Raw genomic sequence first — 206507 nt, 5'->3', positions numbered from 1 at the left:
TGGTGCAATGGGAATTGAAACCCAAATGAGACTGATTCCTGGGCACAGCCCCTCAAATACTACAGAGCTGACTCCTAATATTGCCACCTACCCAACTTGTTTCACCTTCTAAGGTCAAGGCTCCCTGCTTTAGACCACACTGAGCCTTACAAATGGCAGGCACTCTATGTTGAAAAGGAATTGATGCAAACTTGGAATTAGTAAAGCCTCAAAAAGTCCCTGGAGATAGGCCTTTGGCTGGATCATTCCAAATTAGCTTCTCTAGAAAGAGTCTTTACATCTACCATGGGACCTCATTCCTGTAGGTCACAAGCATTAATATTTTTAAATTATTAATGCGAGAGAATTAACTGAGGCTGAAGCTGGGCTATCCACGAGGAGACTCTAATTGAAAGCAGTTTACAGGGGCTGGCCCGGTGGCACAGTGGTTAAGTTTGCACGTTCCGATAAGCAGCCCAGGTTCACTGGTTTGGATCCCAGGTGGGAACCTACGCACCGCTTGTCAAGCCATGCTGTGGCAGGCATCCTACATATAAAGTAGAGGAATGTGGGCATGGATGTTAGTTCAGGGCCAGCCTTCCTCAGCAAAAAGAGGAGGATTGGCAGCAGTTAGCTCAGGGCTAATCTTCCTCAAAAAAAAAGAAAGAAAGCAGTTTACAAAGCAGGGCTGTGCACTTCCTAGATATTTTATTCTGTGTTTGGCAAACACACACACACATAGGATTACAACACAGATAAACAGACTATAGGGTTCCTTGCCACTATTGTTTATAAGAAATATATATTGCATCTGCTGTATCACAAGACACTGATAATTGCAACTATATAGCAGGTCTTTGTTGTTGTTTTATTTGCAAGCTATAGTTCATTTTACTTTTGTATTTCTACAAAAGTAAATTTCTATAAAAATACTTTTGCCTTTCTAATTTGTGGTAAATTACACAAGTTTTAAGTTCATTCTCTTTTTTAAAAAATAGTCAACGGGGCCGGCCCGGTGGCACGGCAGTTAAGTTTGCAAGTTCTGCTTTGGCGGCCTGGGTTAGCCCGTTCGGACCCCAGGTGCCGACATGACACCGCTTGGCACGCCATGCTGTGGTAGGCATCCCACATATAAAGTAGAGGAAGATGGGCACGGATGTTAGCTCAGAGCCAGGCTTCCTCAGCAAAAAGAGGAGGATTGGCAGCAGTTAGCTCAGGGCTAAAATTCCTCAAAAAAAAAAAAATAGTCAAGGGGCCAACCCAGTGGCATAGCAGTTAAATTCGCATGCTCTGCTTCACCAGCCCAGGGTTCGCTGGTTCAGATCCCGGGTGCAGACCTACACACTGTTTTTCAAGCCATTCTGTGGCAGTCATCCCACATATAAAACAGAGGAAGATGGGCACGGATGTTAGCTCAGGGCCAATCTTCCTCAGCAAAAAACAAGGATTGGTGGCGAATATTAGCTCAGGGCTAATCTTCCTCAAAAAAAAAAAAATAGTCAAGATAAAGTTCCCTTGACTACTGTCCAACGTTGGTCCTCTCTTCTGCTTCCCCAAAGGTGATCCGTCTAGCTACCCTTGCAGACCTTTTTATGTTTCTATATACATTTCTAGGTACCCTGTTACTTTATGTTTTGGTATGCATGGGTACATTATCACACTGTAAATGTCAATCTGCAGCCTTATTATTTTTCTTGGGTACTTTTTTAGACATATCAATAGTGATTCATAGATCCAGTTGAGTTCATGTTTCTAGATATAGACATTGCTTTAAAATAAATACATTATTTCAGCATTTCATGTTAACTCTGCTTTAGAGGGAAAACAAACAGGAATGAAATTGTTCATCATTTTTTGAGCATTCTAAGTTGTTGGATTTCTTTTATTTGTTTTTCCATTTCCTTAAGGCTTACTTTTGGATAGCTTTTCACTATTTTAAAAATAGTTTTTTCCATGGCCAATTTATTGAGGACAAGTATATGACTTGCCATCTCTGATATTAAATCAGCCCTCTTTTGGTCTAACAAATTTGATTGTGATCCACAAGTTTCAAAATTAAATGTTAAATTTAAAAAATGTTTTCTATAAACAATTCCAATTTCAGCCTTATCACAAAGTTCTATTGTTAGTCTTTAAATGGTGAAATGCTCCTTGTTTCCAGAAGGTGGCATGCGTATAGGTGAGTAAGACAATGTTAACTCAGAGAATAGAGTTTTAACCTCAGTTGGAAATAGCTTCCTGAATAAGCTGTTTATAACTCTAGTTCATTCTCTGAGCCATTTTGGGGAAGTGGTGGGATCTTACACACAACTTGCAGACTACACCTTAACAATTGTTGCTATTTTGGTATACATCTTTTCAGAGTTTTATTCTATTCATAAAAGTATAGAAAGATTTTTAAACAAAAGTGGCATCATACTCTGTATTTTCACTTTTTTCCACCTAACATAGTATTATAATATTTCCATTGACTACTTTTTTGTCAAGAATATTGTAACATAATTGTACCCTTCTTATTTCTCAGTGTTAGTATTGTATCTCTTAAGAAATAAATAAGGGGCCAGCCCGGGGCGCAGCAGTTAAGTGCGCACATTCCGCTTCGGTGGCCCAGGGTTCGCTGGTTCGGATCCTGGTGCGGACATGGCGCTGCTTGGCAAGCCATGCTGTGGTAGGCATCCCACGTATAAAGCAGAGGAAGGTGGGCACGGATGTGAGCTCAGGGCCAGTCTTCCTCAGCAAACAGAGGAAGATTGGCAGCAGATGTTAGCTCAGAGCTAATCTTCCTCAAAATAAAAGTAAATAAAATAAAATGAAATAAGGTTATGATTCCCTTTGAGAGAGGAAAAAAATGAAACCAATAGCAGAATAATAAACAGAGATCACAAAACAAGAATAAAAATACAAACGTTAGGGACCGGCCCAGTGGTGCAGCAGTTAAGTGTGCACGTTCCGCTTCGGTGGCCCAGGGTCTGCCAGTTCGGATCCCAGGTGCGGACATGGCACCACTTGGCAAGCCATGCTGTGGTAGGTGTCCCACATATAAAGTAGAGCAAGATGGGCACCGATGTTAGCTCAGGGCCAGTCTTCCTCACCAAAAAGAGGAGGATTGGCAGCAGATGTTAGCTCAAGGCTAATCTTCCTCAAAAAAAGAAAGGAAGGAAGGAAGGAAGAAATCCTTAAAAAAAAAAAAATACAAAATTTAGAATAGAAACTAGATACATTTTGAAGTTTGAAAAACATTATCCTTTCATATAACAATAGTCAATACGACGGGACTAGATATCCTGAGTTTTGCAATTCCATGTTATAAACTGCTTCTAAGAGGGCTTGGATGAATTCATGCATAACTCACAGATAAATACTGGATTGTAAAAAAAGTTTAAGGGACAGTTTTGTGACAGCAGGCTATAGAGGGACAGAGCAGACCGCGAGTCTGACACTGGTGTTTTGTAAACCCTTTTACAGTTAAGCACAAGTGTTATTGATCCTTGCCCCAAACCTTCAGCCCATTCAAGTTACAGTTGTTCAAGAGCGCAGCGTTGGCAATAACAGATCACAGTAATGGGTACTTTAGGTAGGCTTCAGTCCAATTCCAATTTTATACAAGCTCAGTAAATGTCTGAAGAAAATCTGAACTGGCTACAGTTGACTCCAGTAAGTTTTTTGAAAACACTTTTGTGCAGTGTGTGGCTAAGGGCTTAGCAACATATATTTCAAAATGCTAGTCCCATCCCAGGAGATGAAATGCAGATAACATGGGAATGCTCACCAACCAGCATGCTGAGCTCCCTTCATTGTTTAACATCATGTATCTAAAAGACATCTGCAGAAGGTTCTGGGGCTTTTTGGGAATTTTTTAAAGTTTGGCACCTGAGCTAACATGTGTTGCTGATCTTTTTTTTTTCCTTCTTCTTCTCCCCGAAGCCCCCCAGTACATAGTTGTAGGTCCTTCTCGTTGTGCTATGTGGGACGCTGCCTCAAGCATGGCTTGGTGAGCAGTGCCATGTCTGCACCCAGGATCTGAACTGGTGAAACCCTAGGCCGCCCATCGGGGCCTGTGAACTTAACTACTCGGCCACGGGGCCGGCCCCCAGAAGGTTCTGTTTTGATGCCCTGCCCAGATACCCTTTAGGGAACCAGGGAACCCATCAGTCACTAACAGCAAGTGCTGTTAATGGCTTGCCCCTGACCCCTTCTCTAAAGAATTGCCCTTGCCCAGAGTTTCTCCACCTCAGGTATTTGGGGCCAGATAATTCTTTGTTGCGGGGGGCTATTCAGTGCATTGTAAGATGTGTAGCAGCATTTCTGCCCTGTAATTTCTCAGAGCCAGTTCCAGCTCTGCTGTGGTGACAACCACAAATATCTCCAGACCTTGCCAAATGTCTCCTAGGGGACAAGACTGCCCACAGTTGAGAACAACTGCTCTAGACTGATGGGAGATTCCAGGAAGCAATTACCACACCACCACACCCCACCAGGCCCGCAACCATGAGGACTGACAGCAGGTACATACCTCCTTAAAGGGACAGACGACTCCAGTGTGGCTTATGCTCCAGAGTTCCTTATAGGATCAGGCCAAGGCTCGATTTTCCCCGAACCCACATCCTTGCTCAGCTCTTCCCGTTTCTGCCTCCTTCACTTCCTCCCTTACAGATTTCTCCTGAGATGCCCTCTCAATAAATCACGTGGGTCCAAATCCTTGTCTCAGTCTCTGTTTCTAAGGAACAGAAGCATAGGTCCCGGGCACCTGACCTATAGCCACATCTTGAGGAATCCCTTAACATTCTTTATGCTCTTGCAAAATTACTTCAGTGTCTACAATATCTATGGAAAATATATGATTTAAGTTTTTATGTCACTTTTAGTGTCACATCTAGTTTCTTTTAACCTGACTAATCTTTTCCTTGACTCAGGGCGAACATGTCTTTAGTCTCTTGTGCAGCAGTCACTTAGATGCACCTCTTTTGTCATCAAAGAATATGATGGGATTGTAAATTGGTACCACCACCTTAAATAACTTTTTGGCAGTATCTACTAAAGCTAAACATATGTATGCCCTAACAGCCTGCAATTCCTGTCTCTGATATATAACAGAAAATGAGTGGTAACCTTCCATCCAGAGACATGTACAAGAATGTTCATAGAGGCATTATTCATAATAGCCCAAACTGGATACAATTCAAGTGCCCATCAAGAGTACAAGAGACAAATTGCAGTATATTCACTCAATATTGCTACACAGCAATGAGAAAGAATGAACTAATGCTGTACACAACATGCATGAATCGCATAGGCATGTTAAGTCAAAACAGCCAGATCCAAGAGTCCATGCTAGATGTTTCCATTTATATGAAGGCAAACTAATCTATGGTCATAGATGTGAGCATAGTGATTACCTTCGTGGGCATAGTTATCGACTGAGAGGGGGCGTGAAAAAGCCTGCTGGGTGCTGAAAATTTAGTCTATATCTTGATTTGGGTGGGAATTACATCAGTATATACATATGTAAAAATTCCTAGAGCTGTATATTTAAGATTTGTGCCCTTACTGTGTGTAATATTTCAATAAAGAAGAGATTCTGTGGATGACTAGAAAACAATCAGAAGACCTGGACCACCCTTGGATGCTGGGAATATAGACTGCTGATGGCTCACAGTTGTGTCCCTCACAGGGCATTGCCCGTGACCACAGAAAAGTGCCTTGTCCAAAGTTGCCCCCTCCAGAAGGCTACTGCAGGATGCAAAGTCTGGCTCTCTGCCTCAAAATGGGATAACTCTGAAAGCCGCCCCAGCTCCAGAGCAACCTGTAGAACTGGCATATATCTTGGTTGCAATTGCATTGTGGGCCACTGTCCAGTTCCACTTCCTTTTCTTACAAGTCTGTCTCCCAAGAGCATGCCCCCAAAACCATCTGCACTCAATTGTCCTTCTTAGAGTCTGTTTCTAGGAGCCCCAATCTAAAATGCCACCACTCTACCTTTCCAAATAGATTGGAATGTTCACCTTCTTCTCAATATTGCAGTTCCCAAAATTAACCCTACAACCTCCTTCTTGATTTCTCTGCAGTGTCATTACCGGGCATTTCTTTACCAAGGGGTCTTAAAGCAATGATTTTGCCTGTATTTTTAAAACCCATAACCCATTGCCAGGGCTCTCTATCTTCCTGAATGCCTTTTGATTATTGCAGCCACCAAAAACAATTCTTGTGGGGGAAAAAAAACACTCAACAAAACTATGAGCTACAAGTAGGAGAAAAATAGGTCCCCTGCAATTTGAAACAATTTCTGTTGATTATATGTATTGTACACTCATTACAGGCACTTCTCTATAAAATAGCATGACTAGATTGTTTTATACTGTTTCCCCAGAAGAGTTCACATTAGTCACTTTTTCCCTAAACAAGGATAAATTCTCTTTTTTTAAAAATTTTCCCTTCTTCTCCCCAAAGCACCCCAGTACGTAGCTGCATATATTAGTTGTGGGTCCTTCTAGTTGTGGCATGTGGGATGCCGCTTCAGTGTGGCTTGATGAGCGGTGCCATGTCCATGCCCAGGATCTGAACCGGCAAAACCCCGGGCTACCGAAGCAGAGTGCGAGAACTCAACAACTCGGTCATGGGGCAGCCCCAAGGATAAATTCTTTCAACGAGATACCCAAGTGTTTAAAATGCAGGTAGTAATTACTGCATGTTATTGTCAGTTGTACATAACCAAGACATAGCTTTGGATCCTTCTTCCAATCTTCTCCTTTTGCTTTGCTCCATTCTGGACTCTGGTTTTTTGCGTATCCTCTATTAAGAGTTCATTCATCCTTCAGTTTACTTATACTCTTTTCCTACATCAACATTTTCTTTGTTTCATATTAATTTTTTTCCTTGTGGGTTTTATCTATTTACACTTGTTTTTCGTGGTCATTTCAGTATTTAACTGCCTTTTAATTGTGATTTTTTTTAAAAAAAAAAAAGCATAATTCATAGCCAATTAGATGTTTCTCTCTTTAGATAAGACGTGAAGAAACAAGAAAATGTAAACTTAGGTCTTCATGGCATCAGAAGTCTCCAGCCTGTGCAACAGAGCCTGAATGGGCACTGTGGAGCTGGTTGCCTCCATTATCGTGATCTGTAGAATTTTTTTTCATTCTGGAAAATAATGCTTGGGTTTTTCCCTTTTCCTCTGGGCAACACTGCCCAGAAAAAATTACCATAAGATAATGGTATAAATTTAATCAACAATCATAGCTGGTATTTATTGGTTGCTTACTATATACTGGCCATTTTTCCAAGTGATGTGAAAACAATGTCATTATTTCATTCCCATATCAGCTCTATGAGGAAAAACCTCTTATATTACCACCACCACCACCTCTAATTTAGAGATAAAGAAACTTGGACTTAGAGAGGTTGAGTGGTTTTTCAAGTCCCATGGCTTGTAAGTGACACAGCCAGGATTGGGCTTATCCTGTCTTTAGTCCAGTGTCCATAAAACACATGTTTCTGGGGGCCAGCCCAGTGGTGTAGTGGTTAAGTTCATGCTCTCCACTTCAGTGGCTCAGGGCTGGTGGGTTCAGATCCTGGGCATAGACCTACATAGCGCTATCAAGCCATGCTGTGGCAACATCCCACACACAAAATAGAGGAAGATTGGCACAGATGTTAGCTCAGTGACAATCTTCCTCACCAAAAAAAAAAAAAAAAAAAGAAAGGTGTTTCTGTTCTTTTTGCTCCGGGAAGAGAGAATGAGAGAGTGGAGACACTAAAAGGTGAAAGAAATTATTCCTCACTTCAAATAATTTAGACTTTAGTTATGAAAATAAAACACAGAAGGATTAACAGTTGTGATAGCCAGTTTCTAAAGATGCCTCCCTCCACACACAGTGAGCCACTACTCCCAATAATCACACCCTTCTGTGGTCCCTTCTCACAGTGAACCTGGGTTGGCCCTGTGGAGGCAACAGAATGCAGCAGAGGTGACACCACGTGACTTCTGAAGGCCTCGTCCTAAAAGTCCTTGCCTCTACCACTCCGACTTTTGGAATGGGTGCTCGGAGGGAAACCAGCCACGGTGTAAGAAATCCAAGTACCCTGACACAACCAGCCTGTGGGGAAGCCCAGCCTAGCCATGTGGAGAGGCCGTGCGGTCAGCCCTAGCTGCCATCCCAGCCCAGGCACCATTCACATGAATGCGGAAGCCCAGCCTAGCCACGTGGAGAGGCCGTGTGGTCAGCCCCAGCTGCCATCCCCGCCCAGGCACCATTCACATGAGTGCCGAAGCCATCTTGGACATTCGAGCCCCAGCAGATACCACATGGAGAACAGAGGAATCTCGCTGTCAGCTAGAAACAAAGCTCCAGGCTTATGTCCCTATCCTAGCTACTTCCAGTCCTTTGAGCCACCTCAGCTGAGGTCCCAGTTATGTCAGAAGAGAGATGAGCCATCCCCGCTATGCCTACCCAATTCCTAACTCACGTAATTGTGAGCCTAATGGTTGTTGTTTTATTTGTTTTATTTATTTATTTTTTTTTAAAGATTCGCACCTGAGCCAACATCTGTTGCCAATCTTATTTTTTTTCTTCTTCTTCTCTCCAAAGCCCCCAGTACATACTTGTATATTTTCAGTTGTGGGTCCATCTAGCTGTGGCATGTGGGATGACGCCTCAGCATGGCCTGATGAGCGGTGCCATGTCCGCACCCAGGATCCGAACCAGCGAAACCGTGGGCCACCAAAGCGGAGCGCGTGAACTCAACCGCTCGGCCATGGGGCTGGCCCCAGTGGTCGTTGTTTTAAGTTGGTAGTTTTGGGGGAGGTTTGCAATGCAGCAAGTGATAAATGGAACAGCAGTGAAAGACAACAAAGACTGTACAAATTAAATCAGAGAGATCCAGAGACAGAGAAATGCTTGGGGGTTGGAACAATTAGAAAAATCTCATTCCTGATAAGAAAATCTGGAGCCTAAGCAAAGGCCCCCAGGAGAAAAAGTGCAGATCAGTGGGGCAGAACCAGGTCACCTTATCTGACGTGAAGGATGCAAGAACTGAAGCAACAAGACTTGGGACTGGAAAAGAATCCAGGGCAAATGGGTGCGGGTGGTGAATGCCAAGGAAAGCATTCTACAGCTGACCTGGACTATGAAAACCATCTAGTACGACCCACTTTTTTTTTTTTTTTTTTTTTTACAGATAAGGAAACTGAAACCTAGAGAAACAAAGTGAATTGGGGAAGGTTACATGGCTGGTTGGCAGCAGAAGTTAATACTCAAGGCTAGGGTGTGGTTTCTTTCCTGCAGAAAGCCACAGTTGGTTAGAGAAAGAGGATCATGACTCTTTTTTTTTTTTGAGGAAGATTAGCCTTGAGCTACCATCTGCCTCCAATCTTCCTTTTCTTTTTTTATGTTGAGGAAGACTGGCCCTGAGCTAACATCCATGTCCATCTTCCTCTACTTTATATGTGGGGACGCCTGCCACAGCATGGCTTGATGAGCAGTGGGTAGGTCCACACCCAGGATCCGAACCAGTGAACCCCAGGCTGCTGAAGCAGAATGTGCAAACTTAACGGCTGTGCCACTAGGCCAGCCCAAGGATCACAATTCTGTGTCTAAATCTAGGTAAGCTTTCTCCCCTGGCATCAAAAATACCGTGGGATATCCATCCTAAATGGCTGGACAGACACTGCAGTCTTTAAAGCCAGGTTCTTTCATTTGTAATTGTGAAGTCTCTCATCATTCTTTCCTCATCCTCTCCCTTTGTATTGAAAACAAAACAAAACCTCTAAAGCTTTTAGTCGCTGAACTTTCCCCAAATTCTCCATTAAATTTCTTAAACAAGTTTATTGAGGCATAATTTACATTTCATAAAATTCACTCTGCTTTAAGTGTACTATTCAGCCATTTTTAGTAGTAAATTGTGCAGTCATCCCCATAATCCGGTTCCAGAATATTTCCATCACCCCAATAAAATCTTTCTGTGCATTTACAGTTAATCCTTGTTCCCGCCCTGAGCTGCAGTCAACAAATAATTTACTCCTTGTCTCTGTGATGAGGATTTTTAGGCTGCTTAATTTTAAAATGGTTTATGACGAGGACTTTTAGGCTGGTTACTTTTAAAACTACAGATGAGAAGCAGGCTCCAAGGAGTGAATTTTCTTGCTTGTCCCTTTGTTGGGAAAGATTTACATTTCTAAGGGAAACCTCTATCTGTAAAGATGCCTCCCTCTCTGTGCCAGGAAGAAGGGGGATGGCCTTATCTCTAGAAACTCTTAATGCCAGAGGCAAGAACTTAAGTTGGTTGCTGTCTGGCAATCTCATGTAACTGATTTAGGGTGGTGGCTTCTAGCCTTTCTAACCTTTACTTAATCCGATTTGATTCTTGTCTAAAAGTCATGGGATCACCCAATGACCAGACCCCACCTGCACTGGTACCATTTTAACTTTTTTTTCATGTTCTTTCCTTTATCTTGTAAAGAAATGACTCACATACCCATGCCTTATAAAATTAGCCCTAACCCTCAACTCGGGGCAGCAGCAGGAGCTCTGCCTGCCCATGAGTCCTATCCCCATGCTATTCCACACTATTCTCTAAATAAAAGAGCACTCCTGCCAGATCTTGAGAGTCTAAGAAATCTTTCTTTCGACTCCTCTGCTCACCGACCCTGCATCATCTGTAGATTTACCTTTCTGGACATTTGAGGGAAAAGGGACCATACAATAAGTCATCTTTTGGGGCTAGCTTTTTTCACATAGCATAATGTTTTTGAGGTTCATCCACGCTGTAATATACATCAGCAGTTTGTTTCGTTTCATTGCAGAATAGAATTCCATTGTACAAGTGCACTACATTTTGTCTATCCATCTACCGGCTAATGGACTGGCTTGTTTCCTCTTTTTGGCTGTGGTGAACAAGGCTGCTTCCGTTAATTTTTATTTATTTATTTTTTCACTGAGGAAGAGTGGCCCTGAGCTAACAAAATAGAGCCAGTCTTGCTCTATTTTGTATGTGGGACGCTGCTACAGCGTGGCTTGAGGAGCAGTGTGTATGTCCGTGCCCAGGATCCAAACCCGTGGACCCCGGGCCACTGAGTCAGAGCATGTGGACTCAACCACTACACCACTGGGCCGGGCCCCATTAATTTTTAAAAGCAGTAAGGATTCCTTTGTATAGAGAAGTCACTTACATAAGTTTTGAGGTTCTTGAGGAAATTGCTTATTAATATATGAAAATATTGAAAAACATGAAGAAGAAAACAAATTCACCAGAGATAACCACACTGGGAATAGTCTACACTGTTTTTATGTCAGTAACATTTTATTGAATTGATGTACTGTAATTTGTTTATCTGATCCCAGTTATTAGATTGTTCAGTTATATCCAATTTACTTCCATTATAAACAACGACTTTTGCTGTGTTCACAAAAGCTGTCTCCAGATTAAATTCACAAAACTACTTACTTCTGTTTTCTTTCAGCTCTTTTACAGTTTATTCTTTACATTCAACTTTTTATTCCATTCTGAAGATATTTTGGCATTTGTTTACCCCAAAGCCATCCTTCCACAATGACTTTAAAATTATTCTTTACTGCAAAGCACAGATTAATATTGGCCAGTATCTTTTCCTTGGTTTATATTGTATTTCATCAAGTAACTTCAATGTGCCAATACCATCCTGTTTTAATTATAGCTGACTAGTGCCTTATAATACACAGCGATGTTAGTCTTCCCTCAACATTATCTTGTTTCATATTGTCCAGTTCAAAAAAAAAATCCTAGGAAATATAATTTTGGTTAATATGTATGTCCTGAAAATTTTGATAGAATTCATACATTTTAATGACAAAATCATTTTCTGAGTTCATCAAGGAAACTCCTGGTTGAAGCAACATTTGGGTGACTTTTTTGTGATGCACATAATCATGGTCCCCTCTCCTCCCTCTTTCTCCATCATTTTCCAGTCTCCCACCTGACCACCACGTTCTGTTCAGATCAGAGTGCTGAACTTCTTCCCCCATCTCTGTGATGAGATGGGCACAAATTGTGAGTCAGGGTGTTCTAAAAAGTAGATGGATCTTAAAACCATGGCATACCTAAGCAACGCTGTCATAATCTGTATTAAGTATGAACTTTCAACGCACAAAACTCAAGGTGTGCAAAAAAATGTAATTTTGATTTTCCATATCTGTATTTCGTGTCTCTGTCTAGCTGCAGTTTGCCAGTTAATTCCTGGTAAACTCAGTCACTTCAGAATTTTTCCTCAATCACTTTGGGGTGAATTCAAGGAGTTAAAGTTCTAATTCTCCCCAAGGTGTCATTTCATTTCTAGGAAGTTTTCAAAGAGTCATGGCTTGGAGTAGAGCGGAGAGGGCCTAAGAGGGCATCTGATCTTTGAAGTCATTTGTCTTACACAGACACGAGCAGGAATCTCTCTGGGTCTGTGTGGTCCTCAGACGTGGTCATCTCATCACACTAGCATCTACTGAGACATCCAAAGTTCTCTATCATCGCTGCACAGTCCATTCCAATTTTTGCCGAGGCATTCTCTCATCAGCACCAGGACCTATCTGTCCTTATACCCTAGCTAGAGGGGCCCCTGCTGGGCCCCATATTTTACTGGGCCCCGCTCTGGCTCCCCTCAGGCAGTGCCCCTCCAGAGCCCTTGTCCCTCCCACTTCTAGAACACACTGGTTAGCCACAACACTGTAATTCCCTATCTAAATGCTCCTGAGCCCATTTCCAGGGTTGGTGCAGGCCTCTCTCCCAAGTGGTCCCCCTAAAGGCAAACCGTCTCTGGGATACATACCCTTAGTCCTGAGGGTGGCCAAGGGGCAGCTGTTTGCAAGGGCATGGATGAAGCTAGCACGTGTGGGCAGGAGTGTCCATGCTTATGCCAGGGATGGAAGGAGAAAGGGATGGGCCAAAGGCACAGGACCAAGGACTGGCTTTCCACCACCGACATGTACCAATGTGGAACTCTGAAATTTCACCCTGGCCTTCTAGGTTGTGACAAAATCATGTGTGTCAAGCAGGAGCACAGAACATACGTTATTTGACAGTGGTTGATTTGACTTATAGTTTCTAAATATTTAAGCATATCATAGGTGGGTCTCCGTTTATACTCTTGCCCCAGACCCTCTGGGTACTCGTGATGGGCCTGATAGGAGTCTATTGCTCGACTTAGTGCTTTCTTCAGGGCACAGAAGTTTTGGCCGTGCTGTGACCCCCTCCAGGGCCGTGGAAAGCTACCTCAGGGCTCCTCTCCTCTGAAGAGCTCAGCCATCCACTCCACCATAGCGTCCTCACCCCGCAGAGCCCAGGGAACACCTATGAGATCACCTGGTCCCAGGGCTCTATGCAGGTGTCCCCCACTCTCAGTTCCCTCCAAATAACTGGAAGATCTGTCATGCCCCCTTGGGTAGTAATCCTAGCAGCTCTTTCGAAATCACCATGGACTCACTGACCGAGTAATTATCTTGAAATTTTTAAAACAAGAATCTCTTTTTAACTTAGAAAAGCATATCAAGTATACAGCTTAATGAATCGTCACAAAGCGAGCATGCCATGCTCAGCATCCCGATCAAGAAATAGAGCATGACCACAGCCTAGAAGCCCTCGCTCACTCCTCTTTCCAAACGCCACCTGCCTCTCCTCCCCTCCCCAGGGGAAGCCAATAGCGTGACTTCTAATACCAAAAGTTAGTTTGGCCTTTTTTTGAACTTTATACAAACAAAATCAGATAGTTTGTACTCTTTTGAGTCTGGCTTCTCTCCCTCAACATTAGGTTGGGATTTACTCATGTAGATCTATGTAGCAGGAGCTTATTTAACCTCATTGACATATAGCATTCTACCACGTGAATATATCCCTATGTTTCCATTCTGTTTTTGTTAAACATTTAGATAGTTTCCAGATTTTAGCTATTACAGATAAAATTGCCCTGAGCATTCTTTTGCATATCCTTTTGTGCACATTAGTAGGATTTCTATTAAATATATACTATACCCAGGAGAGGGGTTTCTGGGTATATGCACAGAGCACGCATATGTTTAGTTTTAGTAGATTCTGCCACTTTTCCAAAGTGTTTGGCCCAATTTACACTCCTACTAGCAAGGTATGAGTTTTGGCTGCTTCACAGTCTCACAATGCTAGATATTATCAGACTTTTTAATTTTAGCTATTCTAGTAGTTATCTCCTTGTGAGTTTTTCCCTGCTGACGCTTTATTATGAAACTATTCAAGCGTATGGAAACATTGGAAGAAATGTTACAGTGAATACTGTATATTCACTTATACTCAACTTTTATAAGCACATTAATGTTAGCTTTAGATTCCATTAAAAAATATATTAAAAAACTCTAACTTTACTTTTTTTAGGAAAAATAAAACCAATATTTCTATCCTCCTTCTGAACAAAACAAGGATCTTAACCTTTAACTTCCTTCTGAACTACCTCCACCAATCTTTCGTGTTTTTATTTATAGATGTTATCACACTTTGATTATAAACCTTGTCCAAATTTTTTTTGCTGCTTCTGGATTTGTCAATATGTTTCACCCATTTCTTAACTTACCACTGCTCCTTGCATCCCACTCTTTCTTCTTGGGTTCAATCTCCTTCTTCTTCAAGTATATGTTCATTATTCATTCATTGAGAGTTCATGGGCAGTAAACTTGTAGACTTTGTGAGTCTATATTTTACCCTTTTATTAGTTGCCTATTGCTGCTATAACAAATTAGCACAAAGCTATTGACTTAAAACAACACAAATTTATTCTTTCAGACTTCTGGAAGCCAGAGTCTAAAATTAGCTTCAGTGAGCTAAAGTCAAGGTGTCAGAAGGGCTGGTTCCTTCTGGAGGCTCTAAGGCACAATCTGTTTCCTGCCTTTTCTAGCTTCTTGAAGCTGCCTATATTCCTTGGCTCATGACCCTGTTTGGAATTACTCCAATTTCTTGTTTCAGTCGTCATATCTTCCTCCTCCTTCCATCCACTTCCTCCTTTGATCTTCTTGCCTCTCTCTTCTAAGGACATTTGTGATTACATTTAGGGTCCTTCCAGATCATCCAGGATAATCTCCCCATCTCAAGATCCTAAACCTAATCACATCTCAAGTTCCTCTTACTATCTAGGGTAACAGTCACAGGTTCTAAGAATTAGAGCATGGATGTCTTTCAGGGCCATTATTCAGCTTACCACAGTCTGCCCTCTGGCCCCCAAAGACTCACACCCATCCCACATGCAAAACGCATTCACTCTATCGCAACGTCTTCCGTAAACCTTTACAACATCAACGCTAATCCAAAATCTCTTCTAAATATGATCAGTTCAAGAGTCCCAAATAACATAATCTACATAAGGTATGGGTGAGACTCTGGGTATGTCTGTAGCTGAGTTGTTTCATCAGCCTGTTTACTGCCTGTAGGATTTTGGGGGTCCAACGGCCTTCTTTCATTGAGTGCTCTCTGTGTCCATTTCTGCCAAAGCTGGCAGTGTTTCTGCTGGTATAACATTCTAAAAAACCTTGTAGGTCTCTGATGTGTGTCATGAGGATTCTTGCCATTAAACAAAAGGCTCTCTGACAGGTCTTTACTGTACAATCTCATCTCTATCCCTGGCTTCTGCTGAGATGACAGAGGAGATCCATGAGTCACATGCCTAAATCTCTTCAAAGAGCCCTCTCTGTGAGTGAATACTCTGAACTTATGATCCTTTCCAGGTACTAGCAAAAAGTACTCCAGCCACATCCTTAACTCTCTCTCCAGAGCATACTTTCCTGACAGCGAATCTCCTACCTTTGGACATCTTTTGCAATCTGGATAGGCTGAGAATTTCCCAAATCATCAAGTTCGGGTTCCTTTTTTGTTTAACGGTTCTTCCCTAAATTTATCTCTTTCCTCTCATATTTTACTAAATTCAGCAAAAAGAAACCAAGCTGTACTTTCAAAACTTTGCTTGGAAATCTCTTGAGCTAAATATCCAAGTTCATCATGCTCAAATTCTACTCTCCACATAACTGTAGGTTACAATTCACCTAAGTTTCTAAAATGTCCAATAAAGTGTTACTCCTTTCCTTGTGAGCCCTCACCAACAGTTACTTTAACATTCATATTTTTACCAATATTCTGTTTATGACAATTTAAGTATTCTTTAAGATGATACACACTTTCTCTACCATGCCCTTCATTTCCTTCTGAACCCTCAGCAGCAACATCTTTAACATCCATATTTCTACCAACAGTCTGTTTAAGGTACTCTAGGCTTTTTCTATCATGTGCCTTAAAATTCTTCCAACCTCAATCTATTGCCCAATTCCAAAACCTATTCCACATTTTTAGGTATTTGATACCTTTCTGCTCTCTGAGTTGAATGACAGTTCCCAGGGTACAGAAGTCCAGGTTCATGTATTTTTTCCTTATCACATTGAAGATATTACTCCACCATAGTCTATGTGATAGCTGATGAGATATCTGATTTTCATTCCCTTGCAGGTACACAGGATTTTCCCTTTTTCCTTTATCCTCTGTATTTTTTTTTTTTTTGAGGAAGATTAGCCCTGAGCTAACATCTGCCACCAATCCTCCTCTTTTTGCTGAGGAAGACCGGCCCTGAGCTAACATCCATGCCCATCTTCCTCTATTTTATGTGGGAAGCCTCCCAGAGCATGGCCTGACAAGCAGTGCATAGGTCTGCACCCAGGATCCAAACCGGCAAACCCCGGGCCACTGAAGCAGAATGTGCAAACTTAACCGCTACACCACCAGGCCGGCCTCCATGTTCTGTATTTTTGTTGAAATATGTCTAGGCATAGATTTCTTTCAATTTATCCTATTTGCAACTCAGTATGCTTCTTCAACATAAGGATTTGTATTTTTTTTTCTGTTCTGTAAAACTCTCAGCCATTTTCATTTTTAATATTACCCCCTCCAGCCCCTCCCATTCTTTCCTTCTGGAAGTCTAATTAGAAGTATATTAAATCTTCTCACTCCATCCTTCTTGTCTTTTAACCTCTTTTTTTCTTCTTTTTTTGCTGAGGAAGATTCACCCTGGGCTACCATCTACCAGCAATCTTCCTCTTTTTCTGCTTGAGGAAGATTAGCCCTGAGCTAACATCTGTGCCACTCTTCCTCTATTTTGTATGTGGGTTGGTGCCACAGCATGGCCACTGACGAGTGGGGTAGGTCTGTGCCTGGTCACCAAACCCGGGCCACCAAAGCAGAGCGCACTGAACTTAACCACTAAACACAGGGCCAGCCCCATCTTTTAACCTCTTAATTTTTTCACATTTCTGTATCTCTTTGTGCTACATTTTCAGTAACTTTTTTAGATCTATCTTCCGTTTTTTTCCAGTTTTCTCTTCAGCTAGATTTTACATGCTACTTAACCCATAAATTGAGTTTTTAATTTTAATCATTACATATTTTATCTTTTTAGAAGTTATACTTTTTTTTTTTTCCAAATCTGCCCTATCCCTTTTGGTAGCCTCTTGTACTTACATCTAGTTTCCATAACCTCTCTTATTTTTAAAAAAAACTATTGCATATACTTATTTTATATTCCACTCTGACTATCCCAATGTCTGTACTTTTCACAGATTGCTTTCTGGAGTTTGTAATCCATGCTGATTCTTGCTTATCATGGTTTATTTCCTTGTGTGTTTTAGGGTTTTGGGTAACGAAATCAAGTTCCTTGGAATATTATCTGTGTGAATGTCTTGAAACCTAGTGTATTCCTTTCTTAGAGCTGTCAGCACAAATTGCCACAAACTAGGTGTCTTAAACAACAGGAATTGACTGTCTCAGGGCCCAGGAGGCCAGAAGTCTGAAATCAAGGGTCAGCAGGGCCACGCCCTCTCTGAATGCTCTGAGGAGAATCCTCCCTTGCCTCTTAGAAGTTCTGCTGGCTCACGGACTTCCTCAGCTACGGCAGCATCACCCCAGTGCCTGCCTCCACTTTCAGGTGGCCTTCTTTCACGTACGTGTGTTTCTCTGTGCCCTTTCTTCTTCTCATAAGGATAAGGACACCAATCATTGGATGTAGGGCCCACTCTAAATCCAAGGTGATTCATCGTGGGATCCTTAATTAGTTACATCTGTAAAGACCCTATTTCCAAATAAGGTCACATTTGGAGGTTCTGGGTGAACACAAATTTTAAGGAGTCACTATTCAACCCATTACACCTAAGATTAAAGTGGGCCCAGCCAATGAAAATTTGCTTTTGCCTTTGGAACTTGGAGGAACTACCAACTTAGGACTGTTTAAACCTAAAATTTCTCCTTGGATTTTTTTTTTTTTTTTTTGACCAACAGAAACTTATGTGAAAGTGGGCTGTTAGGAATTCTCAATCAAATCTTTTCCCTCCTCTGAGGAACAGAGTTGACACAGGCAATCTCTCTCTCCTCTTCTACGAGATGGGTTGTTTTCTAGGGTCCTGTTCAAAATGCCACTCTTTGGGATACCCAGTTTCATTCAGATGTCCCCAGTCAAATCTCACACCTTGCTTGGGCTCTAGGCTTTCTGTCCCGTCCAAAGAAAAGATTGACTGCAATGCTGAATAGCTTCTCTGGTTTCTTACTTTCTTATAGTTTCTTGGCCCCAGAGATTTTCCTCATTGTCCCTTATACATATCAACAGAAGTTTATGCCCCACTGTGGGACACCTAATAAGACTTGAATCAATAAGAGATATGTGATCATGTTAGATTGGAAAAACAACATCATGAAGATGTTAGTTCTTCATATGTTAATTTATAAATTTGTCTCAATGTCAATAAAGTTGTTTTTTATTTTGGAGTGAGACAAACCAGTTCTGAGTTTATGGAAAAATAAGTAGGAATAGCCTGGAAAGCTCTAAAACAATAGGACTCATCCTGTTAGATATTTAAACACATTATAAGGCTAAGTAAATAAAATTGCACTCTCACATGGAAGACAGAATGGAATTGAAGCCCAAAAATATTCCAAAATACACATGGGACTGTAATACATGACGAAAGTGGCATCTCAAATTGATGTGAGAAAAATGGACTGTGTAGTATTAGTGTTGAGACAACTGAGTAACCATCCAAAAAAATAATTAAGTTGGGCCCACACCTAAAACAGGATAAACTCCAAGTGAATCAAATATTTAAATTAAAAAATAAAACTACATTTATTGAGAAGGATTCTTTATGCACATTCTGAATAATGCTACAGACCAATAAAAGACAACTCAATGGAAAAATGGGCAAAAGACTTGAATAGATACTTCATAAAATAAGATGTCTAGTTGGCGAATAAATACATGAAAAGATGTTTAACTTCATTAGTCCTCAGGGAAATGCAAATTAAACCCACAACGAAATATCACTACACACTCACCAGAATGGTTAAAATGAAGAAGACTGATGATACCAAAAGTTGGAGAGGATGTGTAGAAACCAGAGCTCTCACACACTGCCGGTGGGTGTGTAAGTTGATACAATCACTTGGGAAAACCGTGGGGTGGCATCCACTAAAGCTGAGCATACGCCTATTTTTGACGCAGCAATTTCCCTCCTAGGTATACTCAACACAAATACATTCATATGCTCACCAAAAGACAAATACAAGAATGTTCACAGCAGGTGTACAGCGAAAAGATTTCCTTCCACCCCTGTCCTCCATCTGTTCTGAGCTTCTTCCTGTCTAAGATAAAGGTGTCTTTATTATTCAAGTCCTTGCGACTCAACGTGCTGGACCACCAGCAGCAGCAGGAGCAACATCCAAGAGCTTGTCAGAAGAGCGGAATCTCAGGCGATGACGCAGATAGACTGCACTAATAGCTACATTTTCACAAAACCTGCGGATCATTTGTCCACACATTAAAGTCTGAAAAGCTGTAGTTGAAGCTGTAGTTCATTAGATGTCCTCTTCTGTGCAGCTAAAATCATTCTAACTGATACAGACATAACCCAAAACCTCCTCTCTCACTCACTGAGGTATTTATTGGCTACAATCTTTTTTTTTTTCTTAAGATTGGCACCTGAGCTAACAACTGTTGCCAATCTTTATTTTTTCTGCCTTATCTCCCCAAATCTCCCCTGGTACATAGTTGTATATGCTAGTTGTAGGTCCTTCTAGTTGTGGCATGTTGGACGCTGCCTCAACATGGCCTGACAAGCAGTGCCATGTCCGTGCCCAGGATCCGAACTAGCGAAACCCTGGGCCGCCGCAGCAGAGCGCGCAAACTTAACCACTCGGCCATGGGGCCGGTCCCTGGCTACCATCTTGTATATGTCAGTTTACACCCTTCTCTTTGCTCAAGCAAACATATGTACATATATCCCCTGGTGGGCATAGTTAACAACATAGACGATAGAGCCAGAGTACTTGAGTGAAAAATCCCATATCCGCCTTTTTAAAAAAATATATTTTATTTTTTAGAGTAGTTTTAGGTTCCCAATAAAATGAAGTGGAAAGTGCAGAGAATTCCCATATTCTCACTACCCCCACACATGCACAGCCTCCTCCAATAACAACATCTCAGCACCAGAGGGGCACATTTACTACAATCATTTACTACAATCGATGAATACACAGTGATGCGTCATTATCACCCAAAGGCCATCCTTTACAGTAGGGTTCACTCTCCGTGTTGCTCGGATTGGCTTCTTATACTCAGTAATAGACATTTAAGCTTCCTCCATGACTTTACATGGCTTGACGGCTCATTTCTTTTTAGTACTAAATAATATTCCATTGTCTGAATGTACCACAATTTATTTATCCATTTACCTACTAAAGGACACCTTGGGTTCTTCCAAGTTTTGAACATTACGAATAAAGCTGCTATAAATATCTGAGTTCAGACATGTTTTCAGCTCATTTGGGTAAATACGAAGGAGCACAATTGCTGGATCGTATATTAAGAGTGTGTTTAGTTTTGTAAGAAACAGACAAACTCTCTTCCAGAATGGCTGTACCATTTTGCATCCCCACCAGCAATGAATGAGAGTTCCTCTTGCCCTACCCAATTACCAGTATTTGGTGTTGTCAGTGATCCAGATTTTGGCCATTCTAATAGGTGTACAGTAGTATCTCATTGTTTTAATTTGCATTTCCCTGGTGACATATGATTTGAAGAATCTTTTCATATGCTTATTTGCCATCTGGGTATCTTCTTTGGTGAAGATATCTCTTAAGATCTTTGACCTATTTTTTAATCAGTTGTTTGTTTTCTTATAGTTGAGTTTTAAGACTACTTTGTATATTTTGGATAACAGTCCTCTATCAGATATGTCTTTTGCAAATATTTTCTTCCAGTCTGTAGCCTGTCTTCCAGTTGTCTTGAGATTGTCTTTAACAGAGCAGAAGTTTTTAATTATAATGAAGTCCAGCTTATCAATTATTACTTTCATGGATTGTGCCTTTGGTGTTGTATCTAAAACAGTCATTGCCATACCCAAGATCATCCAGGTATCAGCTATGTTATCTTCTAGGAATTTTATAGTTTTGGATTTTACATTTAGGTCTATGATCCATTTTGAGTTTATTTTTGTGAAGGATGTAAGGTCAATGTACAGATTCTTTTTTTTTTTTTTTGCATGTGGATGTCCAATTGTTCCAGCACCATTTGTCGAAGAGATTATCTTTGCTCCATTGTATTGCCTTTGCTCCTTTGTCAAAGATCAGTTGGCTATATTTATGTAGGTCTATTTCTGAGTTTTCTGTTCTGTTCCACTGATCTATTTGTCTATTTTTTCACCAATACTACAGTGTCTTGATTACCATAGCTTTATAGGAAGTCCTGAAGTCAAGTAGCATCAGTCCTCCCATTTTTTTCTTCTCCAATATTACGTTGGCTATTTGAGTCTTTTGCCTCTCCACATAAACTTTCAAATCAGTTTGTCAATACCCACAAAATAACTTGCTGGGTTGTGAACTGGGATTTCATTGAATCTATAGATCAACTTGGGAAGAAGTGACATCTTGACAATATTGAGTCTTTCTATCCACGAACATGAAATATCTCTTCATTTATTTAGCTCTCCTTTGATTTTGTTCATCAGAGTTTTGTAGATTTCCTCGTATAGCTCTTGTACATATTTTGTTAGATTTATACCTAAGTATTTCATTTTTGGGGTCGCTAATATAAATGGCATTATGTTTTTAAATTTCAAATTCCACATGCTCATTGCTGGCATATAGGAAAGTGATTGAGTTTTGTATATTAACTTTGTATCCTGCAACCTTGCTATAATTGCTTATTAGTTCCATGAGGTGTTTTTGTCAATTCTTTTGCACTTTCTACATAGATAATTATGTCATCTGCAAACAAAGATAGTTTTACTTCTTCCTTCCCAATCTGTACACCTTTTATTTTCTTTTCTTGTATTGACTACTAGGACTTCCAGTATGATGTTGAAAAAAAGTGGTGAGGAGAGTATCCTTGCTTTGTTACTGATCTTAGTGGGGAAGCTTCTAGTTCCTCACCTTTGAGTATGATGTTAGCTGTAGGTTTATTGCAGATGTTCTTTATCAAGTTGAAGTAGTTCCCTCTATTCCTAGTGTTCTGAGAGTTTTTATCACACATGGGTGTTGAAATTTGTCAAATGCTTTTTCTGCATCCAGTGATATGATCATGTGATTTTTTTTATCCTGTTGATATGATGGATTACATTTGTTGATTTTTGAATGTTGAACCAGCCGTGCATACCTGGAATAATCTCACTTGGTCATGGTGTATGAGTTTTCTTATACATTGTTGGATTTGATTTGCTAATATTATTTTTTTGGATTTTTGCTTCTACGTTCTGAGAGAGATGTTTTCTTTTCTCGTATGTCTTTGGCTTTGGCATTAGGGTAATGCCACCCTCATGGATTGAGGAAGTATGCCCTCTGCTTCTGTCATCTGAAAGAAGTTGTAGAGAATTGATACAATTTCTTCCTTAAACGTTTGGTGGAATTTACACATGAACCCATCTGGGCCTTGTGTTTTCTGTTTTGGAAGTTTATTAATTATTAACTCAATTTCTTTAATAGATGTGGTCCTATTCAAATGGACTATTTCTTCTTATGTGATTTTTGGCAAATTGTGTATTCTAACAAATTGGTTCATTGAATTGTGGGCATAGAGTTGTTTATAGTATTCCTTTATTATCCTTTTAATCATCCATGGCATCTGTAAGGCTTGCCTCTCTTTCTTTTTTTTTTTTTTAAAGATTGGCACCTGAGCTAACAGCTGTTGCCAATCTTGTTTTTCTTTTTTTTCTCCCAAAATCCCTCCAGCACGAAGTTGTATATTTTAGCTGTGGGTCCTTCTAGTTGTGGCATGTGGGACGCCACCTCAACGTGGCCTAATGAGTGGTGCCATGTCCACGCCCAGGATCCGAACCCTGGACCACTGAAGCGAAGCTCACAAACTTAACCACTCCGCCACAGGGCCGGCCCCCTCTTTCTTTTTTGATACCAGTCATTTGTGTCTTCTCTTTTTCTTAGTTAGTTTGGCTAGTGGTTTAAATATTTTCTTGATCTTTTCAAAGAACCGGTTTTTGGTTTCATTGATTTTCTTTACTGATTTCCTGTTTTCAATATCATTGATTTCTGCTCTAATTTTCTTTCTTTTCTTCAGTTTGCTTTGGTTATAATTTGTTCTTCTTATTTTAGTTTCCTAAGGTGGAAGTTTAGATAACTGGTTTCAGATCTTTCCCTTTTCTAATACACACATTCAATGCTAAAACTTTGTCTCTAAGCACTGCTTTCTCTGCATCCCACAAATTTTGATGTTGTATTTTCACTTTCATTTAGCTCAAAATATTTTGAAATTTCTCTTGAGATTTCTTCTTTCACCCATGTTATTTAGAAGTGTGTTGTTTAATCTCCAAGTATTTTAGGGATTTGCAGCTATCTTTTGTTACTGATTTCTACTTTAATTCCACTGTGTTCTGAGAGCATACATTGTTTAATTTATATTCTTTCAATTTTTTCAAAGTGTGTTTTATAGCACAGAAAGTGGTCTATTTTGGTGAATGCTCCATGTGACCTTGAGACACATGTGTGTTCTCTTTTTGTTGGATGAACTAGTCTGCAGATGTGAATTTATCCAGATTGACAGTGCTACATCTTTACTGGGTTTTTTTGCCTGATGTTAAAGTCTTCAACTGTAATAGTGGATTCTTTTATTTCTCCTTATAGGGCTATCAGTTTTTACCTCACATATTTTGATGTTCTTTTGTTAGGCATATACACATTAAGGATCGTTACGTCTTCTTGGAGAATTGACTCCTTTATCATTATATAATGCCCCTCTTTATGCCTGATAATTTTTCTTGCTCTGAAGTCTGCTCCTTTCAAAATTACCACAGTTACTCCAGCTTTCTTTTGATTAGTGTTAGCATGGTAGAGCTTTCTCCACTCCTTTACTTTTAACCCATATATGTCTTTATACTTAAAGTGGGTTTCTTATAGACATAACATAGTTGGGTCTTCATTTTTTGATCCATGCTGAAAATCTCTGTCTTTTATTTGGTGTAGTTAGACAACTGATATTTAGAATGATTATTGACATAGTTGGAGTAATATCTATCCTGCTACTGTTTTTGACTCATTGCCCTTGTTCTCTGTTCCTATTTTTCTCTTCCATTCTTTTTGTGCTATTTTTGGTTTTAACTGAGCATTTTATACGATTCAATTTGTCTCCTTTCTTAGCATATCAATTATAATTTTTTTAAACTATTTTAGTGGTTGCCCTAGAATTTGCAATATACATTTATGATTAATCCAAGTTCACTTTCAAATAACATTATACTGCTTCACAGATAGCGCAAGTACCTTATAACAATAAAATAGCCCTAATGTCTTCCTCCCATCCCTTGCATTATTGCTGTCATTCATTTCACTTATATATAAGCTTTAATCACCAAATACATTATTGCTATTATTATTTTAAACAAACTGTTTTCTCTTAGACCAATTAAGAATAAGAAAAAGAAAAGTTTTTATTTTACCTAACTTATTCATTCTCTGATGGTTTTCCTTTCTTTATGTAGATCTGAGTTTTTCTTACCTATATCATTTTCTTTTTCCCCAAAGCTATTCTTTTAACATTTCTCACTTGGCAGTTTTACTGACAACAAATTCTTCCAATTTTTATTTTTCTGAGAAAGTCTATTTCCTCTTTTCTTTTGAAGGATAATTTAGCAGGATACAGATTTCTAGGTTGGTGGATTTTTTTCTCTCAACACTTTAAATACTTTACTTACTCTCTTCTTGCCTGAATGGTTTGTGAGGAGAAGTTGGATATAATTCTTATCTTTGCTTCTCTATTGTTAAGGTATTTTTTTATCTCTGGCTTCTTCCAAGAGTTTTTCTTTACCTTTGATTTCCTGCAGTTTGAATATAACATGTCTAGGTGTAGTTTGGTTGATGTTTATCCTGGTTGGTGTTCTCTGAGCGTCCTGGATCTGTGGTTCGGTTTCTGACATTAATTTGAGGGAAATTCTCAGTCATTATTGCTTCAAATATTTCTTGTTTCTTTCTCTCTTTTTTCTCCTTCTGATGTTCCCGCTGCATGTACGTTACACCTTTTGTAGTTGTAACATACTTTGGATATTCTATTCCTTTTCTTCAGTCTCTTTTTCAGTTTTGGAAGTTTCTATTGACATATTCTCAAGCTTGGAGACTCTTTCCTCAGCTGTGTCCAGTCTACTAAGGGACCCATCAACAGCATTCTTCATTTCTGTTCTAGAATCATCACCTGACTTATGACAAAGGCACCAGCAATTTACTGGGGAAAGGACTGTCTTTCAACAAATAGGTCAATTAAATGTCCATATAGAAAAATATAAATCCTGATCTCCACCTTATACCTTATACACAAAAAACCCATAATGGGTTGTAGATCTCCGCATGAAAACTAAAACAATAAAATATCTAAAACCATGTATCCACTATAGCAGCCACTAGCCCTATGTGGCTATTTAAATTAAATAAAATTAAAAATTCAGCTCCTCAGTCATAGTAGCCACATTTCAAGTGTTCAATAGCCACATGAGGGTAGTGGCTACCATATTGGACAGTGCAGATATAAAACATTTCCACCATCACAAAAAAGTTCTATCATACAGTTGTATTCTAGAAGAAAATAAAAGAATTTCTTTGTGACCAAGACGTAGGCAAGGATTTCTTAGACAAAACACCAAATATACAAACCATAAAAGAAAAGATTAAGTTGGGCTTTACTAAATTAAGACCTTCTGTTTATCAAAAGATATCATTAAAGGAGTGAAAAGATAAGCCACAGACTGAAAGAAGCTATTTGCAAAATGTATATATGACAAAAGACTCATGTTGATCATATATAAAGAATTCTCACAAATCAATAAGAAAAAGACAGACACTCTACACCTCAAATGGGTAAAAGACCTAAATAGGCACTTCACAAAAGAAGATAACCAAATTGTCAATAAATATATAAAAGGTGCTCGGGGGAAATGAGAATTCAAACCATAACAAGATTCTAGTACACACCCACCAAAATGGCTAAAATTAAATTAACACACAAGATCAAACATAGGTGGATGTGAATTAAACTGGAGTGCTTACATACTGCTGGTAGGAGTGTAAGTTGGTACAATCATTTTCAAAAACTGCTTGGCAGCATCTAAAACTAAACATATGCTGATCATATGACCCAGAAATTCCACTTTTAGATGTATACCAAAGACATGTGTGCTGATGTCCAGCAAAAGATTTGTACAAGAACGTTCATAAAGCTGAAAATGATCTAACTATCCTCAACAGTAAAAGGGATAAATAAATAATAAACTATGGTATATTCATATAATGGAATATTGTCTAGCAAACAAACAAATATACAGACAAACCTATAGATAACATGGAAAACATGAATTAATCTCACGGACAAAATTTTGGAGGGAGTACACATTGTATGGTCCTATTTATACAAAGTTTCAAAGAGCAGGGAAAATTAATCTATGATTATAGAAATTAGAGTAGTTATTACCCTTGAATATAACCACTGGGAGAGGGCATAGGGATCTTCTGAAATGTTATAAATGTTTCATATCTTGATCTTTGTGATATATTAAGCTATATACTTGAGAATTGTATACTTTACTATCTGTAGGTAATTTCAATTAAAAATATATAGACATATATGTGAATGTATATATCTACACATGTATCTGTGTGTGCATAAATATGTATGTATGTATATTATATAAGTATACACACACATACAATTTGCAGTAAGTTTTGTGCAGGAAACAAAATGAGCCAGTAATAGAGAATAATGTGAGGAGCAATAGCTCCTTTAAAAGGGTGGCCAAAAAGACCTTCCCAAGGAGGTGGCTTTAATTTGAGACCTAAATCTTGAAGTATCTTCCAGAGCCTGGAATCAGGCAAAAGGCACCACAGGTACAAAGGCACCGAGGCAGCTAAGAGCCAGGAATGGCAGAGGCCCTGATGGGAGGCCAGTGGGGCTGGGGTGTGCCCCATAACACATGCAGTTGGAGTCACAGTTAGGGGTCAGGTCATGCTGGATTTTGAGGCCATGGTAAGGCGTTCAGACTTGTTTAAAGAGCCATGAAGAACAATTGAAGAGTTCTAAGCAGGGGAGAAACAGGATTTAATTTTTGTTTTTTAAAAATCATTCTGGCTTAAAGATTGGAAGAAGGCATGGGAAGAAGCAAGGTGATTGATTAGAAGGTAATTGCTATTGTTTCTAGGCCATAGAACAGCTATGTCCTACTACTGGGTAGGGGTATAATTTACATGGAATACAATGGGAATGAGGCTATTAGGAACTGAGCAAGGCTTGGCCTTGTCAAGCAATCACTGTTGGCAATTCAGAAGGAGCAAAGTGGACAGACGCCAATCATGTTTTGGAAGTAGATTTGATGGAACTTGCTGATTCTCTGAATATGGGAGGTGAGGGAGGCAGCCTTCTAAAATGGCTCCCAATAATCCTGGCCTCCTGGTATTCAAGCCTTTGTGTAATCCTCTCCCCTTGAGTGTGGACTAGATTTAATGACGTGCTTCTAACAAGTAGAATGTGGGAAAGTGAGAGGACGTCACTTCTGAAATTAGGTTATAAAAGACTGCGACTTCCATATTGCTGCATTTTCTCTCTGGCTCTTCTTATGTGCATATCCTGATAGACAGGGCAAGGAAGGGAGGGCTGCCTCTGGCCAAAAGACAGCAAGGAATAGAAATCCTCAGTCCAATGATCTGAAAGATACTGGGTCCTTCCAACGACCGTGTGAGTGAGCCTTGAAGTGGATCCTTCCCCAGCTGAGCCTTCAGATGAGGCCACAGCCCTGGGCCAACACTTCCATTGCAGTCTTGTGAGAGCCTGTGAAGCAGAGAACCCTGTTAAGATTTGCCAGATTCTTGACTCACAGAGACGACGGGATTGTATGTGTATTATCCTAAGCCACTAAATTTTGGGGGTAGCTTGTTATGCAACAATAAATACCTAATACAGGAGGTGATGGAAACAGAGAAACCAAGGATAATTCCCAGCTAATTTCTAGCTTGTGCAACTGAGTAGAGTGCCAAAATTCCAGGGGAAAAAAATAGAGTTCCAGGGGAAGCCAATTAAATAGGCATTTTGTGTATTAGACATCAAAGGGAGAAATATTGGTGAGCCATAGATATGGGATCGGGAATCCCTTTTCCATGACATTAGAGGTTGTACTTTTCTACCAGAGCAGAAAAATCCAAACCTTGGGTTTGGACTCGGGGGAAGGAAATAAATTAGGCCTTCCTTTTGCTTCAGCAGGGTTTAAGAAAACGAAGTCTTCTGTTTGGCGGAGCCCAGCCGTCCCAAGTTCTACTTTGGTGTTTGAGACCAAGCCTCCAGCTAACAATCAAGTGTCACTTTGCCTTATTTTATCCTTGTTGTGTATGTCTCCTCGAGAAAGAGGGGAGATGACAAGACAGAGTTTGGGAATTCTTGCTTCACTGGGTCACACACTGACATAACAGTGGCCATTTTTAAACCTGAAAGGCCTAGACACCAGGCCTTAGCCTAGCCCAATGTTTCTCATTAGGGCCCCCACATGGGCAATTGCCCCAGGTCAATTCTTTGTCATGCTGGAGTGTCCTGAGCAATGTGGAAGTTTTAGCACAGGCCAGCAGAACCTGCCAGTCATTTGACAGACAACCCAAAACATCCTTCCCACAATTCCAGATGCTTCCTAGTGGGATGGTACCCTACCTTTGTTGAGAAGCAATGGGTTGTTCCTTCCTGCTCATCTGCAACATCTGTCACCCACACTTTGACCTTTCACCCTGCCATTTTCTAGGTACCTGCTGGCCAAGAGATTCTGGGTGTTAAAATATTCTCATTCCTAGAACTTTAAATACACTGAGTTCTCAAAGAATTAAAATATAACACTAATATGAGAATGACTCAGAATATGATTGAATTTTAGATGATTTGCAAGGTAACATGGAATCTTGTAGAAACTCAGAGACACTGTTACAAATTGTGTTCATTGTTCTCCAGCCATATAGAAAAGAGGGTTAATAGAATGCTGGCTGTCCCTTCATGGTGAATAATAAGAGGATGTGCCCTAATGCTTCAGGTTCCTGACTGGGGATGCCATGGAAGAACATTTGGGAAATTCTGGAACCTTGATCCGGTGATTGCGGCTGTTAAAGTCTCAGAAGAATCCACTCCTACACTGGGTTGTGAAGTTATTACTCTACCTCAAATCTATGTCAGAAAGAAAGTAACATTTGCATTTATGTATATATGATAAACTACATTTTATTGCACTAATCACAGAGATTTTATTGGGTACCTATTGCAAGCCAGGCACTGTACTAGTCTCTTTGAATGCTTTATTTAATTTAATGCCCACAAAATGCCTCTGTGGAAAGCAGTATTATCATTCCCATTTTGCACGTTAGGAAATGAAGGCTCAAGAAAGTTGTGCAACTTGCTCAGGGTCACCATGCCAGTAAGCAGCAGAATCAGATTTCAAACTCAGACTCTAAGATTTATTCTTTAATTTCTTTAGACTACATGGATCTGGAGTGATTTTATCCAACAGATATCCACCAAGTGCCGGGCTCCGCGCTGGGTAAAGAGGACAGAGATGTCCCCGCCTGATCGGATGCATGCATAGGTGCGTGAGTGGGTGGACAGACGGATAAAAATAAATGAGGGGGGAAAAGCATGGAATAATGAGGAAATCAGATGAAGAGCGGATGGAGTGGGAGGGTAAGTGAATGAGTGAGGGAATGAGGAAGTAAATGGGGGAACGGAGTGGACTGGGAGGGAGGGAATGAATGAATGAGGAAGGGAGAGGTTCTGAGGGTGCGCTACCTGAAGCCCAGGCGCCTGGAGGCTGGTGGGTGGGCGGACGAGCCGCTACTCCACACAGTACGGTAGGCGCGGGCTGCTCCTCCTCAAGCCCCGCTCGCGCCTCCTCCCCTCGCTCTTCCTCCTCCTCCGTCGCCCGCCCGCCGGCCGCCCCGAGCCCAGTCCCTGGCGGGCGGGCGACGGAGGAGGTGGCCGCCGCGCGCTGCTGCGCTCGCCCCGCCGCCGCCGCCCGGCGTGCCGCGATGCGCAGAGGGGCCGCTCCGCCCGGGGGCCGCCGCCGCCGCGCCGCACCATGAAGCTCCGCAGCAAGGCGGCGGCGCTGCTCCTGCTCGCGCTGGCCGCGCTGCTGCTCACGCTGCTGTCCCTGCGCGCCGGCCGCGCCGAGCCCCCCGCGCCGCCCGCGCGCCCCGCGGCCGCCCCGCAGCGCCGCCCCGCGCCGGCCCCCGAGCGCCTCCCGGGCGCGGGCGCCCTCCCCAGGGCCGGCCAGGGCGCTCGGAGGCGCCGGCCCCCGCGTTCGCGCCCCCGAGCCGGCCGCCGGGGCGCGGCGAGCATGGAGAAGTTGGCGAGGTGAGTCGTGGCAGCCCCAGAATCCCGTCTGGGGACCGGTGTCTCACTCCCTCCATCCGTGCCAAGTCCAAGGGAGGCTTTGGTCCAGAGGGGCAGACTCCAAGTTCACCCACGGGCTGCCCACTTCTGTTTCTTACCTCTCGAGACACGAAGAAGCACCTTCGTGACGTCCTTACGGCGCAGCGCTGATAATCGCGTACAGTTGTGGAAGAGAAGTGTCAGGGAAAGTGGTTTGTATGTTACGCTTTTTAACTGTCAAGGCAAGGCGTATTTTTGCAATCTTGCAAACGTGCGCCCCTTGTTTAATTTTTCAAAAGCCATCACGATTCAAGAATGCTTTATCTAATTCTCATGTTTCACTGGAGTATTTTTACCAAAAACTTAGATCTGATTGAGTTGAAGTTAGCTGTTTACCAAAGACAGGCTGCTTCTCATTGAACCTCGGATCGCCCTACGCTTAGAACAGAAGAGGCACTCGACCTAAGTTCACTAAAAATAAGTTTTCTGCTTGGAAGGAGTGATGCGTGGCACGGGAAAGACAGAATGGGGGTTTCCCTGTTCCCCGTTCCTCATTGTGTTTCAGACTCTACTCTGAGAGTCCTACAAGGAAAACATCTTAACCTTCGACATTATGTTTGGTTTTCTCTCCACAAAGCTGAACACGCCGCAGCTTTTCATCAGAGCGTCGTATCTTTGTCCTTGGGGTTGCAGGAACGCCTGCAGGTTAGGGATTTGCCTTCATTTCCTTTGTTGTGGAGAGTTTTTTTTAACAATCCCCCTTTCTTGTAGCGGCTCCGTTTCCTCTACCCTTTCGAAGCTGTCGGTGTTTCTAACTGCCGTTGCAACGTCTGTGTTTGCTGGGCTCCTTAATTACTTGAAATGAGTTGAAGAATTCTTTTTGACCATAATGGCTTAATCTGTTTGGGCGCTTTTACTGTAACTAAGAGAAAAGGCATGAAACCTCAAGAAGTAGCTGTGTCAGCTTTTGTTTCTCTTCTGCCTCATAATAAATGTACAGATGGGTACTGACAAGTTTTAGGGGGAAAACCCCCAATGATCTATAGCATCGGTTTTAAGTGTTTAGAACCATTTACAATCCCTCATGAATGTGTACACTCTTTAAAATAAGCATATTTCTGTTAGAAACTTAACAGGATCTTCCCCTCTTATATACTGAGATTTTTTATAATGGATTATATTACAGTTCAACTACAAGTGTACTACGATTTGTAAGTTGACGGGACAACTTGTAGGGTGATAACTGACACCATGTAACATAGCTGACCTTTTGCCAGCCGCAGTGCTAACAGCAGTACGTAAAAATAGTCACTGTTAACACGTACTTTCTGTATATTAACTACATCATCCACTCCATACCCCTTGATAGTGGGTCTCAAAGTGTGGTCTTTGAACTGGCAGCACCAGCATCCCCTGGGGCTTTGTTAGAAATGCAGATTCTCAGGCCCCACCCCCGCCTCACTAAATCAGAAACCCTGGGGGTGAGGTCAGTAATCTGTTTTTAACAAGCCCTCCCATTGTTTCTAATACAAAGTGTGAGAGCCTGCTCTGTGAAGCAGGTACTAATGTTATCCCCATTTTGCAGATGGAGAAAGTGAGGCACAAGATGTAGCGATTTGTCCAAGGTTCATAGATAACACGTGGTAGTTAGGGATAAAGATCCAGGCAGTCTTGAGGGCCTAGGGAGAGCACTTACCTTCTGTGCTGATGTCCTACCTGCATTGCACGTCTTGCCTGCAGTTCGTTATCTTCCTGAGAATTTTTCTAAAGAAACATCATAGGTTTTTGCGACTGTCTGATTCTTCAAGGTGTTGGGAACGTGGGGACAGCATCTTCTTGTCTCTATCTAAACAAATTGGCTCTGACCAGGAAGAGATCGTGAACAGAATCCAAATGGATCTTTTAGGGAAGGGCTATTTCCTTGAGCAACAGTACGTCTTGAAGCCATTTTTCTTTTGAACATATCCGTTCGATTATCATGGAAATCATGGCCAACACTATAGGAATAAAGAACAAATTTGCAAATTCAGGAAAAACAAAAAAAGCCACAGGAAGTCTCGAGCTGGAATGCATAAACATGAAAATCTAGCGTCCTCTGGAGAAGTTGACATTTTCTGGGACTTATTAATGTTTCTTTTACTACCTGGACAGAATGGCGACGGAAGCTTCTGAAGCGGTAAGGGAGCAGGAGGAAAGATCTTTGCATGGACTCCTTTATTGCTCCCCTAATCCCGCCTGGGTTAAATTTTTGTGGTTTAGGAGGAATTTCATTTTAGGGAGGGAAAAGAAAGCCTCGTGTTTTCAGAAAAACGAGTGCTTTAATCTCTTTTACGTGGCCAGAATCCAGAGGAGATGAAGGCTCCGTGATCTCATTTCTCGGGCCTGGGGAGTAGTCAGCAGAAAGCATGGAGTTGGATGTGACACAGTCCACCACCTGCTGACCATCCGTGGACCGGGCTGCCTTGCCTCCCCCGGGGGTACTGCTGTAAGTGAAGTTCTGCCACGTCAGCGCAGGAAACATAGCGCTCTCCTTCCACATCTTGTTTTCATTTCAGAGAAGTTTCCAGGGCCTTGCCTAGTTAGCAGGCAGACCCTACAATTTTATAACTAGTCATTTGTATGCAATCTGTCCTGCGGTGGCCGGCCCCCTCTATAAATACAAAGCTGGGAGGTAAGGTCAGCTTTCAGGTCAAGGGTGGGATCTGAAAACGGACACCACACTGTAAGTAGGAGTTCCAGCGCACAAGAGAAATGAAATCTTCCTTCTATTTTGGTTTATTGGTGACTTATACCTGGCTGACTTCCAAAAAGAATTTGAGATGACTTACAGTAAAAAACACGTATACAATAAGGCCATTGAAATAGTTATAAAAAAAATGAAAAGTCATAAAGAGGAGGGGGAAATAAGTACTGTTAGTCAAAAACTGAGGCCACTATTGTTATGAGGATTGAGTGTTAAATTTAGCTCTAAGCTTCCTGGCAGCCATGTCAAAAAGGGAACCATGATGGGCTGCCTCATTGTCACTGAATGATAAGAGGAAAAGTTTATCGAGATGATTTGTTTTTCATGGAACTGAATTCTAAAAGGAGAATTTTACTTGGGAATAAACTTTATCGAGATGATTTGTTTTTCATGGAACTGGATTCTAAAAGGAGCATTTTACTTGGGAATAAACTTTAGACTTTAAAAGACTGTCTTTCCAGCTTGCTTCTGAAAACTCCTCCTTGAGCCTACATATGGAAAAGGAAGTTTAATATAACTGCCAATCGGTGCAATATAAAAAAGAATTTGGCATCTGGAGTCCAGAGAATTGGGTTCTAGTCCGGAGCCATTTCACCTTAATTTCCTCATCTGTAAAATGAGCAAATCAATCCAAAAGCTTTCTAAGATCTCTTCCAGCTCTGAAATTTGATGATCCGGTGATGAGATCATCAAGTTTAGCTGCAAAATCCTAACAATAGCTGGTGCTGAGCCCTTTGTGCCGTCTCTTGCAAAATCACTGTTTCTCATTTATTGGCTCTAGCCTAGAACTCTTTCTCATTACTCAACCTCAACCCTTTCCTGAACTTTATTCTTTTTCTCATGTGTTGGCCTGAATATTGCTGTTTTCTCTTAAAACATGGTTTCCAAGGGAGACTGAGGCTAGCTCTGGGTTCTGTGGGGCTTCTCTGCCATTGTGTTCCACAGTCGTTCAGCACATGTTTATTGCACATATATTCCAGGCCAGGCACTTTCTCTGCAGTGCTGAATGGAGTTCCTGCCCTCCCAGAATTTTGGAGGGGGAAGTGGAGGCAGTACAGAAACATGTTACACTTGGCAGCCTTCCCAGGGACCCCAAGGAGAAGAAATGTGCCTACTTCTGCCTCAAGAGACACCATTTCCTGCAGTTCCCTTTAGTCTCTGAGATAAGTCTTCTCAGAGGGTTCCAGCCTGGATAAAGTTCTCACTACAGAGGGATGATGTTATGTAGCAAAATGCCAAATCTATAGCCCTCCTATAATTAGCTGGTGGCCTCAGAGCACATTAAAGGTCTCTAGGTCTTGGGTACCATCTATGATATTGTGTCCTGCGAGTCTTGATTCTATTCACACTAATTTTTGTTGATTGGTCCGTGAGTCCCTCTTTTCCCCTCTGCACATACTTGATCAGTAAGCCCTATTGGTTCTATGTCAGAATATATGCCCACTCCCACCATTTCTGCCACTTCCATGGTTACCACTGAGCTCCTAAACACCGTGTTTTTACCACTGCAGTAGCCTACTCTCTGGTTTGCATGTTTCCACTCTAGCGCCCCCTACAGTCAGTTTTCCACACAGCTGCTGGAATAATCTTTATGTAGACTACATCTGGTCCCTTTGCTGGGTAAAGCCCTACAGTGACAGACTTCCCATCCCACTGAGAATAAAATTCAGTTTCTTAGTGTGGCCTTCAAGCCCTTGCCTGATCTCAACCCTGTTTAGCTCCCCGACCTCATCACCTGCCACTCCCACTTCACTCACTCGGCTTCAGCCACACTGGCCTTCAAATACACTGAGCTCATCCCTACCTCGGCACTTTTCACTTGTTCCCTGTGCTGGAATGTTCTTTGCTCCCATCCTTGCATGGCTAGCTCCCTCACTTCTTTCCGGTCTATGCTTATAGGTTTTCTCCTCAGAGGGGTCTTCCCAGCTGCCCTAGAAAAACAGAACCCTCCTCGTCATTCTCTACCCTCTTATCCTGTTTATTTATTTTAATAGCACTCATCATTATATGAACATTATATTTTCTTTGCTTCCCTTCCCTCATGTACACTTCATGTCCTAATCATTGTATTGCTGGCACCTGGAACAGGATGATCTCATAGTAGGTATTCAATAAATATTTGTCACATGAACTAATGAGTGAATGCAGCACCCACCTCGTGCCAGCACTATGCTAAGACTTATATTATTAAATTCCATATAACTTAATAGTATTCAAAACAATCCTCATACCCTTTAGGAGAATAGTAAGGATCTTTAATAGTGACATCTTTAAAAGAGAGTGAATTTTTTAAACTTTTTAATAGATTTTAATTTTTAGAGCAGTTTGAGATTTATAGATAAATTGAGCCAGTAGTACAGAGAGTTTCCCTATACCCTGTACCCAATTTCCTCTATTATTAAAATCATACTCTGGTATGATAATATGTTACAATTAATGAACTTACATGTTATTACTAATGTTTAGTTTATTTAGGTTTCCTTCGTTTTAACCTAATGTCCTTTTTCTGTTCCGGGGTCCCATCCAGGACACCATGTTACATTCAGTTGTCAAGTCTCCTTAGGCTCCTCTTGACTGTGGCAGTTTCTCAAACTTTGCTTGTTTTTGATGACCGTGAGAGTTTTGAAGAGCACTGGTCAGATATTTTGTAGGATGCCCCCCCGTTGGAATGTGTTTGATATTTTACTCACAATGGTACTGGGGTTATGGATTACTGGAGGAAAACCGTGGAGGTAAACGCCAGTTTCATCACATCATAGCAAGTGTCTGTACTATCAACATGAGATGTGACAGCTAATATTGGCCTTCGTCACCTGGCTGAGGTAGTGTTGGTCAGGCTTCTCCACTGTAAACTTACTCTTTTTCCGCCTCTCCATACTATAAATGTTAGAGGGAAGTCACTGTGCACAGCCCACAGGGTGGAGTAGGTATATAGATTATTTGGAATTCTTCTGCATGGGAGATTTGCGTCTTCTCCATTTATTAATTTATTCAGTCATTATTTCAGTACAGACCCATATATACTTACTTTATACTTTGAGTTACAATCCAATATGACTTTATTTTGTCGCTGAAATTCTTTCAGTTTTGGTCATTGGGAGTTCTTTCAGTTGGCTTCTGTGCTCCTTTGACATACCCCCGTTAATGTGTTTTTATATTTTGTTTTCATTTTTGGTTTTTTTGAGCGCTTCCTTACTCTCTGGCACTACAGGATGCTCCAGGCTTGTCTTGTATATTTCCTGCTCCAGTCCTAGAATCAGCCATTTCTGTAAGGAGCCCTGATTCCTCTTATTGGAAAATGGTATTAGAAATCAAGATTTGGGCACTAGGCATGCTCATTGATACTGGGGTATCATTTCTTTTAGCCCTTAAATCTGACAGAGCAAAACGTATATGTGCGTATACTAACCTGTGTATGTACATATAATCTATAAATATTTCCATATGTGACCATCTCTAGCTATGTTAATATCAGTATAAACATGAGTTTATACTGATATCTCCAACTCTAATCCACTACCACATGGATCACTCTATCTTCTTTCCCTTGCTTATCTGGGAGAGGGAATGTTTTTATTTCCCAGAAGCCTCAGCAAAAGTTTTCTCCCATCTCATTGACTTTTGCTGGTTTAAATGCCTAGACTATGGAGGAGGGAGCAGCCAACCCTGGTGGTCTAGTGGTTAAGATTCAGCATCCTCACCCACCATGGCCCAGGTTCATTTCCTGGTTGGGGAACCACACCGCCCATCTGTTGTTATCATACTGTGGAGGCTGCATGTTGCTGTGATGCTGAAAGCTATGCCACTGGTATTTCAAATACCAGCTGGGTCACCCATGGTGGACAGGTTTCAGGAGAGCTTCCAGACTAAGGCAGACTAGGAAGAAGGACCTAACCACCCAGTTCTGAAAACATTGGCCATGAAAACTCTGTGAATACAGCAGAACATTGTCTGATGTAGTGCCAGAAAGCGAACAAATGGCACAAAAAGACCAGGCAGAGTTCTACTCTGCTGTCCACGGGGTTGCTAGGAGTTGGAATCAACTTGATGGCACTAACAACAAAAATGGAGGAGGGAGTGGGCACTTGAGTTAGGGATGAGGCCAAGACCACCCAAAGCACCATGGGGAGGGTGATGTGGTAGGTGTTATGTTGGCTCCTGACCTCTATTCCCCCACCACACCCCCAATTTGTGAGTGGACTGCACCTCTAGGAGATGGTCTCAGCCAGCCATGACAATCTCATCCCTTTCATAGTGTAACCTTTGTGCATCCGGGACTAAAACATTCAATACATTCATTTCTCTGGCAACAGTGATTGGTCCACAGGTATTACATGACCCAAGCTGGCCCAGTTAGCTAGAAAGGAAGGACTTATTTTACATTATTGGACAAAAGCCTCCGTCTTCTGGACATGAACAAGGAAATAAATAGTCCCAGTTACCACCATGAGCCTTAGAGAACCAGCTTTGAGATGAACCCACCTCTATGGGCAGTAGAGAAAGAAGGAGAATATGGGTTCTTGAGGACGGTACTGAGCCCCAGAATCAACATATACTGAGGCCTGCCCTATCTTGGGCCCTCTTGTTACATGCGTTGGAGTTGAAGTTTTTGTTATTTGCACCCCAAATCACCTTAACTGGACCAGATGGTTCTTTAAATCAAAACTCCAGTGCTATTGAGGGAGAGAAAGGAACGGTTGCAGGGTGCACATAAGAAACGAATGTCCATCACACCCTGGAGCAGCTGTTTTGTGCACTTGACCTTGTCCCAGGTGGCGGGTGACTCAGGGGTAGGTTCCTGGGCCAAATTAGAACCTTTCTTGGGGATTTTATAAATTGCCATCAGAGACAGTACAAGGGCAAACTCTTTTGAGTGGCTGAAGCTATAAGATATGAGACTCAGGAACTGGCAGCCGTGTTTCTGCCATGTGGAGAAAGCTGGTCCTCATCAAGAGTACAAGAGCCCAAGATGATAACAAGAGATGAGAAGCCGTGCAGAGCAATGTAGAGTGACTGGGCTGGGGAGTGGGTCTTAACATTGTCCTCAAGGCTAGCTTCCGTCCTTTGCTGGCTGTGCTGTTCCGTCCCTTTCCTAGATTCCATAAATTGAGTTTCTGTCACTCACCACCAGAGTCCCAATTAATTTAAATATGTAGCACCTGCTTTTAGTGTCTTTGCTAAGTTCAGTAAATAGGGGCCATATGGACACTTAATGCCCCTACCACCTCACAGGTGAGATCCTTTGGAAGAATATTTGAAAGCAGATTTGTTTTCCTTGGGACTGCTGCTCTTCATCTTATAATTTCACTGTAAGAAAAATGAGACAAAATTTTATGTTATATATATATATTTTACCACCTTTTAAAAAATATGTATATATATATATATATATATATATTTTTTTTTTAATGAGAAAGATTGGCCCTGAGCTAACATCTGTTGCCAGTCTTCCTCTATTTTGTATGTGGGATGCCACCACAGCATGGCTTGGAGCAGTGTGTAGGTCCACACCTGGGATCCGAACCTGTGAACCCCAGGCCACTTTTAAGTGGAGCAAACAAACTTAATTACTGTGCCACCAGGCATGCCCCTAAAATATTTTTTTTAAAAAGAAAATAAGAGGGGCCAGCCCGGTGGCTCAGCAGTTAAGTGCACACATTCTGCTTCTCGGTGGCCCAGGGTTTGCTGGTTCGGATCCCAGGTGCAGACATGGCACTGCTTAACAAAAGCCATGCTGTGGTAGGTGTCCCACGTATAAAGCAGAGGAAGATAGGCATGGATGTTAGCTCAGGGCCAGTCTTCCTCAACAAAAAGAGGAGGATTGGCAGTAGTTAGCTCAGGGCTAATCTTCCTCAAAAAATAAATACATAAATACATAAATAAATAAGAAAATAAGAGACTTTGGTGCAGATGGAATTCATTTTACATTTCTCTCCAAATCTTCTCCAGCACTTGATTTATTTCAGATTATAAAATTCTGAAAACTGCCCCTGGGAAGAAGAGTTTCTTGACTTGTGCCTTTATTGGGTGTCCGTGATTTTGGGCTAGCAGAGTGACTTGGATATATTTGAAGGTGATGTTTTGGTGCCTGCTCATGGCCCCCTTCCCTCAACCTCTTTTAGCAACACAAAAGACTAATCTTCTAGTAAAAATTCATCATGGTACAATTTAGAATCTGAGCTTTACATAAGTAAGAGACAATAGAGAACTCATAACCTAAAAAAATATGATTCCCTTTTATGGGAGAGAAAACTGAGCTCCAAAGAGCTAAAATAATACATTAATCCCCCTTATCTGCAGGGGATGCCTTCCAAGACCCCCAGTGGATGCCTGAAACCACGGGTAGTACCGAACCCTATATAGACTGTGTTTTTTTCATATACATACATACCTCTGATAAAATTTAATTGATAACTTAGGCACAGTAAGAGATTGATGACCATAACTAATAGTAAAATAGAGTAATTTAATAATATACTATAATAAAAGTTATGTGAATGTGGTCCCTCTCTCTCAAAATATCTAACTGTACCGTACTCACTCTTCTTCTTGTGATGATGTGAGATGATGCGGTGCCTACATGATGAGATGAAGTGAGATGAATGATGTAGGCATTGTGATTGTAGTGCTACTGTTGACCTTCTGACGATGTGTCAGATGGAGGATCATTGAGCCATGATGATGTCAATGGTTGGATGTCAGGCACAGACAATGTCTGTGGTCTGACACCGCAGAAAGGGAAACCGCGGATAAGGGGGGACTACTGTTGTAAGGCGCATAAAGCACCTAGCCCAGGGCTAGCTCATGGCGGTCATTCAACAACTGATTCGCTGTTCTGCATACTTTTTTTTTTTTTTTTAAAGATTGGCACCTGAGCTAACAACTGTTGCCAATCTTTTTTTTTTTCTGCTTTTTTCTCCCCAGATCCCCCCAGTATATAGTTGTATATTCTAGTTGTGAGTCCTTCTAGTTGTGGCATGTGGGACGCCGCCTCACCGTGAGCTGATGAGTGGTGCCATGTCCGTGCCCAGGATCTGAACTGGCGAAACCCTGGGCCACCAAAGTGGAGTGCGCGAACTTAACTGCTTGGCCACGGGGCCGGCCCCTGTTCTGCATACTCTTATTGTCCATTGTTGCTTTATTAATTAGGGACTGAGTTATAACTAGACCCAGCTAACTAGCTGTGTGGCTTTGAATAAGTCAGGCCTCCTCAGCAGATCTTGGCTTTCTGGTAAGTTCAGCGATGAAGTGAAATAACGCAGGTAAAATGCTGGCACGGTATGTGCCACACAAGAAACTCTCAGCAAATGTTAGCCCGGGTGAAGATGCCGATTCAGGCAGGCTTCTCTTGGGTTGTGACTCAAGGAAATTGAGACTCAGTTTCCATACACAATAAACGATACCCCGTACCCCCCCCCCCCCCCCCCGAGTCTCCTGGTCCTTGGTAAAAGGTGAAGGAGTAGATGAGCGGACCTCTCCCCTGCCTCTTGTCGAGTTGGGCTATTGTTCTGGAGGGATTCCGACCTGGAATTCTGGCTATCGATAGTTTTGATCTCTACTCAAGGGTGGAGAGCTGTTGTTTCCCAGCTTAGAAAAGCAGTTGAGTGAAGAGGTCACAGGAATTAGCAGATATTCTCAAGGAACCGAAATGCAGAATTTTGTCTGCAGACACTGCTCTTCAAAGGCCTACATTTCTGGTCGGGCTGAGCCCTTGCTCTGCATTTTCCTCCTCCCAGTTTTGTGAGAATTACAAAGACCCCAGTTGTCTGACCACTCGCCCCCCAAAAACAAGCCTTAGAGTTCAAGTATCAGATTTTATCCCTCAGGGGGAATGAGTTAATGGAAACTGGTGTTAATGTCTGAAAAGTTTAAAAAGTGTACAAAAACTTCAAAGCTGGTTTACAATAAGATAAAATATTGACATTTAAAATAACAAGATTTTTGCTGCTTTCCCTAGCCTGTTTTTGGCATGGATATAAAATATTTACAGAAAAATGAAGGCTTCTGATGCCTTGCAAGTTAATATTTAATAATAATGATGATGGTAACAGCTAATATTTAATGACAGCTTGAACTATGCCAGGTACTGTGTGCAGCCCTTCACCATGTTAATTCCTTTAGTCTTCAGAACCTAAGAGTTAGGTGCTATTATGGGATAGGTCAGAACTCCTTCAGTTGCCAGTGGTGGAATCCTAGCTCATCAGCTTATATCGCTTAATCAGCAAAGGGGATTTACTGGCTCATAAAACTGTAAAGTGCAAAAGAGATCAAGCTGCAGTCACAGGTGTATCCAGGATCTCTAACCATCTTGCCTTCATCTTTTAGCTCTGTTTCTGTCTGTGGGGGCCACACTCTCAGGGACGTTTCTCCATGTGATGCTTCCAGTGGGTCTGGGCTTGTGTCCTCCTCCTTTAGTGACCCTGAAGGGAAAAACTTCAGCCAGCAAGGGTCCCAGAGCTGCGTTGATTGACCTGACATGGATCACGTGCACATCCAATCACTGATGACCACCCCTGGGGGGAGGAAAAGTCAGGCCCTTACAGACTGAGAATGGAAGAGGAGTGGTTTCTCCAAAAGAAAACTGGGTCCTCTTACCAGAAACTCCTGGCAGTGGATGCTAGTAAGAAACCAAAAGCAGATGTCCACTGTAATCAATATGCCCATTTTACAGATGGGGAAACTGAGGGTTAGAGGTGGTTAAAGCATTTTCCAAAATGGAACAGCCAAGTGGCAGACCTAGAATTTGAAGCCAGGTCCATGTACTTCTAGAGGCAAACTGCTTACTACTCCGCTGTACTTGAGAACAAATCTTGAAATTTGAACTATTTGATTGCTTTCTAGAATCCCTTTGAAGAAGACCCCTCTGACAAAAATCTCTTTGTAATTTGAAGATGGTTTATATTTGTAAGGGAAAAAATATTAAAATTATCCCATTTTTTAAAAATTTTTGTTCATTTATATTATATATTTATGTATGCACGTGCACATATATTGGGTGTAATTCTGGAAGACGGTATACCGAAGTATTAACACTGGTTACGGAATTGGAATTATGGGTGCCACCCTGTTGCTTGTCTGTATTTTAAATTTTTTCCATGATAAATATATGCATTACTTGTGTAACTTGTAAAACAAGTTAAGGTATATCAATTGTCATAAAAATTAAAAATCCCTTATTGGCCTAAGGCGTAGGAGGGTGGAAATTAGTTGGGGCGACCACCTTTCCTCCTTCTAGGTGGGTTAGTCCTTCACACTCTTTTTCAGGATGGGAGATGAAAGTGCCCATTCTCAGCATCTGTGCTCCTCATTCTTCTCCCTCGTTTGTCACCAGCCATTTATTTCAACCTAGCACTGCTGGTTCATATTTTAAAGTTTCAATAACACCTTAATTTGAGAAGAAGAGGGAGACGGAGAAATGGAATCTCCGGCATGTCAGGAACAATCATAAGGGAAAACATGAAAGGAGAATTAGTCTGGGCAGCATCGTCGAGTTGTGGAGGGAGAGTTGTAAACACAATTGTGTATAACCTCGGCTAAGGGAGAATGGATGGATTACGAAGGTAGAGTTGGTGACGGTTTGCTTGACCGTGGGAGTCACACCGGGGGAAGGCTGTGAGGGAGGGGCTGGATCCAGACCGTACTTGGATCCCTGAGCCAGGAGCCCTGAGTAGAGACAAAGGCTTCATCTGTCCAGAGGGGGCTCCTTTTCTAACTCACTTGTGTGTGGCCCCAAATATAACCTGATGATTAAAAGGCCCAGCTCTTGAGTCCAGCTCCCTGAGATTGAATCCTTGCTCTGCCATGTACTGATCATAAAGCATCCGTGTGTGTACAGTGATGGCTGAAGGCAGACACACACACATAGACACAGGCAAAATTACCAACTCCAGGCAATGAACACCTACTGTGCATTCGACCCAGACTTTATTTAGGAACACAGCCATGTTTCAAATATCATCCAAACTAAATACATGCTATTAATAATTGAATACATTTATCAAATAATTTTATTAAGCACCCCCCCATGGCAGTTTTCTGGCATTCTATTGACACTAGTCATCGAATACCATGACTTCAAGGCACATGTCAGCTTTTCTGTCTATCCTGGAAGAGTAATGATACTTGATTTAACTCCAAACCATGGGTCATTAAGAGTGATTTAACTGTTAGCACAGTCCTTAGCGTCATGTCTGGGTTTCTAAGTGAAGGCTCTACTCGCGGCTTCGAAGGGGAAATTTTTTGTCAAAAGATTCACGTGATCCCAAACCCGTGGTTTGCAGGGAACTTTCTTAGTGCCTCTTGCTGCCAGTGCTTAACGGGGATATAATTAGCCGTCACCAGACGCTCCTTCTCCGGGCTGCACCAAGGTGTTTCCACTTCCTCAACTGCCACCCTGGCCTCGTCTGCAGCCCTTCTCCATGTTCAAACGGCTACGGTTTCATCTTGTGAAAGATTCCACTGGGGAGGGGGATTCGGCTCATCTATTCTTGCCCTAAGAGGGGCGTATTCAACTTCTTAAAATTCATCTCCCATTTTCCCCCGAATATTTCTGTTTCTTTCTGTATTAAAACTAGTTACCAACAACACTGATTTAGGCTATATTTTAAAGAACTGCGATTTTCCGTCAAGCTTACCCTGCCTGCCTGTATCACAGCATCAGTCTGCCTGAGCTAATTTAGCTTGTCAGTTAAGGAGAAGCACTGATAAGAGAGGGAGCAGGAGACAGTGGAAAAGAGGGTCTGAGCAGACCAATTACTCGCTTTAATAATTCAGCGTGTTTTGCAGTAATAGGTTACAAAGTAAATAGCACTACACATAAATGTCGTATTTCATTATTTATACACTCCAGAAATTGATGTTTAATTAAGTCACATGCTTGGGACTTTTAAGCGATTAAGGGGAAGCCTTGTCTGGGGCAGCGGGGAGGTGGCGAGGCTGCTTCTGCCTCTGAGCCTTCTCTGGTGTTCTGAGTATCATTTTCCCTTGAGTACAAGGCAGGCTTGAGCCAGGACAATGGGGGGCAGCATTTTCCAAACGTCAGTCATTCTCACCCCAGTGTCAAAATTGTAATAATATGGCTACACTACCATTGCTAACTTTAAAAGAATTTTTAAAAATCTATCCTTGTTATAAACATAAGTGCATTTATTTAGTAACAGCTTTATTGCAATATAATTCAAATACCCTTTAAAGGAGTACAATGCGGTGGTTTTTAGTTTATTCACAGAGTTGTGCAGCCATCTCTGCTATCTGATTTCAGAACATTCCCATCACCCTAAAAAGAAACCCTGTACTCCTTAGGCAGTCGCTCGGCATTTGCCCCTTCTCCCAGCCCCTGGTAACCACTAATCTGTTTTATGTCTCCATGAATTTTCCCATGCTGGACTTTTCATATATATGGAATCAGGAAACATGTGGTCTTTTGCATTTTCCCCAGGCTCACAGGTCACTGATTTAGTGGTTCGTCCGTGTAGTAGGATGTATCAGGGCTTCCTTTTCTATGGTCAAATAATATTCCATTGTATGGAGATACTACATTTTATTTATCTGTTCATCAACTGATGGACATTGGGGTGGACTTTCTGGCCATTGTGAATAACGCTGCTATGAGTATTTGTGTACAAGCTTTTGTGAGGACATATTTTCATTTCTCTTATGTATATTCCTGGGAGTGGAATTGCTAGGTCCTATGGTTGTTCTGTATTTAACATTTTGAGGAACTGTTGAACTGTTTTCCAGAGTGGCTGCACCATTCTACTATCCCATTAGCAATGTTTGAGGGTCGTAATTTCTCCACATTCTAAGTATATTTACTTATTTATCTATTTATTTATCTTTTGGTGAGGAAGATTGGCCCTGAGCTCACGTCTGTGCCAATCTTCCTGTTTCGTATATGGGATGCTGCCACAGTATGGCTTGATGAACAGTGTGTAAGTTCCCGCCCGGGATCCAAACCTGTGAACCCCTGGCCACTGAAGCGGAGTGCGTGAAATTAACCACTATGCCACTGGGTCAGCCTCTAAGTATATATATTTTTTTAAAGGAAAATTTATATCACTGCCATAAATTGTCATCACTAAGTAGAAGATAATTGTCAAATCAAACACTAGGAAAACTAAGCAATGTTACTCATTTCTAACTTGGTACTCTTGCCTGCTGGAAGTTCTATATCTGAGGTCCACTGCCTTTTCAATTGAAAGAGAAAATTAAGCAACATTATAAAAGTGTTCAAGATGTATATTAGCACCAAGCTGAGACTTTATTAACATTGTTGAAAAAGAACTGAAAATGGAAGAACTTTCTCGCTCTGAGACTCCATGTTATTTGAGGCAGTGTCTAAATGCTAACTACCCCTTATGCATCACCCCTTTGGAACACGTGGAATGTGGAGGCACTGATGCCATGTGCAAACCTGTTTCATCTGGTTTCAGCAGTCAGCTCTGTGGTTACATTATACAAGTAACTCAGGTGGCCGGGATAGTGCTTGTGATGTTTTTTGTTTTTCTTCTCATGGTCTGGTGTTTTCTGAGAACTCGGGTAAATTTGAGAAACTGTTAAAGTTACTACATTCTTGATAGAATAATAGCTATTAACCCAGTAATTCCATTTTGAGGGATGTAGTTTAAAGAAATAATGCAAAAGAAGAAAAACATCTATTGGCCTACACATGTTTAGTGCAAGACTTTTTTTTTAAATAACTGACAGCAATTGGAAACAACTGAAAAAGGGAAATAATGATAAGCTATGGCGTTTGGATGGAATAGTAGATAGCCAGTTAAAATGATGGCTATGAAGATTTAAAAAGCAAGAAGAAAAATAAAAGAATCAAATGGAAAAAGCTGAATCTAAAATTATATGTACACTATTAGGGCAGCTGTAAAAATATGTATTCCATGGAATAAAGACCAGAATGTAACATGCAGAAAAAATATTTTGTGGGGCAAGATTTTTTAAATCACCTTTACTATTTCAACACTTAATGTTTTATATTTTTAAAATTGAAAGGGTACATTGTGTGTTTTATTCCTTTTTTTCTGAAGATAGAGATTTTTAGTTATTTACATTGTCATGCTGATTGTATATAATGTTGTATACTTGATATAAATTATAATCAAAGAAATGTAATCACCAGCTAAGCTGTTTTTGGAAGAAAATAAAGACCATGTCAGAATAAAAGGGAAGGTGCTTCTTCCATGAGGTAGTCGAGGAAGGCCATTTTGCTGTCCAAAATAGGACAGGCTATGCAAAGAGACTAGGAAGAACATTCCAGACAGAGGACATAGTGTGTGTGAAGGTCCAGTCTGTCCACAGCACTGGGTGTCTCAAGTAGAAAGAAGGAAAAGGTGATGGGTGTGGAGGGCACAGAACTGAAGGGCCAGGACGCTAGAAGCATCTTCGAAATAGCAGTTGAAGGCCCCAAGAGTGCTGACAGGAACTGGGGTGGGGAGGAATACTGTGAGCGAGGAGCTGAACTCTTCAGAGAGTGAAAAGGAGCGACTATGAAGCGGAGAGATGACGCCAACGAGGACAGGGAGAAGGGGGCCCGGTTTCGCCCACAGACTCCGCTATGAAGCTGTGTTCCATGTCTGGCTGTGGCATGGAAGAGCAAGGAGGACACCAGCCCCATCTGCTGCCCCGAGGCTCCCGGGGCAGGGGAGGAAGAACACCCTCCACTCGGGGGGCTTCTGGGAGGTGGCGGCCTCACAAGGCAGCCATGTTTTCAGGAAGGCGGGTGAAGAGAATACTCTGAGAAAAGGCTGAGGATACACGGTGTTCCTGAGGGCATGGGGGAAGAGTTTGGGAGAGAGAGGTGAGGGGAGAGGTCAGCTCAGATGGTTAGTTCCTGGCTGTAGCTGAACTGGGGGCAGTTGTAGTACAAGTGTGTTAATATGGAAACTCCAGGGCCTCACCCGAGACCCACTGAATTGGAATCTCTGTGAGCTGGAGTTTGCATGTTGACAGACTCCTCCGATGATTATGACGTGCAGCCAGGTAGGGAATCCCCTGTCCCAGCTGGTATCTGGTATCTCTTCCAGCTACAAGACTGAAGGAATGATGGGGACTTGGATCAGGGTCCTCACAGTGAGCAACAGGGAAGGAATGGACTCAATGGGCGATGCAAAGGATGACTCAAGGGGAGAGATGAGAGAGGCGGTGTGAGTCCAAGGTGATTGGAAACACGTTTTTAAGACCTAGTTAGGACTCTTTTTTGATTGCTAAGTTGTAAGTTTCTTTCAAACTGACTTAAGCAAAGGACAATTTATTGGGTTAGTAAATGAACTGTCCAAGGTTAGGGTCAGGCACACTTGGATCCAGGTGCTCAAATAATGCCACCAGTGATCTGGTCCACCACTTTTTGGCTCTGCTTTCTACTGTTTTACGTTGACTCCCATTCAGGCTCTACCAGTGTGGTGGCCAAGATGGTTACCATCAGCTCCCGCCGAAGCAATAGGTCTTTGAAAATCCTGGACGACAAACGGCCATTCCAGTCCCTTTTTATAAAGTCTGAATAAGAACATAGCTGGCCCTCAGTCAGAGCTGTGCTGCAGTTGCCCATCACCCATTCACCTCCAAAGCCTGGTGATTCAAGGGGTTAAGTCATAGGTTCAGAGACTCGACTTCCCCCGATCCTCGCTGAGTCTCGAGTGACATCTGAGAGGTGCTGAGTGCGCCATTGATAGGAGTTGGTGAAAGGCACACTGTTTCAGCGCCCTTACACTGGATTGCTCATCGTGACCGCACAACACAAATGCTTATTACCTGAAGCCTGAGATTTTTAATGTAATGTGAGCGGTAATAGAGTGGGGGCGGCGGAGGTCTCGTTAAATCCCAATCATGGATACTTGAACTACCACCAGGAGAGACTTTTATTTGTCTTTTTTATTACCTGTCGCCAGACATCAAGGAAGATTGAAGTCCCTAGCCCCTGCTTTTTGTACCGTGCAGTGCCAAATCACAGAAGCCTGCAAAGGAGAGAGGTGGCCTGCCGTGCTGCCAAGGGGTGCGAGCTTTTTTAATTAAAAAAAAAAGTATTTGTCAGATAGTTTGGGCACACACAGAAGATACAGATAATAACATAATGATTTCTGTGTGCCTTGCACTCATCTTAAGAAATAAATATTTAAGTCCCTAGAGATAATCACCATCCTGCATTTGATATTTGTCATCCTCATGCATATTTATTTTTACTACATTTGTCTGTGAACATACAATGGTGTTTTGCTTTTTTTTGAGGAAGATTAGCCCTGAGCTAACATCTGCTGCCAATCCTCTTCTTTTTGCTGAGGACAACTGGCCCTTAGCTAACATCCGTGCCCATCTTCCTCTACTTTATATGTGGGACGCCTGCCACAGCATGACTTGATCAGCAATGTGTTGGTCTACACCTGGGATCCGAACCGTCAAACCCTGGGCCGTCGAAGTGGAGCATGTGAACTTAACCTCTGCACCACTGGGCTGGCCCTGTTTTGCTTTTTTTTTTTTTTAATTTTTTTGCACCGTGTTTATTTAAAGATTTTTTATTTTTTTTCCTTTTTCTCCCCAAAGCCCCCCAGTACATAGTTGTATATTCCTTGTTGTGGGTCCTTCTAGTTGTGGCATGTGGGACGCTGCCTCAGCGTGGTCTGATGAGCAGTGTCATGTCCGCGCCCAGGATTCCAACCAACGAAACATTGTGCCGCCGGCAGCGGAGCCCGCGAACCCAACCACTCGGCCACGGGGCCAGCCCCTGTTTTGCTTATTTTTAAGCTTCATCTAAATGGTATCCTTCTATTGCTATCCTTCTGTAAATTGCTTTTTTCCTCTTTCACCTTATGTTGATACATGACATTCTAGCTTATTCATTTTCACTGCTATGCAGTATTGCACTTAAACATATCAAATATGTTCATGATTCTCCTGTGCATGGACAGGAAGGTTATTTCTAATTTTTCACTGTTATAAACAGGGGTGCTGTGAACATTCTTGCATGGGTCTTGTGCAAATGTGCAAGAGTTTCTTCGGGTTATATACGTAGGAATAGAACTGGCGGAGTGGAGGGCGTATGTGCCTCTCACTCCTGCTGGGTGTTGCCCAGAGGCTCTCCCAGGTGTCTGGGCTGACTCACAGCGCCCCAGCAGGGCCTGAGCTGTCCGTGGTCTCCATAGCCGCTCAGAAACTCGTAAGGACAATTTTTATTTTATTTTTTTTATTTATCCAATTTTTATTTTATTTATCCAATTTTTATTTTATTCCTGAATTTTTGCCAATGTCAAAATAAAATGGAAACTCTTTATTGTTTGACTTTGTATTTCCTTGATTACCAAGGTGAAAACTTTTTCTTCATGTAGAAACCCCATGTGTAAAGCTAGACCAGGCAGAGTTGTTCTGTTTGGGTGCAGGGGAATGGTTCATATTTGTGATAGCTAATGAACTCCGTGAAAAGTGCTCAGGACGGTGGTTGGTACAATAAATATTTGAGAAAAAATGAAAAGATCTGTAAGCTACTGCATTTATTGTTTTAGAACTCTTGGGTGATACGCTCGTTCCTAAATATTGAGCATAATTCTAAGCAAATGAGTTGGCATTAAGTCTCTTTTGTAGCATATTTTGGCTAGTCTTTTGACGGTGCTTTCTAAATTGAATGTGACTGTAGCATTAACTGTGACACCTCTTCCCATCTTTTTGTGTAAGTTAATTGAGAGTTGGCTTTAAAAATAGCGAGTATGAAAAACCACCCCTGGAGCTGAGGAGGAGAAGACGTCTGAGTCCTGAAGGCAGGGGTCCTCAAATTCACCAGGCACGCTCCTGATCCGGCGCCTTTGCTCTGACCATGCCCTCCACCTGGAATGCACCTCACTCAGAAATGCACGTGGCTCACTCCCTCACCTCTTTCAAGTGCTTTGCATTGGAGAACTTTCTAAGTTACTTAGTTACTATTTATTTTGACTGTTATTTCTTTCATTGTCTTTTCCTTATCCCCTCTAGACTGTAACTTCTGCAAGGACAGGCACCTTGGTCTGTTTTGTTCACTACTCTTGTCCCAACACCTAGAACAGTGCCTGGCACATAGTAGGTACTCAGTATAGATTTGTTGATTAATAAATGGGCTGGAGTTAGCAAAAAAAAGAGAGCAGAGAAGAGCATTTCCAAGAGAGAGAAAGAGACAATCCATGTGCCAAGACTTGGAGACAACCCAGCATGGTCCCATGACTGGGATGAGATGGAGAGTACGAACATAAGTGTAATTACGACTATGATTATGAATGGCTGTGCACCCAGGCCAGGGGTGCTGGGAGCAGCTGCAAGAGATGTAAGTAGGAGCTGTGATCAGCAGTTTGGTCTTGATCTTGAGGGCAATCAGGAGCCCTTACATGATTTTAATCCAGGGAATAACATGATGCTATTTGCCTTTTGGAAGAACATCACTCTGGCAGCAATAAGAAGTCACAGGGTGGGGTTACGGATAAGATTGGAGGCAGGTGGACCACCTAGGGAGCTGTCACAGTGATGGAGGTGAGAGAAGATGGTAGGCTCTTCAGGTAGCAGGTAGCCACAGCGGGGTGAAGACAAGTGGGCCCTTTCAGGAGATCTTTAGGACATCTCTGCTGTCTTTTCCTGTGATCCCCAAAATAAGTGAAAGCCGAGTAACTCTCTGCCTCTGGGCTTAGCTGAGCCAAGAGGCTGTGCTTCCTCTAAGCATGCTCTTAAGTAATCAGCCTGGAAAACTATCCAAAGTGCTCCACCCACATCTTCAGCTTTCCTCCTGGTGAAAGAAATCTGGAGCAGGACTGGCTTTATCCGACAGAGCAGTGAACAATGGAGCAGCGCACTGATTGAACTCGAAGTTTTTGGAAGGAAGGTGGCATTCAACGTCCAAGATCCCCGGGTCTCCAAATCTTTTGTGCAAGTAAATTAGTTTCATTTGTCTCAGGGCACCTTTTCGAGGCCAGCTTCTTCCAACTTGCCTGCAAATGCTTCTCAGTGGTGTGTTTGAGGCTTGGCTGCATCTCCTTGTCTGGAACAAATCTTTTATTACGAGGAAATAGCTGGATGATGATTCTGGACTCTTGGACCCTATTCCCCTCTCAGCTGTTGACTCAGTATTTGATACCTTGGTAATTTCCAGCTTAACCTGTCCCCTCTCCTGCCTGTTTGTCATTAATATGAATTTCAGACTGGAAGCTGAATTTCATACCTACCACCTCAGCAATCTTGAGCGAGACGGTCAGGATTAACACCTGTTTCTCCGAGACTCTCCCAAGATCTAATGGAGACACATATGTTGTTTTCTTTGCTCACCTCCTGGACTTGCGTGATTTTCCTTTGGTCCTGTGGTCATGCATTCCACCGCAACCTAAAACCATCCAGATGATGGGAATATCATGTTGCTCGTTTCACATGGGAAAGCCATGACCCACCCTCCTCTTGTTCAAGTTGCATTTAAATCTAATTTCCATGGCCCGTGCGAGTGGGAGCGCCACAGCCCTGGTGTCAGCTGTTGAAGTTTAGCAATACTATTTCCAAACATGGACCAGTAGGCAGCCAGCAGGCACTAGACAGCTGAGTGCTGGCAGAAAAAGCCTCAGACACCTATAGCAGGCCAAACAGTGACTCATCCTGCTCTTGCCAGGATAAATATGGGAATAAATGGTATTTTTCTCTAAGCAGGAAGAATTGTCAAAATGCTTATCGCTTTATAAAATATAACAGATTGTGCCTGTTCATGTTTTGAAATGTTCCAACCATTCACTAGCTGGGTTTTTTTTTTTTTTTTTTTTGATGAGTTTAGTAATCGCTTTTACTTGTTTTTCTTCTTTCTAGGAGGTCGGGGGAATCCAGGAGTTTCCAAGCTGTGTTGCCCCCCGAGCTCTGGATGCACCTGGCCGTGGTGGCCTGTGGCAATCGCCTGGAGGAGACGCTGGTTATGCTCAAATCGGCTGTTCTCTTTAGCCACAGAAAGATGCAATTTCACATCTTCACTGAAGACTCTCTGAAGCCCGAGTTTGATAAGCAGGTGAGTTTGCGGACATCATGGCACACGGTTTGCTGAGGGCACGCAGACTGCATTTGGGGAATTGTGTGCCATTTGGGAAATGCATCGTGTATTTTGCTGCATACTTTACTGTGTGTCCATGAACCCTGAGCCAGCCTTACTGTTCTCGTCTATAATAGGGTTAGTTGCATCTGCCTTGTAGAGATACTGTGAGGATGAGATGAGATGATGCGCTTAAAGCACTGGGGCTCAGTCCCTCTTGGTGTTATCAACACTGTCTCATTTGGGGAACAGGTAGCTTATTTTTATCTATTTATGTATGGTTTTTGAATGGCAAGTGATATATGTTCATTCAAATAAATTCAAAGAATCTAGATGTTATAAAATAAAAGATGGATGTCCTCGCTATCCTTCAGTCCCACCCAAGCAACAATCAGAGTTAACAATTTTGAGCAATTCTTCCATATGTTTTTTTCACGTACAGGTGTGTGTGTTTATGTATCTGTGTGAGTGTGTATATATGTATATTTGTGTATAGAGACATATACACGTATAACACACGTATGTATGTACCCAGATTAAAATGTACTTCGTTTACAAAATCAGGAGTATTCTCTCTGTGTTGTTCTGGAACTTGCTTTTCCTCATTTAAAACCATGGCATCAGCATCATTCCAGGTCAGGACTCATACACTCTTGCCTCATCCTTTTTGGTGACTGCATAGTATATTATTATGTGTCTGGGTCATCATTTATTCGACTGTTCCTATACTGAGGAACGGATAACGTTTTTGTACCAGGACAAAGGAGCACTTTGGAAATGCCTCTTCTCCCAGTCCAGGTATCTACATGACTTTGCAGACCAAGCTTTATTTTCCTTGTAACTCTTCTCTTGCAAGAAGTTCTTGAGTGCTGGCAGAGCAAGAACGTGTTTTGTTGTGTATCTACCAACTTGAGTGAACAGTGCCGCATCCTGCTACCGGGTTAGCTGCACTGATGAGAAACACCCAAGAAGCACTTTGGGCAGAGAAAGGCTAGTGACAGAAAGCTAGAAAATGTGTTATGTTGTCTAAAGAAAAAAGTTACCATGACATCTTCACCAAGAGAAGCCAGGGGAACAAATGATCTTGGGGCTTTGAAATTGGTTAGAAAATACCTTGAAAAAGATCAGAGTCAGGTGAAAGGGAAAGGAAACAGGTTGAAACACACATAGATAGCTGCTCTGAAGCTGAGGTGTAAGGGAAATGACAATAATAATAATAATAGCAATAAAAAATAGCATTTATTGGGGCCAGCTGGGTGGTGTAGTGGTTAAGTTCGTGCACTCCGCTTCGGCAGCCCAGGGTTCACAGGTTCTGATCCTGGGCGTGGATCTACACACTGCTCATCAAGCCACTCTGTGGTGGCATCCCACTTACAAAACAGAGGAAGATTGGCACAGATGTTAGTTCAGGGCCAATCTTCCTCACCAAAAAAATAAATAAAATAGCCTTTATTAAGGGCTTACAATTTATGATTTACTCTTATTTAATTCCTACCTAAACCCTTTGAAGATGGTAACAATCATGTCTCTATTTCCCAAACTGAGATCATTGAGACTTAGAGAGTTTTCGTGTCTCGCTCATCAGGTGTCAGTTCAAGGTTACTGACTCAGACCTCCATGAACTTAACCTGTGTGATGCTCTCTCCCGAGCTAGTAGACAGAAAACTCAGCTCCGCTTTTTACTTGCTGTGTGATCTCCGCCAAGTCTTGTGACCTGTTTGAGCTTCAGTTTCCCCATCTGCGACTTGGGGCTAGCAGGATTGATAAAAGAGGTGATATATCTGTACTCAGGGAAGGCTAAGTCAGGCTGCACTAACTACTCCCAAAAAGCTCAGAGACTTTCTGCATGTCTCACGCGGGCGGCAGGGTCTCCATCCCCACAGCCACTTAGGTCTGGGAACAAGGTTGACGGACTATTCGTGCCTGTCTGTGCAGCTGCTGGAACACTGGCGACTCGCAGATCCCCACTGGGCTTTTCACCCCTCGCCTTCACAGTGACCCAGGTCTTTTCTGGTGACATTTAACTGTCCAGAAGCAGTCACAAGGCCCACCCAACTCCAAGGGGGCTGAGAAGTACTCTTTGTGCTGGAATGGAGGAAACTGACTGTGAACAAACGCTAGGAATGTCTTGTACAATGTCCATCTGACAAGTACTTATTGAGTACCTACAGTATACTAGAAGCTAGGGCATGAAGATGGAGCAGAACAAAATTTTTAGAAAAGAGAAGGGGGAGGAAGATGTGTATGTGTAACTACACATGTGTGGCAGATTGTATTTTCCAAAGAGGCCCCCAGGGCCCCCAAGGCCTATTATGCACACCCTGTGTGCTTCCCTCCTACACTGTCCCAGGGTTGCTCTGTGTGACCAATTACATAGGGAAGAGATGCTGCTGTGTCCCTTCAGAGGTGAGGTTTGAACAGGCGCTATACCTTCCATCTTGATTGCTCTCTCCCTCTCTCTCTCTCGTGGGTCACTTGCTCTGGGGGCAGCCAGCTGCCATGTCAGAGCTGCCCTTGGAGAGGCCTGCGTGTGAAGGAGCAAAGGCCTCTTGCTGACCCTCGGGTGAGTGAGCTTGGAGACAGACCCTCCAGCCCAGCAAGCCTGCACATGACTGTGGCCCCAGCCAGTAGTTGGGCTGCAACCTGATGAGAAGCCCTGAGCCAGAACAACCCAGCTCGCACGTTCCTGACCCTAAGAACCTATATGGGATAATAAATGTTTTTGGTTTTAAGCTGCTAAGTTTTGGGGTAATGTGTGTGTATATATAAAATAGAATGTGCCAAATGTCCTGTGACATCTGAGGCTAGGTCATAGGAAGGATACAGCTTCTGTCTGGCTCTTTCTTGGGATTCCTGCCCCTGGAACCCGGCCAACATGCAGTGAGGAAGCCCAAACTAGCCCTTATGGAGAGACCACATGGAGAGGCCCACACAGACAGGAGCTAGCCTCAACGGCCAGACATGTGCGTGAATGCGCCTTCAATGATCCAGCTTCTGGCCTTCAAGGCCTCCAGCTGAGGCCCAGACATCATGGAGCAGAGTCAAGCTGTCCCTTGTGTGCCTTGTCTGCATTCCTGATCCATGGAATCTAGGAGCATAATAAACAGTTATTTTATACTACTAAGTTCTGGGGTAATTTGTTATGAGCCACAGTAATTGGGACATCATAAATCAGGAGCTAAATCGTATGGGAAGATCATTGCAGATGCTTGAATTGCCCTGATGACTTTACCCCTTTGATGGCTCATTTCCTCAGGTCTTTGTTAGACCAGTGAAACTCAACCAACAGAAGAGATTATATTAGAGAGTGAAAAGCTAGGCAGGGCATGTGGTGTCACCCCTTTCTTGTCCATGCTGGGATTATGATGCGGGTTTAGATTTAAAACATTGGCTCTTACATAAGTCACAGAACTTCTCCAAGAGCCAGTTTCTTCATCTGTGTCAAGAGCTAAGCAAAAACTTTAGTGGATACACAAAAGGGGCAAATGATTCTCACTCTGCTTATTGCAGAGTGTCATTGTGGGGCTGAACCAGGTAATCTGTTTATTCTCCCATTCCACAAAGCTTCTTTGGAACAGCTCCTATATGTTGGGCACTGTGTTAGCCCTGAAGTAGGAGATAGCAGCTGTTGGTGTCTGCTCAGCCACAGGAGATGCTGGTGTGAGAGGCGGGTTATGCAACCTTCTCAAGGCTGTCAGTTCTGACACTGAGGCATTATGGGAATATCCATAATTTCTTGTGATAACTTCCTGGTAAGCCCACGGCTACATACCTCAGGGTAAAAGCAAAACAAAACAAAATGCTAATTGTCATCATGATTCCTCTGGAAGCTGCATTGCAGGCGAGTTCTGTTATATTTAAGTAGAATGTTTTTTAAAGCTGCTTAAGGACAATGTGTCTGATGGTATTTACCATCCACATTGTAGATATTTAATACCTTAAAGTTTCATTTATTTTTGTCATCTCCCAATATAGAAGCAGAAAAGGCCAGCTGGTTGATTTCCCAGCCTCTCCAGGCAGCTCAGGATCAGACATCTGCTTTAGGTTTTGCTAATCTGTGCTCCTGCCCCAGACTCAGAATTGGCAAATAGTGGGACACAGAAGAGGGGATGGCCACCAATCAATTCTGGTGATAGATGGGGCCGGTGGGGCAGCAACATCCTCTGTGTGTGTGGGTGTGTGTGTGTGTATGTGTAACTTTGCCATGGGAAGAGGTGCCAAGAGGAACTTCCAGTGGCTGGAGTCAGTATACTACTCAAATATATGCATAGTAACAAATGTAACTGGCCTGAACATTCCAGTTAAAAGATATAGATTGGCAAGTGTAGATAAACCCTTCTAGAAGATAGGGTGCTAAAAATCAAAGAGTCAAGGAAACTGTTAGACCTGAGGACCCTCCCGTTCTAACTTCCCGGGCTGATTTTGGGCTCTTGTGCAGTGGCACACTTGTCCTGGGTATTCGTGCCCAGTGTGCGTTCTGACTGGTTGGTCCTGTTGCACTGAATGTTTGTGCCCAGTGTCGGTTCTGATGTGTCTGTGCAGCTGTACTGGGTGTTTGTGCCTGATGGGGATTCTGATTGCTCAGTGCCCTTGGGAAATCAGTTGTCAAATACTTTGACTCTCACTCCTACTCTTTCTCACTCTGAGATTTCTCTCCCAAACATCCATCTCAAAACTGCAAATTTAAAGCCTTCCCAGTGGTATGTTTTTTCACAAATTTTTATGTGACTATATAAGCAATATATGTACATTGTGAAAAAAAGTCATAAAATCATAAATGAAAAATATCAACCATGATACTAATGCTCAGGAAGGACAATTCTGGTGTCTTTATTTCCATTCCTTTTCATTTCAACATCAGAAGTGGGATCATAGTTTATATTCTCTTTGTATCACTGACACTTATATTATCAATTTCTTCCAAAACAGGATCAACCAACTTTTTCTGTAAAAGGCCAGATAGTAGCTGTTTCAGGCTTTGCAGGCTGTATGGTCTTGCAGCTACTCAACTCTGCTCTTTATCATAAGAACAGCCATAGAAATATGTGAACAAATGGGTGTGGCTGTGTTCTAATGAAACTTTTATTTCTGGAGACTGAAATTCAAGTTCGTGTGATTTTCATGTGTTGCAAAATATTACTTGTGTTTTTATTTTTTTCAACTATTTAAAAATGTCTAACCGTTCTTGGCTTGTGTGTTATTTTTAGCAGGCTGAATTGGGCCCACGCACAACCGTAGTTTGCTGACCCTCATTCCATGACATTGTCACCAGTGGCTGCATAGTATTCTGCTGTGTAGACATACCCCAGAGCTTATTTAACCAATCTCATGTTTAGGTTGTTTCCCATCTTTCACCGTTACAAACAACACTATAACAAACACCCTTGTAATAAACATATGCGCACTTTTGGAAGTTGTCCTTCGGGTAAATTCTTAGAAGTAGAATTATTATGGAAATGGGAAGGCATTAACTCAAAAAATTAAGAAGATACACAGATGGCAAGTAAGCTATGAAAGACTACTCAACATCATATGTCATTAGGGAACTGCAAACTAAAACGAGATACCACCACACATCTCTTAAATGGCTAAAATCCACAATACTGACACCACCAAATGCTGATGAGAAAGTGGAGCAACAGGAACTCTCACTCATTGCTGGTGGGAATGCAAAACGGTTCAGCCACTTTGGAAGGTGGATTGGTAGTTTCTTAGAAAGCTAAATGTTTCTTGCTATTTACCCAAATGAACTGAAAAATTGTCCACACAAAAACTTGCGCGTGAATGTTTATAGCAGTTTTATTTGTAATCACCCAAAACTGGAAGCAACCAAGATGTACCTCAGTAGGTGAGTGGATAAATAAACTGTGGTACATCCAGACAATGGAATATTATTCAATGATAAAAAGTAAATAAACTATCAAGCCACAAGAAGACATAAGGGAACCTTAAATGTATATTGCTAAGTGAAAGAAGCCAATATGAAAAAGCTATATACACTATGATTCCAACTACGTGACATTCTGGAAAAGGCAAAACTAAGAGACAGTAAAAAGATGAATGGTTGCCAGAAGTTTGGATGGGGGAGGAAGTGATGGACGAACAGGTGGAGCAGAGGGGATTTTTAGGTTAGTGAAACTATTCTGTATGATACTATAATGGTAGATACAGGACATCGTGCATTTATCAAAACTTGTAAAATTATACAACACAAAGAATGAACTCTGATGTAAACTATGGACTTTACTTAATAATGTATGGATATTGGTTCAGTGGTAACAAACGTACTGCACTGTGCAAGATGTTAATAACAGGGGAAGCTCTGGTGAGGAGGGAAGGGAACAGGATATATGGAAAGTCTCTGTACTTCTGCTAAGTTTTTCTGTAAACATAAAACTGCTCTAAAAAATAAAGTCTATTAAAGTAATTTAGCTATAAAATTAACATATGCAGAGAAAGGGATATATACTCACTGTAAAAATTCTAAAGAGTACAGAAATGTAAACTTAGAAAGCAAAACCACCACCTCCACAGGTGCCCACTTTTAGCAGTTTGGTTCATACTCGTCTAGACCTTTCTGTCATGTAAAATATATATGCCTATATTTTTCCCTATAAGACAGAACTATATTATAAATATTTTTTTGCACTTTGCTTTTTCTAAAACCTAACTATGTATCATAACTGTTTTTCCATGCCGGCACATACTGGTCTACCTTATTCTAACTGTGCCTTAGTTTATTGTATACTTCTACCATAATTAATTTTCCCAATTCTCTATTATTGGGCATTTGGTTTTTTCTCTCTCTTTTTTTTTTTTTAATTAAAAACTAGGTTTTGGTGAAAGTCCTTGTACCTCTGTCTTTTGGGTTTGATGTTACCAATTTCCAAATCGCTCTCTTGGAAATTTGTTCAAATTTATACTCCACTTGCAGTATTTATGTACCAATTTCCCATCCTCACCAACTCTGGACGCTATTTCTTGAAATCCTAGCAGTGATCTTGCATTCATTCAGTGATGAAGTTAGACTTGCTATATAAGTTGCCTGAGTGATTTCCACTTGACCGTTCTGAAGCTTTGGTGGTTTTCCACGATTCGGAGGTCTAATCGCCATCCCCTTGCCTTCCGTGTTTTCCAGTTGCGACAGTGGCCTGACTCCTATACAAAGAAGTTTGAGCACAGGATCTACCCCATCACATTTTCAGTTGGCAACCCTCAGGAATGGAAGAAATTATTCAAACCCTGTGCTGCCCAGAGACTCTTTCTTCCGGTAGGAACACCTGCTTTTAATAAGATGCTGCTTCGGAGAGAACTGCTCTTGGAAATGTGGTGAAATTAACTGGAGTGTGTTTATAGAGACATCTTACTAACAGCTGAAAATGTGTTTCTCTCAGGTTCTGTAGGTGATGGTCTTAGTCTGCAGGGTGTATAGAGAGAGACCTATGTTGGAGAAGTTCTCTTTCCCAAAGATTGAGGGACCGAGAGCATCCAAAGCATGTCTTGGGTTATAGGTCTTTGTGACTGTGGCTCCACCCTTTGGTAGCTGTGAACCTCAGGAGACCCCCCAACTTCTCTAAACACCGGTTTCTTCCACAGGCTTGGCACATAGTTGGCCCTTAATAAATGGGAGCTTTGATTATTATTATTTCACTTAAAACAGTAACTACTACTAGATGGAGCCATGCCAGGGGATAATTCAGAAAAGGTCCAGAATTCTGGGTCAGGCTTTCAGTTTTGAATTTTTAAATTGAATGTTTTTCTTTCCTTTTTAAAAATTCTAAATAGAAAAACCACTGACGATATATCAAAACTGAGACTGTCATTGAGCCAAGACGGCAACTTTGAATTGTGAATTGCACTGAGTGTTCATTAGGTGCCAGGCCCTGGCTTGGTGATGGTGAGATGGCAGTGAACAAGACAGCCGCGGTCTCGCCCCCTTTGAGTGTGAATCCAGCCGGGCATTGAATAGGCAGCTAGAAGTGTGATCCGTGCTGAGGTGGAGAACGGTCTCGTGGATGTGTGTAACGTGAGGTTGCCCTCTGGTCTGGGAGAGGCCGTAAGATGTTCTCTTGAGGCACGGCATTTATGCTGAGGCGTGGATGAAGAAGTAGGGGTCACTGAGTGACAAGGGCTCAGGGATAATGACAGAGAAAAGGGTTTCAGGAAGATGGAACGGTGTGTACAAAGGCCCTGAGTTGGGAAGGAGTGTGCTTGAGAAAATAAAAAAAGATACAGTAACCAGAAAAATAGAGTGAGGTGGGATCGAAGCTGGCGTTTGCAGGCGCTGTAAGCCATGTTGAAGTGTCTGGTCTTTGGGTTACAGGCAGAGATGCCATTGGTTGATTTCCAGCATGGAAGTGGGATGAGCTGACTACTTGTGTTTTAAAGAGGACACACTGGTTCATTACAGTGCGGACAGTGGAATTGCTGAGGCCAGTTAATAATAACTTGGGCTATGGAGGGTGCCTTAGGGATGGATTCGGAACCTGCCTGAGAAATAGAATGTACCAGTCCTCATGATTGGCTGCTTGTAAGAGTTGAAGGCAAGTGAGGTAACAAGGATTTCACCCAGTTTTCTGACCTGAACAACTATTAAGCATGACCGGTTTGAAATTGCCGTTATCCAGCTATTTATGACCTACACAAAAGACAGTTTGTTTTGGTTCAACCTAAATGGTTGCTGATGCTATTTAGAGATGGAAAAGCCTGGAGGAAGACCAGTTTTGGTAAGGGAGAAGAAGAGTTTAATTTGGGTGATGTTTTAATTTTGAGGTACCTGGGAGACATCCATACAGGGAAGTCTTACCATCTGTTGGTCTGAAACCCTAAATGGCGAGTGGCACTTTTAGCATTTCCTACACAGAACCTGTGAGAAGAGCAAGGCCTGGATGCACTGGTGGCCCTGATCTGCTGCACAAGCTTGCTAACCCATTAAAGCACCCGTTTCTCACATGCCACACACCTTTATACATGTTGTGAGATGAAATTAATTACATGGAAATGGAGGTAAGCAAAGACTGCCTCAAATTGGCACTCAAATCTCTAGGTTGCTGATGTAAAAACTAATTACCATTTGTGAAAATGAGAAAAAAAAAAGTCAGGTTTTTGCTTCCTGTCTCCACTTTAGGGGAAAAGAAGTATTAAATAGCCATGATTCCTGTTGGAAAATTGTCTCTCTAACCTATCCAAAAAATGTTAGCAACCCAGTGGAAGCACATTTGAATTTTCCCTGACCTTGAATTGTGACTTTATTGCCGCAGTTAAAAAACAAACCCACCATGATGGTTTTCATTCATTCCAACTAAGTAAGTATTCCATTTTGAATGACAAATGAGTCCTGGCATCCCTTATCTGCTTTTGATAATGGAAACCGGGCCTCCTTGAAAATAATAAGGAGAGATTGTGGTTGACAGGACATTTACCTTCTCTGAGTTGTGTATCAAAACAGTAGATTATGAACGTGGCATTTTTCTGCATCAGTAAGACGTATGGATCCTCAGGATAATTTGAAGTAAAGTCTAGGTGATGTTTTCCTTGAAATTCATCTCTATAAAACCAAATCAGGTATGCTGCTGATGCACACAGAGAAGATGGAGATCCTAAAATGCAAGCATTCCAGCAAGTAGTCGGTCAATTGACTGAGGACCACAGTCTTACCGATTTTCTAAGGGGCTGTCATCTACCTGAAACCTGTAGAAGAAACTCTTTCTCTGGTAAGATTTTACTATCAGAATAAGATCAGAGCACAAGGCTTTGCAACTCAAGCCTATTAGATTCTCAACTACAATTAGTGGAATTCACATCCTACCAATTCAAGATTTATGAAGTCCTAAAAGTCAGTGGATATTTACTTTTCTATTTCTGTGAATAATGGTCCTAAAAACAGGACCATTATTAGTGCAAACTAAACTGCAGATGGTTTGATTAAGCTCTGCAAGACGCATACTGCTTTCAGGTAATTCAGAAGCTTAAAGTATTTAAAACAATATGCCAATTGCAAATAAATCAAATCTGTATTGAAATTGATCCTGGAGGACTTTGCCCTTTTTAGCAAAGGCGAGGAAGCCTTTACTTCTGTAAGAATAATTGAGTTTCATGAATTCACATCACCTCGCCCCCATTTAATAGGAATTAGTGGGATTTTATAATGGATCTATACGTTTTGTTACATGCTGTGCCTGTCTGATTACAAGGACCTGTCTCCTCAATAATTGTGCTTCTCTGGGGACCCTAGAGGTAGTTAAACTGTGACAGAGATCACTGGATTGCAGAATCTTCAGAAACTTTATTGGCAAGCGGGACCTCATACGGTAACGTGAGGTAGGTTAAGGCAGTCTCCAGGCCTCACCCAGGGAGAAATTTAAAAAAACTTTTTTTAACAAAGTTTTAATAAGTTCCAAGATTATATTAATGTCTGATGTCTTTCTCGCCCCCATCAGTTGCTATAAGCATCCACATTCAAGGAAGATGTTAGGGAAGAATTTTATGAAGAGAGACAGGATAAAATTGCTTCCAGCCTCGACCTGTAAATTTGTCCTGAGAGTTTTCAGACTCTGTATTTCCAACAAAGTTGTCCCATTCTGTAATATTTCAGAGGAGTACCACGTCAAATAAACAAAATTCTTACATTCCCTGGATTTTCTGTATCACATCAAGGGCAACACATGAAATCTTCCCTTTTTTCACACATGGTTTGTTAAAGAGGTCTGTAAGTGGGTCCACTATTTGGAAAACTGTGTGCTTACTAGAGATGTTCTAATGAGTTTGCCATAGGCTAATGGAAAAGGGAGGTTTACTTGACTTGGACAACTTTTTATAATTAAGGTCAAACCTCTGTATTATTATTAATATTATACCTCAGCATTAGTAATTAACACTGAGGCTCCCTTGGAAATAACCCTTTTAATATCAACAAATATTGACAGGTGACTAGGAATATATTAAAAATCTTATTAAGAGGAACGTCAATTAGAATCACCATAAATGATGTCTGTATATTTCATCAAGCACCAAGAGGCTATAAATTATTGGGATGAGATTAGCTACTAAAAAGATGACATGAAATGACCCTATATAACAATTTTGTTGAACCAGCTTTCCACAGTACTTATCATTTGCTCACACGTTATTAAAGGTTTGACATTCAGGATGTTAGTTAACACCTCTTGGTTGTGTGGGAGAGAAACTCAACTCCAACTAGCTAGGTAAAGAAGGAAAGTTATTGGCTTATATGACTGCAAAGTCCAAATGATAGGGCTAATCCCAAGCACAGCTAGATCCAGGGGCTCCCGTCTGTCACCAGGGGTCTGTCTAGCTCTCCGTCAGTCCCTTGCAAGGCTCACCCCATGAGCATGATGATGACTTGAAGCAGCCAGAGATCCAAATTCTAGAAGCTTAGCTACTGCAGTAGAAAAGAGCATGGCAGGGTGGCGACATCTGAAATGATGACAAGAGAACTCTACGGAATTGCTCCCCAGTGAAACAAACGTAACTGGTGGAGATTATTTTTAAAACAATTATCTAGAGCCTTTGGAAATTGTCCTAAAGGCCTAAGCAAACAAAGACACAGACTTCTTATTCAAGAAAATCTACTAAAACTCAGTAAGAAGGAGCAAGAATCTGTGACATTTGAACCATGACTTCCTTCCCACTCCCTCTCTCCTTCTAGCCTAGCATAACTGGAAACTCAACTCCAGGCTGTTCATCAAGAGCACAGGGATCCTCTCCCCACAGCTCCCATTTGAGGGATATGGTGCTTCCTTGGGAGGGGCAGGCCATCAGCATTTCTCACCTCCGCCAGCTAAGGGTTGCAGAGCTTGAATTCCAGGCAAATGTGGCCAGGGTTCAGGGACTCCCTTAGCTAAGAGCACGCGGTAGCTTCATGACAACAACAAGCTAAACTATAGGCCAATTAGTTTACAAGGGAGAACCAGGAAAAGCGACAGATAAAAAATACCCTCATGGTGTCAGAACAAAGTCCAAAGACTGGCCTGGAGAACTACCCTGCAAATGGGGCTGAATTTAATTGGGTCAGACTGCAGAGCAATTTATGCCCCAGGCCGTTGTCAAAGACAATAGAGCAATCAGCTGGCAATTAGTAGAGGCTAATAGCTTGGTGTATGTAATGCCAACAGAGACAGACAGCTTAAGAGAAAGATTAGAGAAAGAGTCAAAGAGTCAGTCACAGAGAGCCCTGATAAAACCGTTGTCATCCCAGGGTGACTGTGGACATGCCCAAGGCTGCAGACACTGAGGAACATCATAGGCTTCACACAGCGGGTGAATGGACTTCACTAAAATAGTCCAGTCAAGATGCTATAACAAATAAACAAGCAAATAACATCAACAAGCCCTGCAAGCTGGGGAGGGGGCAGGAGGAGAGGATCAGTATCCAGAGTTGCCACAGAATATTATCTAAAACATCCTAAAATATATATATATTATATTGTCATGTCTTTTCTGTTCCTCTAGTCTTCCCTTACTGCTTTCTTTTGCATTGAGCGAATATTTTCTAACATAGCATTTTAACTTAACAAATTTTTCCACCAAAATAGAGTTGGGAAAAAAAAACATTACTAAAGAAAAACAGGCACATTTTGTAATGCTGAAAGTGTTAATCCACAAAGAAGATATAACAATTATAAACATATATGCATCTAACAACAGAGTCCCAAAATACATGAAGCAAAAGCTAACAGAATTGGAGGGAGAAATAGGCAATCCACCAATAATAGTGGGAGACTTCAATGCCACACCTGCATTAATGGATTAAGTACTAGGCAGAACCTCAACAAGGAAATAGAAGACGAACAACACTGTAAACCAGCTGGACCAAAAAACAGAGCACTCCACCCAACAGCAGCAGAACACACCTTCTTCTTCTTCTTTTTTCAAGATTGTCACCTGAGCTAACATCTGTTGCCAATCTTTTTTTTTTTCCTTCTTCTTCTTCCCAACCGCCCCCCCCCCCCCCAGGACATAGTTGTATATTCTAGTTGTAGGTCCTCCTAGTTGTGCTGTGTGGGACGCCGCCTCAGCATGGCCTGGTGAGCCGTGCTATGTCCATGCACAGGATCCAAACCATCAAAACCCTGGGCCACCGAAGTGGAGCGCAGGAACTGAACCACTTGGCCACAGGGCCGGCCCCTCACAGATTCTTCTGAGTGCTTAGGGAACATTCTCCAGGATAGATCATATGTTAGACCATAAAGTAATCCTCAATAAACTTGGAAGGATTGAAGTCGTATAAAGTATGTTCTCTGACCCCAGTGGAATGAAATTAGAAGTCAAATAACAAAGAAATTTGGGAAGTTCACACATATATGGAAATTAAACAATACACTCCTAAATAACCAATGGGTCAAAGAAGAAATTACAAAGAAAATTAGAAAATACTGTGAAGGGCTGGCCCAGTGGCAGGGTGGTTAAGTTCACATGCTCTGCTTCAGCAGCCTGGGGTTCACAGGTTCAGATCCCAGGTGTGGACCTAGCACCGCTGGTCAAGCCATATTGTGGTGGCATTCCACATAAAATAGAGGAAGATTGGCATAGATGTTAGCTCAGTGACAGTCTTCCTCAAGCAAAAAGAAGATTGGCAACAGATGTTACCTCAGGGCCAATCTTCCTCACAAAAAGAAAAAAAAAATACTTTGAGATGAATGAAAAGTTGAAGACACAACATACCAAAACTTATGGGAGGCAGCTAAGGCAGTACTTAGTTTGAAATTTATAGTTGTGAATTGCCACATTACAAATGAAGAAAGATTTTGAATCAATAACTTAACCTTCTACCTTAAGACGCTTTAAAAAGAAGAGCAAACTAAATCCAAGCAAGCAGAAGGAAGAGAATAATAAAGATTAAAATAAAAATTAATGAAATAGACAATAGAACAACAATAAAAGATAACAACAAAACTGAAAGTTGATTCTTTCAATTTTGTCAAAGTTGATTGACAAAATAGACAAACCTATAGCTAGAAGGAGCAAGAAGAAAAGATAGAAGACACAAATTACTAAAATCAGGAATGAAAGAGGGGACATGACTACTAACATTACTGATATAAAAAGAATTATAAGGGCCAGCCCGGTGGCATAGTGGTTAATTTTCTGTGTTCCGCTTTGGTGGCCCAGGGTTCACGTGTTTGGATCCTGGGTGTGGACCTGTGCACTGCTCATCAAGCCATGTTGTGGCAGCATCCCACATACAAAATAGAAAAAGATTGGCACAGATGTTAGCTCAGCAACAATCTTCCTCAAGCAAAAAGAGGAGGATTGGCAATAGATGTTAGCTCAGGACCAATCTTCTTCACCAAAAAAAGAATTATAAAACAATAAATAACTATATGCTAATAAATTAGATAACTTGGATGAATTGGACAAATTTGAATTAGTAATTTAAAAAAAAAAACTCATAAAGAAAAGCTCAGGACTAGATAACTTCCTTGGTGAATTCTACCAAACATTTAAAGAATTAATACCAATTCTTCTCAATCTCTTTCAAAAAAAAAAAAGAGCAGGAACATTTTCCAACTCATTCCATGAGGCCAGGTATTAACCTGATACCAAAACCAGACAATGACATCACAAGAAAAGAAAGCTACAGACGAATTACTTATGAATGTAAATGGAAAAATCCTCAACAAGTACTAGCAAATAGAATCAAGCAACTCAAAAAAGTATTATATACCACTACCAAGAGGGATTTATCCCAGAAATGCAAAGTTGGGTTAGCATCTGAAAATCAGTTAATGTAATATAGTATATAAATAGAATAAAGAATGAAAACCACATGGTCATCTCAGTAGATGCAGAAAAAAATTTGACAAAATCTAATACCCTTTTGTGATAAAAACATGCAGCAAACTAGGTAGAAGGGAACTTAACCTGATGAAAGATCTACAGAACCCCCACAACTAACATTGTACTTAGTGGTAAAAGACTGATTACTTTCCCTCTAAGATCAGGAAAAAGATAAAGATATCTGCTCTTACAATTTCTATCCAACGTTGTACTGGAGGTTCTAGTCAGGACAATTAGGCAAGAAAATGAAATGAAATAAATTACGATTTGAAAGAAAGAGGTAAAGCTGTGTCTGTTTTCAGATGACATCATCTTATATAAAGAAAATCCTAAGGAATACATTTAAAAAGTGATTAGAACTAATAAACAAGTTCAATAAGGTTGCAAGATACAAGATCAAGACGTAAAAGCAATTGTATTTCTAAACAGTCACAATGAACGATCCAAAAATAAAATTAAGAAATCAATTCCATTTACAATAACATAAAAATAATAGAATACTTAAGAATAAGTTTTAACAAAACAAGTGCAAGACTTGTACTCTGAAAATTACAATGGGTTTTGAAAGAAATTAAAGAAGAGCTGAATAAACAGAAAGACGCCTCATGTTCATGGATTGAGAGACTTAATATTGTTAAGATGGCAACAGTCCCCCCAAAATACATATTCAGTACACTCCTTATCAAAATCCCAGCTGTCTTCTTTGTAGAAATTGACAAGTTGTTCCTAAAATTCATCTGGAAATTCAAGGGACTATAAAATCAATGAGCCTGTAGCCAGGCTAACTAAGAAAAAAGAGGAAGGACACAAATTAGTAATATCAGAAAGGAAAGAGGGGACATCACTACAGATTCTTTTTAATGGACATTAAAAGTATAGTTTTTAAAATACTATAAACAACTCTATGACTGCAGATCTGGTAACGTAAATGAAATGGACCAATTCCTTGAAAGATGCAATCTGTCAAAACCCACACAAAAAGAAATAGATCATCTGAATAGGCCTATATCTATTAAAGAAATTGAATCAATAATTTATAACCTTCCAAACAGAAAGCACCAGGCCTAGACAGGTTTGCTGGTGATTTCTATCAAACATTGAAGGGGGGAAGAAGTTATACCAATTCTCCACAATCTCTTTTAGAGGATAAAAGAAGAGGGAATACCTCCTAACTCATTCTATGGGGCAGCAATACCTAATACCAAAACCAGACAAAGACGTTATAAGAAAAGAAAACTAGAGAACAATATCTCTCATGATCATAGATGTAAAATATTAGCAAAATATTTTTTTTCAAGATTTTTTTTTTCCTTTTTCTCCCCAAAGCCCCCCGGTACATAGTTGTATACTCTTCATTATGGGTCCTTCTAGTTGTGGCATGTGGGACACCGCCTCAGTGTGGTTTGACAAGCAGTGCCATGTCCACGCCCAGGATTCGAACCAATGAAACCCTGGGCCGCCTGCAGTGGAGCAGGCGAACTTAACCACTCAGCCACGGGGCCAGTCCCTTAGCAAAATATTTTAGCAAAATATTAGCAAATCAAATCCAAAAAGCATAAAAAGAATTATATTCCATGACCAAGTGGGATTTATCCTAGGTATGCAAGGCTGGTTCAACATTAAAAAATCAATTAATGTAATCCATCACATCAACAGGATAAAAGAGAAAAATCCCATGATTATAGCAATAGATGCAGAAAGAACATTTGACAAAATCCAACCCCCTAAATAAATGGAGAGATATTCCATGTTCGTGGATAGGAAGACTCAATATTGTCAAGATGTCACTTCTTCCCAAGTTGATCTATAGATTCAATGCAATCCCAGTCAAAACCCCAGCAAGTTATTTTGTGGATATGGACAAACTGATTCTAAAGTTTGGCAATGGAGAGGCAAAAAAAACTTAGAATAACCCACACAGTATTGAAGGAGAAGGACAACGTTGGAGGACTGACACAATCCAACTTCAAGACTTACTGTAAAGCTCTGGTAATCGAGACAGAGTGGTCTTGGTGAAAGAATAGACAAATAGATCAATGGAACAGGTTAGAGAGCCCAGAAATAGACCCCCATAAACATAGTCAACTGATCTTTGACAAAGGAGCAAAGACAATACAATGGAACAAAGAGAGTCTCATCAACAAATGATGCCAGAACAGCTGGAGATCCACATACATAATAATGAATGTAGACACAGACCTTACCCACTTCACAAAAATTAACTCAAAATGGATCATATGCTGAAATGTAAGATGGAAAACTATAAAAGTCCAGAAGATAACACAGGAGAAAACCTAGATGACCTTGGGTATGGTAATGGCTTTTTAACACAAACCTAAGACATGATCCATGAAAGAAAGAATTGATAAGCTGGATTTCACTATAATTAAAAACTTCTGCTCTGTGAAAGACAATATCAAGAGAATGAGAAAACAAACTACAGACTGGGAGAAAATATTTGTAAAAGATACCTCTGATAAAGGACTGTTATCCAAAATGTACAAAGAACTCTTAAAACTCAAAATGAAAACAAACAACCCGATTTAAAAATGGGCCAAAGACCTCAATAGATACCCCATCAAGGAAACTATACAGATGACAAATAAGCATGTTAAAAGATGCCCCACATCGGGCTGGCCCCGTGGCCGAGTGGTTAAGTTCGCACGCTCCGCTGCAGGCTGCCCAGTGTTTCGTTGGTTCGAATCCTGGGCACGGACATAGTACTGCTCATCAAACCACACTGAGGCGGCGTCCCACATGCCGCAACTAGAAGGACCCACAACGAAGAATATACAGCTATGTACAGGGGGGCTTTGGGGAGAAAAAGGAAAAAAAAAATCTTAAAAAATAAAAAAAGATGCTCCACATCATATGTCATTAGGGAAATGCAGATTAAAATAGTAAGTTACCACTACACACCTGTTAGAATGGCCAAAATCTGAAACACCAACAACACCAAATGCTGATGAGAATGTGGATCGATAGAAACTCTTATACATTGCCGATGGGAATGCAAAATGGTATAGCCACTTAGGAAGACAGTTTGGTGATTTTTTACAAAACTAATCATACCCATACCATACAACCCAGCAATCACACTGCTTGATATTTACCCAAAGTAGCTGAAAATTTAGGTCTGCACAGTAACCTGCACTCAGATGTTTATAGCAGCTTTATTCATAATTGTGAAAACTTGGAAGCAACCAAGATGTCCTTCAGTAGGTAAATGGATAAATAAACCATGGTACATTCAGACAATAGAGTATTCTGTGCTAAAAAGAAATGAGCTGTCAAGCCATAAAAAGTCATGGAGGAACCTTAAATGCATATTACTAAGTGAAAGAAGCCCATCTGAAAAGGCTGCATACTGTATAATTTCAACTATATGACATTCGAAAAGGCAAAATTATGGAAACAATAAAAAGCGTCTGCTGGGGAGGGATGAATAGGCAGTGCACAGAGGATTTTTAGGGCAGTGGTGATACTCTGTATGATATTATAGTGATGGATGCATGTCATTATACATTTGTCCAAACCCATAGAATGTACAATACCAAGAATAATCCCTAATATAAACTGTGGGCCTCAGGTGATTATGATGTGCCAATGTAGGTTCACCTTTGGTAACAAATGTAGCATTCTGGTGAGTGATGTTGACAATGGGGGGAGACTATGCATGTGTGGAGGTAGGAGCTATGTGGGAACTATCTGTGCCTTCCTCTCACTTTTATTGTGAACCTAAAAATGCTTTAAAAAGTGAAGTCTTTAAAAAAAGAAAGAAAAATTTAAGGGACCTAGAATATCCAAAACAATCTTAAAAAAGGAGAACAAAGTTAGAAGACTCTCACTTCCTCATTTCAAAATTTACTACAAAGGTACAGTAACCGAGCCGATATAGTACTGTCATAAGGGTGGACATATAGATCAATGGAAGAGAACTAAGAGTCCAGAAATAAACTCTCATATTTACAGTCCATTTATTTTAGACAAGGATGCTAAGGCAACTCGATGGGGAAAGAGTAATCTTTTCGATAAATGGCGTTGGGACAATTGGATATCCACACGCAAAAGAATGAAGTTGTATTCCCTACCTCATGCCATATAAGAAAATTAATTCAAATGAATCAAAGACCTAAATATAAAAGCTAAAAATATAAAAGTCTTAGAAGAACATATGGGAGTAAATCTTCATGACCTTGAATTAGACAATAGTTTCTTAGATATGATACCAAAAGCACAAGCAACAAAAGAAAAACTAGATAATTTGGACTAGATCAAAATTGAAAACTTGTACTTCAAACAACACCATCAAGAAAGTGAAAAGACATCCACAGAATGGGAAAAAACATTTACATATCACATATCTGATAAGGTACTTGTATCTAGAATATATAAAGAACTCTTACAACTCAATAATAAAAAGACAAGTAGCTCAGTTAAAAATGGGCAAAGGATCTTAATAGACATGTTTCCAAAGAAGGTATAAAAATGGGCAATACACATCTGAAAAGATGCTTGACATCTTTAGTCATCAGGGAAATGCAATCAAAAACACATCAAGATGTTACTTCACACCACTAGGATAGCGATAATCAAAAAGACGTAATAACAAGTGTTGGCAAGGGTGTGGAAAAATTGGAACCATTATGTATTGCTGGTAGGAATGTAAAATGGTGCAGCTGTTTTGGAAAACAGTCTGCCATTTCCCCGAAAGGTTAAAGAAAGAGTTACCATATGACCCAGCAATTCTACTCCTAGATAATAGAGAGAAATGAAAACATGTACACAGATATTCATAGCAACATTATTTATGAGCCAAAAGATAGAAACAACCCAAATGTCCATCAACTGTTGACTGGATAAATAAACCGTAGTCTATTAATACAATGGAATAATATTTGGCAGTAAACAGAAATGAAGTCCTGATACATGCTACAACATGGGTGTGCTTTGAAAACATGCTACTGAAAGGCGCCATTCACCAAAGAACACGTATTGTATGACTCCATTTATATGAAGTGTCCCAAATAGGCAAATCTATTTATAGGGATAGAGAGTAGATTAGTGTTGCCTAGGGCCTATCAGGTTGGGGAAAATGGGGAGTGACTGCTAATGGGTACAGAATTTCTTTTTGAGGTGCTGAAAATGTTCTAAAATTAGATTGTGGTGATGGTTGCACAACTCGGTAAATATACTGAAAACCATTGAATTGTTCACTATAAATGGGTGAATTGTATGATATGTAAATTATAGTTCAGTAAAGCTGTTATAAGAAAATGTAAAAGCATGGTACCTAATAACCCTGTCATAAAAATCCTGGGGTGTATCGTGACCGGCTCAGTGTGATTCATGTGTTCGTCCCTGAATGATCGTCATACCAGGAAGACAGGATACTCTGATTGGCCCAACTTTAGTCACGTTCTCTCCCACGGGTGACAGGGGCTAACTGCATCTGAACCACATGGATTTGGTTTTTCTGTAGGAGAGAGATTGCTCTTCTCAGAAGATGGAGGAAGATATGCTGAGGAAGCCAAACAGTCTGAGTTAGGAATAAATCCTTCCATAACATCTCTTCTCGGGCCTTCAGAGAGGCCCTTTTAAAGGAGAAGAATATATTTAAACAGTGGGACCTTTAGGAAACTTGATGGCCACAGTATTAGGAAGCATTGAATGGAGATAGAAATTAATTTGAGATATATAGAGGCAGTATGGTGTGGTTGTTAAGACCACAGGCTGTGGAGGTAACCCAAATATGTTCACGTCTTTCTTCTACCACTAACTACTTTGTAACCTGGGGAAGTAACTTTTCTTTGCTTCAATTTACTCATCTGTAGAAGAGGAATAAGAATTTACCAACTCAAAGTGTTGTAACATTTAAATTAGTTAATACATTTAACACCTGTAAGAACAGTGCCTGGCACCTAATGAGTGTTAGCTGCTATTTTTACTATTATTGCTGTTCCTATGAAGACGGAAATGTAGCATGAAACCACTGGGATCATTAGCTACTTTCCCAAAAGGACTTTATCTTGGTTAGTAGCGACAAACATTTTTTCAGTCTAGTCGGCCAAGTCATAACCAACACAGAACAATTATAACGTGCCCCAGCAGAGAACACTCCTATGATGACATCAAACACATTATGGGGATTGTCTTTTTGGCCCCAGCATGATTACTATCCTAGTGTTCTGGAATCACCATGTTTGTTATGAAGCATATTATAAGAATCATTACTAATATTTTTGATTACCTAGTGTAACATAATTCTTTGGTTACAGGCAATCATAATTGACTCAGGCTGAGTTAATCAGAAAAGGATTTGATTCAAAGGACATTATGGGCTCTCAATATGGAAGAGAAGTTTAGCCAACTAGGCTTGTGTCTGATTAGAGATGGCAAGCAAAACGTTTGCATCTATATTTATTCTTTCCCAAAACTATGCTAAAATTGATCATTGATTTTTTAAAAGAGCCCAAACTTTCTATTCTAGGACAAAAAGAATAGGAGAGGAGGCAATTAAAGCTCGAAACAAAGTTTGAGTGGTGGTAGCCCACTTAGTCCACTTGAGACCTCTGTATCTTTAACCAGCACTGGAGAAGGCTCAGAAGCAAATGGTTTACCTGACGCAACCCCCAAAGGCCACCGAATTGGTAGCACCAGTTGTGTCTGGAAGCAACAATGAAGATAAGCCTAAAATCAAGCAGTTTGGTTGCAAGTCTCTTTGAGAAGCAGTTAGACCCCTAGTTGCCTGTTTTACACCATGTAACTGGGATTCTGCTTCTCTCCTCCCTCAGCAAAAGTTTGGAAGTTTGGTTTTTAGAGAAGGTAAAACAGAATGTCTCCAGCCTATAGAAATCCAGGTACAGTTGAGGGCATCATGTTGACACACGAGGTTTAATCGAAAACTTACATATGAATGCGGAGACACCAGACCCTTTCTCCCACATAGCTTCCAGAACCTTGCAAGGAAAACTATGCCTTCCAGCCTGAGATTTGGAAGACATATTTGTGGGGATTTGAGGACACTGACATCAGGGGGTTCCCCGTCAAGGTGGCCCACCCAGAGCTTCCTACACTGAAACACACAGCTGACAAGTTTCCTTCACATACTTCCAAACTGCTCTTAAATATTCATGGAAATCCAGAGAGAAATAAAAGAAGAGATTGCATGAAGCAGCATAGGATTCTACAAAATGAAACATTTAGAAGATAAAAACTTTTATAAATTTGGAACGTGGTAGCAGAAAAGAATAACTCAATAGAAGAACTGGAAGAAAAAGTTGAGGCAATTGTTCTGAAAGTAGAGTAAAAAACAAAAAAAACCAATGAGATGGAGAATAGCAGTGAAATGATCAGAAAGTTTGAGGATGGATCCAACATCTGAACCCTGGTAGCTCTGAAAACAGAGAACAGGGAACATAAAAGGTAAGAAATCAACAGTGAAATTAATTCGAGGAAATTTCCCAAAACAAGAGGACATAAATTCCCAGACTGGGGAAACCTGCCAAAAGACTATCATATTAGATGAAAAAAAGACGCACAACATCAGGCAGATTGGCTTGAACTTTCAGGATTCTGGTCCAAGATGGCAGCATAGGAGCCTCCTGAATTCACCTCCCCGCATGGACACACTGAATCTACAGCTGCACATGGAGCAGTTCCCTCTAAACGAAATCCAGGAACTAGCTAATTCCTACCTCTTGGGCAAACGAGAAAATACCCATGTCACCCACATCAAAATGAATCTTGGCACACCCTCAACTGCTGGGAGCCACTGAGAATGAAGAAGGTGCCTTGGATAATCACAAAGGTTTGAGAGACAACCTAGAACTTGGACCAGGCTGATTGACGTGGTTCATCTCCTACGCAAGACCCCTCCATCTAGACTAGAAGTGGCTGTCTTATCTAATGTGCAGAAACCAACACAGAAAGTCAAGGAAAATGAAAAAACAGAGGAGTATGTTCCAAACAAAAGAAAGTAAAATTCCAGGAAACAAACCTTAATGAAACCAAGATAAGTGATTTACTTGATAAAGAGTCCAAAGTAGTGATCGTAAAGATGCTCACCAAGGTCAGGAGAACAATGCATGGACAAAGTTAGAGTTTCAACAAAGAGCTAGAAAATATAAGAAAGTACCAAACAGAAATCACAGAGCTGGAGAATGCCGTAACTGACCTGAAATATTCATAGAGGGGATCAACAGCAGACTAGAGCAAATGGAACAAAGGACTTGAATTTTCAGAACAATAGGGAGAAAAAGAAGATCCTATTAGGGGCCAATAGGGGAGGAAAAATTCACGTCCAAAGCATCAAAAATCAGAAGGGCTTCAAACTTCTCAACAGCAGTGGTGGAAGTGCTCAAATATTGGAGCAATGCCTTTAAAATTCAGAGGCAACATTATTTCCAACCTGGAGTTCCATACCAGCCAAATTAGAAATCAAGCATATGGGGAGAATCAAGACATTTTCAGATGTGCTCAGTTTCAAAAGATTTACCTCCTCAGAGTCTTCTCTCTCGAAGAGCAACTGAATAATGTGCTCCACCAAAAGGAAGGAGCACATCAAGAAAGATGAAGATGTGGGATCGAGGGGGCCGGGAATCGCACACAAAAAAGACATAAAAAGAGTTTCAGGGGAAGAGAGATGACAGCAGCACAGCATCCTGAGTGGAGCAAATCAGAAAACTGGAGAACACATCCATGTGCTGGGAGGGGGCACACTCCAGACTTCACAGGGACAGAAGCTTCTTTGCTCGGGACTCTTCTCGACCTCACCCTATGCACCTCTTCATCTGGCTGTTCATCTGTATCCTTTATTATATCCTTTATAATAAACTCATAAAAGTAAGTGTTTCCTTGAGTTCTATAAGCTGTTATAGCAAATCATCGAACCTGAGGAAGGGATCATGGGAACCCCCAATTTGTAGCCAAGTAAGACAGAAATGTGGGTAACTGGGGGACCTACTACTTAATTGGCATCTGAAGTCGGGGGCAGTCTTGTGGGACTGGGACCTTAACCTGTGGGGTCTGCACTAACTCAGGTAATTAGAGTCGTAATTGAATTGCGAGATACCAAGTTGGTGTCTGGAGTGTTAGAAAACTGGTTGGTGGAAAAAGTTCCCACACATTTAGTGCCAGAAGTGCTGTGAGTTCAAAGAATAAATTTTTCTTTTAGCATGTTATTTAGAGACATAGAGATACATACTCAAAGAATCACTTTCAAGAATTGGAACTGGTTGTTTGCTGTGAGAGTGGGCAATGTGGTAGGGGCTACTGAGGACATTTTTTATTTGTCCATGTGTCTTTCTATCTAGATTTAATTATTTGTCAAGCCTTTGTTAACAGTTTGACCCTTGTGTTTCTCAAATTGTGGAAAATTACTCACTTGTCACTCTGGAAATCAATTTAGTGGATTATAAACAGCTTTTTAAAAAGTTAGAGTAGAATAGAATAGAATAATGGACATGCATTGCATGTAGTAAGGACAAACATTTTTTTGGAATTTTTGTTTCTTTTTTATATATTTATGTGTGCATATGCTAGAATTGTGATGGTAGTGCATTTCTTACAATGAGGTAGAGTTGAAAATAGTTTGAGAAATGGGGCTTTAAAACATGTCTTCAGGACATACCAGTGAAAGAAGAGGAACATATGGTTGGTGGCCAAAGACCACACCATGTTTGCTGCACGTAACACACGCCAGGATCGTTAGGGTTCTGATTTATTCATTCTTTACAACTGTCTGAGGAATACGCTGATTTGTACCCTTTTAACAATGAGGGAACTGAAGTTAGGGAAGTCAAATCATGTACCGGAGCTAAATCCTAGAGACGGAGTTAGAGCCCAGTTTTCTCCGGTGGTGTAGTCATTCTGCCCTACCTGCAGATCCTGGGGCCAGAGTTTTCTCCTGTACTTATAGAAAATATCCCCAAAGTGTCCCAAAATACCTCCTTTGGAAAATTCCCCTGAACCTTTCATCCTTCAACTGTTAAAAGGATATAAAAATAGTACATATGCTTTTGCTCAGACCTCCCTGTTTTGTGAGGCTGTTGTATTTAAAATTGCTCCCCTCCCTCACTTTATTTTTCCCCTATCCTACTATCTCCAAAGTTAGAGCACTATGTAATTCACTTACTTGTTTTACTTTTCGGCTCCTCTCATTAGCATGTAAGCCCTATCAGGGGAAATATCTTTGCTCTCCAGTTCCTAGAGTCATGCGTGGCACATGTTAACAGAAGGCGCTGTGTAGAACTATCTGGATGGATGGGTGAGTGGAAGGAAGAAAAGATGGATGGATTCATGGACGACTTATAAAAAGGGCTTTAACAAGTGCTTCAAAGGGTTGTAAAGAGAATTTGAAGGTATAACACTTATAAAAGTGCCCAGACTTGAACCCAGTATACACTCACTAACCGTTGGTTGGATTTGATTCTCAAATGTAAGGAAAGGGAAAACATTCTTTGAAACCTAGTCCAATTCGAGTGAAGAGCTCCAGTTCCTTGTGACCCAATGATCCTGTTTCTAGCAACTCCCAAGCAGAGAACACATCCTCTAGGGAGGCACCACCTGCCTGAGAAACTAGACTCTGCTGGAAATGACAGTTGCCATGGCGAACAGGATGTCTCCAGCCAACAAGGAGAGATAGTGTGTACTTGCTGGCTGGGATTGCAACACCTGGTAACAGGAGGAAGCGAGCCAAAAGGGATGGAAGCAGATGGAAGATCTGAGACAGCCATTATCTCAGAACAGGCCAGAGAAACCAGATACCTTCAGGAATGCAAGGCCTGTGGAAAAATGTCCTGCGTGCAGATATAACAGTTGGCCACACAGCTGAGATGATGAAATCAAAGACAAAACACAAGTTGGACGTGCCAGAATTTTAGGAGACCCATCCTGAACAAAGCCATCGTTGGTTTGCCCAACTCAGAGGCAATCTGACTCCTGTTTGCATGGACATCAAAGATGAAACCAATTGGAAGAGTCTACTTTGTGGATGGGAACATGTGTGAGTGTAGCCATGACCTTGGTACACTTTGCTCTTTGTGAAACCTTCACAAAAATAAATATGTAAGTTATATGTAATTCCACAAGGGGGCATAATAGAAGCAAAAATAAAAACTGATACACTTTCAGTTTCTCCTGTGCCACCGCATTTTAAGCTAGTAATTTTTTTTTTTTTTTTTTTTTTTGGTGAGGAGGATTGGCCCTGAGCTAACATCTGTTGCCCATTTTCCTCTTTTTGCTTGAAGAAGGTTGTCACTGAGCTAACATCTGTGCCAGTGTTCCTCTATTTTGTATGTGGGATGCCACCACAGCATGGCTGATGAGCAGTATGTAGATCCACGCCTGGGATCTGAACCCATGAACCCCAGGCTGTTGAAGCAGAGTGCACGAACTTAAGCACTGTGCCACCTGGCCAGCCCCTAAGCTAGTAATTTAATGAACCTTAAAATTTCAAAACAGTTAAAATAGTGGATCGCTGTTTAATCAAGAGTGGATATTTATTTTTGTACAAATACCCAATGCATTTAAAACACACAGGAAAAAAGGCACTCTACAGAAATGTTGCTTTCCAAGTGTTCATAATTCTCTCCCCATCTTAAACTATTTTAACATTATCAAAGGGGATGTTTGAGAGTATATAGCATCAAACGGAAAGTTCTTTGTTCTCTGCATATCCAAAACAAAAAGGAAATATCCTGAAGTAGACAATTAGAAAGTATGTCTAGTATGAATTCATTGGTATTTTTAAAAATTTCAACGTACATGTGTATCTGTATAGATACACACACAGACATTTATATATAGCCATTCATTCAACAATATTTGCTGAGCCCCAGTTATGTGACTAGCCCTAGAAATATGATTGTGAACAAGATATCCAAATTCTCTGCTCTCATGGAACCTACATCTGAGTCAGGGAAGAATGACCAAAAAAAAAAAAAGAGGTAAATTTCAAGTTAATTTGAGGTAGTAATAAGAATGATGGAAAAAATTACACAGTTTAGAGAGTGATGGGGAGTGGGGCTTGCTGAGGAGGTAACAGTGGAGTGGGGGGGTCTGGATTCCTGGCTGTACCAAAATCAGACACGTAGACAGATGCAGAGAAACAGTCTGGGGTGATGCTCACTGAACTGGTACTCTCAGCTCTAAAGAGACGAGAGGGGGTTGTGGGGCCCGGGGTGCTGACGTGGCAGGGATAGGCAAGAAAAGAACAACTTGATTTTCTTACTCTCTAGATTGCTGAATTGTCTGTACGTTTTTATAACCACAAGCATGAATTTGTGTACTGCGTAATTTAGACAGTGTTTTTAAGTGGCAAACCAATGAGAAAGACAGAAAAACAAGAACATCCAAGTTTTGATAAGGTTACAGAAGTTACCTGTTCACATTTGCAAGGACATACAGACACGCCAGAATTATAGAGCCTTGAGGGTACGGGCCTCTTTTTCTGACCAGGTGCTCTGGGGCTGGATGTATTTACATTCAGACAAAAAATAGATGTGGCAATGATAATAGAGAAAAAGATGATCGTACTGAGCTGTTGACTCATCCCCCTGCCATCTGTGTCCCTTCCCTCCTGCCTGCCACTCCTGGGTGTTTTGTTTTTGAAGGCTCCTCTCATCATGGGACTTCTCAGCTCAGAACCTTTCCAGAGTCCCTATTCCCTTGTAGGCTCAAGTCCAGACCCCTTGGCCTGGCGTTCTGGGCCCTTTGCCTCCTTACCAAGATTACCTAGAACTTTTCATGATTTTCCATTCCAGCCAGGCTGGTCTGCCACTGTTCTCCCAAGGTGCTGTGTACATTCCCCTCTTCCATACTGCTGCTTGGGGACCATACTCCAGTCACTCCACTCCCTTGCTTCCAGCCTCACTTATGAAATCTACCCAATAACTCAGAACTCAGCCCAACACCCTAATAATCTAAGCTCAAAATTCTCTTTCCCTTTAACAAATTATTTCTAAAAGACACACGTACACGGGCTCCTGGATATCAATGTGGACTTGGGTTTTTTTAGATAGATAGATAGATAATTATAGATATGTGTGTAACATTGGTTAGTATACATACACGTATTTCTTAGCTCTATCCGCCAAGAGCTGCCACCCCAATAGCAACAAGCACACCTAGCACCCAGGTCTGTCTTTCCAAATTCCATCCTCGGATAAAAGGAACCAGGACTCTTTGGAGAACCGGTTGGTTCCAGTGCTGAGGGCAGGGAAAGGGCAACGTGAGCCTGGAGTGTCTTGTGCTGGAAAGTTGAGCAAGAGAACAAATAATGATAGCACTGAATTATAATCCCCCCAAACAAGATAACTTTCCATACGTCCCTACAAATGTAAATAAATAACTGGAGAAATAAATGAATGGGGGGAGTGACAACTCTTCCTTACAGAAGAATTCCTATTCGTACCTGTAGAAAGAATGGGGAAAAGAGAAAACCACCGTTAGAACATGACAGTACTAATTATTCCGGTTAACATCTCCCAGTGAATGCTAAAACTAGGGGGTGAAAGTTTAACCAGAAACAGAATATTTGCGTGGTTTCAAAGCGTCTCCTCCAAAATATTTGGTCCTTACAAAGGGGAAAATGGTCAGTTTAACGTGGAGCATATTGGCATATGGCACCTCAGCCAGGTGATCCAGGTTCCTGTACATAGCAGGACATCTCCACACCCCGTACGCCCAGACATGTGATATTCTTGTATCCTTTCCGACAGTGAGTAACCTCAGACTAATCACGAGAAAACCCCGGACTCTCCAATTGAGGGCCTTTGTACAAAATAATGAGCAGTTCTCTTCAGAGGTCTCAAGCTCGGGAAAAGACAAGGAAAGACTGGGGGATTGTCACAGATCCAAGGAGACTAAGAAGACAGGACGACTCAGTGCAATGTGGGATCCTCGACTGGATTTTGGAACAGAAAAAGGACATTAGTGGGAAAACCGGTGAAATCAGAGTAAATTCTATAGTTTAGTTAATAGTATTGTACCAAGGCAAAGTTCTTAGTTTTGATAAATGGTCAGTGGTTGTGTAAGATGTTAACACAAGGGGAAGCTGGGTGAAGAGTACCTGGGAACTTTCAGGACTCTTTTTGCAACTCTTCTGTAAGTCTAAAATGACCTCAAAATAAAAATTCAAAAATACTTGCATACTTATACATATGCAGGTTCCTGGGGCCTACACCACACCTAATAATTAAGAATTGGAGGAAGGGCCTGAGAATCTGCCTTTTTCTTTTTGGTAAGGAAGGTTGGCCCCAGCTAACATCTGTGCCACTCTTCCTCCATTTTGCATACGGGATGCTGCCACAGCATAGCTTGATGAGCGGTGCATAGGTCCACGCCCGGAATCTGAACCCATGAAACCCAGGCCGCCAAAGCAGAGCCCGCGAACTTAACCACTACGCCACTGGCCCTCCCCAGCATCTGCATCTTCAATGAGCTTCTTAGATGACTCGCATGTACATTGAAGTTTGAGAATAACTGTTCTAACCCTATCCATGTCCGCCATTTGCATTGTGAACATGTAGTTACTGCTTCATGTTAGGTGAAAATCAGCATGGTAGAGGATAAGGAACGTGAGCTTTGGGGTCGAAGAGCGCTGGTTTCATCCAGGTGCTGCCACTTGCTAGTGGTGACCTTAGCTAAGCTATCTAAGTGCCTCTGTTCAATGGGGGTAATAATACCCCCCTAGCAGGGTTGCTGAGGCACTGGCAACAATATGTATGAAATCCCCAAATGATGCTTAACACATAACAGTTGCTAAATAGACAAAGGGATTAGTATTCTTTTACATTTATAAATTACTTTATTGACAAAAATATCTGCTGATTGAATATTTAGTATAGCTATGTGCCCTTGAGCAAGTTACTTAACCTCTCTGATGTCCTAGTTTCATCATCTATAAAATGGGATCATAATAGTACTACCTCATTAGGTTGTTGTAAGGATTAAATGAGTTAATATGGGAATGCTGGTTGAACAGTACCTAGCACAGAATAAGTGCTATATAGGTGTTTACAATTATTTAATTATTCAGAATAGCATCTTATCTACCTAAATATTTTATGAGATTATTGTTTATATTGACATTTTGGGCTCTTGCCTCTTTTAACCATGGTTTTGCATCTTTCGGATTTTCCCCTCTGTTTACTGGAGGATCTCTCGAAGGTTACCCAGCAGTCAGTGGAAATATTCCTTATTATCTGGCTTTCTCCCTTTCCTCAATAATTATTGTCTCTGGAACAGGCTGCTTTAACGTAGGTCCAGGGTGCATTCTTTGAAAAAGAGTATGACAGAATGGTGGAGGAAAAGAGAACTTATTTTCATCAAATTGAAAATGTGTGTTGAAATATAGACTTCCCTTTCCTTTCTGATTTTGGTTTGGGGACTAGGAATTTTGATCCTGGAGGAGAAAGTCCATTCGGCCCTGGAAGCTCTGTTCTTTCCCATTTATCTTCCTATTGAATGAGGAGGAGCGGGGACACCAGACATTTCCCCCGGAATTTCCCCCGGGAGCAAGCTCTCTGTGGGAGAGAGGAGGCAGGTAGCAGAGCGGCTGCTGTCCAGCCTGCTCTCCCGGCAGAGAGGGCCTCTTGGTCAGCCCCGGTGGACACCTTGCCCGGAGAAGTGTGTGCTGCAGCAATGACTGGTGCTCAAAACAAGAAAAGGAAAAAAGAAAGGAAAGGGACTTGGTAAAATTGTGGGAGTGAAAGATTACCACAGAAAAACTCCTCGAATGTATTTGGTTTAGGGAAGTAAAAATTCATAAAGACAGAAATGGGTGAATAACACCATAGAGTACATTACGTAAAGCAAATTTTATTTTAACTGAAAAATATAAGAATGATATCTGTATTTTATTCTTTCCCATTTTTTACTTTGGTAAAATATACATGACATAAAACGTTTTTATCCATTTATCATTAAGGACTTGCACATTGCTGGGCAGCCACCACTGCCATCCATCTCCAGAATGTTTTCATCTTCCCAAACTGAAATAGTGTGTGTGTGTCTTGTGTCTTTCCATAGGGAGCATCGGTCCTTTATTCATAAGCTGATTTAAGATATATGGAGACTGACTTGCTGGTTCTGTGTAGATGAATTGCGGCTATTTTAGTTAAATTCAGGTCTCTTTGTTTTTTTCATATATGTAACAGATGTCTTCACTTGGCAAGAAAAAAGAAGTGTTCCTTTTTTTCTTCCTCTTGAAACCTTGTCCTTTCCTCCTCTCTGTTTCCGCCTCCTGCTTTAACCCTCTTTAAATATTTTTTGCTTCTCCTGATTATCACTAACATCATTTTCCTAAGGTTCCCCGCCCCGCCCCCCGGAGTTCAGTTCTACTTGAGTCTAAATGGCCTCTTTGCTTCTGTTCCGTCCTTCCCTCCCTCTGCCCCCTTTCTATTCCTTCAGTTTTCAGGGTCTGTTAGAAACGATAGAGAGGTAAGGAAATGGAATAACATACTTAGCGACCTAGCGGTCCCGCCAACAGAGGCCTGGAGGGTGACGTACTGGACCCCACACACCAGCAAAGGAAGGGTGTTCTGTGTGGTAGGTGTTGAGTTGGTTTTCCCTTCAGGAACTTGGGTCTTCTCCACTTCAGTTGTTCGCAGACTTCTCATCTCTCGGGACCCGTCCTTCTCTTCTACCATCAGCCTTGAAGCATATTGAAAGTTGCAGTGGTTCTGAGAGAGGTCAGCAGTTGAATTCCTTAGTTTGTGGAAATGTTTATTGGATGCCTGATATATCTGCTAGGCATTGTGTGGGGTACGCGAACTTTAGAAGTCAGCTAGATGCAGAAGGTCCCTGCCCTCATGGAGCTTCTTTTGTAATCAATGGAGACAAGCAATCAATGAGAAAATAGTTTAGGGGCCAGCCCGGTGACACATCAGTTAAGTTCGCGTGCTCTGCTTTGGCAGCCCAGGGTTCACTGTTTCGCATCCCGGGTACGGACATGGCACCACTTGGCAAGCCATGCTGTGGTAGGCATCCCACATATAAAGTAGAGGAAGATGGGCATGGATGTTAGCTCAGGGCCAGTCTTCCTCAGCAAAAAAGTGCAGGATTGGCAGTGGATGTTAGCTCAGGGCTAATCTTCTTCAAAAAAAAAAAAAGAAAAGAAAAGAATTTAACAAAGGCCACTGGTTGTAAGAAGTACTAGAAAGAGGTATGTAAGATGTTGCAATGAAGAGACATGGAGGTAGAGAGGAAGGAGCTCTCTGGGAAAGCCTTACTGAGGAGGCGACATCTGAGCTCTGATCTAAGGATGAGTCAGAGCTGGGTGTTGGAGAATAGTAAGTGGAAAGCTCTGCCTCGCATCTGGGAGCCTGGGTAGCACTTCCCTAACAGGCCTGGGAAGTTGCTTCTCCTAAATCACAGAAGCTCCATGGAACTTAGCCTCCAGACCCACAGAAAGGGAGGAGAAATGTGAAGTTACTGCTCCTTCATTTACACCAATAGGTATGAGTGGGGAACACCATTAATTTTCATACTAATTGTAGTTTTGATTCTTTAGGCAATTATCTAAAATGATAGTTCACAAACCTTGAAAGTGACGAAAGCATCAGGGGCTGCACATGTATTTCATAATCAATAATGATGCTAATTTTAAGCACATTTGAGGACCTCATCTTTTTTACCTCAGATGTTGTAAACTTTGGGAGTGAAGTGAGAGAAAACATTCCAAAAGACAATTCCTTTGTAAATGAGAAATTCGTAGTTTCAACTTTATGTTTTCTTTCTGAAAGAGGGGACTTATAGTTAGTTTCTTTCTAAGCAAAGACTTCAGAGCATTCTCCTGCAGAGGAAACTCTGCTGTAGGCAGGAAGAGAATTAGGAGCTCATTGGCTCCCTATGAAGTTCATTTTGCTCCCCACCTTCTGCTGACTTTGACATAACAGAATGATAATGAAAACTTTAGGCTCTGGGGCCTTAGGTTGGGCTAGGAGGTGAAAGAACACCACTAATAGAAGACTCGGCTGGAGAGGTGGTCACAGCTTGTCCATCCTGCAGAGCCTTTTATGCACCATGGTACACCTGTGACTACGGCGCAGTGAAAAGTCTTGGAGGGGTGTAAAGATGAAAGTGGCAGCCTCTAATTAAGTTCTTTAAAAAGCCCTCTGGGATGCAAGGATGGTTCAACATTCATGAATCAGTCAATGTGACACACCACATTAACAAAACAAGGAACAAAAACCACATGATTGTCTCAGTAGATGCAGAGAAAGCATTTGACAAGATCCAACAGCCACTTATGATAAAAGCTTTCAATAAAATGAGTATATAAGGAAAGTATGTCAACATAATAAAGGCCATGTCTGACAAACCCACAGCCAACATTGTACTCAATGGTAAAAAACTGAAGGCCGTCCCTCTGAGAACAGGAACAAGACAAGGGTGCCCACTCTCACCACGCCTATTCAACATAGTACTAGAGTTTTGGGCCAGAGCAATTAGGCAAGAAGAAGAAATAAAAGGTATCCAAATTGGAAAGGAAGAAGTGAAAATCTTGCCTTTTGTGGATGACATGATCCTGTATATAGAAAACCTTAAAGAATCCAGCAGAAAACTGTTGGAAATAATCAACAACTACAGCAAAGTTTCAGGGTACAAAATCAACTTACAAAAATCAGTTGCATTTCTATACACTAATAACAAACTAGCAGAAAGAGAACTCAAGAATACCATCTCATTTACAATCACACAAAAAAAGAATAAAATATCTAGGAATAAATTTAACCAAGGAGGTGAAAGATCTATACACTGAAAGCTATAAGACATTATTGAAAGAAATCAAAGATGACATAAAGAAATGGAAAGATATTCCATGCACATGAATTAGAAGAAAAAACATAGCTAAATGTCCATATTACCTAAAGCAATCTACAGATTCAATGCAATCCCAATCAGAATCCCAATGACATTCTTCATGGAAACGAGACAAAGAATCCTAAAATTTGTGTTGAACAAGAAAAGACTGTGAATAGTTAAAGCAATCCTGAGAAAAGAGAACAAAGCCGGAGGCATCACAATCCCTGACTTCAAAATATACTACAAAGCTACAGTAGTCAAAACAGCATGGTACTGGTACAAAAACAGACACACAGATCAATGAAACAGAACTGAAAGCCCAGAAATAAAACCACACGTCTATGGACAGTTAATCTTTTGACAGAGGAGCCAAGAACCTACAATGGAGAAAGGAAAGTCTCTTCAATAAACGGTGTTAGGGAAACTGGACAGCCACATGCAAAAGAATGAAAGTAGACCATTATCTTTCAACATACACAAAAATCAACTCAAAATGGATTAAAGACTTGAATGTAAGACCTGAAACCATAAAACTCCTTAAAGAAAATATAGGCAGTACACTCTTTGACATTGGTCTTTGCAGCATCGTTTCAAATACCATGTCTACTCAGACAAGGGAAACACAAGAAAAAGTTAACAAATGGGACTACACCAGACTAAAGAGTTTCTACAAGGCAAAGGAAACCAGGAAGAAAAATGAAAAGACAACCCACCAACTTGGAGAAAATATTTGCAAATCATATGTGCAACAAGGGGTTAATCTCCAAAATATATAAAGAACTCATACAACTCAAAAAGAAAACCCCGAACAACCTGATTAAAAAATGGGCAGAGGGTATGAACTGACATTTTTCCAAAGAAGATATACAGATGGCCAAAGGGAACATGAAAAGATGTTCAACATCACTAATCATCAGGGAAATGCAAATAAAAGCTACAATGAGATATCATCTTACACTTGTTAGAATGGCTATAATCACCAAGACAAAAAATAACAAATGTTGGAGAGGATGTGGAGAAAAAGGGACCCTCATCCACTGCTGGTGGGAATGCAAACTGGTGCAGCCACTATGGAAAACAGTGTGGAGATTCCTCAAAAAACTAAAAATAGAAATACCATATGACCCAACTATCCCACTACTGGGTATTTATCCAAAGAAATTGAAATCAACAATACAAAGAGATTCATGCACCCCCATGTTCATTGCAGCATTGTTCACAATAGCCAAGATGTGGAAGCAAACTAAGTGCCACTGACTGATGAATGGATAAGAAGATGTGGGATATATATATATATATATATATATATATATACACAATGGAATGCTACTGAGCCATAAAAAAGACAAAGTCGTCCTATTTGCAACAACATGGATGGACCTTGAGGGTATTATGTTTAAGTGAAATAAGCCAGAGAGAGAGGGAGACAAACACTGTGTGATTTCACTCATATGTGGAAGATAAACAAACACATGGATAAAGAGAATAGATTAGGGGTTACCAGAGGGGAAGGGGGTTAGGGGATGAGCAAAAGTGGTAAAGGGGCACATACATACAGTGATGGATAAAAATTAGACTATTGGCTGGCCGGCCCCACGGCATAGTGGTTAAGTTCAGCACACTCCACTTCAGTGGCCTGGGTTCGCAGATTCGGATCCCAGGTGCAGACCTACACCACTCGTCAGCCATGCTATGGCAGCCACTCACTTATAAAGTAGAGGAAGATTGGAATAGATGTTAGCTTAAGGCTAATCTTCCTCAGCAAAAAAAAAAAATTAGACTATTGGTGGTGAGCACAATGCAGTCTATACAGAAGCTGATAAGTAGTAATGTACACCTGAAATTACACAATGTAAACCATTATGACCTCAATAAAATAATTGGGGAATAAAGCCCTCTGGGCATTTCATAATGGCATAAAGATCAATCCTTCTGGAAAATGTGACCATGCTAAATGAGTGTGCACCTAGTAACAGAACTTCCAAATCTATAAAGCAAAACCATTCTTAGACAAATAGAGAAACAGACGAATCCACAATCCAAGTTGGAGACTTCAACACTCCTCTTTTGATAATTGACTGTGATTAGTGTGAAAATTAATGATGGTTTCTAAATCATGTCTGTTGATGTAAATGAATTTGCAGTAACTTCACATTTCTCCCCTCTTTCTTTGTGTCTGAAGATAAAACTCCATGGACTCCTGTGGTTGTAATAGACAGACAGAAAGTCAGTAAAGACATAGAAGTCCTTGACAACACTATCAACCAAACAACCTGATTGACAGCTATAGAATTTGCGGAATCCTCCACCCAGCAACTGCAGAATCAACACTCTTTTCAAACATACAGGGAACATTCACCAAGCCAGACCATATGCTCGGCCATAAAACAAGTCTCAAATTCGAGAGGATTGACATCATGCAGAGTATGCTCCCTGACTACAAGGGAATTAAATTAGAAATGAATAACAAAAAGATGTCTGGAAAATCCCAAATAGTTGGAAATCAAAGGACACACTTGTAAATAACCCATGTGTCAAAGAAGAAATACTGGAAATTAAAAATCCCTCTGGCCACAGTGGGGCAAGTGTGGACACAGTGAGACCAGTGAACGTACCTTTCCAGAATTCCAGGGGAGCTGTAGTGGTGCCCTGGACTCAGGGTGAGGCAGTGGAGAGGGAGAGAAATGGGCAGATTCCGAGGTATTTTGGAGGTAGAGCCAATGGGACTGGCTGAGGATCGGATGTGGGCCATGTGGAGGGGAGGAAGCATCAGACATCAAGGTTTCTGGCTCACATCATTTAACATCTCCCCGGTGCTCTTAGGATCAAGTCCAAATGGGTCAGCACAGCTCCTGATCAGGCCCCCGCCCTCTTCACCAGCCTACCCTCTCATCACCCATGGCTCTTCTCTCTGTAAGCTCCAGCGCCACCAAGCAACTTGCCATCCTTCCCTGTGCCGTGCTCTCTTGGTCGCCTTTTCACGTTACCTCCAACACTCTTTGCCCTGCCCTTTACTTATTTATGTCTCAGTTTAGATGTCACTTCTTCTGGGAAGTCTTCCCTGCTTTCACGCCAGACTAGTTTAGGGGCCCTGCTGTGTGCTTCTGTGCTACCCCTATCGTCACCCACACCTCACTTGGCCTTCGCTCTTATCTGTCTCCCCTTAAAGCTCCTTGACAACAGGGACTACGCCTCATTCTTTCACTACTGCCACTGCCGCTGCTACTATAGCTGGTTACTTGTTACCTGGGCTGAGAGTCAAGGAACCTGGCCCTCATGAGAGTGGGATGCGCACATCACACAGCATTGATTGAGTCCTGACTATGTGCGTACCAGGGGCTTCTCACACGTTATCTCATTTATCATCCCAGCAGCACTGTAAAGTGGGTTACCCATCCCACTTACAACATGAGGACATTACGGCTCAGAAAGCTTGAGCAGCTTACCCAAGACCATACACCTGCTAGTGGAAACGGAATTTGAACACAGGTAGTTAGATTTCAAACCCAAAACTTTCAACCACCAAGTTGTACTGTCAAAGTCAGAACAGAGTTGGAGCAAAACGAACTTGAGGGTGAGCCACAGAGCCCCTGATAATCTTGCTGCCTGTGGCCGGCTTTGGTCCTCACCTGGTACAAAGAGCCAGCAGGGTCCACTGGAGGCAGCTGCCCAGGTCCGGGCAGTAAATGGAGCTGGAGCAGGAACACCCGTCACAGCCAGCAGCGTTGGGCACAAATAGCTATTGTGTGCTGCCTTTTTTCCCCTTCTCTAACAAAACAAATGCTTCATTTCTAGTGCTGACTAATTTCCATAAGGGAATTAGAATGGCTAATTTTATATCCTTTCAGTAAATATTCCTCTTACCATTATAACGTGGGCAACAATGATCCTCTTCAAATTAATACCGGCAATAATTGCTGTGGAATTAGCCTCCAGAGATGCAATGGTATAGAAAGAGTGTGAGTTTTTCCTTGTCTTTTATTTTCTCAGATAAAGAGTACAAAGGCCTTATGGTCTTGTTTTCAGTCAAGGTAATAAGTGGATTATAATAGAAAAGTTCAAAAACTTCATTTCTTCTCTGCTTGACTCTGACTATATAAAAGGTTTTTTGATGTTCTGAAGTGCTGTGGGCGTTGATGCGAAGGGTGACTAATGACACTTGACACTTTAAAAGGGAAAACAGAGACTTCTTACAGTAACAACGCTGCTGTTTATTGAGTACTGAGTATGTAGCAGCCACTGTACTGAGTACCACGTGGGTTTAATTTCACTGGGTCATTGTGACAACACCAGGAGAGAGGTGGTGGTATTGCTTTCCACATTCTGTAAAGGGGTAGCCGAGGCCTGGAAAGACTGAGGAGTTTGTCCAGAGTCACAGGGCTAGGGGACCATGCTGCTGAGATTTGAACTCAGGAATGCCAGACTCAAGATTCTTAAGGGCCACCCTCTATTACCTCCCTGAGACGTGCCATTAGGGCTACTTTTGTGTGTCTGATTTGAAGTATGATCCACATACCAAAAAGAGCACATCAAAGCTCTGTATGCTTATTTAACAAGCTCACACTTGTGTGACTACCTATGTTGTCAAGAATAAGGTGATGCGACCATCACCCCAGAAACCCACCGTCAATGGATCCCTTCCCAGGCCCGCCATGGGCTTCTGTACATTTCAGGGAGGGCACATGCAGAGGAGGAGGCAGGGAGCTGCACTCCAGCCGCTGCAAACTCCAGCACGTTCCCGCAAGGGCCAGACAGGTAACTCGGGAATGACACACGGCAGGTGCAATCTCAGTTGAAGATGACTTCATCGCACCTGTTGCTCAGGTTAAAATCCTTAGAGTTGCCCTTGACTTTTCTCTGACTCTCATATTCCACATCCCCTCTGTCAGGATATCCTATTGGCTCTATCTTCAAACTATGTTTAGGATTCAACCGCTCACTCCCTGGGTTGTTACCACCTGGGCCAAGCTACCATTGCATCTCGCCTGAGTTATTAAAATAGCATCCTAATTGGTTGGCCCGCTTCCCTTGTGCTCCCCAATTGTCTGCTGTCAGCGCAGCCTCCACAGTGGCCATTTCAGTGAAGTCGGATCGTGTCACTCCTCTGTCGAAAGCTCGCCAGTGGCTCCCATCTCAGAGTACAAGCTGAAGTTCTTCCGAGGACAAACAAAGCCCAAAGGGACCGGCTCACTTTTACCTGTCCAGCCTCTCCTCGAACTCTTCTTCCTGTTGCTCAGTGTGCTCCAGCCGCAGCAGCCCCCTGCTCTTCTTGCTCATCTCCTTCTGAGTGAGACCTTCCCAACGGCCGCATTTAAAATTGCAAACTCCTCCAGACCCGAAACCCTGGCCCTTTTTTCTGCTCTATTTTCCACCTGCTTATATCTTATATAATTGCTATATTTATCTGGTTTGTTATCCAGCTCTCTCATGATGACAGAGGTTTTTGCCTGTCTTGGTCACTGCTGTTCACACTTGGTACCTGGTGGACCCTCCGTAAGTGTTAATTATCTGAATGAACAGAGAACACAGGGGGGTGCCTGTGGCTAAGCACTAGCAGATTTTTCCCTTGTAGGATTCAGGCTGTTCTTGCCTGAGCTATAGATTTTTTCAAAAGAAGACAGAAATTCAGATACTTTTGAGAAATCTCCAGTTTTTAAAAAATGTTGGCAACTTGGGGCTGGCCCTGTGGCCTAGTGGTTGTTTGGTATGTTCCGCTTCGGTGGCCTGGGTTTTTGGGTTCAGATCCCAGGCACGGACTTACACCACTTGTCAGCCATGCTGTGGCAGTGTCCCACATAAAAAATAAAGGAAGATTGGAACAGATGTTAGCTCAGGGCTAATCTTCCTCAGCAAAAAAAAAAGGCCACAAATTCAAATTTTTTAAAAAGGCTATGTATTTTTTAAAAATCCATCCAGGGGCTGCATTTGACCCACAGGCTGTAGTTTGCGATCTCTAGTTTAGGCTGAAATGGACTTGCCATCTTAGCTGAAGACTCACAAGTTTACCAAAAGCTGTAGCCATAAATTTATTGGTAAGTTTTTCTTCCTTGTCCCTCAGACCTAGTCCAAAACGTGTGTCTCCAGCATCAAAGCTCATCAGAGCAGGGATTAGGCATGGTTCTGGAGAAGGACTGTGTGGAGGGCCTCCCGCCCATGAGGACTCGGTTCTGAGCCTGCGTGTTTGCATCTGGTGGGAACCAGCATTGTTATTCAAGAGTTCTGCAAATCTCTTGGCTTGTCTTCCAGACTTGCGTCACCTCCTGCCACAGTGCTGGACCCCAGGCCAGCCCACCAGAGCAAGACTGGTAGGAAATTAGGAACTAAATTGAGTTGTTAGACCAGGACCCTCTGAGGTGTGCCTCCTTGTAGACCAGAACCCTGAAGTCTGATCATACGGAGAAGATGAGGGGGAGAGGCACCCTCTCACATTGCTGGTGGAAGCCTAAATTGGTCCACTTTTAGGGAGGTGGTTTGGCAATATCTATCAAATTTACACATGCATGTATTCTTTGACTAAGGAATTATATTTTAATAAATTTCTCCTACAGACACGCTCGTATGTATTTGAAATGAATTAAGACGAGGAGGTTTTTCATTGTGACATTGCTTGTAATAACAAAAACTTGAGAAGAACCTAAATGCTCTACCATAGGTGACTAGATAAATTATGCTAGATCCATACAACAGGATTCTATACAGACATAAAAAATAATAAATCAAATCTCTATGACTGATATGGAAAGCCCTCCTACATTTGTTGTCTTGTTTAAACAAGGACAAGCAGGCTGATGGTATCGTGTGTGCCATGCTACCATTTGTAGCATAAAAGAGGGAATTGTATCTGCATGGCTATTTTTGTTACATGCATAAAATGTCTGTGCACCACACAGAGCAATCCAATAACATTGGTTACGTCTAAGGAGGGGACCTGGTGACAGAAGGACAGGGAGGAATAGCTGTCAATGAATTTACTTTAATATCGTTTTATTTTTGAACCATGTAAACATGTGCTAAGTTCAAAGGAAAGAAATGCCACGTTATATGCCTAAAATTTTCCCTAAAAATACACCCAGGGTAGTGTTGTTTATGTAAAAAAAGTGGGAGCAATCTACATGTCAAATAGTATGGTGTTACTTAAATAAAAATTTTACCCTATTTAAGATTACTCTGATTTTATAGATTTCTGATGCAACTTTTTCGTCTTTGTCTCTCCAGATTAAAAATACTGCCTGTAGCTTCATGGTGGAATACCGCCATCCGTCACATTTTTTTTAGTTTTCCCTTTTCCAGACCTTCAAGTTTTTTTGTTTTCTTTTTTGTTTCGATGAGGGGTAGTGACATATTTATTTTATTGAAGAAAATAATGATAACTTTAACTATAATAATGATTTAAGACCAAGAAAAAAAATCAAGTCAGTGAGCTTAAATTTTGGGGTTAGATGTCTGCATAACCCTTAATTGATTAAAACATTAATGTCATATGCTTTTATTCAGGCTTTATTAGCTTATCAGCCATAAAGAGAAATTTATTCCATTTCTTATGGGTTGAAATAGCTTTCTCTTCCCCTCTGATTCTGTAATTCTAAATTAGCTTTTTATTGGAATACCATGCAGTCTCTTATTCTCTTAAACACATTCCAAAAAGTGACTTTACCTTGCTGTAACCTTATTAGCCCAAATCCAGCAATCATTAGCATTAACTTGGACAGAACACTTTTTTGTGTGTTAGTTTTCCTTCCCAGTGAAATAAGATTGACAGGACCTTGAGTCCTTGGGATGGTCTTGGGCGTGCAGCACATCATAGCTGTATTTACATGTGATACATAATTGATATCATAACATGCACTTACTAATACTTCTGTAGAGAGTTTGCCTTTCTTCCACAGTACTCTGGAGTTGAGATTTAAAAAAAGAAAAAGTCAGCAGTCTGGTGCTAATCTATAGCAAAGTTTTTACCCTTCCATGGCAAAATAAGAAGAAAAAGTGAGGATAATATGGGAGATTTTTTTAAAGTTTGTGTATTCAACTTAAAGAATTCATCCTAATTCTGAAATTAGGATCAGGTTTTTAAGATGGATGTCAAGATAATCTTCTTTTATGAAATGGTGGATGATCATTATTTTGAATTTCATTTTATTGGTTTATAAAATCTCTTCCTCTGGTATATGAAGAAGGAAAGATAGATCCTGCTGCTAATCATGTCAGCTTTGCAATTATTCAAGACTGAAATTTTGTGATACGTGTATCTTATAGTGCCGTGTTCATCAATCTCAACTATTGGGGATCCCAATGGAGTGTTGTCTCTGTCAGCTTGTCATAAAATACCGTAAACTGAGTGGCGTAAACAGCACCCAGTATGTATTTTCTCATAGTTCTGGAGGCTGGAAGTCTGAGATCAAGATGTCGGCATGGTCGGGTTCTGGGGAGAGCCCTCCTCCTGGCTTGCAGACAGCTGCCTGCTTGTTGTGTTCTCCCATGGTAGAGAGAGAGGAAGCAAGCTCTCTGGTAGAGGATGAACTTTCAAAAGAATAAAAACATCAGCTAATTACTGTGGCTCTCTCTTGTGTCCTCCAGTCAGGCCATCTATCTTTCTCTCTTAATTTCTTCTTGGAACAGCCAAGTCTCTGATGTCTCTTATAAGGGCATAGTCCCATCACAAGGGCTCCACCCTCATGACCTCATCTTACCCTAATTACCTCCCAAAGCACCCATCTCCAAATACCATCACATTGGGGATGGGGCTTCAACATATGAATTTTGGAAAGACACAGATGTTTAGGCCCTAACAAGTGTTGTTATGGTGTTAGGATGATATTATACAAGGGATCCAGGAAAATTCAAATCTTTCCTTGGTTAAGCTGCCCCTAAATTTGGGGAACAATGGCAAAACACGGCAAATAACACTATTTCTAATTAAGGCTTTGAAGTCTCAAACCCCAGGGCAAAATTCTGGTGAGCTAAGCAGTTAGCACAGGGGAACTCATTTACTTAAGGTGGCTGGATTGAATGACCTACAACAGAGGTCAGCAAACCACAGCCCATGGGCTAAGAATGGCTTTTACATTTCATATGTTTGAAAAAAATCAAAAGAAGACTTTATGACGTCTGAAAATTAGATGAAATTCAAATTTCAGTCCCTAAATAAAGTTTTATTGAAACATAGTTTCGTCCATTGGTTTATATATTGTCGCTGGCTGCTTTCATGCTACAACAGCAGAGTTGAGTAGTTGCAACACAGCCTAAAATATTTACTATCTGGCCCTTTAGAGGAACAGTTTGCCAATCCTTGATCTGCAAGCAAAGCTGGCCAGTGACTTGCTTTGCCTATTCCCAAGTCCAAATTTTAGCTGAAAGTATCATGTCAAAAAGATGCAGAGCCGTAGCCATCAACACTAGAAGAAATGGATCCACAGACAGTATTTACCCCGAGGCCTGGCATCAGCTGGCCTAAAGATTGTCCACTTCAAGTTGTCTAACGCCAGACCTAGATGTTCCAAGAAAAAACTGAGAAAGACAGACAGATGGCCTTGGTGGAGGATGAGAGTAGAAGAGAGAGCCACAGCAATTTGTGAGATTTTCATTTGTCTGAAAGGTCTACCCTTGCCAGATACGGTCCAGGTCCTGGATTTGGGCTGATCTGGATCAAGATTTATCTTCCTGTGAGTCTCGGCCCCTTGATTGACACCTATCCGTCAAGTTAAAGGAGGAGAAAGTTGAAATGGGAGCTAAGAGTGGCCCCCTTTCTATAATTCAACATTAAGCAATGGCATCGTCAAGACATCAGACCATTTTCTTAGTTTCTGACTTGCTCTTGTTTTCTTCCTCCTCCCCCAATACACACAAAGGTGATTTTAAAGGATGTGGACTCCCTTCTCTATGTGGACACCGATGTTCTCTTTCTGAGACCTGTGGATGACATCTGGAAGCTTCTGAGGCAATTTAATTCCACCCAGCTTGCAGCCATGGCCCCCGAGCATGAAATCCCCAAGATTGGCTGGTACAGCCGCTTTGCTCGGCACCCTTTCTATGGCTCCACGGGACTTAATTCCGGAGTCATGCTGATGAATTTAACTCGTATAAGAAGTGCCCAGTTCAAGGTAAGGAAGTATTTTATATTTCCTTGTTTAAAAATCGAGACTTTGTCTTTTCAACAGTGACATTCCAAGACTGTCACTGTGCTGATTTTGGAAGTAGGTGGCTTATAGGTGAGGATAGAAAAAGCCAGGGAAGAAAAAAGTATTTGGAAAATTCTGGAATATTTGTTTGTTCAGGAAGAGCCCAGGTGCTTATGGAATTTTAAGTTTCAATAGAGCTCCTATTTGGGAATGTTATGTTGCATTTATGAATTCCCTAACGTTCGAACGCTGTGTGTATCGAAGACTTGAAAAACCGTGGAAAATTTATTGGAATTACCCTAGGAATATATTTACACAAGTACACAGAGATGTTTGTACAAGGCTGTTCATGGCCTCATCTTTTATCCTGGCAGAGAATTGGAAAGAATCTAAATGAACATCAGTAGACAACTAGTCAAAAAAAAGATTATCTTCCTATTTAAAAGAATCAGGTACATCTATGAGTGAGATAAGCAAGATCTCTAAAGAAAATTAAGTGAAAAAATTAAAATGCAACAAAGCATGATACTGTAGAGTGTATTCGTTCCCTTTTATGCCTTAGAAATTTCCAGAAAAATACCTAACAGGCCATGAAATGTTCATTGTGGATGCTTCTAGGGCAAGTGGGAGTGGGTATTGTAGGAGGATGGAGGAAGAGTACTTTTACTTTTGTATTTTAGATCTTTGTATGCTGTTTGAGTAGTCTGTGAAGGTGTTGCTTTTATTTTAAAAGCAAATAATTACTTTAAAACAAAGAAAGGGTTTTTTTCCTTCAGATGCCTTAATTCTGCTCTCTGTATTTTGTTCCTTCACTTCAGAGGCAAGAATTAAGCATAAGAAAGAGATGGAATTGGGGGCATGGTTTTCTGAGGATCAGTTCCTGGTCCATTTAGTATCTGTGTGTGCATCTGGCAAAACCCTGCGATCGACAGTCCTAGTTTGGCTTTGTCCTCTGCCTTGCAGCCAGCAGGACCCTTCCTTTCTTTGCTTCACTCCTGGCGGGTGGGGAAAACCAGTCTCTCTCCATTGTTTCTCAGCAGACAAGATGTATTTGCTTTGCCTCAGCTGCTCTGATGGTTTTCTCTTTTCCAGAACAGCATGATTCCAACAGGCTTGGCGTGGGAAGACATGTTGTACCCTCTGTACCAGAAGTACAAGAATGCCATCACGTGGGGAGACCAGGACTTATTAAATATTATTTTTTATTTCAATCCAGGTAGGTTCTCTTTCAAGAATGCTGTATGTGTGGGAGGACGCCCACCTCACCCTGCAGAGCACATTCCAGCTACTGAGAGGCTTGCATTGCCCCTGTGTTCCCCGGGGAAGTGGGCCCTTTCATCCGCCCCCCTGGGTATTTCACGGGGGTGGGTCCTTGTGCTGCTGACACAAAAGACCAAATGTTGAAACCTCCAACACTGGATTCCATTTTTCAAGAATATCATTTCGATTTTGCTGCACCACTCTTCTAAGAAGTACAGTCAAAATTAATGGGAGGCACAGAACTAAATGAAAACATTATAATCTAGGCACGAGGCCCTCCAGCGCCTGAACAATGGCTAGATTGAAGGCAATTGATTCTTGGGATCCTTGTAGTTAAGTAAGTGACTTGTTCAGGGTTAAAAGCCTAGATTAAGGACTTGGATTCCCCAGTGCCTTTTTCTTTTCATCTGGGGCAAGAGAAATTCTTCTTAGATTGTTAAGTCAATGATTTGGTGGGGCTGAGGGAGAAAGGATGATGGAAATTTCTGGTCTGTGTTTTTAGATTGACACCTAAAGCTAATAAAATGTCCTTGTCTTTCTTCTTTGCTAAAACCTTATTTTGTGTTGTTAAAATCAAAACCATGTTTTCTCCTTGAGAAAGATCTTTGGGGAAAAAAAATCACTGCTTACCCCCACCTACTCAGGCCTTTCTTTTGTCTGTAAAAAATCCTGAAATAGAGACTCCTGTTTAAAGACTTCTGCCTATGATTTCATGTTACCCTGGAAGCACCCCCTATATACCTTTATTTGTTTTTTAACAAAATTCTGAAATAAAACCTAATCTCCTACGCCTTTGGATCAAAAAGAAACAAATCCTGGAAAAGAAAAAAAGCAGGTTGATAAACAGAGTTTCTGGGAAAGATTCCCAATAGTAATTCATTAGGTGAAGGGAATGTCTTGGCCATTGACTCGTGGCGTGTTTTAATCCATTTCACCCTGATAGCAACAGGAAATTTAAAGTCTGTTTTCCCCCTCCTTTTCCTTCTTAAGCGGATTTCATCTTTTTTCTAGGTGTAGATGTGTTAGTTAGGACTCTTGGCCGCAAATAAAAGACCCATGGAGTTAGTTGAAGCACCAAGGATACTTTTTTATGAGCAAACTGGTGTCCCATAGAAACCAAGGTAGAGAGGCCAGCGGGCTCTGCCCAGGACCTGAAACAGAAAAGGAAAACGATGGGGAGCCCAGGTTGGACTTTCTTTCTCCCGTTGAGGCTGTTTTTCCTTCTCTTTGTAGACTCATTCTCTGCTCCTCAGGCCTCAAAGCAAAGGACTAAGGTTTCATACTCCAGGTCCAGCCGCTCAGAAAGACTAACTTCATCCCAGTTCCAGATTCCAAGGGGAGAAATCATATGGTTCCAGTGTGGGTCAGCTCGGCCACGAGCATGAAGCTGAGGAATAATGGCTGACGTTTATTACTTACTAAGAGCCAGATGCTGTTCTAAGCATTATTTTATTTAGTCTTCACAATAACCCTGAGAATATAATCCCCATTTTACAGACAAAGCTACCAAAGGAAAGAGAGTTAAATAATTTGCAGCACACCTAGTGAATGCCAGGGCAGGAGTACTAACCCAGGCCTCTCCAACTCCAGCCCTGTGTATTTGGGGGAGAGGGGAAGTTCTCAGAGACGGGGGATCCTAGAGAGCTGGGCAGATGTCCCAAAATGTATCTCTCTGCTGTGTATATTTCTGTCCTTTTGGCTAAAACTATCTTCCATAAGCTTATCTATCCGTATTCCCAAACTGAGGAATTCGAAAGATTCACACGGTTGCCTCCCCAGAAATCCTCTTAGCCTGTCGCAGATTATTTGAGGACGTGATCAGTGGGTAAATAATCCTCGAAGGCAGTCATGGCAGCTTTGCAGTTAGACACAAGCCCCTTGTCTTTAATTGGAGCTGAAAACCAGCTGAGTTTAACACCTTCGACACTCCCCCGTCTTAGATCCACTGGGTACAAGAATATTATAAAATAATTATGAAGTTGTTCTAAATGCTGGTTCTGAGCAGTATCAAGTAAATAATCAAGTTCGCCAGCTTTCCATCTGTGAGGATTAGGAAACTCTGTGATTGTTCCTCGTGTGGCCTGCATTTCCCTGTTTCATACTTTATTAAACGTGAGATCTTTGAACTGAAATCTGGGGATACCACTGTTAGCTTTCTCTTTGCTTATATTGATTGTAAGCACTTTCCATAAACCAGAACAAACTGTATGTGAAAAAAAGATTTGTCACTTTTATCCCCGGAAAGGAGAGAGGGAGAGAAGATTGGCCCGGCCACAAGAGACAAACGTGCTTGTTGTTATGGTCCTTTGGGTCGCCATGGGTGAAGCAATGCACATAAAATCTGAGCACATGTCTGGAATGTTGTTATTTTTGTAGCCTTCGATAGCCAGTAACTGCTATTTAAAATGTGTTTAAAAGTCATTAGCTAAAAAGTGTTTTCAAACTCTTGCTATAATTAGGTAGTAAATGCCTGTGGGTGTGTAATTGCAGTACTGGGTAATAGACTGACTTAAGTGGAGACAGCGAAAGCCCATGGGGAGCATGCAGGTAGCTCATCCCACAGGACATTTCCTGGCAGGTGAGCCAAGGCAGCTTCTTCAAGGGCTGGAAGACTGAGCTCACATCTTTACAGGCGAGTTTGAGTCAAGAGAACAGCACTGTAGAAAGGGTAAATTTGACAAGGGCCAAAGAGAACCCTGTGTAGGAAGATGTGCTTTCGTTAGTGTGCGTAGGTGGCAGGGAATAGAACTCCACTCAGACAGCTAGGTAAGGGACCAGGGGGCAGTACCCTGGACACATGGATCGGATCATGCCAGACCTCGTGAGAACTAGCACTGGGAAGCTGTTAAGTACCAAAGCTGATTTCTCCATCTGCCAGAGGCCCCGTGGTCTCTGTCATCTTTGTTTCTCTCCATGGCCATCTGATTCCGTTCTCTCTCTCAGACAGCATTCTCTGTTTGCACATGGCCCAACCCCAGGTCAACACAACCTTACAAGCTCATAGCAATGCTGATAGGTTTCCTATGTTTCCTAATTAAAATTCTTGAAGAAAACAAGAGAGAGATTGGCCTGGCCTGGCCTGGGCTGGCCTGGCCCAGCCTGTGAATTGATTCCCAGCCCAGCTATGAATCACTTCTCTTTGGATACGGAGACCACCCGCTTTCTGGTCAGCAGGGGTCAGAGGAGTAAGGTCGTGTGGCATTTTCCTCTCTCAAACATGACCGCCTGGGTCTGTCTCTTCTTCAGGGGCAATTTCTAGAAGAGTGGGCTGTGGGCAGGGAAGGAAATGAAACCAGCCAAGTATAAATGATAAGACGGGGCATCCAGCCAGAGTAGAAGCAGTAGGGTTCTGACCCCGGGGAGAGAAGAGCTGAAATGCCCATGGAATATCCATAGATCGTCTGTGAGTTGAACATGGCACTAGGGAGTCAGGAGGGTTTGCTGGGGCCACAGGGAGCAGGACACATAGTCACATGGAACAAGCCTTTCCAGTGGCCCCATCAGAGCCTTGTTCTCATCCTGCCCGGGATCACTGGAGCTCTGCCCTTGAGCGTGCAACCACGTTATATACTCACTCCACCAAAAGCACCCAGCAACTGACAGTTATGAGCATGCTGTGGGGTTGACAGACCCAGGTGTTTGGTGTTAGGACTGTTCTAGAAAACTGTGACAAATCGCTTCTTTGGGAGTCTTGGAGGTTTGTGAGCTCTGATGTAAAGTGCAAGAATGAAGATTGTAGGTTCCTTGTGAGAAGGGGTGTGTCTATGTGATGTCTTCCATTGAGCGCTTACAGTGCGAGGCCAGGTGCCCTAAATGGAGTTCGTCTTCAGAAGCATTGGTTGTTTGAATGAATGGAATTAAGAGAACGGAGTGAAAGAGGAAGTAAGTAGAAGAGAAATACCACCGCAAGGAAGGGGAGAGGACAGGGAAGTGGAGGGAAAAAGCAAGAGAAAGGAGAAAGATGCACCTGGTGGAGGAGGGTAGAAGGGTTCATTCACTCCTTCATTCAGCAGATATTTTTTAGCACCTGTCACGTGCCAGCCACGGGGCTAGGCACTGGGGATATGGCAGCAGACAGAACAGGCAGAAGTCGTATTTTCATGAAGCCTCCCTTTTTTCGGAAAAGGTAGACTTCCAAAGAATAGCAACTAGCCGTTCAAAATCAGAAAATGCGATAAATGCTGAGAAGGAAACAAATGAGTTGAGAAAGAAACTGTCAAGGCTGGAGGGAGGGGATTGCTTCTTTAGACTGTGGGATCAGGGAAGTAAGTCTTTTTGGAAGAATTCATTGCCCTTTTCTGGAACCAGGTGCATTTCTGGAGGAAGAAAGAAGCTGGGAAAGCTCAGCTCCAGAATGAGACATTATAAAAACAAAAGAAACAAAAACTATTAATAGTGCCATCAAACACCTTCCGTTCTGTTGATACAGTGTGCCGAAGGAGTAGCAAGCCTGTTTCTCCATGAAGTTAAAATGATCAGACATGAGCTATTCCATAATCTTAGAGACCTCAAGAGTATGAAATTATCAGAAATGTAAGGAGCAATCAGTTCACACAGTGCTTTACCAACAGTTAGAAAGCTCTGGAAATAAATGTAGACTCCAGAAAGAATCACTAAGGGATTTCAGACTGTAGATAATCAGTTAATGACCTTCCTTATCTATGTAAAACTGAGAGAAAAGTAGCAAAGACCCAGGGTTTGAAGAGAGATTGGCTTGGAAAAAAGCTTTTTAATAAATTGCATTGGTTTGAGGCTTTAGGGACCAGGAATTTTAGAACCATTGACTGTATTAGTTCCTCAGCAGTGGGAAAATAACCTGAATGTTTCACCATGCTATCATTTTTAAACGTCAGATTTTGACAGCCCTGATAATCTTGCTTAAAATAGATCCATTTTGGAATAGGTTTTGATCCTGTGCCAGGTAACCATCATTAGTCCATGCTACATGTTCATCAGCTGATCCACACAGGTTTTTCCACCCTAAGCTCAGCCCGTGATGCTAGGTTAGCCTCTCTCCTTCTCCTCCTTCCCTTATTAAGCAAACGGAGATATCAAAGTGTGACCCATGCTAACACATCTGTCGTTTTAACTGCCCACTCTTGATTTCCCAGCGCTCCCATTTTCTCAGGGGAATTACTCTTCCCCTCCCTTGCATGCAGTCTTAGAGCCCTGCCCACCTCTGCCTCCTGCTAAACCAGTCAGACATCTCCTGGGAACCTGAGGCTGGGAATCCAAGAAGAGACAGTAAGGCTGGTTGATCGTAGCAGCAAAGTTGAAAAACTGAGTCCCCACCCCACAGATCGCACGAGCTGCCCCACTTCCTGCCCCAGTTCAGCTTTACTTCTGGCTTGATGAGCCACCCCATCTTTTTCCAAAGAAAAAATTCTTTTTTTTTTTTTTTAGCTTCACAAGCTAGAATCAAAGTTGGTTATGTGCAACCTAATATAGATTTACATTTTTTGAATATTTTAGATCAAAGCAGTCTACTTACATAAGAGCTTTTTACCATTATCTTACCCTTTTGAAGAGATCGAATTTGCCCCAGCAAAATTAAATGGCTTATCTCTCCTAAAACACACTCTGATTTCCAAACATTTCACCGTGATCAGGCCATTTTTTCTTCCGTGAATGCTCTTCCAGGCCTCTGTGTCTCACTGTCAAAATCCATCCTTACTCTAAGTCTGAGTTTCAGTGAAACTTTACCAAAATGCCCTCCTTTCTATGAATGCTGATAAAACATGTTCACTGTGACAACAATATATCCTCTCTTACAAGAGTATAAATTCCCTGACGGCAGGAGCAGCATCTTTTCATCCAGTGACACCAATGCCTTGCAATAGTGTGGTGAACAAAAACTTGTTTCAATTATATGCTCGATGTATTTTGCATTTCTTCCTCTGGAAAATTCTGAAGGGAGTATAAAGATATGAATTGAATTCTGTCTGGAATCCAATTTCACGTTTGACGTTCAACAGCTGGGGTTCTTAGCTGATCTTATCTATAAACCCCAAAACTTGTAAGCAAATACTCCCAGCTGAATTTTCCAAAGACAGGGTTTCAAGCTTTCATTAGATTCTCAGAGAGATCTGTGACCCATAAAAGGTTAAGAATGACTGGCCACCTGCGTGTCTAGAAGGCATTGGAGTAAAACATTTATCACTAGTGTACTGTGTCAGGAACTATGCTAGCCTTGTTCAATTTAAGTTATCTTGTTTTACCCTTCCAATAACCTCATGCAGTAATCCTTGTTATAACAATAACAATGGTAATAGCAATCGTTACAGCTTACGTTTATTGTGTGCTTTCTGTGTACCAGGCACTGTTCCAAGGACTTGCGTATATGATCTCATTTAACACTCCCCGAAATCCTATTGGATAAGTGATATTTACAATTCTCTTCCCTCTTACAGATGTTGAAACTGAGGCCCAGAAAAATTATGTAATTTGCTTGAGCTCATGCAACTATGGCAGAGTTCTGTATTCACACCCAGCGAGGTGACTCCAGAGCTTGCTCTCTTAGTCATTCTGCTGTTAGGTCATGGCTAACACGTGGTAAAGCTGGGCTTCAAACCTGGGTAATTTAGCTTCTCTTTAGTGCTTCTAAATTGAGGTCAAAGGTTTCAGTAACTCACCAAGACTACAGAACTAGGAGATGATAGAGGCCAACTTTGAACCTACGTCTTTCTGATTCCAAAGCCCTTCTATTTCATCTTCTGCCTTAGAGTGCCTCACTGGACTCAGTCCTCTAAGGAGGCTGCAAAGAGAAAAAAATGTTTCCTTTTGTAAGGGGGTCCTACACGACTCGGGAAGAGGCAACAGCCTTCATCACCAATCTTAAACTCCATGAAGGCAGAAACCAGGCTTTGCTTTATCTACAGGCACTCAATCAATATTTGTTGATTTACAAAATCAGTGTGTTTACAAAAACAGAGATGGTTTCTCCAGCAGTTCATTCAACAGGGAACATTAACAGGTGCTTAAGCCAGGACTGCAAATGCAGATGCCCAGGCAGGTGTCATAAATGAGTGATGTGACCCATGGAGTTACAGAAGGCAGCAACTGGACTGGGGTCAGGCACAGTACAATAGCACTTTTAGATATTTTCACTCATATAATCCTCACATCCACCCTCTGCACTTATGGGCAGAAAAGTCACATGGCCAGTAGAGGAGTGGGGCTTCCAATCTAGATAGTGTGACTTCAGGATGAGCGCTGCTCTGTCCCAGCTATGGATTACGTATGTGCAAGTGTAGAGATGAATGCAAGTAAGAGAAACATCGTGGTGGAATGGAGTTCCCCCGAGAAAAGGAAAATTTCATTGTGTGTTGTGAACAATTAGAATTTGATAGAGGGTGCTGGGATGTCACAGTGACCTGTAAAGACTGAGCAGTAGAAATATTATACACGGTCTGCCAGAGGGGATGTATGATGATCTCTTCATCCTTGGCTTTGCATCTTGAAGCTTTCTGTAAGTAACCTCTAAGCTATGGTCCTTTCCATGAGAAGCGAGTGCCATCAACCCAACCAACAAGTACATCTCTGAGTTATTTTTCTGACAGTGGTAATTCATTTGCTCGAACCCTTCTGTGCTCTCACACAGGGCCTTTCTCATTTGCAGAGAGCTTTGATCCCTGCTCTAGCCCTGGCCCTTAAAGGCATCAAGGTGAGGAGCCAGAAAGCTCAGGGGTCATGAACTTATTGCTAATTTAATAATCCTAGTCACCAAGAGGGAATTTTCTGAGTCCAACAGGATTAGAGCAGAGTTTCTCGAGCTTGGCACTACGCTGTTGTGTGAGTTGTCCCGTTCATTGTGGGATGTTTAGAACATCCCTGGTCTCTACCCACCAGATGACAGTAGCAGCCTCCCCCATGGAGGACAACCAACGTCTCCCTCCAAACATTGCCAAGTGGCCCGGGCAGGGGTAACATCGCCCCTGCTAAGAGCCACTGTGGAAGAGATGCAAACACACACAAGTACACGTGTGCACACGCTCCCTCACAGTGTATGTAGTAGTCACCTTGGCACAGGGACTTTTTTTGTTTTACTTTTTTCTTTGGGTTTTTCCCTTTGTTGTTGTAGATTTTTGCTTGTTTTGTGTTTGTTGGTTGGTCGGTTTTTGATCCAAACAGGAACCTTTGCTTCGATCTTGACTCCTATTTTTCAAGACTGTCCATTTCACAAAACCTTTCCAGAGAGTTGATTATAATTGCCAACACCATTGGCCACCACTGTGTGCTTGGCACTCTGCTAAGCATTTGACATGTGTTTTTAAAATTTTAATCATCAAGATAAGAGGGGAGTCCTGATATCCCATCTTACAGCCGAGGGAACTGAAGCACAGGCAGGGTGAGTCGCTGGACCTAGGGTGCACTGTTTTTGAGTGAAAGAACGGGATTCAGACCCAGGCTGCTGCTGCCCTTGTTTGCCTCCTTGTCCCCGACACTGTACTGCCCTCCTTTTTAGGATGAAACCTACAACATCCCTAATGTGTGCCCTTTCAGTTCCTGATCTCAGAGTATTGACAAATGTGGTGAAATTTGGTCTATGAGTCACCGTCACACTCGTGTGCATTTAAATCACGTGCAGTATGCAGTTCATGCAAATCTTGGTTTAATCACCGGGCGTGCAGAGGAGAGCTGGCACTGACTGTGGACACATGTCTTTCTCTTGTCACCACTAGAGTGTCTCTATGTGTTCCCCTGTCAGTGGAACTACCGTCCGGATCACTGCATGTACGGAAGCAACTGCAAAGAAGCTGAGCGTGAAGGTGTGTCTGTTCTGCATGGGAACCGAGGCGTCTACCATGACGATAAACAGCCAACTTTCAAAGCGCTGTATGAAGCAATACGGGATGTAAGTGTGTTCTTGCCCCCATTCAGCAGACACGTGCTTATCAGCATGAAGCAGTCCAGGTGCTTCGATCACCAGTCCCTTTGAAGGCCAGATAATTCCCCAGAGCACTGAGTTAGACACTTTTCCCGTCCTCCATCACTCTAGCTCACTATATCCGCTTGTCCCCTATTACTATACTTTACCCACTCTTTATGTAATATTTGCAAGACAGTAAATCACTCATTTTTTTTTTCTTTAAACAATTTGACTTAAGGAGGAAATTTCATATCAGAAAGAGAAACCCTGTGCCATTTGCCATGATAGAGGTTAATGAGTTAGGGTGAAGATAATACGATAAGAATAAAATTATATTATTCAGCTCAAGCTAAGTGTGTTGCCTGGTGGCCAACTCCACCCTCGCCACCCCCACCCTCTCTGCCTAGTTCCACTTATCTCCGCCAAAGGGTCCTGGGCGAAGGTCAAGTGGATGTAGCACAGAGGCAGGGACAAAAGGCTCCAGCAGCTTTATGGACCATGGGCCAAGGGCCGGGGAAGGAAAAGGGAAGGTGGGAGGAGTGGAAAATACCCCCCACCCCCACCACTGCCAGGAGGCCTCCAAATGCAGGTGCCTGGACTGGGAATGCAGATATGTGTATGAGCTTGGTGGGCCCAGATGGGGGCCTGAGTCCTCTACTGCGACTCCCTCAAGAAAACTAGAGCTCTCTACTTGTGCGCCAAGTCCGATGTGGGGAGGGCAGCTTCCCCCAGGGGCATGCCACACAGCCTTATAATTGCCTTTGGTTGAGTCTGAAAGATCACACTTAGGCTTTTGGCCTGGAGCTGGACTCCTCAGGTCTGAGGCCATCTTACTACCTTGAAGAGATTGGTTAGCAAGTGTTAGGAGGAGTTAAAAACACACGTGACTCTCTTCTTGCAGTAAATGGGAAGGTCGAAAGAATCTTACTTTGTGGCTCATCACCTGGAATCATGTCAAGTCCTGGCCACCAGTACCCTTGCGTTCCCTCTGGGAAACACTGCCTTCCATGGTGCCTTTGACCTTGACATTGCAGGGGAGAACCAGCAGCAGGCACTTCCAGAGATTTCCCTTTGAACTGGTAATTCCAAGATAGAGAGTAGGGATGCAAACTTGGGCCAAATCTGGTTTGCTGCCTGTTTTCCTAAGACGTGTGGACTAAGAATGTTTTTTTAAAAAAATTGGGAAAAAATGAAAAGGAGTATTTCATGACATGAGAAAATTATATGAAATTCAAATTTCAGCATTCATAAATGAAGTCGTATTGAGACACAGCGGCAGCCATTCATTTATGCGTTGTCTGTGGCTGCTTTCATGCTACAGCGGCAGAGATGAGGAGCTGTGACAGACTGTGTGGCCCACAAAGTCTAAAATGTTTATTATTTAGCAATTTACAGCAAAAGTTTGCCACCCCCTGACGTAAAGTATGTAGATTTTATTAGAGGTTTTCTTCCTAAGGAGCTGGGGACCCTCGTGGTTTCATGAAGGGGCTGTGACAAGAAGTAGGGGTGAATCCTGTGACATAGTAACATATTTTGGCATGTATGAAAGTGTGCATTTTGCTAAGGAGAATCCCAGAGAATTCCAACCCTGGAATTCCCAGAGTTGTCCTCTGTGCAGGGAAGGTGTTCAGCATGCCCATGAGCTAACACTTCTCTTCGGCGTTTCCTGCTGTTGGTTTTCAAAGGCCAGGTGAGTTAATTGCACTGAAAATTTGTTCTGTACTTAGTGATATCATCACATTTAGATATTCAAACACTGACTCCAGGGGCAAACCCATTCAGGGGTACAAATGGAAGTTAAAGAAGTATGCAGCAGATATATGTGCATCAGAGCCACTCTCGGGTTTCTCTCGGGATCTGTTGGCCCTGGTGTGGAATTGAGTAACTGTGGTTCTTGAGTTACAACACGTCTTGTTTGTCTTCTGGGGGATCAGAAAGAGGACCAAGTAATGTTTCATAGGTGATCCTGCCTAAGGCGCTCAATGATGTTCCTCAGATGAGTCTAAAAAGACAGGTTTTATTCAAGCATTTCCATCAGAAATGTCACTACCCCATCCTGAAAGGTGAGTAAATATAGACAGACTCCATCATGAAAGATGTGCTCCCCCACTTTCCACAGCGCTGTGCACCACAGTGTGGTGGGTCAGGGTTTGGCTTTGGGGATCCACGGACCTGGGTTCAGGTCCCAGTTTTGTCACTTTCTGGTAATGTCATTAAATCTGTGCTCTAACCTTACTGGGCCTCAGTTTTCTCATCTGTGAAATGGAGATAATATTATCTACCTCATAAAAGCATTGTGAGAATTCAACAAAATGATGATCTTTGAATTTTGACGACCGCACCTGACATGTGGTGGTGCTCAATAATTGGTGGAAGTTGTTTTGCTGAAAAGGAGTTTGTCAATGGTCTAAATTGTGCTGTGAAGGAAAAAGTATCCCAAACATGGACAGAACCTTTTTGCATTACATAATGCATAATCTCCTTCTGGGAAGAAATTCACATTTCTGATAAACATACTTAGATAATATTTCTGATGAACTTTAAAGGGATTAAGACTTGTTCTAGGAAACCAGACGCCCACCCACCCTGCTGTCAGGCAAGAGTATACTGACCTTTCACCAATCTTTTCTTCCTTTTTTCTGTAATCTTTTTGTATAAAATGTCCTTGCCAACAATGAAGCTTTGACTAGACCCACTAGAGGCCTTTACCCTTTCTACAAGATTGTAATAAAACTTGGACACACGCTCATAAGTGAGTGGTCCGAAAGATTTATTTTGGAAAATACTGCTCATGGAAACATTCCTTGGGAAAACAAGAGAATTTTTTTTAAAAAAGCCCAAGACCGGCCTGGTCGCGCAGCAGTTAAGTTTGCACGTTCTGCTTTGGCGGCCCAGGGTTCGCCGATTCAGATCCCAGGTGCAGACATGGCACTGCTTGGCACGCCATGCTGTGGTAGGCATCCCACATATAAAGAAGAGGAAGATGGGCATGGATGTTAGCTCAGGGCCAGTCTTCTTCAGTAAAAAGAGGAGGATTGTCAGCAGTTAGCTCAGGGCTAATCTTCCTGAAAAAAAAATTAATTAATTTAAAAAGCCCAATATTAAGTGGGAAAAAACCAACATCTAGTGTTTGGTACCTGAATTATTAAAATAAAGTTCATTGATGATAAATTTCACTAGTAATTGCTAACTCCGGACTTCATGAGATTACTGTAGACATACCCTAAAGTTTCTTCATTAAGATTGATAGGCAAAAAATATGAAAAATTCAGTAATTTATTGTAGTAGATTTCAAGTATCTACATGAGTCTTGCTTCTAATCCGCAAGAACATTCTAGAATATTCTATCCTTAGAGATATACTTTGCTTTTAGAATTTAAGAACTTGAAGGATCCAAATAAGGCATCTTTTGTTTAGAGGTAAAGAAACTGAGGCCCAGAGAGGGAAAAGATTGCCTGGGGTTGAGTCAGGACTGGCACCTCAGAACTCCAAGGTCCTTTCCACTGTGTCTAAAAACATGCAAACCTATACCAGCTAAGCAGTAACTCCCTGTTTCAATTCTTAGTAAAAGTTATTTGCATTTTAAATGGCATTTCAGTCACTAAACTAAACTTTTTCTTTCTTTTTTTTCAATCATCTTTCAGTTTCCCTTTCAAGACAATCTCTTTCAATCTATGTATTACCCTCTTCAGCTGAAGTTTCTGGAGACTGTGCATACTCTATGTGGACGAATCCCACAGGTATTTCTGAAGCAAATTGAGAAAACAATGAAAAGGGCTTATGAGAAGCACGTCATCATCCGTGTCGGCCCCAACCAGATGCACTGAATATTTCATATGGTTGCGAGTCAATTAGGCATCTCATGAACGAGGAAATATTCATCTTTGAGCCGCCTGGATCTCTTTTGTGTGAATATTTAATGGTGCTCTATGACAATTGAGTTTAAAAAGCCTTGTTAAATGTTGCTAATTAGTTGCTCCTGAAAGGAAATACGCTTTAATTTTTTCTAAGATGCTATTTGTCTCTATGTTTTTTTAAAAATTGTATTATTACTCATTTAACATTATTCAAGCAGGTTGAGCTAGCTATGAAAAGGAACTTTTGTGAGCTTTCCAATTCCTGTTAAGTGTCTGAAACAATGTCAGTGGCATCTGACGTGGTATATTTATCTAGTATTCCTGAGACTCTGTCTATGCAATCGGCTCCCCATACCCTTGTTGTAAAAGTAATACGTGCTTGTTGTAAAAACAAATTCGCAAATTTTTAAAAATTGTAGAGAATATAGGTCATTGGACCAAAATCAAGATTACATTAGCCGTAATCCTACCAACCAGTGAAAAACATTGTTATTTTAACGTAGTTCCTTCCAACCTTTCCGCCCCCCCCCACTTTTGTATTTGTTTGCTTGTTGTCTATTCCATTGTAACACGTCTAAAACAGGCAGTCTGAGTAAAAGCTGGCCCCTATGCTGAGATTTTTATGTAGGAGACTGAAAAGTTAGACAGATGATTCCGTTTAAAGCACTTTATTTAAACTACATCTGGGAAAAGCATTCAGATCTCAGCCAATCGGGCAGTGGTAAAGGATGAAGCATGTCCAGGGGAGTTTTTTTAAGAAAAATTGTTTAGATCTGTGGAAGACTAAATCATAAGAAATGTCTATGCAGTCATAACTTCTGACAGCAAATTCAATAATTGTATTAAACCTAAGGAGTGTGTTTGGCAGAGATATGATTTTGTGTTTGCCCACAGACAAAAACATTGTCTGTCTTACATCATCAGTAGGTGTGGCCTTCTCTCTTCTTTAAACTCTTGGGCAATAGGTGGAAGTTAAAGGCCAAGTTCGAACTGAATGTGTACACAATAAATAGTTCAGCCAATTCTCTTGGCGAGAAAATTCAACTTCCTACCAGCCTTAGAAAGGACTCTAGTGTTTTTTCCTTCTCTAGGGTTGCCCAGCTGTTAGCCAAGGAGCCAGGCACGTCTTATCACCTAGCTACAGAAGAGGAAGTTCTATATTGTGTTCCCCAGAGGGATCTGACTTAATCCCTGGGTGCTCACGTAGCTGGTATCAGCAGAAGGGCATTTAGCATAATGCTTTATTTATCTCAAAAACTTACGTAGCAACGATCTCCGTAATGTTTGCAACAGCCTAGTGAACTTAGCAGGGGCATGTATCATCTTCATTGGGCAAATAAAGAAGTTGTAACACAGAGAAACAAACATAGCCACTGTAATTGCTGTTCTATAAGACATACAGGCATATTTAAGATGCATCCTGTTTTACAGAGAAATTTTTGGAAACAAAAATATTAAATAGTTTTCATCCTAGATAGACGGTGACCTGTAAGTATCAAATGAAAAATATTTTGTTAATGCAAATATGGTATCCTGTATATTGGGATCCAGTAGGATATTATAGATTCTATATTAGCAGAAAAAGTCTTACCCTGAAAAAATATATGCAAATCTCAGCACTACAAAGAAATGTATAGATATCAATCAATATTGGTGTGGAGCACTGTTCTGGTAGTAAGAAATTTAAATATAAAATGTTAGGGTAATAACTCATACTTTCCTTTTGATCAGTTGGGTGGCCTGTGGTTTGTTATTTTTGTTAAGGAAACTACCAATATGATGTGAAACTCCTATCTTTGCTGTTGTATTTTATGTTTCCTCATTTCCCCACCAGAGGTGACGTCATTTACTATTTTATATCTAAAGGATATGAGACAATTTTGGGATTGTCTTTTGAACGGGGGAAAATGCATCCTACATACCTACAACTAGGGTTTTAGTGAAAGAGCCAGGATGTGAACATGATTCCCTGACTTCTATTCTGGTTTTCTCAGCATAGCCAGTAAACTCCACAAATGTCACTCATTTAGTGATGGCTCACAGACCGGAAGAAGTTCCTTTCCTCCTTTGGGGAGTCCCACAAAAAAATCTGCTGTAAAGACTGAATACAGCAATGACTTCTCTTTTATGAGAGCCAGGTTTACATACAATCTCAACTATTGGTTCTGGTCTGAACACGCAGAATAGGATTTCCAGCAAAGGTCTGTGATAGAACTCTAGAACATTCTAGAATGATGCATTCTGAGAATGTGGAACCTTAGAATTTGGTGTGGTGTTCTGCCTTGGAATTCCATCACTGTATCCTGAAATTTTAGGTGAGTTTGGTGGAGAATTTAGAGGAAATTTGCTCTTCCAATCCCTGCTGCCTGAGTGTGCTTATTATTTTCTATACTTAGGATGTTACCATGAGGCAGTATTTTCTCTGCCTTTGATAATTTCCAGAAAACTACTATATTAGCACCTTTAAATCTGAGAACCACAAATTTTAGTTCCGTGGACTCCTAAAACATTCAGTCTGTGGTCTGAAGTTTGCCAAAGGTTGTGTTGCCCCATCTGCCACGTTGAATGTATATGGGAAGAGCATGAGACTGGTTGTCTGCCTTCTCCTGTCCTCTCCTCTCCTCCTCTCATTTCCTTTAAAATTTCGTTTAATACATAGAACTACAGACTTCCATTGGAGAATGAAAGGACACTTTCTAATAGCAGAATGTGACAGTGTTTTTATATACATTGAGATGAGACTTTCAATAGCAGGATCACTAGAAATACAGACAATATTTTCTCGCTGAGGTTTTCTGGGGTTTTTTTTCCCCCTGAGGAAGATTAGCCCTGAGCTAACATCTGCCAATTCTCCTCTTTTTTCTGAGGAAGACTGGCCCTGAGCTAACATCCGTGCCCATCTTCCTCTACTTTATATGTGGGATGCCTACCACAGCATGGCTTGCCGCCTGATCCCGTGCCCGCACCAGAGATCTGAATCGGTGAACCCCGGGCCGCCGAAGCAGAACGTGTGCACTTAACGGATGCGCCACCGGGCCAGCCCCTCACTGAGTTTTTTTTTTCCATTGTAAATCCCAGAAATTGTGACTTATGTTGAAAATTCGAATATTTAAAAAATTAACTGGCTAGAAAATCTATTTGTGTTTTCCTTCAACTTCCAGAATGACAATTTAGCATTTAGGGCATAATGCTCCAAGCTCTACTATTTATTTGAAATTTCTATTACATATTTAGTGCTTCCATTGCAAGTTGTGACTTTTACTGAGTTTATTATTGAAATGGATATTTATATGGATTCATAGAGGTTTGAGAGTATTTATCTTCTCACAATTATCGCGTTCATAAAACAAGCAAACCATACAAAACCTTGTTCACAGTCACAAAATAGTGATCCAGTAGTGAACTGATCACTCAAACCCACCCTGAAGACAGGACAACATTTATACAAATTCAGATTATGTATAAATATTGCCTGATTTTATACAAAAAAGGTAAATTGCACATGTTGGATAAGTTAAAAGGAACATGATTTCATGACTGAATTTAGAAATATGTTGAATTCAGAAATATGTTTAATTCCATGGGAGTACAAATCATTATATCTTTATTTAATAGTACGGTAAGCAAGCTTTCTTATGTTTTTCTGTTTCTCTCCTACTTTTCCATCTTCTTTTTCACTTTTGCCTTTGCCTTCCTGTCTTTGATGTTAACTTCTGAGTGGTACCAAGAGGCTCGGCATTAGTGGCAGGGTGACAGAATTTGAGAATCCCTGTGCGGGCAGACCTAAGTTCTAACCCTTAGATCGAATCTTTATGATAAGAAGTTTCCAAAAATAAAAAGGAAAACCACAACACACACATAGAAACACACACACCCCCCACGTGCTTTTTAAAGAAGGAGCCAGCATTCAACGTGCTCTGTGACCTGAAGAATTAGAGGTAGCGAAACCTTGGGTCAAACCGTTTCACAGTTGCGGTGCTGGTATTTCAAGCTGATAAGATTCCTCTGGCAAACACATAGAGAAATTTATCCGAGTCTGTGCTCTTCACAAGTCAGAACTGGAAATATTCTCTTGAGTCTTCAAGATAAAGCACTTGTGTTTGTATCACCCTATGCATAAACATGTAAGAATCAGGTGCAATTTCTGCTTCATCAGTTTTACGTGTTTGTGTTGTCACTGAAAAGTGCACCCATTGTTTATAGCTCCCGAGGAGACCCTGAATGCATTTTTTATGTTGGAAAACTTTTTTTTAGTAATTTTTCTTTGGGAAGAAATGAGTGTGAAAAAGAATACTCCAAAGAAAAGGAATTATTACAGAAAATTCAACATAAATATTATGATTTAATTACTGTCTTGTCTTTTTAAATGCCGTCTCCTGTTTTCCTTTTTTTTATTAAAAGCTTTTAAAAAAGATACGTCTTTTGGTGTTATTTTGAAAGTGCTTCCTTTCCTGTATAAGATTGCAAGTTTTAAAATTAATAATGTTAAGTGGTAATAGTTAAATCCTTCCAACTAGTAAAGAAATGTTTGGTTTAGCAACTACTTTGCTTAATTTTAAAAATCATTAAAAATGTGCCTTATTTATAAAAATGTCATTCTGTAAATTATGCTATTTGGTTTTGATGGTGTTTTATGTTTGAGATAGTATGAGGGAATTTAGAGAATGTGGAAATTAGTTCTCCACATTCCTACCCTTTATTTAGCAAAATTGAACCTGACTTGTCACCTCATACACTTACCAAAACTACCTGAACCATACCAAGAGTTTTGAATCCATATAAAGGTTTTTTCCCTGATCCCTACTCTCTTTTTCACATAAGCACAAGGTACTCAGTTCATTTACTGAGTTTCCTCCTTATATTTTAAAATGCTAAGGTATTTGGATATGGTTTTCTGGAATAACTGGGAACCCACATCAGATTATTATGTGAGATGTAGTGAGGATTCAGTCACTACATTTAGATAAATTTGAGTTTAAACCCTACTTTTGCCATTTTCTGACTGTGTGACCCAGACAGCCTTATTTTTTAGAATTATTTTATTGAGGTCATATTGGCTTATAAGACTGTGTAAATTTCAAGTATGCATTATTATATATCAGCTTCTGTATAGGCTGCATCGTGTTCACCATCAATATTCTGTATCCGTCAGCATACATATGTGCCCCCTTACCCTTTTAGCCCTCCCCCTACTCTCTTCCCCTCTGGTAACCACTAATCTGTTCTCCTTATCTATATGTTTCTTTGTTTGTTTGTTTATCTTCCACATATGAGTGAAATCATACGGTGTCTGTCTTTCTCCGTCTGACGTATTTCGCTTAGCATAATAGCCTCAAGGTCCATCCATGTTCGGGACAACCTTGTTGACCCTCTTTGCACTTCAGACTTCCCACCTACCAGAACAGGGCTGATGGTGACCCTCCTCATAGATTGTTGTGAGGAATAAACACAAAAACATGGAATTTCAAAATTTTAAAAGATCTTTGTCTGAGGCCCCCTACCATCACCAAATAAATGCCTAATGGATTTTTAAAGATTGTCAGATTGAAGGAATGGCAACTTAGTAGTCTGCCATGGTGTCAGATGTTTACTTACCAGAGGGTCCACGTGCTGGGGTTCTGCCTGCTGTCTTTTTAGATGAACGTAGGTAGAAAAGTTTGAGAATCTCTGGCTTCGCTAGTTTTACCATTCTCACTGCAATCCTGTGTGTTTGCTTCCCAATCAAGACCTTTTGCTCACACACAGCTCAGAAGTAGCCCTCCTCTCCTGCGTCAGTCTCAGTTCCCCTTCCTTCTCCTCCTCCATTGTTCCATCAGTCAGTAAATGTCGCCAACATCCACCTCCTGCCTTATCCCGGAAACCTGCCCATTGCTCTTGTCTCCTCCCTCTCCCCGAATTTCACATCGCCTTCATCGCTAAACTGTTACTTCTCCTCTTCTGGTACCCCACTCCTGGTGCCTACTTCTGTAGTAGTTAAAACCCTTTGAATTGCAAGTGACAGCAAACACAACTCAAACTAGTACATAAAAAAAGAGAATGTATTGCTCCTACCTCCTGAATATTGACTGAGTCAGCTTCCTCTGTTTATCTGCACTGTCGTCTCCATGCAAACCTTTACTCTCTGGATCCCTGGGTTGTTGTTCTAATGCTTCTCTTATCTCTGCATTCACTCTGGCCGCCCCCCCCACCCCACCCCACCCCCCACCCAAAGCCGTAACTCACCCTCAGCCTGTGTAAGGCCCTTCAGTGCTTCCCCTTTGCTCTCAGGATAATATCCAAGCTCCTTTCCAAACATCTCAGAAAGTCCCTCTGTCATCTACGTCCTACCTATCTTCCTACCCTCTTCTGGAGCTACTCTTTCCCACATCACTAACTTCCACTTAGGCTGGTTTGATTTCTCTTCCTTTAAGAAGCCCAGCTTTCCCACCACAGGCGCTTTGCACATGCCTGGAATCCTCCACCCTGCAAATTCACCTGGCAAATTTCTCCTATCCTTCAGGTCTCCATTGAAACATCATTTCCTTATGGAAGCCTCATCTGGGCCTCCATATCAGAGCAGGTCCTCCTCTTATATCCCCTCATATCATCCTGCACTTTTTCTTTGCAGTATGTATTATAACAGTCACAATACTTATTTGGGTAAAACCATTAGTTTTTTGACTGCCTTCCCCACTAGACACAAAGCTCCTTGAAGTGATTCTGTTGCATCATGAACTGGGACCAATACCTGTCCTCAAAGCTTCACAACACACTGTATTGATTTTGAGTGTTGTTCTCAAAAACAATTTTTCCTGTAAATGTTCAGGGTCCTGGGCCATAACAACCTATCGTATAAAGTCTCATTCGTTGAAAGTATATTGATTCATTTAATTTCTTGGAGATTTATTTACTTGCCCATAAAATGACATGGTTGGGTCAGATCATGTTTAAGCTCCTTTCTATTTAAATGCTGTCTCCATAATCTGTTCTTTACAGCTCTGTTGTAGATATTTGTGGGATTTCAGCTGCCTGGAAACCACCCCACTCCTGGTACCAATTTCTATATTGGTTAAAACTCTTTAAATTGCAGATGACAGCAAACACAACTCAAACTAGTACAGAATAAAAAAAAAAAAAATGTATTGGCTCAAGTAAGTGAAAAATCCAGATATCGCTTTGGGTTCAAACGCTCCAATGATGCCAAGGGAAATGTATCATTTTAACAAGGCTTTTTTCATTAATATTTTATTGAAAACCACACATCCATCCAGGATTCTAGCCATAAAATTTTCATGTCATTTCAATAGAATCATTCCATCTTTGGAAAAATACATTGTCTCTGCGTCCAGCTGGAAAATGGTACTGCCAGCCTGGGTCAAAGCATCAAGAAAATTGTCCTCCTGGTGTACATTTTAAAACAACTGTAATATATCTTTTCACCCTCATTGAGACCTACCATTAACCAAACAAAGCCCTCATACCAGAAATGATTCAACAACCTAATATGAATGGATGATTTTGAGGGGGGAGGTGCATTCTCATACACTTGATCTGTTGGGTGAGAATGTTTTACCACCATTCCTCAACTCCACAGTCCACAGAGACGCCCGGAGGTGATGGTCAAAATCATGAGTGTAGATGTGTCTTCTTAGGCTATGACTATAAAGAGACTCCTGGGAATGCCTGTGCCTGTCTCTTTACTGAGCAATTGGTGTTTATCAAAATAATAGCATTTCCTTTTTTTAGGATTGCTACTTTGGGTCTAGTGACAAAGCGAGTCTGAATGTCATATTAGGAAATTGAATTCTCCTGCGTCTAAATTATAGTTATTAGAAATGATTGCAAGCATACAGAGTTGAAGGAAAAATGAAAGGGCTGATACCAGCTTTGGTCTATTAAATGTTTAAAACTGTTTTTTGCAGGGTTTATTGGTAAGGAAGAGTGGCCCTGAGCTGACATCCATTGCTATTGCCAATCCTCCTCTTTTTTTTTTTGCTTGAGGAAGATTAGCCCTGAGCTAACATCTGTGCCAGTCTTTCTCTATTTTGTATGTGGGATGCCTCCACAGCACGGCTGATGAGTGGAGCAGGTCCATGCCAGGATCTGAACCTGTGAACCCGGACCACTGAAGCAGAGCGCATGGAACTTTAACCACTCAGGCACAGTAGTAACTTCCCTGGCAATATATTCTTTATTGGCTTCCTTCCCTTCGCTATTTCACTTCCCCAGTCTTCTACCAGTGTTTCCTTGAATTTGGCCCCCAAATACACCACTTGCACTCAAATATTTGTTGCATCATCTGCAACTGATAAATTTGGTTTTGTTGTTTTGGGGTCTTTTTTTGTTTTTTTGAGGAAGATTAGCCCTGAGCTAACATCTGCCACCAATCCTCCTCTTTTTGCTGAGGAAGACTGGCCCTGAGCTAACATCCATGCCTATCCTCCTCTATTTTATGTGTGGGACCCCTACCACAGCATGGCTTGCCAAGTGGTGCCATGTCTGCACCCGGGATCCCAACGGGCGAACCCCAGGACGCCGAATCGGAACGTGCACACTTAACTGCTGCACCCCGGGGCCAGCCCCTGATAAATGTTTTTGTTAATAAAAAATTGAATTTAAATTATACTATAATCTTATTTTACTTATTATGAGAATAATTCTTCTCCTTCCTCTTCCCCTCCTCCTCTTCCTTCTTGTTTCCATTTTGGAAAATTTGAATTAATTCCTTGCACAAAATATTTGGAAATTAGAATTCTTATATATCCTCCTATTTACTTTTCTCCAATCACTAGATTTTATTAGCCATTATTATTTTACATACTCAAGGTTTGTAGCATTTACACTCCAGTCTGTGGCATGGCTGTTATGTTAATTGTATTATGAATAGTAACATAGTTGTGTGATTTATTTTAACTCCAAAGAACCCCAGATGCTTTGAGTTCTATTATCCTTTATTTCCCTTTTTAAGGTACTCATTTGAAATGCATCATATTTTAGACTAGGACTTTTGTTTTTGCATTTATGACCTGTGTTTAGCTAGTCATTAATATTTTTGAACAACTTTGGTAGGGTGTAATTGAAATACAATAAGCTAGTCAAATTTAAAAGGTACAATTTGATTGGTTTTGACTTATGTATGCTTCCTCGAAAGCATCTCCACAATCAAGATAACCAATATTTTCATCACTCCTAAAATGCTCTTCTTACCCCTTTCGATCCATCCCTTCCCCCACCTGCATCCCCAGCTAACCACTGATGTGTTTTCAGCTACTACATGTGAGTTTTCATTTTTTAGAGTTTTGTGTAAGTGGAATCTTACAGTGTGTACTCCTTTTGTTTGGCTTCCTTCACTTGGCGTAGTTGAGATTCATCCATATTGTTGCGTGTATCGATAGTTCATTCTTTTTTATTGTTGAGTAATATTTCTTTCTATGGATTAACTCTCATTTGTTTATTTATTCTGTTGTTCATGGATTTGCTTGTCTTCAGTTTTTGGCTATTACAGATAAAGCTGTTATGGACATTCACGAGCAAGGTTTTGGATGTATTTTTTCATTTCTCTTGGGTAAAAATTAGGAGTGGATTGGGTGAGTAGTATGGTGGTGTATGTTTAACTTTTCAAGAAACTGCTAAACTGTTTTCCAGTTGGCTGTACCATTTACATTTCTGCTAGTAGTTCGAGTAGCTCCACATCCTTGCCAGGATTGTGTGGACAATCTTTTTTTTTTCTTTTTGAGGAAGATTAGCCCTGAGCTAACATCTGCTGCCAATCCTCCATTTTTTGCTGGGTAAGATTGGCCCTGAGCTAACATTCGTGCCCATCTTCCTCTACTTTATGTGTGGGATGCCTGCCACAGCATGGCTTGACAAATGGTGCATAGGTCTGCACCTGGGATCTGAACTGGCGAACCCCAGGCAACTGAAGTGGAGTGTGCAAACTTAACCACTACCTCACCGGGCCAGCCCCCATCTTTTTAATTTTAGCCAATCTAGTGAGTATGAAGTGGTATCTCATTGTGGTTTTAAGTTGCCTTTTCCTACTGATTAATCATGTTGAGCCTCCTTTCGTGTGTTTACTTGACATTCGTATGTCTTCACTGGTAACATATCTGTTCGAAACTTTTGCCCATTTTTTAAAAACTGTGTAGTTCAACTCTTATTATTGAGTTTTGGGAGTCTTTACATATTCTAGACACAAATCCTTTGATATAGGTGTTGCAAATATTTTTTCTTAGTCTGTAGCTAGCCTTTTCACTTTTTTAACAGTGTCTTTCTAAGAACAGAAGTTTTTATTTTGGTAAAGTCCAATTTATCAACTTTTTCTTTTTCGTTTTATGCTTTTCATTTTAAGAAATGATTGCCTATCCCAAGTTGCAAAAATTTTATCCTGTGTCTTTTTCAAGAAATTTTATAGTTTTAGGTTTTATACTTTTATGGACTGAACGTTTGTGTACCCCCAAAATTCATATGTTGAAATCCTAACCCCCAATGTGAGTGTTTTGGGAGGTGGGGCCTTTGGGAAGTAATTAGCTCTTGAATGTGGATTCTTAAAAGAAGAAACATGAAAGATATGATTTCTCTCTCAGTATTGTGAGGATACATGGCCCATTTTTGAGTTAATTTTTATGTATGGCAAGAGATAAGGGTTGACATTCATTGATTTCCATATGGGCACCCAGTTGATTCAACAGTTGAGTCAACTGACTTGTGTTTAGCTAGACATCAATGTTTGGATCAATGCTGGATAGGCCTTGTATTCATTCATTCAATAAATAAATATTTATCAAGTATCTATTAAGTGCTAAGTCCTTAGTAAGCTTCAGAGACACATGATGAATAAGATACAACCCCAACCTTCAAATAGATTACACATTAATTGAGGAGATAAATATGAAAATAATTATAATGGGAGATGAGAAAATTATATGTGATATCAGAGCTGTATGTTTCACAGTCAATTTAAAAAGTCACAGCCAGCCTTTTTTAAAAAATGAAATAGAATATCAGAGTGCATATTAAGATAAGCATTGTTCTATAAAATCGTATTTTAATTTTATGTTGTATATTGGTATATGTTTATTAGGTTGCAATATAAAATGAACTTTTTACTACAGGTCTTGATCAAAAAAGTTTTCAAGCCCTATGTTAGAGATATATACAAAGTGTTAAGCAATCCAATGAAAGAAGCAATTATCATCTAGCAGACAGTTGAGGGACACCCAACACAAAAGAGATAACATTTGAGCAGAGTCTTTTTTTTTTTTTTGAGGAAGATTAGCCCTGAGCTAACTGCTGCCAATCCTACTCCTTTTCGCTGAGGAAGACTGGCCTTGAGCTAACATCCGTGCCCATCTTCCTCTACTTTGCATGTGGGACACCTACCACAGCATGGCATGCCAAGTGGTGCCATGTCCGCACCTGGGATCCAAACTGGTGAACCCCGGGCAGCTGAAGCAGAACATGCGCACTTAACCGCTGCGCCACTGGGCGGCCCCTGAGCAGAGTCTTAAGGGAATGTTTGGGGAAAGGGCATGGCAAGGAGATGGAACAGCATGTGCAAAGGCCTGGAGGTGTGCACAGTCACAACAAGTTCCAGGCATGGTGAGAAGTTTTCTGCCAAGAGCAAGGAATGCTAGCGGGTGACCCAGGGCAGAGAGTGGATGGAACAAGCTGAGGCCAGAAAGATGGGCTGGGGGCATACTATGAAGGCCCTTTATGACATACTGGTAAGATTAGCTTTAGTCCCTGGAGAGCCTGTGTTTCTCAAAGTGTCGGCCCAGGAGTCACCTTTATTAGAATCACACTGGGCAGTGGTTCTTAAAGTGTGGTTCCTGGACCAGCAGCATCAATATGACCTAGAAACTTCTTAGTAATCAAGATCCTTGGGCCCTACTCCAGACCTACTGAATCAGAAACTTTGGGGGTGAGGCCCGTAATCTGTGTTTTGATAAGCCCTCCAAGTAGTTCTGATGCAGACTGAAGTCTGAGAAACACTGACCTAGGAGTTTTCTAGACTGAGGGCTCCTGGCTCCCACTCCAGGCCGGCTAAGTCAGCATCTCTGGGGCAAGCACCCAGAACACCCATTTTTATCAAGCTCCCAAGTAATTCTAACCGCTCTAAATTTTGAGACTGACAGATCTAAGTGGCATGTTCTCAGTTGTAGATGTTAGGATGCTAGAGGGGAATGACAGGAACTGGGAAATCACTACAAGAGGAATGTGCCATTCGGAGCTCCTAGAAAGGAAGACTGGACAAGAAACCATGGTGATTTTGACAAGCATAAACTGGGTCGTGCCATTTCCTTGCTAAAAACATTCCACACTCTATCACCCTTAAGATGAAAAGCAAACTTCTTAGCTGGCTTAGGGAGACTCACAGTGCCTGGCTTCTCCCTCACTTATCCTTGCTCTGCTCTCCCCTCACCCACTACGCTTTGACTCTCTTGCAGCTTCCTTGAACAGACCACACCCTTTCCTGTCTCAGAGCCTTTGCATCTTTTGTTTCCTTAGCTCTTCCTCAACATTTTCAGGTCTCAACCCAAATGTCACCTCTTCTGAGAGACCTCCCCTGATCACCCAGTCCAAAGTGGCCCCCCATATGGCTCTCATACCATAATATCCTGTTTATTTCCTCCAAAGCACTTACTACAATCTACAATTCTTGGGCTTTTGCATAACTGTCTACTTCCTTCATGTTTATCTGTTCCACTAGAGTGCAAGATCCATGAGGGCCGGGATCCTGTCTGCCTTGTTCACCGCTGTCTCCACAGACCAGTTCCTGGCATAAACTATGCACTCAGGAAATATTCAGCCCTGAGAATTTCCTGGGGTCCAAGCCTGTGCCTCTGCTGACAGAGGCTGATCCTTTCACCACCTGACCTCTCCCCTTCTGGAGTGGTGACACTGTAACAAAATCCACAGGCAGTTGCAGAAGTGACATATCTTGTGACAACCCAGAAAATAGCCAAATCCAATCAATGTGACTTTGGATGGTCTGTCTTTAGGGACTGAAATGTAAAGAAAGATGAAACTATATACTTGGGCAAAGAATACAGGAGAAAATGCTGCAACCAACTGATAAAACTTGGAAATGAAAATCAAAACAACACAGAAGGATTCGTTTTTTTACCCATCAGATTGACAAAAATTACTGAGCCCACAAACAATGTGTACACTTACACACTCTGGGAGGGTGACAGCGCTGTTTGAGGGAGTCAGTTGGCGGTATCAATGAAAAAGGCACCTATCCAGCAATTGCTCTCCTACCACAATCGTGTTCCATAGGCACAGAGAGTCTTGTAGTAATACCAGCAGCAGCACAGGTAAGAATAATAATGATATAAAAACACAATAAAAGATTTGTCTGGCACTACCCCAGGATCTGGGTCTTTTATGAGGCCTCAGTCTTTTATGAGGTGAATACTGTCTCTATTTTATAAAAGAGGACACTGATGCTTGAATTATCCAAGATCTTGTTTATAATAGAGCAAAACTGGATAGTCCTATATCTTATTCATAGAGGACTGGTTAAATAATATTCCATCTATACTCCAAACTACTAAGTAAAATAAGATTTAAATTAGTATTTATAAAATAAAGTGGAAAGATCCCAAAACATATTAAGTAAAAAAAAAATAAAATTGCAGAAAAATATGTTATTATTTAGAGAGAGAAAGAGAAAAAATTAAGCCAAAAATAACTACTTCAAAATGTGTTTATGAAACAAGTATTTATTTATTGAGCACTTATGGTGTACAGACACGGTGCAAGGCTTCAAGGCACTTGAGAACAATCAGTGAACAAAACATAGTTTCCTCTTCTCGGGGTGCTGTGTTCTAGGAATGCAGGGACACACAGCACACATAATTTTAAAAGGAAATTATGTAACATGTTAGGAGATGGGAAAGGCGATAAGCAAAAGAGACAGGTCAAGAATGCAGGGAAGTGCGGAGGGCGGCATGTCACTTAGTGTGGTCAGGGGAGGCCTCCTTGAGAAGGTGGATCTGGAGGAGGTGGGGGGGGTCACACAGCTGTCCCAGGGAAGAATGATCAGGCAGAAGGAAGAGCCAGGGCAATGTCGTACGCAGGGTGAGTACCCACAGGTTAAGGGTACACCGCTGAGGCCAGTGAGGCTGGAACAGCTTAAAGAAGGGCTCCTGGCAGTGGTAGGAGATGAGGTTAGAGGGAGGGGAGTGGCAGATCATGCCTCTAGGACCCAAGAGAGGCTCACTGTAAGAACAGTGGCTTTTACTCTGAGTGAGACGAGCAGCAACACAGGGATTTGAGCAGAGGTGTGATGTGATCTGATCTTCTTCCCAAAAGGACCCTGGCTGCTGTGTTGAAAATAAATTGAAGGAAAGCAAGGATAGAAGGCAGGAGAACTATTGCAGCCTGTTGTAATAACACAGGTGAGACACATACACACCAAATAAACATCTAGAAAGTCTCACAGCAAACTCATAATGCTCCGCATAGCTGCGGTGGGTGTCGGGTGCGGGAGACGGGGATAAGAGACTTTGGCTTGCCCTGTATTCTTTGAGTTGCTTTATGAAACATTATTTATGAGTTATTTGAGGAATTAAAAATTACTTTTAGGTGCCAGCCTGGTGGTGCAGTGGTTAAGTTCACACACTCCGCTTCGGTGGCCTGAGGTTTGCTGGTTCGGATCCCGGGTGTGGACCTGCTCATGACTCATCAAGCCACACTGTGGCAGGCATCCTACGTATAAAATAGAGGAAGATGGGCACAGATGTTAGCTCAGAGCTAAACTTCCTCAGCAAAAAGAGGAGGATTGGTGGTAGATGTTAGCTCGGGGCTAATCTTCCTCAAAAAAAAAATTACTTTTATTACTATTATTATTATCATAAATACTAATAATTTTTACCCTTCCTTCCAGAATAATTCCGTCTAAAACCAGTCAGGTGTAGCCGAGAAGAATAGGAATCTGCAAGGGGGTGGGGGAAGGAAGCCTGGTGCAGGGTGTCAGAGCCCAAGAGAGGTGAGAAGGGCAACTGTTAAAGCATTGGCAGTGGTAACAGGTCAGTTTCATACTGTGGAGATTGATCCAGTAAGTCAATATATTGAGGATAATGGCAGCTAGGATCTTTACCATTGGAGTTAAACATATGGAAAGGGAGAAAACTAGAATGAATCCTCCAGTGTTGGATTGGAACTGGAAGATGTGAACTCATATTTTTCTATAAATAAATATATATGTTTATATAGATAGATATAGAAATAAATACATATATGAATGTGGATGTGTATATGAATACATGTATATATTCTCTAGCTCTGTCTGTCAGTAGGGCCTGGGAGCAATGACATCCCAACGGCAATGAATACCCTAGCAGCCCCATCTACATTCCTAAATAGTAGTCACCACTAAAATGAATCGGGACTTGGAGAAATGGCTAATTTCACAGGTGAGGAAGGGGAGATGCAAGATGAGCCTGGAATAGCTTTTTGTACCAGAAAATAAAGAAGTGGTCCAAGAATGATGGAGATGTGTCAGAAGGAGGCAGAAGCCAGCTTGAAGGAGTTCCCACTGGCCAAGTTCAGGACAATTTAGGTATCAAAAGAAATAATGATAGTAATGGATCATAACCCATTGAATAAAATAGGAATCCATGAGTCCAAACTAATATAAATTTTAGAAAATGAATAAATGAGAGAAGAAGAAGCTTCCCTTATGTTAGAACGCCAAGTAATAAATGTAAAAGGAATGACGGAATTAGAAAACCACCATCTGGCAACCATCATAATAATAATTAATTCAGCCAAGAAATATCAATGGATGTGAAAACTCAAGCGTGAAAGTTTGATGAGAAAGAGATATTTACATAGTTTCAAAGTACCTCCCCACAAAACAATTTTAATTGCTATAATGGACTAAATGGTAGCCCCCAAAATGATACGCCCACATCCTGATCCCTGGAACCTGTGATTATTACCTTATTGGGAAGAATAGTCTTTGTAGATATAGTTTAAGAATCTTGAGCTGAGGAGATCATCCTGGATTAGCTAGGTGAACCCTAAATCCAATAGCTAGTGTCCTTTTAAGAATAAGGTCAAGGGAGACTTGACAGACAGAAGGAGAGGCAATGTGACCGGAGAGGCAGAGGTGGAAGTGATGCAGCCACACTTCAAGGGACAGCCGAAGCTGGAAGAGGTAAGGAACAGCTTCTCCCCTAGAGCCTCCAGGCCCTGCTGACACCTGATCTCAGACTCTGGCCTCCAGAGCTGTGAGAGAACACATTTCTGTTGTTTTAAACCCCCCAGTTTGTGGTCACTTGTTACAGCAGTCACAGGAAACATACGGTTACAAAGGGGAAAAGAGCAATCCTACAGAGGAGAAATCTGGCAGGCGCGACCCCAATCACATGATCAAAACGAGCATCATCAATCATGGGACAAACCGAAATTGTGGGCCACCCACTAGGATGAAACGAGAACACAGCATCCCTTCTATGACATTCCTGCCCGAGATGCATCACCTGAATCTAATCACAAGGAAATGTCACAGAAACCCAAAATGAGGGACTGTCTGCAATGGTAATCTTCAACAGGATCAAGGCAATGAAAGTCAAGGGAAGACGGAGGAACTCTCTCAGCCTGAAGGAGACTAAAGAGACAGCTGAACGCAACACACGGTCCAGGACTCAATCCTCCTAGGAAGGACATTATTGAGTCAATTGGTACAATTTAAAAGGACTCAATCCTCCTAGGAAGGACATTATTGAGTCAATTGGTACAATTTAAAGAGGGTCTGAGGATCAGACGGAGGTAATGTATCAATGCTAATTTTCTGATCTTGATACTGCTATGGTTATGTAGCAGAATGGCCTTGTAGGAATTGCTTACTAAAGGGGTTTTGGGGTGTGTGTTGGACAACTTACTCCTCACTGGTTTAGAAACAAAATGTTCTTTGTATTGTACTTGCAGCTTTTTTGTGAGTTTGAAATGAGTTCAAAAGAAAAAGGAAACAAAATCACAAATATTATTTTTGTAATTCTTAACCTAAGTAACAACAATAGCCAACGCTGATTGAGTCAAATCACTTGCTTAATCCTCACAGCAAACCTGTGAGTGAGGTACCACTGTTAACTCTAGTTTGCAGATGAGGAAACTGGGGCATTTTGATATTAATTGTTTACACACACCTGGGAAGTGATAAGCCAGGAATTAAACCCAGGTTTGATTTTAGACCCTTTTCTCCTAATCAGTACATTGTTCAATTTTATCATACTCAATTACTGAATATTGTGTGCGTGTGTGTGTGTCTATATATGCGTATGCATATGTATTAGTCAGGGTTCTGCAGAGAAACAGAACTAGTTAGATGTGTGTATGTGTGTGCCTATGTGAGTGTGTGTGTATTTATTCTAAGGAATTGGCTTATAATAATTCGTGACTATGCAGGCTAGCAAGCCCCAAGATCTGCAGGGTCATTCTACAAGCTGGAGACCCATGAGAGCCAATGGTGCAGTTCTCATCCAAAGGCCAGCAGACTTGAGACCCAGGAGGAGTCAAAGATCCCGTTTGAGTCCAAAGGTAGGAAAAGAAGCCAATGTCCCAGTTTGAAAGCCATCAGGCAGGAAGAATTCTCTGTTACTCATCAAGGGAGTGAGTGTCAGCCTTTTTGTTCTAGTCAGGCCTTTACTGACTGAATGTGAGGCCCACCCACATTTAGGAGGGCAAGCTGCTTTGCTTAGCCTGATTTAAATGTTACTCTCCAGGGGTCAGCCGGATGGTGCAGTGGTTAAGTGTGCACGTTCTGCTTCGGTGGCCTGGGGTTCACTGGTTCAGATCCTGGGTGTGGACATGGCACCGCTTGGCAAGCCATGCTGTGGTAGGCGTCCCGCATATAAAGTAGAGGAAGATGGGCATGGATGTTAGCTCAGGGCTAATCTTCCTCAAAAAAAAAAAAAATGTTTCTCTCCAAAAGCACCCAGAATAATGTTTGACTGAATATCTGGGCACTCTGTGGCCCAGTTAAGTTGACACATAAAATTAACCATCAGAGTATATTTACATATAATATGCATGTGTGTGTGTGTGTGTGTGTGTGTGTGTTTGTGTGTATGGAGAGAGAGAGAGATTGACTAGTCTAAAAAGTGAAAGCAAGAATTGATTAGTGTCCATCTAGTCCCGCCTGATGGAGAAGGGAGATGCCATTTCCTGCACACAAAGGAGGAGTGTACTCTCACATGGGGACGCGATTCAGTTTCTAAATGACACCCTCAGTTAGGACGAACTTTCTCTCAGGTTCTATTTGCTTGGGCTCCACATGGCACCATCTTGCCTCCTGTGTGAGTTTGGTTAGGGGGTCTCTGGCCACCGCTCCCCCTACTTCTCTGGGAACTCTCCATTGCCTGGCCTCGCGGCCCCACATCCACAGCCAAAGCATTCAGGTTTACCCTAGGAGCCCCTGCACTCTCCCTGCCACAGCTGAGTGGACACTTGGCCCAAGATACTCTGGTTGTGACTGAGAGATGCTACTCAGTTGTCTCACCAAGTCACTGGAAACGAGGACATCTATTTGTGAGCAGTGAACACTGATTCAGAGAGAGAAAGGAAGGTGCAGAGCTGAAGAAGAGAATGGCTACTGGGTTCAGTGAGAGTCCTGGAGGCTGTGGAATACCCTATTCTCCTAACAAATTCCCGTTTTCTTTCACACGATTTGAAGCGAACTCCCATTACTGGTAGTCAAACTTAACGACGTCATCCACCTCAGCAGTAGCACTCTTTGCCAGCCTCCTTTCTTAACTAACACTGCTCTTCGACTCAACGTGGGCACCAGTGGCAATCATACCACGGTGGCACCACAGGAAGCAACTGGAGTCTTTCTGAGCAGACTCTCTGTTTACCATTATTTCCAACAAAAATCTGTTAGCTTTTGAGAGTCTCTGGAAAAAAGTTAACCCTGAGGATATGTGAAGCTACCCTCTTAACTGTTTAGAAAATTGTTTCACCTTACTTTGTCCCCCTTCCTACCTCAGCTTCATCCTGGCACCCATTATGATATGCAAATAAAGTCCCAAAAGCGTGAAGAAAAGGCCACGAGAATCAAAGAGCCTCCAAGGCTTTCTGTAGTGGTATTTTAACCCAGTCTGTTCCCTGCCCTCCAACTCTTGTAGACAGGGTATGATTTTTCTAGACTTTTCCTCAATCCCCTCTTCTTGTCCCTCCGCACAGACTCATCTCAGAGGGATGGTCAAACTCCAGTAATTCTCTCTGGGGTTATAAGAAGATCCTGGAACATTTTCTCTCACATGGTCCCAGCTGCTTTCTCTTTCACACTTCTCTTTCTGTCTCCACCTTCCACCTCCCACTCTGTGTCTTCTCAAGTTCAGGCTTTTTCCCGCTTGCATTCTCCTGGAGCAAAAGGCCAGTCTTCCATGCTGATGTCTGGTTTGTGTTTATTTAAGGTCCATCTCCTCCATTAGACCATGAGCTCCGTGGGGAAAAGAGATTCTATGCATATCTTCTCCCTGCACCCCGGAGGCCCTCAAGGACCGTTTGCCTGGTGAATATCATTCCCTCTGCCTGGAAGGCTCTTCTCTGTGGGTGCACATCTTTTCCAGTTTTTAAGCAAGGCCTTTCTAAAGAGAAACTTGTATTCCTGCGTGGAAGAGATTTCGAAGGGCTCTGACCACCCAGTTTGCACATTTGCCTTCTACTCTGCATTAGAATCTATAACCTGATACACCAAACTCTACTCTTACAGTGTATTCTTATTCCTCCCGGTAGTTTGCAACCTTCTTGAGGACAAGAAAGTGTCTGGGGGCTTTGAAGTCAGTCTAGGTTTGAATCATGGGTCAGTCACTTCCCTGTATAGTTGTGTGACCTTGGGTAAGTTAGTTCACCTCTTTATACCTCAGTTTTCTCTTCTGTTAAGTGGGGATAATAATATCACCTATCTCATAGGATGTTTTGCAAGGATTAAATTAGGTATTTTTGTAAAGTGCTTAGAAGAATGCTAGACATATAGAAAATGCTTAATAAATGTTAGATATTACTATTAATATTTTCACTTGTTATATTAGTTGTCTATTGCTGTGTAACAAATTATCCCAGAATTTGGAAACTTAGAACAATGATAAACATTTGTCTTCTTTCATAGTTTCTATGGATCAGGAATTAAGGAGCAGCTTGGATGGTCCCTCCAAGGGGCCTGTTGGCTTGGGATCCCTCATAAGGTTGTGGTCCAGAGCCCAGCTGCGGCTGCAGTCATCTGAAGGATTTCTGGGGTCTGGAGGACCCACTTCCAAGGCCTCAGTTCTTCTTCACTCTGGCCTTTCCACAGGTCTGCTCTAAACTTCTCATGACATGGCAGCTGGCTTCTTCTAGAGCAAGCTATCCAAGAGCCCAAGGCAGACGCCAAAGCACCTTTTATGACCCAACCTCAGAAGTCAAATGCCATTCCCTCTGCCATATTCTTATTGGTCACACAGACCAGCTCTGATTCACTGTGGGAGGAGACTACACTCGGACGGGAATCCCAGGAGGCAAGGATCACTGGGGCAGTGGTGGGGGCTGGCTGTCACATTTATATTCTGTTTTCCTCCAAGGGGATTAGTACCAGTGGGAGGCCCTAGCAATCGCAAACATTGGAATGCGTGCTGGCTAGAGAAGAATTCCAAGGAAGGAGGAAGAAAGGAACTGAAGGCATAATTCTTCAGCCTCACCTCTTGCCTCTTCTGCCCTGCGCTCTCAGCTCAATTCGGACCAAATTTCTTATGGCTCTTCAGAACCCACCAGGCTCTTCTCTCTCACGTCAAGGCCTATGCACCTGTGGCTTTTCTGTGTGAAAACTCCTCTCCACTTCACTTGGCTGCCTTCCTCTCATAATTCAGGTCTCAGCTTCCATACGACTTCCTCTGGGGAAACTTGCTCTGATTAGCTTATGCTGCCGCTGCTGTGTGTACTTTGTCCCGTCAGGGACTTTATCTGGTGTTCGGAAGTTGAGGCATCCCCAAGGGAGGGGACCAGTTGACGTAAAGGGACAAAGCAAGGTGAAAGAAATTAGCATAGTATGTTCTTAAACAGAAAGTACCAAAAGAACTTTTTACCATAATGGGATTTTCTTTATCCATGCTGTATAATACAGAAACCACTAGCCACATGTGGCTATTGAGTACTTGAAATGTGGCTAGTGTGACTGACGAACCGAATTTTACTGAAGAACTCAGGAACCAAATTATAAATTTTATTTAATTTTAATTAATTCAAATATAAATACCCACACATGGCTAGTGGCAACTGTATTGTCCCTCACAGCTCTTACAGGAAGAGACCTGCCTGAATGGAGGACAGGGTGATGGGGAGAAGTGGAGGCTGAGCTTTACTATGAAGCGAGTCGGCCTGTTCAGTCTGGAACGGACCCCAATAAACTAACTCAACGGTAAGTGCTGGCCGAATGTTTGATGATGCCACCCTATGACACCCCTCTGCAAGGCGATTTGTTACTGAGCTGGTTGCTCTGAACAAAAAAGGGTCTAAAGACACAGGGGACTGGTTCTCTGATGACAAAATTGAGAGAAGTATTTTGGGTGACAGTGACTTTTGTCTACATCTGCCACCTACCGTCAGGGCCACTGTCTTTTAAGACAGTCAACAGTTGTAATGCTTGTGTCCAAATTTGCACCTTCTATGACAAGTCAAGAAATAGGCTTCTTTCCTCCCTCCCTCTCTCCCTTCCTTCCTTTCACAGCTTTGTGCTAGGATTTGAGAGGAGTAGGTGGAACAAGTCAGCATCTTCCTTGAAAAGCTCACTGACAAGAGAAGATAATAAATATGTCCCCACGCTGGCTGGGAGCCAGATGTTCTGGGTTCTGGTGCTGTTTTCCGGACTAGCTCTCTACGCCTCAGCTGTCCTATTTGTAAAAATGCCAGGGCTGGAGAGGACGTCCCAGGTCCCGCCCTCTCTGACTTCCTGGGCGCTTACGCAATGGAATCAGAATCATGATCATGAAAACAACCGCCACGTTAACTGAGTGCTTACGAGTTCTACTTGTTGTTAGTGCCATGGAGCCGAGTGCCACTCCCAGTGACCCGGTGCACAGCCGAGGAGAGGCATGCCCGGCCTTGTTTTGCACCATCCTCTCCCGTCCCGGCCCCAGCAGACAACGCTGCAGGCGGGGCTCTCACTGCTTCATATTCGCCATTTCACTCAAGCCTCACGGCTGGTTGACAAAGCCCCATTTTGTAGATGAGAAAACTGAGGCTCCGTGAGTTTAAATAACTAGTCCAGGATCACACAAGGAGTGAATAGTTGAGTTGCATTGGGCTTTGAATCCAGCTGGTTCCCATCCCTAAGCTTTTAATCACTTTGCGGGATGCACTGCTTCTCTTCAAGGGTGGGTCAGGCACGAACGTTGGGTTCAGGCAGGGAGGCATTCTTGTTTCGATTATTAGTCGTACTGAGTGTCTGTTTATGCATACTCTGACCGCCCTGTGTACACACTCTCACTTAATTCTCACAGCAACGAAGAGGGTAGTGGGTACTGGATGGTAGAGACGGGGAAATTAAGGCTCAGAGAAGCTTAGTACGTAGCTCAAGGGCACACAGCCGGCAAATGACAGGCAGTCCAAGCCATGGGGGTCAGCCTCCAGCCCCTCGCCGAGACGACTCAGCCTCCAGCACCGCTGGGGCGCGGCGGGGGCGGCGGACCCGGCGGGGGCGGCGGACGCGGCGGGGGCGGCTGACGCGGCGGGGGCGGCGGACGCGGCGAGCGCCAGCCGAGTCTCGGGCCGGTCCTCGCGGCACGCCTCCGCCGCGCACGCGCACTCGGGCCCGGGTCGGGGCGCGCGGCGGGCGCGAGGACGGCGGCGGGGAGCGTGCGCGCGGTGACGTGCCGGGCGCCATGTTGGAGGGCTGGTGGTAGCGGCTCGGGGAGGTGCTCGCTCTGTCGGTCTCGCTCTCTCGCTCGCTTCCCCCAGCTCCCTTCGGTGCCCCCCCCGGTCGCCTGCGTGCCGGAGTGTGTGCGAGGGAGGGGGAGGGCGTCGGGGGGGTGGGGGGAGGCGTTCCGGTCCCCGGGAGACCCGCGGAGGGAGGCGGAGGCTGCGAGGGACTCCGGGAAGCCATGGACGTCGAGAGGCTGCAGGAGGCGCTGAAAGGTGGGGGTGGCTGCCCCCCTCCCTTCCTCTCACCCCGCGCGGCCCCTCTCCTCCCCTTCGGGCCGGGGGCCTCGGAGGGCCGCGGCCGGGCGCGGGCCGGCGCGCTGCCCCGGCTCCCATCCCCCTCCCGCCTCCCCGGGGGCGGGGTGCCCTGTGGGCAGCTCCCGCCCGCCCGCTCGGGGCTTTGTGTCGGCCGCCGGCGTCTGGGCGGGGGAGGGGAGCCGGGGCCGCCGCCGCGGGGGCCCAGCCGGTCTCCCCCGGCCGGGGGCAGGTCGTGGGCCCGCAGCCCACTCCGCGGCGGCCTCGGCTCCCCGGCAGGCCCCCTCCCGCCGGGCGTCGAGGCGAGAGAGAGAGTGCGGGGCTGGGGGGGGGGGTGGGGCGGGGGCGGCCAAACAACTTTGAAGTGTCTCCAGAGGCCCCCTCCCCGCGTCCCCGGTCCGAGCGGTCGCCCTCGCTGCTCGGGATCGCTCGTCTGCCGAGCAACAGGCTTGAGCCCCGCGGTTCTGGAACTTAGACGAGCGTGATCGCCGCGTTTCGGGAATTGCGCTGGGACGTCCAGAGTCTTTTGGGGGCGGCTGCAGGAGGTCTCTTTCCGAGACGCAGACTTAGGAACCTCCCTTCCAGAAGCAGTTTGTGGGGGTCGGGGCCTGGGGTTTGTGTTTTCACCGGATTCCCGGATGGAGCTGCCGTCCGTGTTCCCGCGGCCTTCACTTTGAGAAGCACTGCGCTAAGGATGGTCTGGAGAAGTTGAGTGCCCCCTTTAGGAGGATTCTTGTCACCTGGGAAGAGGGTGACAGGTTGGAAGTTGAACTTGGCAGAGTCAAGGTGGTTATGTGACTGAGAGGCTTTTTTCTTTTTTTTTTTACTAGTTAATATGAGGAAGGACTGGGAAGAAAGTTTGTTTTTAGGGGGCGTTGGAAGTGGTCGATGGACTTTGAGAATTACTGATGACTTTTCTTTCTTTCCTTATTTAGATTTTGAGAAGAGAGGGAAAAAGGAAGTTTGTCCGGTCCTGGATCAGTTCCTTTGTCATGTAGCCAAGACTGGAGAAACGATGTGAGTCGAAAACATTTAGTCGTGGTTATAGACCTATGTGTATTCAGAAGTGCTTAGGAAGGGGAAAAGTGTTTTTCAGAATTGAATAATCCATCCAGCCAAACTGTACAAGCCCCAGTCATGTAAAGCATTATACTAAGTGCACATCCTTTATTTACTTTATGAGTGTTCTGTAATGAATTTTAAATTTTTTAAAAAAATTTTCTCTCTCCGGTGCATTTAGAAGTTACTAGTTAGAGCCAGAGAAAGGAAGAATGCCTATTCCCATTATAACCATTTTTTGGCCTTAATAGGCTTATTCCCAGAATTTTGTGGCTTTAATTCTGTTTCAGATTCTTTTGTTGGTGGTATTTTTTTGTATTGTCCTGTATCCAGTCTTTTGTTGTCATATTTATATATGTGGGTGTTTGAAGTGTCACTTCTATTTATTCTCTTGAGGACCCAGGGTGATTATCTGACAAATTCCAGATGCTACAGTTTTGACTGTCCTGTAAACTTTCTAGGATAGCTAACTTGTTACATGTGCTCAGCATTTTGTTAGGCTTGTTTCCAAATGTTGTGAATTTGAAACTTACACTATGAAGTTAGGATTGTTTTCAAAAGGACCATTCCAGTTTGTTCTGTGAGTAGTTTGTGTGGCAGGAGTTGTTTTCACACTATGGCTAAGTTAACTTGTGGAGAGCGATGGGGATTTGGTGACTTCCTTGTAGTCTTTTCTTTGGGCGGGGAGTGGGGAGTGGGGAGCAGGAGGGGAGAGGCGTCTTTGGGTGCAGTGTGAGTAAGTGGGCTTTCTTTTGGTTCCCCTACTTCTTGCCTATTTTTAAAATTCTTTTTGAGACCTGGTAGAAGAGTGTAACATTCAGCAAGTGATGTATATTTCTTTCACTGTTAGGAAATGTTCGTTTCTCAGAGGATTTGCTTATGATTGTAGTATAGTCTTCTAATAATTCACCTAATTTTAGAAAAGGTGAAAACCTCTTATTTAATGCTTGTGTAGACAAGCTGAACCTCCTTAGTGCTTTATTAAAATTACCAGTCAGCCTAGGAGTGTGACTGTGATGTGTTCAATCTTATGTTTATTACATTTTAAAAATGGAACCCTTTAGGGAAAAAGGTCATTTTTGCCTCTGAATTATAGTCTCTTAGAACATCTTGATTTTTAAAAATTGATGCAAAATAACTGGTATTTATATAGATAAGCTTAAAAATGACAAGATGCCAGCTTTCAAAAATAATCCCTAAATCATAAATGCTTAGATTGCCACTGTTTCTTTTGAATTGCTCGTTGGTCCAAACTTACCCCTCTCTACAATATCAAGAGGAAAAATATTTTACTTTCAGAATTTTGATACATAAGATTATATCAAACTATTTGGCAATAAATACTTAAAATCAATTATTTAACTTATCAGGTCTGTACAAACTGCCTTTCCTTTTTGGCATTGTCTGTAAATGTATAAATAGTCGAAAGTTTCCAAAAGAAGGCTTTTTAATATCCCGTCTGATGAGATCATCACATGGCTAGGGAGATTTAACGTGGTGTCTCTGGACAATTATTTTATCCTGATATAGGGCTTAAACTAGCTCTTCTCCCCCCATTAGGTGTTTGTACATTTTACTCATAGTGATTTGTGTTAAACTGATGGGTGGTGGTAGATTCTTTATGGAGTTTGGGAAATATTTTTAAATTTATCATTCAAGCAGCTGGTGTTTATACATTTAGCTTTATTTAGCTTGTGGGTTTCTTTCTTAATCAAATTGGGCATGTCTTAACTTTTGATACTGAAATTTGCAGAGTTTTTGTTATCTGTTTATGGCTAAACTGAATTCTAAGATTATAACAAAAGAATGAAAATCTAAAGAACAAGTTAGATCTCTCTGATGTTTTAGGATGGATGAGTTGCTTAAGAACTCCGTTCTGTTTTTATTTTCCTTGGTACATTATGGCAAGAAATCGTTAACAGAAGAAATATGTGTAGGATATTTCTTTTTCACTTAAAAAAATTCCTTTGACAGTTGTGTTTTTCGCTTTAGAGAGATTTGGGATTTGGAAGTATAGGTTCTTAGGAGGAGATTGTAGGAAAATTAAGAGCATTGGAGGAGTTTTCCTTCCTAGTCTTTTAGAAGTTACCTGTAAACATCAATTTTAGAAAGCTGGGAAAGATGCCAAGACATGGGGTACCAAATGGTTATGAAGAGGGACATATGTATCTATCCATCTAACAATCCCCAAATTTGTTCTTTTTGGCCACTTAAAAAAAATTGTATTTATATTGAAAAGGATATTTTCTCCTGAAAATGGGACGTTTCCTTCAGTAACACTTGTCTGAAGGTAACAGTTCCTAACTTAATGCCAAGTATATATTATGTGCTGAATAAACAGAAACATATGTGGTGTGTTTCAATCATGAATTTAAATATTTGATGGATTTCGATCATGGGTTTAAACATATTTGATGGGTTTTAGTTGCAATAATTCCTTTTTTTTTTTTTTTTAAATATTGGCACCTGAGGAAACATCTGTTGCCAGTCTTCTTTTCTTCTTCTTCTCCCCAAAGCCCCCCGTTACATAGTTGTATATTCTAGTTGTGAGTGCCTCTGGTTGTGCTATGTGGGACACCGCCCCAGTGTGGCCTGAGGAGCGGTGGAATGTCCGCACCCAGGATCTGAACCAGTGAAACCCTGGGGCACCAAAGCGGAGTGCGCAAACTTAACCACTTGGCCACGGGGCGGGCCCTGAAATAATTCTTTTGGATGCTCAAATTGTCCCATCTTTGGCCTATGGGAGCCTGGTCCAGTTGATTCCAGAGTCCTTTTGACTTGATCCTAGTAGTCTTTGATAGCTTCTCCTTACTTTGTGGTGGAAGAATTTGTTCTACGCTCTTTTCCTGCCTTAGACCTGGAATCAGCCATTTCTCAAGAAGCGCTATCTTCCTTTTAGTGGGAAATGGTTTTTAAAGACTACAATCTGGGTGCTGGAGATGTTTATTATTATTTTTTTTTTTTTTAAAGATTTTATTTTTTTCCTTTTTCTCCCCAAAGCCCCCCAGTACATAGTTGTATATTCTTCATTGTGGGTTCTTCTAGTTGTGGCATGTGGGACGCTGCCTCAGCGTGGTTTGATGAGCAGTGCCATGTCCGCGCCCAGGATTCGAACCAACGAAACACTGGGCCGCCTGCAGCGGAGCGCGCAAACTTAACCACTCGGCCACGGGGCCAGCCCCTGGAGATGTTTATTATTATTGAGTTGGTGATTGTTTTTAGCCTCTTCAGTGGACAGGACTAGATAAAATACTTTGTGATTCATACTGATACTTCCAGGTCAAAATCAGGACTGTGGGGTTTTTTACTTCTTCCACACCAAAAATCCTGGTTTTCAAGGACACGGGATGGTAGAGTTAGGATTTCTCATAATTTCTGACTGTATTTAACATTACACACCAAAGAGTCTAAGAATAATACCACTAATGTAATTACTAAGAATGTTAATAAATTTTTACATATATTCTCCCAATTTCTAGCCCCCAATTAAAAAACAGTAGTTGTGTCTGTTATCTGAACATGTAGCTGTTACATAACTCTCCTTTTTAACTGTTTACTCTAGTTATACGGCAGTTTTATATTTAATGCTCACTACCAGTCCTTATGTCACTGTCTTTAGTCACTTTGATTCTCTGAAGCTCACTCTCTAGTAGATTCTTCAGGCAGACTGATAGGAACAATATTTCTTGAATTCTTGTATGTTAACAGTTTGTGACCTTTGTTCTTGAAGGTCAGTCTGACTGGAAATGGTCATGGGTTCACATTTTTTTTGTCCTTGAATGACTTAAAAGTGTTAATTTCATTGTTTTCCCAAATTTAAAAGAGTTACTGGCAAAAATCTGATGGTAATCTAATTTTCTTTACCTTATAAACTACCTACTGTTTTTGCCTAGATTCCCAGAGGATTTTTTCTTTTTCTTTAAAATCCAGTAATGTTTCTAGACTGTCTTAGTGTTTGGGGTTTTGGATCTGTATACTCAGCTATGTGATGTGCTCTTTCAGTATGCATGTTCAGTTTTTTTCTTTTTAATTTCAGGAAAGTGATTGTTTGAATTATTTTCTTTGGTTTTCTTTTTCAGGGACTCTGTATTCCTATGTTGAATCATCTTACACATCTTCAGTATTTGTCATTTTGTCCTAAATTCTTTTTCTTCATTCCTGTTTTTAAAAAACAGCTTTATTGAGGTATAATTGACATACGGTAGACTTCACTTATTGAATATGTATAGTTTGCTAAGTTTTGACATCTACACTCACAAAACTACCACTACACTCAAGATTGAACATATCCATTACTCCCAGAGTTTCCTCATGCCCCTTTGTAGTCCTTCCTTTCTGTGTGTGCTCCTCTCCCCAGTGACCTGCTTTTTGTCTCTAGATTATTTTGCATGTTCTAGGATTTTATATAAATGGAATCATACAGTATGTATTCTTTGGCTTTTATGCAGTATAATTATTTGAGATTGATCCATGTTGTTGCGGGTATCAACAATCCATTCTTTTTTATTTCTGAGTAGTAGTATATGGAAATCCTACAATTTTTTATACATTCACCTGTTGATGGACGTTTGGATTATTTTTAGTTTTTTGTATTATAAAAGTGTATGAAAATTTGTGTACAAGTCCTTGTATGGACACATACATTCTTTTCTTTTGGATAAAAACCTAGAAGTAGAATGGCTGGATCATATGGTAGATGTAAGTTTAACTTCTTAAGAAACCGCCAAACTTTTTCAGATTGATTACACTACTTGGCATTCCCACTGGCAGTGTGGAAGTTGAGTTCAGTTCCTCTGCATTTTTTTTTTTTTTTTTTTTGGTGAGGAAGATTGTCCCTGAGCTAACATCCCTGCCAGTCTTCCTCTGTTTTGCATGTGGGAAGCCATCACAGCATGGCTTGATGAGCACTTTGTAGGTGGGTGTTCGGGATCCAAACTGTGAACCCCCCATGCTGCTGAAGACGACTGGATGAACTTAACCACTATGCAACCAGGCCAGCCCATCTGCATTCTTTTCAATGCTTAGTATCACCAGTCTTTTTCACTTTATTAATAGATGAATATTGCATAGTGGTTTTAATTTGTATTTCCCTAATGACTAGTGATGTTGAGCATCTTTTCATGTGTTTATTTGTTAAATGTATATCTTTGGTAAATGTTCAAATCATTGCCCATTTCAAAATTGGATTGTTTTCTTACTGGATTTTGACAGTTTTTTAGATATTGTGCATACAGGTCCTTTATATCACATATGATTTGCAAATACTTGCTACCACTCTGCGGCTTGTCTTCATTCTCTTAATAGTGTCTTTCAAAGTGAAATTTTTAATTTGATTCCACTTAAGTTTTAAAAAATTTCCTCTGAAGGATTCTTACTGCATTATCTGTGGTAGTCATTTATTTGTTCTTGTGTATTTTCTAGTTTAGTCTATATTTCTTGAAGTAATTACTTTTATTTTTAATTCTTTGCTGAATTCTATCCGTTTCCTGAATTTCTCTAATTCTGACTTGAATCATTTTTCTTAACTCATTTTGAAATAGTATCATACGGTTTTGATCTGTTTTTAACTCATTTTGAAATAGTATCATACAGTTTTGGTCTGTTTTTGAATGTCTTTCTAGCTTCCTTTCTTTGTAAAGATGTTACTCTCCTTAGTCTCCGTTTTTCTTATAATAACTTCATATTGGATTTGACGTTGACATTTTCCTCTTGTGCGTTTTTACGTGAAATTAGTTTTCCTGAACTTTGAGGAGGAGGTGTGGTTCAGAGTATCTTTTCTAACTTCACAGAGCACTCTCATTGTTTTTGTGACGTGTTTGAAGAACATGGCCGCTTGCTTTCTGAAATTTCTAGGTTCTCCACTCCTACCTTTATTTGAACCTTGTCTTTACTTCGTCTCTGTTGTCCTGTTCTCTTCATTGTGGAGTGGCCTCTGGGTGGTGGCTCTGATGGGTCACTTTCAGGAGCTCATGGGAACAAGACTGCTTCTCTCTTTCAGCTGTCACTGCAGAGCCCTTCTACTCACTCCCTACTGCAGTGGGCGCATCCCATCTTAGTCACAGCTGCTGTTCTCAGAATGGCCTGGCATAATTTCTAGTGAATACCTCTTGGCTGTTTTGTGATTCTCCTGTTCCTAGGCCCTTCAGGTGCACTGTAACTTCTCTTTGCCTTCTCTTGCACAGATCCTGATAATGTATGGGTCATGTGACTGTCAGTTTTTCCTCACCCACTTATTTTTGGAGTTGGTGAGATTACCTACCTTGTCAGCTAGTTTTGTTGTAAATGGTTTTGTTCATTGGTTTCTGGTTTTGCTGTCTAGTTATGTCTGATATATGGGATTTTGGAGAGATGACAAGCTATAGCACTGCTGCCATCGTCTCAGAATTTGACTTTTTAGGAAAACATTTTTAAGGCCCTGTAAATTAGTTTCCTCATCTATAAAATGGGGATGATAATAATAATACCTCATGGTATGGGTAGGTAATACATGGAAAACTTAGCGCAGTACTTGGTAAACAGGGTAAATGCTCAATAACTAGTAGTTGTTAACTGTGTGGATAATGCTTATATTGAGTCTGCTTTTTGTTCTCCTTGCAATTTCAAGTTTTGTGTGTTCAGCAATTTTGACATATCAGTAGGAAAATAAAAGTTAGATTACTTAAAAGTAATCATCAACAGCTAAGACTTGCATTATTATAAATAAAATCTCCTTAAGCCCATGAGGCTATTAGATCCTTCTGTGGGTTTCTTAAGGGAGGGAATTTTGTTTTGTCTAACATAGTGTTTATTGAACACTTGAGCATTATTTGTAAAACGTCAGTCTCACATACTACCTTCATGATTTTTGCCACATCCTTGTAACAACTGTACAATTATTTACTTATTACACTTTTTTAGGTTGGCTTACTTTTTTCTTCAGATTTTTGTAAAATGGAAAAATATTACAGGTGAGGTCAAGCCCTCTTTTTAGCTCTCCCCAGAAATATAATCACTAGGTTTAATTTTTTCCCGTAATCTTATTGTGAGAAATATGATGTGAGATCATTGGCTTATTACACTTTAAAATCTATAAATACTAAAATATGTAACTAATGTGAATTATCCTTGGGCCACCTAAGGTCCCCTCATGTACCATCATCACAATGGTACACAGAGGAAGCACAGTAGATTTTCACTAAATGTTAGTTAAATGGATACCCTTTGGGATTTAAATATTCCAGAAACTGCAATGATTAAAGTATGGACGTGAGGAAAATTATGGTTGCTTTCATTTCTTTCGTCACATCATGCTGCAAACCTGATGTATACTGCACTACTGAAGGATGCACTCAAAGCTAGACATGTTGCTAACTTTATTTTCTGACTAAACTTCAGATCTTCAGTCTCTTTGGTGCCTTAGTGAGCTCATAGTTTCCATGTTCAGTCCAGATTTTTACTAGTAGTGAGCTAGTCCCCTAATTTCATGAGAGTTAGCATGTGATAATGTGATTCTTGGAAGGAGCTTGGCGTGAGTTCTGAATTTAGCTTGGCAACTTGTGTGTGAATTTGAGCAAATTATTTGTGAGCTTGTTTCCTCACTTGAAAAATGGGGTTTATACCATATAGTTGCCTCAGCTATTGTGAGGACTTGAATAAATGGAAGTATATAGCTATAGATACTGAAATTTGGGAGGGAGTAAAAATTAGACCTGTCTGTATGATTGGGCATAAATAGAGTGAATTTGGCTCAAGAAACAAGTCTGAGGTCCTAATCTGTGGAAAGAGCTCTGGTATGAAAGTCACGAGGGCACAAAGCAGATCTGGCTTTGAATTCCCACCTCTACCACTTAGTTACCATGTAATTAAGGTTGACTTTTCTTTAATTTTCTCATCTGCAAAGTATAGATAGTACAGTAGATCTATCTCAAGGGATGTTGTCAAGATTCAGTGAGTTTATACATAGAAAGTGCTTAAGACAGTGACTGGCACATAGTGAGTTGACCCCCTTGCCTCTTCCAAATGAAAGCTATTGTAACTAATTATTTTGTCTCCATTATTTAAAATCACTTAAATTGCTATGAGCCAGTCTCCTCAGATACTAAATGAGGGGTTTGTAATAGATCTCCAAGGTTCCTTCCAGCCTGAAAAGCCTATAGGAGTCTCTGTTGTAGCATTATTACCTGGGGGTGGTGTTGCAGCAGTAGTGATTAAGGGTGGAGAACAGGGCGTGGTGATAGTGGCTGATACTAAAATGTCTGCTTGTGGTGAAAGATGTTAACTGTGGGGAGTATGTTACATAGGTGAGTGGTTTGGAGACAGTAAAAAAATTGAGAATCAGTTGTCTGTACTTGGATGAGAAATACTAGTCACTGTTACCAGTTAACTCATTAGCGTCACAGAGAGTTTCCCGGAATGCTTATCTTAGTGTTACCTGAATGCACCTGTGTGATTTTTATCTCCATCCAGAGATCCTCTTTGTGCCTGCCGGTGAATGTATGAGTTCATAATGCTTATGGACTGTTATTGGAAGTCTGTCAAAAACTTCATGTTGCTTCAGAACATCTCATTAGTAAGAAGATAAGGAATTTATGGTCCAGAATTTACTGTTATTTCCCTCTGTTTTGTTGACTGTAGGTCTTTTACCTTTCTGATATGGGAGTTTATTATCGGGGTGAGTGTGTGTGTGTATGTATCTATCTGCCTAAATCAGGTTTCAGCATCGATAGCAAAATACTTAAATCTAGTCAAAGGTTAAAACATATACACAGTTGAGAAGAATGTTGGCTGTTATTTCGTTTAATACATATGCTTGTGAAAGCATTATACTTTCAAAATACCTAATGAATCTGAGAAGTGTATTTTGGATCTTCATTTTTGGTAGACCCTCAGATGTGTTCATTTGCTTGTCTTTGCTCTCTCTGGTTTGAACCACAGCTGTCCTGTTCGTGTATGAGGCTGCCTGGGTTTGGCCACTGCTTTTATGGAATCTACCTTGTATAATAGGCACTCTGTAACCACTCTCCAAACGCCATTCCCACCAAATACGTTGAATATTATGGAGAATTTACATGATTGAATGTAAAGTGAATAATAGCTAAAGTCTCAAATTAGTAATAATATAAAAGAGTAGTAATAGTGCCCCCAATGCTTTGTAAAAATGTGCTATACATGTGATAGTAAAGTAGGGCTTTTTTGTTATCACTTACTGGTTTGACTTTGTGGGGGTGGGAACCTTTATTGAGAGGCTCTAAGGTAGAGTGAAGACACACTTGGAGCTGTATATGTCAGGGTCTCTCTCTTGCCTCTGTGATTGTAATCTGCTTGACCCTAGATTCGAACTTAGTCCTGGTTAAAATTCTAGTTTTATTATAACCTATTTGAATGACCATGATGGCACAAGTTAGTTACCTAAGCCCTCTTTTCCTCAGATGCCCTGCTGAAAATGTGGATAACAACACTTATTTCAGAGAATTTTTGTGAAATAGCAGGCATCCAATAAATCTTAGATTCCTTATTTTGTTTATGCGCTGTGATATGAGAAATAAAAATTATTAGTAGTAAAAATAACATATCTAATACTAATTTTGATAGCTAAAAGTTTTGCAGCTTACTGAAATGAAGTTCTAAGAATGAAAACACATTAACTAGATATAGGGATCTCTCTCCAGGCGCAGTACTTTTCTAAGTCTCATCAAGCTTCTTTGTACTTACGACTGAATTAGCCGTTCATTTTGCTTGCCACGACTTTGCTTCAGCTATTTCATTTCTCTTATTTCCTATAACCAGATCCGACTCAGACACTCTCAGACGTGCAGTACATTCTACTTTCTCTTCTCATCTCTCTATGATTTTTCTAGGCTCCCTGCAGGGGCTGGGCCTCTTTAGTATTTTTGAGCCTTTTAAAATTTTATTCTCCTAATCTTATTTCTTGAACATGGTGCTTCTCAGTACTCCTACCTCGCTCAAGTCTTTGATTGATTTTAAAATGATGAACCTGAAGTTGTGATTTATCTTTAAGGGACTAGGGTTTTCACATTGGAACTTCTGTTTTGGGTTATTGTCCTTCTTCCTAAAAGGCAGACATTTAATGAGCATTTATATTGTGCCAGACACTATCACATGTTTTATATGCTTACACAAATTTAATCTTTACAACTACTCTGGAGTAGGTATCCTTTTTAACAGCGAGGATACTGAGGCTTACAGAACTTAAATAATTTGCCTACGATTTTGCAGCTGCTAAGTGACAGAATTGGGATTTAAACTCAGGCATTCTGACTTCAGATCCTTTCATCAATCACTTGTCCCTTGTTCAGTTGTCTTCTCACATCTTTCCTCTTACCTGTAGCAGTCTAAGAATCCTTTCAAAACCTGTTAGAATTTGAAGCTCTGCATTTGATAGCAATCTAATAATTGCTGTTATTTCTGAGACTTTCAGGCTGCCTCACCTCATGTACCTGTCCAGCTGCCTTTTCCTTGTGGCACATCATAATATGACCTCCTAAGCACTGACACCATAGATAGTTTCCTGGGGAAGGAGATTATGGCAAGTATAGGTAGGTTGGGTGTGGTGGTTTGTGATCTAAGAAAACTATGTCAGGAGATATTTACTGAAAGGGTCAGTAAGGCAGATGGTTTGATGTACCCTTAATGTTTGTAATTTTGGCTATTTTCTAGTGACCTCAAAGGCTGAAAACTTTTAGTAATTGTAATTTTGCAGAGGCATAAATTTGAAGCATATAGGTGATGAGACTGATGTATGTATTTTAACTGAAACTCTGTGAGCCTAGCTTTCTCTTTAATATATGCATCTTGGATTTGTTATTCTCAATTAACCAAAAATCTTATCCTTGCAATGTTGGGAGGTAGGTGGTATCCCATTTACAGCTGATGAAACTGAGAAAATATATGCTGTAGAAGTGTTTGAAATTTGAGAGATGTAAGAGGTCTTACAAGTGCATTTGTAGATTTTGCATTATTATGTATCTCTGGGAGGGAGGGTGAGGTAGCTTTTTAAATAACAATAAAATATTTCTATGTAAGATTGTTTGTATGTACCAAAGTGAATTTAGTATTTTTGGAGATTGTTTTATTCTGGTCTTATTTTAGGGTTGTTATCTGTGGTGACTACAGGGTGACTTTTGAGATTGTGGCTATTTTTGTCTCAAAGTGTTCTTTAACTGGAGACTGGTGTACCTTTTCTAGGGCCTTTGCACACTAACTCTAGTTTGCCAGGAGTAATCTTAAATGTGGGTAAAATGTGGCTTAGTTTTCTTTTTTCCCCAGTGAATACTGTTGGTGAATCTGGGGTTTTCCTGTTCATGAGCTGTTGTAAGACAGGTTCTCTTTCTCTTGCTCCTGTATAGATACTGATACCTCTCTAGTCTTGTCCTAACTGTTCCTGTTAGAGGCTCATGGGGATGATACCTTGTTACTTGGTCGTCAGTTTTCTTGTAAATAATGTCCCTGGCATTTGATTTTTCTGTCTTAGTTGCTCTAGGATATGACAGAAATTAATGCCACAGCCAGGCCATGGCCACTTTAAAAAATTATTTTCTGACAAAATATTAGATGAGTATATGGACTGGTGGTAATTTTTAAAGATTTGTTTTAAAATTTTCAGTCTTTCATAGTTTTAAGTATCTTAAATACGGAGAGTATTATATAAACACTTTTTCTACTTACATCTCCATTTTGGTTAAGGGGAAGTTTTGTAAGAATAACAGCATTTTGAGGGTTTTGTTTGTTTGTTTCCTTGTCTAAGTATTTTTCCCCCAGTATTATTGAGAAATAATTGACATACATCTCTGTATAAGGTTAAGGTGTACAGCCTGATGGTTTGATTTACTTGTATTGTGAAATGATTACCACAGTAGGTTTAGTTAACATCCATCATCTCATATAGATACAATAAAAAAGTGAAAAGAAACAAATTTTTCTTTGTGATGAGAACTCTTAGGATCTATTCTCTTAACTTTCCTGTATATCTTACAGCAATGTTAACTATAATCATCGTGTTGTACATTACATCCCTAGTACTCATTTATCTTGCAGCTGGAAGCTTGTACCTTTTGACCACCTTCCTCTAATTTCCCTTCCTCCCACCCCCTGTATTTTGAGTTTAATGGATCACATGAATTAAATAAGTATTATTGTGCCTATAATGTGAAAAAACTCCTGTGCAAATACTATGGAATTAATACTGCTTTAGATAAGCCTATCTCATTTTAAAGTTTTTTGTTATAAAAATGCTCACAAGAAAAAAGAAAAAGCAAACTATACTATTAACCTGCTTTCTTGTATATTCTTAACAATTTTTCTATGCATATATAAGTGTATATATGTTAATTCTTTTTGAGAAAAACACAGTATCAGACTTGTGCAGTTTGCCTTTTGTTATTTGCTGTATTTGGATATCTCTTATCAAAACATGAAAGTTTACCTCGTTTTTTATGGGTTGCATAGTATTTCAGTGTTTTGGATGTGCTTTAATTTATTTAACCTGTCCTCTTTGATGATTCTTTAGGTTGTTTATGGTTACAAACAGTTCAAACAATGCTTAAGTGAGCATATTTACATTGGCACAGTTGCAAGAATGGGATTTATTGGTTAAAGTTTATGTGCATTATTATCTTGACAGATATTGTCATTTGGCCTTCAAAAATTTTTTTCAACTTATGTTTATACCAACAGGGTGTAAAAGTTATCTCTGTATCGAATGTCAGCACCAAGCGTTTAGACTTTTAAATCTGAAAATTTGACAAGATGAAAAATGTTCTTTTTCATTTGCTTCCTTTTATTTTGTGCCAGCATCTTTTCATTTGTTTATTGTGATTGGTAGTTTTGTGTCTTCCGCATTTATTAAGCTATGATTTGTTCCTTTTCCAGTTTTTTGTTAGATTTTTGTTGATAAAAGTGATAAAATGGCCTGATAAATTTACTTCTAAATAAATTATATTTTTATTGTGTTAGGAATAATTTGAGTTTAAAAGTATCTGAAGTAGCAAGTTGCTTAAAAAGGATGGTCACAACTATATAGCAAAGGATAGTCTTTGTAATGACTGGTAGATTTAACTTATTTCTGGCATATGTCTGTCTTTTCAGTCACATTCCAAAGAAAAGTAGCTGTATTTATCAATAAAAGAGACTTCAAATACAAAGAGTGAGCAATGCCTTTAATTGAATAAATATTTGAAATTTTGTTCTTGTAAATTTTTTTCCTAACAATCTGGTCCTGGCCTGTTTATTTGTAAATAGGCCAAAGCAAACCAGTTAGTTTGAGGAAAAAAATTACATTCTGCTCTTAGGTTGACTGAGTACTCAGAGCACTGTGAGATCTCAGAAATGCCATAAAGTCCTACTCAAGCAGAAGGAATGAAAATGCTACCCACAAAAATGGACATGTCTTGAGATTGTTCTCTACTATCTTAAAATTAGTTTTGAATAAATAGGTACTTTTGTTTAAATGTTAGTAAAATTAACTTGACCTATGTTGTCTACTTAAGCTGATAAGACTTGGCAATAAATTGAAAGTAAAAGTAACTGAAGATGGGTGAGACTTCTGAGGTGTGGAATTTTTCTTCAGATTTGCATTTTATGCTATAATCGTTTTGTTCACTTTCCTCTTCAGTCCTTCATAGCAGTAGTTCTCAACCAGGGATGACAGTGTCTGGAGCCATTTTTGGTTGTTAGAAGTGGAGGAGTGCTGCTGGCATCCAGTGGGTAGAGGCCAGGGATGCTGCTGAACGTCCGTCCTACAGTGCACAGGACAGCCCCCAACAATAACAGATTATCAGATTCAAAATGTCACCAGTGCCTAGGTTGAAAGATTCTGCTTCATAGGAAAAAGCATACATTAAACTTTAAAAAGTGTCTTGTATTTTTGTTCTGTGACCTGTGAAATGAAAACAGTGATGGATATGATAAGGCCATCAAGGTCTTTAACCAAGGCGTCTGGTTTTGCCTTTCAGAATTCCTTTTGAGAAACTCGGAAAAGTCTAATTTTGAGAAATAAATATTTCTTGTTAAAGATTCATAGTCTAATTATAGGTGTTCTCTTTCCTGATTTTCAGTAAGGATGAAAGTCCCAGATGTTTTGCCTCTTATCTAATCAAATACTGTCTAGGAAAACTCTTTCTCTCATGCAACACTTCTGGCACTCGGTGTGTGGGTGTTTTCCCCACACCAAGCAATTGTTTGACACCATCTGAGTGTCCTACAGTTCACTTCATTCTGACACGTCTACTTGGAGTTAACATCAGATCTCACAAGGTCTTAGTCCCACAAGACTGCTCCCTCCCCCTTCAGGCACCAATCAAAAGAGCAGGTTGTTACCTATGCTGCTTCTGAATAGTGGGCTAAAAATTGGATATTTCCATGACCCACTCCTCAGGTTCCATTAATTTGCTAGAGTGGCTTACAGAACTCAGGAAAATAGTTTCCTTACTAGATTACTAGTTTGTTACACAGGATATTAAAGGATACGAATGAACAGCCAGATGAAGAGATATAGAGGGTGAGGTCTGGAGGGGCCTGAGCATAGAAGCTTCTGTCCCATGGAGTTTGCAGTGCACTACCCTCCCAACACGTGGATGCATTCTTATCCACCAGCCTTTGCTAGCTGCTCTGCATATGCCTAACCTATGATTTCCCATGAACTCTGCTCACAGGCGGCCTGGCAGCTATGTATATCTCACAGACCAAGTCACAGGCCACCACACAATTGGCTGATACACCAACGGAACATTAGTGGCAGCAATGTTGATCACTTCTCCTACCTCCAATAGAGCTAGCTGCCCTGGCCACTGGAGAGTCTCTGCATGCTGTCCTGAAAGGGAATCATTAGCTACATTAAGTCTGAAAAGGGTGAGAGAAAGATAAATTGGTTATTTTTGTTATCTTTCAGATTTAACTGCACATTAAAGTGAGGAGTCAGTCCATTATATGTGCATTTCGCAAATAGTCAAGATCATAGAAGTTGGAAGTACAAAGTGGAGAGGTCTACCAAACTAGCGTATTTTAATGCAGTAATTAATAATACTTCATTAAATATGGTACAAATGATGATAAACTGGGTGGAACACTGGGTGTGCAGATGTGGACTGGGACTGTTCTAACTAGGATGTATCCTCACTCTACCTTGTTTCCTTTGGAGTCTCCTTGTATAGCGTTATTAATATTCCATTTTATGCTTTTATCCTTTCAGTGAAGTAAATACTGTCTTACTCTTAAAAATTGTTTTTGATCTGTGCTCTTTTTACCTTTCCAGTCTTGTCTCTTGCCAACATTTGTAACTTTCTCAAGTTACTTGCAGTTCACTGAATATGCAGTGCTCTTATTTTGCTAGTGTTAAATTCTAATAGCATCTTTCTGTTCATCGCCTCTCATGTGCTTCCTCATGGGATAACTTCAACTTGTCTGTTCAAGTTAAGACTGTTCAGACAGCTTCATTCAAATACATACTAGTCTACTACATAGCCTTCTCAGATCCCCTTTTCTCCGTAGAAACTGCCATATTTCTGACATGATTGATCATGTTTTCTGTTATAGCTATTTGCTTACTAGTCTCCTTCTACTTGTGATTCTCTAATTGAGGGGGCTGAGATTGCCTTGCTCAAAATGTGGCACAAAATAAAAGCTGCATTAAATATATAAATGGAAGAAAAATCAAAATCTCATCTTCATCTCTTAAATATTCTTTACAGCTTTATAAAGTATTATTGGTATCAGAATCTTGAGGTAGGTTGGAGGGGTGTGTGTGTGTGAATATTCTGAGATAAGCTTGCTTTCTCTCTTCCCTTTCAATTTCCCTGAGTAAATGCACATTCTGTTTATCCTTTGTCAGCTTTGCTTGTATCTTAGCCTTCCCAGATTTTTATACCTTGTCTTTCTAAATTCTGTTTTGCCATTTTCTATTCTATATTATGGGTATTTTAATATAAATATTATTTCTCCTACCAAGCTAGGCTCCTTAGAGGTTATAATTTGGTCAGTGTTCCTTTCAAATAGTAGACTTGTTGTGTTAGCTTGGGCTCCTATAGCAAATAGAGTGGCTTAAACAACAGAAATGTTTTTTCACAGTTATGGAGGCTGGAAGTCTGAGCCCAGTATGGGCTCTCTTCCTGGCTTGCAGATGGCCACCTTCTTGATCTTCGCTCATGCGGGGCGGTGGGGGGGGGGGGAATCATTGGTTTGTTCCTTCATTCTCTGGTGTCTCCCCTAATAAGGGTACTAATTCCACGATGAGGGCCCCCCTCTCATGACCTTGTCTATACCTGCTTATCTCCCAAAGGCCTCATCCAGAAATACCACCACATTGGGGGTTAGGGCTTCAGCATATGCATTTCAACATCTTTTTATATTTGATTAAATTCAGGTATGAATTGTTTATGTAAATATGTTCTTGAAAATTTTGATGTTGAGTTTTGTGAAGTACGTACTTTTGGTGTACCCTCTTTAAAAGAAAGTAGGAAGGAGAAGGGGCTGGGACTTTTGAATGCATACTATGGGACATTCTATGTAAAAAATGCTGGTGTGAAATTTTCTCAAAGTGGAAGTTCCTTTTGTTATATACCATTTACCACTTAATTTTTGTGTAATTTCTGATTGTACATTAAGTTTTCTTAAGTCTCTTCACATCTTTATTGAGATGTCACTTATCTTAAGTCAACAAATATTTATTGAGCATGTTTTCTGTGCCAGGTACTGTGCTAGGTGCTGGGGGTGCAGTGGGGAACAAACAAACCAGTCTCTTATACTATTTACTATTTTAACAGTAAAGTATTTTATTTCATTTAATAGTTTGCTCACTGCTTTTCTCAGCATTTGCTGGCACCAAGTATGTTAACTTCATTTTTAAAATTAGGACCGGGGGATACTTTTATAAATGTAGTTCCTTAAGAGAGTATTTTTTTTTCAGTTGATCCTTAAATCAGCATATGCTCTGAGCCTAAGGCTAATCAGTTATAGAACGAGCCAACCAATAATAATTATTTTTGTTACGTGTTTCTATTTTTAAATTTAGAGTGGGGAGGTGAAAGCTTTAGTGTCAAGGGGTCCTAGCCTCAGAATGTTTAAGTGCACTAGAGAGAGCTTGGTTAGATTAGATGGGAATAAAATTGAGATTGTGTTAAATTTTTGTCTTTTGAATTTTTTCTGCTTTGTATATATATAAATTCTAGATAGTCCTCAAAATTTTGACATAATTACAAATTTTATCGAAGTAAAGGTTTAAACTTAGAATCTCTTCACTACGCAAAAAGACGTTTTAAAACTAAAACTTCGATAGTCCTCATCAGCATGTTTTTTCCATATTTTACTATCTGTGAAATTGAATATCTTTGAAACATCAGTAGTATCTTAGACTTCTTTTTTTTTTTTTTTTAAAGATTGACACCTGAGCTAACGTTGCCAATCTTTTTTTCTTCTTCTTCTTCTCCCCAAAGCCCCCCAGTACATAGTTGTATATTCTAGTTGTGCGTGCCTCTGGTTGTGCTCTGTGGGACACTGCCTCAGCATGGCCTGATGAGCGGTGCCATGTCTGCGCCCAGGATCTGAACTGATGAAACCCTGGGCGGCCAAAGTGGAGCGCCGCGAACTTAACTGCTCGGCCACGGGGCCGGCCCCAGAATTCTTAAAATAATGGAGAGTCTTACAGTTGATCCTGATTTAGATTTGATGAATATAGTCTTAACTCTTTGAAAGTTTGGGAAAGGCACGTATTGAAAGCACAATTTGGAAGACTCATCTTGAAAGAAAGGCTTCTGAGTATTCAGTATAAGTAGGTTGATTCAAGTTGGCGTGTTTAAAGGAAGAACATGTTTTAAGGAGGATTTTTTAGTATATTGCAGTCTTCAAAAGTTGTTCATGTCAGTATGAGAATTTGTGGATAAAATTGTATCTGTGTTTGTGACTGAAGATTTTACTTTTTAAAAATTTGTAGTTGAAGAGTACAAAAACTTTAAAGAGTCACGTTAATGGAATGAAGTTTCGAAATGTGCTAATCTTTAAAATTACTGAATTTGGTATTGATGTGAGGCATAGAGTGTTAAGAAATGTGGCCAGATATTTAAAATGTATTTTTTTATTATAAAAGGTAGGATACCTTAATTGAAACAATTTGAACAATGCACTGTTTCATAAAAGGAAGAAGTAACAGTCTCTCCATTCCGTGCCCCAAAATATGCATAATATTTATATACACTCCATAAAATACAAAATAGAAGTGAGAATTTAGTTAGTAAATAGCTTTTAAAAATAGTCACCAGGAAAAATGAAAGTATACTTGAGCAAACTTGTGTGTTCTAAGGAATTAAGTTTAGATTTTTCACGTATACTTGAAGAAGAAATGCCAGTAGCCCTTTAAAAATATAATTGGATCAACTTTGCTTTTTATTATTCAGTTTGAATATTTTTATTTCTGAATTACAGTTTCACCATTAGTAGCTTAATTTTTCTCAATTTATAATTTCACTGACTTTAAGCAGTTACCTTTTTATACTTTTAAAAGGTAAAACGCTCACATGAAAAGGAAAAACTATAGGTATATAATTGACTGAAATGTACAACCTTCTTCAGACTTTTAAATTTATAAATATATATGTTTATAAATTCAGATCTAATTTCTAATGTAGGAAAATCAAGCTTTAGGGCTGATTGAGGAGCATCCATGTGTTTTGAAGACCTAGGATATTTATATTGGAAAAAGATAAAATTCTCCAAACTGTAATCAAGGAATAAAGTTCTAATAAAGAAGAAAATAGCAATGAAGTTACTTTGTTGGCAGTGATCTGTCATAAAGAGATTGTCAGTGTGTATAACAACACAGAGGATCTTTGACATTCTGGCGAGTTACATTCAGGGGACTGGACTAAAACCCAGATTCTCTGAATACCATGGGTAGTCTGCTAGACTGAATGTTCAGATGGATCCTTTGGGAACGCCCACTTAAACTTAATTTGCTGAATTAATTTACTAGTGTCACAGCATTTTAAATATTAAAATATAAGAAATAAACTTTAAATTGTAGTTTGAAAATCCAGAAGAGGTTTTTTTCACAGCTCAGGTTTCTGCTTAAAGCTAGAGTGTTAAAGATTTAATCCCAAAAGAATATTTGGCTTTTTGAAAGCATCAAATTGATTTAAAACTTTTTTTGCTTACAAGCAGCACAAACTGATTTTGGTTGACTTAAGCCCAAAAGAAAGCGAGAGAAGGGAAAGAAAGATTTATTGGAAGGATATTGAGGTAGCACTTAGAATCAAAGGTTGAAGCTATACCACGAAGCTAAGGATATGAGGATGGGGTACCTCGGGCACCTCAGCAGTAGAAGTTTCTAGACGTTTTCTTTAGGTTGCTGCCAAAGAGATGGATTATTGACAATGACTTACAGTCTCTGGTCTCTCCATATTTCACATTTCTGGGGGAGAACATCCAATTGGTCTACCCCAGGATTATCCACTCTTTGCAGGGGGTGGGTAGAATGGGCAGGGAAACAGCTGGCTGTTTACTGGAGGCCCATACCTGTGTATTACATCTATTTCTAGTAAAGTGGGAACCAGGATCTGGGGGGCCAGCTCATTGCTGTATACTGTCACCAGCTTGTATGCATATACAGTACCCCAGTTCATCATTCAGGTTAAGTGTATTAAAATTGTCCTAAAACTGTTCTGAGGTTATAACTGTGAGTTGCATGTCAACAGGAAATCACCTTGACCTTTAAGGATCTAGATAAAGTTAGCACTGATCCTTCTATTGTTGTGAGAAATTCACTGTTCTTACCAACATCTTTGAATTGCTGAAATGCTTACAATTTCTTGAGGTCCTAGCTTTTGCTAGGTTAGTATCAAAGTGTTTTCATGACAAAGGCAGTTCCTTCCCAAAAGAGAGATTCTGTTGCATGATTCTTAGCTTCATGGAACCTGATCTTAAAAGGGAAAAAAGGCATAAAACTAGTGATTATGGTCTGGGGCAGGATATAATAGTTGCTTTAAGGAAGTTATAAACAAAGTCCTTTGGGAATGGTGGAGTAAGAAGTTGATTTCTGGCAAGGAAGGTTAGGGAAAGCCTCCTAGTTCAAGAGGCATTTTAACTCAGTTTAGTCGGAGTGAACAGTGAGCAAAGGAATAGTCAGGAAAAAGTGCAGGGCTGTGAAGGTAGATTTGGCATAGATCAGAGAGTATCTTGCTAATATGTACAATTTTGAATTTAGAAAGACGTTAAAAGTTATTAAAGGTTTTTGAGCAGAGGAGAGAGAAATCAGAGCTTTGCCCTATGGAACTTGTGTCTAATTCAGGGGAGCCAGAGAAATCACTCAGGAGACTATTATGGGAGTTTAAGCTAGAGGAAATGAGAACTTGAAATAGGGCAGTGTTAGTGGGAATGGACACGAAGATTCACAGACAACATCCAGTTATGGTTCTGTAGACATTCTCTATCCATCATTCTCATCTTGCCTGGGTTTCTGTAAAGTGTTTCCTACCTGAAGTTTTGCTTGCCCTTTCTAGTCTCTCTAATCTATACGATTACCAGTGGTTGTGCAACAATGTAAAAATTATGCTATTCCCATAATTAAAATTTTTATGCATCCTCCTTGCTCAAGTTAAAATTTCAGATGTATATGATTGTCTACTTAACTTGTTATCCCCAATTTACTCTCTTTGTTTTTGTGCTCTCCTAAACTCCTCAGGATTCCTTGTTGGATCACGCTGCCTCCTCTCAGTACCTTTTCACGTATTGTTCCCTCTCCCTGAAACAAAGAGCTTTCTTTTCTTTTGTGCTCATCTTTTAAGATATATACTAAGGGTCTGGAAAACTTTCCTCGACCCTGGCTTAAGTGTGTCTTCACCTGCTTATGGTACTTTATGATTACTTCATTGTCCTATGTATATTTTCCTATGCTGTCATTTTTGTTTGGATTGTGAGTTCCCCATAGGCAACTAGCGTCTTTTTTGTATCTTTTCCTAGTAGACTAGCTTAGAGCTGCATAGTGGCATTGACTGTTTTTTTTGGCTTATACTTTTCCTATAACTAGATGTCATGACTTAGTAAGAGTATGGATTCTGGAGCCAAAAATGCCTGGATTGAAATCCTGGCTCTGCCACTTAATAGCTGTGCAACCTTGGTTATTTAACCTCTTTGTTTCCAGAGTGCTTAGAACAGTGTCTGGCATTGTGGTTATGAGTTTGCTGCTGTTATTATTATACGTTGTAGTTCAAATGTGAATCTGTACCCCTATTGCTAAAATAGTTGCACATATAATAATTCTCAGATCTGCTTGGAAAGTGACATTTTCTTTGTGATTTCTTTTTTCCACAGTAGGTGGGTTGTGAATATTATTCCCACCAAAGTCGGCTTCAGAATATTCACAAAATAATTTTTGAGCAGTGTTTGCCAGGCACATTCTTGGTACTTGTGATATATATTGGTGAATGATATTTGGGCATAGAGATAATAAATATAACAAAACAATTATTATGTTACTAGATTGTAAGGGCAATAGAAGAATAAGAACAAGAGTAAGGGAAATGAGAGATAAGGGTAGAGAGGTAGTTGTAATTTTAAATAAGGTGGTTAGAGTCAGTCTCATTTAGAGGATGACATTTGAGCAAGACAGGAAGTTAGCCATGCTGTATATAGTAGAAGAGCATTCCAAACAGAGGACTTCCAATGCACAGGCCCTTTAAGTAGGATTGTGTCCCACGTTTTCACAGACTTAACTAGGAGGTCACTGTGGCTGGAGTAAACAGACCAATTGGGGAGGTCAGAAAGGTAAAGAGGAGTGGGGTCAGATCATGTTAGGCAGTGTGGACCATTGTAAGGACTTTGGCCTCTACTCTGAGTGAAATCAGGAGCCATTGTGGAATTTTGAGCAGAGAAGTGACATCAGACTTGAGTGTTAAGAGTACAAATGGTTATGCTGAAAATATGCTTTAGGTATAAAGTAAGCTAGAAGCAGGGCTTACTGAAGATGATGATAGTATGGAAGGGATGATAGTGGCTTGGATTAAGTGGTAGCAGGAGGTGGTGAGAATTAGTCACATTCTTTTTATATTTTGAAAGTACAGCTGACAGGATTTCCTGACAGGGTGTGGTATGTGAGAGAAAGAATGGAGTCAAGGATCACTTAGGTTTACCTAAGCAGCTAGGATGAAATTTCATCACACCTGAAATGGGAAAGGCTGTCAGAGGAGCAACTGTCTGGGTAAGATCAGGAGTTCAGTTTTAGACATGCTGGATATTCTGTTGATGTGGAGAGAGTGCTTGAATGGATGAATGTGGGGATGAGGAGATAAAATTGGCATATACATAGTATGTATTTAAAATCTCCAGACTGGATAAGATCACCAGGTGTAGATAGAGAAGACAGAGAGGCTGAACTTTGGGTTACTTTAGCATTAAGCAGTTTGGGGAACCAGAAAAGGAAAATGAGCAGGAAAGACCAGTGAGATAAAAAAAAAAACTAAGAAAATAATGAAGAAGAAACCATCAACTGTGTAAAATACTCTTTTTAGGGCACTTAACTGAGGTGTGAGACTTGGCCATTGGATTTAGCAATACTGAGGTCATTGATGACCTTGATAAGAGCAGATTAGTTTTAGTGGTGGGGCTGAAAGCTTCATTGGAGTGGGTTTGAGAGATAATGGAAGGGAGACAACTTCAAGGAATTTTCCCTCAAAAGAGAGCAAATAAGTGATGTGGGAGCTGGGAGGTTAAGTGGAGGAAAGAAAAATTTTTTGAGATGGGAGAAATACGACCTTATTTATATGGTAGTGGGGATGATCCGTTTAGAGATTAAACAGTTGATGTAGAGGTAGTGGATGGAAGGGGAGAATTACACAAGTGATGCTCTCGAGCAGACGCACAAATAGAGAATTTGGTATGTAAATAGATGAGAGAATGGGCAGTTCATTTATGATAACAAGTGGGAATTCAGAGTGTGTACGTGAACATGCTAGTAGGTGGATAAATTTGGTGAGACTCTGGAAATTCCCCCTCTGTTGCTTCAGTTTTCCAAGTGAAACAGCAGGCAAGGGCGTTGAAGCTGAGGGCGAGGGAGAACACACTGGGAGTTTGAGGAGAAGGAAGATATGAAATCGTTATCTAGAAGAGTCTGAGAGTGAGTACACTAGGGAAATAGAATCTGGCAGCATTAATAGGGTACTTGAGACCAGTCAGCATGGTTGTGCATTTTTCTCTAACCTTGTGTTCATCCCCATGTGCACTGCCGAATAGGCGTAGATTTGGTGAGATTGCATTTAACCAGTGAACTTGATTTTTTTAGTACAGTGAAGCCAGAGAGAGACTAGAGAATCAACTGTATGCAAGGTGGTAATTGTGATGATTAATTATTAATTATAATTTAAGCTGGATAATGAAGGGAGAGAATATCAAAGGGGTTAGGAGGCAGTAAAAGTGGTAGGATCAACGGATTGGAGATCCTGGAGGAGTCAGAACTTTTGGAGTTAGTGCAGTATGTGTAGATATCTTCTAGCTTGTCAGGAACTGTACAAATACAACTATCTTTTGACAAAGTTAGGTGATGTATAGGGTTTTTTCCCTATTCTGTATTCTTATCTGTTAGCGGAAAATTTTACTTTTTTTTTTTTAAAGGAAATAGTTTTGTGGATGAGCGAAGAAGGGGGATATTGGGTAAAGAAGTTTCTCCTCTCTCTAATAGAAGGGAATAATTTAGAGAGTCTCTAGAGGTATTCTTAGGCCAGAGATTGCCTCAAGTTGCTATTTATCTGTTGTGTGACAGTGCATAAAATAAGCCCAACCATTTTATTATGGCCCAGCAGAGGTCTTTCTCACTATTCCAGTCCTTTCTTACTGATTCCATCTCAAGATGCTGTACTCATCTGGAAAGCTCTCTGCATAGCTCTACTATATTACTCAGATGTTCTCCTCATCTTGAGTTTCTTGAGGAAAAACAACCATTGAGTGCTTTCTAGGTGTCAGTCACTTTCCTAAGCACTCTGCTTACATTAATATTAATCCTCACAGCAGTTCCTTGAAGTAGACACTGTTACCCTCATTTTACAGATGTGGAAACAAGGGGAGGCTAGCGTTATTTGTCTCAGGTCATACAAATGAAATACAAGTGGCTGAACTGAAATTTGAACTCAAGCTTCCAGATTCTAGCCCCATCCAGTTCTTTTAAAATAGTTTTTTTTAACCTTTTTGTTTGTATTTTTATCAAATTTTACATGCACAAGATTTAGTGAGTTTATTAATACGCCAAAGGTAACAAAAGTCTTATGTTGTGTGCTTTCTTCCATTTCCTACTCCCTAGAGACAACCACTTTAAAATCATTGTTTCTTTTGGAGTTTATCTTCCTGTTTCTATGTTACAGTCTTAAAATGTTTTTTTTTATTTAAATTTTTGGAGTTAATTATTGATTTACTAGTAACAGTGAAGATTTAGTTTCTTTTACCTGCTCCTTCTCACTCTATACATACCTCCCACTTCCATTGCCCAGTTTCCCTAATAGAAAATTATGTTGAACTTTTGGTCAGCTCAACATTTGTTATATGCATTATCTCTGTGAATGCTATTTTTTAATTTTCTACGTACTTATGACTAATTCAGCCCCAAACTTTAGTTATTTAGATCTCATTGTAGTATATTGAATTATATTGGGTTCTTTACCAATTTCATGTTTTAAAAAATGTCTTTTGAAGCCTTCTTAACTGCTCCATTCTGGACTGGTCACTTTCTAGACTTGCCTTAATCCTACCTTCTTGGAAGCTGCCTCTATCATCATTCTGAAATGCACTCTCTTTTCTTGGGGTCATCAGTTTATTAGATAACATGTCATGCTCTTTCTTGGTTTACTTGATTGTTTTGGTGGCAGGAGAATGCATAGTAGCGAATATACTTTCAACGTCTGAAATGTGTTTTATTCTACTCACACAATTAAATGAATAGTTGGGATATAAAATTCTAGGTTGGAAACAGTTGTGTCTTTGAATTTTGAAGGCATTTTTCCATTGGTTTCTTATCAGTGTTGTTGATAAGTCTGAAGCCCTATTTGTATGTGACCTGTTTTATATCTCTGGAATTCTGTAGGATCTTCTCTTTGATTCCAAAATCATGCAATTTTACTTTGATGTGCATTGCTTCGTCTCTGTGTTAGCCCCTGTGTTGGCCACTCTCAACAACCTATATGAGCTGTCTAACTTTGAAAACTAGTATCTTTTAATTCTGGGAATTTTTACTTATTTTTACTGTGGTAAAACATACATAACATAAAATTTATAGTTTTAACCATTTTTTCCCCAGCTTTATCAAGATATAATTGACATATAACGATTTCCTAGTGTGCAATTCAGTGGCATTAAGTATATTGACAGTGTTGTGCAACCATCCCCACTGTCCATTCCAGAACTTTTTTGTCATCACAAGCAGAACAATAACTCCCCATTCTCACCTCCCTCCAGCCCCTGGCAGCTGCCATTCTTCTTTCTCTCTCTGAATTTGACTGTTCTCAATACCTCATATAAGTGGAATCATACAATATCTTTTCTTTTTTATCTGGCTTATTTGACTTAGCATAATGTTTTCAAGGTTCACCAGTGTTGTAGCACACGTGAACCTTGGAGCCGAGGAAATGTCAATTTCCTTTTTAAAGCCAAATAATACTCCATTGTGTGTGTGTGTGTGTGTGTATACACACACTACATTTGTTTGTCCATTTATCTCTTAGTGGACATTTGGGTTGTTTCCACCTTTGACTGTTGTGAATAGTGCTGCTATATGAACATTGGTTCACGTATCAGTTTGAGTCCCTGCTTTCACTTCTTTCAGGTATGTACCTAGGAGTAGAATTGCTGAATCTTGGGGTAGTTCTGTGTTTAACTTTTTGAGGAACTGTTTTCCACAGTGGCTGCACCATTTTACAGTCCCACTAGCAAGACGTAAGGGTTCTAGTTTCTCCACATTCTTGCCAATGGGTATTATCTGTTTTGGGAAATGTTTTTGATTTAAAACAATTGTTGATTTCTTATCCTCCATTTTCTTTGAGCTCTGGTCATTTAGACTTTGGACATTTTATTGCCTTTGCTTTTGGTGTCAAATCCAAAAAATCATTGCTAAGACCAATGTCAAGGGGCTTACTTTCTATGGTTTTTTCTAGGAGTTATATGGTTTCAGGTCTCACTTTCAACTCTTTATTCTATTTTGAGTTGATTTTTGTGTATGATATAAGATAGTGTGCAGTTTTATTGTTTTGCATGTAGCTGTCCAGTTTTCCTAGCACCATTTACTGGAGAGACTCTCTTTTCCCCATTGTATATTCTTAGCTCCCTTGTCAAAAATTAATTGTCCACATATGCATGAGTTTGTTTCTAGGCTCTTTTCTCTTCCATTGATCTCTGTGTCTGGTTTTATGCCAATACCATACAGGTTTGATTACTATAGCTTTGTTAGATAGTTTGAAATAAAGTGTGATGCTTCCAGTTTTGTTCTTCTTTCTCTAGATTGCTTTGGCTATTTAGAGTCTTCTCTGGTTCTGTACAAATTTAGGATTGTTTTTTCTGTTTCTGTGAAGTATGCCATTGGAATTTTGATAGGGATTATATTCAGTCTGTAGGTTGCTTTGGGTAGTTTGTGAAGTTTTTCCAGTTCATGAGCATGAATATCTTTCCATTTATTTGTGTGTTTCATCACTGTCTTAGTTTTCAGTATATTGATCTTTTACTTCTTTGGTTAAATTTATTCCTAAGTATTTTAATTCTTTTTGATGCTGTTGAAAATGGGATTGTTTTCTTAATTTCTTTTTCCAGTAGTTTGTTGTTAGTGTGTAGACACACAACTGAATTCTGTACCTTGATTTTATATCCTGCAATTTTACTTTTGTTTTATTAGTTCTGAGAGATTTTTGGTGGAGTCTTTGAGGTTTTCTATAGATAATATCATGTTATCTATAAGTAGAGACAGTTATACTCTACTCTTCTGACTTGGTTGCCTTTTGTTTCTTTTTCTTGCCTGATAGCTCTGGCTAGGACTACCAGTACTATGTGGAATAAAAGCGAGAGTGGGCATCCGTGTCTTCTTCATGATTTTAGAGGAAAAGCTTTTAGCTTTTCACCACTGAGTAGGATGTTAGCTGTGGGCTTGTCAGTTTTGTCATTTTAAAAACATTTCCAGTTAAAAAGAAAATTCCAGTGTATCCTCTTAGTTTCATCATATGTAGATGGAGATTTCCAGGAAGGGCTATCCATTTCAGAAGTGTTGACGTGTTCATTTTCCACATGTTCAGACAGTTCTTAGACCAGAGTACAAATTGTTCTTGCAGTAGGTGCTGGGTTTTAATTATGATGTTTTTCTTCCTTTTGAGAATGTGTAGATATAGAAAAAGGCTTTCTAAATAATTCTACCTTTTATTTGTGATTTTAAAGTAGCATGGAACTGTAGGACATACTTCAAAACACCAGTAAAAATAATCTGTATAAAATAGAACAAAATAGATAACATACCAGACTACTAAAAGCCAATATTGCAAACACTACAGTGTTAAATGCACTTTGAGTCTCACCTTCAAACTCAAGATTCTCCAGGATGAAACCTGTGTAGTGAAGTGTATAGTAATCTCTCACCATCTGTGGCTGCGTCAACTCATTTTTATATTTCAAAAACAAATTGTAAAGCCTTAATCATTTACGTATGTACGGTTCAACCTTAGAGAAAAACCTAAGCAATTATTGTTTGCTTTGCACCACATGAGTTGGTCTGTGGGTCAGTGTAGAAAGGGTTTTTTCGTTGGTGTTTCATGTTTTTCTTCCACCTTTGTCAATACACAGAAGACTACACCCGAGAAAAAAATTCTAGGTCAGATTTCCACAGCACATTTTCTTGTATAACCAGAAGTGATTCATGAGATAGGTTTTAATGCTGAGTACATTTATTTTTGTACTTATTTTTGTCTTCATTTTAGAATTTCTCTTCCTCCTCTTAAAAAAAAATCTATATATACACAATATATGTGCCTGTGATTTTACTCTTCAAGTTTTGTGAGACTTTGGTTTTCCCAGCCTTATTATTTTTCAGGAACCAATGTAATCCTCAACAAAAGGGATCTCTTATTGCAGTGTTTTGGAGGGTGGGGGAGTGCAGTTTCCTCCCCCCAGGATTCATTTGGCAGTGTCTGGAGACATTTTTGGTCGTCGCCGCTTTGGGTGGGGGTGCTACTGGCATCAAATGGTAGAGGCCAGGGATGTTGCTAAATATCCTGCAGTCCACAGGACAGCTCACCACAACAGAGAACTCTCTAGCCCAAAATGTCAGTAGTGCTGGGTTTGAGAAATTCTTTTGTGTATGTTAAACTCCTTCTATCTTTAAATCCTATACCTTTCTACTTCCTTTTTCCATACTCTACTGATCCTTTAAGGTCAAGCTTAAAGTCCCACTTTGTCCTGAAACTTTTTCTTAATGGCTCTAACCCTAGGTTTCATGTTTCTTTTCTCTAGGTTCTGTTGTACCATCATTAAAATCTCTGTGGTTTATGATGTCTTATTTTTGTTTGTTTATTGTCTGTATATCTTGTTTTCCAAACCAGTTTTGTTAGTCAAGGAAGTCAGGGATCAATGTCTTATATTTCTCCTGGGTTTTCTAACTGCTGTTGATCCTAATGTTATAGTGTGAGTTGGTAGAATGAAAAATGAGCCCAGGGCCTACCTATGCTCTGGCAAATGTGGGAGTGAAAGAGTGGACAAATCCCTGTCGATGGCAGTTTGGAATTGGTATCTGATGGACTGTGGAGGAAGTGATAGCAGCAGTGGTAGAAGTGATGAGGAGAGTAGATCCACCGCAGCCATTAAGCTAGTGCTATTTAAAAAACCCAGTACTCCCTGAATTCTGAATTGGCTGTATTAAGCCTGAGCCATGTTGTTAGAGGTGTTACCTTTGTTTGGTACAGCTGCCTGTGTGGAAGGGAAAGGGTCAGTGTTGGTCTATTAATAAACTTTGGAAAGATTCTCAACAAGGGGTCAAAGGTTAGCTAAGAATTAAGCATAAATCAGGTTAACCAGAACACACTATTTCTTGAACTTTCTTTTTAATTGGAAGGGAGAGGTGGGAGAGTGGAGGAAAGTAACTTGAATCTTTAGACATATTAGAATCCTTATCATGAATATGCAGCTTGCCAGAAGAGAAACCCAAGTTTGCACTGAAGTATTATCTGAATGTTTGTGTTACCTGTTGAGACTTTCTTTTGCATCTGATTGGATCCTTTTGAAAAATTTACTTTCAGTGGCAAATACTTTTCCCTTCAGAATTTGTGTCAGAACTTCATTGCTTTGGAGCAGGTACCATGCAGTCTTCAGATATGAGTTTCTGAACAAGAAAATGTGTAACATTTCAAAGGTAATTTCATGATAGGAGCGATTAGACAAACTCTTTAGCGTCACTTTAACATTGATATAAAAGCAATTTTTATTTTTGAAGCAGTCAGTACAAAATGAGAATCTAAAAGTTATGTTCCTACTTATGTCACATGATTTACTTTTTCCGTAATGCCATGAGAGTAAGAAAAAAGACCAGTTTAAGGGGGCGGGGGCAGTGGTTCTTGACTGGGGACAGTTTTTGTCTCTGAGGGAACATTTGGCAGCGTTTGGAGACATTTATTGTGGTCACAACTTTTGGGAGTGGGGGTTGGGTGCTACTGACTTCTAGTGTTTAGAGGCCAGAGATGCTGCTCAACGTCCTTCAGTACACAGGACAGCCCCCTATGGGAGACAGTGATCTAACTCATAGTGTTAGTGGTGCCGAAGTTGGGGAACTCCAGGATGAGGCATGCATTAGGACTTACACACAAAAGAAATGTCTTGTGGCTAGTAAACATGTTAAAATATTCAGCTTTACTAGCAATAAATGAAATGCAAATTAAAATTTTTCTATCAAATTGACAGAAGTTTTGAAAGATGATGATACTCGAATGAAACAGGTGTTTCTATACTGATGGCGCTATAATGTGGTACAGCATTTCTGAGGGGCTTTTTTTTTTTTTTTTTTAAAGATTTTATTTTTTCCTTTTTCTCCCAAAAGCCCCCCGGTACATAGTTGTGTATTCTTCGTTGTGGGTTCTTCTAGTTGTGGCATGTGGGACGCTGCCTCAGCGTGGTTTGATGAGCAGTGCCATGTCCGCGCCCAGGATTCGAACTAACGAAACACTGGGCCGCCTGCAGCGGAGCGCGCGAACTTAACCACTCGGCCACGGGGCCAGCCCCTCTGAGGGGCTTTTAAAAGTGTTGATCAAAAGTCTTGATACTTCAAACTTTTGACTCAATAATTCCACTTAGAGAAATCTATCCTAGGATAATAAAGTTTATTATTACAAAGTTTATTATTAGGATATTAACCACAATTATTTTTAATTGTAATGAGCTGAAAGCAAACCTGAGTTATTATTATTGTTTTTTAATAGTGGCTGTTAAATAATGATGCAACCATATGATGCAAATTAAGTCTTACTTTCAAACGCTGTTTGTCCCCTAAGGATACCCATGGTGAATAAGGTGGAGAAACAAAGGGATAATAGACTAGGATACCAAATTTTAGTAAATAAGTAGAATAGAATAAAATTAGCAAAAAATACACTAAAATATACTTCAGTGATGATCACTGGGTAGACTATGGACAATTTTTATTTTGTTTCTATCTTTCTCTAATTTCTAATTTTTTGTAGTGACTGTGCTATTGGTATAACCAGCAAAGAGAAGAAAAGACAGCCCTTTAAGTTTTGAACTCCAGTAAAATTTTATAGTAGTCCTATCATTTCTCAGACTGTTTACTTAATAGTCTTGTCCTTTCCCATATACTAAGTTTCAGTTTATGCGTGGGTCTGTTTCTGGGCTCTTTCCTCCACTGATATATTTTAATGTTTGCTCAATTAATCAATAAAATGTACTATGATATGGTATAATAATGCAAAAGAAATGTTCTCTTGATTGGGACCCCACTTATAGAGGTTTTCTGAGCTTATAATTTGTATTTTAAAATTAGTTCTTAAAAAACATTTTCGTGATTTTTGTGTAAGCAATTCACAGTATGTTCTTATTTTTGCCAGTCCTTCACTCACTTAATTCAATGTTGAGATTAAATTTACTTGTTTTTTTTGTTCCAGTGATGTGATTGACTGAATTCTATGATACTTTGTCTGCTGGTTCAAATAGCTGTCTTTTGAAGGTTGTGTTTTATAAACCTTGTGTGAATGATCAGCCCCATTAAATTTATGTTTTTACTTTGCAGATACCTCTTGGTTAGAACCTATGATATATACCTTTTAAAGGACAAAAGATCTTGAAAGTAATAGCTGAAAGCAAAAGAATAAAGGAGAAATTAACTTTGTTTTGCTATTTAACAGATACAAGACAAGAAACCTTTACTAGTCTTTGTAAGCATTATAGCTTCTGTGTTAAGAACTTAGGGTATGGAGTCATTCTGACTGTCCACTTAAAGTTCTAAGTGTGAACTTGGGCCAGTTTCTAATAACCTTTTTAAAATTGGCTAGTAACATCTCCCTAGTTAGGTTGAGGGATAGAGTCGAAATGAAATGTTTTAAAAGTGCTAAGAATAGGGCTTAGCACATAATAGACTTTCAGCTGGAAATAGCTTATTTTAAAGTTTTTTGTCAGGGTTTTGGATTTTGTTTGGGTCAAGAGTTGGGAGAATTGAATGGAACCAGATCGGATTTTGTGAATCAGATTGATGAGGCATGGTGTGTGCTACTGAACAAAGACTTATTCTTACTACTACTTAGACAGATCTTAATTTCTGTTAGCATTAGTCATAGTAAATTCTGTATCTGTGCTTTGTGTTCAAGAATTGTAAAGCTACATGGTATTATATTTTTTTAATTTTTTGCTTGTAGGATTCAGTGGTCCCAATTTAAAGGCTATTTTATTTTCAAACTGGAGAAAGTGATGGATGATTTCAGAACTTCAGCTCCGGAACCAAGAGGTCCTCCCAACCCTAATGTCGAATATATTCCCTTTGATGAAATGAAGGAAAGAATACTGAAAATTGTCACTGGATTTAATGGGTATGCACTTAATACTATTTTAAGGTTTAATTTTTAGCAGAACATTACAGATTTTTCTTTGTCTTAATGTGTTTGGTTGTTTGATAACTGATTATCCATTAGAATAAATTCTGTCTTTCTAGTAACATGTATAGTAGTTACTGATTTTCAGCTTACACGTATTTAAAATATTTACAACTGTTGGCATTCAGATTTTACGTGAGTATGACAGTGGAAATGTTCATTTATCAGGAAATATTTTAATGTTTTTTCTTTCCGTTTTATATCTGGTATTGTAAATTCTTATTCTTTGTATAGAACATGTAAATCATTTGAGATAAGTCATATTTCTTTTAAAATGAAAAAAGACAATTTATGAAAGTATGCTACTTGGTGATTTCTTATTTAAAAAATTTTTTTTGAGTCCTTCACCAAAAAGTAACATTTTTAGCCCTTTGTAAAACATTGCACTGAAAAAGATACTCTGCACTAAAATAAAACTCATCTTTTAAAAAATGTTGCTGTGTCTCATATTCTGTGTCATTTTAAATACTTTCTTTTTAGAATGTTGTATTTTTAGGGTTTCGTTTCTTGAAGAGAAGTAATATTGGTGAAGTTGAATTGTTCAGTGTTTAGTTTGGCGTTAACAGTTCGGAGTGTGGGGTGACAATACCAAATTTAGTGAATTGTGGATATGTTAACTGTGAATTCATATCTGGGGCAGATTTTATTTGAAGGGGTTTCACTTGTGAGTATTTTTAGATAGCATAAATAGTCTCTTCTTCAGATGTTTAATCACATAGGATTTGCAGCAAGATAATATAATTCAGTCAACTCTTTGTTATTTGTCTTGTTCCCCTGTTTTTAAGTTTAGGCATTTTGCTTAAAACATCAAATCCCTGTGCTTTGGTTTCAGGTCTGTTACTAAAATATTTTGGGAGGGGCTGTAGAAATTACAGCTTTATCTTTGAGGTTCGTCAATTATAGTTACCCCTGAGGATTTGGGATGAGCACCAGACTTACTTTCACTGTGTACCCTGTTGTACTGTTGAAAATTATTTAACCATATGCATGTATTTCCTTATTATTACTATTTAATTTTTTTAAGTGCTACCCAGAAGTCACATGCTATGTATTAGAAGTATGTTGCATAAGATTTACTATTGAACTGAATGTGTTCAGGAGAAGAGGATATTTATAAATAGTGCGTAGATAGATAGTACTTAGGTATTATGGTGACTCATCTTTTATTTCAATAAATTATGGCTACCATTTAAAAATGAGAGTTAAGGTGAAATAGGTCAGATTATACCACTGCTTGTGAATGTTACGCTAATTTACTTATGATTCTAAATTGGTAATACCGTTTTCAGTTCTTTAAAATTAAGTTGGATTAGACACAGATATGTAGGTTATTTAATAAATATAAATTTCTAATTTCTTAATCTGTAAAACAGGTTAATTGACCTTCTCAAAATAACCTGAACAATCATTAAATGTCTAAACATACTTAAACATAATTGCTTTTAAAACATTTTTTTATCTTGAACCATCAGTATTTTGAACTTGTATTTTTTAAATTTGAGTTTTCAAAGTGGCAGTTTATAAATCATCTTCCCTAATCAGGTAGAATGCAAGTCTTTATCAGGGATACGTTAATATTTTTCATTTTTAAATTTAACCTTTTTTGTATTATATATTGGTACATTGAAACACGTCTGTGATCTTTTTCAATTTCATGTTTTGAATATACATAAACTAGTAGTTGTTTTTAAAAAAAGTTTTCCTAGGAGGCGTGGGTAGAAGTGGCATTTTTTTCTTTTTCAACCAGTTTGAGCGTCTGTCCTTTTTAGTATACCTCTCCCACTATTTGTATTAGATCATCTTTTAAATTACAAAAGTGATATATGTTCACAGTTTTAAGGAGAGCCCCAAATGTTATAGGAGTACATAAAGGAAAGAATCAAAGTAGGATCACATTACATGCTAGTTGTATTTTCCTTTTAGAAGAGTTTTGGAATCTTCTCTATATCAGTATATTTACGGCTTTTCTTTTGTTTGTCTATTTATTTGAAATGGCTGCATTATTTTCTATTATATGAGCAGGTTGTAATTCATTTTACCCCATCCCCGTTGGTGGTAGGCATTGATTTTTTTGGCTGTTACAAGTAGTGCTTGTAGTGGACATCCTTGTACATACCTTTTTGTGTTGATGAATGTTATGTATTGATTATATGTATCGATTGTTTCCCCTTTTTTTAACTTGTAGAAATGGAATTGCTAGATTAGAGTGTATGCACACTTAAAATTTTTATTGATACTTCCAAATTGACCTCACAAAATGTGGTCATTTATGCTTTTGTGTGTATGTAAGTGCAGTTTGTGTAATTCTTCAGTATTTTTGTGTGTATGTGCATGGATTTTTTTCTTTGATTGCAAGTGAAATTGAACATCTTTCTCTGTCCTTATTGGCTCTTGTATGAATTGTGATTTCATATCCTTTTTTCGTTTTTCTTATCTTTTGGCGATTTTCTAATTGGTAAGTTTATTTTGTTGTTTTGGTTTTGCTTTTAATTTGCTCTGTGTTAAATGCTGCGTAGTATTTTGCCATGAAAAAAGGTTATTCATTTTCTAAAATTATTCTAGTATATTGTCATCATACACATTTTTCCTCCTTGAAGCGGAAATTGTCCATTCACTTGTTTGCTTATTTCCTGAGCTGTAAGATTCTGGAGAGTAGGGGTAACTGTCTTTTCCAAACAAGCCTAGAGCAGTGAATGCCCGAACACAGGGTTCTCAAACAAACAAGTACTGAATAAGTGAGTGAAAGGAAGAAGAGCACGCTTCTGTGCCTATATTTTGTTTAACAGGGCATGGTACATACAATTACATAGTCAAATGCTTAAATTCTTTTTTCTAAATTTAGTTAGTTATATTTTCTTGTCCTTTTAAAATTACTTTTGAACTTTAAAATTTTATAGGAGAAGATGGATTGATTATAGCTACTCTCCAGAACTGAAGTTACAGTTTCTTAGATGAGAAACACCAAAAATTAAAACTAACAAAATCAGAAACTTAAATGAGATGATGGATTAAAAGATATTTGTTGCCGTTTTGGGCCCTCTGCTTGGGCTTATAATGAACAAGAATCTATGGGCTTACTCAAACCAAGGCTATTTATGAAAATCCTCTTCCTATCATAGACACCATGAATATAATTTAGAAACTGCAAGTAGCTAGAAATTAATTCCTATAATGGGACACAAAGAGGGAATTTTGAAGGGTACAGAGAATGTAACTTACATTCCTAGTAGTTTTAAAAAGACTTTTTTGTGTCCTCTGAATTACTTAGAATGGAAGAATACTGTAAAAGTATAAATCACTTAAGTCTTGCCCCTCCTTTGATGGTGGTGTTAGACCTAAGACCCCTCTAAAATAAGCAGCACGTTTCACTTAGTGTGGGTAGCACTAAAATAACATGGCTGTTTATTTGTGAGGGAGTCTGGAAAAAGTGCACAACCATTTAGTAACTAAAAATCTTTGTTAAATCATCTCTTAGGCAGGTATAGTCACAACTGAGGAGTGCTTATCTTTTGGCTTGATAGTCTTTCTGACTGTTGCATTTTTTACTCTGAAGTTATTTTAATATACATGATTAACCAGATTTTGCGTAGTCCTGAAAACTTTCACATGATTGTTTTATATGTGTGTTCATGCACACAGACATGTCTCGTAAGTTTCTGCACCTGAGAGCTTGCCTCTTCATACTTGTTTTAAAGGTCATAGATGAGATTTTTATACTCTTAAATCTGGATTGTAAATATAAAACACATGCTCCTTTTTTGATTTTGTGTTGGTTCGCCATTATTCAGGGATAAGAGAGTGGGTTCTAGCCTTTTGTTACTTAGTTCTCTTTTCTCTCTTGACTATTTTATTGCTTGCTGGATTTTCTGCTCCTTGGTTGGTTGGGAAAAATAGAGGTTTTGCATTTTTTGTTAAGTATTTGTGTCACTGTTTGTTGGGTGTATTGAATCTATTAGTTAAAATGTATTTATTTCTGTTTTCTTCACTCCCTTTTCTTCTCTTAGCATAACTAGTTGAGAATCAGAATTATTGAGTAGCCTTTCCTCCTACTCTACTCCCCTCCTTGTCTTGTCTCCTCATATGGCTTGGTGTGATGTTCTAATAAAATTTTTAAAATTGAAAGATAGGAACTAGCAGAAATCTAATTTTTTCTTGACATTTTTATTTGATGCAAGTAAAATAATTCAGACTACTCTAGGCACTATGCAAGATAGTTAACTTGATTAAAAGCATTGACAATCATTGTAGGTTTATTTTGGAATGGGGAATGACACAGATATTCGTTTACTTATATTAGTTTAAAACTAGGTTAGTTACAGTTATTGAAAGAGGCTAATTCTTCATTTTCTTAATTTTTTATACTTGTCATTTCACAATGACATTTTCAGTAGATCCCAGAATTTCTGACATTTGATTCAGAATTTCTGACGTTTGATTTGAGGTATAAAATACACACATATGAATATTTATATATGTGTATATTTATGCAAATGTCAAAGCCTGTGTACAGAAAGAGCACACTGCTTTAAAGGTAATATCACAGATTCCAGTGGTATTTCTGGCTTTCGCAGTTCATAAGAGCAAACAAAACGGAACCCGTTCAGCCTTGGATAACTGAGAGACATTTAAGTTAGTTTCCACCTAAAAAGTTCAGGTCTGACTTCAGTAATTCTGTTAACTAAGGCATAGTATAAATGTGGCCATTAATAGTCAGAAAATGAAGACGTAGTAAAGCACATCTTTATGCATAAAACAAAAGTGAATTGGCTGTTTTAGCATTTTTCTTAATAGGATGTCTGATTTTATGATTATCTCTCTAGTTTTTTTACTCTAATGATCTGTGTTATACTTTATATTCCGTTATCTTTTTCATGAGGAAAATTGCACATACAATACAGAATAAGGTAGTCACTTATCTGATTTTTTTAAATCTTAGACTGTAAATGAAATGTACATTTCTTTTTTTTATTTTCTGAATGCTTTTTTTCCCAGCTGAATACCTTGGTTATATATTCAGAATATTTGCACATTTTGTTGATTAGACATTTAGACAGATTAAGATAAATTTTAGTCAAAGTATAGTCTAATCTCAGATTAAAATATGATGGGAAATTATTCCTTTAGGGCTTACTTTAGTGTTTAAAATTTCTGTCTTTTAAAAAATAGCATTGAATTACTATTTTATGCTTAGATGTCTTTCTCTGGTGTTCAGTAGCTTTTCTTGATATTTGAATTCCCATAGCTTTTAGATATATAAGATTTGACAATTTTTTTTAAACTAGTAAATGGGGACAGAGTACAGTAAAATTAAGATACATAACTAATGTAAAATGTGTGATCCTATTTAATCAGAGTTAGTTGTTTTCCTTGGGATTAAAAGGAATATTTTTAGAGACAAAGATATACTTTTTAATTTTGTTTCTCTGTAGTTGGTTTTTGGAGCGTTTGTGCCTCCCCACAATCTCATTAAATAATAGATGGAATCAGGATGAAGGTAGAAACTAAGATTTATTGAACACTTTATAAAATATTTCAGGTGCTGTTAAGTGGTTTCTATATATTATGTCATGTTTAGTCTTCATGACACATGTGAGAAGTGTACTTTCAGAATCCCTGTTTTCTAGATAAGAATGTGAAGACATAAGAGGTAAATTTCACTTTGGGCAAGGTCTCCCAGTGGGCTAGCCAGTGTTTTTTTTTTTAACCACACTACTCTATAATTTGTACGTTAAAAGTGGACTGGTTGACAGGGGCCGTCGTGGTGGCTAAGTTCACGCACTCTGCTTCGGACCAGAGTTCAGAGGCTCGGATCCTGGACGTAGGCTTACAGACCGCTCATCAAGCAGTGCTGTGGTGCTGTCCCACATACAACAAAATAGAGGGAGATGGGCACAGATGTTAGCTCAGGGACAACCTTCCTCACACACACACACAAAAGTGGACTGGTTGACAGTTTTCTGTAGTGTTTCTGAGTAATACCATTTGAAAGGACCTGTTAACCTTTGGATGCTTTACTTAATTATGTGGTTTGGTTTTGTTTTTTCCCAAGTTTTATTGGATTTTCTAGGTATACTTTTTTTTTTTAATGCTAGCTAGGCATGTCTTTTTAAAAAGCTTTTTTTAGTTCCCTATATAATCTTAGTTTTTCATCTTATTCTGTGGGCACAAAAGATAATATATTGCAGAGTAAACTGCATGTATTTTATTTGAAACAACGAAGAATACTTTTCTACTAAGTTATTTATTTTACAGTGTACCTCTGCTAATGAACATCCTTCCTCCATTCTCCAAAATTTGGGGATTCTGGTTCAGACTTTTCATTGAGAGTGGGTGGTATGCATTTTTTCTTCTTAGCACATGTGTCTTTGGCCACATTTTTATTGGAAAAAGCCTTAATATTTTCAGGAGTTAAATAAACTATTTTATGTGCTGTGTCCAATGGAAGAGTAATAGCAGGCAAACTGTCATAGAGTTGTACCAGGGCTTCATGTTGGATTTGTTTATCTGATTTATTCTTATGCTTCCTTTTAAAGACCTACCTCAAATTAAGCTTCATGCTTGCTTCCCTGGCATATAGTTTATTCTGTTGTTATAGCACTGTGTACACAATTTTATTAGCATTTGTTTTTGTATTTGTAATTATTTACATGTCTATCTGCTTGGCTATTAAGTTTTTCTAGCTTTATAGTAGGTTCTCATATTTATATAAAAGGTTAAAAAATACAAACTGTAAAGAGACCTTTTAATGCAGTTCTCAAAATTATATTAGTATTTTCAGTGGTTACTTTTATTTACCAGTAATGTTTTATTCATGAATTTTAGCCTGTCCATTGAGGAAGGGAAGTGTTGTGTGACATTTTAGTGCCATCTATTGGACACTTGGTAAAATGACTTTAAAATCTGTTGAAAATGTCTAAGACAGTAAGTAAACTGATTTTATCATTGGCTATTATTTCTATTACACGCTATGCAACGTAGTGCAGTTTTTCCCCTAAAAGCAGTATTAATTTTCACCAACACATACAGTGTTAATAATTGGCACAGTTCCTAAAGAAAATTAGCCAAATCATATACTGTAAACATTGTTAAATAGAAGTTACTCATCTTTTAAAGGTAATTTTAATTTAAGAGAAAATACTAGTTTTTGGTGTTTTTTGAAAGAAATTTAGTTAGAGGAAGAGACATAAGTAGACAATATCTGTTTAAGTATTTGCCTGTTAGGTACTGTTTGAATATTCTTAACACTAGCTGCTATTTTTGAATAAATTATAAACTTTTAATTACAGAATCACTGTGAGGTAATTAATGAGGAAATAGCATAGGTGGTGTGTGTGTGTAAGGTTTGGAGAGTAGTGAGCGAGAAGAAGGGCTGTGGTGCAGGTACACCACTAATACTCTGAAATCACGTTGTTCACATAAAGTACATATTGAACATAATGTATGTGAAGAGATCCTGCCCTTAAGAAGCTTTCAAATATGAACAAAGACAATTTGGAAAGTAATGTTGTTTATTATATATGTAGTTTGGAAAAGTGCTTAAATTTTTTTTTCAACGGAGTTAACAGCTGTCTTGCATATTAGCTGTGGGTTTCCAAGTATGAATTGTCTCTATAGGAATGAACAAAACGGATGTGTTAGCTTACTGTTTCACTGTTAGTAATGTTGTTAGCGTGCCTTGTGCTTCTCTCATCCATTTTAAAAAATTCTTAGTTTTGACAGTATACTTCACTCTGAATAGATTTTCAAAAGCAAGGAAGAGAGTATTTTTTCTCAGAAACCCAAAGGAATTTCCTATAACTGTCATGATGAACATCAAAGAAGTTATGTATTTCTAACTGCGTCTGGATATTTGTGATATCAGGCAAACATTTCATCTTTAGTTAGTGCCCAGTCTTTTGTCAGAACGATAGTTTTCTGACTTTTAGGTTTTGATGCTACCTGAGAATTCTCAAGATTGATTCTTGGTCTCTCAAATAAGTAAAATGTTTGTTTTTATATGAATAACATTTACTTTTTACCTTTTCAAAATTTGTTATAAATCTTATACTGACTTTGTAAGAACATAATAATACTGATGCTAAGAATATAAGAACTAAATGTAGGTTTTCCAATTAGAAAATAAAGTTATGATTTTAATATGTGTGGTATAGTGGAAAGGAGAACATAGGATTTGAAATTAGAGAAACTAGGTTTGAGTCCTGGCAGTGTTACTCAGTAGCTGCTTTACCTTGTGTGGGGGGAGAGTGTTTTGTCAAACTGCCTATAATCTAGTAAAGAACTTTGCGAATGCTAACTCTGATAATTTCAGGCTTTGTAATTCTCTTTCTAAGAAGAATAGATTGCATGGCACATACTTAGTCTGAAGTTTGTGTTTGTACTTTTACCTGCATTTGTCCTATCTAATCTCATGTTTGCTGTTCTGATTGTAATTCTGAGGAACGCTAACAGTATGTGAGATCATTTTTATATTTATGAAATGATTTTAGTTCCAGCTTAGGTCACTTTTGTATTTGCTGTCATCAAATGAACATTTGATTACGGTTGACGTATTTGGTAAAGTAAGGGAAAGTAAGGAGCTTTGAGTATGTTTGTTGTGATGAAACGTAGATTGTATATAAAGTTGTAATTATGGAGCAAAGACGTATTTATAATACTTTTCATTGGAATCATTTGTCTTATTTTGTCCAGTAACAAAGTGTTTGTAGTTTTATTTGAACACTGGAAAGAAGTCTTTGTATGCAAGAGAATACTTGAGGAAAAGTTTCTGTATTAAAATAACTTTATTATTATTTGTATTCTTTCGCTTGTAAACTTAAAATTGAATCTTCAGAATTGAGAATGTTGAAATTTTTTCTTGGTCAGTTTTGAAGCTTTTTGTTAGTTTTGATGTTCTTTTTTATTTTTAAGGCAAGGAAGAGAAAATTGTTTTCTTGTTAAATAAAAAGACAGGTGTGCTTATTCTCTTGCCTGTTTTTAAGTGACTCAGCCATTCATTCCCCTATTGTAGCATTTCCTTTTATAGGTTAACACATGGGTGACTAGATAAAGCTTTAAATAGCAAGTTTAATAATGTTGCTAATTCTCTTGATAATTAATGACCTCAAACTATAAAATTATATTCTTTTGCAGTATCCCTTTTACTATTCAGCGACTATGTGAATTGCTAACAGATCCAAGGAGAAACTATACAGGAACAGACAAATTTCTCAGAGGAGTAGAAAAGGTATTTATTTTATCATTGGAATTATATTAAACCTAGCATAATAGATTTCAGAGAAGAACATTGAGTAAGATCTGGTTCAGGCACCTTTTGTTGAAAGAGGTTTTCTCAGCCTACCTGAAGTTTTTCCTAAATTATTTTCCGAGTTGTGTTCTAAGTTTGAAGGAGAGATTTTAATAGGAGGGGCAGAGGAGGGCTTGTGATCAGTTAAGTTTGGGGAAAAGCAGATTATTGTTTCTTGGAAATTCATTGTATACCTCAATATTATTAAAGGTTCTATGGAGTTTTATAGTTGACATTTTAACTTTAATAGAGTGTTTTGCACACTTGTTAACCCACAGAATTCACTTATTTGGTTCTGGAATTGAGGGACAAAACTTTGGTAAAACACTGATGCACATCATTTAAATTAGATACTGAGAGAGATACGGGTCAGATTTAAGAATGAGAGAGGGCCAGCCCCCGTGGCCTAGTGGTTAAGTTCAGTGCACTCTGCTTCAGTGGCCCAGGTTCAGTTCCCAGGCATGGAGCTACACCACTCATCTGTCAGTGACCATGCTGTGGTGACGGCTCAACATACAAAAAGAGAAAGATTGGCCAACGGTGTTAGCTTGGGGTGAAACTTCTCAGCAAAAAAAGAGAGAATGAGGGAAGCATTAGGTTTTTTGTGAGTGAGGGGGATGTTAGTAATGAGGAAAGGGCATTCTGAACAAAGGAAACAACGTGGTGAACAAAGACATTGAGGTGTTTGAGGGAATGAAAAGTAAGAAGTTTACTTGTCTGGAATGAAGAACTAATGAAGGAGCCCCATGGGAACCAAGATTGGACCAATGGGTTGCTAATTCTCTCAGCTGGTGATTGAACCTAAAACAGAGTCCAGTGTTCATTTTAAGGTTCTAATTCAAATTCAATTTATTTTACCCTTGGAGCAGGAATCCAGACTATTTAGTGATTTGCAGTAGACCTTAGGGCCTTGCTGGATTACTATGTTTTGCTGAGCTTCCCTGCCCTCAGTTTAATGAGATTTCTGAAGGGCAAGGAATTGAGATGGTTCATCAGTACTTATTTCTCAGCTCAGGGACTTTAATAAGTACACTTTGGTGGCCTTTGGATGGAGAGGCAGTGTTACAGTAGTCCTATCAGGGGTGGCCCTGCCTTCAAATCAGGGCTGCAGTGTTTCATAGTTGGACAACCATGGACCAGTTACTTAACCCAAAGTCTCAGTTTCCTCATCTGTAAAATGTGGATAATAATAGGGTGTGAGGGGGAGTAAATGTAAAGCACTTACTCTGGCACGTAGCAAACTTTGAGTGGTTGTTGACAATAAAGTTTTTACCAGGATGATTATATTATAAAAAAGGTTTGAGTCTCTTTCCTTGGGGTATATATTGCTACACATCAAGCCTTGGATTGGGTACTGCTCCATCATACTTGGCCTAAATACTACAATCTCTAAATATCTCGATGATTCAATCTAAAATGAGAGAGTATGGTTCCACTCTATTACATATAATGATGTGAAGGCTTCAGATTAACTAGAGTAAAAAAAATAAGACTGGGAAAAAAATAAATGGTTTAGTAGGATATTAGATTTTGATCTTTTGTTATTGTTTTAGTTTTTCTTGTTTGATTGGAAGTTTTCATTTTTAACCTTTATTTTCAGTTTTAGTAAAATTGGAATAAATGGAAACTTAACCTATCAGGGTGATTTTTAAGAAATTAAAACAAATGATTCAACTTTATGTTGTAGTACTTTTCCTCATATTAAATCACCAATTTTCATTATTGCAGAATGTGATGGTTGTTAGCTGTGTTTATCCTTCTTCAGAGTAAGTATTGAGATTTTTCTGTTCCTGGTATATTGTACTTATTACATCGTTTCTAATATGTTAGTCTTAAAATAGGTTGCATTTATTTTATATGTAATTAAAAGGGATAACATTGATAAGTACTTGTGAATCTATTAACCAGTCCCCAGAGTAGAATATTACTGGTAATATTACTTATATGTTTTTGTAGTAAAGAGATTTGGATTAAAGAGATTGGTGATTTACTGTAATCTTAACATTGTTGGATTCATGTACTGTTGGAGCGCTCAGGGCCCTGGGATCCCATCCTAGGTACCTTTCCAGGGCATCTCTAGGGCATAACTCCTAGGTTTGGAAAGCTGCTTGATGACGTTCCTCTTCATGATGGAAAAGTATTTCCAGTTGTCAAAATTTATGTAGCAAGTTAAGATGTCAGTTTAGGGCATAGTCCTTGTCACTGTTGACATTTTGTTATGAGTGGATATCCTGGAAAGAATTACAGGAGGTTTAGCAGTGTCCTCGCCTCTACCCACTGGATGCCAGTAGTGTGCCTCTCTTGCCCTGAAAAATGTCTTCAGACTTGCCAAATGTCCCCGGGGGATACAGGGTTGGGGAAGGGTGGTTGTGAGAAAGTTGTTGCCCCCCCTTTAGAAACATTGGTTTAAGGTTAAAATATCTCAGATTTCATAGACAATAGCGGTGAAATTGTTTTTAGAACTCTTTCAAGAATAAGATACTGAGATAATTCCATAATTATGTTATTTCTCAAAGAAGTCATTTTCTTTGGTTCTGTGAGAGTGAAAGATCTTACAGACTTGTGATTCTTAATCAAAATTGAAGTAAAGCATCGATAACAATGTTTTATTCTTTGCTCATAGGAAAAACAATTCTAATAGTTTAAATCGAATGAATGGTGTTATGTTTCCTGGAAATTCACCAAGTTATACTGAGAGGTGAGATTATTGATTTTTAATATCCTAAGAGTTTGCATTTTCCTAATTTTGAGTAGCAGGTTCAATAGATTTTTTAAAAAATTGGACATTTTTAAGGAGTGTATAGGATATAGTAAACAGAATTAGTTAATTTAGTAACCCACGGATCTGAAAGTCAAAATTTCAGCAAAAACTTCGGTGATGTGTTCATGTAAACAACCTTGGGAGGGATGACTTTTTACAAAAATGGGAAAATGATGTTCATTTATCTTACCGTAGGTCTAATATAAATGGGCCTGGAACACCTAGGCCACTTAATCGACCAAAGGTTTCTTTGTCAGTCCCCATGACAACAAATGGCTTGCCTGAGAGCACAGACAGCAAAGAGTCAAACTTAGAGCAAAATGAGGACAAAAATCACAGGTTTGTATGTGATTTATATTTAATAACAGAAAATGTTTTCATGTTTTGTAAAATGTTAACATTGATTGATGGTTTTTAGCACTCATTTACAGTTTAGAATTGTTTTGAGGGATAGAACAAGGTTTTGTTGTGGTTATAGGAGCTATGGCTTCTGTTTGCAGCATTAGTACATGCTGACGATGGATATAGAAAAGGCTTAAAATTGCTAATTTGGGGAGATCCTATTTATAGTAGACTCTTAAGAAAGTATAGTTGTCATGATACCTTTAATTTCTGGTTTTTGGAAGTTACTTGAAAAGGGAAAAGCTATTTGTAAATGAGTTGAAATTTTGTAAGTAATTTCTCATTGTAGATCATAAAAAGAAACCTTATATCCCATCTCAAAAAGAGAAAGTCTTAAAGAAAGACCATGTATGTCCATATGGAAGACTTATTGTTTTATTATAAAAGGACATGTTTAACTTACTGATGATTTGAACAGAAAGGTCATATGACTTGCTGACTAGTCCTAGTGGAGAATATTCATTAAGCAGTTGACGTTTCCTCAAAATTATTCTTTTGTGTTTTTCTTTGCCCAGATGTTACAATTTAACTTTGACAGTGAAATACAATTAAAAAAATTTAGACCTTAAAAATGAGAATGTAGAAGTTGAAGAAAACAATTTTATTAATGACGCTTTAAAAAAACATTTACAGTGACTCTGCGACATCTGAATCAGAAGGTTCCTCAGTGAGCCCTATAAAAAATAAACATCCAGATGAAGATGCTGTGGAAGCGGAGGGGCACGAGGTAAAAAGACTCAGGTTTGACAAAGAAAGTGAAGTCAGAGAGATGGCCAGTCAAACATCTGCCAGTGAAATTTCTTCAGTTATGGTAGAAGGAACAGAAGCATCATCTTCATCTCAGGATAAAGATAAAGAAAGTAGTTGTACCAGGCAGCACTGTACTGAAGAGGATGAAGAAGAGGATGAAGAGGAAGAAGAAGGTATTTAGAGACCATCTGTAAAAGGGTGGAGTAAGGAGATCCTCAAATTCTTGTACTTCATTTTTGCGTGAAAGAATTTAACATAATGGAACTCCTTATAATTCTGATGTTGGGCTTTTCTCCTACCTGTATGTAGTTGCTGCTGAGTTTCAGGGGATATGATTTGAACTGTAGAATATCAGAATTCATGAAACTTAACTGTGGAGGTATTTTGAAAATAAAATTTAACTACAACAACATTTGCTTATTTTTAGAGTCTTTTATGACATCAAGAGAAATGATCCCAGAAAGAAAAAATCAAGAAAAAGAATCTGATGATGCCTTAACTGTGAATGAAGAGACTTCTGAGGAAAGTAATCAGATGGAGGAATCTGATCTGACTCAAGCTGAGAAAGATTTATGTTCTGAAGGTAGTGAAAATACAGGCTCTGTAAGTAGTGGTTCTGATTGCCATGAAACAGAAGCATTAGTGGGATCCAATTCCAGTAAAACTGGAGAGATTCTCTCAGAATCATCCATGGAAAATGATGACGAAGCCACAGAAGTCACAGATGAACCAATGGAACAAGACTAACTATTTAGAAACGTTTAGATGCAGTATTTTACATACAGTTCTGGTTTTACACTGTATAAAACTTTTATGTAATAAAGTGGACCTTTAGTTTTACAAGAGAAGCAGGTTGTAAAATAAAGTACTTTATGGGATAAATCCTGAAAGAGTTGTACATGTAAGAACTGTGAATATCAGCTCCTCTGGGTCCTGCTTACCGCTGACTTTTTTTTGGTCTGGTCAAATCAGTGGTTTGTGTATAGATTTTTTTTTTTTAAATTTAGAATTAAAGTTTTTAAACTGGAAGGTAATAATTATAATTTTGAAAACCTTTTGGAGATTATCACGTTTAGTTGATATATATGCAAGAAAGCTTTTTGTCTTGTCCCTTTCTGACAGCTCTAGCAGTTTTCATATTTTGGTCATAGTTTCAACATTTTAACATGTGAATTATAGGGTTTCATGCTGGTTTCCAGATTTTATTGTTTGACTATGTACAATGGAACTTTAAGTCATATATACATATATATATATTATTCTAAGGGGGGAAATGTTATATTTTTCTGTTTCTATAAGAGATGAATACAGTGGATACTTTTTCTATTGATAATGATTGAGTTCACCTCTTTCAGAAGACAGTTTCTTTCTCTTCTGAGTAATTCAAATAAAATCTGGCCCTTGTGAAACCCTGGAAATCTTAAGTCTGTTGAAATACCAGGTTAAACACATTCCAAGAGATCTGTTCAAACTAAAATTCTTTTGTATACTTCTGAGGTGCCTGAGAAAAAGACTTCATTATTTATGAGAAAATGTGCTTTATCTTGGAAATTGTGTTCAAATGTAGCTTACTGTTTTGTAGAATGAATGCTCATAAAAGCTGATGTGAGACCATCTCAGAAGAACTGGGCGGGTCCTTGACCTTTCGCTTGCTTTTCTGAACATTGTGAATATTACACATTTCTTTCTAAATTATTCTAGAGTATGCAAATGTCAATGATATGAAACACCACTGTACTGGAAGATTAATATATTACTTTAGTAATGTACCAGAGCTGAATGACTGAAGCTTTAGGGTGCATAGAAACCACCATAATTTGTATGACATTTTGAAGTGAATTAAATATTTTTGAACATGCTTCTTCGACAGCCAGTGTTATATTTTTCAGATCAACACAAAGCACAATGATTACTCTAAACTCAATATTTTCAAATTCACATATTTAAAGTCATGCAAGCTGCAACTTCCCTGTCAAAATTACTGGCTGCCAAATTTATACTTGTTTCTTCAGCTGTACCTTTTGATATTTAGAATTTTTAAATTTCTGTAAAGTAGATTTTGTAGAATGTAATGTGTTCACTGCCTTTGTGAAGCGGTATATAATTGTATAATTTCTGTGTGTAAACTGAATGCTTGGGCTTTCAATACAGTATTCATATAAAGCAATAAATATTAATGTTATGAAATATTTGAGTACATTTTTATCAAAATAGAATCCCTTTTTTAGTTTCAGATACCTGAAGTACACAGATGAACTTATAAAACTGATGCAAACATTTTCTGACACTGTATCATATGCTTTGGGGTGATTTGGGCGGCAACCACAAGTTTTGCATTTTGTTTTGACTACTTAAATTACTATAACTAAAAATACCAAAATGATTTGGCTCCATTTATGTTTGTAGGGTAATATACTACTGACTGACTTGACTGCCAGGTTCACAGCAGCTGGATGATATATTTATGAATATGTCTAATAGTTGAAATAAAAACTGAATATTGATTTATTGTACCCAAGAGGGGAGAAAAATCACACATTGTAAATTTTTTTTTAAATTTTGCAAAAAATGTTAAAATGAAGCAAATTTTAAATGTGACATTCATTTCTGGTGACCTATTACTTGACTTTGTTGAGGGATATTTTTGCCAATGAGAACAGATTTTAAACATTTTAAGTTTAGAAATTTTGAAATTTTCTTTAGAATATTTATGAAATTGTTGTCAATAAACCTTTTCTTTCAGATCTTGTGACCTTTTGATATTTTTTATTTTAATTGTGCCATGGACCATTTGTAAACAAATCGATTTACTTTTGTTGGTTATAAGTTGAAGATTTAGCATCATGACTTTAAGGTCTGTGGTTTTATTTGTAAACTTGCAATTGCTCTTTTTGCAAGGGCAAAAGTATTTCTTTATTAAATAAAGTACAATAATGGTGAATGTACCAAAATGCCATCACTTAACTCTATGAGAGATCTGCATTTTAATCTATAGTTTAATAGTTTTAATATTTATTAGCTATTCATATGTTGATCATAGATCAAACTTGTTGCTGTTTATACAGATAATTGTAGAATGCTCATGGAATATCTTCTTTAGGATAGGTGGAACCCTTCTGTAGTTAAACTGGGAAACCTTGTTGAGCTGGTTGAAGATAGTGATGCCCATTTGAAAGTAAATTTACGCAGGTATGAATAGGTGCACTCATAGAGACTTTGCTTCAGGAAAATGTCAGTTCTAACGATAACTGATAGAGATGTGAATTTTTTAAAAGGCTGATTTTAGGCACATTTTGTTAACATACATCAGCAGAGTCATATTAGAAGATCTGAATGAACAATCACGACCTCAGTGATTAAAAATATTATTTTCCTTTTTGGCCTTGAGCAGATTGTTTACCTGTTAGACTCTAGACTCTGAACCCAGCATATAAAAAGAATTCGAAATGCTGATGACGCAAGTGAGACTATATATGTAAAATGTTTTTAGCACTTTTCCCTTTTAAAAAGTAAAAACAGATTATCCTCGTGTATTTTAAAAATATCTTTTCAGTTCTGAAAATGTAGCAGGAATGGAAAAAGTACTGAAAAATGTCATATTTTAAATGTTGGTTATTAGATCAATTGAACTGACCTGCTTAGGATTTCCTGTAACTACACCTTTCAGAAGTGTGGACGGAGCAGTGGAATTGCCCATTAGGGAACAGTAAGCCCCTGCCTTGGAAAGGCATCCCACAAATCCTGGGCCAGAAGGTATGGCCTGTTGAAACATGGAGGTTCAGGTTTTTTGTTTTACGATGTAGATAGGCATGTATTTATGCATTTTTGCATTTGTAAAATCAGCAATTTTTCAAGTAATGTAAATGTAATATACTAGTTTACTTAAAAAGGTACTTGGGCAGAATCTAAAGCTGCTACAGTGTTTGATTATGAGAAATGTAACTTGTGGTAAGGATGAAAATGCAACTTGTTAGAACCAAAGGAAATAAAAATTTTGGGTAGTGTTTCAAATTGTCTTTTGAACAGGAGTTTCTTAAATACATTGGTTTTGATCAAATGAAACTCAGTTCTCTCTTGAGATTTGTGCTAATCGTAAAATGGATGAATGCAAAAACACCTTGTAATTTAATATGGAATTATTATAATTAGGTTTACTGGATTATTAGCCTAATAAGAATGCTAGTATGTATTGGTTAGAATACATCTTAATATTTCACATAAATTCAGTACACTTTCTTCAGAATTTTCTTTTATTTCAACTTGGAGCCTAGATTACTTTGCCAAATAAATGTATTATTTTCATAATGCAATAAAATATAAATTAGAATAATATCTTTATGTGTGGAATTACTTTATTTGCTGTCATAGTTCACACTCCCTCGGCTTCCCCCTCCCCACTCACCTCAGATAGTTCAGGATCCACAAGCATTTCCTCATCTATAGGGAGGAAAGCTTAATGCATGACTTTATTATAGCTCTGTTTCTTAAGTGATAACAGGGTATTTCTGCAAAGAGGGTGCGTCCGAGTTGAACGGACAATTGATTTTTTGCTGGGCAACTCAAACCTGGTATCTGGCAGATAGCAGCTAGATTCTGTTCAATTCTGGGTTCTCGTTCTTAATACACATTACTGCACAGTAGGTGATAGTAGATAGTAGCATCTGTAGCTCTGAACTCAGGAGATAGTACGTGCTAATCAGCATTGTTTCTGAATGTAAGTATTTGTGGGTTTCAGTTTCTCATTTAATCTCTAACTTATACCCACTTTATTTTTTACTAAATGATATAGCTAGGACTGAGTTTTGGGTTGATGATACGAAGACTGGTTCTTCCACTGACTACGAAGAAGATGCACAGTCTCAGGCTGCTTGCCTGTTGAGAATGAAGAGTAGTACACTATTCCCTTGTCTTCCAGCAGTTTCAGGACAACAGACATTTTTTTAGTTTAAAATCAACAGTAGAGTTTGTGGTCTTTGGATTTATTTGTAAACTTTCAGGGTTTTCCTTTCCAAAGGCAATGCATTTTTTTTTTTAACTAAAAATAATGACAGAAAAAGTGCCAGCCGTTCCTTGTGTCCTGGTCTGCAGACTCCACTGTTGAATCCTTTTTTAACCTTACAAGCTGGCCTTGTGTTTGGCAAATGGTAATAGAAATCAAGTGAGCGTTGTGCATGCTGTCTACACAATCCACTTTAGATTCTTGTTTTACCGATCATGTGACTACTTTCTGCCTGCTTGAAGGGTGCAGAGTTCATCCCTGAAGCCTTTCTTGGCTGCTTGGTTTGTGGAGTTGGGAGCAGTACATGCTGTCGGATGTCCTTGACAGGAAATCCATGGGCAGTTAGTCCGCGAATCACCAGGACATGTGCATCCCAGTGACAGGAGACTTCTGTGTCAGTGAACAAACCAAGGCCTGCTCTAGATACGGTATGACGGGACTTGATATTTGTTCAATAATGCTTGCGTCAAGAAATCCTCGCAGTTGAATATAGGCTTTTAATTCTGCTTATATTTGCTGAGACTTGGAGGAGGAAATAGGTGGTCAGTAACTTGGCTGTTTTCCTTTCGGATCATACTGTTTCTTTGCCTTGCTTGCAATACTGCAGAATGGAAGGGTTAAGTTTAGTCGTTGGTGACTAACAGTTCCCATGTGCATTTAGGAACACACATAATCTCCCACTTTAAACCTGACTGGGTTCCTAAAATTAAGTGGTTGGAATTTAGAATACAGTTTTCTTATATAAATTATTAGAAATACAGGTAGCTTTCAGGCCATTATACACGAAGCTGTTTAGTTTTTAATGTGAGTGAATTATAACTTAAGCATCTATAATGTTTAAATTGAAAGATGTGGACCAGTTTCTAAAGTGAGTTTGTCAAAAATGCCTCTGCCACAGTTGTGGCCGTGTGAATGCGAACTCCACTGGGTGAGGTGTGTCAGGGAGGATCCAACAGCTCTCCAGGTGTGTCACTTATTTTAAAGTCGGGGGTTATAGATTGAGCACAAACTACTAAATACATGTTAATATTTGATGATCCAAAATGCAGTAGGATTTGCAGTGCCTTGTCATTATGATGTTTTCGTATTGTATTAACTATTGGAAGTGTGTTACAGATAGAGGAGGTGTAGATAAGTTTCCAGTTTATTTCATAGTTTCTTCTAAAAAGTAATAGACCACAGAAAGGATTCCAGGTGCTTGAGTGTTCAGTTTGAATTCCATGTAATGTGTAACCATAAATGCATTCAAATCAAATTTCACTTATTCTGACAAATGGAAAGAAGAGGTACACACGATGTACAGATGCTGAAAGTACTTGTTTCTTGTTAGGTGGCAACTTGTATGAGTTGCTCTGTATTTAGGGGGCTCAAAGACTAGACTCGGTCCATGTCTGACCTGTGAGGAATTCAGTCACCTTTGGAGAACAATAAGCAATGCAAGTTTTTAACTAAAGGTGGCACGTGACTTGAAGAGGTACACAGGAGAGAGACATGAGTCTGGGAAGGCTTCTCAGATGAGGTGAGGGTCAGTTTGGCTTTGAGAGAGGAGCAGGATAATGAGGGAGGGAGCATGGTGGAATGGGCAGAGGAGAGGAGTGGGGGTTGAAATCACGGGTTCAACCACAGCTTCACCTGGCCCCAGCCGAGGTGCCTGGGCTAAGTTACAGTGTTTCTTTGAGCCTTGGTTTCCTCATTTAGAAAGTTGGGGACGGGCCGGCTCCGTGGCCCAGTGGTTAAGTTCGTGAGCTCTGCTGGGGCGGCCCAGGGTTCAGATCCTGGGCACGGACATGGCACTGCTCGTCAGGCCACGTTGAAGCGGCGGCCCACATCCCACAACTAGAAGGACGTGCAACTAAGCTATGCAACTGTGTCTAGGGGGCGTTTGGGGAGATAAAAGCAGGAAAAAAAAAAAAAAGATTGGCAACAGTTGTTAGCCCAGGTGCCAATCTTTTTAAAAAAAAAAAAAAAGTGGGGAAAAAACAGTATACCTGGTAGGATTGTTGGAGCATTCAATGTAATTATCTGGTCCAGGACCTGACATTTCTTTTAAAGAGGAAAGACGTGGAGGGGAAAATATGTGTTGACCTTAGGGAAGAACACAGTTCTACTGGAATGAGAGTCAAGGTTTCGGTCGTGGTCAATACCAGGGTAACACAGCGAGCACTAATGGAGCACTTCATGCTCCACGTTATCCTTAGCACGTGTCACGCATTACCTCATTTAACCTTCCCATCAACCCTAGGGGGTGCTTACTATTATCCCCATTTTCCAGATGAGATCTTTGAGGTAAAGAAAGGCAGCTTGCCCTGGGACCCTTCGAAAGTGCCAAGTCGGAATGAGAGTTAGGGGCTCTGACAGCAAAGCCCATTGGTTCTTAGCCGCTATGCTTAGGTGCTGTCTAGTCTTGGAAGGCTGTAGAATTAGGGCGAGGGCAGCAGGGAGGAAGCCATTCCAGGCATCCGGAGGCTCAGAGCCACCCAGACTTGCCTACATTCAGGTACATCAAAGGCTTTGTCAGGCTCAAACCCGAGCTCCCAGTTTCGCACTCTGTGTACTTCACCATCTAGCTTCACCTTATTTTTTCTACCACCCATGTTTTTCCAGCTAGACATTTTGAGTACATGATCTATTTTTAAAATTTATTTTAAAAATTATGGGGCTGGCCCCGTGGTGTAGTAAAGTTCTGCACGCTCTACTTCAGTGGCCCAGGTTCACAGGTTTGGATCCCAGGCACAGACCTACACCACTTGTCAGTCATGCTGTGGCAGCAACCTGCATATGAAGTAGAGGAAGACTGGCACAGATGTTAGCTCAAGGCTAGTCTTCCTCAGGGGGAAAAAAAAAAGGTAATGCACACCTGGCAAAAATTCAAATAGAACAAAATCGTATCAGACTGTTTCTGTCCTACTACCCTTGCTTCCAAAAGCCCTCAGTTATACCCTCCGCCTCAAGCCCCAGGCACGTGCTCTTACCAGGGGGGCATAGTGTTTGAGAGCAAGGATTCTGGGCCAGAGTCCCTGGGTTTGAATTCCAGCTCTGCCTTTTGGTGGCTGTGTGATCTCTGCATGTCTGTAAGATAAGGCTGAGGTACCCAGCTCATAGGGCTGTTATGAGGATTAACCATTAGAAAAGGGTCTGGCAGATAGCACTACATGCATTTGACTTCAAAAAACAGCATTTTGAAGAAATGTATCTTTCCAAAGGTAATGTTAGACTGTTACAAGCACGTCACTCCCTCTCCCCTGCCTGTCTCCATTGAGACGCAGCTGCCTTCTTTTCTTCCCTGCGTAATGTATTTTTGTGATGATTCTGCGTCACTACGTGGAAGCCCACCCCAGTCATTTCAACAGCTGCTTAGTATTTCAGTGTATAGATGAACCGAAATTTATTTAACCAGCTCCCCTTTAAGCGACCTGGTGATGTTTTGACTTTGCTTGGTGGCCATTGCTTGCTCGGTTTGAGCAGTTTGACACAGGGGCATTTAAAATCAGCCTCCCCCAGGAAAAACTAAACTAAACTAAACAAGCCATTGAACGTTACCCCTTAAAGAATTATTAAGTAACGTGTGAGATCTCTCGCCCCTGGGGATGTGGTGGAGGGGAGGATGGGGAATCATCTCTCAGGCAAACCACACACTATATTTCAAGCGATCTAAAATTGTAAGATACACTGTTATTTCAGCTCAAGTAAGAAACTAAGTCGCCCATTGAAACGTGACACATGCTTAGTGATAGTCCTGCATGGTGCGTGGGCCGGTCAGGACAGTCTCTCCTGGCGTGACAACTTCACATCTTCTGACGAATTTTGCAGTTTCTCTCGTTTGCACCGCTTTCGCTTGTGATGGGGGATCCGGCAGTTAAATGAAACAGCTTCACTTCTTTGCGGCGTTTCCCTTTATAGGCCCTGCAAAACTCTTGGTTGCTGCTTGGCAAGAAAATAGGGAATTTCAGTCACTCCGACAAGGAATGCCTTGCTTTAGTAATGTCAGACTTATTCCTTGCTGCTCTGTTTCCACAACTTTTGAGACGTGATAACTCTTTTTTCTTTGGAGAGACATAAATTTTTGTCTCAATGGGGAATCGTAGTGTAAGCCTTTTAGAGAGATTTTCAGTGGCGATTAATTTCAATACATATTCTGTACGAGCCACGCACAGAGCTCAGTTCGAGTGACAGCTGTATGAACAGTGGTGACCACTTTGCACAGGCTCTTGCAGTGGCCACAGCTGCCACTGGCCGACGGTGACTGAGATGCATGCAGGTTTCGGAGAAGATAAAACAAGCCTGCTGGAATCAAACATCTCAGAAAGAGTCATCAGTCGATCCGGGAGGTGACCTGCTCCTTTGTTCGTCCAAATGTATTTATTCAGGGACTTCTTGTCAGCCTGGGTCTGGGGTTATGGCAATTAATGAAGACAAACAAGATAAGTCGAAATATATGTAAGACAGTGATAAGTGCTCTGGACCAAAATCAAGCAGGGAGGAGGGTGGGGAGTGGGGGAGGGTTGTCCTATTTTAAATAGGGTGTCTCTGAAATGACATTCTATGTTGAGCGTGGCCATGTGCCCCCCAGAGGCTCTGCTCCGTTGAAGGCGTCTTGAATGGGGTCTAATTCTTCCCTCTTTCTCATACCCATGCACTTCCAATTAATAACTAGATTTAGCTTCTTAATAATGGAACTTAATTGTTTTCCATTTGCACCGAAGCCGATATTCAGAGGATTCATTTTTCAGTGTGTGAAAATATACACATTTATGACCGTGCAGTCATGTTGTCTACCTACTCCCCCACTCCCACCCCCACCCAGATATTCTTATGAGCCTGGGACATTGCTCAATGAAAGCTTGTCTAAACGAAGGAGTGAGACCATTTTTTTAATTAGATTCTTTTGAATCGTTAAAATGTCAAGATGACAAAAATGTTGCTCCCACCCATGTCCCCATTCCCCTTCCCCCAACCCTCTATAGTGAACCATTTTTGTTAGTTTCTTGCTTCTTCTTGCAGTGTTTCCTGATGCAAATACAAGCAAATTAAAATATATAGTCTTATTTCCCTGTCCTACCCAAAGGTACCACACTAAACACTGTCGTGCTCCTTGTTCTTTATAAGATCCTGGCACTCACCCCACACCCAGCAGAGACCACCCTCATTCTTTCTTTACTGTATCTCGTAGGGCGAGGTGTGCTTGTTTTCAGTCTTCTGCTGGCCTAGTAAGGCTTCAGGGAATACCCTGTGAACAGGTCATTTGGTTCATGCACAGCAGTGTCTGTGGGGTGGATTCCCAGAAGTGGGATCCTGAGTCAAGCTGCGTCAGTAATTTGGGTAGTTCCTGGAAAATTCTCCTTTGTAAGGGTTATGCCATTTTGTCCTCCCACCAGCCATGTGTGAGGGTGCCTTTTTCCCATGGTCTCACCTACGGTGTGGGTCTCTCACGTGTTTCTGTGACCTCTCAGTTCATGTCCTTCGCCCATTTTCCTGTTGGACTGTTCGTCTTCTTCTTTAGAATTTCCAGGAACTCTTTATACATTATGGAAATTAACCCTTACTCTGTGATACCAGTTACAATCATTTTTTTATCCAGTTGGTCTTTTTCCTTTGGTCTTTGCATGGGAAAAAAAACAACCATAAGCAAAAGAATTCTTTTTCTCTAGTTAGTTGAATTCATGAGGTTTTTCTTTTCCTGGTTGTAGATTTAAATTTTAAATTTATTTTTAGAAAGGCTTCCTCTATTTTAACTTACAGGGTTTCATTTCTTGCATGGAATATTTGGTCCCCCTGGAGTTTATCTGAGGTGGAGTGTGAGGTTGGAACCTAAGTGTCTTTATGGCCCAACATCATTTATTAAAAAGTTCTTTTTAGGGGCTGGCCCCGTGGCCGAGTGGTTAAGTTTGCGCGCTCCGCTGCAGGCGGCCCAGTGTTTCGTTAGTTCGAATCCTGGGCGCGGACATGGCACTGCTCATCAAACCACGCTGAGGCAGCGTCCCACATGCCACAACTAGAAGAACCCACAACGAAGAATACACAACTATGTACCGGGGGGCTTTGGGGAGAAAAAGGAAAAAATAAAATTAAAAAAAAAAAAAAAAGTTCTTTTTAATCTTTATCAGCCAATTTGACATGCTGCCCTTATCACATAGTATGTTTCTGGGTGTATTTCTGGACGTTCTACTTTGCTCTGTTCTATCTGTCCGTGCATGGGCTGCTAGTACATGGTCTTAGTTGCTAATGTTTTAGTGTATTTCAATTTCTAGTACAGCTGATTCTCCTCATTGCTCTCCTTTTTCTGGGTTTTTCACACCTGACCATGCTTGTTTGTTTTTTCACATGAACTTTTCCCCCCAGCTTTACTGAGATATAATTGACATATAACATTGTATAAGTTTATGGTGTGGACCGTGTTGATTTGATACATTTATATATTGAAAGTTACCACTGCAGCCTTAGCTGATATCTCCATCCCATCACAGAATTACCGTTTTTTTTGTCATGAGAACATTTCAGATCTTCTCTCTTACCAACATTCAAATATATTTATTATACTGTATTCTTAGCTATATCATATGAACTTTAGAGTCAGCTTGTGTGGTTCCAGAAAAATGATTCATTGGTACTTTAATTCAATCATAATTCAAATTAACTATGGAAGAATTGGCATCTTTACGATGTTGGATCTTTCTATCAAGAAACCTAGTATGTCTTCTGTTCACGTTCATTTCTGTGACTTCAAAGAAATTGCAAATTTCCTCATATAGGCCTGCACGTGTTTCTTAAATTTGCTCCCAGTGCGTTATCTGTTTCATTTTGTAACTCATGGGTGGGCAAACTACAGGCCCACTGCCTGTTTTTGTATGGCTGGCGAGGTAAAAATGGTTTTACATTTTTAATGGTTGAAAAAAAATATTTGTGACAAGTGAAAAATTATTTGCAATTCAAGTTTCAGTGTCTGTAATAAAGTTTTATTGGAGCATAGCCACACCCATTCCTTTATGCATCGTCTACAGTTCCTTTCTCACTATGAGGGCAGAGTTGAACAGTTGTGACAAAGACCATATGGCCCACAAAGCTGAAAATATTTACTATGTGACTCTGCAGAAAAAATCTGCCAACCTCTGCTCTAAGGGGTTGTTTTTATTTATTTATTTGTTTATTTGAGGAAGATGAGCCCTGAGCTAACATCCATACCCATCTTCCTCTACTTTATATGCGGGACACCTGCCACAGCATAGCTTGATGAGCAGTGTGTAGGTCCGTGCCCAGGATACGAACCGGCGAACCCTGGGCCTCCAAATTGGAATGTGCGAACTTAACCGCTGTGCCACCGGGCCAGCCTAATGGGTTGTTTTCAATGCATACTTAGTCCTCTAAGTCTGTAATCTCATAGCTAGCCTGCTCTTACTTCTGACAATTTAGAACCTAAACAAGGTTGAGGGAAAATTAGAAGAAAAACAGACTTGAAAGGCTTCTACCAATAATTGAAACACCCAGAATTGGTCTAACGGAGAAATAACCTATGACACCATTGACAAAAGATTTCAAGTCTGTTTTCTCTTCCAGGTGAAAGTTGCTTTCTTCCTTGAAATGGATTATTTCTTGCGAGAGGTGCAGAATCTCCTTTGGGGAAAAGAGGGAAAAAGTCAAATTACCCAGCCACGTGACCTCCTCACAGAGGAGAAACAACACATCCCCTTGGAGCTACATCCACCATGTTTTCATCGTCAGTTGTGGCCCAGTGTAGGCAGAGCCGTCCGAGTTGGCATCAGCCAGATGCCTGAGTCAGGGGTTCCCATACTGGGAGGACTGACCCTGTCTTTGCTTTTGTCAAGACTTCACCCAGTCTGCTCTTCTCTTTGTGAAGGCCTTGAGGACACAGCTGGCTGCTCACATGTCCTTCCTGAGGACATCTCTCCTCCTCCCACGTCAGTTCCGCCTTCTCATTCAGGAGTTGGAATCTCAGGTCCTAACCTGGTTTTTCTGAATGGGATATTAATCTTGATCTGGAACAGAAACAGATGAGTTTGTTTGGCCTATACTGTACATCTCCGTTTATGACAGCTCGTAAAACTTTGTAACAAGACTTAATTCCTCTAGAATTTTTCCATGGTCGTGTGTATAAACAAATCTGAAAAACATTTTTCTGTGTTGAGTCTCCAAAAGCCACAGGCTCTCTAGTGTTGTGGGTTCACTGTCTCCTTTCAGCCATTCCTCACCCTGTTCCTAGGGCTGGTACCCACCTGTGTTGAAGTTTTCAGTGGGTTTTGAAGAAATGCAGAAATTAAGGACAAGGTGGAAAATTTTTTTGTGTAACTAAATGGATGCGATGTGTAGAATAGATCATTATTCTGAGATTGTCTTTCCTCCTTTTGCAGTGTTAAAATCTCCTTTCTTTTATGAAATGAGGGAGGTAGTAGTTTAGAGTTGGTGGTGTGTTCATGTCTAATTGGTAAAATAAAACATTGAAAACCCTTGGTTGGGCCTCTTGGCAGATTGTTGATTGATACCCCAGAGCCATTATCGTTCCCTCTCTCCTTGCCTGCCTTTACTGTGGAGGCTGGAAAGGGACCACTGGACCCCCAGCTGCTAGGGTCAACCATGTGCCACCGCTCTGGCCAATGACCCGAAGGCAGAAGTCCACAGGTCCTCTGTTCTTTGCTCTGTACCCTTTGCCTTTCTCTTCTCTCCCCTGACCTCCTCTTCCTTCGTGTAATCTGACCCAAGTCTTGAAGGAAACAGAGCCTTCTTCCCTGAGGAGACCAGCCTGAGGGGGGAAACCAGCACGTGAGGCTTGGCCAAGCAGAAAGCAGAAATATACTGGTGAAGAAAATCCGAAAGTTTAGGCACCACACCTTGGCTTTAGCAAGTGATGGATCTGCCAAGTAGCATCTTACAAGCCTTGGCCACACAATCTTTTGGTCGATAGAAAGCTGAAATTAAATTTTGCTGGCGTGATCTTCCAGTAAATTCTAGGGGTATCAGTTGTTGTTGTAACTCTTGTCTTGTTTATGGAGAGATACCTTTAAAGCAGGAGGTGAGCTTTCTGCACCCCCATCTCTCTCCCCACCCAGCAAACGTTGCATCAAGCAGGCTCTGGCTGTTCTTTGAAACCTGAACATCGTTCACTGATTTCGAAAGCATTTTGAAGATGATTTCATTTCCGCCACTGACTTGATGTTGATGTCAACAAAATCTTAAAATAGGTCCTTCAATACATCTCGATGCTCTGTGGTAGGAATGTCTGAAGCGAATGGCAGTTATCAAGGGGTTATACTTTTCATGAATTAATTTGAATGAAAAACTACTGAAATCTTTCCCGGCATCTCTTGAGGAATTCCAACAGGAACTTGATTCATAATCCATAGCAACAGAGAGACATTTCTTTTTAAATTGACACTCAGAAGGGGCATTTCTCAAGTCAGACCACCCGTCCAGCCTGGGCATGTGAAACAAATGGTCATTTGTGTAGCCATTTCAGCATCCGTATGGATCAGGTGATTTAGATTTACTGTTCCTGACCCTCACCACCTGGAAATAGGAACTGTTATTATTTTTATTGTGGAGATTTAAAAAAAAAGGTGGCTCAGAGAGGTGGATGAATCTCTCTAATAACACACAGGTAGTTAAACATCAAAAGAGGCTCTCTGATGTCAAAGCCTCAGTTTTCCTTTTGGCCTCAACCCTACGTAAGGGCCATTTATAACATTTATCTGCATGTTTGACAACCTGTTCTTATTCCCCCCTCTCCCTGCTTCTTCCAAATTCATCAAAGTATCTCGTTTACAGTTTTACTGAAGGTCAAAAGTTCCCTTTAAAGGTCATGACTATCTAAGAAGTTGATGGAGTGTGAATGGCCCTCCTCACCCCTTCCAACTCCTTATCAGCCTTGTCTGGAGATTCCATCACAGAGGAAATCCTTCTAAAGGCTGTAATTTACTGGAGTTTCAGATTTCCTCGGTTGATGCTTATAGTCGTTGATCTATATACACTTTCACTCAACCCTGATAAGAGAACTTAGAAAGAAGCATATTTGAGTAAATACGGTGCTTTTTAAAGCTCCTATTAACTGGACGAAGTTCTGCAGCTTGTTATGATTTGTTATTATTATTGTTACGAATGTTGTCCCAGCATTTCGTTTTCCAAGCCTGCTCCCCGAAGGGCGTGCCACCATTGAGCGAGCAGATCTTGGGGCGACGGACGAGACTGAGAGGCAGGGCCTCGCGTCTTGCACCGACTCCTCTGGGTCCCTCTCCCATTTTCCATCCACTTTAACGCGGAGCAGAAGCACGGCCTCGTGGTGCCACCTTGTGGTCATGCGTTTAGTTGCAAGACGGTGATGGCGTTTTTCTTTAAAAATTAAAATAAAGAAAAAGAGAAGGAAAAAAGGTCCTGCATATGTTTTTAGTCAGCAGCAAGTTTTGAGATGTGACAGTCCTGTCAAAACAAAACAATTCAACAAACTCCAAAGTAACCACAACAGAAGATGTGTAGACACATTTGGGAGCCTTGCCGACAGAGCCTTGCATGGAATGTGCCAGAAACATTTGGAAGGACAAACAATACGAGCCGACAGGGAAACGGGGCACGTCACACTCAGGTGTGTGGCGATTAGGACAGGGACCCAGAAGAGACCCAGCTGAGACATGGAGACAGAGCATTAATGAAAGGGCAGACAGCACTTCAGTGCTCAATTTTCCGCTGCTGGAAGCCATTTGCTGCCCATTTTTTAAGAACGCAAGTTCTTGGTTCCTTCCTTTATCCATTTATCCAGGCACGAATGAGACAGTGTCCCTGTCTTCACCCAGCTTACCTTTCAGAACAGGGAGACAGGAGATAAACACACAAGGAGACAAGTGAACAACCTCATTCCAGAAGGTGAAAAGTCCTGTGGAGACAAGCAAACGCCATGATGAGAAGGAGCTAGAAATTGAGAGCAATGAGAGGAACGGGGGACAAAGGGAGAGGAAAGTTCTCCATGGAGAAATGGAGAAATCCTGGGTACATACTGAAGGTGGACCTGCAAGATTTGTTGCCAGACTAGATAAGCACTGTGAGAGGAAAATAGCCAGGGTGACACCAAGGGTTTGGAGCTGAGCGATTACTGGACAGCTGAGCGAGGCGGGTGGACAGCCATTCGCCAAGGTGCTCGCTGGACCCTGGCTCCCCTGTGGGCTTGCTCACGCGTACACCCTGTATAGGGGGTGCACCCCATGCGGGGGGCCCTTGTGAGGAGGGGGAACAGAGGGTGCAGTTCTAAAGCTGTGAGCACAAGACCAGAGCAGGGTTTCAAGAGAGAAGGTGGAAACTCATGCAAGGGGGGCCTGCTGGCTCCAAAGGAAGCTGAGCCAAGAGGGAGGATGTGGGTCTGCAGGGTTGGGGCCCTGAGCACCCTGGGGTGGCTGCTAAGTTCCCGGGAGGGAGCAGGGCGCCCTGGGAAAACATCTGAATGACTGGCTGTTAAACCCAAAGAGGTGGAGAAAGACCCAGAGATCATGGAGAAAATCGGATCTGGACAAGATCTTAAGTTGTCCTCTCTCAGGTGGAATGGAGTCTGCCGCTCAGAAAATGATCTCATTGCAAAAGTAAAAAAAAAAAAAGTTAAATTTTACACACTTGATGATGAACTTGCATAACTCTTCAGCTTTAAAAGTTTGCCCGGCTCTGAGAGGGAGCATCTCTCTTGCCTCACCCGAATCGTGGCCCCGCTGGGAGCCCCGGGAGACAGTGTAGACCACACACGGCAGAGTGAACCCCCTCCCCCAGGGCGGGCAGCTGGGTCTGTATCCACCAACACGGGTGACGAGCTGCGCTACAGGAAGCCTACATTCCCGGGCCTCATGGGCGGCAGGGCCTCCGGTAGGGGCTGGGGGGAGCCCTGAAGTGGTGGGGGCGGGGCTGGGGGACACGGTGACACGCCACACCCTCCACTTCAAGCACAGCGCAGCCGCTTCTCTGGGGCTTCCTTCTCCACGGACATTCCCGTCTCCTCTGGGTGAAACCCCACGGCTCCCTTCCCATAAGGTGTTGCTCTGTCTGACACACTGTCTCCCTACAGCCCGTCACATATTAGATGGCAGCATTCAACCCCACCTCCACCCCAAGTTTTCTTTTCTCAGGATCAATTGCCCCAATTTCTTCAACGCTCCTCCCAGCCCCCCACACTCTGCAGTTAGCTTGTTAGCGTTCCTCTCAAAATGGGTGCCCTGAGCTGAACCTAACACCCCGTGCCGAGTGAAATCACTGGAAGACGTGTTAAGAAAGATCCTAAGGCTGTGTCTGGCTCTGCAAACTAGAGTGCTGTGACCCACTGTGGCATCTGTGGGCGGCAGGCCTGGGGTCTGCCGTCATTGACATGAAGATTGAGGTGTGGACCGGGTTCACCCAGCTCATTCTGGCCCATCATACTTTCTGATCCTCATTTTCCCCTTGCTTCACTTTTTAAATCTTAATTAATTAAGTCCTTTTGATTTTAACCAAGATGCGATATAAATGAGCAAAAGCATAAATTATCTTTTAGCATCTATTGCTCTGGATTTCCCTTCCCACTAGTCTGGACCATTCTAAAGGGCAAAGAGGGTGTTTACTCCCTGCTGGCACATAGTAGGCCCTCACCAAATGTTGTTTCGGATGAGTGAGAAAGCGCCAGCCCCCGTGGCACTGAGGAAGCCACCAGGCACTCGCTGTGACCTTACGTGGACAAGGCCATTCGGGTCCACACTGTTCTAGCGTCAACACCCACGCGAGGCTGGTGGTGGCAAGGAGCCTGACCACTTACAGCGGCCTTACTATGACCCTGGTGTTGACATGATGAGGCCAGGACTGTCGCTATCTTCATTTTAACAATGAGGAAACCGAGGACCAGAGAGGTGGCGGGACTTGCCCATGCTCGCCCAGCTCCAACTTGAACCCACACCTCCTGCCCCCAGACCCAAGCTCTGAAATACTGCTCTGTGCCCCCTCCTGACTTGTGTTGCATTTCCCTGCCTGACAAAAGGAAACCTTCATGAGGGAAATCCTTACCCTGGTCTCCGGGGCAGGCCTGTGACAGACAATAGCCCATTAAAGAGCTTCCTGGGAGGCGCCACATAAGTTTAGACCAAGTCCCTTCAGGGCACTGAGCTTGAATCGGAAGATCCTGAAGCCAGAGGCCAGCTTCCTGCCAGGGCTGCCAGGAGGGGCTGCTGGAAGCCCCGGGTTGCTGGCTCCGGAGAGGGAACCAGTAGAGCTGGGGGGGAGGGTGACCTGGGGGAGGCAAGTGCCACCTCCACCATTTCAAAATACCATGCCGCCTCTCTGCTCTGCTTTCTCCAGAGGGCCCCTGCCTGCTCCGGGGCTCGGGCGCAGCTACACAGAGGCCTCTCTGCAGAGCCTCTCGAAGGACACGCACAGGAAAGAATGTTGACCATTCCCTGGCTAGCTTCTGGGTACCTCCCGGGTGCCAGGCCCTGTCTTGGGTCCTGGGGAGGCGACGTGTGAATGGCATGTACTGTTGGTTTCCAGAAGAGGCTTAATGTGCCAGTCTCTGTTGTGTGGGGTCGGGTTTAATTGCACTGAATTGGGCTAACTGAAGACCTACTGTGTGCCCACCACTGCGTTATCTTGAGGACAAATGGTATGCAAAGGCAGAGCGCTGCCCTTGGGGAGCTTACATTCTTGAGATGGAGCGCATCAAAGCGGAGGCTGCTGTGCCATTTAGCAGCTGTGCAAACTTGAGCAGCTTCCTCCCTTCTCTAAGCCTCAGTTTCCTGATCTCTAAAATGGGTAGGGAACAGGACCTGCTGTGGAAAGGATTAAGTGACGAGAGGCATGAACGGCACCCGGAAGGACCTGCTACAGAATAGGCCCAATGTGTGTTATTGTCAGTGAATTATCAGTAAAACAGGAATAACAGCTCCTCCCTCACAAGGTTGATCTGAGGCTTAAACGCTGCAGTCTCTGTAAATGGCTAAACCAGCATCTGCCAGGCCGGCCTAGCTGTCAGGGAACCGGAGGCAGCCGAGACGTGGGGTCTTAGTTCTGCCCAAGCCCGGCCACGACAGCTGTCCTCTCAAGGTCTCCGTTTCCCAGAGTGTGAAATGGGCACGATCATAATTTTGCCTCTTGGCCTTGTTGTGAGGATTAAAAGAGGCGACGTGGGTTATTGAAACAACTTGGCCTGCCCCGCGGTCTGGTGGCCTTTACGATTCCAGCCTGGCAGTTTGTCATCGCTGTTCATTTGTTTCAAACAACTCAGCCGGATAGACTGATAATCTCAGAAGACACGATGTGGACGCAGAGAAAAGGTGCTTTAAGGAGATCTAGGGAGGCTGCTGGATTAGGGCCCTGCCTCCAGCCCCCGCTCCCACCCTGCCGCTAACTGCTGGGTCACTCGCTCCCCTGGGTCTCGGTTTCTCAGCCGTATGATTCGGGGGTTAGACGGGAGCGGTGGTTTTTACCCAGGGGTGGGCATCAGACCCTGGGTAAAAGCAGGTCTGGAGAGCTTTGAATATACTTGCCCGACCCTGGCCTGGGGGTTCTGAGCCTCTGATGGGGGATCCTGGGAACCCAAGTTTTAACTAGGGTCCCAGGGATTCTGACCCGTCGCCAGCAGGAGGACCACTGGTCCAGGGTGTCCCCATGGCTCCCCCCCCCCCCTTTCTGATGTAGCAGCTGAGGGAGCTCTTGGAAATGAGCCACACACGGCTCCAGAGGAGCTCGGTGGCCTGACCCCCTGTGCTGGGCCGGTTTCTGCCACGTGGGGACGGGGAGGGGTCATTGTTTTTGCTCCTCAAGGTCGGGAGTTGGGGAGAAGGAGAAGGGGGGAGCCCTTGGCCTGTCTGGGCTCTGCGTCCATGACTTCCACCTGCGGAGCAGATCGAACCTTCTTTCGGCCGGAGAGGGGGCAGGAGGCAGGGAGCCATGCTGAGCCAGCTGCCCCGCGGCGTGCAGGCAAGTTGGAAATGAATAAGGAAAAAGAAACAAGCTGAAAATGCCCTCCCCTGTTTGCAAATGTAAAACTATTTCCAAGTAATTTAGGGGTCAACGAAGAGATTATAGAGGAAACTTAAATGCTTAGCACAGCGCTTGCTTGCCGTGACCCCGAGCGAATCTGCTCGTGAACGGATCGGACAGTGGTGGCTGCTGTCAGAGGCTGTTAAAGGGGCCACCGGCCAGTCACATGAAAGCCTAGTTCTAGGCTCCTCGAGGCTTGGGGAGGCAGGTAAATAGGGCTGCCAGGTAAAATCCAGGATGCCCAGTTCCATTTGAATTTCAGAGACGCGATGAATAACTTTTTTAGTGTCACTATGTCTCATGCACTATTTGGGATATACTTATGCTAAACAACCATTCCTTGGGTATCTGAAATTCCAGTGGAACTGGGCATCCTGCATATGTGTGCGTGTGATTTTAATCTGGTCTCCCCTGCAGGACACTGCGCAGGAGTGAGGGAAGAATCTGAGGGTGGCCTGAGCCACATCTGCTCAAGGCGGCCCTCAGGGTCTGTGGAGTGCGGGCTGGTCCTCTGGGACCTTTCTTCCTTCGGCTTCCGCCCAGCCTTGCCCTGTTTCACAGCCCTCGCAGAGGGCACCTGGACAGCAGAGGGAGCCCATCTCCCCAGGAGTTGGAGGGGCTGGCTTACCCAGCAAGCTCCACGCCACGATGGGGCCCCCATGCCTCGGCCTCCTGCCCAGACCCTGGGCGGTCCCCACGGTGCTCAGCCTGCCCCTGGCTGCTCCCCCCCGGGGCCGGGCCCAGGCCTGGAGCCCAGACGGTGGGGACGGCTCAGGACTCACTGGAGCCTGGTGGAGTGGAGGACTCTAAATCTGGAACAAGAACCACCTGGGCTCGAAGTCACGACTTTTATTTTGGAAAACAAGCAAAAGAAAATGCAGCCTGGAATCTTCAAACGAGGAGAAAAACCCCATTCAGTGTGACCTCAGGTAAGTTTTTTGACTTTGGTTTCCTTGTCTGTAAAGTGAGTTAGCTGTACGATCTCCCGGATCCGTGCTGAGGGTGAAGTGGGGAGCACACGCTGGGGCCCTGTGGGTGGCATCTGTGTTGGTTTTATTTAGTGCTGACTTGGAGGGTCTTGGGGGGGCTCTCAGGGGGTGAGTCTGGAAGCCGCCCTTGCATTGCACCTCCTGTAGACCAGAAAACGTCCTTCTTTAAGACTGACAGTGGGATGAGACGCCCGTGAAGATTTTGAGAGCCTCAGACTTCCTTTTGTTTCCGCTGCTGTTGCTGTTTAAACCTCTCTGAGCCTGCGTTTCCTCATGTGAAGTAAAAGGACTTCCTTGCGGGAGTTCAAGGAGAACGCCCCCAGGCGTGGCTGTGGCACTCTCCCGACTCAGAGCAGGAACTTGCCAAGGCGGCTGGTCCTGCTGCTGCTAGGACCAACGTTGCTATGACGCCTCTCCTCGTGAGGCCTGGGCAGCCCCACAGGGCTTCTGGACGTGCAGAGGCAGGGTGTGTAGAAGCAAGCAGGTGAAGGGCCCCTTGCTCTAGAACCTTCCATCTGGGTGCATGCAGGTCCATAGGAGGGGAGTGCTGGGAATTATTTGATCAGAGAAGTCATCTGCAGAAAGTTCCAGAGACTTCCAGAGTAGACTAATGGGTAATTGCTCTGGGGGCTAATAATCGTGTTTTCAAGTTTTTTCCTATTTAACTACTGGGGATTCGAAATTTCTTAAACATTTGAACAGGCTCTTTACATAGCAGAGTCACTCAGCCTTCCACCACATTCCGTACAGATCCCATCCCCTTGTTTTTTCCTTTATATTCTAGTGTTACTTTCATCCTGTAAGGTTTTGAATTATGTATAGGTAAGTCCAGAAGTGCCCAAACCTGCCTGTGCCTTAGACTCACCTGGGAGAATTTGTTTCAAAAAAATGCAGACTCTGGGGCTCGTCCTCAGCTGGCAATGGTGGTGATGGATCTGGGAATGTGTATTTCAACAAGGTGGAGGCAGGCGGGGCATAATTGTGATGGGCAACCAAGTCTAGGAACCATTGGTCCAATCTTACTTTTCTGTTTGTAATGTCATCCTTTGCTTAAAATGAAGAACACTTTAGCCTGAGATCACTGACCAGCTGTGCTCGGCGTGTGGCTCTGTGGTCTCTGGACCAGCAGCATCAGAATCGCTTAGGAGCTTGTTAGAAATGCAAACACTCAGGACCCACCGCAGAGCTACAGAATCAGAAAGTCTGGGGCTGCAGCCCCCAACCCGTGATATAACAAGCCCTCCAGGTGATTCCAATGCCCCCTGAAGTCTGAGAACCACTGTAATGGGCTGGATATTTGGTTCTTCAAATGGACTTCTTTAATTCACCTGGAGTTTGATTGGGACATGATTCTAAACCATTGATTTCCCCCGGTTGTTACGAATTTATCCCCAGATCATTTATTAAATGATTCTTCCCATTCCCAAGCTTTGGAAAGCATTTATTGAGCGCCCATTGCATGCCAGGCTGGCCTAGTTTTAGGGGCTCTAAAGACGACACTCCTTCCCTGTCTTGCAAATACTCAAAATCTAGGGCCGATGAGACCCGTATGTGGGTGATAAAATATGCCATAGGCCACGTGCCGAAGAAAACTGACAACAAAATCCGGTGGGGGAATCCAGTGGGAGAGAAGGGGCCTGATGATGGGGACATATGGACAGGCTTCGAGGAGGAGCCTTCGGGATGCACCTGTCATGGGAAAGGTGCCCACGGAAGGACTGGATCCTCTTCGCCACAGACTAACAACACCCAGAGTAGAAAGAAAACGTGTCTGCTCCCTCCCATCCCACCCCTTGGAGTAGCCAGTGCCAGCTATTTGGGGCATATCCTTCTCTTATTCATGCCTTACAAACATAGATGCCCACTTACAGGATGTCCCGCACAGAACTCTACAGCTTTTCTCAGCGAATCACCCGGCCACCCCTCCAGGTCAGTGGACGTGGTTTCTGTGCGTTCTTATAGTGTGTAATACTCCACAGTGCGGAAGACATAATTTATTCAACTGTTTTCCCATTGGGCTTCAGCTGGTGTCTCGTTTTTGGTCACTTACGATGAACAAGGGGTGATTTTGAGAGGCAGGAATGATGGGGCATTGGAAGGGGTCAAAATATTGCTCAGAACAGGGTAAGAGAGAGAGTTGGGCATTTTTCAACTTTGGCAGAAAACTCCACTTTTGTCAAGAGGTGAGGATACTAGTTTCTGGTTGGGAAATGTCTACAAATTAAAAAAAGTTGTTGAAAGGAATGAACCTAATGGGGTTTCTCCAGGGATCTGATTTCCAGCAGTGCAGGCACCCCCTCTCCAAGGCACCCCCCTATTCAAATGACCTGGGATCTGCGTTTGGGATCCAACCCGCATCCCATAGCCACCATGTGCCTCAGGCTGGGCAGGACCCAGCCCCTGCTTTCTGCCCCAAGCCTCGATTTCCCTTCATTCTCCGCCCAGTGGATTTCCAGGGAAATCACCTCCATGTATTTCCATAAATTTGCACCAGAGTCATCAAAGGCGATTGCGTAAGAAATGTTGGCAGCCCCGGGAAGCTCTGAGGCTCAGATCCTGTCTTCTTAGGAACAGGAAGCCCTTTCTTGCTCAGCATAAACAAGCTCGGGCACTCCCCCCACATCCTTTTCCCCTTAAGGTTCAAGTTTGCTTTGAAATCCACAGCAATGGATTTGAGGTGTGGCCTCATTTTGGAAAAAGCCTCAATTCCCATTATTTTAAGTCTGTACCCATGACCCTCCCCTCTCCCACATACAACTTATTAAAAGTCACTTGTGAGAGGGGGCGTCCTTTATTCAGCTGGAGTAAAAGTCCATTCGTGTGTCCCCAAGGCAGATTCCCATTGTTCCCTGGGAGCAGGCACTGGGAGACGGTGTGGCCTGGATACTGGGGTTGCAGTTTGAAGAAGGACCACCAGAGGGAGCACCATGCTTTGAAAACTACTGGCTCCTCCTTTCTGTTCCAGAAAAAGGGAGGCCTGTTTCCTCCCAACCCTGAACAATATAGGAGTCGTCATCTCGCCTCCACACGTGGAGCAGCTAGTGAGAAGCAGCGAGAGGCTTCTTGCTGGGAATTTGAGAATTCAAGGAGAGACACGTCCAATAATGTAAATATTAAGTTCTGTCAATAATTAACACTACTGGTCGGCTCATGGGTATGGACCAGGTTGGCTGTAATCACTGGCATTTACTGCCCTAACTGAACAGAGCATAGAGGTGTGTTTCCTGCCTTAATGAGGAAGCCAGAAGCTGCCTCGGAGCCCTATTAATTGTTAAAAACTGATCTTTGAACAGGGTTGTAAACAAGTGACAATTAATAACATTTTGGTCACCAGAACCTGTCTGATAGTTATCTTCAACTGTCTGCTGCAGCCATAAAGAGACCTGTGCTGTACATGTTCTGGGTAAAATTATGGATTTGGAAGCCACAGGAAGAACTGAAGGGGCGACAGTGGCTGACTTGGCCGGGCGTCCTCTGGAAAGACCTCTGTTCTCCACTCCCTGGGCACCGAGGCTTGCTCTGGTGGCCGCTGGGCTTCACGGCCATCACCTTGCTTAAGCTTCATGACAATCAATCCAGATGGAAGCTTTTATCACACCCATTTTAAAAATAAGGGGCTGGCTTAGAATAGTTAAATATTTACTCAAGCTCACATAGCAGAGCTGGAATTTGAACCCAGGTCTGTAAGACTCCACTCACTCATTCATTCGTTCATCAGACATGTATCGTGTGCCCCTGGTTCCAGGCAGTGTGCTAGGTGATGGGGATACGGTGAGGAGTAAGGAAGACGGTGGAGCGCTGTCCTCACAGAGCTTACAGTCTAGGAAGGGATGGCAGTCTCTAAACAAGTAAACAAGTACAGAACAAGATGCTTTTGCTGGGGGCTCTGAAGGAAACAGAGCAGGAGATTTGACGGACAGCGATGGGGATGCAGGGAGGAAGGACCGCTTTACATGGGATGTTTGGTGAAGGCTTCATGGAGAGGGGACAGTAGAGTGGGACCCGAATGATGAGAACTTTCCATCCGTGAGAAGATATGGGAGGAACATTCCGGAAGGAGGGCCCAGCCAGTGCGGAGGGCTTGGGATGGGACAGGCTTGGTGGGGTGGGGAAGAGACAGGAGGCCAGGGAGGCTGGAGCAGAGTGAGGCAGGGTGAGGGGGGGGCCACGGTGGGCGAGATGGGCTGGGCCTGGGGACCTGCGACCCTCATCACTACACCATGATTCCCCTGAAAAGTCTTCGGTCAGAGTCCAGCTCCCAGACATGTGTGCTGCTGTCAGATGCCAGACGAGCCCGTGGCTGGATTCCAGCTCATTTCACCTTTTTTAAAAACATTTTGTTCATCCTTACCGGCCTCTCTGATTCCCAAAGGAAGACCCAGCTGCCAATTCCCTCTTTATTCTGTCTCTCTCCCATTCCTCCATCTGGTTTGGATCAGGGTAGAAACTGTCATCTTCGCTCCTGGCAAATCAAGCCTTACGTCTTTTTTAACCTAACTGTCACGCAAACACCAAACCTGCAGATCAAGGGCAAGCCAGGCCTCGGGGACGACTAGAGAGTCCAGGGAAAAGAGAATTCAGCTACGGAGAGTTTGATGGAAAAAGCCAGCACGATGCACGTGCCAGGATGGTCGCTGTGGTTTGTCCACAATGAAGGAAAATGCAAACAACTTATAGCTGTTTATTGACAGAAGCTGGCTGACTGAATTCCGATCTCTTAATAGGATAGAATACCAGCTGCCATTAAAACAAGGACCAGGAGCCATATTCATGGACCTAAAATGGTGCCCACCATTATTGTTAAGAGAAGAAAGCAGACGAGAAAGGAGACTGCGTGGTGCGGTACTGCACTGGAACAGGTCGTAGCTCTGTGCTTGTGAACGTGGGTGCCTAGAAAAACATTTGGAGGGATCCACAGCAAAATAGTAACAGTTGTCATGACTGGATGGTGAGACAGGGGGGATTTATACTTTCATTCTCTTGTTTAAAACTCCTCAATAGTGCCCGCCATTCTGAGGATGAAGCTTGCAAGACCTCACACGACATGCTCACAAGGCCTGGTGTTGTCTGACCCACCCCCATCTCGCCAACCTAACCTGCTCTCTCTCGGAGCCCCAGGCTGTCTCTCCTTTCCTCCAACCAGCTTTGTCCGTTCCTGCCTCAGGGCCTTTGCACAGGCTCTTTCATGGGCCGGGAATCTTCTTCCCTGACCTCCCATGGGCCCACATGCTTAGCCTTTGCTGCCTCTCCTTCCTTTATCAGCTCCATCTTCATTTCCTTAGAGAACCCTGCCCCCCAACTCCCCCAGGCCCTGCCATGAAGGCTCTGCTGGAGCCCTGGCCCTCCCCAACCGAGATGAAGTGCCAGTCATCTCCCCCTGCCAGAATATCCATCCATCCCAGGAAGGTGGGTGTGGCGTCGTCTCACTCCTCTGTGTCCCACCAGCAGCTGCTCAGAGGTTTGTTGAATGAATGACACAAATCTGTTTTTGTATTGTCTGCACTTTTAGAACTGGTAGTTATCTTTCCTTTGAGAAAAAAATAATAAAAAATAAAAATATTTGTCCTGACAATACATGATCATTTCAAGATTGTAAAAGAATTCAGAGACTATTACCTCTATCATTTTTGGAATCAGAACACTACAGCTATTCTCATCTGGTGGGAAAAAAGGGAAAGAAGTGAGGTAAGACATTTCCATCTCTCTTTCTGGAAAGCTGTGGTGTGGTTGAGTGTGGGCTCTGGGGT

At 41.0% G+C, this 206507-nt stretch overlaps 2 protein-coding genes across 4 annotated transcripts; both read left to right on the top strand.

Annotated features, from left to right (window-relative positions):
- Positions 1 to 30405: 30405 nt before the first annotated feature.
- GXYLT2 (glucoside xylosyltransferase 2) lies at positions 30406 to 114876 on the top strand. Its single transcript, XM_044754885.2, has 7 exons — positions 30406 to 30835; positions 52398 to 52590; positions 59750 to 59881; positions 96066 to 96317; positions 97428 to 97551; positions 106277 to 106449; positions 110109 to 114876. The coding sequence occupies exons 1-7, from the start codon at positions 30561 to 30563 to the stop codon at positions 110289 to 110291; spliced, it is 1332 nt and encodes a 443-aa protein (XP_044610820.2). The 5' UTR covers positions 30406 to 30560; the 3' UTR covers positions 110292 to 114876.
- Positions 114877 to 133088: 18212 nt separating this feature from the next.
- PPP4R2 (protein phosphatase 4 regulatory subunit 2) lies at positions 133089 to 184125 on the top strand. 3 transcript variants are annotated; one of them, XM_044754271.2, is made up of 9 exons: positions 133089 to 133421; positions 134396 to 134477; positions 166364 to 166534; positions 175727 to 175820; positions 177609 to 177646; positions 178504 to 178578; positions 178837 to 178980; positions 179677 to 179966; positions 180221 to 184125. In XM_044754271.2, exons 1-9 carry the CDS (start codon positions 133388 to 133390, stop codon positions 180538 to 180540), a joined length of 1248 nt encoding a protein of 415 aa, XP_044610206.1. In that variant the 5' UTR covers positions 133089 to 133387; the 3' UTR covers positions 180541 to 184125. The 3 variants fall into 3 exon arrangements, with proteins under 3 accessions (XP_044610206.1, XP_044610207.1, XP_044610208.1); XM_044754272.2 differs by lacking the exon at positions 133089 to 133421 and adding an exon at positions 134224 to 134246; XM_044754273.2 differs by lacking the exons at positions 133089 to 133421; positions 134396 to 134477 and adding an exon at positions 163761 to 163857.
- Positions 184126 to 206507: the final 22382 nt, after the last annotated feature.

Source organism: Equus asinus, chromosome 21 (genome assembly GCF_041296235.1).
Source record: "Equus asinus isolate D_3611 breed Donkey chromosome 21, EquAss-T2T_v2, whole genome shotgun sequence".
In the NCBI taxonomy this organism is placed as follows: domain Eukaryota; kingdom Metazoa; phylum Chordata; class Mammalia; order Perissodactyla; family Equidae; genus Equus; species Equus asinus.
The sequence above is the reverse complement of the archived record's forward strand: the minus strand, read 5'-3'. Positions and strand labels throughout refer to the sequence as shown.

Bases quoted from the DNA above. Each gene is read 5' to 3' on its own strand.
- PPP4R2 (XM_044754271.2), top strand. From the start codon at position 133,388: ATGGACGTCGAGAGGCTGCAGGAGGCGCTGAAAG. The intron at 166,535-175,726 runs GTATGCACTTAA...ATTCTTTTGCAG, and splicing joins ATTGTCACTGGATTTAATGG to TATCCCTTTTACTATTCAGC. The intron at 177,647-178,503 runs GTAAGTATTGAG...CTTTGCTCATAG, and splicing joins TGTGTTTATCCTTCTTCAGA to GAAAAACAATTCTAATAGTT.
- GXYLT2 (XM_044754885.2), top strand. From the start codon at position 30,561: ATGAAGCTCCGCAGCAAGGCGGCGGCGCTGCTCCTGCTCGCGCTGGCC. The intron at 96,318-97,427 runs GTAAGGAAGTAT...TCTCTTTTCCAG, and splicing joins TAAGAAGTGCCCAGTTCAAG to AACAGCATGATTCCAACAGG. The intron at 106,450-110,108 runs GTAAGTGTGTTC...ATCATCTTTCAG, and splicing joins TGTATGAAGCAATACGGGAT to TTTCCCTTTCAAGACAATCT.